This window comes from Papio anubis, chromosome 18 (assembly GCF_008728515.1).
Source record: "Papio anubis isolate 15944 chromosome 18, Panubis1.0, whole genome shotgun sequence".
NCBI lineage: Eukaryota > Metazoa > Chordata > Mammalia > Primates > Cercopithecidae > Papio > Papio anubis.
The window spans coordinates 63,777,679-63,988,456 of record NC_044993.1 but is presented as its reverse complement, the minus strand read 5'-3'; the positions used below and the strand labels follow the sequence as shown (position 1 = coordinate 63,988,456).

At 48.2% G+C, this 210,778-nt stretch overlaps 5 protein-coding genes and 1 non-coding gene across 17 annotated transcripts in view; 3 read left to right on the top strand and 3 right to left on the bottom strand.

Annotated features, from left to right (window-relative positions):
• Window positions 1–6,449: 6,449 nt before the first annotated feature.
• CARHSP1 (calcium regulated heat stable protein 1) lies at window positions 6,450–22,967 on the top strand. 3 transcript variants are annotated; one of them, XM_003916514.4, is made up of 4 exons: window positions 6,450–6,547; window positions 16,551–16,715; window positions 17,424–17,546; window positions 20,457–22,967. In XM_003916514.4, exons 2-4 carry the CDS (start codon window positions 16,558–16,560, stop codon window positions 20,617–20,619), a joined length of 444 nt encoding a protein of 147 aa, XP_003916563.1. In that variant the 5' UTR covers window positions 6,450–6,547; window positions 16,551–16,557; the 3' UTR covers window positions 20,620–22,967. The 3 variants fall into 3 exon arrangements, with proteins under 3 accessions (XP_003916563.1, XP_009194224.1, XP_009194225.1); XM_009195960.4 differs by lacking the exon at window positions 6,450–6,547 and adding an exon at window positions 7,107–7,469; XM_009195961.4 differs by lacking the exon at window positions 6,450–6,547 and adding an exon at window positions 12,437–13,910.
• Window positions 22,968–26,850: 3,883 nt separating this feature from the next.
• Window positions 26,851–62,156, bottom strand: PMM2 (phosphomannomutase 2). Of its 4 annotated transcripts, XM_009195958.3 has the most exons (9): window positions 62,002–62,156; window positions 57,800–57,911; window positions 54,892–54,968; window positions 53,315–53,406; window positions 48,318–48,417; window positions 47,783–47,858; window positions 46,400–46,515; window positions 28,242–28,358; window positions 26,851–28,130 (listed from the first exon to the last, which is right to left on the bottom strand). In XM_009195958.3, exons 1-8 carry the CDS (start codon window positions 62,065–62,067, stop codon window positions 28,257–28,259), a joined length of 741 nt encoding a protein of 246 aa, XP_009194222.1. In that variant the 5' UTR covers window positions 62,068–62,156; the 3' UTR covers window positions 26,851–28,130; window positions 28,242–28,256. The 4 variants fall into 4 exon arrangements, with proteins under 4 accessions (XP_009194222.1, XP_003916561.1, XP_017808659.1 ...); XM_003916512.4 differs by having other exon boundaries at window positions 26,851–28,358; XM_017953170.3 differs by lacking the exon at window positions 57,800–57,911 and adding an exon at window positions 60,623–60,737 and having other exon boundaries at window positions 26,851–28,358; window positions 62,002–62,128.
• A 97-nt stretch (window positions 62,157–62,253) lies between these two features.
• TMEM186 (transmembrane protein 186) lies at window positions 62,254–64,779 on the top strand. The gene is made up of 2 exons (XM_003916513.4): window positions 62,254–62,338; window positions 63,375–64,779. The coding sequence occupies exons 1-2, from the start codon at window positions 62,336–62,338 to the stop codon at window positions 64,011–64,013; spliced, it is 642 nt and encodes a 213-aa protein (XP_003916562.1). The 5' UTR covers window positions 62,254–62,335; the 3' UTR covers window positions 64,014–64,779.
• A 7,786-nt stretch (window positions 64,780–72,565) lies between these two features.
• Window positions 72,566–178,111, bottom strand: ABAT (4-aminobutyrate aminotransferase). 4 transcript variants are annotated; one of them, XM_003916509.4, is made up of 16 exons: window positions 177,967–178,111; window positions 121,210–121,320; window positions 109,832–109,929; window positions 107,955–107,984; window positions 105,566–105,683; window positions 99,158–99,207; window positions 92,864–92,944; window positions 92,185–92,277; window positions 91,127–91,189; window positions 87,007–87,070; window positions 86,250–86,398; window positions 84,071–84,208; window positions 81,921–82,088; window positions 80,200–80,346; window positions 77,521–77,632; window positions 72,566–75,823 (listed from the first exon to the last, which is right to left on the bottom strand). In XM_003916509.4, exons 2-16 carry the CDS (start codon window positions 121,277–121,279, stop codon window positions 75,702–75,704), a joined length of 1,503 nt encoding a protein of 500 aa, XP_003916558.1. In that variant the 5' UTR covers window positions 121,280–121,320; window positions 177,967–178,111; the 3' UTR covers window positions 72,566–75,701. The 4 variants fall into 4 exon arrangements, with proteins under 4 accessions (XP_003916558.1, XP_009194220.1, XP_009194221.1 ...); XM_009195956.4 differs by lacking the exon at window positions 177,967–178,111 and adding an exon at window positions 155,043–155,121; XM_009195957.4 differs by lacking the exon at window positions 177,967–178,111 and adding an exon at window positions 142,723–143,644.
• LOC116271349 lies at window positions 151,637–151,698 on the top strand. Its single transcript, XR_004179913.1, has one exon. It is a non-coding gene; the product is annotated as a U7 small nuclear RNA (small nuclear RNA).
• An 18,982-nt stretch (window positions 178,112–197,093) lies between the features above and the next one.
• METTL22 (methyltransferase like 22) overlaps window positions 197,094–210,778 on the bottom strand; it is a 24,389-nt gene continuing 10,704 nt past the window's right edge. For 2 of the 4 annotated variants that reach the window (XM_003916508.4, XM_017953168.3), the window contains exons 4-11: window positions 209,098–209,138; window positions 208,866–209,010; window positions 204,371–204,442; window positions 202,441–202,494; window positions 201,425–201,505; window positions 200,742–200,844; window positions 198,590–198,758; window positions 197,094–197,204 (exon numbers count right to left, since the gene is read on the bottom strand). In XM_003916508.4, coding sequence (XP_003916557.2) covers window positions 197,169–197,204; window positions 198,590–198,758; window positions 200,742–200,844; window positions 201,425–201,505; window positions 202,441–202,494; window positions 204,371–204,442; window positions 208,866–209,010; window positions 209,098–209,138 — 701 coding nt within the window. In that variant the 3' untranslated portion in view covers window positions 197,094–197,168. The other 2 variants (XM_009195954.3, XM_021931736.2) reach the window with 2 other exon arrangements.

The following is a 210,778-nucleotide window of genomic DNA, read 5'->3' as shown; positions in this document are numbered from 1 at the left end:
ATATTATTCAGCCATAGAAGAATGAGATCCTTGGCCGGGCCTGTAATTGGTGGCTTATGCCTGTAATCCCAGCACTTTGGGAGGCTGAGGCAGGCGGATCACCTGAGGTCAGGAGTTTGAGACCAGCCTGGCCAACATGGAGAAAGCCCGTCTCTACTAAAAATACAAAAAATCGTGGGAGAATCAATTGAACCAGGGAGGTAGAGGGTGCAGTGAGCCGAGATTGCGCCATTGCACTCCAGCCTGGGCGACAGAGTGAGACTCTGCCTCAAAAAAAAAAAAAAAAAAAAAAAAGGGATCAAAGAATAAGGAATAAGATAGAAACAGGAGGCTGAGCATGGTGGCTCCTGCCTGTAATTCTAGCACTTTGGGAAGCTGAGGCAGGAGGATTGCTTGAGCCCAGGGGTTCCAGACCAGCCTGGGCAACAATGTGAAACCCTGTTTCTACAAATAATAAAAATACAAATAATTAGCCAGGTGTGGTGGTGCGTGCCTGTGGTCCCAGCTACTTGGGAGGCTGAGCAGGAGGACTGCTTAATCCTGGAGGTAGAGGCTGCAGTGAGTGGTGATCACTCCACTGCACTCCAGCCTGGGCAATGGAGCAAGACCCTATCTCGAAAAAGAAAAGAGAGAGAGAGAGAGAGACAGAGAGAGAGAAAAACAGGAAACGCTGCAGAATATATGTCTGACCTTATCAGCAGGGTGAGGTGAAAACCCCAGAAGCCGCAAAGGGAAAGAGGGTCAGATTTCACCACATGGAAGCAGAGAGAGGCAGTGCCCCCCAGCCCCATCCCACCCATTGCCTATGCCTGCTCCCCACCTTCTGCAACAGGAAGAGCTCCAGCCGAGCCTGGGCCTCTCAGGTGTTTTCTGGTATAAACCCTGAGCTTTACGTCTCATCCTACCAGCCACCAGATCCCCATTCTCTAAGAAACATTTGCAGTGGGCCCTTTGTCATCCCGGGATGAAATCCATAGAAATACATGTTTCTTAACACACATGTTAAGACAAAGTTCAGGCTGGGCGCAGTGCCTCATGCCTGTAATCCCAGCACTTTGGGAGGCTGAGGCGGGCGGATCACTTGAGGTGAGGAGTTTGAGACCAGCCTGGTCAACATGGTGAAACCCCCTCTCTACTAAAAATATAAAAATTATCTGGGCGTGGTGGCATGTGCCTGTAATCCCAGCTACTCGGAAGGCTGAGGTGGGAGAATCACTTGAACCCGGGAGGTGAAGTTTGCAGTGAGCTGAGATCATGCCACTGCACTCCAGCTTGGGCAACAGAGTGAGACTTTGTCTCAAAAAAAAAAAAAAAAAAAAAGTCAAGGCCAGGCACAGTGGCTCACACCTGTAATCCCAGCACTTTGGGAGGAGGCTGGGGTGGGCAGATCACTTGAGCCCAAGAGTTCGAGACCAGCCTGGCCAACATGGTAAAACCCTCTTGTCTGTACTAAAAACACAAAAATTAGCTGGGTGTGGTGGCGGGCGCCTGTAATCCCAGCTACACGGGAGGCTGAGGCAGGAGAACCACTTGGACCCGGGAGGTGAAGGTTGCAGTGAGCCGAGATTGCACCACTGCACTCCAGCCTGGGCGACAAGAGCGAGAGACTCCATCTCTGGGGGGAAGAAAAAAGTTCAATGTAATGCCCCAATGGTAACATAAAAGAAAAATAAAAAAGCAATTTATAGTAAAATCTTTACACACCACACATGAATACATATTTCACAACTTCGTATGGATTCTACTGCCCCTAGCTGTCATAAATGCCACTCCAATCCTAACGTTGATCCAAGAGAATTGAAAACATGTCCCTACAAAGACTTGTACGTGAGGCTGGGCGCAGTGGCGCAGGCCTGTAATCCCAGCACTTTTGGGAGGCGGAGAGGCAGGTGGATTGCTTGAGCTCAGGAGTTCGAGACCAGCCTGGGCAACATAGAAAGACCCGTTTCTACTAAAAATAAATTTAAAAAATTAGCCAGGCTTGGTGTTGCGCACCTGTGGTCCCAGCTACTGGGAAGGCTGAGGTGGGAGGATGGCTTGAGCCTAGGAGGTGGAGGTTGCAGTGAGCCAAGGACATACTACTGTACTCCAACGTGGGTGACAGAGTGAGACTTTGTCTCAACAACAACAACAAAAGACCATACACTTTAAATGTGTGTATTTAATTGGATGTCAGTTATATCTCAATAAAGCAGTTGAAAAACAGGATTTTTCAGGGAGTGAAACTACTCTGCATGACACTGTAATGGAGATCCATGTCATTCTACATTTGTTCAAACTAACAGAACAGGAGTGACCCGCACCAGGGGTGACCCGCATTTAAACCATGGATTCTGGGCGATGACGTGTGAGTGTAGATTCACCCACTGTAACAAATGCACCACTCGGGCGTGTGATGTGGAGAGCCGGGGGGGCTGTGCATGTGTGCTGGTCAGGAGTGTCCGGAAAATCCCTGTATTTTGTGCTCAGCTTTTTTTTTTTTTGATGGAGTTTCGCTCTTATTGCCCAGGCTGGAGTACAATGGTGCGATCTCAGCTCATGGCAACCTCCGCCTCCCGGGTTCAAGGGATTCTCCTGCCTCAGCCTCCCGTGTAGCTGGGATTACAGGCACCTGCCAGCACGCCCAGCCAATTTTGTAGTTTTAGTAGAGATGGGGTTTCTCCATGTTGGTCAGGCTGGTCTCAAACTCCCGACCTCAGGTAATCCCCCCGCCACTGCGCCCCCAAAGGCTGGTGTTATTGTGGGGGGCCCCGGCCCCCGGCCCTTTTTTTTTTTTTTTTTTTTTTTTTGAGAGAGGATCTCGCTCTATTGCCAGACTGGAGTGCAGTGGTACAATCATGGCTCATTGCAGCCTCAACCTACTAAGCTCAATTTATTCTGCCTCAGCCTCCCAAGTAGTTGGGACCAGATGCATGTGCCACCACATCCAGCTAATTTTTTTTTTTTTAGATGGAGTCTCACTCTGGCACCCAGGCTGGAGTGCAGTGGCACGATCTCAGCTCACTGTAACCTCTGTCTCCCGGGTTCAAGCAATTCTCCAGCCTCAGCCTCCCGAGTAGCTGGGATTACAGGCGCCACCACCACGCCCAGCTAATTTTTGTATTTTTAGTAGATGGGGTTTCACCATGCTGGCCAGGGTAGTCTCAAACCCCTGACCTCAGGTGATCCTCCCAAAGTGCCGGGATTACAGGTTTGAGCCACTAGGCCCAGCCCTTTCTGCTCAATTTTGCTGTAAACCTAAACTGCCCTAAAAAGCAAAGTCCGTGTTTGTGTTTTTACAAACAGGGCCTCCCTCTGTTGCCCAGAAGTGCAGTGGCATGGTCATAGCTCACTGTAACCTCTGACACCTGTGCTCAAGTGATGTGCCTGCCTCAGACTCCCAAAGTGTTGGGATTATAGGCATGAACCACTATGCCTGGGCCTCTTTCTTTTCTTCTTTTATTTTTTCCGTCTGTCTGTCTGTCTTTCTTTTCTCTTTCTTTCTCTCTCTCTCTCTCTCTCTCCTCCCTCCCTTTCTTTTTTTTTTTTTTTAGAGATGGGATCTTGCTATGTTGCCCAGCCTTGTCTCGAACTCCAGGCTTCTAGTCATCCTCCTGTCTTGGGCTTCCAAGTAGCTGGGATTATGGGCGTGAGCCACAGCGCCTGGCTGTGGATGAATTTTCATAAAGTGAACCCACCCATGTACCCAGACTGAGGGACAGAAGTTTACCAGATCCTAGATTCCCACCTTGTGCCCCTCCTGGTCATGGCCTCCCCCTACCCCACCCCAAGGTCCCCACTTGTTTGACTATTTATTTATTGAGATGGAGTCTGGTTCTGTCTCCCGGGCTGGACTGCAGTGGCATAATCTCAGCTCACTGCAACCTCCACCTCTCAGATTCAAGCGATTTTCATGCTTCAGCCTCCAGAGTAGCTGGGATTACAGGCGTGTACCACCATGCCAGGATAAGTTTTGTATTTTTAGTAGAGACAGGGTTTCACCATGTTGGCCAGGCTGGTTGTGAACTCCTGAGCTCAAGTGATCCACCCGCCCCGGCCTCCCAAAGTGCTGGAGTTATAGGCATGAGCCACTGTGCCTGGCCTTGACTTTTTAATAAACAGTTTAACTGAGTCATAATTCATACACCATACAGTTCACCCATTGAAAGCACACAATGCAATGATTTTTAGTATATTCACAGACTTGTGCAACTATCGCCACCATCAATTTCAGTACATTTTCATCATCTCAAAAAGAAACCCTTGTACCTTTTAAGTGTCAACAGTCTAGCCCCCATCCCCACCGCCACCCCCAAGCAACCCCTAATCTACTTCCTGTCTCTAGAGATTTGCCCATTCAGAACATTTCATACAGCTGGAATCACACAACATGCGGCCTTTGTCTTGGCTTCTTTCTCTTAGCATGTTTTCTTTTTTTTTTTTTTTTTTGAGGCGGAGTCTCGCTCTGTCGCCCAGGCTGGAGTGCAGTGGCGCGATCTCCGCTCACTGCAAGCTCCGCCTCCCGGGTTCCCGCCATTCTCCTGCCTCAGCCTCCCGAGTAGCTGGGACTACAGGCGCCGCCACCACGCCCGGCTAGTTTTTTGTATTTTTAGTAGAGACGGGGTTTCACTGTGTTAGCCAGGATGGTCTCGATCTCCTGACCTCGTGATCCGCCCGTCTCGGCCTCCCAAAGTGCTGGGATTACAGGCTTGAGCCACCGCGCCCGGCTCTTAGCATGTTTTCAAGGTTCCTCTGTGTTGTAGCATGCATCAAGATTTAATTCCTGTTAATGAGTGAATAGTTGTCTACTGCATAGATACACAACATTTTGTTCATCCTTTCATCACTCGATGGACATCTGAGCTGTTTCTACCTTTTGGCTATTATGAGTAATACTGCTATAAACCTTACTCTGTCACCCAGGCTGGAGTGCAGCCGTGCAATCACCAATCACTGCAGTCTCGATCTCCTAGGTTCAAGGGATCCTCCCACCTCAGCCTCCCCAGTACCTGGGACTACAGGTGGGTGCTACTACTCCTGGCAGTTAAAATACTTTTTTTTTTTTTGTAGAGAAGGGCGCTTACTATGTTGTCCAGGCTGGTCTTGAACTCCTAGGCTTAAGAGATCCTCCTGTCTTGGTCTCCCAAAGTGCTGGCATTACAGCCATGAGCCACCTCGCCCAGACCAACAAGTAAAGTATTTATTTATTTATTTTTAACTTTTTTTTTTTTTTCTCCCGGAGACAGAGACTCGCTGTCGCCCAGGCTGGAGTGCAGTGGCATGAACCTGGCTCACTGCAACCTCCACCTCCCGGGTTCAAGTGATTCTCCTGCCTCAGACTCCCAAGTAACTGGGATTACAGGCACCCACCACCAAGCCCGCCTAATTTTTGTATTTTTCGTAGACATGGGGTTTCGCCATGTTGGCCAGGCTGGTCTCCAACTCCTGAGCTCAAGTGATCCGCCCGCCTCGGCCTCCCAAAAGAGCTGGGATTACAGGCGTGAGCCACCGCGCCCGGCCTCAAGTAAATTTTTTTATGGACAAACATTTTCATTTCTCTTGGGCGCGCAGACACCTAGGACTGGAGTTGCTGGGTCTTGTGGAGACTCCAGGGTTCGTGGTTTGAGGAACCGCCGGGCTCTTTCCACAGCAGCTGCGCGGTTGTTCCCACCAACGGTCTAGGACGGTTCCTTGCCTGGCATGGACCAGTTGGTTTCGCTGCTGGGCCTTTTCCGTAGTGGCCCCAGTAGGGGCTGCAGAGTGAGTCAGGCACAGTCCTCACCGCGCCCTCCGGGGGCACGGTGGTCCCAGGCGAGCTCCGGGGACCTCTCTCCGTCCCCGCGTCCCTCAAAACCTGGTCCTGGGGTTTGGGCTCGCTTTCAGGGGCTGCTCTCGACTGGTTGTGCCCATGGGCTGGTCGCCTCTCTGTGCCTCAGTTTCCTCTCCTGCAAAACAGAGGTAACATTTTTTACCTCCAAAAACAGGACTCAAGGAAGGCTGGAAATGAAACAAGAAAAGAGAACAAAACCAGAATCCCAAACGGGAAAATAAAACCCTGTTTTTCTGGTGTGTGTATGTGTGTATTTTTTCTTTCTCTTTTCGTCCTGTGTGGTTTTGCTTGTTTTCTTCTTTCTCTCTTTTCATTCCTTTATCTCTTTTCTGCAAAAAGTGACGCCCCCCGGGCTTATACGGATTTTGGAGCCAAAAGCAGATGGGAGCCGCACCTGGAGCGCGTGGTGAAGGGAAGGAACGGCAAAGGAGCAGAGACACAGTTCCCCCACTTTGCAGGGGCGTTTCTGCCGGTGGGTGCAGCCCAGCCCCGCCCTGGCCCCTACGCCCCGCGCTCTGCGCCCCACTCTCCCGCCAGTCCCAGGCGCGGACACAAAGGTCCTGTCCGGGCCACTCCTGCCCGCCCCACCCCTTCCGTCCTGGACTCCCTCCTGCAGCCCCATTGGTTGGGGCCTCCTGGGGGCGGGGCTCGGCGCCCCACCCCGCGGGCCACGCCCCCTCCCCAGCTCCGAGCTCCCAGTCCGAGCGCAGCGACTGGCGGAGCAGAACGGATCGCGAGGTAGGGAGCTCTTCTCGGGGACCCAAGGAGGGACAAGGTGGCCGCCCCTGGCCCGAGTCCCCGGGAGCGGCAGATGGGGCCTCGGCCTCCTCTGTCCCCATCGTCCCCCCTCCTACAGGGTCTTCTAGCTCTGCAGCGGAGGGCTCCCGGCTGGGTTTCTCCGGGCCTGTTTGGGGAACGCGGGTTGCTCCTCCCCGGGGCAAGGGGTGGGTGTGGCAACAGCGGCAGGGATTCTTGGCGGACGTCGGGTAGCACTTCCCGCCTGGCCACCTGTTCTCTGCTTGCAGGGGAAGATCTCCCCGCCCTCCCCACCGCTTTTGCCTTTGGGAGGGAGCCCTGGAGGGGGGACTCGCGGGGCGGTGGGGCGAGGCGCGGGGGGCGTCTCACGCGGGAAGCGGAGCCACCCCCCGCCGGGCCTGGCCGCGCCAGCTGTGGCTCGAGGTTGGGACGGCGGCCAGGCCCGGCGGGGGAGGTGGGGAGCCGTCCTGGCGCCGCGCGATTAGCCGCATCTGGGAGGAGGAGGAGCCGCCGGGCGCGCTCGCCCCGGGTGTTTGCGCCCGGATGGGGGTGGGGGGCCCTAGGCGCTGGAGAAAAACTTCATCCGCGCCCACAGGCCCCCTTTCCGCAGGCTGCGCTGGCGGCCCAGGTTTGCAGGCCGGAAGTGAAACGTTCTTTTTTGATTTTTAAAAAGGAAGCCTCCGGCCCTACGGTTTTCTGGGGTTGGGGTGGATGTGTGTGCGGGGGGAGGCGGAGACGTCCCGCTCCAGGCAGGGCCTCGGGTCTCATAGGTGGGGAAATCTCACTGCCAAACAGGAGGCCTTTCGGAGCCTCAGTGTCCCCATCTGCAGACTGGCCTCTGACTTCTGGCTTAAGAGGGTGTGTGAGAGTAAAAGGAGACGGCTAGCCCCGTGCCGGAAGACACGTAAGCTACTGTTTTTTAACTTGCTGTTTTGATATTTCTCAGTCTCTCTGTGCCCAGTCTTGCCCCTCTCATCTGCTCGCCACTCTGAAGCTAGAGGGAACTTGTAAAAACAATCAGCTCAGATCAACCCCCCGCTGAAAATCGTCCACCGAAGTCCCCTTGTCGTCTAAGTCCCCGACTTCTCAGCAGGCCTTCCTGTTATCTTCCGCCACTACCTTCTCCAGCCGCTCTCTGCCTCTGTTCTCCCTCCCTTCGGGCTTTTGGCTCTCCTCTGGGCTCGGGATCCTCCTTGGAGACCCCGCCGCCCTTTGCACTCCCTGGGTGGCCTCGGTGATGACCATGGGTTCTCGATGCTGGTCCCTTCAGGCCAAGAAAGAGTGGCAGAGCCCGGCTCGGAGTAGATGCTTTGAATAAGCTGCGCTAGGCCCAGCGTGGGGCCCTGGGGTGGGGTTGAGGGTGGCTGACGATGGGTACCCTAGGTAGGTGAACGGCCTTTGTTCCACGGAGTGGCAAAGCCAGTGCATTTGGTTTGTGTTCCAACAGCAGGGACAGGAATGGGAGGGAAGGTGATTTCAGATGGGCCCGTGCCTGACAGTTCCACCATCAGCCCCACAACTATTGTTGACTGAGCCCGCCGTGCGCTTGGCATCTTCGCGGCGGCGTCTGCACAGCGTCCGAGCCCTGCGACGCAGCACCGTTCCTGTCCCCTTTGACAGATGAGGAAACTCGGGTGGGGCGGTGAAGTCGCTTGGCAGGGGTCACTGAGGGAGTGGGGAGCAGGCAGGGCTGAATCTCAGGTCTGAGCCAAAGCCCCCCGAGAATGGAGGGAAGGATGGAAGAATTGAGTGGGGGAGGAGTGTAGAGTAGGGTTCTTGTTGAGGAGGGCTTAGGCTTCCCCCTGGAGGGGCAGTCCAGGTTGAGAGCTGGGGCGGGTGCAGGGTCCCAGGTGGGTGGTGGCGGTGGGGTGAACGTCTCCCTGATGGGAGACGGTCGAGGCCGTCCACGGGTGCTAATGGGGGCACAGGCAGCGGCAATGTTGGAGGCCCCCTTGGGTTCCCGGTACACTCCTCGGGTTTCCGGCCTCTTCCCAGCACTCAGGGGCTCCTGAGGGCGGAAGAGCTATTCCCAGCTTGGCTGGGCCTGGGAGGGGGCTCCGGGCGGACGTGTGCGCCGGGCTGCACCTTCCCCACCCGCCTGTTTGCACTTATCTGTGGCAGCTGGCTTCAGGTCCTTAGCCAGCGGAGGACTGGCTCCGGCCTGGCTGCCCCCTCCCCTTTGCCTCCCATCCCTCCCCCTGGACTCTCCAACCCCCATCCCTTCCTGTCCCTCCTCCCCTTCTCACTCTCCGCTCCTCCCTCGCCAGACCCTCGCTCTCCCCGGAACAATGGAGGGGAATGTGGCTAGGCCAGCCTGGCGCTGCTGCGTCAACCTCTGGCTCGTTCTCGGCCTCCGTGGCTTCCAGGGACCCTTCTACCTGGGCTCAGCTGACCCGCCCCGCCTCTCGGCCCACGTGCCGGCAGTTCTGCCAGGCTGGGGCTCAGCTGCGCTGGGGACTGGGATAGATCAGCTCAGTGTCTCTGTCTGTTTACAGAGAAGGAACCCAGGTGCACTGAGGTAACTTTACTATTCTTCTAGTCTCACCTCCATCCCTGCGCAATTTCCCTTCCACCTCTTGCACTGGTAAGCCTTGGGCTGTGAGATGGACCAGTGTAGCAGGACTACTGCGGTGTTCCCTGGGCCAGGGACAGCTGCCTCACTGGGAGCGCCTTAGAAATGCAGAGTCTTGGCCAGGAATCTCGAGCTTGTAATCCCAGCACTTTGGGAAGCCGAGGTGGGAGGATTGCTTGAGCATGAGAGGGCGAGACCCACCTGGACAACATAGTGAGAACTTGTCTCTACAAAAAATTAAAAAATTAGCTGCGTGTGGTGGCACACGCCTGTAGTCCCAGTTACATGGGAGGCTGAGGTGAGAGGATCCCTTGAGCCCAGGCTGTTGAGGCTGCAGTGAGCCATGAGTGCGCCACCAAACTCCAGCATGGGTGACAAAGCAAGACCCTGTCTCAAAAAAAAAAAATAATGAATCTCAGGCCCCACCCCACACCTGCTGAGTGGCAATCTGCATTTGAACAAGATCCCCAGAGATTCCTGACTGCACTAAAGTAGCAAGTAGAATCACTGGCTTAAACCTCTGTGCCTTAGTTTCCTCATCTGTAAAACAGGGGTGCTAAAAGTGCCTCCCCTGTTGGGTTGATGTTTAGATGCATGTATTTGATGTTTGTAAACCCCCAACAGGGCCTGACGTGGAAGTCTGCGGACAGTGGCTGTAGGGTGTATGAAAGCACTATAGCCTGCCCTGTCCCCATAGTGCAGGCCACTATCCACCCACTATACCTGTCAGCAGTGGGCTGTCCCCGGGCTGGAAGCTGTCCCAACACCATGCCCAACCCTGGCATTCCCCAGCCAGCAACGCTTGGAAGACTCAAGACACCCTCATTTTGCAGAGCAGGCTTGGAGAGGTTCTTGCTTTGCCAAGAATGAGGTGTCTGACTTGAACTGAACTTTTGTCCCCCTGCCCTCTATCATCCTGTCTTCAATAAAGGAAAAAAAAAAAAGAATGGAGTCTCTGGCCAGGCACGGTGGTTCAAGCCTGTAACCCCAGCACTTTGGGAGGCTGAAGCGGGTAAATCACCTGAGGTCAGGAGGCCGAGACCAGCTTGGCTAAAATGGTGAAACCCCATCTCTACTAAAAATACAAAAATCAGCTGGGTGAGGTGGTGCATGCCTGTAGTCCCAGCTACTCGGGAGGCTAAGGCAGGAGAACTGCTTGAACCTGGGGGACGGGGTTGCAGTGAGCTGAGATCGCGCCACTGCACTCCATCCTGGGCAACAGAGGGAGACTGTCTCACAAAAACAAAAATGAATGGAGTCTCCTTCAGTGCGCTCCCTCTCACTAGAGTGTAAATGGCTGATAGCGCTGCTAAAGCCCTCCTTGCACTAAGCACCTGGCTGCTTGGCTCCCGTTGATGTGGGTGGTGGGTTTTCAGGCCAGGAGGGCAGGAAGTTGGGGAGTAGGTTACAGGGATGCTGCATGATTGGGTCATAAGTCTCCAGACATGGGGGTAGGCTGAGCAGTGGCTGGGAAAGCCAGAGTCTTGGTACCCAGCTGAACTCTAGAACCTTCCAGGAGGAGCTGCAGAGCCTACGGAAAATTCCCAGGCTATTTTGGGCGGAGGCCCCCTTCTCCCTGATGACACACCCGTCCCTGGGGCAGTCAGGTTGGGCGTGGCTTCCTGCCCCCACCACCCTGGGCTCCCTCCCTTGGCCGGGCACTCATCAGAGCCTGGGGGCTGACTGGCGAAGGGGTTGCTTGGCCAGCTGGGTACCTCCTGGTGCAGCCTCTCCCCCTTACCCTGCTGGCTTTTTTTCCGAAGCATTTCCGCTGTCTGACCTACTCTGTATTTCACCAGGGTCTTTATTAGCCGGGCGACCCTGGGCAAGTTACTGGACTCTTTGTGTCTCGGTTCTCGCATTAGTGAAATGGGAATGGAATGAGCTGAGCTGTGTGAAGTGTTGTAAGTAGTAAGCAGTGTGGCCCCAGGACACTGCTGTGGTGGTGGCGGCAGTCATGGTCTGTTCCACTCCTTTATCTGTTGATTGAATAGGAAGTGGCAGCGTTCATCAAGGTCCCCTATGGCAGCACAGGTGCCCAGCGTGCTGTGAGGTGAGGCTCCCCTGGTCCATGTACGTGTGCATACAAACGGCAACAAGTTCGTGCATGCATACACGTGTGTGTGCGCTCAGATGCAGATCCAGCCATGTGTGGGTGCATATGTATGTGTACACGTGCCTACACACAACACACATACCCATATGCATACACCTACATGCGTGTGCACACAGAAGCACACATGTACACACAGCCCGGCAGTCATGACGTACCTTGGGTGTGACATTTTGTCTGAGTTTGTTGCAGGCCAGACGCTCATCCTCGGTCTGGCCCGAAGCTTCCAGCCAGCCTGAAGCCTCCAGCCAGCCTGAGCAGCGGGTCTGTTTGCAGCCTTCCTCCCTCCCCCAGCTGTGGGGAGCTGAAGGCTAGTCACAGAGGGCGGGCCCTGTCTTCTGCTGGGGACACTCCAAGGCCATGCCTGGTGTTGCTGGGAGAGCAGTGGCTGGCTGGAAGCTGGGACCGTGCTGGTGGGCGGGGCTGCTGTGTACCCATCCTTGTGTATGTGTGTATTGTAGAGGGGACACAGCAGTGGCCGGCCAGAGCCTCAGAGCTGGCTTCTGGGTGCCTGGCTACCCACCCCCAGCTGGTTTCTTTCCAGCTGGACTTTGCCCGGCCCTCCCCCTCACTGAGGTCATTCACTCTTCTCTACTGGGCCTACTGGGGAGTGGGTGGCCCTTGGCCAGGCCTCTTCTGGCCTCCCCAGCTGGACTCCAGCCCAGATGGGCCATAAGATGCTGGATAAAGCTCCTGGGACTCCCAGGTGGCACCGCCCCTACCGCTAGTCACGTCTGCTCCCTGTGCCTCAGTTTCTTCCACTATCAGGTGAGCAGGAATGTAACCACCTCCTGCTGGGCTGGGCACGGTGCTGAGCACACACACCAGTGCAGTGGCCGCCAGCTGGGGCTTTGGATCCTAATGCTGGCTAAGAATGAGCCTTGGAAGCCGGGTGCGGTGGCTCACACCTGGAATCCCAGCACTTTGGGAGGCCAAGGTGGGCCAATCGCTGAGCCCAGGAGTTCAAGACCAGCCTGGGCAACATATTGAAACCCTGTCTCTACAGAAAACACAAAAAATGAGCTGGGTGTGTGGCACGTGGCCGTAGTCCCACAGCCCAGGAGGCTGGGGTGGGCGAATCACCTGACCCCAGGAGGTTGAGAGGGTTCAGCGAACCATGATCATGCCACTGCATTCCAGCCTGGGTGACCAAGTGAGATCCTATCTGGGAAAAAAAAAAAAAAAAAGAGCCAGCCTTGGGGCCATTCCTGGACCGTCCGGAGACCCTGCTCTGTGCCAGCGCCTGTCCTGGGCCCTTGGGACATAGAGGGCCCTGTGCTGCCCTCAGACTCCTCACCGCTACAGGCCATGGGCTTCCCTTGGCATCTCCCAAGGATTGGGTGCACTTGGGGTGTTGAGGGGGCTAGGGTGGAGAAAGAAGGGGACCCCCCATTTTGGATTTGTGCCATTCACCCAGGGGAAGGTGGGCATAGTTAGGGGTGTGCAGACAGGCAAATGGGTGTGACAAATGGAAGATGCAAGGAGGATGACAATGGTGACAGTGATGATGATGACGCAGCATGGTTCCTGAGCGGGCCCTGCCCTTTCCACCGCCTCTCCTGCCTCCCGTTCCTAGTCCCCCACCTACCACATGGTGTCCCCACTGACCTCAGTCCCACCCAGGCCCTGCCAACACAGGGCCTTTGTACAGGCTGTTCCCCCACACCTGGAACAGCCTCCCTCTGTTTTTCAAATGGCTACCCCTTTCTTGCTGTGCAGGGTCCTGCAGGCACCTTGATTAGCGTGTGTACTCCCACCCTTCTGCCCCATCCCCTTCTGTTTCTTTACAGCCCTTTTGGGATCTGTAATGAGCTGGTTTATGTTTATTTAACTGTTTATTCCCTGCCTTCAGGTTCAGCCCTTTGTCTCTGTGGACTTGAACAGTGAACAGGGCTCAGTATTGGGCATGTATCTGTTGAGTGACTTTATGATGACAATTATAACAACAGTCATAGCTGACAATTATTGCTCACTGAACCTGAGTGGACAGTGTGCCTAGTGCTTAGTGTGTATTATTTTGTTTTCACTTCAGCCTGATGGTGTGAAGTCGGGACTATTATAATTCCCATTTTCTGGATGTGGAAACTGAGGCCCAGAGAGATTAAGTAACTTGTCCGAGACCACACAGCAGGCAAGGGGTAGGATTAGAAGTCAGCTGTGCTTCATTAGCTGAGCGTGGTGGCAGGCACCTGTAACTCCTGCTACTTGGGAAGCTGAGGCAGGAGAATCGCTTGAACCCGGAAGGCAGAGGATGCAGTGAGCTGAGATTGTGCCGTTGCACTCCAGCCTGGGCAACAGAGCTGGACTCCGTCTCAAATTAACAACAGAATAAAGGAAGTCAGCTATGCTTGACTCCAGGAGAGAGGAGGGAGGGAGCCTTTGGATAGAACAAGGCAGAGCAGTGCCTCTCACCGTGGAGTTGCCAGGCCACTGTTCCCATGTGCTCTCCTGGGAGGCCTGGACAGGGCCCTCCCCTCCCAGGGCCAGCCTCTTTCCTGGAACTCTGGGCATTGAACATTCTGGGACTCTATGACCTGTGCTGGTGGGTCATGCGGGGGTCCTGGCCCCTAGGCCAGCAGCTGGGGCTTTTTTTGAGGTGGGGGCTCCCTGGACTCAGGGTCCTCCCTGGCCGTGGCTGCAGCTGAGAGAAGGGACAGGAGGTAGGATGCCACCTCCTCCAGAAGGCCAGCCAGCTACCTCCTTCCCAGCCCACAGAGCTGAGGCCGGACAGGGGAGGGTGGAGCAATGTCGGGGAGGAGTTTTGACATCTCAGGGAGGGGGCAGCCCTTTTCCTCTGAGCAATCGGGCCTGGTTCTTGGATGGCTGTGGTTGAAGGCGGTTCGGGGGGTGTGGGGGGATTTCTGGGTGATGTAGGTCGAAGACTTCTATAAATGAGGGGACCGGGGTGGCAAACTGAGGTTGAGGGTTGTGAGAGCTTCAGTTCTTTTCCACGAGCAGCTGGAAACCTGGATTTTGAGGAAACCCCTTGGGATGTTGAAGATAGTTCAGGCCGGGCGTGGTGGCTCATGCCTATAATCCTAGCACTTTGGGAGGAAAAGGTGGGAGAATCCCTTGAGCCCAGGAGTTTGAGATCAGCATGGGCAACATAGCAATACACTGTCTCTATAAATTAAAAAAAAAAAAAAAAGAAAAATTAGGCATAGAGGTTGAGGCTAGAGCACACTGTGATTATGCCCCTACACTCCAGCCTGGGTGACAGTGAGACACTCTCTCTCAAAAAAAAAATTATTTATTTATTTATTTATTTTTTTTCTTTTTTTCTTTTTTTTTTTTTTTTTGAGACGGAGTCTGGCTCTGCCGCCCAGGCTGGAGTGCAGTGGCCGGATCTCAGCTCACTGCAAGCTCCGCCTCCCGGGTTCACGCCATTCTCCTGCCTCAGCCTCCCGAGTAGCTGGGACTACAGGCGCCCGCCACCTCGCCCGGCTAGTTTTTTGTATTTTTAGTCTCGATCTCCTGACCTCGTGATCCGCCCGTCTCGGCCTCCCAAAGTGCTGGGATTACAGGCTTGAGCCACCGCGCCCGGCCTTATTTATTGTTTTTGAGACAGAGTCTCACTCTGTCACCCTGGCTGGAGTGCTGTGGCATGATCTCGGCTCATTGCAACTCACACCTCCCTGGTTCATGCAATTCTCCAGCCTCAGCCTCCTGAGTAGCTGGGATTACAGGCACCCGCCACCACACCCAGCTAATTTTGTATTTTTAGTAGGGACGGGTTTTCTCCGTGTTGGCCAGGCTGGTCTCAAACCCCTGACCTCAGATGATCCACCTGCCTCGGCCTCCCAAACTGCTGGGATTACAGGCGTGAGCCACGGCGCCTGGCCCATTCTTCAAATGTAAATTTGAAAACCCCGTGGGACCTGAGTCAAACCTATTCAGGGCCGCTGCTGTCCGTCCTGGCTGTGTGGCGTTGAGTGGCTTCCTGAGTTAGGCTTCCACCTACTTCATCTCGTACCCCCATCACCAGCCCTGTGCGGGTGCCAAGTGATGCCCACCCAGCTGCCCAACTTTGCAGATTTGGAAACTGAGCCCAGAGAGGGGAAAGGACTTACCCAAGGGTGCCACTCTTCCCTCTGAACCTTGAGCTGAGGCCACGTTAGAGCCGACGCCTTTGCATTCAATATTCAGTGTTCACTGTGTACAGCGAGTGTCCTGCTCTTGACACATTGTCAAAAGCACAGCAGTAGTTAAGGAATTCCCTCCCTCTAGCCCTCCCGCCGGGTTTATGGGTGCATACTAGGGGTCACGGAAGGAATTTGATTTCATAACGGCAGCGGTGACTTGGGCTGCATGGAAATTCACTGGGCCTGATGGAGCTGGATGGAGATGGACGCAGCCTTGGAAATCTTCTCTTTCCCTTTGGGTCCTTTGGGCTCGCCCAGCAGGCCCCCCTGTCCTGGGTGCAGGCTTGTGACAGCTGCTCAGGGATGCAAACAGGGTGCCTGAGCTCCCTCTGCGATGTGTTCCGCAGTTTCCTGAAGGTGGACGCTGCGAGAGGGTCGTGTTTTTGCCTCTGCCTCCCTGTAGTGTCTGGCTCACAGCAGCGTCAGGGAGGGTCTGTGCAGTGGCTGAGTTTGGAAATAGGTGGTTGGCATTAAAATCTCCTTGGCTTTGGGTTTTCTTTTTTTTTTGAGACAGTCTTGCTCTGTCACCCAGGCTGCAGTGCAGTGGTGCAATCTCAGCTCACTGGAACCTCCGCCTCCCGGGTTCAAGCAATTCTCATGCTTCAGCCTCCAAGTAGATGGGATGACAGGTGCCTGCCACCACGCCCAGCTAATTTTTGTATTCGTATTAGAGACGGGGTTTTGCCACGTTGGCCAGGTTAGTGTCGAACTCCTGACCTCAAGTGATCTGCCTGCCTCAGCCTCCCAAAGTGATGGGATTGCAGGCGTGAACCACTGCGCCGGGCCCCTGGCTTTGGGTTTTCGGCTCACCTTCCTGACGTGCCTCCTTCCCTCCCACAAATATTCCCTGTGTGTCCCGAGTGTGCCGGGATCCTTGCCTTGTGCTGGGGACACGTTGGGGACTGATGCCATCCTGGTCATGGGGGAGGATGTGGCATTTTCATGAGGAACTATGATCGAGGGGGGGCCCACGACCGCTTCAGGAGCCCAGAGGAGGCACCTGACCCCGCCGGCAGGCTCCCAGGCAAGGTGGCAGCAGTGCTGAGGTGATGGAGAGGAATGAGCCTCAGATACTGGACTCTCAGACCTGGACATGGGGGTAAGCACTGGGCTCCTACCTCTAAAGGCATGAGCCCCGAGAGCCTCTTCTCCTTCCAGGTCAGCCATGTCATCTGAGCCTCCCCCACCACCACAGCCCCCCACCCATCAAGCTTCAGTCGGGCTGCTGGACACCCCTCGGACCCGCGAGCGCTCACCTTCCCCTCTGCGGGGCAACGTGGTCCCAAGCCCACTGCCCACTCGCCGGACGAGGACCTTCTCAGCGTGAGTCTGGAGTGGGCTGGGGACACTTTCTCAGATGGGTCTCTTGCTTGAGGCCAGAGATTCACCGTGTCTCTGGCCATTTTTGGGCGCCAGTGTTCCAGGCTGTCAAATAGGCAGACCTGGGGCTGGGCTGTGGGCTGATGGTGAGAAACTAGGAAGGCGCCTTCTAAATTCAGGGTACTGCCCAGCCCAGAAGAACCTGTTGGGAGTGGCAATGGGTGGGCAGTTGCTGGGGTCAGAATCACTGGGCTCTAACCACACATGAGAGTCTGTTTCCCTGTAAGACTGAAATCTGCAGCTGCAAAATGGGCGCAGTACCAGGGCTGCAAAGGACCCAACAATGTCTGGCAGATGCAGGTCTTAGGCCCTGTGAGTGGAGGATGCTCCTGTTATTAATAATTAATCATTAGTTTCTGGAGGGATGCTCAGTGATCTTTTAGTTCAACTCCCTCTTTCCAGGTGGGAAAACAGGCCCGAGAAAATTTGCCAGGGTCATCCAAAGAGTCATTTTCACCAGAGTCTATGTGAGCGGCTCCCAGAGTTGTGCAGTCCTCAACCTGTGTGACTGTAAATGGCGGTCCTGGCCAGGGCTTGATGGGGCACAGCTGTGGGCAGGGGCTGGAATGAGCTTCGTGTGCCCAGGAGAGCTGGTGGCTGTCCTGGAGCGCTGATAGGGCCCCTCACACTTCCCTTCCCTCTCTCTGTCAGGACGGTGCGGGCTTCACAGGGCCCCGTCTACAAAGGAGTCTGCAAATGCTTCTGCCGATCCAAGGGCCACGGCTTCATTACCCCAGCTGATGGTGGCCCCGACATCTTCCTGCACATCTCTGAGTGAGTGAGCGGCCGGTCTGGGCGGCCTGGCTGGGGCAGGCACTTCCTTGGCCCTGTGGAGGTGGGGATGGCGTGTGACTGTGATGGGCGCTGGGTGTGAGGACGAATGGCCGGGCCTGTGTGAGTCTGTCTTTGGCTGGTGCTCCAGTTGTGCTCCTGTGGTTGTGTTGGGTTGGGGTTGTGAGACTGTACAGAGCTGTGTCAGGGGATGTGAGGCTGCGGGCGACACGGTACCTGTGATTGTGCCTGGGTGTGTTTTTATGAATGGGTAAGGTTTTGTGTGTGCCGGGCGTGGTGGCTCACGCCTGTAATCCCCGCACTTTGGGATGCCAAGGTGGGCAGATCACCTGAGGTCAGGAGTTCAAGACCAGCCTGACGAACATGGTGAAATCCTGTCTCTACAAAAATACCAAAAAAAAAAAAAAAAAGTAGCTGGGCATGATGGCGGGTGCCTGTAATCCCAGCTACTTGGGATGCTAAGGCAGGAGAATTGCTTGAACCCGGGAGGCAGAGGCCGTGGTGAGCCGAGATCTCGCCATTGCACTCCAGCCTGGGCAACAAGATTGAAACTCCATCTCAAAAAAAAGAAAAAGAAAAAAATACAGAGAGATCTGCTCAAGATCACATAGCCAGAAAGTGATGGGAATGGGTTTGGGGGTGCCCGGCTATGCTTGTGGGAGACAGGGTGGTGGCAGCTGTGCATGGTGCACGTGTGTGCGTGTATGGTTTTTGTGTGTGTGTGTGTGCGCGCGCATGTGTGTGTGTGTGAGAGAGAGCAGCAAGGCCTGCTAGGGTGAGTCCGAGTGCCCATTGTATCTGGCCAATGGGGAAGGATACCCTGTGAGCCTGGGGAGCCCTGTTTAGCCTGGGGACCAGGCCGGCTTCCTGCCCTCCTTTGCGGGAGGTGGACTGGTGAGGCTGGGGGCTGTCCTGCTCCTTTGCTCCAGGAAGGAAGTTTGGGGCAGACCCCTTTGTCCTGCTGCATGCTCACTGACGTCCTTCCTTCCTGAGTGTCTTGAAGCCCTTGGGGAGCCTGGGGTGGGGCGCACACATCCTAGGGCTGGAATGGAAGGCACCCAGCCCCCCATGCTTCACCTCCGATCCTCTGGGCAGCCTTTAGACAGGCGAGGACCCTCGATCTGTACCCCCTTCCTACGTGCTTCTTTGGCCTAAGCACCCCCAAGTCTTTTACTTCAGGCAGTGGCAGACAGAGTCCTACTCCGCACAGCACACCCACAAACACAGAAACCACATTTCTGAAAAGAGGGGCCCGCTGCGATGGGGCCCACCCTCTGCCCCATGCTTACATATCAGATTGGCAGGCAGGAGAAAAAGGCCAAGGCGACGCATTTCACAGATGAACGCACGCATGGATATGTAAATGTATTTTCATACTGCCTCGTCCCAGAAAACGTTTTGAATCAGTAAGGAAAACATAGAGGTTGGGGCAAAGAAATACTTAGAAAGATGGAAAAAGGAAGATGGAAATACTGTGATGTCTAGTTCTGCTGCTAGAAGTGGGCTGCAGATTTATTTCTGAGCTCCCTGGTGACCAAACCAAAGAGGGAAACACTCTTCACCATACGATTCTCCAATCAAAACAAACCAGTTACTAGGGGAGCTGGCTGGCCCTGGCATTTAGCATATGATGGGGGTTTTCCTCTGGGGGTTTCTCATCAATGGGACATCAAGATGCCAGTCTTATGTGAGAGGGTGACTTGTGTCCCCTAGAAAGTAAGGGAACTGGGCTGGGTGCTGTGGCTCACACCTGTAATCCCAGCACTTTGGGAGGCCGAGGTGGGCGGATCACCTGAGGTCAGGTGTTGGAGACCAGCATGGCCAACATGGTGAAACCCCATCTCTACTAAAAATACAAAAATTAGCCGGGCGTGGTGATGTGTGCCTATAGTCCCAGCTACTCCGGAGGCTGAGGCAGGAGAATCGTTTGAACCTGGGAGGCGGAGGTTGCAGTGAGCCGAGATTGCGCCACTGCACTCCAGCCTGGGCGACAGAGCAAGACTCCATCTCAAAAAAAAAAGAAAGAAAAGGAAACTTCCTGGGAGTGGTCACAGGGAGAGGCCCCTCCAGGAACTAACTTCAAGCACCAAAGGGACCTTCTTGAAGGCTCACTGGAGGCCGGGCGTGGCAGCTCACGCTTGTGATCCCAGCACTTTGGGAGGCTGAGGCAGGTGGATCACTTAAGGTCAGGAGTTCGAGACCAGCCTGGCTAACATGGTGAAACCCCGACTTTACTAAAAATACAAAAATTAGTTGGGTGTGGTGGCACATGCCAATAGTCCCAAATACTTGGCTGAGGCAGGAGAATCACTTGAACTCGCGAGGTGGATGCAGTGAGCCGAAATCACACCACTGCATTCTAGCTTGGGTGACAGAACGAGACTGTCCCTCCCCAAATAAATAAATAAATAAATAAGGCTTGCTGGAAAACTGGGAAAATTGAGAACAAAGACACAATATGGTTTCTGAGACTCCTGGAACCAAGGGCTGCTATGCTGAGGACCTCAGAAAAGCCCTGCCCAGGCCACCCCTCAACTCCGATTCTTACTCCACGATGGCCTCGTTTCTCTCTGGCTTGGACTGGCCGTCTTTACTCTTCATCCGCAAGCCCAGTCTCTCTCCCACGTTTCATGTCACCATGTGAGCACCCACAGGTGGCTGAGCTCTTTCAGTTCCAACATCAAAAGTCCCAGGGACGGAGCTGATTGGGCCAGGGCCTCCTTGGCTAGGACAGAGGCAGTTCTCTGGAAAGAGGTTCCCGGTGGTTGGTCGGATGGTGCCCGCTTTGGTGGCCCTATGACCAGAAGGGTGCTGGTGTCTTGGGTGTGGCGTCTTGGGAAAGGGAGCCTTGTCCCGGTGTGAGCACTGACTGCTTTATTTGTGCCCCTGTAGTGTGGAAGGGGAGTATGTCCCAGTGGAAGGCGACGAGGTCACCTATAAGATGTGCTCCATCCCGCCCAAGAATGAGAAGCTGCAGGCTGTGGAGGTCGTTATCACCCACCTGGCACCAGGCACCAAGCATGAGACCTGGTCCGGACACGTCGTCAGCTCCTAGGAGAGGCTGGAAGCACCCCTTCTCCTGTGCTTGTGGGAGACTTTGCGGGGAGGCGGCGGCAGACACTGGAGATGACATTCTTCCATACGAGACGGGGCTTCGGCAGGGCATGGTCCCTTTCAAGTATCTCCTGGAGGAGGGGGTGTGGGGGGCAGGCGTGGGGTGTTCCGGCCACCAGCACAGCCTCTGACCATCACAACCACCTCTCACCATCTGAAGTGCATTAAAAGCATTTAAAAAGGAGAGGTGCCCACTGGTGGCTGAGTGGAGATTCCAACCGCAGCCCAGGGAGTGGATCAAGGGTGATATTTCTCCAGCTGCTCAGACACAGGGGCTCAACCCACAGACCCCCTTCCTCCTGGAGCTAGAGGCTCCAGATTCCCGGATCTGGCCCACTGGCAGCTGACGTGGACCTTGCGGGACTTCCCCAAGGCAAATTGCCACCTAAGTGCCCCTTGCACCTCTCCTTGGGCCTGGGCAAAGCAGTTTTCTAATTCTTGGCTTGGTTGGTTCCAGGGGAGCTGGCTTAAAGCCGGGGGGAAACGGGGGGGGCGGTCTTTGGATGGGACACGTTTTGCCTTTTGGTGCCTTTGCAGTGGGAGGCGGCATAGCTGCCTGTCTGGGGAAGACAGTTTATCCCAGCACTCCCACCCCTGGGCACAGCAGGCTGGTACTGGGAGGCTGAACCCCTCTTAGAGCCTGACCTTTTCATCTGCCTTCTGGTCGTGTGACCATCACTCAACAGCCATTTCACAGCCCCTGTCATTATGGCGGCAGGGTGGGGGTGGTGGGAAGGGCCTGTGGAGAGGGCAGGTCTTTGTTTAAAAACTTTGTCCCGATCCATCCAGAAAAGAGTGGGTAGCTTGCATCCTGACAGCCTGGCAAAGTCAAGAAAGTTGAAGGAGAAACATACCTTTGGAAAGAGGGTTTTCTTTGAAACTAGTGTTAAGAAATGCTTAGGGATTTTTTTTTATTTTTTTTATTTTTCGTAACTGAAGTTTTCACCCAGAGCCGGCTCTGTTTGCACCTTGCTGCCGACATTGCAAACTTTTTTTTTTTTTTTTTTGCGGGGTGGGAGACAGAGTCTTGCTCTGTTGCCCAGGCTGGAGTGAAGTGGCCCGATCTCGGCTCACTGCAACCTCTGCCTCCAGGGTTCCAGCAATTCTGCCTCAGCCTCCTGAGTAGCTGGGATTACAGGCGTGCACCACCACACCCGGTTAATTTTTGTATTTTTAGTAGAGACCGGGTTTCATCATGTTGGGCGGGATGGTCTCGAACCCCTGACCTCAGGTGATCTGCCCATCTCGGCCTCTCAAAATGCTGGGATTACAGGTGTGAGCCATCGCGCCCGGCCTGCAAACTTTTCTGTAGGTATTTTCGGTAAACAAATCCTTAGATTATCTTTGCTGTGGTTTTGGTTTGGCTTTAGTCATGATTTAAAAGTAGAAATAGCTGGGCATTATGTTTTGAAATTTATGGCCTATATGTAGTCAAGAATCCACTCGTAAACGCAGGGAAGCAAACTTTTGGAAATTGGCTTTTGGGCGGACAGTAAATGTCCAGAAAAGAGGTCGTTTGATGCTGGAAGCACAGATAGCTTCATCAGGTACTTCTCAACTCTCATGAGTTTGTCCTTTCAGCCTAAGAACTGCTGCCTTTGAAAGGGGATGGAAGGGAGTTGTTTTAAAATAGGCAAATACACGTGTTGATTGCGAGCGTGTGGAGAAAAAGGCAGTTCCCACCGCAGTTAGGTCCTGGCCATGTTTCCTCGCCTGCGATGCTCCTTGTCCTCACCCTCCTCTCCCGCCTCTGCCTTCTGCTGTGTCAAAGGTGGCCCTTTTCTCTCCAACCTTGAATTGTTCCCTGGTGGCTTCCCAAGGGGCCATCTGCTGGTACAGTCCACACTTCCAAAGCCAAAACCCGAGAGGGCTCCTTTGCTGCCCCAAGCCTCTCTCTCACTCTGTCCTCGCCTTGGCATGGGTGGCGTTGCTGTGACCCTGTGTGCTGGCGCTCTGGCAGGCTGTGGCTGGCAGTGAGGTGGGGGATTGCATTCTGCTATTCAGGGGTGACCTTTGGATTCTGTCTCGGCAGAATCCTTTGTCAACGGCTCTTGCTCTGTCCTTCCTGTTTGGCCACAGCTCTTTCAGTCAGTGGGTATTCTAGAACGGCAGGATGTCACAGCTGGAAGGATGCGATACCAGTTTATAGAAGGGGAAACTCCTGGAGGCTCTGGGAGGGACGGAGGTTGTTGCTGACCGAGGAATAGCTAGAACTGAGGATTCCTGAATCCAGATCTTGCCTCCCATCAGCCGTCTTTCTCCCAATAAAGTTTTGTTTTGTGTAAGGCAGTGCGTGTGTTTGTGTGGAGGCTGGCTCACCAGGTTTTTCCTTTTAAGTCGTCAGGTGAGGGTGTCTCCCCCGGGTGAGGCTGACACATTCCACTTGGCAGTGTGTTTTGTTAGGGAGTGATGAATAAGAAGATGGGATCATCTGTTTTTCTTTAGTCATCATTCTGTAGCATGAGAAAGCTTAGCAGGAAGGAGAATGCAGCTTCCTGGCAACAGAAAATGCCACTAACTTGGTCAGCAGCTGTCCAGTGCCCTGTTGAAGCTTTTAGGATGTTGTGAGAGTTACACCTTACTCCCATGATACACCTGTGGGAAGAGGGGACCGGCCTGGGGGTGCACTGTCCACAGTCCCTGGCTCATTCCTGCTGTAGAGGTGGTGTTTGTTTTTGAGACAAGGCTGCCCTGCAGCCTTAACCTCGTGGGCTCAAGCGATCCTCCTTCAGCCTCCTGAGTAGCTGGGACTACAGGCGTATGCCACCATGCCTGGCTAATTTTTAAATTTTTTTGTAGAGAGCATCTTGCTACATTGTCCAAGTTGGTCTCGAACTCCTGTACTCAGACCATCCTCCTGCCTCAGCCTCCCGCAGTGCTGGGACTACAGGTGTGAGCCACAGCGCCCGGCCACTGCTATAGACATTTGATGAATATTTGCTAGGCTGGGCACGGTGGCTCACACCTGTAATCGCAGCATTTTGAGAGGCCGAGGCAGGTGGATGGCTTGAGCTGAGTTTGAGACCAGCCTGGGCATCATGGTGAAACCTGGTCTTACCAAAAAAATATATATATACAATTAGCTGGGCATGGTGGTGTGAGCCTGTGGTCCCAGTTACTCTAGAGGCTGAGGTGGGAGGATTGCTGGAGTCCAGGAATTTGAGGCTGCAGTGAGCTGTGATTGTACCACTGCATTCCAGCCTGGGTGACAGTGACACCCAGTCTCAAAAAAAAAAAAAAAAAAAAAAAAAAAAACTTGCTGTTCTTCAGGCATGAAGTCAGGGGCTGGAAGCAGATGAGGCTTGAGGGCCCGGGGCTGGCATGAGAGTCCTAGGATGGATATAGCTTTTCAAGGTCCATAGCAGGGGAGGAAGGGTTTGTTTGCTGTTGGAGCAGTGGGAGTGAGGGCAGAAGGTGGGCAGGTGTGAGAACTCCTGTTCTTGGTTTCCAGGAGAGCAGTGACGGGCAGGGGCCACTCTGCGGGGTTGCTATGCTCTCCTGGGAATTTGCTCTGGCCGGTGTCTCCCAAGGGAAGGCAGTGATTTTGGGTGGTGCAGAGATGGGCATTTTTCTTGTCAATATTATACAATGATTTCCAAAGCATATTGGGGAAAAACCAGCCCATCAAACTTGTTTAGGGAGAGGCTAACGTAGGCACTTAGCTCAAAACAATGAGATTTGCTGACTTACTATACGGAGTACTACATGGGTGGCACAAGGGAAGGGTTCAGCAAAAGCTGAAGGTGGGGGCTTGGCACAGTGGCTCACGCCTGTAATCCCAGCACTTTGGGAGGCCGAGGTGGGCAGATCACTTGAGGTCAGGAGTTCGAGATCAGCCTGGCCAACATGGTGAAATGCTATCTCTACTAAAAATGCAAAAATTACAGCCGGGTGCAGTGGCTCACACCTGTAATCTCAGCACTTTGGGAGGCCAAGGTGAGCAGATAACTTGAGGTTCAGGAGTTCAAGACCAGCCTAGGCAACATAGTGAAACCCCATCTCTACTAAAAATACAAAGATTAGCTGGGTGTGGTGGCGCACACCTGTAATCCCTGCTACTTGGGAGGCTGAGGCAGGAGAATCGCTTGAACCTGGAGACAGAAGTTGCAGCAAGCTGAGATTCTGCCACTGTACTCCAGCCTGGATAACAGAGCGAGACTCCGTCTCAAAAAAAAAAAAAAGGCCGGGCGTGGTGGCTCATGCCTGTAATCCCAGCACTTTGAGAGGCCAAGGTAGGTGGATCACCTGAGGTCAGGAGTTTGAGACCAGCCTGACCAACATGGTGAAACCTGGTCTCTACTAAAAAGACAAAAATTAGCTGGGCGTGGTGGCGGGCGCCTGTAATCTCAGCTACTCAGGAAGCTGAGGCAGAATGGTTTGAAGTGGGGAGGCGGAGGTTGCAGTGAGCCAAGACCGCGCCATTGCATTCTAGCCTGGGCAACAACAGTGACTCCGTCTCAAAAACAATAGCAACAACAATGAAAACCAAAACTGAAGACGTTTGGGAAAGCAGCCTCCGGTGAGGGAGGTGGAATGAGTTCTAGGTCTTGACTTTGGGGTGCTGTGGCGGGCAGCGTGGAGTGGCAGGCAGTGTGCCGTGGCGGGCAGCGTGGAGCGGCGGGCAGTGTGCCGTGGCGGGCAGCGTGGAGTGGCTGGGAGCGTGGAGTGGCGGGCAGTGTGCCGCGGCGGGCAGTGTGGAGGTTACCTGTCGTTCGGGTTGGAGGAGCCTGCCTGGGCTGAGGTGGCCAGCTGGGGCCCACAGCCAGAACACTTGGGATGGGGGGGAGAGGAGGCAGCCCGTGGAGAGGAAGTGATTCAAAGCCACGTATGCCTGAATGTGTCCGGATTACAGCAACATCTGCCCAACTGCCCAACTGGTTCTTCTTCTGGCCCCTATGGGGCACTCCCCTTCCAGTAGCTGGAGGGCCCTTCCCAGACAGATCATGAACGGGCCCCACGCCCTTCCCTTGGGATCAGGTTCAAGCTCAACTTCCCAGCTAGCCTCTCTCCCTCCAGGGAGCCAGAGGCCTGCCCTGCACTCCCGGCCGCTCAGGTTCAACGCGGGCCTTTTCCCTGAGGCTTAAGCCCTGACCTTGAGTTCAGGGTCAGCTTCTGCAGTGCTGGGGATGGTGACTTTCAATAGTGCTAGGCTGGCCTAGGTGCAACCTCTGTGCTTTCCTCTGGCTTAAAACTTACCTACTGTGTTTAAATTTCTTGTGATGGTGTCTTTATCCTGCTAACCCCCTAAAGCAGAGAGAGGGGGCTGTCCCTGCTTTATAGGGTTCTGGGTTGCAGGGGGCGGGGGTATTATTTGAGTTAGTAATGGCTCACACTCACTGTTCAAAGTGCTTTAAATTCCATACACGGTAAGGACTATACCATTTGACACATGAACTAACTGAGGCGAAGATGAACTCACCGTAAGTCACGCAGCAGCTTGTACCAGCAGAACTAGGCTTGGAGCCTTGGCAGCCGTGCTCTTACCTGCCACGTGCAGAACCTGCTGCTCTGGGGACACGTGGAAGGCACCAGGACGCGCTGTGCATGCATCATTTAGTTGTTAACACTTTACATCCCACCACAGTGCCTGACAAGCGGACACCCTTGGAGTAACCCCAGGAAGCTGGCCTGGGCTGCAATGCGATGACAAGGTGGAAGGAAAGGGGAAGTTCCAAGTCCTTTTGAGTTTGGAGGGGAGTGTCAATTCTGACCGCAGAGGGAGGCAGCAGGCAGTGCAGGAGGGGGCTCCAGGGGCCTGGGGAGGGTCTGAAGCAGCCACTGTGGGAACTGGGGCAGGAACGGCCCAGGCCTCTGTGCATCAGGGCCCAGCTTGGCGGACTCAGGGTACCCACCTGAGGGCAGCCCTGTGTGTGGGGACACAGCAGCGACCCTCTATTTCCGGTTAAAACAAGTTTGAATAAGACTCAGTTGTCTCGCTTTGACGCACTATGTTAAGGAAACTTGTAAGGAATGGCAGGCTTGTAAGGAATACCCAGTGGGCAGAAAAGCAGCGGGGGAGGAGTCTGTGTGTCAGGAACAGGAACATGCATCTCCACAGAGGGAGGGGCCCCGACGGGACAGAAATCTGGAGCAATGAAAGAGTGGCTCTCAGACCTAGAAGGGCTGGGGTTCCCTTCCAGAATCTGCAAACAGGAGGAAAAAGGAATCAGAATGAGAAACAGGAAATAAAATCACTTTAATGTACTAACCGTTTTGGAAGGTCATTACCGTATCATTTGCAACATTCAACAAGGAAAGATGCCACTGGATGGCTGTGTCCTGCAAGTCACCGAGATGAGGAGCTGGCTGCTTTCACCCCACCTGATCCGGAGCTCAAGAGAGTTGCAAGCCCGAGTGGCTGGGAGGTTTGGAGGGAACCAGGTTGAGCTGTGATGAAAGCGCCTGGCTGTGGGCTGGGAGGCAGGAGTGCAGGGCAGTCTGGGCCCCCCGGCCCCAGATCCAGTGCCCAGTGAGGCCACACAGCCCCAGCACCAAGCAATGGAGGGTCTATGGGTCCCAGCGTTTCCACATCCTGAAAAGTGACACATGAACCGTTTTCCTAGGAAAGTTCTCTTCTACCGTGTTCTGGCTGAGGCCTGGGATCCTTCCCGTTTCACAAAGAAGGTGCAGAAGGTAGAAAGAGTGAGGGACGCGGACCTGGCTGCAGCTGCACTCGGCCCCCTCAGTTGTAAAGTCTGGGTGAGGGCCTGGGTGGGCGCAGATAGGAGAGCAGCTCCTCTTCCTGTTCCCTGGCCAGGCTCTTGCTTGATCCCTGAGAAACTAGAGGCGAACGCCTCTGGGAAGCCAGCCAGGGCCAACCAGAAGGTCGTTTTGATGAAGTCTGACATCCCACATTGGTTTCTCTGGACCCGGGTGACTGTTTTGCCAGCATCAACTCTCCGGCCCAGCTGAGGTGCAACCTCCCTAGGGTCTGCTCCCACTCGGCGAGCCATCTGTCCAGCAGGCCTCAGCCTCACACGGGAAAACGCAAGGTGCGTCTAGTCACTGGGCATAACACTGCCCTGCTCACAGTCCCCATCAAGGTGACATGCAGGTGGGAGCTTCGTTCCAGGTGTTTGTCAATTTCGTCCTGGGGTGGGTCACTGCAGATGGCCTGTCATTGTTTCTCATTACCAAACCCCCACTATTGGTGCTGATGCAGGGGTCCATTAAAAACCGCTTACAATTCCACAGACCCACCAAGAGGGAGGGCCCAGGCACATTTTTCCTTTCTGTATCATCCTAGAATTATGGGGAAATTTCCGCCAAAACCACATGATTGCACGTATCAGGGTATTAGATTAGGGGGCTGAGGGTGGGTGGGGAAGACCTTTTGTGGGAGGTATTCCTCTGAACCATTCTTGACAATAGTTTTCTCCTTCCTTCTGGAAGCTTCTGGTACTGGAGATGGAGGCAAGGCATGCCAGGGGTGGAGGTCCAGACTGCATGTGCCTGGCAAAGGATGCAGAGCCTGGTTGGGCTGCGGGTGGGTGAGCACGTGTGGGAGGACCCTCAGCTCTGGCCACCAAATGCCCCATGCTGGTTTCTCAGCCAGGACCCTACCCTCCTGCTCCCACGTTAGGAGAAGAGCTCTTCACAGATCCTGCGTGTGTCCTCAGGCGCTGTCACGGAGTAGCCCACGGTCCTGGGGTCTGTGAAGATCTCATGGTCATTGCCACCCTGGAAAGACACAAAATACAGATGAAGGCTCCCCTTCGTTTGTCCTGGGCCATTGCTGATGTGACCCTGGAACCCAAAAGTACCCGAAAAACAAGATTTAACTGGGCAGGGAGAATTTCTTCAGCTACCTTCCTCTTAGTTTCCAGGAGAGGAACATGAGTACAATTGTTATTGAGATTTATAACCTTCTCTTGAACTGCAATTTGGCTTGGAACACGTAATTATGCCTAGAAGTATCACGACGTTCTTGTGAAGATCTGTCTAAGGCTTATTTTTCTATACAGAAGGCATCAGCGAGTGACAGTATTCTCACAGGCATCAGTTTTTTGTTTTTTTTTTTTAGCTGTGCCCACACTTTTGTAACAAGTCACAAGGGAGCGTCAGGAGGGCACAGGGTGGGGAGCAGGGCTGCCAGGGATCTTCCTGTGATGAAGGACGTGGCGACATCAGTGGTGATGGCAGCCACTGGCCATGTGTCACTCTGCACACTTGAAACGTGGCCAATACAATGGAGGAACTCAGTTGATTTGATTTTAATTTAAACGGCCCCACGTGGGCCGGGTGTGGTGGCTCATACCTGTAATCCCAGCACTTGGGAGGCTGAGAGGGCTGGATCACCTGAGGTCAGGAGTTCGAGACCAGCCTGGCCAACATGGCAAAACTCCATTTCTACTTAAAATACAAAAATTAGCTGGGTGTGGTGGTGCACGTCTGTAATCCCAGCTGCTCGGGAGGCTGAGGCAGGAGAATTGCTTGAACTCAGGAGGTGGAGGTTGCAGTGAGCCGAGATCGAGCCACTGCACTCCGGGAGTGCTCTTAGATAGAGCCTGGCAGACTATCTTAAAAATAAATAAATGGCCCCACATGACTGGGGTCTGAGCTGCTGGCTAAGAGCAGGGCCTCTGGAAGCCCCAGGTGGCCTGGGTCAGATGCTGGTTCTACCACTGAGCAGCAGTGTGGCTGCGGCAACTCCCCGTCTCCAAAATGGGGTGATGGTGGAAGCCTGCCCAGAGCTCTGTGGCCAAAAGCTCAGGAGATGATGGTTGGGGTCACACCTTGCAAAGATGAGGAAACCGAGGCCTCAGAAAGTCTGCAAGGGCCCATGTCTAGGAGCACCTGGGCATGTTCTGCCGGGGTCCTGTGCCTGAGTCGAGTGCCCTAATCTGTGTCCCCATCACCCCCACCAATCCCGCTGGGCTCAGGTTAATGAATCAGGTTACCTGCTGCTCCCGCAACCCCGAGCCCTGCAGGAAATCCCCCATTTTTCTCATCGTGGAATTCCTTTATTTCCCTCATAAAATTGGATAAACACTCTAACTCAAAACCTTAAAATAATCTATGACTGGTTTACAATACAATGAACAGAACCGCAGAGAAAAGGGATTTTTCTCATAAAGCACCGAGCATGAAGCCAACATGGAAACCATGATTTTGTACCAAAAATCCGACATACTTCTAAAGAATTAATTGCCTCTGGAAATGAGTGTTTTCGTTTTTGCAAGAACCTATCCCCAGGCAGATGGCTTCCTGAGGTGGAGGTGAAGTTTCAGGCTTCAGGAAGGAATGTCGCTGGGCCCAGGGAGTGCTGGGTGGAGTCAGGAGGCCATGAACTTAGCATCTCTTCCAGTCCAGCCACTCGGGAGCCTGCCCGGGCCTTGTGCTGGCCTTACGCAGTTTTGTACCAGGCCTGGCGGCCTTCAGACAGACCTGAATTTCATGGCCACCATCTGCTACCTACACATGTGAAATCAGTTCTAATTCTGATTTTGCCTTTTTTTTCCTTTGGACACAGGGTCTTGCTATGTTGCCCAGGCTGGGCTCGAGTGAATCTCCAGCCTCAGCCTCTCAATTAGCTGAGACAAAGACTGCGCGCCACAGTGCCGAGCTAGTTCTAGTAATTCTTATAATTAAAAAAAAAGATTTCTTTCAGGAATGGCATGGTGGACAAAAGTCACAGAGAACCTAACAAAGGCACAATCTAGCTGGGCATGGTGGCGCACGCCTGTAATCCCAGCTACTTGGGAGGCTGAGGCAGGAGAATCACTTAAACATGGGAGGCGGAGGTTGCAGTGAGCCAAGAATGGACCACTATACTTCAGCCTGGGCAACAGAGCGAGACTCAAAAAACAAAAACCAACGGCACAACCAACTCTCACATGCCTCAGAAGAGCCAAACATCCTCCCCGCCTCAGTGACTGAGGAGGGGAAGTCAGTATTCACACATTAACACAATACACCTTTCTAGAATACCTACTACTTGCCAGGCATTGCTTTAGCAGCTAGGGATACGGCGCAAACCAAAACGACATCACAGCTGCCTTGGGAGCCTGTGGTCTAGTCGGGGAGACCAGCCATGAGCAGATAGCTCTTGGGCGCCTTGTTGAGCAAAGGGAGGTAAGGGCTGCCAGGACTGGAGGGTGAGGGAACCCTGGCATCTGAGGGAAGTGAGGGGACAGGCCATGTGGCCATCAGAGAAGCGACTGAAGAGGAAGGATGGGCAGGGGCCGGGCCAGGCCACAGAGCACACAGATTGTGGTAAGGACCTGGGATTTCACGGGAAGCCACCAGAAGGCTGCAAGCCCAGGCCATGATCTTTCTGGAGAATGGGTAGGGGGTGAGGACGCAACAGAGGGGAGCAGTTAGGAGGCTCCTGCAGCCGGCCAGGGTGCAAAGAGGACTGAGGCCATTACCTGGGAAGAGACCCCTGAAGCAAAAAGGGTTTATGCTAGTCCCCTGACAGTTGCTAGGAGTGCCCTTCCCTGCAGATGTCACACGCAGGGGACAGAGGCCTAACGGCATGAGTCTCCTCCCATGGTCCTGCTAGGGGCTGCTGGGGAAGTGTCTGTGGAATCTGAGTGATCTGTGTGCATGTAACTCGCTGGCACTTAATAAAGCTAGGTCTGGAGAACCAATACCCATCCAGGAAGGCGAAATCCTCCCGACCCTGGTTGCAGGAGCCTCGCTGGGTCGCTGGGTCGCTTCTCAGCTCCACCCCCTTTCAGAGAGCTGCACGGCTGGCAGGAGCATCTGCATCACAAACACAGCCCGCCTCAGGCCTTCCTTTCTCTCCTGCCAAGGGTCTGCTTCCTTCTTTATGACTCTCAGAGCATGGTGGGCTCCTTCCTGGGGCGCAGCCTTCTTGGGGCTGTGTCGAGCTTGCACACCAGAGTAGGTGCAAAGCAGGCGAAGCGGACCCCAAATGAAATGAAAGGAAAGCTGGCTGCCCTCTAGAATAATAAGGCTACAGAGAACCAGAAATTTCAAATGCTGGATTTGCATATGCACTAAAGGTTACTTGATTCTAGCTGGGGAACTCTGCCACCCCCCCAAGCTCCGAGAACAAAAACCCTGTTCCCTGGAGAGGGGAGGGAAGGGGGAAGGGATGAATGAACGATCTAATTTCTCGTTACAGTGTACCTGTCAGGCACCAAAGAAAGGCCAGGGCTCAGTGAAATCAGCACATTAATATTTAAATCCCTAATAGCTCCAAAGTCTGAGGATGAAACAGAAGGCATAGTGTGGGCCATGTTCAGATGCCAGGGACTGACGAGTCTCCCGCCTCAGCCCATTTCTGTACATGCTGTTGCTGACCTGTGCAGTATAGTAGTGAACCCCAATCATCCAAAGAGTGGAACAGTGTCATCTATCACAGCCTGCATGAACTGCTTAGCTGGTAGCAGTGGGTGTGTGCTGTGTGGATGCCTCCTATAGCACAGATGGACTCTTTGTAGCTCGCAGTCAGGACTCTTACTTATTTTTGAGACAGGGTCCCACTCTTGCCCAGGCTGGAGTGCAGTGGTGCAATCATGATTGCTTCAGCCTCTAACTCCTGGGCTCAAGCGATCCTCCCACCTCAGCTACTCCTGAGTAGCTGGGACTACAAGTGTGCACCACCATGCCTAATAGTCGATTCTTGCCGTGGACATTCATTTTGGCTGTTTAACAAGTATTTATCAAATTTCTAGGTATTATGGATACAAGGACTGAAGACACATTTGCAAAAATTATAACAGAAAATGGTGACAGTGAAAGAGATCTGGCCTGACTCCATGTTGCTTCTAACCTCCAAGCTGTCCTCGTTCATTCCTGGGCACAGGCTGAACTAACCTTGGGAGGAATTTAGTTTATAGTTCAACTTTGGTTTTTTTTTTTGTTTGTTTTTGGAGACGGAGTCTCACTCTGTCACCAAGGATGGAGTGCAGTAGTGCAATCTTGGCTCACTGGAATCTCTGCCTCCCAGGTTCAAGTGATTCTTCTGCCTCAGCCTCCCAAGTAGTTGGGATTACAGGTGTGTGCCACCACACCTGGCTAATTTTTGTATTTTTAGTAGAGACGGGGTTTCACCACATTGGCCAGGCTGGTCTCAAACTCCTGGCCTCAAGTGATCCGCCTGCCTCAGCTTCCCCAAGTGCTGAGATTACAGGTGTGAGCCACCATGCCTGGCCTATAGTTCAAGTTTGAAACAAAGATAACAGCTCTTTCCCTGAAATAAACCCCTTCTTGCCTGGGGACCAGTCTGCCTTTGTAGGACAAACAAATTAGCTACAAGACTGGAAATTATGGTTTAGGAGCCACGGAGCCTCTGGCTGCAAGAGTCTGAACCTCCCCACATTGCTCCTGGGAATAACATCACTTGTAAAATCTAAGATCACTGCCTGAGATATTTTGCAGACCCTGCCTTCCAAAATAGCAGTTGACCCACTCAGACAGGTAATCTGATTCAACCAGTTCTTTGATCCCACTCAGGGACAGAAGACAGCAAGAAAAACTCACTTCTACCTGCTATGATTTCGTCTCCATGCTGACCAATCAGCCATCCATACCTCCAGAGCCCCTGCCCACCAAGTTATCCTTAAAAACTCCAATCCCCAAATTCTTGGAGAGACTGATTTGACTAAATACAAAACTCTAGTCTCCTGCACAGCTGGCTCTGTGTGAATTACTCTTTCTCTACTGCAATTCTCCTGTCTGGATAAATTGGCTGTCTAGGCTGCAGGCAAGGAGAACCTGTTGGCGGGGGTTACAAATCTGGGGACTCATCTGTGATCTCTCTTGTGGCTATGTGCCAGCGATTCAGTAGCCTCCCCAACCCCCCTCACTGGTGATGGATCCAAAGGCCAGCCCAGGCGGCCACCTAGTTCTCTTGGACTGGGGGCTGACACTGGTGCCATCTCTACTGGTAGGGTGCTGCCAACCCATGGTGTATGGATTTAACTGCAATAGAGAAACAGTCCTGGGGAGACTTCCTGTAACTGTAGCCCCACAGTGGTGTGTCTGCCTATAGCCCCATTGTGGGGCATCTCTAGTTCTATTACATGGTATCTGTTTGTAGCCCCAGCATGGGGTATCTGCCCTAATTGTACAGATAATAGGGGACTTGTTTGGAGGAATACTCTTGGTTTGTGATTTGGTCTGGAATCTCTGGAAGGTGTTTTGCGTGTTTGTTTTTCTGTATGTGTTTGTATATGTGGAGGAGATGTCTAAAGGAATTGCTGAAGGAAGTCCATCAGGCTCTCCTAGTTTGTCTGGTTGGTCACATTCACTGAACCCTGAAGGACTTGTCAGCAGAAGCTTGGAAGTTAGACAGAGCTGCCTCAGGCTCTTCCATCCACTCTTCCATCTGGTTCAGAGATCATCCTTTGAATTACTTTAGTAGGGGACAGAGATATGTGAAAAAAGTTAGGGATATTAAGATGTATTTTTGGTAAGGATGATTATGAAAAAAGAAATTTATATGAGAAAGGAATTCTCATATAAAAGGAATTTATATGAGTTGTATGGTAAATTCTTGTCCTAAAATTGAATGACTGATTATTCAGGAAAGAGGGGCATATAGGACAAGCCAGAAAGTCCAAGCATGTAATAGATGGTCTCTGTGAGTTGTGACAAGATTTGTAAAATGGGGGGAAAATAACCCTAAAAAACCGGCAAATGAAAAATCTTAACAACTAATGCATCTTCTTCAGTCTGTATATTTATAATGTTGTGTGTGTGATGTTGAAGAGCTGTAATTAATTGGCTTAAAAAACAAGCACTTAAACATTTTGTCAAAGAAATAGCAACTCTAATGCATTTTAGTTCATGTGACGTTAGTAATCTTTGGTAAATAAAGATAGTTTTAAAGATTATTGATGAAATAAAATAAAATTGTCTTCAAAACTCAGACATTTGGTCTGAATTAGACAGACCAGATACGGTTTTTGCTGGATGCTTTAAGGTCATAAATAGCTTCTATGACTTTTGTAATTGTTCAATTTACCTACTTTAGAGCCATTAGATTCTAGATAAGGCCTGGGGACATACGGAATTAGCCATGACTCCTAGCTATGCCAGAAAGAGTCAGACTTTATCTGCAGTTCTGTCCTGTATTCTAGGCTCTGCTGCACCTGGTATGTAATTAAAATTGATTAAGGACATGGGAATATGGTTTTTTAAAAAAGAATCTTGTCTAATTTAGACAGTTTAAGGATTATTTTTGGTTGAAAGACAAAATAAAACTGAAAGTTTAAGCAAATTGTAGGTTTGTGAAAAATTAACTTTGTGAAGAACTGTGTGTGTGAACAAGCTGGCTAAAATTGAAAGGGTATTATTTAATTTTTCCATAAATTAAATATTAAAAGCATACTGATGCAGGGCCAGAATCTGGGACCATATATCAAAATAATAGGGTTTTATGCCGGGCGTGGTGGCTCATACCTGTAATCCTAGCACTTTGGGAGGCCGAGGCAGGCAGTTCATGAGGTCGGGAGTTCGAAACCAGCCTGGTCAATATGGTGAAATCCTGTCTCTACTAAAAATACAAGAATTAGCCAGACATGGTGGCACACGCTTGTAGTCCCAGCTACTCGGGAGGTTGAGGCAGAAGAATTGCTTGAACTTGGGAGGCAGAAGTTGCAGTGAGCTGAGAATGCGCCACTGTACTCTAGCCTGAGCAATGGAGCAAGACTCCCATCTCAAAAAAAAAATACATAAATAAAAATAGGGTTTTATTTTTGAACACTGATTTGTTCTTTTAACAAACAATTATAAACGGTTATATAAAAGGTTTATGAAAATGTTACCCTACAGTCAAACTAAAATTGAATAGATTTGTTTGTAAAATTTTATTAAAAACTAACTTCGGCTGGGAGTGGTGGCTCACACCTGTAATCCCAGCACTTTGGGAGGCTGAAGTGGGTGGATCATGTGGGGTGAGGAGTTCAAGACCAGCCTGGCCAACATGGTGAAACCCCATCCCTACTAAAAATACAAACATTAGCTGGGAATGGTGGTGGGTGCCTGTAATCTCAGCTACTTGGGAGGCAGGAGAATCGCTTGAACTTGGAAGGAGGAGGGTGCAGTGAAGCAAGATCATGCCACTGCACTCCAGCCTGGGTGACAAGAGTGAAACTCCATCTCAAAACAACAACAACAAAACTAGCTTTAGCATTAAAGATGCACTAATGCAAGATAAAATTTGGTTTTCTCTGTTAAGAATATTTTTATGTAATATTGAGAGAGAGACAGAGACAATGAAAGATTTTTGTTTGGCTTTGGAGTAAACTATTAAAAAAAAAGAGAGAGACAGATTCAGTTGGCCTCACGCTATCTTCATTGGGTTTTTGTTGTTTAGAAAGCTGCGTCTTCTCTCTATTAGAGTAAAAGTTTCTTCCTTTACAAAATGTTTGAGTTATCATTTCGGCTAAATGAATTACTTATGGTGACCTGGGATTCTACTTTGTGATATCTAGTGTTTTAAACCTTTGATATTTAACAAACTTTCCAAGATCAAATTCTAAGTTAAAAAACAAGTTCCCTAAAGTCCAAAAGAGACATATTTGGCTTATTTGGTATATTAAAATTATGTAGGAGAAGCACTGTCAAATATAAAAAAGTGTTTAACTTTCTTTGGGTTTATAGTCATATAAATAATGTTATTAGTATGTGTTACAAAATTGCGTAAGATTCCTATAATTCTGATATGTCTCAGTATATGTTATCAGTAATAATTATAATTGTTACGTTAAACTGTGTGTCACAGAGATGACCAGATTTCCTTGTTGACTGCATCTTTAACTATGGCTGTCCTGAGACTTTTGTTACCCACAGACAATTGTTGTCTTGGTTTTATCCTTTTCAAAAGGCAGTTTATAATCAATATAGTACTCTAATGGGTACTCTTGAATGCAGGTCTCTGATAACTTTAGAAATTGTGCCACTGGAATGGAGGAAAAAAAACTTCTAGGATCCTCATGGAGAGCGGATGTGTTAAACATTGTTAATCCTTTTGTTTTTCAGAGTCAAGAAAATGATTTTTCTTTTGAGCTGTTTACAACTTTTAGCAATGGAGTTAAAGTATACTTCTGTGAGCAAAATTTAGAGCGTATTGTTTTCTCTCTGATTTCTCCAGAATCTGGAAACTATTTGTATTATCAACTTATGGCAGTATAATTATTTGCACAAGGGCAGTAACAATTTGTTTTCTTTTGTAATAGGATACAATTAGAGATGCTGGTTACTTTACCAAGGCTTTAACTGGAATGACATATTTTCAAATATAAACAGACTGCTTTAAGGAACAAAGGTGACTAACAGAGCCAATAGAAGTCCCTTGGAAAAGCTGGCCTCATACCTTGGCTACAGAGTCCCTGTGCAGGGTTCCCGAACTGTGGTAAATAAAGAATGTCACTTTCTGACAGGCCCAGGAGCCCCAAATTATCTTAGGATCATGAGAGGAAAAAATTTCACCCAACTCACACTGGTTTATCTTTGCAGGTATAGTAGATAAATCCATGGCTGGGCTCAAGGCTTTAAAAAAGTCTAACCTGAGATTTTTTTTTTTTTTTTGAGACGGGGTCTCGCTCTGTCACCCAGGCTGGAGTGCAGTGGCCGGATCTCAGCTCACTGCAAGCTCCGCCTCCCGGGTTCACGCCATTCTCCTACCTCAGCCTCCCGAGTAGCTGGGACTACAGGCGCCCGCCACCTCGCCCGGCTAGTTTTTTGTATTTTTTAGTAGAGACGGGGTTTCACCGGGTTCGCCAGGATGGTCTCGATCTCCTGACCTCGTGATCTGCCCGTCTCGGCCTCCCAAAGTGCTGGGATTACAGGCTTGAGCCACCGCGCCCGGCCAGATTTCTTATAGAACAAAGTTTCAGCAAAGCCCATTTTAAAAACAGCCTATATGGCAAATAATTATTCTTGCTGTACTTTATACAAATAATCAGGCCAAGCATAATAAGACCATGAGTTATTTTGCAAGTAAACTTGTCCTACTATGACTTGTCTTTAATAAAAATAAGGATGGGAGAGAGAAAAAAGTGTTTCAAAAAACTATGGTACACCTACTGTTAGATTCTAGTCTTGTCCTTTGTTCTTGAGTTTTTATTATTTTCTGCAATTTGGACTAAATCCTGAATTCTTTTTTTTTTTTTTTTTTTTTTTTGAGACAGAGTCTCGCTTAGTCGCCCAGGCTGGAGTGCAGTGGCGCGATCTCGGCTCACTGCAAGCTCCGCCTCCCGGGTTCACGCCATTCTCCTGCCTCAGCCTCCCGAGTAGCTGGGACCACAGGCGCCCGCCGCCTCGCCCGGCTAATTTTTTGCATTTTTAGTAGAGACGGGGTTTCACCGTGTTAGCCAGGATGGTCTCGATCTCCTGACCTCGTGATCCGCCCGCCTCGGCCTCCCAAAGTGCTGGGATTACAGGCGTGAGCCACTGCGCCCGGCTATCCTGAATTCTTTGTGGGCTACAATTCCCAAACTAATGCTTTCAATTTTTTCTTCCACTTTTCTGACTTGGACTCAATTAAATTGTTACTACCTTTTTCCTGAGGCCCTCCCTGCAAGCTGAAGCTGATTCTTCGTAATACAGACGACAAAAACATGTCAAACTGCCACTGCCTTCCTCCTCTATAACTAAAGAAGCCTAGCCCATCTGCAATGCCATCTCTTGATACAGGAAACAGCTGTTTAACTGAACTGATATGGTCTTAGGACTAGAAAACTGACTAAAAAGATAAGGAAGAGTATATTTACATTTCCTCCTTTCTGTCTACCCCAATCTGTCTGTCTAACAACCTCTGACCCAAATCTCTCTCTGCTAATAACCCCATGTCTGATTGGTTCTTGGAGCTATTTACCTGAGTCCCTCAGAGCTTAGGGTCAATTCTACAAAAGCTTCTGAAGCCAGGACTTTCACTCTTTATCCTAGGACTCATTTGTTAAAACTATAGATGAGAATACTAATGGCTTTGTCATGCAGGCCTTCAAACCCCAACCAGAAACCTCTGAGTATAAGCAGACAGCTGCAAAGTGGTTTCACTCCTCTTATCTTTGGGTCAACACCTGCCCTGACTATGCTCCCTGTCAGCAGAAAGAAGCTAGAGCGGTTGTCACTCTTTTCCCATCTTCATGCCCCACACCTTAGGAATAAGGTATTATAAAACCCTACAGGAGGAACTGAAACTGTCTTTGCAAAAATTTTAGCTGAGAAAATTACGATGGTGACCTGAATGACTCCACCTTGCTTCTAACCTCCAAGCTGTCCTTGTTCATTCCTGGATGCAGACCGAACTAACCTTGGGAGTTCAGTTTATAGTTCAACTTTGAAACAAAGACGGTAACAGCCCTTTCTCTGAAATAAACCCCCTTCTTGCCTGGGGACCAGTCTGCCTTTGTAGAACAAACAAATTAGCTACAAGAGTCTGATCCTCCCCAAATTGCTCCCCACAAATAACATCACTGTCATAAAACCTAAGATTGTGCCTGAGATATTTTGCAGACCCTGTGTTCTGATGCAGGAGTTGACGCCACACTGACAGGTAATCTGGCTCAACCAGCTCTTTGATCCCATCAAGAACAGAAGATAGCAAGAAAAACTCACTTCCACCCCCTATGATTTCATCTCCAAGCCGACCAATCAGCAATCTCCACTTCCTGAGCCCCTACCCACCAAGTTATCCTTAAAAACTCTGATCCCCAAATTCTTGGAGACACTGATTTGAGGAATAATAAAACTCTGGGAGGCCAAGGTGGGTGGATCGCTTGAGGTCAGGAGTTCAAGACTAGCCTGGCCAACATGGTGAAACCCCGTCTCTACTAAAAATACAAAAATTAGCCAGGCATGGTGGTGGGTGCCTGTAATCCCAGCTACTCAGGAGGCTGAAGTGGGAGGATCACTTGAGCCCAGGAATTCAAGATTACGGCAAGCCAAGATTGCGCCACTGCACTATACTCCAGTCTCCAAAAAAAAAAAAAAAGAATTGTGTCCTCACCAGACTGACGAGGTCACTGTTACCATCCTCACTGTCACAAGGTCACTGGTGAATGGTGGGGTCAGATCTGGGTCTACTTGGTCCACACGGACACAAACCTCTTCTAAGCTAGTTTTGTTTTCATTTTTTTGAGACTGAATCTCACTCTGTTGCCCAGGCTGGAATACAGTGGCACAATCTCAGCTCACTGCAACCTCTGCCTCCTGGGTTCAAGCGATTCTCCTGCCTCAGCCTCCTCAGTAGCTGGAATCACAGGCGTGCGCCACCACGCCTAGCTAATTTTTTTATTTTTTTAAAGCTAATTTTAAAGGCAGATCTTCCTTATTAACATTTCTGGAGAAAAAAATGTTGCACAATTTAGTTAAAAGGACAGCAGGTAGCATTTTAGAAGGGATGTAGGAGAATGACAGAGGTGAGGCTTTCAGATCCCAGGCTTTCAGATCCCAGCTTAGTCTCTGACTAGCTGAGAGTCTGGACTTCCCATTGTGCCTCCTCTGTAAGAGGGAGGACGCTGCTATCTCACCCGGGAGCATGTACAACGTAAGTGTCCAGCTCAGGGTCTGACAGTGAGGAAGGGCTGGAAGATTTACATTTCCTCCCTTTTTTCAATTTTTAAAAATTTTTAATTTTTACTGGTTTTTTTTTAAAGAGACAAGGTCTTGCTCTGTCGCCTAGGCTGGAGTGCAGTGGCACAATCTTGGCTCACTGTAATCTTGAACTCCTGGGCGCAAGTATCCTCTCACTTCAGCCTCTCTAGTAGCCGGGATTACAAGGATTACCCAGCTCCTTTTCTCAACTTGATTGAAATATTTTATTTTTCAATATAGCACATTCATATAGTTCAAACATATTAAGAAAGAGTAAGAACTAGATGGCGATTCTTTCTCCCATCCGCATCCCCACCCCCATAGTAACCTCTGTAACTTTCATCCATTCAGACTCCTTTTATGCATTTATAAGCTAACATAAAGAGAAATTCCTTTCCCCTCTTTAGACAAAAATGTAGCTAGCACATTACTTATATTGTCCTGCACTTTGTGCACCTAACCCCTAGAGATGGGTCCACATGGACTGTTTTTACAGCTACATGGCATCCCAGTGCAGAGGCAGACTACTGTCATGTGGCCAGCCTCCTGAGGAGCGGCAGGGCTGTCCCCAACCCTGAACCCTCTGCGTGAGTCTTTCACACATGCTTGAGTGCACTGATAGCCACATTACCCCAAATGGAAGCATCAAGTCAAAAACCGAACCAGCTGCTAATGTTCATGAAGTGTAAGAAAGTTTTCATGTTGCAACCGCCTTACAGCCAAGATGACTTCTACAGAAAGCATGGGTAAGTAGAGGCTCTCTGGACTGCGGATTCAGAGTGGCGGAGGGTGATCCAGCCAGTGCGGTTCCTGGAAAGCCATGCAGAGCCATGCGCGGTGTGTGCTCTCTGCCCTTGCCATCTCTCTCTGCAGCAAACCAAGGTACGCCACGCCAGGCCCAGGGCCTCCATGTTGAACTCAGAGCCAGGTTTTAAGAAACGCTGCCTTTTGTGGCTGATGGGAAGAATGACAGGGTTTCTGAAGATGGCAAGTATTTTGAAAAGCAACGGCCAACGCCTCACTTCTTCACTCTGCTCTCAAGTTGCTCCAAGCAGAGGGCACCCTTTACATAACACCAGACCCTGCCTCCTGGAGGCTGTGTCGCCGGAAGAGGCTGCCAAGCCTCAGGGCCTGGCTGAGAAATGGCTTTTTTACTGACAGCTCTCAGCTCAAGATCACTTCCCTGGATGCCAGCGAAAACATTAAGCTTCATTAGGAAAGCAAAAAACCCTAAATGTCTATCACTGAAAATGCAAAGTGTAAGGCTAGTATTTGGATTGCTCTGTGCCTAAAGTTTCAAGAACTGATATGCTGTCTGAAGATTTAGTTGACTGGACTGCTAATTCCCATTTCTAGAAAACTGCTGATGAAAAGGATCAGAGATGGGGGCAAAGAATCGTGCCAGAATGTTCACCACAGCATCAGTTATAACGGCAAAAACGCTTAAGCCACCCAAGGTGCCTCTACGAGGGAAGTGGGCAAACGATGCCTAATGACAGAATGTTATACAGCCATTAAAAATCTTCTTTGCAAAGAATATTCACGAATATGAGAAAAGTAAAATACGTTAAGAGAAAGAAGACTAAAACTAAAACAACAGGGAAGGATCCCACTTTTGGGATCATATACATAGAAAGGCTGGGACGTCGCTGGATGATGACAGGTGACTTTCCTTTTCTTCTTCGTACTTTCTCTAATTTTCTATAATGAATGCACAGGTTCATTTACAATCGGGGGAAAGCTTCCATTAAATAATACTCATTTTTTAAAAACTAGGTAAGATTTTAAAAATAGAATCCAGGCATGGTAATGCAATGGTTAAACAGAATAGAAAACCCTCTAATTCCCAAATGAAGAATTCCCAAAGGAAGTCATTTTCTGATTATCTAAGAAATGCATTCCATTCTGCAAAGTCCCAACTGAGGCTTCTAGATGGCGATTTATGTGAAGCAAGAATGTCATCATTACAGAATAATCTGCTGTAGTGTGTCTTAATAGCGCTCCTCTCTGTCTGTAAGAAATGGCACCAAGCTAGAGGAGGACTGAGGAAGCTTCCAGGCATCTCTTAGATCCTGGGTGTCATTTCATTAGCTTAATTTTTTTAAAGACATGGAGTCAGACAGTGATCTTTTTCAAAGCCTGCACTGAAAGCATTTCTGCATCAAAAGCATTTCCACAAAAGGATGTGGTTATAAAACCATTTCTAACTGTCATTAAGAACAAACCTGAATGCTACACCTCCTTCAAAGTACCCATTTCATCTGGGATTTAGAACAAGATCTTTCTACGCCACTGAGAGAGCTTATTGTAGTGGTAAGCACACTCATTTAAACAGCAGGCATCACCAGTCGTGGTATGGCACACCTGTAATTCCAGCTACTTGGGAGGCTGAGGCGGGACGACTGCTTGAACTCAGGAGTTTGAGTACAGCCTGGGCAACACAGCAAGACCCTGTCTTTATTTTATATTATTTTCTTTTAAACAGCAGGTATGTCTTTGAGATCCTGATTTCAATTATTTTAGATATAGATCTGTAAGTGGGACTGCTGGATCATATGGCAGTTCTATTTTTAATTTGAGGAACCACTATATAGTTTTCCATCATAGCTATGCCATTTAACATTTCCCACAACGGTGTACAAGGGTTCTAATTTCTCCACACCCTTACCAACATTTATTTTATTTTATCTTTTGGAGACGGAGTTTCGCTCTTGTTGACCAGGATGGAGTACAATGGTACGATCTCAGCTCACTGCAACCTCCGACTCCCGGGTTCAAGAGCTTCCCCTGCCTCAGCCTCCCAAGTAGCTGGGATGACAGGTGCGTGCCACCATGCCTGGCTAATTTTGTATTTTTAGTAGAGATGGGGTTTCTCCATGTTGGTCAGGCTGGTCTCGAACTACTGACCTCAGGTGACCCACCCGCCTCAGCCTCCCAAAGTGCTGGGATTACAGGCGTGAGCCACTACACCAGGCCACCAACATTAAAAAAAAAAAAAAAAAAATTAGCCATCCTGGCCCAGTGTGGTGGCTCACGCCTATAATACTAGCACTTTGGGAGGTTGAGGTGGGTGGATCACTTGAGGTCATGAGTTCGAGACCAGGCTGGCCAACATGGTGAAACCCTGTCTCTACTAAAAATACAAAATTAGCCGGGCATGGTGGTGGGCGCCTGTCATCCCAGCTACTTGGGAGGCTGAGGTACGAGAATAGCTTGAACCCAGGAGGCAGAGGTTGCAGTGAGCCAAGATCGCATCACTGCACTCCAGCCTGGGTGACAGAGCAAAACTCCGTCTCAAAATAAAATAAAATAAAATAGCCATCCTGGCAGGTGTGAGGTTTACCTCATCGTGGTTTTGATTTGCATTTCCCTAAATGCTGATGTTGAGCCTTTTTTCATATACCCACTGGCCATCTGCATGTCTTCTTTGGAGAATTGTCTATTCAAGTCCTTTGTTCATTAAAAAAAATTTTTTTTTTTTTTTTTTGCCATTGAATTGTTGGAGTTTCTTATACATTTTGGATACTAGTCCTTTGATCAGATATATGGTTTGCAGATATTCTCTTCCCCTCTGTAGGTTGCTTTTTCATTCTGATTATTTCCCTTACTGTGCAGAAGCTTTTTAGTCTGATATTGTCCGACTGGTTTTGCCTTTGTTGCCTGTGCTTTTGGTGTCACATGCAAAAGATCATTGCTTTTTCCCTGTGTTTTTTTTCTAGGAGTTTTACAGTTTCAGGTCCTGTGTTTAAGTCTTTAATCCATGGTAGATGGCCAAAAGGACAAAGTCAGGATCCCAAAGAGATATCTGCACCCCCATGTTCACTGAAGCATTATTCATAATGGCCAAGATAGGGAAACAACTCGTGTGTCTACTGACAGAAGAATTGATCAAGAAAATGGAGTACATTCTGGCTGGGTGCAGTGGTTCACACCTGTAATCCCAGCAACTTAGGAGGCCAAGGCAGGTCCAGCCTGGCCAACATGGCAAAACCCTGTCTCTACTAAAAATACAAAAATTAGCCGCATGTGGTGGCAAGCGCCTGTAATCCCAGCTACTAATCAGGAGACTGAGGCACGAGAATCACTTGAACCAGGGAGGTGGAGGTTGCAGTGAGCCAAGATGGTGCCACTGCACTCCAGCCTGGGCGACAGAGCGAGACTCTGCCTCAAGAAAAAAAAAAGTGTAGTATATTCATATCACGAAACACTATTCCGCCTTAAAAAAGAAGGAAACTTGCCATTTGTGACAGCAGGAGTAAACTGAGAAGACATGCTGAGTGAAATAAGCCCCTTACAGAAGGATGAATACTGCATGATTCCGCTTGTATCAGGTATCTAAAGGTGCTAAAGTCATATAAGCAGAGAAAAGGACGGTGGTTGCCAGGGACGGGTTGGTGGAGGAGGGAGATGGAAAGTTGTTCGATGGGTATAAAGTTTCAGTTAGGTAAGATGTGTAAGTTCTACAGATCTGTTGGACAAACAGAAGTGCCTATAGGTAACAAGACTGTATTGTACACTTAGAAACTTGTTAAGAGGGAATATCTCATGAGAAGTGGTCTTATAACAATAACAACAAAAAATCCCAAACGGCCCCCAAAACCAAAGGGGCACAATGATTAAACTCATGAACCTGTGCGCGTTAAACATGTGCAGCTTTTGCTGATCAATGATACCTCAATAAAGCTATTTAAAACATACAAAGAAGAGGTAGATTTCTTCTGGTGCCACCAGCTCTGTCATTAGCTGTGTGACCTTGGGCAAGTCCCTTACCCTTTACGGGTTCCAGTTTTATCCTTCTGACAAGAAGAAACAAGCCTCTGCTATCCCCGAGTACCCCTCCTGCTGGAAGACTGTGGCGTGGGGGCCCTGCTGAAAAGCAAACCTTTCATGGGTAGATCTTAGCAATGCAGCAAGGATTTTGGAGTGGACCAGAGATCAGAGGGATGAGAAACTCTGAATATGCAGCAGTTATGATGCACCTGCTGGGTGCAGGATGGCGAGAAAGCCTGACAGGGGCCTGCTGATGGTAAGGTAACCAACACCCCCAAGCTGCATGTGGGAGGGAGGCAGAGGGGCCCAGAGGATGAGAGGAACTGAAAAGGTGATGGGGCCGGGCGCGGCCTGTCATCCCAGAACTGAGAGGTCGAGGTGGGTGGGTCGCTGAGGCAGGTGGATTCCTTGAGGCAAGGAGTCAAGACCAGCCTGGCCAACTTGATGAAACCCTGTCTCTACTAAAAATCACACCTGTCATCCCAGAACTTTGAGAGGCCGAGGTGGGTGGATCACTTGAGCCCAGAAGTTTGAGACCAGCCTGGCCAATGTGGTGAAACCCCATCTCTACTAAAAATAGAAAAATTAGCCGGGCATGGTGGCGCATGCCCATAATATCAGCTACTCAGGAGGCTGAGGCACAAGGATTGCTTGAACCTGGGAGGCAGAGGTTGCGGTGAGCCAAGATTGCACCACTGCACTCCAGGCTGGGCAACGGAGCGAGACTTGGTCTCAAAAAAATAAAAATAAAAATAAAGAGAAAGAAAAGGAGCTGGCCCAAAGCTGGGTGGAGGACGCCTGGGGACAATTCTTCTGTGTATTCCTCCTGCTGGCCCTGGCCTGTAACACGGGCTCTGCTCTCAGTTCTCAGTTTAGATTTGGTGGTCCTGGACTTGAGATTTCTGACATCCCTTCGGGGCAGCTCCAAGTACCCACCACGTGTGATGCCTGGGACTCACTTGGCCTCTTCACCGTCGCTGGTGCCCTTTCCTGAGTTTCAGGCTCATGAGATCATTCCCTGTCCTCCCATCAAACATGACCCCTCGTGTTCAACTTAGAATGAATGCCTCAGGGGGACAAATACAGTGGAAAGATAAGATTGAAACAGGCAGAGCTTTGAAACGCACAGGGCTTGACAGTGGCACTGGGGACTGGCGTTCTGGAAGGCACATGGGGTGGCCAACGTTTAATTCCAAAGCCAAACCAAAAAGGATCAACTAACACGCAGTGTGATCCTCGCCTCTACAGAGGTGTCGCGGGTCTGAGCTCAGAGGGGAAGGAGGCTCAATCACGCCCCTCTCCAGGACAGAAGCCACTGCTCAGTTTGAGCAGGGCCTGTGGGTAAAGTGTAGATACAGGAAAAACAGCCCCGTTGTCAATTTTCCCCCTCAAGCTCAAACGCAACAATGAAGCTGCACAAACACTTCTCTACTTACTGGCATGGTTTTGTCTCCAAAGAAATAAATGGTCTTATAACCGTCATTTTCCACATGTCGCAGGCAATACCTCTTGTCCCATCCGTCAGGAAAGACATCAAAGCTGATCTGGCCTCCTGCCGGGTGGGGATGGGGCACATACAAGCAAAAGGTGAAAAAGGGGCTAATGATATGTCACTGAAAAAAACCAATTTACTCTTTGTCAGTTAGTGGGGTGCCAAGGTTGATTTTCAGTACTCTAGTTTGCTACTTAGACTATTGCATGGATAGGTTCTAGAAATTAATTCTACATCATGTTTTCTGTTCCAGCATTATTTCACGTAGGTCTAAAACTGAGGCACAGAATGCCAACTCAGAGTGAGAAATGCATTTGCATTTAAGCGCCCTGTCAAGCATGTGGTTTAAAGGAAGCATGCTTATGAAAACTCATTCTGCTGTGCTCGTCTCGGGCTTTAACACACCCTCAGTGGGAAATGCCTGGAAGCAGGCTGCATCCAGCATATTTGCAGGAAAAATGAGAATCCTCACTGAAGGTGATTTACAGGCAGCGCTCGTGGGCAACAAGAAACCTTTCAAAGCTTTGTCAGAAAGATGTCCATCTCACAGTTCAGGAATACAAAAAACCCACCCACTCATCTGTTAAATATAATCCCTTTGCCATTCCAGTTTTCCTACAACCTCTACCTTTATGAAAGCTAGTACAATGAGGAGGCTTTGAGCAATGACTCATTAGCCCTGACAAGAGAAATCGGTGTGCAAAGCATTTGACAGGCATACTCTAACGAAAGACAAGCCTGAGACATCCATGCTGCAGGAAGAACTCTGCACTGGACGCCAGAAGCGTTCACACACTGGCTGTGTAAACAACAGCTTTGTGAACTCGGACAAGTCTCTTCTCCTTTTTGGGCCTCAGTTTCTTAATCTGTAAAAGCCACCCAATTGGCTCCTAAGGTTCCTGCTGTTGAAACACTGTATGATTCCAAGACGTCGGTCTCGTTTACCTAAGGGGTTCAATTCCATGTCTCCCTTACGGAGTTCACTATAGTGCTTCTCTTCCGCCCAAAGGTGTGAGAAGTTCCTACTCATTAGTAATCGAAGTGCTCGTCTTCTGACGAGAGAAGTGCAGGTAGGGAAGAATCCTGTTGGGTAAGAATTTAGAAGCAAGCCCAACAGTCTGGAAGCTGTTTCTTGACTAGGCAAGTCCTATTATGGCTAACTATGCAGAAAAGAGAGCGGCCGCTTTTTGTCTACAGACGGGACTGCTCATTTAATCTTCCTGCCCACCTAAAACTGCACATACTCCATTATCAGTAGCTCACTGGCCCACAACAAATTCCAGGAAATGGGGATCCAAGTTTGTAACACAAACAATATATACAATACCTATGGAAAACGTGAGGCCTTTTCCTGCAAACTCTTTCCGTAGATCTGCTACAAACTTTTGTCTTATATTTTCCTTCTGAGAAAAAAAAAAAAAAAGATGCCAATTGTCTCTTGTATTGCAGTTTAGAAAGCACACTTTTAACTACTAGCCACCAAGGTATGAATATCTTATTTATTTATCTGTTTAGTTTTTGAGATGGGGGTCTCACTCTGTTGCCCAGGCTGGAGTGCAGTGGCATGATCACAGCTCACAGCAGCTTCAACCTCCCAGGCTCGAGTGATCCTCTCACCTCAGCCAAACAAATAGCCGGGACCACAGGTGTGTGCCACCATGCCCGGCTAATTTTTTTTTTTATTATTTGTAGAGATGAGATCTCACTATGTTGCCCAGGCTGGTCTTGAACTCCTGGGCTCAAGTGATCCTCCTGCCTTGGCCTCCCAAAGTGTTAGGATTACAGGCATGAACCACCACATGGGGCCATATCTTATTTCCATAAACCCAGCTATTCACCAAAGATATTTCAGAAAGACTTACTTTATCGAGTTCATAGAACTCAATGCGTTCTTCTTGGCTGCAGCTTCTTCCAATTGGCGACACGTTTAACATCCCATTCCGGAATTCAATGAAAGTACCCCTGGGAATGAAAGAGTGACAGAGGTTCCCCAAAACACATTATTTATTTGGGAAACATCATAAACAGCCTAAAATCTTGGGAAATTCTAAAAAGCAGAGGCCAGTGTGGTCAATGTTTCTCAGCTCTGTGCTGTGTAATACGGTAGCCATGAACTACTGTGACTACTGAGACCTGAAATGTGGCTAATATGAATTGAGATTAGATTTGAAAGACTTAGTATGAAAAAGGAATGGAGTCACATCAGTCACGTTGTATACTGACTTTGTGTCAAAATGGTCGTATTTTGAGCCTGGATGACACGGCGAAACTCTGTCTCTATAAAAAATACAAAAATCAGCCAGGCATGGTGATGCGTGCCTATAATCCCGCTACTCAGGAGGCTGAGGCAGGAGGATTCCATGAGCCTGGGAGGTAGGGGTTGTAGTGAGCTGAGATCACGTCACTGCACTCCAGCCTGGGTGACAGAGTGAGACCCTGTCTCAAAAAAAAAAAAAAAAGGGTCATATTTTAGATATATCAGGCATCTCACCTTTTCCTTTACATTCTTTCAAAATGTGGCTACAGAAAATTTAAAATTATACATAGCTCACTTTCTGTTTCTGCTGCACAGTGCTGCTATAGGGCAGATAATTGTATGGTTAATACAGAGCTATGAAAATGATTTCCAGCACTGGCAACAGCAGTCGCTTCCCTGAGGAGTCTGAAAATACATGTACCAGACATCTATCTTGCTACTGAGCTTCTGAACAGACTGCTAGTACCAAGCAAAGCTACACAAAAAAAGGCTCTGAGAATTGTCCAACAAGCCTCAGTAATAACTGAGGAAATTCAATTTACCCATTAGCAGACAGCTCCTAAATGTTTGATTTGATCACATAAAATGAGAAACTAACATTAGTTTAGTCACTTCAAATGAAGATGTTTAACAATGTTCTTTTGGCTGGGTGCGGTAGCTCATGCCTATAACCCCAGTACTTTGGGAGGCCAAGGTGGGTGGATGGCTTGAGCTCAGGAGTTTCAGACCAGCCTGGGCAACATGGCGAAACTCCGTTTCTACAAAAAATACAAAAATTAGCTGGGCATGGTGGCGCACCCCTGTATTCCCAGCTACTTGAGAGACTGAGGTAGGAGGATTGCTTGAGCCTGGGCAGTGGAGGTTGCAGTGAGCCAAGATCGCACCATTGCGCTACAGCCTGGGCAACAGAGGGAGACCCCGTCTCAAAACACAAACACACACATACAAAATAAAAAACAAAAAACAAAAAGATGATTTTTTCCACTGTTTCCACTATGAGTCTGAAAACAGTTTCTTTGGCTCATGCCTGTAATCCTAGCACTTTGGGAGGCTGAGGTGCGTGGATTCCTTGAGGCCAGGAGTTCAAGACCAGCCTGGCCAACATGATGAAACCCTGTCTCCACTAAAAATACAAAAATTAGCTGGACCTGGTGGTGCATGCCTGTAGTCCCAGCTACTTGAGAGGCTGAGACAGGAGGATCACTTGAACCCGGGAGGTGGAGGCTGCAGTGAGCTGAAAGCGCACCACTGCACTCCAGCCTGGTGACAAAGACTCTGCCTCAAAAAAACAAAACAAACAAAAAAAAACCCCACAACCAAAAAAAGAAAACCACCCAGTTTCTTAAAAGTTCAGATAACTTGTAAACTAGACATCATTCTGACCAATGAAATTTAAGCATTCTCTGACAAACTACGCAGCAAAAAGTGTCTTCCAGTTCTAAACGCTGATGCCTGGGAATCCTACGAAATATTTTCCCTGATCTTTTTTTTACTATTTTAATCTCACAGATCTGTTCTCCAGGCACTGGCCATCGGAAATACCGAGAGGCCACATGCCACGTGCAGGGTTGACGACCTAATCCCATGTCAGTGTGGCTCTGGGCACCTCTCCAAGCCTCCTCTTACTCACCTACAGAAAGGCTAATAGCACGTGCTCTGGTCACCTCCAAAGGGCCTTGTTAAAATCAACGTGCCAGTTATGTAAAGGTACTCTGTAAACTGGGAAGCAATGAATACTTATCAAAGTAAAAACAGCAAAACCTCCATCAGCTGGATCCTCTCCCCTGTTGTGCTCAACTTTCAGAGAAACAGGCAAATTATGTAACAAAATATGCAAGCCTAAACATCTCTCTCAAAAATCCCATGTCCAGGCCGTCCCGGAGTTGGTGGAGGCCCAGCCTGTCCTCTACCACTTCTGTATGAGCACTGAGGCACTAGGGGACTGGTGACCATGCCCCGGGTGACCCTAGGGCTATGGGTCCTAATGATCAGAAAAACAGCTCCATTATTTCCCCCCTACTCAAGGACATACTCTTCTTCTCATTTTCAAGGCACAGAGAGAAGCTGATGCAGTTTAGAAAGCCTTCCCCAAAACAAGGATGAAGGTGGATTACCAAGCAATCAGTTCCTCCCTAAAGACCTGGGCTCTCTGAAGTCTCACTGCATCTGCCTGGCCATCGTGGGATATGTAGTTAGTGTTGTCAGGCAAATGTGGACAAATGTGGGTCAAGGTGGGTCTCAGCTCTGCCTCCTGGATTCACCAAATCTCTTCTACTATTCTGGAATTATGGCTCTCCACATGCCTCTCCCTTGCTAAATGATACACTCTTTGAGGACAGGATTATGCCTTTTTTTTATTTTAATCCTCCCTTAGCACTCGGTCCAGAGTAAAAACGGAACTGACCTGGGATATTTGTATATTTTATCTTTTTGCCAAGGAAAATTTCTAACACACACAAAACTAAACAGAATAGGACGAGTCCTCACATGCCCATTACCCAGCTGCAACAATAACAAAGTCCGGGTCCGGCCTGTCTCATGCAGGTCTCCTTGGGCTAAGGGACATTCCTGCACTCTGGAAGGAGGTGCTGAGCAGGAGGCGCTCAGGTTACGAATCCTAATAGTGTGAAGCAGCCTCTGAAGTACAGCCTGCACTGAAATCGAATTGCCACTTAAACCCTGTTTCGACCCTGATGATTAAGGTGTTACACAGTAAGTACTGAAAACTGGGAAGGCCGGGCACAGTGGCTCACGCCTGTAATCCCAGCACTTTGGGAGGCCGAGGTGGCTGGATCACCTGAGGTCAGGAGTTCAAGACCAACCTGACCAACATGGTGAAAACCTGTCTCTACTAAAAATATAAAAATTAGCCAGGCCTGGTGGTGGGCGCCTGTAATCCCAGCTACTCAGGAGGCTGAGACATGAGAATAGCTTGAACCCGGGAGGCGAAGGTTGTAGTGAGCCAAGATCGCGCCATTGCACCCCAGCCTGGGCAACAGAGCGAGAAAGAAAACTGGGGGTAAAAATGAGAAGGATTTCAAAGAAATCACCTGCAAACTCACCATCAAGAAATAGCCACGGTTAACATTTGGGTCTATTTCCTGCCAGTCTTTTCACTGTGGGCATTTATGTTCATCGTTATTAGTATTACTATTATTTTAAAAATGGAATTGAGATAACTGTACCCATGGCAGAAAGTAGGTCCCCAAACCAAACATTTATGAAAGCCAGGGGCGGTGGCTAACGCCTGTAATCCCAACATTTTGGGAGACTGAGGTGGAAGGATCGCCTGAGGCCAGGAGTTGCAGACCAGCCTGGACAATGTGGCAAGGCCCTGTCTCTACAGAAAATTAAAAAATTAGCCAGGCATGGTAGCATGTGCCTGTAGTCCCAGCTACTCAGGAGGCTGAGGTAGGAGGATCACTTGAGCCAAGGAGGTTGAGGCTGCAGTGAGCTATGATCATGCCACTGCACTCCAGCCTGGGCAACAGTGCGAGATGCTCTCTCTCAAAAACAAACAAACAAAAAACAAAAAGAAAGCCTATAGAGTCAGAAAATGAGAGAAGCAGTCTGTGAAAGACTGGAACAAAGGTCCGTGGGTCAGGTGGCAGCTGCTCAGGTGGCACCCGCCAGGGGGGAACTGGGAGCTGGAATAGCCAGGTCTCACATTTGCCAACAGAAGCCAGAAATCCAGATGTTTAAAACATAAAATTAGGCTGGGTGTGGTGGCTCACGCCTGTGATACCAGCAATTTGGGAGGCTGAGGCAGGTGGATCAGTTGAGGTCAGGAATTCAATACCAGCCTGGCCAACACAGTGAAACACCATCTCTACTAAAAATGCAAAAAAAGAAAAAAAAAAAATTAGCTGGGCATGGTGGTACATGCCCGTAATCCCAGCTACTCCAGAGGCTGAGGCAGAATTGCTTAAAGCTGGGAGGCGGAGGTTGCAGTGAGCCGAGATCCTATCACTGCACTCCAGCCTGGGCCACAGAGTGAGACTCCATCTCAAAAATAAAAACATAAATAAATTTTAAAAAGTAAAATCAGACTTTTACATGATGGTAATTAATCCAGATTTTCTTTAACACTGCAGGCCAACCAGATTTGGGTTTTACCCCGAAGGCTTCCTGTCTGAGACTTCCCAATCCAGGGCTTCTGTTGCTTTTTGTACACGCTGCTTCACTGCTGTTTCCTCTCACTGACAGCCTTTGAAAGCATATGGGCTTCAATGGCTGTATAAATTTCCATCATGTGGACAAGCCATCATTTACATAATCACTCTTGTACTGTTGGCTTTGTGGACTGTTTCCAATTATTCCTTACTAAGTGCTGGCATTCGGATTTAAATTCGCTGGCCCATGGTGGCTACTGAACCCTGCTGTGAACCAGCAACACCAGGGCAGTCAGAGAAAACGTGGATTTCCAAGCTCGACTCTCAGGCTTTCTGAATCACAACTGTCAAGGGGCAGGTTAAATATCAGACTTTGTTTTTACAACTCTTTAGGTGATTTTATAATCCTATTTGGAGAATGCCCACATTAACCCACCATATGACACTACGTTATGTTCCAGTGATGCCTCTTTGTTACTAGCAAACCCACCTCTTCTTCGGGAGTTTAATTTTCGCAATGTAGCTCAGACAGTAGTTGATTAAATCTTGGATTAGGGCCTCACCCAGATGACTTTGAATATTCTAGATGAAGAAAATACTTGAGTTATTTGATTCAGCAGGAGCATTTTCAAAACAGCTTTATAGCAAACCCAGGGTCGTCAGCCACTATTGTTGAAAATCAGTAGGCTGATACAGCAGTGATGGTGACATGCCTCACTGCCTCTTTAATTTCTTCTCTTATTTCTCTGGTCAAAAACATTAGGCAAGCCAGAAAGGCTTTAGTCAAAAGCGTTTGCTGCTTCATTACCCAAGATTTTTGTACTCATTATTGTTCAAATGCTTCCTGTAAGGCCCAAAGAGCTAACTGCTGCCACTTTTATTCAATTAAAATATCGCCAGATATTGACAGAAAATTTATTTGTTTCACTTCAGCATTCTCTTACGTCTGAACAGAATGATCTTACTACTACTAAGAGCCACATAGTACCTCTTAAAAATGCTTATAGTGGCCAGGTGTGGCAGCTCACACCTGTAATCCCAGCACGTTGGGAGGCTGACGCAGGTGGATCACTTTAAGTCATGAGCTTGAGACAAGCCTGGCAAACATGGTGAAACTCTGTCTCTACTAAAAATACAAAAATGAGCCAGCCATGCTGGTGGATGCCTGTAATCCCAGCTACTTGGGAAGCTGAGGCTGAAGAATCATTTGAACCCAAGAAGTTACAGGGAGCCAGGACTGAGTCACTGCACTCCAGCCTGGGCAACAGAGTGAGATTCTGTCACAAAAAAAGAAAAAAAAAAACAAAAACAAAAACCCAACGCTTATAATGAGGCAACCTGCTCTAGGTTTATCATCACAGAAATGTTATTAATAGATTTAAAGCCAGGCATGGTGGCATGTCCCTGTAGTTCCTGCTACTTGGGAGGCTAAGGCAGAGGATCACCTGTGCCCAGGAAGTTTAGGCTACTAGGATTGCACCACTGCACTCCAGCCTGGTTAACACAGCATGACCCCATCTTCTTAAAAAAAAAAAGAAAGAAAAGGTTGGGTGTGGTGGCTCATGCCTGTAATCCCAGCACTTTGGGAGGCTGACGTGGGAGGATCACTTGAGGTCAGGAGTTGGAGATCAGCCTGGTCAACATGGTGGAACCCTGTCTCTACTAAAAATATACAAATATTAGCTGGGTGTGGTGGCGTGTGCCTGTAATCCCAGCTACGGGGGAGGCTGAGGCATAAGAATTGCTTGAACCAGGGAGGCAGAGGTTGCAGTGAGCCGAGATCGTGCCACTGCATTCCAGCTCCAGTCTGGGTGACGAGCAAGACTCCGTCTCAAAAACAAACAAACAGAACAAAACAAGAAAAGAAATATTATATTTAAAAAGTATAAAAATTTAGTTATTTAGAATAGTAATAGTCACATGGTTCAAAATTCAAAACAAAAAGAATACAGAGTAAAGATTCATTTCTACCCCTGTTCCTCATCTTCCCAGAGGCATTCAATGTGAAATGCCCTTTTAGAAAACACTTTTAATAGTATATAGTAATTCGGATACTCAAGAACCTACCTGTTTACACAAGAGCTTCCCATCTTTGTATGCTACCAAGCCATTTTCTGGAAACACATAATCATATTTTTCAACCACTACAATCAAAACCAAAAAAACACTTAGAATGCAAAGAATCAAAACCCGTGTTTCTATTCCTTGATTAACAATGACCACTAATAAAACCGCTAAACTCCAGCAAGGACTGTGAGAGACCATCTCATCTTACAGACTAAGAGAAGAGTATGGAAAAACCTTCCTTATTGTTTTTTTTTTTAATGGCTCTTTTTGGTTACATATTTAAACGATGACTGGGCAGGAGATTAGAGACTTGGTGACAGGTTATCTTACGTCCCTGACTTCAGCCTGACTGTCTGTAAAGGAAGATGCTGGTCCACGATGCTGATGGTTTGCCAGCAGCAACCAGGGCAGTGAGTGAAAGTGCAGATTTCCAAGCTACGCTCTCCGGCTTCCTGAATCAGAATTGCTGAGGGACAGGCTAAATATATTTTTAAAAAGCTCTTTGGGCTGGGTGCCATGTGGCTCACGCCTGTAATCCCAGCACTTTGGGAGGCTGAAGCGGGTGGATCATGAGGTCAGGAGTTCCAGACCAGTCTGGCCAACATAGTGAAATCCCATCTCTACTAAAAATACAAAAAATTAGCCGGGCATGGTGCCAGGCGCCTGTAATTGCAGCTACTCGGGAGGCTGAGGTAGGAGAATTGCTTGACCCTGGGAAGCGGAGGTTGCAGTGAGCTGAGATCGCGCCACTAAACTCCAGCCTGGGCGACGGTGCAAGACTCCATCTAATGTCAAAAAAAAAAAAAAGAAAAAAAAAAAAAGCCCTAAAAGACCTCTGGTGGCCAGGCACAGTGATTCACGCCTGTAATCCCAGCACTTTGGGAGGCCGAGGTGGGCAGACCACCTGAGGTCGGGAGTTCAAGACCAGCCTGGCCAACAGGGTGAAACCCCATCTCTACTAAAAATTTAAAACTTAGCTGGGCGTGCTGGTGGGCGCCTGTAGTCCCAGCTACTTGGGAGGCTGAGGCTGAGGCACAAGAATCACTTGAACGCAGGAGGCAGAGGTTACAGTGATCCAAGATTGCACCACTGCACTCCAGCCTGGGCCGGAGAACAAGACTCTGACTCACAACAAAACAAAGCACTCTTTGGTGATTCTTATAATCAGTCTGGTTTGGAAACTATCCATGCTGTCAACCTTAATGGAGGGATTCTCAAACTTCAGGTACCTGTTAAAATGCAGATCCCCTATGTGTTGGGTGGGGCCCCCACACTCCTATTCTAATAAGCTTCCCAGGAGATTCTGATACAGGTGGGCCTTCACCTGTCTTTTAGCTGGTGAATGTTTTGATTCTATTGTTGCATGTCTCTGAAAGGTGCAGACACTACGCTACCCTACACAAAACTTCCCTGAGCAAGTGGTTAAATACACAACTAGACGCAGAAAGGGTGATCATGAGGAGGTAACAGGATTTTCAGGGCTTCATGATCCCCAGTATGTGGTTTATAGCATTTCTAAGTAGGAGACCAACCAGGAAAATGAAGTGGAAGTGCAAGAGTTTTTAAAGGCATTGTGGAGATTACTCTTCTAGTAATGGGGATCCAATAAATACAGGCTACACAGATTTGGACTGTAAGATATTACATCTCTGAGAACAGTAGTTCTCAAATGGAGGTGATTTTACACACAGGTCATTTGGCAATGTCTGGAGACACTTCCGGTTGTCAGAGCCGTATGTGTGCGTGTGTGTATGCCGTGGGCATCTAGTGGGTAGAGGCCTGGGATGTCGCTAAATACCCTACAATGCACAGGACGGCCTTCATAATGGAGAACTAACTGGTCCAAAATATCAATAGTGTGAAGGTTGAGAAATCTTGCTCTAGAGGAGCTGGTTTCAAGATGTGAGGACTCTGGGGACAATAGGGGTTAAAAGAACAATCAATTCATCCACCTCTCCACTTACATTTCTTTTTTTTTTTTTTTTTCCCAAGACGGAGTTTCGCTCTTATTGCCCAGGCTGGAGTGCAATGGTGCGATCTCGGCTCACTGCAACCTCTGCCTCCTGGGTTCAAGCAGTTCTCCTGCCTTGGCCTCCCGAGTAGCTAGGCACAGGCACCCACCACCACGCCCAGCTAATTTTTTGTATTTTTAGTAGAGATGGGGTTTGATCATGTTGGCCAGGCTGGTCTCAAACTCCTGACTTCAGGTGACCCACCCGCCTCAGCCTCCCCAAGTACTGGGATTACAGGCGTGAGCCACCACGCCTGGCATCCACTTACAATTTCTTACAGGCCAGGAGGCCCTGGGGCTATGCAGATGAATAACTCATACTCCTGCTCTTCAAAAACATATAATCGGATAGTTTACAATAATTACAGAATGCTACATTAGCAGGGTTGTACACTAGAATCTCTCGGAGGTACTTACTAAAATAGGATTCCCAGGCTCCACAGACCTATCAAGTCAGAATCTCCAGTGAAGGGGTCAAAAACCTCTCTGGTTTTTTGGGGTCCTGTGCTGGAGATTCTGTTCCAGTGATGGGGAGGTGAGGGGGGCTGTCAGAGGGACAATTTGAAGACCAGCCTGACTGGGGCTAGAAGGGCAGTGAACGGGTACAAGCAAGAAGTATTCCAGGCAGAGAGATTACTATGTGCAAAGACACAGCCACTGACCTTTCTAGGTGAATCTACTCACACATCTGAGTACCCAGTTCTCCATCAGTAACTCCAGAAATTTACTAGATTAAAAGCAGAGGAAAAATAAGGGCCAAGAAAATGTTTCCCAAACAAGGAAGCAGAAAGTCTGCCATATGGGGATAAGGTTTTAGGGCAGCCTATGATACTTGGCAACAATATCCTCATAAGAAGTTAATCTTTTACTAGATGTAATTAGCAACCTCTCATTTACCATCATTTCCCAGTTGCTCCTGCACTTTCTCAAAGTCCGAACCGCCTACCACTCCGATTTTGATCTTCTGCCTCAATTTTTGCAGGAAGTCATCCATTTCTTTGGTAATTTTCTAAATTTCAAGAAGGAAAATACAACACTCATAAGCCAAAAAATAATCAGGAGACTAAAACTCTAAGGGTAACACAAGTACACAAATCTTATTTTCTTATTTAAAAATTAAAGAAAAAAATTGTTTTTGACATAGGGTCTCACTTGTCACCCAAGCTGGAGTGCAGTGGCATGGTCATAGCTCACCGCAGCCTCGACCTCGACCAGGGCTCCGGTGATCCTCCTACCTCAGCCTCCTGAGTAGACGGAACCACAGTTATGCGCCAGCACACCTGGCTAATTTTTTTATATTCTGTAGAGACGAAGTTTTGAGGCCAGTCTGGAACTCCTGGGTTCAGGAGATCCACCAGCCTTGGTCTCCCAAAGTGCTGACATTACAGGCATAAGCCAGGCCTATAAGCCTTATTTTCATACATGCCAATTAAGTTACCAGCTCTCTACACAGTTCAAATATTTTAGTTGTAATTGGGAGGGAGGCATCTTTACCAGAATAAGCTTAAGTGTTATTTTTACCACATTTTAAACACAGGTAATATGTTAGTAGCTGTTGTGCACTGTGCTAGCTAATTTTTTACGCATTTATATGCCCATCTATGGGCACATATACAAATAGGTCTTATTTTTGAAACATAAATGGAATCATTCTATGTCCTTTGCAGCAACTTCGCTTTTTCAGCCTGATGTATTCCTTTTAAATGCTACACTATACTCCATCTATGGATTTAAGTTGTTGATTTTAAAACAAAATAACATAATGAAATTAAAGAGGAAGCTCAGGGCCAGGCATGGCGGCTCACGCCTATAATCCCATCACTTTGGGAGGCCGAGGCCGGTGGATCACCTGAGGTCAGAGTTCGAGACCAGCCTGGCCCACATGGCGAAACCCCATCTCTACCAAAAATACAAAAATTAGCCGGGTGTGGTGGCACCCGCCTGTAGTCCCAGGTACTCGGGAGGTTGATGCAGGAGAATCACTTGAACCTGGCAAGCAGAGGCTGCAGTGAGCCGAGATCGTGCCCCTGCACTCCAGCCTGGGTGATAGAGCGAGACTTCGTCTTGATAAATAAATAAATAAATAAATAGGAGAAGCTTAGAACTGATTTATTGCAATTACTCAAAACAAAAAAAAATGGAAAAGAGTAAGATGACTAGATTTTTTTAGTCTCTTCTAAAAGCAAAGCTCCTATCTAGAAAGAGTGGTCTTAGTGGTATGACTTTATGGTAAATTCCAAACTGTGTGATAATTTTTAAAAAGTTATAAACTAAGATGAAAAACAGCCCTACATTAAGACACATCACAATGTATTTTTACAAGTCTTATAACTCAGTACTTTGAGCAATCTTAGTTGAACATTTACACTGAATGTCTATTTTTTTTTTTTTTGACACGAAGTTGCACTCTGTCGCCCAGGCTGGAGTGCAGTGGTGTGGTCTTGGCTCACTGCAACCTCCATTTCCTGGGTTCAAGCGATTCTCCTGTCTCAGTCTCCCAGGTAGCCAGGACTACAGGTGCCCGCCATCACGCTCAGCTAATTTTTTGTATTTTTATTAGAGACAGGGTTTCACCATGTTGGCCAGGCTGGTCTCGAACTCCTGACCTCAAGTGATCCGCCCACCTCAGCCTCCCAAAGTGCTGGGATTATAGGCGTTAGCTACCGCGCCCGGCTGAATGTCTTTTTTTTGAGACAGAGACTCGCTGTGTCTCCCAGGCTGGAGTGCAGTGGCGCGATCTCCACTCACTGCAAGCTCCGCCCCCCGGGGTTCACGTCATTCTCCTGCCTCAGCATCCCGTGTAGCTGGGACTACAGGCTAATTTTTTGTATTTTTAGTAGAGACGGGGTTTCACAGCATGAGCCAGGATGGTCTCGATCTCCTGACCTCGTGATCCGCCTGCGGCCTTCCAAAGTGCTGGGATTACAGGCGTGAGCCACCGCGCCTGGCCCTGAATATCTTTTTTAAAAAGTTACTAGAAATTTAGAAAATACAAAAAACCATTTAATTCACCCTCAGTATATAAACACTTGGAGTTCAATGATTTTTCTTTAAAAAATTTTTTTAGAGTAACACATGAATCTGATTAAAATAAAACTGCATAGAAGGGCTTGTAATAGAGTGCAATCTTTTCTACTCTCACAGTGGAATTTGAACCTATTAGACAAAATCTAGAACTGCAGGAGTGGCCCTTAAGAGTCAGAACGCAGTGGCTCATGCCTGTAATCCCGGAACTTTGGGAGGCTGAGGCAGGTGGATCACAAAGGCCAGAGATGGAGACCATCCTGGCCAACATGGTGAAACCCTGTCTCTACCAAAAATACAAAAATTAGCCAGCCATGGTGGCGGGCACCTTAAGTCCCAGCTACTCAGGTGCCTGAGGCAGGAGAATCGCTTGAACCTGGGAGGCGGAGGTTGCAGTGAACTGAGATTGCACCACTACACTCCAGCCTGGCGACAGAGTGAGACTCTGTCTCAAAAAAAAAAAAAAAAAAAGAAGAGTCAGAACTGTGAAAATCAGATCAGAAGCACTTTCCTGAATGGCATACCCAGTAACTAGGACAGCTTCCACCTTAGCACAGATAGGAAATGGCAAACTTGCAGGAACCAATGTCCTGAGGCTCAGGGGCTTGTACCAGGTCGGCTGTGTGAAACTGAGGAGGTTAGTTCTTCACTGAGTGTGTTTCCTTATGTTTAAAAAGGTAATAACAACTATCCTACCTGGAAAGAAAGATGAAGGAAGGTTGAGAGGGTCCAGCGAAATCATGAAAAAGGGTTGGCAATGTAAACCCTAGACCGCTATGGCCCACAGACCACACTGGGCAGCTGTTTGTTTCTGTAACAAATAAATACAGTTTTACCGGTACACAGCCACTCTGTGTTTACATAGGGTTTATGGCTGGTTTTGTACTAAAGTTCAGTGGCTACTATAGACCATATGGTCTGTAAAGACAAAAGTATATGCTATATGGCCCTTTACAAAAAATGAATTGGGGACCGGAGTATTAGACCACTATGGGCTTTTAACAACCCCAAGTGTGTGATAGCTGAATTTCAGAATCAGAAAAAGCCTTTGAAGAACTTGGGAGTTGAGTGTCATCACTAGGTAGATCAAACCTGTGGCTGAGAAGGGCAAAATGATACGTCTAAGGTCACATGCATTTGACGTGGCTTTCTGGAGCACACCATTGTTACCACCAAGCAAAGACTACGAGGGGTGAGGATAGAAGTTGAGGATAGTGAGACCATTGGGGTCCAGTCTCAAGTTGAAATGGCCGGTTGTCAGTGGCCAATTTCTGAAAAGGGGACAGGAAAGCCTCATCTCAAGGCTGATAGTGACTGAAACTGATCTGTGCCTGTAGCAGCAAAATCTGGAAGTGGAAAGCAAGTTTCCAAAGGCCCAAAGAGGCTCTCAGCGGGCAGCCTGTAATAACCTAGGGCTCCTCCATCTTCCTAGTCCACTGCAGGGGCTGGGTGTGGTGGAGGTGGTTACTATTTACTGAGGCCTAGTGTGCTGTGTGCAACATACTTTCAAGAACTTACACAATCTCATTTGATCCTCACAAACACCATATGGAACAGGTGTTCCCATTTAAAGCTGTAGATACTGAGGCTCAGAAAGGTTAATGACTTGCTCAAAGTCACACAGCTGTGAAGAGGTGAAGATGCGACTCCACTAGGTCGATTTCACCTGGAAACCTGTTTTTAATATAATGACTCACGGCACAGCCCATTGGTTACAGGATTGAGGCCGGCAAACAGCTGATAAGGGGCATACAGCTGATGTCGGGTTCAAATCCTGATCCATCGGTCCCAAGGACTAGCGATGAGTCCAGATTGCATTTTCCAACCAAGCACAAGTTTCCTTCTCTTAAGAGTTCTTCAGCCCCGTCTCATCTTTCCAAGCATCAGAGCTCTTGAAGAGCTGGTTAGGGCCTCCCTCTCATCCCTCCAGGGCACCTAGAATAGGGTCCAGCCCCCGTGAGGACGTAGGCGGTCCTTAGCCAGCCCTTGGCGCCTACCCTGGGTAGTCGATAGCTCCAACTGGGAACAGCACGGACTCTGCGTCGGCTGCCACCAGCCCGCCGGGCGCCACTTACCTGCCGCGGGGCGGTGAGGGTCCCATCCACGTCGAAGAGGCAGAGCGCTGGGCCAGGCGCTGCCATGTCCCCAGCGTCTAACCGCACCCCGCAAGACTCGTTGGCATCAGGAACTCGGCCCGGAACTTCCGAGTTCGGCCCCCGAGCCGCAGGGCACGTCGGGAAGAGGAGGAGACTCCGTTCCCACAACGCCTGGGACTAGCGCCAGGCACGATTCCTGGACCGCAAATCCCAGGGTGCAACGCGGATCACGCCCGCCTTGTATATTCGAGCATGCGCTCTTAGAGGTTCCGGGGGCCGGTGGGATTTACTTCCGGCAGCAGGCTGTGGAGCCATGGTAAGGAGTCTGGTGGCTCTCCTTGAGGGGGTGATGCTCTTTGGGGGTCGGTCGGGGTCAGAGCTGGGGCAGGCAGGCACGACGCCTGAATTTCGGACCTGAAGAATCCGTGGGAGGAAGCTCTGGCGTGGGTTACCATTCGCCATTCCCGGGCTTTCTCTGCCCTCCTTGCGTCACGTGCGCACAGTAGTAATAGCTAAAACTCGCCGAGCTCTCACAGCGCATCAGGTACTAAGTTGAGGGCTTTGAAACCATCTTCTCCTTCACTGTGTTCTGAGTCCCCATTTTGAAAGCCGAAGAAACCGAAGCTCAGGGGTGTGGAGTGATTTGCTCAAGAATCCACAGGTAGTGACTGATGGAGCCAGAATTGGAACCAGAGCTTTTACTGCTTCACTACCCACCTAATAATATGTTTGTGCTACGTGTTGGGGCCTCCCTGCCTCGCTCCTCCTCCTCCTCCTCGTTGTTTCCCCTTCCCCTGACTAGGTTAAGGGAAAGCAGCAGTTCCCTCCAGCACCCAAAATAACGTATGAATCAAACAGAATTAGAAAGTTTGTTGGGATAACTATCTCACAGATTTGTTGCTTGAGTTCCCCACTAAGACATTGATTATTCAGTTTCCTGCTTGGGGAAATGTTCACACCCCCTTGTGGATCCATTGTCCAGCCCAGAGTTGGGACTACCTAGATATGTTTTGAATTATTGATGGCCGCACCTCCTTTCTTGTATTTATTTGGAATTGCCTGATGGAAGGAGGACTCTGCTGCACTCACTGACTGTGTGTTCTTTGGTAAATATCTTACCCTCTCTGGGCTTAGTTTCCCTAGTGGTAAAGTGGAAATAGTGATAACTATCTTAGATAGCTGTTGTGATGCCCACATGAGATAACATCTGGCTTTACCCTTCCCTCCTCTGGCAATAATGGTGACCTTGCAGGATTGGCAGAAGCCTTGGAGTATGGTGCTTTGCAGATGTTCACCGTGTGATTAATGTGGTTGAATTCCATGAGAGAAATCGTCTACTGTCTCCCTTTCAGGCTGCCCTTCTCCGAGTTGTGCCTAGATTTCGGGGAAAAGCTGCGTGGGAAAGGCCTCTCCATGGGCTGTGGTGCTGCAGTGGGCAGGAGGATCCTAAGAGGTGGGTGGGGAGCAGGTCACCCACCTCGAAGGAGAAACCACCAAACCAAGAGACTGAGAAATTCTGGATGTTTTACCGTTTTGATGCCATCGGAATCTTTGGGTTCCTGTCTCGACTGAAGTTGGCACAGACTGCCCTGACAGTGGTAGTTTTGCCACCAGCCTGTTACTGGTATTCCCAGGGCCTCCTGACTCTCAACACCGTGTGCCTGATGAGTGGGATATCGGGCTTTGCCCTGACCATGCTGTGCTGGATGAGCTATTTCTTTCGGAGACTGGTTGGTATTCTGTATCTGAATGAGTCTGGCACCATGCTGCGGGTGGCCCATCTGAGCTTCTGGGGCTGGCGGCAGGACACATACTGTCCCCTGGCAGATGTGATTCCCCTGACAGAAACCAAGGACCGGCCTCAGGAGATGTTCATGCGTATCCAGCGGTATAGTGGGAAACAGACCTTCTACGTCACCCTGCGCTATGGACACATCCTGGACAGAGAGCGTTTCACGCAGGTGTTTGGGAGACATCAGATGTTCAAGTAAACAACTGGGGCCTGGACCTCTGGGTAACCCTGGGTCACCTGGATTGACAGGAAGGCTGAGGGTGTGGGCACAGCTGAAGAAAGGGGATTGGGTACTTGGAGACTTTGCCTGGGCCCCTGGGAACATGTGTTTTGTGATGAAGAAATTCACAAGGCAGGAGCTGGTGTCCAGGTTTAGGAAAAAGGCTCTAAGCAAGTTCTTACAGCACTCGTTTGTGACATTCAGTCAGATAATGGCCAGAAGTTTTTGTGAAGAGCCAATTCTTACAAGAACCTATGCCAGGGTCACCCAGACAGTCCATTGGTGTGAAATTGAAAGGCAAAGAGGTGTGGTGGGGGAGCATAGGATTTGGAGTCAGAAGTCTCAGTTCTGTCACTTGTCCTGGGGTGGGTTATTGAGTCTCTTTGAACCTTGGTTTTCACATCTGTAAAATGGAAAGTCCTGCTTGTTTCGTGGGATGGATGTGGGAATAAATCTCAAACGTGTGGCAGACTCAGCAGCCTAGAGCAGATAGCATTAAGCATTTGGTCAGAGGTTTTGGCATGGAGAAAGGCTTTGAACAGTCAGCAGGGACTTCCAGAGCCCTGTGCTGTGCGCCTCACACATCCAGCAGCAGAAAGGTCTGCCAGGATGTTACTACACATCGATGAGCAGCGATGTCGTCCAAGTGAGCACGAAACCCCATTTGAGGTTTGTTCACCACCCTGAGGTCTAGAGGCTCTTGCTTTGGATGGCCCTGCAGTGTAATAAAGCCTAATGGACCGTATGCTGGTACGTTCTTTTATAAACTAAAGCCAGTTATATGCATTGCCCTGCATAATTAATAATACATGTTCATTATGCAATTTGTAACACAGTAAAGAGGAAGGAAGGCATGATCTTTATTATTTTGCCACTCGAAAGTCAATAAGAATGTTTTATTGCCGGGTGCAGTGGCTCACACCTGTAATCCCAGCACTTTGGGAGGCTGAGGCAGGTGGATCACAAGGTCAGGAGATTGAGACCATCCTGGCTAATGGTGAAACCCCGTCTCCACTAAAAAATACAAAAAAAATTAGCCGAGTGTAGTGGTAGGCACCTGTAGTCCCAGCTACTCGGGAGGCTGAGGCTGGAGAATGGCATGAACCTGGCAGGCGGAGCTTGCAATGAGCCGAGATCGCGCCACTGCACTCCATCCTGGGCGACAGAGCGAGACTCCCTCTCAAAACAAAACAAAACAAAAAATAATAATGTTTTATTGTGTAGCCTTCCATTTTTCTTAACCGTACCAAGATACACCTAACAAATTTATCCTTTTACTCATATTTAAGAGTGTAATTCAGGGACATTAAGTATATTAACAGTGTTGTACAGGCTGGGCGCAGTGCCTCACGCCTGTAATGCCATCACTTTGGGAGGCTGAGGCGTGTGGATCACTTGAAGTCAGGAGTTCAAGACCAGTCTGGCCAACATGGTGAAACCCTGTCTCTACTAAAAGTACAAAAATTACCTGGGCATGGTGGTGGGCACTTGTATTCCCAGCGACTAGAGAAGCTTGAACCCGGGAGGCAGAGGTTGCAGTGAGCTGAGATCACGCCACTGCATTCCAGCCTGGGCGACAGAGCAAGACTATCTCAAAAACAAACAGAACAGAACATGTTGTACAACCGTCACCACCATCCATTTCCAGAATGTTGTCATTATCCCAAATAGAACTAAGATACCTATTGAACAATAATTTCCTTCTTTTTCCAGCCCTTGGCCACCACTAATCTGCTTTCTGTCCCTCTGGATTCGCCTATTCTGGATATTTCATATAAATGGAATCATATAATATGTGACCCTTTGTATCTGGCCTTTTTTTTGAGATGGAATCTCCCTATGTTTCCCAGGCTCGAGAGCGGTGGCGCAGTCTCCGCTCACTGCAACCTCTGCCTCCCCGGTTCAAATGATTCTCCTGCCTCAGCCTCCCAAGTAGCTGGGATTATAAGTGCCTGACACCACGCCTGGCTAATTTTTGTATTTTTAGTAGAGATGGGGGTTTCACCATGTTGGCCAGGCTGGTCTCGAATTCCTGACCTCAAGTGATCCCACCCACCTTGGCCTCCCACAGTGCTGGGATTATAGGCGTGAGCCAGCACAGCTGGCCTGTATCTGGCTTCTTTGACTTGGTGTAGTGTTTTCAAGGTGCATCCATGTTGTAGCACGTGTCAGTGCTATTTCTTTTTTATGGTTAAATACATTTATGGGTGCAGTGTATATTGTCTGTATATACCACATTTTGTTTGTCCATTCATCTGTTGGACGTTTGAGTTGTCGTCACCTTTTGACTGTTAATGAATGAACATTTGGCTATTGCTATGAACACTGGTATACAAGTATCTGTTCGAGTCCCTGCTTTCAGTTGTTTTGGGTACGTACTGAGAAGTGGATTTACTGGATCCTGTGGTAATTCTGTTTATTTTTGAGGACCTGCCACTTTTCCACAGCGGCTGTACCATTTTATACGCTCACCAGCAATGGACAAGGGTTCCTGTTTCTCAACATTCTTGTCAACAGTGGTTATTTTTCCTTTTTTTTTTTTAATTTGAGATGGAGTCTCGCTCTGTCACCTAGGCTGGGTTGCAGTGGTGCGATCTTGGCTTACTGCAGACTCCGCCTCTCAGGTTCAAGCGATTCTCCTGCGTCAGCCTCCTGAGTAGCTGGGATTACAGACACCCACCACCATGCCCAGCTAATTTTTCTCTTTTTAGTAGAGACGTGGTTTTGCCATGTTGGCCAATCTGGTCCCGAACTCCTGAACTCAAGGGATCCACCTACCTCGGCCTCCTAAAGTGCTGGGATTACAGGTATGAGCCACTGTGCCTGGCCCTTCACTTCGATGCTTCTATCCTGTGCTTCCATCCTTGCTTTACTGGAGTCCATTTTCGCAGCTGTCAAAGTGATGCTTAAAAACAGAATCACATCACTCTGCTGTGAAGGCTGATGGCCTAATCCACCCTCCCCTTTCCTCCCTCATCCGCAACTCCGTGGAGATCATTCCCCCAGGTCACGATTGCCTTGCTCTTCTCCAGTCATCAAGAATATTCCAGCCTTAAGGCCTTTGCATTGACAGTTTCCTCTGCCTGGAAGGCTTTCTCCCTAGATACCTGCAAAGAGAACTAACCGCCTCCCCTTCAGTGTCCTCTCTGTATAACGGAGTTTCACTATTTATGCTCAAGAAGTGTAGTGAATATTCAATTATATAGAAGAGAAATGTGCATAGCAGTTACACGTGGCTATTCATTCCTTCTGTACCTTGCCTTCACCTGCCTATCAGTTCTTCAGTGACTGTGACTCCCTTCCCCATGAAGACATAAAGCCTGTGGCTAAAAAATGTCTTAAGAAGTCATAATGATTTGACCTTAACCTCATTAAAACCAAAAATTCTCTCTTTGTTGGGTTGTAAGTAATGACCTGAGTGAACTTCACCCCGGGATATTCTGATTATGTCTGGGGTGGGTCCCCAGGATCTGTCTTTTTGACCGGCTTGAAGCCAATTCTGAGATTCAGGCAGGCTGGGAATTTCTGAAATAGACTACTAGAACAGAAGACACCAGAGTGACACATGGTTCTGTGGACTTTGTGTTCCTGGGCCAATTTTCTGCCCAAAGAATAGGTTCTTAACACTGGCTTTATGTGTAGAATCTCCTGGAGAGTGTTTTTAAAACCCCATTGTCAAAGCCCATGACCAGGCATTTTTATTTTCACGGTTCCCTGGGTGATTCTAACGTGATTGACCATCGCTGCCCCTGAAGTATCACCACTCTGTTAAGTCTGCAAGGGGCTTGTCCTGGGAGGTGAGACCACAGATTCTCACCCATGCAGGCATTCAATGTGTGGTCTGCTCACGCAGTACCAGCAGAGGGCACACAGAGCAAATGCATTATTCTAACCCTTTATCCCTAAGCTGAAATCACAGATCTCCACCAGACAACAGGAAATGTGTTATGGCTTCTGTCATGCACCAGTAGGGTAGTACCTGAGAGCTGCCCGCAAAAAACCAAAGTCAACAACAAAAGCAATAAAAGGCCAGGCACAGTGGCTCACATCTGTAATCCCAACTCTTTGGGCGGCCAAGGCGGACAGATTGCTTGAAACCAGAAGTTCGAGACCAGGTTGGGCAACATGGTGAAACCCCATTTCTACTAAAAATGTGAAAAATTAGCTGGGTGTAGGCTACATGCCTGTAGTCCCAGCTACTGGGGAGGCTGAGGTGAGAGGATCACTTGAGCCCGAGGGGCAGAGGTTGCAGTGAGCTGAGACTGCGCCACTGCACTGCAGCCTGGGTGACAGAGCGGGATCCTGTCTCAAAAAACAAACAAAAAAAACCATTTAAGTGTGCCCAATGCTTGTTGAGTCTGGTACAACCTGGGCATCTGTTTGTTTATGCTTCCCAGGTTATTCCATGGTACCCAAGCTTCGAGAATCACCCATAGCCATGCAATAGAAGGCAAAGCAGCTTCTCAGAAAATGGGAGTTGTCTTTAGATTTGCATGGTGGATATATTGGCAGTTCCCCCCTTTAACAACAATTCTAAACATGATTGTCTTAGTTCACTTGGGCTGCTCTAACAAAAATACCATAGGCTGGATGGCTGAAGCAACATTTGTTTTTCACAGTTCTGGAGGCTGAAAATCCAAGATTAATGCGTCAGCGGGTTCACTGTCTAGGAGGACCTGTTTCCTGATTCATAGACAGGCTTGTTCTTGCTGTGGTCTCACATGGCAAAAGAGGTAAGGGAGCTCTCTGAAATTCTTTTATAGGGCACTAATCCCATTCGTGAAGGATCCACCCTCATGACCTAATCAGCTTCCAAAGTTCCCACCTCCAGATATCATCTGATTGGAAATTAGGTTTCAACATATGAATTTGGGGGTGACATAAACATTCAGAATATAGCAAAAATCTAACAGAAATACTGAAGTATACATATAAGGATGTTCACTGAAATATTTCCAACAGCAAAAATACTAGTCCGGGCGTGATGGCTCATGCCAGTAATCCCAGCACTTTGGGAAGTTGAAGTGGCAGGATTGCTTGAGGCCAGGAGTTCAAAACCAGCCTGGTCAACATCGTGAAATCCTGTCTCTACAAAAGAAAAATTAAAAAATTAACTGGATATGGTGGTGCATGCCCATAGTCCTAGCTACTTGGGAGGCTGAGGCAGGAGGATTGTTTGAGCCCAGAAGTTCAAGGCTGCAGTGAGCCGTGACTGTGCCACTGCACTCTAGCCTGGGTGACAGAGTGAGACCCTGTCTCAATAAATAAATAAATAAATAAGCAGAAAAGAAAAGTGGGAATAATCTAAGTTTCCATTAGTAGGCCACATGGTTAAGTAAATGTTGGTAGATTCGTATTGTAGTATACATGCAGCCTTTAAAAAGAATGAGATTGTGCTATATCTGTGGAAAAGACCATGAGGTAGGTAGGTAAAAAAATAAATAAATAAAAAGCAAGTCACAGAACAGTGTAGTTCCGTGTGATCTTATTTGTGTTTTTAAAAAGTACATGTTGGCTGGGCGCAATGGCTCAACGCCTGTAATCCCAGCACTTTGGGAGGCTGAGGCAGGCGGATCACTTGAGATCAGGAGTTTGAGACCAGCCTGGTCAATGTGGTGAAATCCCATGTCTACTCAAAATACAAAAATTAGCTGGGGGTGGTGGCAGATGCCTGTAATCTCAGCTACTCAGGAGGCTGAGGCAGGAGAACTGCTTGAACCCAGGAGACAGAGATTGCAGTGAGCACAGATTGCAACATTGCACTCCAACCTGGTGGGCTACAGTGCGAGACTCCATCTCAAATACATACATACATACATACATTGCAAATTGTGAAGAGTGGTTACCCCTGGGAGAGAATTGGCAGTCAGAGGGGCAGATGAGACAGTAAGTATTTCACTTTCAACATTAACCTTCTAGTAGTAAGTGTTTAAAAATTTTATAATGAGCATGCCATTCATCCTAACAAATGGAGAAAAATGCTATAATAAACAGTCTCTTCTTCCGTTCCCTCCTCCTCCCACCGGCTTTCTAGGCAAAGGAAAGTTTCTCAACCATGAATTCCAGTTCTGGACTCAAAAGCTGAGTAGATGGAAGGAAACATGCAGTCTTTGAAAACTCGGCTAAAGCATCTGTGATGTAACCATGTTTGTCCCTTGTCAAGTGGCTTTCCTTCCTGTCTGGATTTTGCCCCGTCTCCCTGCCATGCTGTGGCCATGTAAATAATTTAGATGCATAGGATTGTCTGTAGCATGCCAGTTTTACATTTTTTTGTTTTTCAAGATGGAGTCTCGCTCTGTCACCCAGGCTGGAGTGCAGAGGTGTGATCTTGGCTCACTGCAACCTCTGCCTCCTGGGCATCAAGCCATTTCCTGCCTCAGCCACTACCACGCCGGCTAATTTTTGTATTTTTAGTGGAGACGAGGTTTCACCATGTTGGCCAGGCTGGTCTTGGACTCCTGACCTCATGATCCACCTGCCTCAGCCTCCCAAAGTTCTGGGATTACAGGCCTGAGCCACTGGGCCTGGCCTGTTTGTTTTTTGGTTTTTTTTTTTTTTTAAGATGGAGCCTTGCTCTGTCACCCAGTCTGCAGTGCAGTGGTGCAATCTCGGCTCCCTGCAACCTCTGCCTCCTGGTTTCAAGTGATTCTCCTGCCTCAGCCTCCTGAGTAGCTGGGATTACAGACATGTGCCACCACACTCAGCTAATTTTTGTATTTTTAGGAGAGACAGGTTTCACCATGTTGGCCAGGATGGTTTCAAACTCCTGGCCTCAAGTGATCTGCCCACCTTGGCCTCCCAAAGGGTGGGGATTACAGGCATGAGCCACTGCGCCCGGCCACATGTCAGCTTTCATATGGCCACCATCCACACATGAAGTCTGCACCAACTGGGGACCTGGTGACGATGCTCCCAGTGTGCATGTGGGAAGCACAGCCCTTTGGTAGCTGTTGTCCTCCTTCCTATGGTGGTTACCAAAAATGAGACTTACGTTGTCATAGGGCCAGGTGTCTATGGCGTCCTCCACCCCATCATTCCACAGCCGTGTTTAATGCACTCCCCAATGCAGATCTGGTGGGCCAAGCAGCTTGCAGGGGGCAGCCTGGATGAATTGCCCGAAGAACTAGAGTTGGGGGCTTGCTTTATGTTGTTGCTTTATGACTGCAAGACTCGTGAGTTCCTAAATAGAAAGCAACAGGGTCCCTTTGAACTCCAGGAAGAGTCCAACTTTTAATGGCCTTGTTTTGATCCTGCGCCGTTCAACTGTAAAATCTTGCCTGATTAGAGTCCATCAGGCAAGGCCGATACCATCTGGCCATGTTTATACCAACTCTAAGGACAAAAACATTCATTTTACTGACGAACAGTTGAAATTCACTCTCAGATTCAGATGGGCTTGCACCTATGGTGTGAAGTAGTTTTAATAGTTATCAGTGGAAAGTTAACTCTGACAGAAATATAATATTGCCTTTTAGAACTATATGTGAGACACGCTCAGCTATTCGTGGAGAAGCAGCAGTAAAAGACACCAGCATGTATTAAACGCCTACTGTGTGCCAGGCAGTTATTATGTGATTTCATTGAATCTGCCAGCAACACTTTGAGTTAGAGAACCCCAGACAGGTCATAGAGTGTTCGGGGGAAGCATACGGCTTCTGAAGCAAAACTTCTTGCCTGCTTGGATTCCAGCCCTGCCAATTCCCAGCTGTGTAACCTCTTTCTCTGCCTCGGTTTCTTCCTCTGTGAAGTGAAGATAATAACACCACCTATCCAGGATTGCTGGGAAGATTAAATGACTTACTACATGAAAAGCACTTAAAATAGTGCTTAGTCCAGGCAAGCACTCAATAAACGTTAGCTGGCAATACTCTAATCATTCTTATTTTGCAGAATAAGGTTCAGAGAACTGAAATAACTTGCCCACGATCACCCGTGTAGAAAACAGTAGCGCTGGGTCGTTCCACTGCCTCAGGGGAAGGACGGAATATAGAAAACAGGCCCCCAGTGGTTCATGCCTGTAATCCCAGCACTTTGGGAGGCTGAGGCAGGTGGATCACCTGAGCTCAGGAGTTCGAGACCGGCCTGTCCAACATGGCGAAACCCCATCTCTACTAGAAATACAAAAATTAGCTGGGTGGGGGTGGTGCATGCCTGTAATCCCAGCCACTGGGGAGACTGAGGCAGGAAAATCACTTGAACCCGGGAGATGGAGGTTGCTGTGAGCCAAGATCATGCCACTGCACTCTAGCCTGGGTGAAAGAACTAGACTCTGTCTCAAAAAAAAAAAGAGAATGTGAGCTGCGAGTAGGGACCACATCTTGTCCATCCCTGTGTCCCTGTCACATAGCATGTCCTCGATTTACTTAATGAAATGCATGGCCTTACAGTGCTTCCCGATCCCAAGGCAGAATTATGCATGTAGAGTGTTTCCCAAGACATCCCTAAGAGGTATATAACAGGCATTTAATACGTACCGGCACCTAATTATTTAACAAAACCATTTCCACCAAAAAAGTCCACATTCACTCCTGTTTCAATTATAAATTTCTTTTATTTAAGAATACTGACTAACACAGGAAACAGATTTAATTCATGGAATTGTGCATATGGTCAACAGTTACATTGTGACATGTTAATTTTTTTTTATCATTTATTGGCACTGTCAACAGATTACCTGTAAACAAGATCACTTTGTATGCGTGAGTCTGCGATGCTACCTAGCTATGGTTTTCTACCATGAGCTCATATATAGATATAGATAGGTATATAGATACATTAATGCTATGCACAATTTTGCATGGTTACTGAGCGTCAGTAAAAATTATAAAAAAACACCCATTTATAATAAAAGTGAGGATGTACTAAGACTTGCTATTACTGGACCTTGTTTTCTGTAAAAGTGACACCACTTGCTGGACGGTTACTAAACTCAATGGCACTAATGTATGATGGATTCATTTCCAGACTGTCGGCCACGGAAGCCCTTCTTCATGGCCCCTGCCCTGGACAGCGGCCTGTCCTCCGGGCTCCGCATGTTTTTACCAGCTTCTGCTGAGTTTCTACAATCTTGAGCTGTGCTGAGAATTCTTTTCCTTGAAATTCTTCCAGCTAAACCCCCACCCCCCGACAGAGGATGTCTCAGGAACTCATTATGCCCTGAGTCAACAAGAACTTGTTGATAAATGGCTTAAAAGTTTTTACAAGAAGTAACTTCCCTTGGTAAGGGGTAAATAATAAATCTGGAATTTTCCAGATAAAACGATTTCATTTCTCTGTCAATGCCCCACGGGGAGAGAACGAAATATTGGAGCCCCTCTCCCTACCGGCGAGAGCCAATTTTCTGGTTGTGCCCTGGCTTAAAACCCTTTGGACTCTGAGAACCATACTGAATATTTGCACCCAGTGCTAAAGTTTTCAGGAGAAAGCATACTTAAGCCAATAAATAATGGTTTGGTTTGCATTTTGCTTGCTTGTTAAATAAGGCCTTATTGAACCTTGGGATACTGCCTGTGGAATCTGGCTCCCCAGTGAAAGATGTGAAGTCATGAACTGATATGCCTTTGCATATGCTGTTCCCTCTCTGCAACACCCTTCCTTGCCTTGTCTGCTTGGTAAACTCTGGCTCATTCTGCAAAACACTGCTCCAGTGACACCTTTTCCTTGAAACCTCCTCTGACCCTTGGATGAATGGTGGTGCTCCCTCCGACTTCCTCATGCTCTTCCTCGCACCTCTGTCATAGCCCTTGGTGCCTGCTTGAATTGTTAGTTTACGAGTCTGGTTGTTCCCAGTGGGATGTGAGCCCCCGGGAGCAGGGACAATGTTTTGTCTCATCTTTGTATTCCTGCTGCTCGGTACAGGGCCTGGGATGGTGCAAGTATTTCATGAAAGTTAGGTGAGTGAATAAATGGTGAATGAATGAATGATGCATAAATGAATATAAAAACGAGTAAAACCTTGCAGAGAGTGGGAGGCATACGTCACCACTTCGCTGGGAGTGCAGGTGACAGAACTGATTAAGAACGACAGATTAGCACTGACTGCAGGAATGCAAAATGAACAAGAACTCACAAATTTGTATATGTTAAACTTGTCATTGCCTTTCATTCCTCAACAAAAATAGGTCGATGACCAAGTATGCGGAAGACTGGAAGCTAAAAAAAAAAAAAGAAAAAAGAAAAAAAACCCTACTTTGAGATCTTTGGATGATTTGTTATTAAAAGAGCAAAGTGCTGAATCAGGAACCTTGATATGCCTATTTCCAAAATAGTCAACCAAGGCACCCGGAGATGAAGAGGCTTCCTTTCGGACAGATAATACAAGCCAGGCTTTCTCAGTCTCCCCACCAAGTAATACTTCATTGGTGTCAGGCTATCAAGTTCTCTTTTAGGAGCATTTGAGGTCAAATCAGTTCCCAGAGTGTCTCACCTCCAGCAGAGATACTAGAGGCTCAGCCACAGCCCCGTTAAGCATTTCGGTATCATCTGCCTGGTAATCTCCATACTCGGTCATCTCAGGAAAATCTCTGAGTTCAGGAGGATCAAGTACAAGGAAACCACGTTGAACCAACAGGCCACTTTTCCATTCATTGAGCTCTAGCGCCTGTAATTCATGGTGCTTCCCTCAAGCAGAAATCCAGTCCAGAAATGATTCCCTCTGGTGGGACAGCCAAGCTGTTCCTGGGGGTCTGCTCAGAAGCGGTGTGAAAGGGGATGAGCAAAAGACAGCAAGAGCCTCTCAGGCTGAGGGGGCCAAAAGTCAGACCCCAAGGTGCCCTAGGAAACATGATGCAATGGCTCTGCGGCCCCAGACCCTGGGGTGACGGGCCTGTGCTTCTAGCCCTGGGGCTCATGTGTGTCCTTGTGGACACTCAGGCTACAGTTTCCTCCCACCCAGGTCCAGGTCTAGGTTGACATTTAACAGGGAGGAGGGAGTTTGGGGAATGGTAGATGCCAAGTAAGAACCATGGATGATGCCACCTGGGGATCCTCCAAGGGCAAAGCCCTGTCCAGGGCAGAATTCACAGTTTAGGGGCTCCCCAGGTGCACCGAGAGGAGTGATTCTCATCTTCAGGGGGCCACAGGACCGCTTCCCTTACCCCTGAGCTGAATCCTCTTCTCCCCACTTTACGGTCTTCCTCAGATCTGTCCAGTCCCTCCCTGCACCGTGCTTGGGGTGTGCTCAGAGCTCCAGGGGCTGGGAGAGGAGGTGGGAACGTGTTTGCTTGCATAGGGTGAGGGGGAGCCAGCATCCGTGATCACAGAATATGGCACTTGAGATGGACTGGCACCCAGGAGGCCCAGCTGCCAGTCCCAGGAGCAAATGTAATGCCCTTGACTGGTTTTTGGAAAAATTGCTGGGGTTGGTCAAGGTTGGGCAGAACTCTAGCCTGGACCTCCCATGGCCCTTCCCAAGACGAGTCCAGGGCTCAAGCAGGATCTCTGGGCTTAAACCAATGTGCACCATTGGCTCTGCAGGGAGGAAAATCAACACCAGCCCTTCCCTCCCCCACCTCCCCCAAGACCACCAAAAACGTTCCCTCCCCACAAATCACCCTTCACTGTGCATTCACCTCTGATACTTTTAAGTGAAAACATGAATTAGGCAAAACTAATCAATTTGACAACTGTTGAGATCGGGGCTTTCTCACTGTAGTGGAAATGGCTTCTTTACTTGAAGTCTGCTAAGATGTCACTGAAAATATTGAGGAACAGGTGAGCATGGTGATCCCTGAAGACCAGCGTGGGACGGAAACGAATAGATTTGTCACCGCAGCCCCCCAACACCACACCTGAAAGAAGAGGCAGGAGGTAGGTGAGGAGCATGGTTTCTCAAAGTTGCGTGCTGGGACAGCTGGGAGGAAAGTGATGCCCGTTGGCGATGCTCATCCATCCATCCATCCATCATCCATCGTGGAAGCCCAGGCTTCCATTTGTCCTTCCTACCACCCACCCATCCAGCCTTCATTTCCTTTCTCTCTCCCTTCATTCATCTCATTCATCATTCTCTTCTTCCTTTCCTTCCCTCCACCCTCCCTCTCTCCTTTGAGTGCCTGCTTTGCTGCCCCTGGACTAGGTCTGGTGATAGAGAGATCCCAAGATAAAGTCCTTGCCTTCTAGAAAGTCATGGAGGGGTGGGGAAAGAAAATAAGTAAGCAGATAAGTTGCAAAAGCACAGACTGAGTCGGAAGCACGTGCGGGGTGCTGAGCTATCACGGAGGAGGAACAGGCTCTGCTTATTTTAAAGGGTGACTTCACCAGTTACAGCTGGTGTCCTTTCCTTGTCGAGGTTGTGTATGCTTTTTTTTTTTTTTTTTTTTTTTTAAGAGATGGAGTCTCGCTGTGTCACCCAGGTTGGGGTGCAGTGGCACGATCTCGCTCACTGCAACCTGCACCTCCCAGGTTCAAGCAATTCTCCTGCCTCAGTCTCCCAAGTAGCTGGGATTACAGGCGCCCACCACCATGGCCAACTAATTTTTGTATTTTTAGTAGAGATGAGGTTTTGCCGTGTTGGCCAGATTGGTCTCGAACTCCTGACTTCAGCTGATCTGCCTACCTTGGCCTTCCAAAGTGCTGGGATTACAGGCGTGAGCCACTGCACCCAGCCTGTTTATGCCTTTCAGACCACGTTTTCTCATTTTTAAAATGGAGGTTGATTATCCCTGCCCTTCCAAGGCTGCTGCAAGGATTCTATAAGATGGCACAAGAAGACGACCTGACAATGTGCCTGACATAGAGTACGTGTTCTGATCTCACCACAGCATCTGCCCTTACCCCTGCCACACTGTCCTCAGTGGCTTCCCATAGCTCCTAGGGTAAATCTCAAGTGCTAAGCCGGATCTGCAGGCCCATGTGACCCGGGCCTGGCCTCTCCTCCCCCAGCTTTGTCCCCTCCCATCCGTTCACCTTCATGCCCCCTTCTTTCCCTTTTACCACCTCTGTAAGCTCCATCCCACCTCGGGCCATGGCAAGCACCCTTCCCTCTGCCCAGAATGCTCTTCCTTACCTTCACCCGGCCAATCCCTGTTCATCAAGACTCAGGGTAAAATGCTACTTCCTCAAGGAAGCCTTCCCTGATTTCCTAGCCTCACCAACTGCTGCAGCTATTTGCTCTCTTAGCCGCGTTTTCCCCTTCCCAGGACTTAAAATTGCAATGGATTGTTTGTGAAATGCCATGTGTAAAGCCACGCCTTCCTGCTAGACTGCATGCTTCCTGAAGGGAGGGGCTCTGATGGTCTTCATCATCACTGTAACTGTCTCTAGTGTCCACTTACAACTCACCTTCTCAGCGAACACTTGTTGAGTAAATAAATGGATAAAGAAATCCCATTCGTAACGTTCTCTGGAGAAGCAGCATTCAGGCTATTTTCAGACCTGTGTACCACCTGCCCCCCACGCAAAATATTGCTGAGTACCTAGCAACATTTTGCAGCTACAGCAGGATATACTGGACGCTGATGAAACTCAGCAGCCACTCCTGGCCCCTTACCTTTGTTTCTGGCAATTAAAATGAGCTTATTCCGTACGGAATCATCGGGAGTATCGAAGGAGCAAAAGGTGCCTCGTCCTCTCACCCTGCTGATGAACTGGGGGTACCGGGCCTGCAGTAGGGGGAGACAAGGCCAGCGTCAAAGCCCATCACCCGTGTACCAGCTGGGCTTAATGGCTGTGCTTCGTCAAAGGCCTTCCATGGTCCAGCCTTGGCCTCTGCATGGACTGGCAGGACCTCTAGGGGGTTAAGAGCTCTGGTGACATTCAGGCCTGGGTTCAAAGCCCAGCTGTTCACATCTGTGTTGTGTCGAGGGAAAAAAAAAACACCACCACCAACACTAATGAAGCCCAGCGTTGTCTCTTTCTGACTGCATAACCTTGGGCGACTCAAGTACCTCTGTTTCCCCTGCTGTAAACTGAAGGATTTAAATGCTGTTGATCGTGCAGTGGCACAATCTAGGCTCACTGCAACCTCCACCTCCCGGGTCCAAAGATTCTTGTGCCTCAGCCTCCTGAGTAGCTGGGATTACAGGCACCCGCCACTACCTCTGGCTGATTTTTTTTTTTTTTTTTTTTTTTTTTTTTAGTAGAGACGGGGTTTCACAATGTTGGCCAGGCTGGTCTCGAACTCCTGATCTCAAGTGATCTACCTGCCTTGGCCTCCCAAAGTGCTGGGATTACAGGCATGAGCCACTGCGCCCAGCTCAATGACTGGTATCTTTATAAAAAGAAGACAATTTGGAGACAGACACAGGCACAGTGGGGAGAAAGCCAAGTGATCCCGGAAGCAGAGTGAAGCCTCCACAGGTCAAGGATCATGAAGGATTCCTGGCAGCCATGAGAAGGTGGAGAGGGGCATGGATCAGATTCTTCCCCAGAGCCTCCAGAAGGAGCCAACTCTGCTGAAACCTTGATTTCAGACCCTGCCCTCCAAACTGTGAGAGCATAAATTCTTGTTTTAACCCACGCAGTTTGTGGTGATTTCTTATAGCAGACAAGGAGGCAAATGCAGATGCCTAGTCTGGAGGACCTTGATTTCACCTTACTCTCCACTGTCCATGTGAAGGACAGCAAACAAGGGCTTGGAAAACCCCAAATAATTTCAGGGTACTGGGGGCTGAGTTGGGGGAGCAAGTCTTATTTCACAGCAGCTCCTTAGTAGAAACTGGAGACACGGTCCTGTTCTGGGGGTGACAGGGTCAGGCACTGTGTTAGACACATACACAATTTTTTTCTTTCTTTTTGTGGAGGACGGGGTCTCACTATGTTGCCCAGGCTGGTTTCGAACTCAGTTGGGCTGAAGGCAATCCTCCTGCTTTTGCCCCCCTAAGTGCTGGGGTTACAGGCATGAACCCCTGTGCCTGGTAGTGGGCACACCCTTGAATCCCCTGGCAGTGAAGAAGGGCCCACTTTGGTCTACACAGATGAGGAAACTGAGGCTCAGAAGTCCTTCCAGCACTTATTCTAGCATGTGCCCTGCACTTGTCGATTGCTGGGGAGCCGGCAGTTTGAACACACCCCTCCCTCTTCCACCACAGTATGGCCCTGGGGAGGTTCAGAATAATGTCTCTTCCATTTAGACACCCCTTCAGGCCTGTGTGCCACACTGACACACACACATTCACACACCTCCTTGCGGTTAGGAGTGACCACGTGACCAGCTCTTTGTCAAGTGTTGGAGGTGTTATGTGAGATTTCTGGGAAGGCTGCTAAAGACAAGAAGGGGGCCACTCTGTCCTTCCCTTCTTTTTCCTTCTTGTTGCCTGGAATTGAGATGTGATGGCTGGAGCTCCAGGAGCCATTCTGGCCCATGATGAAACCTTGAGGGTGGAGAGTAATCCAGTCCCAGCAGTGGATAGCAGTGCTGATGAGTGGTAAGTATGCAACAGGTTGCACAGAGGAGGGAATAATGAACACATCAGAGGGGGTGAGAGAAGGAGTGCTTGGGGGCTTCATAAAGGGGGGATGTCTGAATTTGGTGTCAAAAGATAACCAGGGCCGGGCGCAGTAGCCCATGCTTGTAATCTCAGCACTTTGGGAAGCTGAGGCGAGCGGATTACCTGAGGTCACGAGTTTGAGACCAGCCTGGCCAACATGGTGAAACCCCATCTCTACTCAAAATACAAAAAAATTAGTAGGGCATAATGGCACATGCCTGTAATCCCAGCTACTCAGGAGGCTGAGGCCAGAGAATCTCTTGAACCCAGGAGGCAGCGGTTGCAGTGAGCTGAGATTGCGCCACTGCACTCCAGCCTGGGTGACAGAACAAGACTTGGTCTTGAAAAATAAATTAAAAAACAAATAAATAAAATAAATAAAAAAGATAACCAGTGCCGGCAGGCGCTGCCCAGCACTTTGGGAGGCTGAGGTGGGAGGATTGCTTGAGGCCAGGAGTTCAAGGCCAGACTGGCTAACATAGCTAGACCATGTCTCATATTAAAAAAATCAACAAAACAAAACTAGGAGTTCAGGAACGGGTTGGAATGGGATGGAGGGATGGAGAGGCATTCCCTGCAGAGGACACAGCACGTGCAAAGCCCCGGAGGCTAGGAGCAGCACAGCCCATTGTGAATTGCTGGAACAGCAGGTGCAACGCCATGCTGAAGAGCTCCAGTGTTGCCCTGGAGGCTGCAGGGAGCCGTGGGTGGTGGGGGCTAGGCAGGGGAGGGGGTGGTACCTGGAGGTCCAGCAATCCCGTGAGCAGGACCTTCCCGGCATGGGCTGCGTTATTTAGCAGGTCCTCTCGCTTGATGATGTTGATGACCTCAGCCAGCAGTAGGTTCTTGGACGGGTCCCCCAGCCAGGTGTTGAAGATCCGGTAAGGCTGGAACGAGGAAGGGGTGTTGGAAGGGTTCATGCATATGCACACCCTGCAGGGGTCACTTCCCCCAGGCACCCCTCCTCCTCTCTCGAACAGGAGAGAAACTAACCTAGTGGGCGTCTGCCAGAGGCTAGCAGGAGAACACACCCAATCTCACGGAATTCTTCCAACAGCAGCCCTGCAGGTAGGAACTGCTAAGGGGAGATCAAATCGTCCCATGCCCTGGGAAATCCCTCAGTCCCAGGAAACCAAGACAGTTGGTTCCTTAACTCCTATAACCCTCATTTTATAGAGGAGGAAGCAGAGATTCTGGGAGGCTAAGTGATTTGTCCAAGGCAAATGTGACTTAGAGGTGGAGTTGGGACTGGATTGCCGGCAGTGACCCTCAAAGATCACCCACTTGGGCCCTCCATGAACGATTCAGGGTGGCCACGTAGCCAACTAAAACACCCTTCCCAGCGTCCCTTATGGCTAGAAGTGGCCACGTGACTGGGTTTTAGTCAAGTATTGGAAATAGACGTGTTATGTGAGATTTCTAGGAAGGCTGCTAAAGAAAGAAGGGGGCCACTTTGTCCTTCCCTTCCTTTACTTTCCTACTGTCTAGAATTGAGATGTGATGGCTGGAGCACCAGAAGCCATTTTGGACCATGAGGCAACCTTGAGGGTGGAAACTACATGTAGGAATGGTGAAAGGACATTGGCCCCTGATGGCTCTGTGTGTGTGTGTGTGTGTGTGTGTGTGTGTGTGTGTGTGTGTGACTCTGTATGCACACATGGCAGTACACAGTGTAGTGGGTAAGAGTATAGACTCTGGGTTGGAGTCCTGGCTTTGTCACTTAACAGGCTGTGTGACCTTTGACAAATGACTTAACCTCTCTGTGCCTAATTCATCATTAGTAAAATGAGGATAAAAATAACACCTACTTGGTTAGATTGTTCTCAGGATTAAAAGTGTATGAGAAATACTTAGAACTAGGCACACAGCAAATGCTCAGTCTGCTGCAGCAGCTGTCAATGATATTATTGTGTGTGCACACAGAGAGAAATCAGGAGAAGGCTGATGGTGGACTGTTCCAGAGTCAGCCTTACAGAGAGAGCTGGGAGGGCACACCACTGCTAATTGCATTGATAAGAACTGGGCCTGGCCGGGCGCGGTGGCTCAAGCCTGTAATCCCAGCACTTTGGGAGGCCGAGGCGAGTGGATCACAAGGTCAGGAGATCGAGACTATCCTGGCTAACATGGTGAAACCCCGTCTCTACTAAAAATACAAAAAAAAAACTAGCCGGGCACGGTAGCGGGCGCCTGTAGTCCCAGCTACTTGGGAGGCTGAGGCGGGAGAATGGCGTGAACCCGGGAGGCGGAGCTTGCAGTGAGCCGAGATCGCGCCACTGCACTCCAGCCTGGGAGACACAGCGAGACTCCGTCTCAAAAAAAAAAAAAAAAGAACTGGGCCTTAGAAAACCTGCGACCCAGTAGGTGCCCACCCAGCTCCTCGATGGTGAGAAAGGAACAGTTAGGAGAAGAGGATGCTCCCTTCTCTGCCCTTGATGTAGAGAGAAGGCTGGATCCAACTCACAGCATTGGGCCTGAACTCCTCCTTGTGGAAGAAGCCCCCAATCATCATCTTCTTGCTGAAGGTCATCACGTCTGCTGGGTCATCCAAGCCCCAGTGCTCATGGGCCCAGAACTTGCCTGTGCAGCCACCTCCGGTCTGGACCTCATCCACCAAGAAGGCGCAGCCATGCTGGCCGGAGAAGAGAGAGGGGGGAGAAAGAAACACCCGTGGGAGGCCAGAAACTCATGCCCTCTGTAGCCAACCACCTGCCAAACCCTGGGTCCACACACGTCGTGCTTGTTTTCTGAACAGCAAACCAGCCCCATGTTCTTGCGCTGTGCACAGAAAAACTAATCAAAACACTTAAGCTGAGCAGTTCCAACAAGAGCTGTATCTGAGTGTTTCCTAAAACTGCTAAGCTGGACCAAAAAAAAATCCAGAACATTAAATACTCCCTGCACCAACACAGAGCGGTATGCCATCTGGCTTTGGTCTCGGGTCTCAACCTCGTCAGAGGGAGCTGTGTCCAACAGGGAGGCCTCGACTGTGCTTCTCAGAATTCAGCTGCCGTGCTCTGCTTGTCACCAGGGCTATTTCTAACTCGGCGTCTGTGTTAAGTCAACTCATGTCTTATAACTTTTATCTGTGAACTTATCGGTTTGATTGCCAGTTATATATGCACAAGACATTAAAACAAACACAAAACGTAAAGAAAGGAAATCAGTGTATCAAAGAGATACCTGCATCCCCATGTTTACTGCAGCACTGTTCACAATAGCCAAGATACAGAATCAATCTGTCCATCAACAGAGGAATGGATAAAGTAAATATGGTACATATACACCATCGGCCAGGTGCAGTGGCTCACGCCTGTAATTCCAGCACTTTGGGAGGCTGAGGCAGGCAGATCACCTGAGGTCAGGAGTTTGAGACCAGCCTGGCCAACATGGCAAACCCCGTCTCTATTAAAAATACAAAAATTAGCCGGGCATAGTGGCGCACACCTGAAATCCCAGCTACTCATGAGGCTGAGGCAGAAGAATCACTTGGACCCAGGAGGCGGAGGTTACAGTGAGCCAAAATCGTGCCACTGCACTCCAGCCTGGGCAACAGAGTGAGACTGTCTCAAAAAAAAAAAAGAAAGAAAAAGAAAATAGGGTACATATACACAATGGAATACTATTCAGCCGTAAAAAGAATGAAATTATGTCATTAGCAATGACGTGGATGGAACTACAGGACATTATGTTAAGAGACATAAGCCAGACATTGGCAAATGTTGCAGGTTCTCACTTATGTGGGGACTAAAAACATTTCCCTTATGAAGAAAGAGAGTAGAATGATGGCTATCGGAGGCTGGCAAGGCTAATGGGGAGGTAGAGATAAATAGGGGTTGGTTAATGGATACAAAAGTACAGTTAGATAGAAGAATAAGATCTAGTGTCCAGTAGCACAATAGGGTGATTATAGTTAATAATTTATTGTATATTTCAAAATAACTAGGAGTGGATTTGGAATATTCCCAATACAAAGAGATGATAAATGTTTTAGGTGATGGAGATCCAATTACCCAGATTTGATCATTATGCATTGCAACTATTATGTATCCATAAAGATATTTTAAAAAGATTTTAAGACCAAGTGTGGTGGCTCAGGCCTATAATCCCAGCACTTTGGGAGGCCGAGGTGGGCAGATCACCTGAGGTCAGGAGTTCGAGACAAGCCTGGCCAATATGGTGAAACCTCATCTCTACTAGAAATACAAAAATTAGTTGGGTATGGTGGCGCGCACCTATAGTCCCGGCTACTTGGAAGGCTGAGGTGGGAGAATCGCTTGAACCTGGGAGGTGGAGGTTGCAGTGAGCTGAGATCGCACCACTGCACTCCAGCCTGGGTGACAGAGTAAGACTCTGTCTCAAAAAAAAAAAAAAAAAAAAAATTATATATATGTATGTGTGTGTGTGTGTGTATATGTGTGTGTGTGTAGTTTCAGGGAAGAATCCCCATTCTTCCGCCAACCCCAACTTCTCCACCCCTGATGCTGACAGACAGCCTCTGCAAGTCTGGAGGTTGACAGGAACTCCAAAGCAGAGGTGCTGCTAGCCCTTTAATCTGGGAACTCAACCCAGAAAGCCCTATGGCTCTATCCAACCTCAGCCCCGTCCACTGACCTTCCTGGCAATGTCTCTCAGCTTCCGAAAGAAGTCATCGGACGCGTGGTTGTCTCCACCCTCAGACTGGATGGGCTCCACGATGATCCCGGCCACCGTCTTCTTCTTTTTCCGATATTTCACAATCAGATCTTCCACCTGGATCCCAAAGGGGTAAGTCACCACCGCTGGCAGAGGCTTGTGACCAGTATCCGTGGGTGGGAATCTGGGGTCCGATGAGCCCCGTGCAGTTTTATTGGAAATGTGTGTGTGTGCATCTCCTAAGACCAGTGAAGCCTCTGTTAGAAGCTATGTGTGTGGATGGGAATGTATCCTCCTTGAGATTGGTGCTAGCACCTGGGTGGATACAAACTAATAACTTGGGGCAAGTAATTTAGCCTTCAGAAGCCTCACTTTCCTGATGTGTTGTATGGGCACACAGACAGAATCCACCTTCCAGGGTTGTGGAGAGGACTGAATGAGAAAATGTAGCACTATGAGTAGATTGCTGCGCTAGATGTTTTAGCTGTGGTTCTGCCTCTGTTTTTCATGGAACATGCACCTGTCACTTAACCTTATTATGTGGGAAATAGCTATATCACGGGTATATTGAGAGAAATAAAGGTGAGAGCACTCACACACAGACACAGAGAAAATACAGCACAGAGTCTGGCACACAAAAAGTGGTGGCCGCTACTATTACGATTAGCACGACTATATTATTATTGATTAATATTGTTCCTATTCTTATAGTATTATTGCTATTATTGGTGTGAGAATCCTTTTGGGGCAGAATCGGAAATGTATCCTTGGTTAAAAAACTGTTCTAAGGGCCAGGTGTGTTGGTTCACACCTGCAATCCCAGCACTCTCGGAGGCTGAGGCAGGAAGGATAGCTTGAGGCCAGGAGTTTGAGACCAGCCTGTGCAACATAGTGTGATTCATCTCTGCAGAACATTTAAAAATTAGCTAGGCATGGTGGCTGCGTGCCTGTAGTCTCAGCTATCTGAGAGGCTGAGGTGGGAGGACCCCTTGAACCAGGACTGTGAGATCACAGTGAGCTATGACCACATCACTGCATTCCAGCCTGTGCAACAGAGCAAGATCGTGTCTTCATTAAAAAGAAAGAGGCCGGGCACGGTGGCTCACACCTGTAATCCCAGCACTTTGAGAAGCTAAGGCGGGCAGATCTCTTGAGGTCAGGAGTTCCAGACCAGCCTGGCTACCATGAAACCTCATCTCTACTAAAAATACAAAGATTAGTTGGGCATGGTGGCGCATGCCTATAATCCCAGCTACTCCAGTGGCTGAGGCACGAGAATCACTTGAACCCAGGAGGCAGAGGTTGCAGTGAGCCGAGATATCGTGCCACTGCACTCCAGCCTGGGTGACAGAGTGAAACTCTGTCTCAAAAAAAAAAAAAAGAAAAGAAAAACCCCAAACCGTACACCTAGATAGACTAACAAGTGAAATCTTTCTTTGTTATGTACAGCTAAGGAAAAGCCTCTGTTTGGGTGATATGATTTTGACCTAGGTCTCCACCAGTCACCCCAAGGAAGCTCTGAGATACTTTTCTTTGTTTTCTTTTTCTTTCCTTTTTTTTTTTTTTTTTTAGATGGAGTTTCACTCTTGTTGCCCAGGCTGGAGTGCAATAGTGTGATCTCAGCTCACGGCAGCCATCACCTCCCGGGTTCAAGTGATTCTCCTGCTTTGGCCTCCGGAGTAGCTGGGATTACAGGCATGCACCACCATGCCCGGCTAATTTTGTATTTTTAGTAGAGATGTGGTTTCTCCATGTTAGCCAGGCTGTCTCGAACTCCCGACCTCAGGTGATCCGCCCATCTCAGCCTCCCAAAGTGCTGGGATTACAGGCAGAGCCACTGCGCCCGGCCCTCATATTCTTTCAACAGATCTATTTTCTCTTACTTTAGAGTCATTGATGCTTGTCTTCCAAGAAACTTAAGTGATACAGAAATTGGTATCAGAGTCGGGTGATGGATGCTGTGACAGAGTCTCATGAACTCTCCCAATATGGAATATTTGGGACGCAAGGCCTCTGTGTCCCTACTTCCCCCTGGGGGAGCTCTGCACAGGTCCCCAGATAAATGCTTCATCTGTTTCTCTTCTCCTGGGCCAAGTCTTGGGGCGGCAAGAGCAACGGGACTGGTGGTTAGGGAGGATCCGGAGGGTATGAGCATTACCTCTTCCAGACAGCGGGCCTCCTCCTGTTGGTTCTCTTTCACGAACTCTTCCAGAGGGTATTTCAGCCGTGGGAACGGCGCGATGGGCCAGTCAAAGGAAGGGATGTCAATCTTGTGAATGGCTTTGGAGTGCGTGGTAGCTAAGCAACCTGAGTTGAGCAAAACAGAAAAGCAAACACTTGGCTTGGGGAAGCAGGCAGTACTCTTTGCAAAGGAGATGATACGCATTTCAGCATGCGGCTGTCGATGAGCAGGGGGGCCTGTTGCCTGTGAAACCCCAGTTCTTTTTATCGTTTAAATTTTAGTTTTTCTGGGTGCATAGTAGGTACATGAGATGAGTACCTACTACTCAGTAGTACTCCCTACATAGTAGGGGAGTACATGAGATGTTTTGATACTGAACCCCAGTTCTCATCCGGAAGCTGAAGGGGGAACTCTTGAACCCTTAATTGGCATGCGTGAGTGGGTATGTGTTTGCACTGCGATTAATCACAGATGCAGCGCAGGCTTTGAAGACAGAGTCAATAGTTCAAATCCCGGATCTGTCACTGAATAGCCTTGGAAATCCTTCCTCTTCCCAAAGCCTGATTCCCACATCTGCAACGCAGGAATAATAATCTCCACTCTGCAGGGGACTGTGTGGAATCGGTGAGACAATATGTGTAAACTGCCAATGTCAGCTGCCGCGATTGGCGATTGTTGCTCTTATTATTATCATTCTGAACACCACCTTGGGAGCGTACTGGTCCCTCCTTACCCATGGTCCTCCCGTGGAACGCGCCCATGAAGGAGAGGATGCTGTAGTCGGGGCAGCCAGGGGCCTAAAACCAAGAAATATCAGTCATTAGTCGCAGTTGTAAGGTTGGGGGAACTGTATTGTTGCCTCTGCAAGTCCAGAGGGACACAGAAATCTATCAGAAGAACCAGGAATCCTTCTCAGGCAGAAGTTACACATGGGACCACTGGGGTCTATATCCAAGACACACGTTTTATTTTGCATACATACTTACATTTTTTTTTTTTTAAGTCACAAAATTTAGGCTGGGTGCAGTGGCTTGCGCCTACAATCCCAGCACTTTGGGAGGCTGAGGCAGGCGGATCATTGGAGGTCAGGAGTTTGGGATCAGCCTGGCCAACATGCTGAAACCCTGTCTCTATTAAAAATACAAAAATTAGCCAGGCATGATGGTGGGGGCCTGTAATCCCAGCTACTTGGGAGGCTGAGACAGGAGAATCGCTTGAACCCAGGAGGCAGAGGTTGCAGTGAGCCGAGTTCGCGCCACTGCACCCCAGCCTGGTCAACAAGAGCAAGACTCTGTCTCAAAAAAAAGTTGCAAAATTTAAAATCAAGAAATTTCACATAAAGACCTGAACTTCTGGCTTCTCACCAGTGCTACACCGTTTGGATCCATTTTCCTGCTGTGGTAACCGTAGGTGACCAAGCAGCACCCACTGCCCACCTTCCTCTGGCTGCCTGCTACTTAGGCCTCTGCAGGTGTCAGCGGGTCAGGGGCTGATGGGTGCACGCTTGCTTCCCAGGGTGACCTGAGGCAAGGGGCTGAGCCAGGCACCTTGCAGGAACCGCCCCCACCCCAGGCCTTTGGAAGGGGTCTGTGTGCTAGAAAGCGGTCGAGGGGAAGCCCCCACCGGGTGCTCTCCTATGGTAGCTGTGCCTTGGGTTCAGGAGGGGTGCATGGACACCCCATCCCTTCCCAGCCCCAAGTAAACGGCACAGCTGCCAGTCCTCGCATTGTTTTCTGACTCTCCACCCAGCAAGGAAATCCCAACATGTTTCCAGCTGACTCAGGCAGAACTGCTAGAGGTGCCTCAGAGGCAACTGTGGGGGCCCCCAAGTCTCTAGGAGGTTGGCATCATCTCAGGTTGGTTGAGCACCAATTCCCTGAGACCTCCGGAAAAAACCCTAAGACCTCCTCCTCCCACAATTTCCAGAAACCCTCTTGTGGTTTTTTTTGTTTGTTTGTTTTGTTTTTTTTAAGATGGAGTCTTACTCTGTCACCAGGCTGGAGTGCAGTGGTGTGATCTTGGCTCACTGCAACCACAGCTCCCCCTGGGTTCAAGTGATTCTGCTGCCTCAGCCTCCCAAGTAGCTGGGATTATAGGTACCCGCCACCACGTCCGGCTAATTTTTTATCTTTAGTAGAGACAGGGTTTCGCCATGTTGGCCGGGCTGGTCTGGAACTCCTGACCTCAGGTGATCCGCCCGCCTTGGCCTCCCAAAGTGCTGGGATTACAGGTGTAAGCCACCGTGCCTGGCCTCTTGTCATTTTTTTTGTTTGTCCTCTGATTGTACATGTAATTAATATATACACATCATTTTGCATATTTGGATTCAGCCATGAATGATGAGGAGTGAGATCCAAAAATGTCGATGGTCTAGGATGCCCATGGATATCGAGTGGGAAAAGCAGAGTTAGAGAAAGACGTAGGAGGCTGGGCACGGTGGCTCACACCTCTAATCTCAGCACTTTGGGAAGCCGAGGTGGGAGGATTACTTGAGCTCAGAAGTTCGAGACCAGCCTGGGCAACACAGTGAGACTCTGCCTCTATAAAAATTTTAAAACAATTAGCTGGGTATGGTGGCAGGTGCCTGTAGTCCCAGCTACTCAGGACACTGAGGCAGGAGGACTGCTTGAGCCTTGGAGGTCGAGGCTGCATTGAGCCGTGATCGCACCACGGCACTGCAGTCTGGGGACCAGAGAGACCCTGTCTCAGGAAAAAAAATAAATAAGAGAAAGAGAATGAGAGATAGGATAAGGTCCATTAAAAAAAAAAAAAAAAGGCCAGGAAAAAAAACAAGAAAAATTTTTAGTGTAAATTTATGTAAGTTTATTTGAATATGGAGAAAGGTGTAGATACATTTGCTAGCAAGAGGTGTGGTTAGGAAAAAATATATATTAAGAAAGCATTTATAAAAAAAAAAACCCTGTCTCACCACCCAGAGGCAAGCCATTGTAAATATGCCGGCAGGATTCCATCTAGTATTTTCCTGTATATTCATTTACATGTTTGAGAGCCCAGTGACCATATAATTTACATTCTACTGTTTTTACAAAATTATACCAAACACGTCCAGGCCAAAAGAAACCCTAAGTAACTATTTTTACTGCAGAATATTAGAATGTTAGCAGAGGGTAATTAAGTTCAGCGGCTCCTGTTTTTTTTTAATTTTTTATTTTTTGAGCCAAAGTCTCACTTTGTTGCCCAGGTTGGTCTCCAACTCCTGGGCTCAAGCAATCCTCCTGCCTTGGCCTTCCAAAGTGCTGGGACTAAAAAGTGCACGAGCCACTATGCCCAGCCTTATTTTGTTTTGTTTTTGTTTGTAGGTGATCATAACACAGTATTTTCTTTTTGTTTTTTTTCTAAAGCAGCAGACCCTTCGGTCTAAATCTTAATGGGACCTCATACACAGAACAGAGGAGGCTAGGCCTGTTCTGGGCAAAGCTGGGTGGGGAGCTTGGAATCTCACCCACCTGGTTTTCCCTGTGGCCCCTGGTCACCTCTGACCCCCAGCAGTGGTCTCCTTGGTTCCACTTCGAATCCCTACATTTAATTAGTCTTTCCCCAATATTGGTGGTTTCTAGTCTTTTCTGGCTATTATTACTGTAAACACCAAGGGGGTGAACACCCTTGCGTATACATTCCTGCTGACAATTTGGATTATTCTAGAAAATATGTTAATGGCCTTTGGAGACCTGTCAAATTCAGACAGTCGTCCTAAGAAACTGGTGAAGGTTGGTCAGGGAGATCTCCACTCAGCTTTTTTTTTTTTTGAGACGGGGTCTCATTCTGTCACTCAGGCTGGAAGTACAGTGGCTCAATCTCTGCTCAGTGCAACCTCCGCCTCCCAGGTTCAAGCGATTCTCCTGCCTCAGCCTCCCGAGTAGCTGGGACTAAAAGCCTGTGTCATCATGCTCGGCTAATTTTTGTATTTTCAGTAGCGACAGGGTTTTACCATGTTGGCCAGGTTGGTCTTGAACTCCTGACCTCAAGCGATCCACCTGCCTTGGACTCCCAAAGTGCTGGGATTACAGGTGTGAGCCACTGCGCCCAACCTCCACCCAGCCTTGATACCCAGGGAATGGACTTGAGACTGGGAACACCTTGGGGGCCCTTCCTTTGTTGTTGTTGTTGAGTTTTGTTTTGTTTTGTTTTGTTTTGAGATGGAGTCTTGCTCTGTCGCCCAGGCTGGAGTGCAGTGGTATGATCTGAGCTCACTACAAACTCTGCCTCCTGGGTTCAAGCAATTCTCCTGCCTCAGCCTCCTGAGTGGCTGGGATTACAAGCACCTGCCACCACACCTGGCTAATTTTTGTATTTTCAGTAGAGACAGGGTTTTGCCATGTTGGCCAGGCTGGTCTGGAACTCCTGACCTCAGGTGATCCTCCTACCTTCGCCTTCCAAAGTGCAGGGATTACAGGCATGAACCACAGCAGCCAGCCTTTTGTTTTCGCTTGTTTGGTTTTTTGTTTTGAGAGGAGTCTCATTCTGTCACCCAGGCTGGAGTGTAGTGGTGTGATCTCGGCTCACTGCAACATCCACCTCCCGGGTTCAAGTGATTCTCCTGCCTCAGCCTCCCAAGTAGCTGGGATTACATGCGTGCGCCACCACGCCCAGGTAATTTTTGTCTTTTTAGTAGAGACGGGGTTTCACCATGTTGGCCAGGCTGCTCTCGAACTCCTGACCTCAGGTGATCCACCTGCCTCGGCCTCCCAAAGTGCTGGGATTACAGGCATGAGCCACGGCGCCCAGCCTGGCCCTTCCTAATTGAGAAGGACAGTGCCAGCCAGCCAGCAACAGCCCGGGAGAGGCTGTGCAGCTTCCCCAGATGTATGTGGTACAAGCCCAGCTGCACTCACCTGGTTAATCATGCACGTCTCCAGCTCCTCCTGGGAGAAGCCCCTCTGCCCTCTTTCCTTGCTCTGAAACAATAGAACAGAACAAAATCTCAGAGATGCTCTGGGGTAGTCGGGGCTTCAACTTTCCAACCAAACCAATATCCAGTCCAGACAAGTAGAAAGTGCTTTCTCAGGAGTGGATCTCACATATTAATTGTTACAGGTCTGTACTGAAACATGAAGCTACCAGCTGTGCTTGCAACAGAAGGAACTAACACACATAATGCATTAAGCACCATCAGCAACGATTTAGATCTGTTGGATTAAGATCTGCTGAGAGCGTATATGTTTTGCCAGGAAGAATGGAGGCCAGGTGTGCGGGCTCAAATCTGTAATCCTAGTACTTTGGGTGGCTAAGACAGGAGGATTGCTTGAGGCCAAGAGTTTGAGACCAGGCTGGGCAAGAAAGTGGGGCTCTGTCTCTGCAATTTAGAATATTTAAACAAGATTAAATATAAATATTTAAATAATATAAAATAAAGTAGTCACACTGTATAGTTTGTTTGTTTGTTTCTTTGTTTTTTGAGACAGGGTCTCCCTCTGTCACCCGGGCTGAAATGCAGTGGCACAACCATGGCTCACTGCAGCCTTGACCTCCCAGGCTCAAGCAATCCTTCCACCTCAGCCTCCAGAATAGTTGAGACTACAGGCATGCACCACCATGCCTGGCCAATTTTTGAATTTTTTTTTTGGTAGAGATGGGGTTTCGTCCTGTTGCCCAGGCTGGTCTCAAGTTCCTGGACTCAAGTGATCCGCCCACCTGTGCCTCTCAGAGTGTTGGGATTACATGCATGAACCACTGGGCCCAGCCCACACTGCATAGTTTTGATGCCAAAGCCTCAGCCCTTTGCACCATACCCCACTGGGCTGTCTGGAAAGTGCCATCCAACAGTGGCCCTCCCTGTATTTTAACCCTGGTACTGACGTCTAATATTCCAGCCCATTGTAACGAACAGTCAGACAAGGAGTGAAGGTGTGGCGAGGTGCTGGGGAGCCTGTGTGTGTGCCCCAAACCTCACCCGGTACCACATGAAGATGGTCTTGAAGGCATTTTCATTGGAGCAGGAGCCGCAGGCCATGGTGATGAGCTGGGACATCCCTTTGGGAGCCACCTGTGGGGAGGGAAACAGCCGTAAACCCAGGCTCATCATGACTCCTGTACTCCGGCTTCCCCTGGCTGGAGCTGAATCTTCGCAGGGGCCATACCAGGGATAGACGGAACCAGGGCTGTCCTGGAAGGTGTCGGACTGGGAAGGTGGACTCAGGTTTTTCCAAAGGTGGCAGAGAAGCCTAGGGAGGCCCTGTGGCTGGCAGAGAGGAAAGAAGAGGGGGAAAGCTCTCTCCTGATGCACCTGCCATTGTCTAAGACACCTACACGTTCCAGGAGGGACATGGAGGTTCCCAAAGGCTTTAATTGTTTGTAGTAACTAAAACCAAGAAGTGAGGGCAGGATTGAATGACATATGCAAGGCTCCTATCATATATTCATATTCATTTCCCCAGCTCCTTTTGTCCTGCACACAAAGAATCCCTTCTGTCCTTTAAAAGAAAAATTTAAAATACTCTGCATGGAAGAATAAGCTCAGAGAGAAGGATTTCCGTAGCAACACCTTATTCTTCATTGCTGGCATCTCCACTTTTCCCTTCCCCTGCCAGTACCACGTCTGAAGACAGTGGGATTGCTTCTCTAGAACTGACCGAGAGCAAGGACTCCCGGAGCTTCTCCACAAAGTTCTCCGGAGGCAGGATTCCCAGGGCGGGTCTGTTGACGAACATGCTCTGCAAAAGGGCAAGAGACAAACGGTGACTTCTGGGGGCCTGACCCAGCTCCCTGCCTACAAACGGTGCTTTTCAGAGTCCCTGTGTTCAACAAGCCTCCGAATGGGGTTGCAGGATGATGACGTTCTGTCGGGGTGGAGCATGGCAGGTTTCCTCAAACTTTTAGAGAAATCCGCTAGGATTGCTGTGGATGTTTTAAAAAAGGGTCAGTGTCCTGGTTGCAATGTTGCATTGGCATTATCTAGGATGCTGCTGCCGCTGGGGAAAACTGAGGGAAGGGTACATGGGGCTCTTTGTACTGGTTTTTGCAACTTCCTGTAAGTCTCTTTCTTTATATATTTAACCATTAGAATGGCTAAAAAACAGGCAGGGTGCAATGCCTCACGCCTATAATCCCTGCATTTTGGGAGGCCGAGGTGGGTGGATTGCTTGAGGCCAGGAGTTCGAGACCAGCCTGGCCAACATGGTGAAACCTTTTCTCTACTAAAAATACAGAAAGGGACTTTTGGGGTAGAGAAAGAGTTTCTTGGGCAAAATCAGTGTAATGCACTCAGTGCAAATCCAAAAAGCAGCATCACTGTATAGGAGGAGACCCAAGGGCAGAGGGGTCCCCAGAGAGGATTCTCCCAGGGGCTTTAGGACTTGGCTTGTGCTGCTAGAAACTGGAAGATTCCTACCTCTTGCTTTTTCTGCTTTGTGATCACTCAGTTGGGTATAGGATAAGTAGTAAAGGAAGTTAACTGTCCTCATTGTAGAGTTGGGGAGACTGAGGACCAGAGAGGTCAAACAACTCGCCCCAAGTCACACAGCCAAGAAGGAGAAAAACCACAACTCGAATCTAGGTTTACTGACTTCAGATGCCACTGTCTGTCAGATACGCCAGGTAGCCTCCACCCGAAAATGCTCATGCTTGGCACAACCCAGAGGCCTTGGCTTGCCTGGAAGGGCTTTTTTTTTTTTTAAACAGGGTCTTGCTCTGTCTCTCAGGTTGGAGTGCAGTAGCATGATATCAGCTTACTGCAGCCTTGACCTCGCAGGCTCAAGTGATCCTCCCACCTCAGCCTTCCAAGTAGCTGGGACTACAGGCATGCGCCACCACGCCCAGCTAATTTTTTGTATTTTTTATAGAGATGGGGTTTCGCCATGTTGCCCAGGGTGGTCTTGAACTCTTGGACTCAAGCGACCTTCCTGCCTCAGCCTCCCAAAGTGCTGGGATTACAAGTGTGAGCCACTGTGCCCAACCTTGGAGGGGACTTTAAGGAGCATTTCCTTCTGGCTCTGACCTGTTAGCAGGGCTCCTAAGAAATCACATCATGAGAATAAGGTGGAAGCAAGCTGGCCCTCAGTGGCAGCAGGCAAGTGGCTCCCTGAAGGGGACAGCAGGGCTGGCTGGCAGCTTGACAGCCTATCTGGATCTAGGAATGATGTGGGGGTGATGTTCTTGCTCGAGAAAGCGTGACGTTAAGAACAGAAGATATCTGGGACATCGGGTATCAGGATCAAATGAGGATAGGTTTCTAAACCCTTGCAGTCAGCTCAGTAGGCATAGGGTGCAGCATGAAGAGAATTGGCTTTGGCTTAAGTGGCTGTGCAACCTTGGGCAACTCACTTAACCTCTCTGAGCTTTGGGTTTCTCATCTGCCAAACTGGAGACTCGTCACTAGGTGCTTGTAAGGAGCCAGTGAGATGATATGGCATACAGAGGATGCAGGAGTTCAGTCTCAAAGGAAGAGTGATGCAGAGGGAAAGACCCAGAGGTCACAGGATGGCAGGTGTCTTACTTGGTAAGGCCCGCTGTGCTATGTGCATTCATTGCAATGTGACTGTGTACATGCAATATCCATGATTATTGTATAACTTGTGAGCAATGTAATGAGATGGTCCTGGTGACATAAGAAATAGTAACTGGAGGTTGGGCACAGTGGCTCACGCCTACAATCTCAGTCACTTAGGAGGCTGAGGTGGGAGGATCTTTTGAGTCCAGGAGCTCGAGGCTGCAATAAAATATGACCAAGCCACTCCACTCTAGCCTGGGTGACAGAGAGAGAAAGAAGAAAGAAGAAAGGAGAAGATGAAGAAGGAGAAGGAAGAAGAAGAAAGAAGAAGAAAAAAGAAATCACAATTGGAATCCAGATATTAGATCTAAGGGACGCGGTTTCATTTTTAGGGAGTCACATGAAGGAATGATGCTGGAGTTTCAGGGTGGTTTGGTTTGGGTGCAAAAGGGTTGATAAACCCCTTCTCGGGACTTTGGTGACCTGGCAGGAACCTGCCCTGTACAAGTAGAATACCATCGCCACCACCTGAGTGCATCTCTAGCCCAAAATTTGGAAGACCCAAGATGTCAGCCAATGGTGGCCCAGCCTACTGCCCTGGGCGTGTCCTGCTGAAAACCTTTTAGCCCGTGGAGGTCAGCTGTCCCCTCTCTAAGACTGCGTCAGGGTGCTCTTTTCATCAAGCCCCAAACCCAGTTCCTCTGCAGAACAACTCAGCCCAGACTGGGATGGAGAATGTGGATTCACCATCAAATCCCAGCGCGGAAAACAGTGCTTGACACATTGGAAGCATTCAGTCAATAACCAATGAATGACCAAATGTCAAGCAATAAGGCTAAAGAAGAAAGTGGGAGGCAGCTCTCCAAGGGCTTGGCATTTGAGGTGGAGAAGACTGGGACACAGCCGGAAGGCAGTGAGTACCGGGGAAGGGTTCCACGTACGGTGCAGTTTGGAGGATGGTTTGGAGGAGGTGAGAAGGGAGGTGGGAGGGATCGATGGGGAGAGGTTGCTGGCAGAAAGCCAAGTGGGAGACTTGAGGGTTAGAACCAGTCCCCGACTAGGTGAGAGGGGAGAGAGAGGTGAAAGGTTAGCGCGGAATAGGGAAAGTTGGGGGAGCTCCCGGCAGGGAAAGGATAGTACTGTCTCCTGAAATCAGAATCCCTGGGCCTTTGTTTTTTGGGATATATTTTTGTTTTGTTTTGTTTTAGAGGCAAGGTCTCACTCTGTCACCCAGGCTGGAGTGCAGTGGTGAGATCACAACTCACTGCAATGACTTCCTGGGCTCAAGCAATCCTCCCACCTCAGCCTCCTGAGTAGCTGGAACTACACGTATGCACCACCACACCCGGCTAATTTTTTTAAAAACGGTTTTTGTAGAGACAGGCTCTCGATATGTTGCCCAGGCTGGTCTCCAACTCTTGGCCTCAGGGATTCTTCCGCCTCAGCCTCCCAGACTGCTGAGATTACAGGCATGAGCCACCACACCCAGCCGGAATCTCTGGGCCTTGACGTCATGTGTTGTTGAGGACGGTTCTGCCTCTGGAGGCGGTTGACACTGCAAATGTGTCTGACATGTTTGTTGACACATTTTTTTTCAGCACCAACTGCCAAGGCATCTGGGATTTGCACAACGTTTCAAAACAAAGCCAGGCATTGGATGTAAACACATTCGAGAGGCTCCGGCCGCGGTGGGCCTCATCAGACACCTTCAGGAGGACGCCAGTTCCCTCTACAGCAGCCCCTAAACCTGTCAACTAACTGGAGGCAAGAGTGTCCCCTGGCCCCTCCCAGGCAGGGCACACCCATTCAGAGGGAAGAAAATGTGGTTCTTGCCTATTAGCTCCCACTCTTTATTTAAAGGGAAGAACGTTTTAGGGCTAGGGATCCTGCTTCTGACCAGGATTGGGTCTTCGTTCCGTCTGCCTTTCTTAGATTTCTTTTTGGGATCAAGTTCCTTGTCGTGTGTGGATAAGTATGTTCCTCTCTGAGTCAAAGAAAAACCCTCCAGTGATACCCCGAGTTGGCGAGGATGTGGCGAGACTGGAACCCTCCCCCGGCTGTGAGAGGGAGTTGGTGCGATCAGTTTGGAGAACTGTCTGGCAGGATCTGCAGGAGCTGTACATGGCCAGCAGTTCCACTCCCAGCTTCGTATCTAACAGAAACACATAAATGTGTACAGCAAAAGACACACACGCGACCGTCCACAGCAGCGGTCTTCATAAGAGCCCTGAACTGGAGCTATGCAAATACCCATGGACAATAGGATTGCAGGGTATCTGCAGAGGGGAGCGCTCTAAAGCCGTGAGGATAGATGGTCTGCGATTACACACCAGGAGGAATCACCCAGACATAATTTTGAATGAAATAAGCCAGACAAGGTAAAGATACACACTGCAAAGCTCCCCTTACATGCAATAAAGAACTGGAGAAATACAACTGGGTGTGGTGGCTCACACCTATAATCCCAGGAATTTGGGAGACCGAGGCAGGAGGATCACTTGAGCCCAGGAGTTTGAGACCAGCCTGGGCAACATGGTAAAACCCCATCTCTACCAAAAAAAAAAAAAAAAACCCACAAAAACCAAAAATTAGCTGGGTGTGGCGGTGGGCACCTGTAGTCCCAGGAACTCAGGAGGCTGAGGTGGGAGGATCGCTTGGGCTCGGGGTGCAGTGAGCCATGATTGCACCACAGCACTCTAGCCTGGGCAGCAGAGCAAGACTCTGTCTCAAGAAAAAAACAAGCAAACAAAACTGGAGAAATGCAGCAATCTGTTAAAAGTAAGCGGAGTGGTCTACTTAATTTGTCTGGAAGGAATAATAACTAGGTGCGGGCATGTTCTGATTCCTCATTACAACTCATTCATTCTCAATGGGAGTTAAAAAAAAATAATCTTACTCTGTTCCATATAAAGCACAGACATAAATACAACACATAGATACACTCCATATATACTGTATTTTTGTATTACAATTTCATGATAGGGAACAACTAGGAAAATAATGTCTAAAAATGCTCCTTAATGGGATGTTCCAATAACAAAAAAAAATTGTGAAACACTGGTTACATGGGAAATTCATTGAGTTGTGCATTTAGGCTGTATGCATGCCTGCATGGGCGTTATACTTTTTATTATTATTATTATTATTATTATTATTTTTTTTTGGAGATAAAGTCTCCCTCTGTCGCCTAAGCTGGAGTGCAGTGGCACCATCTCAGCTCACTGCAACCTCCACCTCCTGGGTTCAAGCGATTCTCCTGCCTCAGCCTCCCAAGTAGCTGGGATTACAGGCTTGCACCACCACACCTGGCTAATTTTCATATTTTTAGTAGAGACGGGGTTTCACCATGCTGGTCAGGCTGGTCTCGAACTCCTGACCTCAAGTGCTCTGCCTGCCTCAGCCTCCCAAAGTGCTGGGATTACAGGTGTGAGCCACTGTGACCGGCCATATACTTTAGTATAAATGTGCAATGGCTTTCTACCTCTCTCAGGATAGAGATGAATGTCTTCTATTGCAGGGGTTCTCACGTGGGGTGACTGTATGCACCAGGGGACATCTGGCCATGTCTGCAGACATTTTTTGGGTGTCACAGCCTCAGGAGGGAGTTGCTACTGGCATTTAGTGGGTAGAGTCCAGGGATGCCGCTCAGTGTCTCAATGCACAGGACAGCCCCTCGCAACACAGAATTATCTGGCTACAGATGTCAACAGTGTGAGAGTTCAGAACCCCGGTCTAGGGGGCGTCTGAAAACCATGTGCCCTGCTGCTACTCTAGTCCTCCTTGGATCCCTCCCCACTCTCTCTGCTCCAGCCACGCCGCTGCCCTCTTCTCCCTGCTGGGGCCATTCCTCCGACTCCTGACCTGCCAGACCTTCCTTTCCTTCAGTTCTCAGCTGAAAAGTCTTTTCCCTGGGAAGCCTCCCTGACACCCACCCTCTCCATCCGCAAATAACTCAGCTCCTGTGGGTTTCTTCTCAGCGCCTCCACTAGCTGTGTGACCTTGGGCAAATACTTAACCACTCTGTGCCTCAGTTTCTGTATGTGTAAAATGGGGATAACAAGAGTACCTGCTTCACAGACTTGTCAATATTATAGCTAGAAAGCGCTGAACATAGCGTTGGGTGCAAATTATGCTCTCCATAAACATTAACTGTTAGCATCATTCTTTTATGCCCACGAAGCACTGCCTATCTTACTCTGTAGCACTTAATATGGTTGCAATTCTCTATTCATGTGTGTGGTTAATTGACTGCCTCCGTGGGAATGTGGGCACTGCGTTTTCGTTCATCAAGGCATTCCACATACCTGGCACATCGTACAGCCTCGATAAATATTTATGGAATGAATGAATGCAAGGACTATTGCCAAAGTCTGCCCAGTGATTCTGTGAATGGCCATGAACACATTTTGTCTTTATTCTGTGTAACCCCAAGACCTACCGCATTTTGAGGCTGTTGGATGAGTTTCAGCAGGGCGGGGTGGCTGTAACCTGAGGGCAGGAGAGTATTGTTAGAGATCTCATTGCATCCACGGGTTCTCCATGCCCCTCCCTCCTCTCCTTCCCTCTCCCTTCCTTTCCAACCCCGCAACTCTCTTTAAACACCAAAGGGTCTTTTATCCTTTGTTGACAAAAAGAGATTACTGGTGCCCCACCTAACACCCCTGACTCAGAATCTCTCAGGGGGCAGCCTAGAAATCCAACAAATTCTCTAGGAGATTTTGATGCTTGTTCAGGTTTGAGACCTACTGGACTACATAAACATAAGGCAAGATAAATGCACCGGGCATGGTGGCTCACCCCTGTCATCCCAGCCCTTCCGGAGGCTTAGGCAGGCGGATCACCTGAGGTCAGGAGTTCCAGAGCAGCCTGGCCAACATGGCGAAACCACATCTCTACTAAAAATACAAAAATTAGCCGGGCGTGGTGGCACGCGCCTGTAGTCCCAGCTACTCGGGAGGCTGAGGCAGGCAGATCATCTGAGGTCAGGAGTTCCAGACCAGCCTGGCCAACATAGTGAATCCCCGTCTCTACTAAACATACAAAAATTAGCTGGGTGTGATGCTGTGTTCCTGTAATCCCAGCTACTCGGGAGGCTGAGGCAGGAGAATCGCTTGAACCCGAGAGGTGGAGGTTGCAGTGAGTTGAGATTGTGCCACTGCACTCCAGCCTGGGTGACAGTGAGACTCCATTTCAAAATAGAATAGAATAGAATAGAATAAAATAAAATAAAATAAAATATAAAATGAAATAAAAAATAATATAAAATAAATAAAATAAAATAAAATAAAATATTAAAAGGGAGATAAATGTAAGAAAATTTCAAGCCTGGGGCTGACTGGGGAGTGTGGTTCAACAGTCCCGAGTGCCGAATTGCAGAGAAGATCCTCACCTTCCTTCCCAGCGCCCACTGGCTGAGTCAAATCTCGACGAATGTTTGCTCAGGGACTGAGTGAGTAGTGATGCCACCTGCAATCCGTGACCCGCAGGCCTCGTCCTGCCTTCACACATCTGCTTATTCCCAGAGTCCCACGGCATTTACCGTCCAGACTGGGCCTGACATTGCACGACAAGGCTTAGCACACTCGGATTCAGCAATTGCTCTTCTATGAATTTATCCTACAGTGTGTATAAAGATCTATGAGCATCAATCTTACAGTGACACTCATATCTCAAGACTTGAAAGCAACCTACCATCCATCAATAGTGGGTCAGGGAAATAAGCCTTCTAATGTAATGAATCAGCTGCAGAAAAGGGTGAGAGAGATTTATTTGTGCTGAGTTAGAATAATCTCTGAGATCTGCTAAGTGAAGAAGGAGAGACACAGGATATGTGGGTGCTTACACACTCACTGAATCTCTCTCTAGAAGAAGCTGATAATAATGGTTGCTTCTGGGAGAGGAACTGAGATGGGGCTCAGGCTTGGGAAAGACACGGGTCCCCACTCTATTAAAAATTAAAATAACGAGACAATAGGTGCAGCACACCACCACGGCACACGTATACCTATGTAACAAAACTGCAGGTTCTACACATGTATCCCATTTTTTAAAAAAGAAGAAATAAAAAAAGAAAAAAAATTAAAATTAAAATATTTGAAGTTAATTAATAAGGATTACTCTGTAGTTATGTTAGACTCAAGCGAGATTGTTGTAATCTTCCAGGGCTTTTTGAAAGACATCTTTTTTTTTTTTTTTTTTGAGACGGAGTCTCGCTCTGTCGCCCAGGCTGGAGGCTGTGGGCCGGGATCTCAGCTCACTGCAAGCCCGCCTCCCTGGCTCCCTGCCATTTCTCCTGCCTCAGCCTCCTGAGTAGCTGGGACTACAGGCACCCGCCACCGCCTCAAGGTTTTTTGTATTTTTAGTAGAGACGGGTTTCACCTCGGTTAGCCAGGATGGTCTCGGGACCTCTGACCTCGCGGATCCGCCTGGCCTCGGGCCTCCCAAAGTGCTGGGATTACAGGCTTGAGCCACCGCGCCCGGCCGAAAGACATTCTTAACCATTCTGTTGCATGTTAGCCTCCCCTAACAAGTTAAGCTCCCCTCCCTTCCCCACCCCCCTCTTCTTTTCAGCAGTCTTGCCTTGTTGCCCAGGCTGGAGTGCAGTGGCACAGTCTTGGCTCATTGTGACCTCTGCCTCCCAGGTTCAAGCGATTCTCGTGCCTCAGCCCCCGGTGTAGCTGGGTTTACAGGTGTGTGCCACCATGCCTGGCTAATTGTTTTGTATTTTTAGTAGATACGGGGTTTCACCATGTTGGCCAGGTTGATCTTGAACTCCTGTCCTCAAGTGATCCACCCACCTCGGCCTTCCAAAGTGCTAGGATTACAGGTGTGAGCCACCGCACCCGGCCTGAAGTCAAGCCACTTTCTATCTCCTGATAATTAATGCACCTGCCCTGCAGATCATCTCCCAGTCAGTCCTGGGAGACAATTACACATAAGGTTGGAGAACAAGAGGGCAGCAGTGTCTCTCTCTGCGAAAAGAACTCAGCAGCTGACCTCATGTGTTTGACTTGAGTTTCCAAAAATTACAGCTCTCGCCCTGATGAATGCATCCTCACTTTCATGTGTCTGGAAGCCATAGGGGGACCGAGATGGTCAACTGGAGTTTGTGCAAAACGAGCTTGCTGATGTCATGGCCTGAATTTCCACCCCAAGGTTCATACTAACTCCTGCTGAATTTGAACATCATCAGCTAATCTCAGAATTCACTCCTTGAAGCTTTTCTTTTTTTTATTGTTTTCTTTGTTTGTTTGTTTGTCTGAGACAGGGTCTCACTCTGTTGCCCAGGCTGGAGTGCAGTGGTGTAATCACAGCTCACTGCAGCCTCAACCTCCCCAGCTTAAGTAATCCTCCTACTTCAGCCTCCTGAATAGCTGGGATTACAGGTGTGCACCACCATGCCTGGCTACTTTTTGTTTTTTTTTGTTTTTTTTTGAGACGGAGTCTCACTCTGTTGCCCAGGCTGGAGTGCAGTGGCCGGATCTCAGCTCACTGCAAGCTCCGCCTCCTGGGTTCACGCCATTCTCCCGCCTCAGCCTCCCGAGTAGCTGGGACCACAGGCGCCCGCCACCTCGCCCGGCTAATTTTTTGTATTTTTTAGTAGAGACGGGGTTTCACCGTGTTAGCCAGGATGGTCTCGATCTCCTGACCTTGTGATGCGCCCATCTCGGCCTCCCAAAGTGCTGGGATTACAGGCTTGAGCCACCGCGCCCGGCCTACTTTTTGTTTTTTATTTTTATAGACAGGGTTTCACCATGCTGGCCAGGCTAGTCTCAAACTCCTGAGCTCAAGCTATCTTCCTGTCTTAGCCTCCCAAAATGTTGGGATTACAGGCATGAACCACGGTGCCCGGCCAAATACATTTACTTTGAAAGGAGACTTTATATCAATGTGGCCAGAGGTTGAATGCTGTGGGAACAATCTTTCTGTTGCCTGCCCAAGCCTCTGAGCCTGGGCCGCGCACTCCTCCACAGTAAGAGATCAGCCAGTGGAGATGGGTATTAAAGACCTGGCATCACCCAGGGCAGACTTTCTCCTAATAGAGTAGAAAAGTGAAAGTGATTTGAAATGCCCTGGGGTTCCACGCTGCCTGGTCGAGAAGATAGATGGGAGAGTCACGGAGGGAGACAAAGGTGGGGAGGACTATTAACATTCATTCCTGGCACTCCCCCATCCTACTCCAACACATGCTGGGCCCAAGACTGAAAAGTGCGCCTTACTCAAAAAAGGAACACTCTGGGTTTCTCCAACTGTTTCCAGGCCAAAGGTCTTTAAGCCCTGGCTCCTTATCAACACTGCCTGTGTGTTCATGACCTTTTTTTGCCTCTGGAGAGATAAGCCCCTTCCAGGTAAACCTAATTCAGCCTCAGATGCGGTGTGCCTTACTGGCTTCTGAAGAAGAGATGAGAGCAGAGCTGGTCCCTCTGATCAGGGAAATCCTGCCTTGGGCTTTTGATGCTGTGGGACCCCCACATTTTAGGGCAGGGCAGGGGCAGGTGTCTGCAAGGCAGCTACCATAGAAATACGCTTGGGAGGCAGAGAGTCATTTGTTCACACACTGGCTTAGCCTTGGATTCCCTGTGTATGCCGGGAAAACCCTGTAAGCTCCTGAAACTTGGGCCCATCAGTCAACTGGAGGTGATGTTAAAAGACCCTACTCTAAGGCAGTTGTAGCCATTTAATGAGATAACATATAAGGCACTTGGCAATATGCCAGATGCATAGTAAATTCTCTATAAATATCAACTTAAAAAAATCTTTTCGAAGACTACAGATATGGGAGGACAGGTGGCCAGAGAGAGAACTTTTAGAACTTCTAGAATGTTTCCGTTTTTGTTTTTTACTGAGACAGGGTCTTGCACTGTTGCCCAGGCTGAAGTGCAGTGGTGTGATCATAGCCCACTGCAGCCTCAAACTCCTGGGCTCCAGCGATCCTCTTGACTGAGCCTCCAGGATAGCTGGGACTACAGGCATGCACCCGTAGGCATGCCTAGCTAATTTTAAAAAATATTTTGTAGAGATTGGGGTTGGGTCTCACTATAATGCCCAGATTGGTCTTAAACTCCCGGCCTCAAGCAATCCTCTTTCCTTGGCCTCCCAAAGTGCTGGGATTACCAGCATGCACCACCGTGCCTGACCAAACTTCTAGTTTTTTTTAACGAACGTTGCTAATCTGATTCCCTGACCTTCATGCACACAGTGGCTAGCTGGGCATTCAGACTGAGGGACTCCTGGGGGGTGGGTCACAATCCCACAGCTAATATATAGTGGAGCTAGGATTTGAACCCAGGACAAGTCAAGAGCCCATCCCTTCCACTCCCACACAAAGGGGAGATGGGGTTTTGTAAATCTTTGTCTCCAAAATGCCTTCCATGGCTGAGGCATTCCTGAATGATGGACTTCCCCAAAAGAATGAGTCCACTTATTGTCTAATAGCATCTTAGTGGGAAATAAATAGGTGTGAGGAAACGAGCAGGGGAAGAAGAAGCGGTGTGGACAGCCAAGGCTGGGTCTCAAGGAAAGGCTCCAGGCTGCTGAGCAGAGTCCAGAGGGAATGCTGATTGGGGGCTGGGAGGTGACCCTGGGAGGCAGAGGCTGTGGGCGTCCCACCAAGGTCACTTTTACTGGGCAGGTCGCTGTTTCCCAGCTGCTCTGTGTGTTGGTTGATAATAACTCCAGCTGCCTCCTTGCCTGGAAAACGGCCCTTGGCAAATGGAAGCCGCTTTGCCGAGGAGATTATACAAGTTCTCCCCTCTGGCAGCTGATGGGTGATGACTGGCTGGTGAAGGGGCATAAAAAGCCAGACCCTTTCCTTCATTCTGAGACCAACTGTGGGGTGTGGTGCATGCTCCAGAGCCCCAAGTGGGGTCAGGCTGTGGATAGTTCCAGCTGAGACCTTCCTTCTTAGCTTCTTCCCCCTGCCCTAGGCTCTTTCCTTTCCTCCCCTTTCTCCTGAGAGCTCTCCCTCAATCAACAACCTGCCCAAGAATCCCTACCTCTGGCTGGTTTCAGTGGCTCACACCTGTAATCCTAGCACTTTGGGAGGCCGAGGCGGAAGAATCACTTGAGTCCAGGAGTTTGAGACCAGCCTGGACAGCATAGTGAGACCCTGTCTCTAAAAAAAAAAAAAAAATTAGGCTGGGCGTAGTGGCTCACACCTATAATCCCAGCACTGTGGGAGGCTGAGGCAGGCAGATCACTTGCACTCAGGAGTTCTAGACTATCCTGGCCAACGTGGTGAAAGTCCGTCTCTACTAAAAATACAAAAATTAGATAGGCATGGTGGCGCGAGCCTGTAATCCCAGCTACTTGGGAGGCTGAGGCACGAGAATCACTTGAACCCGGGAGGTAGAGGTTGCAGTTAACCAAGATTGTGCCACTTCACTTGAGCCTGGTTGACAGAGCAAGACTCCGTCTGAAAAAAAAAAAAAAAAAAAAAAAAGCAGGGGAAAAAGGAAATCCTCACCTCAGGCTCTTCTTCGAGGACCCTCAACCTAAGACACCTACCTAGGGGCCACTGTCGTCACACCAATGGGTTTGCGTTCTAGCTATGATTCCTATGCAAGGTACCAAACCTTTCTACGCTTTGTTTACCTGTCTGCAAAATGGGGATATTAATACATACTTACCTTGTAGAATTTGGGGAAGGAGTAGATGAGAGAGGACATATAATATGTCTAATAATATGCCCTTTACACATTACTTATTTTTTTCCTACCCCTGAGCAAAGTGTCAGGCAACACCCTGGGATGTGCCTGCTGGAAGCCACATCCTAATACCTGGATAGCCACAACTAGGAGAGACGGAAACAGAGGTTATCTCCAAGGAGTGATTTCCCAGCTCTTACCTATGGGGACAGAGGAGATCTGGCAATAAAGATCCAGCATTCGGTTGCCGTCCACATCAACCAGGTAATTGCCTCGGCTCTCTTCGTAATTGCAGAAAAAATGCACAGCCTCTGCATTCTTGGAGAAAAAAAGAGACTAACTCAGGCTCACCGCCACTCCCTAGATTCTTGGTCTTTCAGGATTAAGCTTGTGTCAGTGAAGTACACCATATCGTGACTATCTGTGGATACATAGGGGCATCTGTGGGTGCCGGCAATGTATTTCTTGCTTTGGCTAAGGGCATGGGTGGTTTGCTTTATAACAGTTCAGTAAGCTGTGATTTTATATTTCATGAATTTTTCTGTATGAGTTTTATACATCAGAACACAAAAAGACATACAAATCTGAAGTTGATTCTGTTAAGATATGTATGGTAAACCTCAGAGCAACCTCAAAGAAAACTAAAAATATATAGTAATCGTTAAATAAATAAAAATGTTACACTGGAAAGTACTCACTTAATGCAAAATAAAAAACATGACAAGAGAGCTGAGCGCAGTGGCTCATGCCTGTAATCCCAGCACTTTGGGAGGCCAAGGCAGGTGGATTATTTGAAGTCAGGAGTTCGAGACCAGCTTGGGCGACATGGTGAAACCCCATCTCTACTAAAAATACAAAAATTAGCCAGGTGTGGTAGCGGGCACCTATAATCCCAGCTACTTGGGAGACTGAGGCAGGAGAATTGCTTGAACCCAGGAGGTGGAAGTTGCAGTGAGCTGAGATTGTGCCACTGCACACCAGCCTGGGTGACAGAGTGCGACTTCATCTCAAAAAAAAAAAAAAAAGGGGTTGGATGGGGTGGCTCATGCCTGTAATCCCAGCGCTTTGGGAGGCTGAGGCAGGTGAATCACGAGGTCAGCAGTTCGAGACCAGCCTGACCAACGTGGTGAAACCCCGTCTCTACTAAAAATACAAAAAAATTAACTGGGCGTGGTAGCAGGCGCCTGTAGTCCCAGAGACTTGGGAGGCTGAGGCAGGAGAATCTCTTGAAACTGGAAGGCGGAGGTTGCAGTGAGCCGAGATTGCACCACTGCACTCTGGCCTGGGCAATAAGAGAAAAACTCCATTAAAATACAAAAAAAAGGCTGGGTGTGGTGGCTCACCCCTGTAATCTCAACACTTTGGGAGGCTGAGACGGGCGGATCACGAGGTCAGGAGATTGAGACCATCTTGGCTAACACAGTGAAACCCTGTCTCTACTAAAATACAAAAAAAAAAAAAAAAATAGCCGGGCGTGGTGGCGGGCGCCTGTAGTCCCAGCTACTGGGGAGGCTGAGGCAGGAGAATGGCGTGAACCCGGGAGGCAGAGCTTGCAGTGAGCCGAGATCGCACCACTGCACTCCAGCCTGGGTGACAGAGCGAGACTCCGTCTCAAAAAAAAAAAAGAGAGGAACAAAAGAACAAAAGACAGAAGACATATAGAGAACAACAATAAATGGCAGCTGTAAATACAACCATATGAATAATAACATTAACTGTGAATGGATTCAACAATCCAATCAAAAGGCAGAGACTGTCAGACTGGATAAAAAGAACCAACTCTATGCTGTTTACAGAAGACACTTTAGATTCAAGAACACAAACAGTTTGAAAGTAAAACGATGGAGAAAGGTATCTGATGCACACAGCAACCGTAAGAAAGCTAGAAGGGGTTGTACTCATATCAGAAAAAATAGGCTATAAAAATGTTACTAAAGAGAGAATATTATAATATTAATATTATAAAGGGTCAATCCACTAAGAAGATATGACAATTATAAACATATTTACACCTAACATCAGAGCCCTGAACACATAGAGCAAAAACAGAATCAAAGGGAAAAATAGTTTGATAATAATAGTTGAAGATGTCAACATCTGGCACTCCATAATGGATAGGACAACTAAGCAGAAGGTGAGCAAGGAAACAGAAGATTTGAACAATATTCTAAAAGCAACCGACCTAACAAACATCTATAGAACACTCTGCCCAACAACAGAGGAATACAGATTCTTCTCAAGTACAGAGGGAATATTCTCCAGGATAGACCATATGCTAGACCATAAAAAAAGGCTCAATAAATTTAACAGGATTGAAATCACACAAATGTGCTTTCCAACCATAATGGAATGAAACCAGAAATCAATAACAGAAAGAAATTTGGGAAATTTACCAAAGTGTGGAAATTAAACATCAGGTAAATAACCAATGGGTCAAAGAAGAAATCACAAAGGAAATGAGAAAAAATATTTAGAACAAAAGCCAACTACATTATTTTAAAACAAGAGCCAGAACAGATTAAGCATCTGTCTTTTAACTCAGTTGTGATAAAGAAGCAACACAAGGAACCTTACCTCATCCTCACTTACCTGAATTATATTCAGCTGTTTCATTAACGCCTGCAGGCAAGAAGAAAAAAAGCATTATAGCAAGTCCACACTCTTTTTTGCCAAAATAGCTTAAAGTCTTTCATGTTTTCCCAAGTCTTGACATTTTCTATAACTTAATATTTTATTAGTCAATAATATTACTTTAAAAATTACTTGATATAAATAGTTGACAGGAAACTATTCCATTACACACGTAAATTACTAGTACAATAGACAGGCTGAAATTCAGACACCTGAAAGATAAAATAAACTAAAATATTTAGCAAGAAAATCTCAAGCTGAAGGTGTTTATCTAGTGTCCATAAAAACACAGATTCTCTGTTATTTGGGGAAGGGTGTTAACACCTCATTAAGAATATAAATAACTGAAAATATTAACTTGCATATCAAAGAACCATTTATAATTATAATCCAAACACTCCATAAACCACTTGTACTTTATTCTATACAGAAACAGGGAATTAGAAACTAGCTGCTTTGATATTACAAAGATTTCAACTCCAAAAGTAATTCAACATAAAATAGATGTTACCAGTTAGTGTCATAAAATTATATATTTCCACATAAAAACACAGGATAATATTCATGAAAAAAACATGAAGAGGTATTCCAAAAATTTTACTACTACTAGATTAAAATCTGTCTCCCCAATAGAAATATGCATTTAAAATCTCTCCCATTTGTTAGCAAAACACTATCCAAAATAACTACAATCACTTATATTAGTACAAAGATTTCTGGATTTATAAAATAGTTGCAATGACAAAAGAAGTATGTTTTGACAGTAAAAAAAAAAAAAAAAAGACATTACGGATGAAATATGCAAAATATGCAAAGAAAAAAGAAATTTGTATTAGAAAGCTTTCAAGACCAAGTTCAAGGGCATTTGATCTCTGAGCCCTGTGCCATGTAACACTGCCATGTTCTTCCACTGTTGGTTGGATGTTGTACCCCAGCCCTTGACTCTGGACTTAAGGCAAGCTATGACTTGCTTTGGCCAGCAAAAGGAGGCAGCAGTGATGGCAGACCCATACAGCACCCAGGCCTCAGTAGAACTGTAGCATGTTCTCCTCTTGCTTTTGTACACCTTTGTCATTGCCATGAGGACAAGCCCTGTCTAGCCTTCTGGAACATGGCAGACACATGGAAGAGAACCAAATCACTGCAGTGATTCAAGCCATACCTAACCTAGATCAACCAACAGCCAGCCATCCCCCAGGCATACAGGTGAGCCCAACAGAGTTGCCTACCCAACTCTCAACGAACCTTAAGTGCATGAGCAATTGGCTTGCTGTATGCTAGTGGGATTTTTGTGGCTGTGTGTTATGAAGCATTACTGTGGTAACAGAAAACTGATACATCTCCTCTGTTATGCCTTTGTTGGCTTCTTTTTTTTTTTTTGAGATGGAGTCTTGCTCTGTCGCCCAGGTTGGAGTGCAGAGGCACCATCTCAGCTCACTGCAAACTCTGCCTCCCGGATTCAAGTGATTGCCTTGCCTCAGCCTCCCGAGTAGCTGGGATTATAGGCGTGCGCCACCACTCCTAGCCAATTTTTGTATTTTGAGTAGAGACAGGGTTTCACTATGTTGGCCAGGCTGGTCTTGAACTCCTGACCTCAAGTGATCCTCCCGCCTCGACCTCCCAAAGTGCTGGGATTACAGGCATGAGCCACCGCTCCCAGCCCTTCTTTGGTGTCTTATGGCAAAATGGCCTAATTGAATATCTCGGATCTCTGGTGATGAACTCTCTGAAAGCAGCTGACAATCAATACAGGTCCCTAAGCTTGGCTGTGCTCTTGCTTCTTAGGCCCCTTTCTCCCTTTTCCAAAATACCCCACTCAGGTGTGCTCAACTCACCCGAGATCTAGGCCCTGGGACTTCCGTCTTCATCAGAGGCCCATCATAATCAAATTCAACGTCGACTTTGGCTGCGGGTTGACTAATGTGTCTGGATCCTGCAGTAAACAAAGACAATGAGAAATCCCTGGTGACAGCTGAGATCATGAGAATTCTGCCCTGACTGATGCCCAATGTCCCTAACAGAGGTAGTGCCAGGACCTTAGCCCCATCCCAGCCAGACCACCCCGGAACGCTGTGTCTGGACAGACCAACTGGGGCACCATGAGGACACTGTAGATTTTAAACACGGGAAAACCCAGTGTCAGCAAAGTTGTAGGCAAGTAGGCATGATCCGGTTTTACTGGCATGAGCACAAGCTGGTGCCAGCTTTCTGTTTATTTATTTATTTGAGACAAGGTCTTGCTCTATTGCCCAGGCTGGAATGCATTGACCCCAACATGGCTCACTGCAGCCCTGACCTCCCAAGGCTCAGGTGATCCTTCTACCTCAGCCTCCTGAGTATCTGGGATTACAGGCATGCACCACCACGCCTGGCTAATTTTGGTATTTTTAGTAGAGATGGGGTTTCGCCATGTTGCCCGGGCTGGCCTCAAACTCCTGGGCTCAAGCAATGTACCTGCTTTGACCTCCCAAAGTGCTGGGATTATAGGTGTGAGCCACCATGCCTGATCTGATGCCAGCTTTCTATTGCTTTCAACTGAGCAATCTCATTTTTGATGATTCATCCTAAGAAAAGAATGGGACCAGTACACAAAGATGGAGGTAAACAATATTCATCATATATTGTCTATAAGAACAGCAAAGAGGGCCAGATGTGGTAGCTCATGCCAGTAATCCCAGCACTCTGGGGGTCCAAGGTGGGTGGATTCCTTGAGCTCACGACCAGCTTCAACATGGTGAAACTCCAACTCTACCAAAAAAACCCCAGAGAACAAAAATTAGCCAGGCATGGTGGTGAATGCCTTTAGTTCCAGCTACTTGGGAGGCTGAGTTGGGAGGATTGCTTTAGCCTGGGAGGTTGAGGCTGCCGTGATCCATGACTGCAGCACTTCAGCTTGGGCAACAGAGTGAGACGCTGTCTCAACAAATGAAAAAAAAACAAAGAGAAAACAACCTAAATGCCCAGCACCGGAAGTCAGCTAAGTAGAATGTGGCATAGCCAACCATTTCATGGAATATTATGTACCCATTGTTTTGAGGTTGACATTTGGAATATTCACGTACATGGAAAGATGCCCGTGGCATTAGCACCTGAAAGGTCAGATTCCAAAAAGTATCCAAAGTTTGTAAAAATGTAATCTACATCCAAATGTATATAGACCCAAGTTTCTCAACCTTGACAATATTAACATTTTGGGGTTGGGTAATCCTCTGTTGTGGGGGGCTGTCCTGTGTATTATAGAATGCTTTGCAGCATCCCTGGCTTCTACCCACCAGAAGCCAGGAGCACCCAAACCCAGTTGTGCCTATCAAAATTACCTAGGAAGCATTCATCCCATTTCTAAATTCAGATGGTCCCATTTAATAAATGGTTTCTGTTTTAAAAATCAAGCTTTGGGTCTGACATGGTTGGGATCTATGTCGCCGCCCACATCTCATGTTGAAATGTAACCCCTAATGCTGGAGGTGGGGTCTCGTGGGAGGTGATTGGATTATGGGGACAGTTTCTCATGGTGTAACACCATCCTGCTTTGTGCTGTCATGGAGAAAGTGAGTTCTCATGAGATCTGGTTGTTTATTTATTATTTATTTATTTATTTATTTATTTTTTGAGACAGAGTGTCACTCAGTTGCCCAGGCTGGAGTGCAGAGACACAATCTTGGCTCACTGCAACCTCTGCCTCCCAGGTTCAAGTGATTCTCCTGCCTCGGCCTCCCAAGTAGCTGAGATTACAGGTGTCCGCCACCACACCCGGCTAATTTGTGTATTTTTAGGCCGGTTGAGATCTGGTTGTTTAAAAGTGTGTGGCTGGTCGGACACACTGGCTCATGCCTGTAATCCCAGCACTTTGGGAGGTTGAGGCAGGTGGATCACCTCAAGTCAGGAGTTCAAGACCAGCCTGGCCAACATGGCGAAATCCCATCTCTACCAAAAATATAAAAACTAGCCGGGTGTGGTGGCAGGCACCTGTAATCCCAGCTATTAGGGAGGCTGAGGCATGAGAATTGCCTGAACCTGGGAGGCAGAGGCTTCAGTGAGCCAAGATCGTGCCACTGCACTTCAGATTGGGTGACAAAGTGAGACTCCCTCTCAAAAAAAAAAAAAAAAAAAAGTGTGGCTTCTCCCTGCTTGCTTTCTTGCTCCTATTCCTATCATGTGAGACACCTTGCTCCCCCTTTTCCTTCCACCATGATTGCAAGTTTCCTGAGGCGTCCCCAGAAGCTGAGCAGATGCCAGCATCATACTTCCTGTACAGCCTGCAGAACCATGAGCCAATTCAACCTCTTTTCTTTAAAAATTAGCCAATCCCAGGTATTTTTCTGTAGCATTGCGAGAACAGACTAATACATGGTCACGCATCATTTGTTTGAAACGCATTTCACATTTTCCACGTAACGTATAATGAATTTACAGAGGGTGTTTGATTTCCCGGGTTAATCCCACAACTCTTTTTAGCTCCGTATGTTGCTGAAACACAAAGGGTAGCTCAAGCCCAAGCCTTGCTGATCCCTGAGTGAAAGACAGGTGCAGTGAATCCAAGACAAGTGTGTGAGGGTTTACCGTCAGGAACCCCTAGAAATCCCTTTAGTGTTACTGTTGATCTTCACCCTTCCCATACTAGTCTTCGTTGGCTGGGAAATGTTAATTCCTCTTACTGCCGCTTACACTGTTCAAACTAGGGAATCAGTGGACACTTTATATAAATTACATAAATAATCAAATTTCGTCTTCATATATATAATAAATATACATATATTATATAACAAAAATATATTATATAACTAAAATATATATTATATAATATATTATTATAACAAAAATATAAATATACTATAACTAAAATATATATTATATAACAAAATATATACAATATACTATAACAAATATATATAATATTATAACAAAAATATGTATTGTATAATACATTATAACTAAAATATATATTATATAATATATTATAACTAAAATATATATAATACATTGTACCTAAAATATATATTATATAAGATAACTAAAAATATATATATTTTTTATATATATGTATATATATTTTTTGAGACGGAGTCTCGCTCTGTCACCCAGGCTGTAGTGCAGTGTCACGATCTCGGCTCACTTCAAGCTCCGCCTCCTAGGTTCACGCCATTCTCCTGCCTCAGCCTCCCCAGTAGCTGGGACTACAGGCGCCCGCCACCAAACCCGGCTAATTTTTTGTATTTTTAGTAGAGACGGGGTTTCACCAAGTTAGCCAGGATGGTCTCGATCTCCTGACCTTGTGATCCGCCCACCTCGGCCTCGCAAAGTGCTGGGATTACAGGCATGAGCCACTGCGCCCGGCTATATAATATATTATAAAAAATATACTATAAAACTGTTTCCATTACATAAGAGAGGACTCTAAAGCTCAGAGAAGTTAAGAAATGTGCCAAGATCTCCCGTGACACACACACACACACACACAGACACACTCAGCTTGTTGAACTATACAAAGCTATGAGATTTAGAAATATATTTAAATTCACTCTTAATTTTCCATAATTGCTTTGGTTATCAAAGGTTTCTGAATTAATTATGTAACATCATGCTGTCTTTTGAACAAAAAGCACAGTTAAAATACAGCAGTACACTTATATAAGGATGAAAAAAACCAGCTTTTATTTTCTTCTCTTTGATCTGAAAAAGGGAATTCCTAAAGAGTATTCCATTAGAAGAGACTTAAAGGCCCTAGAACGTATCGATGACTGTTTGTTTTTTTTTTTTTTAAAGAAATGAGGTCTCGCTATGTTGCCCAGCCTGGCTTTGAACTCCTGGGCTCAAGTGATCCTCCTGCCTCAGCCTCCCACGTAGCTAGGACTAGAGGCATACAACACTGTGCCTGGCTACTTTTTTTTTTTTTTTTGAGACAGGGTCTCATTCTGTCACCCAGGCTAGAATGCAGTGGTGCGATCTTGGCTCACTGCAACCTCTGCATCCCGGTTTCAAGCAATCCTCTCATCTTAGACCCCTGAGGAGCTGGGATCACAGGCATGCGCCACCATGCCTGGCTAATTTTTTGCATTTTTGGCAGAGAAGGGGTTTTGCCATGTTTCCCAGACTGGTCTCGAACTCCTGAGCTCAGGCGATCCACCTGCCTCGGCCCCGCAAAGTGCTGGGATTACAGGTGTGAGCCACCGTGCCCAGTCCTACTTTTTTACACTATTTATCTTTTCCTTGGCCAGAACTCAGGATTACAGGACAGCATTGATTCCAACTAGATCTTCAGGGATGCATATTTTGATAAAAATAGCTCTTCACCGGTGCAAATCTTGCTTTGTTTCCAGCAAAGGAGGAAAATGAAAAATTAGAAATTAGCAAGCTGTTCTTAAATGAGGACACACACATCCTCCTTTCTTTTCTCCAGAAAGTGTCTTGACATTGCATTGTAGCAATCAGATTTCTTGGGAACTGGAGTGTGGAAACACTGGAAATGGGAGCAGTTCACAGGGGGAACTGCGACTGAATGGATCCCGAGAGAAATGACTGGAGAGCGTGGGATCAAATGGAGCCGCAATAATGAGGATGTCAAGGCCATGGGGAAACAGGAGCTGGGAGAGGTGGTGAAGAAAGGGTGAGAAATGGCCAACTGGGAGCTATGGGGCACAAGCCAGGAATGCTGAGGACAGCTGCAAGGCAGATGGGTCTGTTCCAAGAACTGTATCAGTTCCTATCATGTTTTCCATAAGTTTGTTTGCAACTGTGCTATCAGAAAGTGGGGGAATGGGGAAATTAACACATATTCAGTCTTTACTAAAATGCTAGGCTGGCCCTATTTAGGCAAACTCCCATCTATTTTAAGTAATCCACAAGTAAATACAACAATATAGATGGGTATTGTTGTTCACAGTTTACAAATGAGGATCAGAGATGTTAAGTGACTTTCCTGATGTCACACAGCTAGTGAGTTGCAGAGTCAGTACTGGAACCCAGGTTCTTGCAATTCCAATACTTCTGCGTTTCCTTCTATATCTCAATGTTGGCATTTTTAAAAGAGGAAAACAACCAAATACTACTACATTGAATATTCTCTTAATGATGACATATAACACCAGACACCACAAAAGAACAGAACAAAAATTGAAGGGACAAGTAAATCTTTTCTTGGATCTCATCTATGAAGACACAAAAGCAGATTCAAGTGTGTATTGAGCACTTAGGGTGAACAAACCAGGAATCATCCGGAGCAATTTACATGGCTTATCTCATTTAATTATCACAAACTCCTATGAGGAGTTTGTGTTATTATTCTTACATTACAGAAGAAGACACTGAGGCTCAGAGAGGTTAATTAATTTGCCCAAGATCACACAGCTAGCAAGTGGTTAGCAGGAAATTTGCCCATCTGACCTCTTTCCTAGATGCTATGAATAGAACTGAGGCCATCTTTGATTTCATCTAGTGCTAGCCTCTGAATGAAACATTTACAGCAAAACAACACACTTCTCCCAAAGGCAAATTTTGATCATGATCACAAAGATGCAAAAAACCAGTTTGAATTAATACTGACTGATCAAGCATTTTCATTCATGAATAAAATAACATCCAGAAGGCAAGAGTATAACACACACGACTAGACACAGTGGGTTAACGGTCCATCCAGCCCGGCCCTCTGGGGCTCACAGCCCTCAGTGGCCATGCCAAGCCAGAGTCCATTTTTAGCTCCAAACTATAAAGCAGGTAGCAAACATTTCTAATGTTCTCTTGATCTTTAGACTGAGAGTGATAAACGAATGTCATGTTCCCAAACGGCCAAAGTTCTGTACGTGAGCCTGGCCAGAATGAAGGTCAAGCCCTACTGGAGTTATTTGCTCTGCTTTTCTGTTAAAAAAATTTTTATCTGCTCCTGCAACTATCCACCCGACTTATTTTGTGATAAAATGCTTATTGAGGAAGATACCAAGAAGCAACATGGAAAAAAGAAAACACATTTAATTTTCTACCCAGCGATAACAATTTTGATGTGGTCTCCCACTCTCTGTATCCTATTTACCAACATAAGATTATTAGTTTTGGCCGGGCGCGGTGGCTCACGCCTGTGATCCCAGCACTTTGGGAGGCCGAGACGGGCGGATCACGAGGTCAGGAGATCGAGACTATCCTGGCTAACACGGTGAAACCCCGTCTCTACTACAAAAATACAAAAAAACTAGCCGGGCGAGGTGGCGGGCGCCTGTAGTCCCAGCTACTCGGAGGCTGAGGCAGGAGAATGGCGTGAACCCAGGAGGCGGAGCTTGCAGTGAGCCGAGATGGTGCCACTGCACTCCAGCCTGGGCGACAAAGCGAGACTCAGTCTCAAAAAAAAAAAAAAAAAAGATTAGTTTTGAGGAGGCATAAAATGGTGCCATTGGGAACACCACCTCAGATTGTTAACTATCATCATGTTTAATGGCCTCACAGTGACCTGATGCGTGCAGATACCATGGAGAAGCAGGAAAACACTGTGGGTATGGTTGTAAGCTGAGGCTTCCATTTTTGGCACCCTCTCTTGCTTTGAGGGAGCAACTGCCACATTGTAAGCAGCTCTGTGAAGATGTCCACATATCAAGGAACTGAGAGAGTGGCTTCTGGCTGACAGCTTCCAAGGAACTGAATCCAGCCACAACCCCATAAGTGGGACTACCAGTGGATCCTCCAACCGCCACGTTGAACCATCAGATGAGACCACAGCCCCAGCTGACAGCTTCACTACACCCTCATCACAGACCTTGAGCCAGAGGATCTGGCTAAGTCACCCCTGGATTCCCAAACCACAGAAACTGTGAGATAATAAACATAGGATCCCAAACTGCTAAATTTGGGGGTATGTGTTATGTGGCAGCAGACAACTAATACAGTGGCTTGGGTCCTGGAGCCAACTGGGCTTAGCTCAAAAGCCTGGCTCAGCTGCTAATCAGCTCTGTGACTCTGGCAACTTAATTTCCCTGACTTGCAGTTTCTTCTACCTTAAGGAGTGGTGGTAAAGGCTAACTGGATTAAAAGTAAGCTGTAATTCCTATCATTTTTTAACCCTTCCCCTGGTTGCTACTTGCCTAATAGCAGTGTAGGAGAGTGCACATATTCCTGTATCTTTGCCAACACTGTGTTTCAGTATTCTTAAAAAGCCATATTCTGGCTTACTAGATATCCCAAATCAATAAGTCAAAAGAAAAGACAAAATCTCACCATATGGTTTTCTAAATCATAAATGTGCCAAAAAGGATTCAGCTCCAGCCAAGTAAATGCAGAAGAGGTAAAGGTAAGGAACTCTGTGATTTAGCCATTTCTTTTTTTATTTTTTATTTTTTGGCATTGTGCCTGTATTTCCATGCTTGTAAAATGGGAGTTAGGACACTTCCCACCTTACTGTAAATACAAATAAAGTGCTTTCACATGAACCATTTCTCTTTTTTTTGAGACGGAGTCTTGCTCTGTCACCCAAGCTGGAGTGCAGGGGTATAATCTTGGCTTACTGCAACCTTCGCCTCCTGGGTTCTAAGCGATTCTCCTGCCTCAGTCTCCCAAGTAGCTGGGATTGCAGGTGTGCACCACCATGCCCAGCTAATTTTTGTATTTTTAGTAGAGACGGGGTTTCATCATGTTGGCCAGGCTGGTCCTGACCTCCTGACCTCAGGTGATCCACCCGCCTCAGCCTCCCAAAGTGTTGGTATTATAGGCATGAGCCACTGTGCCTGGCTCATATGAACTATTTCTTCTAATGCAAGAAATTTGTGAAATAGGAAGGATACGATTATTAGACCCATTTTCCTGATGAGAAAACTGAGTCTTCGATAAGGTGTATCGGTTAGGCGCACTTGGTTAATGTGTGGTGAAGCCAGTAATCCAATCATATGAATCTTGATCTAGTACTTTTCCCATGGTGTCTCCTTAAGAAGGCTCAGATGTCCTTGAGAATGACCTTTAAAGATGGTGCCACATGTGCCACCAGGCTAGAGCTCCAAAGAGCCACATCTCTTTCTTCACTGCCACATCCTCAGTACCCAGGACAGCACTTGGCATGCAGTAGGTGCTCAACAGCCTTAGTTATGGAATGAATGGATCATCTGTGCCAGACTCTCTTTCTGACTTAGAGCCCTCCAAAACTACATCTTTCTGATTTATTTTACCATAATTATGGGTAAACATTAATATGCTTCTCTTATAAATAAATAAATCAATCAATAAATAAAGCAAAATGTCGGCTGGATGCAGTGGCTCATGCCTGTAATCCAAAGACTTTGGGAGGCCAAGATGGGCGGATCGCTTGAGGTCAGGAGTTGGAGACCAGCCTGGCCAACATGGTGAAACCTCATCTCTACAAAAAATATAAAAATTAGCTGGGAGTGGTGGCAGGTGCCTGTAATCCCGGTTACTTGGGAAGCTGAAGCAGGAGAATCACTTGAATCCGGGAGGTGGAGGTTGCAGTGAGTTGAGATTGCACCACGGCACCACTTCAGCCTGGGTGACAGAGCGAGACTCCATTTCAAAATCACACACACACACACACACACACACACACACAAACACAAGAAAAAAAAAGAAGAAAAGAAAAGGAAAAAGGAAAAGCAAAACTTCAAAAGCCATTGATAACTTCTCGAAACTATCAAGGTCAAGAAGAATAAGGAAAAGACTGAGAAACGGTCACAGACCAGAGGAGGCCATGGAAGATGAGACAAATCAATGCCATATGTGTACCTGGATTGGATCTTGGAGCAAAAAAAGACTTTAAAGGAAAAATGAGTGAAAGCCAAATAAGTCTGGAGTTTGGTTAATGGTAACATACCAAGGTCAGTTTCTTAGTGTCCTTAAAAATTTATTTATCTATTATTATTATTTGAAGACAAGGCCACCCAGGCTGGAGTGCTGTGGCATGATCATGGCCCACTGTAGCCTCAATCTCCCAGGTTCAAGCAATCCTCCCGCTTCAACCTCCCCAGTAGCTGAGACTACAGGCACATGTCACCATGTCCAACTAAGTTTTGTATTTTTCATAGAGACAGGGTCTCCCTATGTTTCCCAGGCTAGTCTTAAATCTCTGGGCTCAAGCGATCTTCCTGCCTTAGTCTCCCAAAGTGCTGGGGTTATAGGTGTGAGCCACTGTGCCCAGCTAGTCAGCTAGTTTCTTTCTTTCCCTCCCTTCCTCCCTTCCTCCCCTGCTACTCTCCTTCCCTCCTTATCTCTCTCTTTCTTTCTCTCTTTCTCTCTGTCTCTGTCTCTCTCTCTCTTTCTTTTCTTGCTCTGTCACCCAGGCTGAAGCACAGTGGCTCAATCTCAGCTTACTGCAACCTCTGCCTTCTGGGTTCAAGTGCTTCTTCTGCCTCAGCCTCCCAAGTAGCTGGGATTACAGGCACCCACCACCACACCCGGCTAATTTTTTTTTTGTATTTTTAGTAGAGACGAGGTTTCACCATGTTGGCCAGGCTGGTCTCGAACTCCTGACCTCAGGTGATCTGCCCACCTCACCTCCCAAAGTGCTGGGATTACAGTTGTGAGCCACTGTGCCCGGCCAAGATGTTTATTTTAAAATCAAGCCTGCTAATACTCCCTGGGGAGGGGCGAACACTCCTACTGTTTATCCCACCCAGGACATACATACCAGCATTCAACATGCAGACCAAGCACATGGCTAGCAGTTTGCCTTCAGAAGGCAGTAAGGCCTGACAACAAGGGACACTGTGATGAGAAGCACAGGGGCTCTGAGAGAGCTGGGGACAGACTGGAGATTCACTGGTCTTTCTGTTTTTTTTTTTTTTTTTGAGATGGAGTCTCGCTTTGTCGCCCAGGCTGGAGTGCAGTGGCACCATCTCAGCTCACTGCAAGCTCCGCCTCCTGGGTTCACGCCATTCTCCTGCCTCAGCCTCTGAGTAGCTGGGACTACAGGCACACACCACCACGCCCGGCTAATTTTTTGTATTTTTAGTAGAGACGGGGTTTCACCGTGTTAGCCAGGATGGTCTTGATCTCCTGACCTCGTGATCCGCCCGCCTCAGCCTCCCAAAGTGCTGGGATTACAGGCGTGAGCCACCGCACCCGGCTCACTGGTCTTTCTGAACCTATGTCATGGCCAGGCCCGGGCCAGGCAGTTTATATCTCTGCAGGAGAACAATCTCGGGGCATCCGAAGGGAGGCTCCTGCTGGCGGCTCTGTCTCCAGAGCCACACGGAGGCACCTGGAGGAGTACTTAGCATCGGAGCTGGACAGAATTGCATGCGAGTGGCTGTGTGACCTTGGGCAACTAGCTTTGCTTCTCTGAGCCTCAGTTCTCTTACCTATAAAATGGGATTCACTCGGGTCTGCCTCGTGGGACTACTGGGAGGGAGGTCTTGAAGAGGTCAAACAGAAGGAAGAAGGAGCCTGTGCAGGTGGCCATGGGTGTGGGGTGGAGTGGGGGTGACACATTCCTAAGATGATGCCTCCCGTCCAGTGATCCAGTGACTTTGAAACACAGTTGGCCTTTAGGTCAATTTCGGAGTTGTTTATGGCTTTCTTTGTTCCTTAGCAGCAACCCCAGATTCGTGATTTCCCCAGCGGTCCCTGCAGAGATGGCCTGGGACCGTCTGGCTGTGGAGGCCATCGCCTATCTGCAGGCAGAGTGGCTCCAGGGTGGATCCATTCCCGTCCCACTGAGGCACGTGTGACAGGATCATATGACAGAGATGGGAGAGGGAAAGGAGGTAGCAATGGTGATAGTTTTATGGATAGTGGGTGATATGGTTTGGCTGTGTCCTCATTCAAATCTCATCTTGAATTGTAGCTCCCATAATTCCCACGTGTTGTGGGAGGGACCCAGTGGGAGGTAACTGAATCATGGGATTGGGTCTTTCCCATGCTGTTCTCATGAGAGTTAATTGAGTAAGTCTCACACGATCTGATGGTTTTATAAAGGGCAGTTCCCCTGCACACGCTCTCTTGCCTATCTCCATGTAAGACGTGCCTTTATTCCTCCTTCACCTTCCGTCATGATTGTGAGGCCTCCCCAGCCATGTGAAACTGTGAGACCATTAAACCTCTTTTTCTTTATAAAATACCCGGTCTCGGGTATGTCTTTATTAGCAGCATGAGAACAGACTAATACAGTGGGACAGTCCCAGGAACACTCACTGGCTGGTCCCTTTATCCCCAAGGGCTCTTCCAGCCCAGGAATCCCTAGTCTGGATGGTGTCTTCCATTAGGACCAGTTCTTGTCAAGACCCCGGGGGCTTACCGGGCACCAGCAGGCGGTAGCTGTGCTGGAAGCTGCAGGCCAGGTGCCGGGCGAGCAACATGGAGGCCATGACCCCTTGAGGGACAGGGATGCTCTTTGCGTGCTGCCACCCTGAAAGAAACCAGAAATGCAGACTTAGTCCCACGAAGACCACTCCCCTCTCAGTCAAAGATCCCATTCTCACCACTTCCCACCTAGTGGAGAAGGTTCTTCTGACATTGTCAAATGCTTGGGTTTTATACTGAACATGCACTTTATATATTAGGCCAGGCACGGTGGCTCACACCTGTCATCTCAGCACATGGGGAGACCAAGGATTTCTTGAGTCCAGGAGTTCTAGACCAGTCTGGGCAGCATAGCAAGATCCCATCTTCACAAAAACTTTAAAAATTAGCTGGGTGTGGTGGTGCGTGCCTATAGTCCCAGCTACTCAGGAGGCTGAGGTGGGAGGATCGCCTAAGTCCAGGAATTTGAGGCTGCAGTGAGCCATAATCGTGCCACTGCTCTCCGGCCTGGGCGACAAAGTGAGACCCTGTTTCAAAAAAAACCCAAAACTATATGACACTGAATACATACTTTAATTCACTTTTTTTTTTTTTTTTTTTTGAGATGGAGTCTCATTCTATCGCCCATGCTGGAGTGCAGTGGCTCGATCTCGGTTCACCGCAACCTCAGCCTCCTGAGTAACTGGGATTACAGGAGCATGCCACCACGCCCAGGTTTTTTTTTTTTCAATAAAGACTGGGTTTCACTATGTTGGCTAGGTTGGTCTCGAACTTCTGACCTCAAGTAATCTGCCTGTCTCGGCCTCCCAAAGTGCTGGGATTACAGGTATGAACCACCGTGTCCAGCTCTGATTGCCATTCTTATTGGGAACCTGGAGCACCCCCTATCCCCTAGTTTGTTTCCTTTTATCATCTCTCCTTGCTCCCTGTTCCCTCTCTCCAGAACATCATTTAAATGTGTTTTCTGTGCATCCTTCTGTTTGTAGATCTTTCTGCTAAAAACCTGTTTTGTTAATTGGCATGTGTATTTTTTACATAAACGGTATTGAATCTCAGAACAAAACTTGTATCTCAGAACAGCGACAGCACCATTCATGTGTCATTCCTCTTCATGGACCCTGTTTCCCGAGTCCTTTCTGTGTGATGCATGCGGCACAAAACGCTTTATATACAGTATGATTGATATTTATTACTATTATTAACATGCACAACTATGCTCCATGGTCTTTTTACAGAGGAGGGAATTGAGGCACAGAGAGGTTAAGTGGTGGATCTGAAAGCAGAACTCAGTTGTGTGTGACCCCAGAGTCAGCAAACCTCACGGTTACGCAACACTTAGCCCAAACACTCCATCAAAATCCCTCTATTTATTTTGCAACAAGTACTCCACTGAGTGCTAACTTTGTAACAAGTACTGTTTCTCAGGCTGGACATACAGGGATGAATGAGGCAGGCCTGGAGCTTACATCCTCATAAGGAACAAAGAGAGTGAAATGAATCCTAACATTAAAAGGGCATCATTATGGTGGGGAGAAGCATCTTGAAGGAAAAGTGAAAGGTGCTAGGAGCATGATTTATCAGGCTTTCTTCGTGTGCCAGCAACAATGGGGCAGGCATGATTATCCCCATTTTACGGATGAGGAAACTGAGGCTCCAGAAGTGATGTATTTTAACCCATGTTCACTGTAGCATTATTCACAATAGCCAAGAGGTGGAAGCAACCTAGACGTCCATTGACAGATGAACGGGAAAAAATATGCCATATCCACACAGTGGAATATTATGCAGCCTTAAAAAAGGAGGAAATCCTGTCACATGCTGCAATATGGATGAGCCTGGAAGATACTATGCTAAGTGAAATAAGCCAGTTGCAAAAGATCAGATACTGCATGATTCCTCTCATGTGAAACATTTAAAGTAGTCAACCTCCTGGAAACAGAAGGGCGGCGATCACAGCGTCAGGGAGAGACATGCTGGTTAACATGGTGAAATTCCTCGCTCTCATTGTAAATACAAAATATCTGAGGAAGGCAGGGAAGGCAGTCCCAGCTTGGGGAGAGGTTGAGGCAGGAGAATAGCATGAACCTCGGAGGTAGTGAAAGCTCAGATTGCACCACTGCATTCAAAGTTTGAAGAGACGGTGACTCCATCTCAAAAAAAAAAAAAGAAAGTGCTTATATTACCGTACTGGATACTTAAAAATGGTGAAGATGGTAAATTTTATGTTATGTGTGTCATATTTACGGCTTATTTATTTATTTATTTGGATGGAGTCTCACTCCACGCCCAGGCTGCAGTTCAGTGGCGCCACCCCTGCCCACTGCAAGCTCTGCCTCCCGGTTCATGCCATTCACCTGCCTCAGCCTCCTCGGTAGCTGGGACTACAGGCACCGCCACCACGCTAATTTTTATATTTTTAGTAGAGACGCTGCTTCACTGTGTTAGCCAGGATGGTCTGATCTCCTGACTCATGATCCAATCTCGGCCCCCATAGTGCTGGGATTACAGGCGGAGTCGCTGGGCGCCAATGCGGGTGATTTTAAAACTACAGCGCGCGATCCAGGAAAGACATTGGTGTTGAGGTTGACATACCTATCAAGGACAACTACCTCGATTTCCAGTGCTTTGACAAAACTCAGGTGTGTGGCCTTCTGGCCCAGTATTTGCGATTTCACATTGTCGGAGCAGTCTATTGACTTATAGAGAGTCGGAGCGTTGCAGCTCTCTAAGTTTGCTGTGGCTGAACCAAGAAAGAAGGCATATGCAGAGGCGATGAGGACAACTGTTATTGTTCAGAGTGCAAAGTGATTTTGGAATATAAAGAATTTCTTTGGGTTGAATTACCTAGAAGTTTATCACTGACCTGTGTTCCTGAACTATGAAACATGAATATGTGGGCTAAGAAATAGCTTCTCTTTGGACCGGTAAGTGGTTCACTCCTGTAATCCCAGAATTTTGGGTGGCCAAGGCAGGTGGATCACTTGACGTCAGGAGTTCGAGATCAGCCTGGCCAACATGGTAAAACCCTGTCTTTACTAAAAATACAAAAATTAGGCACAAGAATCACTTGAACCTGGGAGGGAGAGATGGCAGTGAGCTGAGATCGCACCACTGCACTCCAGCCTGGGCGATAGAGTGAGACTCCATCTCACACACACACACAAATTACAAATAGTTTCTCTTGATAAATAAACAATTAATGAGTGCTTTGGACAGTAAACAAATTAAAATAATTTATTTTTTAAAAAGAAGCCATATGATTTACCCAGGACACAGCAAGTTGGTGGTGGAGTGAGCATTGGGATTGAGCGATATCTGGCTCAGGAATCCTGGCTTGTGCCTAATGCATGGATTTATAGCAAATTATGAGACCTGAAACTTACTCTGTGACAGACCCTGGGGACACAGCCCTCTCCTCATGCAGCCCTGCCTTGGGCTGCCCGACTCTACCCAGCCCCACAGTGGACAGAAATTCCACCCTGGACCCAGATGAAGATCAAGAGGCTTCTCCCACCCTTATGCTCCTGTGATGACAGCATACAGGAAGTGCCAACCAGAGGTGATAAATACAGACCTACAGAGATCCCACAGCTGGAGGGGAGGCCTGAATCCAAGGAGACAGAACAGGGCAAGGAGGAACGATAGGCTGGGTTCAGAGTAGAGGTGCAGGTGCTGGGAAACGCGTGGGCTGAGCAGCACAGGGCAGGAATAGTGTGGAGAATCAGGCACTGAGCCCAGGATGGCGAGTTGGCAGCACGCTCTGGCTGCCCACAGAGCTAATAGAATGTTGCCTGTATTATTAGAAGGAAAGAGTAAATGAAGGAGGGAGGTGATTACCATTGATGCATTTGTGTTACGAACATTCATGGTACACCTACCATGTGCCGAACCCTCCACTGGGTACAAGGGCACACAAAGATCAATTAGAGGCTACCCTTGCCCTCCAAGCATTATCAAGTACTGGGCACTTGCTACGTGCAGGCTCTCAGCTGGTGCTGTAGGACCATCTCATTTCATCCGCAGAGCCCTAGGAGGTAGCTCCCAGAAGACAGAGACAGGTCATTATCCTGTCTTCAGACAACTGAGGTACTATCACGGGTGGGGTGGGGTTGGTGCAGGAAGTATCTTCTGGGGTTTCTGCTCGGCACACCATTCTCCCCATTCTCAGACACTTCCCCGTTCCTCTACAGGGGTGTAGACCTGGCCCTACTGGCCGTGGTTGACTAGATGGGGCTGGGCCAGAGTCCTGACAACACCCTCTACCCACTGAGATGAGCCAGCATTCAAACAGGGTTTTTTTTGTTTTTGTTTTTTTTTTTTTTTTTTAAGACAAAAAAGGGCTAGACCAAAGAAAGACTAGAGTGCACTGGTGTGATCATGGCTCACTGCAGCCTTGAACTCCTGGGCTCGAGAGATCCTCCCACCTTAGCCCCCCAAAGTAGCTGGGACTACAGGCATGCACCACCATGCCCAGTTATTTTTTAAATATATTTTTTTAGAGATGGGGTCTTGCTATGTTGCCCAGGCTGGTCTCAAACTCCTCCTGGACTCAAGTGATCCTCCCACCTTGGCCTCCTCAAGTACTGGGGTTATAGGCATAAGCCACGGTACCCAGTCTGTGTGAGACATTCTGAAGGGTACATTACTCCCCTCACTTTGCTCAACCATCTATGGAAGTTGGGTATCTCCCTGTTCCGAGATGATAAAAGGGAGGCTCAGAGAGGTTATGACATGTGGCCTCAGTCATAGGCTTACCTGAGACTGTCTGACGCCAAAGCCCCTGCCTCCATGCATTGTAACATCAGTTAATCCAGATAATAAAAAAACACCTAGCTGTTTTTGTTCTTGTTTTTGAGACAGGGTCTGCCTCTGTCACCCAGGCTGGAGTGCTGTGGTATAATCTTGGCTCACTGCAACCTCTGCCTCTCCCAGGCTCAGGCCATCCTCCCACCTCCCAAGTACGTGGAACTACAGGCAAAAGCCACCACGCCCAGCTAGTTTTGGTATTTTCAGTAGGGCCAGGTTTTTGTCGCGTTGTGCAGGCTGGTCTCGAACTTCTGAGCTCAAGTGATCCGCCTGCCTTGGCCTCCCAAGATGCTGAGATTACAGGCATGAGCCACCGTGCCCGGCCCCTAGCTATTGTTGATATAAGGCTTCATGAATAAAAATGACCTAGTTCACAGAATAAATGTTATTGCTTTTCATCAGAGGAAACTCTTTGAGAAAGTATGGGCTTGGAAAGTGTGGTCATGAATTAACTGAGAAATCAAACTCTTTTTTTTTTGAGACGAAGTCTCACTCTGTTGCCAGGCTGGAGTGCAGTGGCATATCAGCTCACTGCAACCTCTGACTCCCTGGTTCAAGCAATTCTCCTGCCTCAGCCTCCCTAGTAGCTAGGATTACAGGCACGCGCCACCACACCCAGCTAATTTTTGTATTTTTAGTAGAAACGGGGTTTCACCATGTTGGCCAGGAGGTTCTCAGTCTCCTGACCTTGTGATCCACCCGCCTCGGCCTCCCAAAGTGCTGGAATTACAGGCGTGAGCCACTGCGCACGGCCCAAACTCTTTTCTTAATAACTCAATGGATTATTTTTTTTTTTCTATTCTAGGATATCTGACTCAATGCAAGCCTATTAATTTAGCAACACAGTAACTATGTAATTTTTTTTTTTATCCCAGCATATCCGACTCAATGTAAGCCTATTAATTTAGCAACACAGTAACTATGTAGAAAGTGCAGTTGATGTCTTTCCTTTAAAACCACTTGTCTCAAACAGGGAGCACAGAGGCGACACACAATTCAATTTCCATTAAACATGTTTTTGAAAATCCAAGTATCTCAGATAACTCAACATTTGAATATTCTGCAAAAGTGAGAGCCAAACCCACACGCTTTCAATCACAAAATGTCACATTGGAAAGTATACCGTGGTGACGTTTTGGTGGCCTGCCGTTGAAAAATTGACCTTATGGCCGGGCGCCGTGGCTCAAGCCTGTAATCCCAGCACTTTGGGAGGCCGAGACGGGCGGATCAATGAGGTCAGGAGATCGAGACCATCCTGGCTAACACGGTGAAACCCCAATTTTTACTAAAAAATACAAAATCCGCTGGGCGAGGTGGCATGGGCGCCAGTCCCAGCTACTCGGGAGGCTGGTGCAGGAGAATGGCATGTAAACCCGAGGCGGAGCTTGCAGGAGCTGAGATCCGCCACTGCACTCCAGCCTGGGCTACAGAGCAAAGACGCCGCCTCAAAAAGAAAACTGACCTTATAACAAAATCTGATCTGTTAGACATTAATTCTTAGCACAATATATTTCAAACAATTGGAAGAGTTAATGTCATTCATTCACTCCCTCCCGCCCACTAATTCAATCAGCAAAAGTTAATTAGGCACCTGTTATCAGCAAGGTACTGCATCGTTTAGATATCAACAATCTCTCTCTCTCTGTCTCAGACAGGGTCTCTCTCTGTCGCCCAGGCTGGAGTGCAGTGGGGTGATCAGGCTCACTGCAGCCTCTATCTCCTGGGCTCTAGCATTCTTCCCATCTCGGCCATCCAAGTAGCAGGAACTACAGGCATTTGCCATCATGCCTGGCTAATTTTTAAAATTTTTAGTAGAGATGAGGTCTTGCTATGTTGCCCAGGCTGGTCTCGAATTCCTGAGCTCAAGTGATCCTCCCATCTTGGACTCCCCCAATAGGTTGGGATGACAGGCATGAGCCACTGCTCCCGGGCAACGCATCACTTCTCTTAGGAGAAACTAAGATGGATAAATTGCTTTCTTTCTGAAGCTCATAATTTAGTGACAGAGAACTATGAGCGGAAAAAAAAGGAAGAATTTAATGTACTAGGCTGCTTTACCCATCATGTGAATAATTTCTTAAAATAACCCAGCATGATATGTACATAAAAATTTTCCAGTTCACTGTCAACAACAAATTCTGCGTAAGATAGAACAGAATCATGACTAGTTTGCTGGTGTGAGTGACGTGCTAAGGGAACATGGGGAGATTCATTCTGGCTGGGATGACAATGTCAGCGAGTTGTTGCCTGAGCTCACCTTCAAAAGTTAGGAGACTTCAGAAGGCAAAGAAGAAAACAGGGATAAAGCAAGTGCTCAGAGGTGTATGATGACATGGAGTAGCTAAGGATCCTGGTGCATAGCAAGGGTAGTTGTGGTATGAAATCATAGAGCGCTGGGAGGGAAGGTGAGGGTGCGGTCAGCTGGAGCCAACCGCAGGCAACAATTTCTAGGCTGATCTTGATTGATAGGACCCTCTGGAGACCTTCTCAAAGGGAGGAGGGAGCCCAGCTGCTCTAGCTGCATCCAGAAGGGTCTGTGCTCCAGCAAAGGATACAATCAACAAAGTGAAGAGGCAACCCATAGAACAAGAGAAAATTTTTACAAACTTCTCCCCTGACAAGGGACTAATAACCAGAATATATAAAGGAGCTCAAACAACTCTATAGAAAAAAAAAAACCTCATAATTCGATCAAAAAATGGACAAAAGATCTGAATAGACATTTCTCAAAAGAAGACATACAAACGGCAAACAAGCATATGAAAAGGTGCTTGACATCACGGATCATCAGAGAAGGCAAATCAAAACTACAAAGACCTATCATCTCACCCCAGTTAAAATGGCTTATATCCAAAAGACAGGCAATAACAAATGCTGGGGAGGATGTGGAGCAAAGGGCACCCTTGTACATTGTTAGTGGGAATGTAAACATAGTACCACCACTATGGAGAACAGTTGGAGGTTCCTCAAAAAACTAAAAATTGAGCTACCATATGATCCAGGAATCCCACTGCTGGGTAAATACACAAAAGAAAGGAACTCAGTATATCGAAGAGATATCTGCACTCCTATGTTTGTTGCAGCACTGCTTACAATAGCTAAGATTTAGAAGCAACTTGAATGTCCAATAACACATGAATGGATAAAGAAGATGTGGTTCATACACGCAATAGAGTACGATTCAGCCATAAAAAGAATAAGATCCAGGCCGGGCGTGGTGGCTCACGCCTGTAATCCCAGCACTTTGGGAGGTTGAGGCAGGTGGATCACCTGAGGCCAGGAGTTTGAGACCAGCCTGGCTAATAAGGTGAAACCCCATCTCTACAAAAAACAAAAATCAGCTGGGTGTGGTAGCCCATGCCTGTAGTCCCAGCTACTAGGGAGGCTGAGGCAGGAGAATTGCTTGAACCCGGGAGGCAGAGATTGCAGTGAGCAGAGATGGCGCCACTGCACTCCAGCCTGGGTGACAGATTGAGACTCCGTCTCAGGAAAAGAAAGAAAGAAAGAAAGAAAAGCAAAAGGAAAGAAAAGAAAAAAAAAAAGAAGAATGAGATCTAGTCATTTGCAACAACATGGATGGAACTGGAGATCATCATGTTAAAAAAAGCCGGGCACTCAAAGACAAGCAGCGCATATTCTCACTTATTTGTGGGATCTAAAAATCAAATCAATTGAATTCATGGGCATAAAGAGTAGAAGGATGGGTACCAGAGGCTGGGAAGGGTAGTCGGGGGTTGAATGGGAGATAGATAAAAGAAAATAGAAAGAATAAATAGAAGGGTCTGTGTTTAGGCAGGCTCCCAGGTAGATAAAAGAAAATAGAAAGAATACACAGAAGGGTCTGTGTTTAGGCAGGCTCCCAGGTAGATAAAAGAAAATAGAAAGAATACACAGAAAGGTCTGTGTTTAGGCAGGCTCCCAGGGAGGGGCAGGGAGCATGCACTCAGCATGTCAATGAGATGCTGGGGTCATTGAGCTGGGGAGGGGCTCTCGAGGCAGGTATGTTGGAGAGCACCTACTGGGTTGGGAGTTGATGAGAAGAAGGCAGGGATTAGCTCCTGAACCCTCAGTCCTAGAGTTGTCATGGCCTTTTAAGAATTACGAGTTCCTCAAAAAGTTAAGCATATAATTACTACTACATGACCCAGCAAATCCACCCCTAAGTATTAGGTTGGTGCAAAAGTAAACGACTTTGCATCAACCCAAAGAATTGAAAATAGAGACTCAAACAAATAGGCATAGCAGCACTATTCGCAATCACTGAACGGTGGAAAAAACCCAGATGTCCGTCAACGGATGAATGAACAAGCAAAACATGGTCTATCCTTACAATGGACTATTATTCAGTCATAAAAAGGAATGACGTTCTGACACATGCTACAACATGGATAAATCTCAAAATATTTTTTATGCTATATGAATGAATGCAGAGGTAAAAGGCCCTATAGTCTATGAATCCATTTATAGGAACCTTCAAGAGTAGGTAAATCCATAAAGACAGAAAATAAATTAGTGGTTGCCAGGGGCCTGGGAGGAATAAGAGGTGACTGCTTAATGGTTACCAGGGTCTCTGGGGTGATGAAAAAGATCTGGAGGCCAGAATAGTAGGTGGTGGCATTGGGATCACAAAAGGGTCAGAATTTTCACTTAAAAAGGTTAATATTATGTTTATCTTGATAAAAATGAAAAAGAGGCAGGTGCAGTGGCTCACACCTATAATCCTAGCACTTTGGGAGGCCGAGATGGGCAGATCATCTGAGGTTGGGAGTTTGAGACCAGCCTGACCAAAGTGGAGAAACCCCGTTTTTACTAAAAATACAAAATCAGCCGGGTGCAGTGGCAGGCGCCTGTAATCCAGATGCCAGGGCTGAGGCAGAATGCAGCGGACCTGGGAGGGAAGAGATTGCAGTGAGCGAGATCCACACCACTGCACTCCAGCCCTGGAGTGACAGAGTGAGACTCCATCTCAAAAAAAAAAGGAAGAGAAAAGAAAAGAAAAAAGAGGTGTGCATGGGTTAGAAACTCCTCTTACTATAGATGGGAAGAGAGAGGTGCAAAAAAGTGCACGTAGAGTAATGACACACTCCGATCACACGGACTTATTCTTGAATTTCCACCTGCTACAGGTTGTGGGACCCCAAGCTTGCAACCTTTTTTTTTTTTTTTTCCTGAGACAAGGTGTGGCTCTGTTGCCCAAGCTGGAGTGCAGTGGTGCCATCTCGGCAACCTCTGGCTCCCAGGCTCAAGTGATCCTCCCATTTCAGCCTACTGAGTAGCTGGGACTGTAGACACATGCACCACACCTGGCTAATTTTTGTATTTCTTTTTTGGAGAGATGGGGTTTCCCTATGTTGCCCAGGCTGATCTCAAACTCCTGGGCTCAAGCAATACCCCCACCTTGGCCTCCCAAAGTGCTGGGATGACAGGTGTGAACCACCATGCCTGGTCAAGAGAAGTTAATTTTCTGTGCAGTATTAAAATGGCAAACAAATGTTACAATACATGCCAGTGCTGGCCAATGAGTATTGCCTATTTGGAGCAGTCAACAAAAAGACTTTACAGCCTCTTTTAGGTTTACTTAATTTATTTTTTATTTTTCATTATTTTTTGACCTGTTAGCAGGAAGCACTCTTTCAGGTTTTTAGGGGTAAAAAATGTGATAGATTAGTGATGTCTGTTATGTGCACCATAAGAGATAATGAGGATATGTGGGTTGTGCATGGAGGTGGCATTTGAGCTTGGGTTTTAGAATATAAAGCTAGGGGCTGGGCATGGTGACTCACACCTGGATTCCCAGCACTTTGGGAGGCTGAGGCGGATGGATCACCTGAGGTCAGGGGTTCAAGACCAGCCTGGCCAAAATAGTGAAATCCTGCCTCTACTAAAAACACAAAAATTAGCCGGGCGTGGTGGCAGGTGCTTGTAATCCCAGCTACTGGGAGGCTGAGACAGGAGAATTGCTTGAACCCACCAGGTGGAGGTTGCAGTGAGCCGAGATTGTGCGATTGTACTCCAGCCTGGGTGACAGAGCAAGACTCTGTCTCAAAAAAATAAATAAATAAATAAATCAAATAAATAATAATAATAATATAAAGCTTGGGTCCAAACCACCGCCCTATCTTAGGTACTTGTATAACAGGGTAAAACTTACAAAAACGCTCTGAGCCTCAGTTTCCTGATTCGTAGATTGGAGACAGTGATGCCTCTCTCACTGCAGGGTTGTGCTGGCCATTAGGGATGATGGATGAACACATTCTGGACAATCATAGGCACACAAGTCATTTGCATTTACTCTGTCCCTGACTTGCTCCTGTCTTATACTTTCTGCTGAAGATGTAATCATTGATTCTAGAGCCCCATGGTCTGAGATTCCTGGAGATCTCTGGAGTTGCCAAGGAAAGAGGCCCCACAGATAGGCAGACTTTCCCTGCAGGCTTGCACTGCAAACCCCAGATGCAGGCTGCCACAAGGGAAGGCTCTCCTTCTCAGTATAGATGTCTGAAGCATCAATGATGATAGAAGGGCGCTGGGTGCCCAGGGTTCCAGTATATCCCTGCTTGTGGGCAAGTCTCCAACACACTCTTGCCATCATCCTTCTCCTGGATGAAGGCAATGATAGCCTAAATGGCCTCTTGGCTTCCTTTCTTGCTCTTATTTTATTTTTTTGAGAGACGGGGTCTTACTCTGCTGCCCAGGCTGGAGTGCAGTGGTGTGATCTTGGCTCACTCCAAGTTCTGCCTCCCTGGTTCAAGTGATTCTCCTGCCTCAGTTTCCTGAGTAGCTGGGATTACAGGTGCACACCACCACACCTGGCTAATTTTTGTATGTTTTGTAGAGACGGGGTTTCACCATGTTGGCTAGGCTGGTCTTGAACTCCTGACCCCAAGTGATCTGCTGGCTTTGGCCTCCCAGAGTGCTGGGATTACAGGCATGAGCCACCTTGCCTGGCTGGATCACATTGTTTCGAAGGCCCGTTCGGACTCTGAGAAACACCTGACAAGCGTGCTAAGAGTTCTACATTACTGAGAATTTGCCACAACATTTTCCCAAGCCTTGCTCCTACCTGGAAGTGGCATTAATATCTCCCTGTTTGATTCTACCAAGCCCTTTGCAATCCGCTGGACCCTGGATATGCACATCTGGGGAAACAAGCGGGCGAAGGAGTCTTGATTGAGAAGGGAGGTGCTTTCAGAGCACTGGCATGCCATGAAGTTGTAACCAAGGAGGTTGGAGAAAGCTGAAAATCTGAAGTGACAGCAGGTTGGCTGCTGGCCCTCCTGGTCTCTGAGACCCCCAATCTCCTCCGTGCATTTCCCAAACCATGCACTACCCTTCCTTTGAGCTCTTATTTCTCATATGACTTGTGTTTACTTAACATTTTTCTTGAAATCAACTTGCTTTTTCAATTTAGAAAAGTAATTTTCCTAGAATTCTTTCCAATTGCTACCTTCTGGCCAGGTGCGGTGGCTCATGCCTGTAATCCCAGAATTTTGGGAGGCTGAGGCAGGTGGATCAGCTGAGGCCAGGCGTTTGAGACTAGCCTGGCTAACATGGTGAAACTCCCATCTCTATGAAGAAAAATGTAACAGATTAAAAAAACCTAATTGCTACCTTCGCCCCTCAAATTTTATTTGCTACAAAGGCAACTGGGAAAAGAACATAATAAAATTAAAGCAAGTTATTCAATTAAAAGCCAGACAGAGTTGACTGCCCAAGGCTACAGCCCCAGGCCTGTCCCTCTCCTTTCTCTAGAGACTGGGAGAGAGCAGACAGGTGTTAAAGGCAGACTGGTATCGCATGGGGACCTTTTCCTTGACATGGTCAGAACTGAAAGAGAAATTTAAATCAATCAGTAAATCAAACAGAATAGGAATTGTCAGGGTACGCAGCAAACGCTGCTAATTTTTGTTTCAGCCGTGCAGTGGGCCTGAAGTAAGTTCTATTCTTTACTGTGTGTCTCAGTCAAAACAAGTCAAAACCCTGGTCTAGCCAGATAGTGAGCTCTTCAGTCCCACCCACTTCTCCTAGTCCCTTTTCTTTTGATTAAAATGCTAATTAGCTCTCTCTGCTTCCTTCATGTGTCTGGTGCATTGTGGGGAGGGGCTAAATGAGCTAAGAGGCCGAATTCAATGTTAAAATCAGTAAAGTGAAAGGAATTCAGGTGAAAGTGGAAACAAATTCTTGCAATTAGCTCTGGAGAAAGAATAATCATAGTAAAAGTACCAGCTCCTGTTTATTTACTTACTGTTCACCTACTACACGCAATAGACCTTCCATAGGTCCTTCGGGTGATCTGCAGGATTGGCCTTGTAAAACCGGTTCAGAAGCCTAAAAGGCTTGTTCAAGGTCTTAGAGCTCAAAAGCCAGAAATTTCTAGTCTTCACTGCGCCTGATGCTCGCTCACCAGAAGCTAAGCCTTGTGTCAAAGCTCCACCCAGACCAAGCAGGTCTGAGTCTCACAGGTGTGACCTGGGCATCGGGGGAGCTCTGGAGGCTCGGAGGCTGAGAACTACTGTTAATTACCTTAAAGGGTGGACGGTGGGCGTGATCCTCAAATCCCTGGAGTTGGAGGTCAAACATCCCAGGGATACAGGGAGAAAAAAGGCTGTAGTGGCCACTGGTGGAGGCGGAGTGCGAGGTGCTGGATATGAAACTGCTTCTGGCTGGGCGCGGTGGCTCAAGCCTGTAATCCCAGCACTTTGGGAGGCCGAGACGGGCGGATCACGAGGTCAGGAGCTCGAGACCATCCTGGCTAACATGGTGAAACCCCGTATCTACTAAAAAATACAAAAAAACTAGCCGGGCGAGGTGGCGGGCGCCTGTAGTCCCAGCTACTCGGGAGGCTGAGGCAGGAGAATGGCGTGAACCCGGGAGGCGGAGCTTGCAGTGAGCTGAGATCCGGCCACTGCACTCCAGCCTGGGCGACAGAGCGAGACTCCGTCTCAAAAAAAAAAAAAAAAAAAAGAAACTGCTTCTTCCCAGCGTCTCCCCAATCTTGCATCCTTCAAAATGATCTTACCCCCAGACTAGCCATCCCTGGCCTCTCACTGACCTGCCATATAACCTCAGGCACATTAACCTTTCTGTGCCTCAGTTTCCTGATCTGTAAAATGTAAGTAATACCAATTGGAACTATTTCGTGGGCTGGCAGAGGTCCTTGCTGTTTCCCCAGCCCCAGAGCAGTGCCTGGCTGCAAACAATCATTGAATAAACAGTAAATACTCAACAAGCAGCCTACGAAGATGGCGTCTGACTCACCTTTCTACTCCGCAGCTTCCCAGGTCCTGTGAACACAAACTCTTTGCATGCATCATTGGTTAGAAATGGACCCCCTAGATCTCTCTAGAAAAGACCCTGCCTCTCATTTTCCTATCAGCCGTTAGGACCAACACAAAAGTGCTGGCAGATGCTGGGGACATTCCTTTCCCATCTGCAGCCCCAGCTGCTGGCTTCTCTGCAGACTCAACCGGGACACAAAGACACACTCAGCCAAGTGCACTTCGGTTGTCAAGGCCAGGGGTCGCCATGGCAACCCATAAAGCCGGAGCCCTGGGCCTCAGCAGACGGGGCTAACAGGGCCCCATTCAGGGGCGGTGGCACAGGGACAGACGCTTTATCTCACATCCAGCTTTCTCCTCAGACTTCAGCTGCAACAGCCTCTTCTGACTTTCCCCTCGGCATGGGCCCCAGCCCTCTCTCCCTGCAGGCATGACTTCCTATCATCTGCCTCTTGGGCATCATAAAATCATCAGTGACTTGTATAGGGAGACAGGAATACTGCTCTTGGAAGCAGGCAACTGTCTATTCCTGAGAAAGACTGAGAATGATGTTGCGAAAGTAACATGAGCCAGAAATTGGGTCTAAAGTGTGGCTGGGCCGTATATATTATCTAGGCAAGTTGCTGAACTCATCAGGGCCTTAGTTTCTGCATCTGTAAAATGCGAAGAATGAAATCCATTTGTGAAGTCAGGAGGCACTTAACTGGCTTAAGGTCAATTGAAGAAAGTACATAGGATGTAGAAAAGATGCCTGTTGCAGGCCATTTTCTGTTTCCAAAGAGCTCTTTAAAATTGTGCATTTTGGCTGGGTGCGACGGCTCATGCCTATAATCCCAGCACTTTGGGAGGCCGAGGCAGGCGGATCACCTGAGGTCAAAAGTTCGAGACCAGCCTGGCCAATATGGTGAAATCCCAACTCTACTAAAAATACAGAAATCAGCTGAGCGTGGTGGCAGGTGCCTGTAGTCCCAGCTACTCGGCAGGCTGAGGCAGAAGAATTGCTTAAACCTGGGAAGCAAATGTTGCAGTGAGTCGAGATCATGCCACTGCACTCCCATCTGGCCACAAGAGTGAAACTCCATCTCAAAAATATGTAAATGAATAAACAAAAATTGTGAACAACTTCTCCTCCTCCTCCTCCTCCTCCTCCTCCCCCTCCTCCTTCTCCTCCTTCTCCTCCTCCTTCTTCTTCCTCTTCTTCTTCTTTTTAGACAGAGAGAGACAAGGTCTCACTATGTTTCCCAGGCTGGACTTGAAGTTAGTAAATGCACTTCTTCTAGAGCCTGATGAGCTGCTAAAGACTATTGGCACATTCGGTGGCCCTGCTACCAGCCTGAACATCCAGATTTCATAAGAAAGAAGCTGGTCTGCCTCAACCTCTTTCATCCTCTTGCCCTTGTCCTCTCTGCCCACCTCAATCAGGAATCCAGGGAGCATGAACACATCATTGCTAGCAGGCAGGTAGTTACCCAGCCTGTGACAAAATTGGAGAGAAAAACGAACAGACAGGGCTTCAAATCCAAGCCTCCGAATGTGAGACACAGAGAGCCTTTGTTCTGGATGTAGGAAATAATATGGAAAGAAATATCTGCAAAAGGATAAGCTAGTTTTGGATTTCTGATCCTACAAGGGAGAAGGAGTGAAAGAATGGAATTGGCTTAGAAAGGATGCTTGTACCCAGGCTGAAGTAGCTACCCGGGCCAACGCCGCAGAAGGTCCGGCTTATAAAATCTGTTTGTTCAGTTCAATAAATGCTTTCTGCACACCTGTGCTGATTCCCAGAGATTCCTCGGTAAACAAGGACACGTCTTGCTGTGTTCTGTGGGACCTTGTGTTCCCGTGGGGAGTCCAACAAGCAACAAACAAATCAGGTCGGCGTGATTGGAGGAAACGCACTTCCCGTTCAGAGAAAACAAACCACTTTCACGGACTCCAGAAACTGCTAAGTACGCAAAAATCACAGCATATAACAAGTGAAACATTTATATCTCCTTCAAGGACCACACAGTTCCAGACTTGGAAACACTTTGTTGGTGGCTGGAGTCACGCTGTGTGCCTGGCAGCATTCCTACATTCGCTTGCAAAGACCTTAACTTTTCTGTAATTCAAAGTACCTTTCATTTATGCCTGTGTGTGTGTGGGTATCTGCTCTGATTTTATGAATGAATGCCAACCATGTCAAGGTTTCACATACACCATCTTATCTACTCCTGAGACAGATACTTCTATTCCCATTGTTCAAGGTGGTATAAGGAGGCCTCTAAAACCCTGCCCCCCTGACTGAGGCTGCCATTTAGGGTCATCTTCCCAGAGGCAGGGGCTGGCTCAGGGGACCTCAGAGACCAGCTCTGGGAAGCATGTACCTGGAGGGTGCCCTCCGTTTCCAGGGTCCAGAATAGTGCCTGGCCACTGTAGGTGCTCAAAAATACTTGCTGAATTCAATCATGGAGTTTCAGCCCTATACTCCGACAACCGCAGGAACTGAACTGAAAAGCAACCTCTGAGGCCCATCCGTCAGATTAAGGCAATGTTTCTCAAACTTTTTTTCATTGTCATTCCCCTAAAGATTCTTTATTAGCTACATACCCCATGAAATTTTAATTCCACAGATAAATTGTACATCTGCTTATGTATTGTATTTTATACGTGTACTTTATTCATAAAGAGTAAGATTTATTTTCTTCCCCATAAATCAATGTTTACTCTCTTGGGAATACTGATCCCACTAAGAATGCAGGGATTAAGCGCACACCTGCCATGTGCCAGTTGCTGGGTTGGACATTTGTTCTGCTTCATCTTATTCCATTCTTGCAACCGTATTACACAGTATGCATCACCAACCCTGTAAGACTGAGGATGAGTCTGAGGTTCAGAGAGGGTTGTGGCTTATCCTGTGTCACACAGCTTGTCAATGGCAGAGCCAGTCTTCAAACTCGGGTCTGTGAGGCTTTAAAGCTAGTGCTGTTCTGTTTCCTTGCACAGAGAAATAACACGCCCAAGCTCACCTCGTGGAGAAGAGGTGATCCGGGACCAGACGTGTAATCCCAGCACGTTGGGAAGCCAAGGTGAGAGGATCGCTTGAGCCCAGGAGATTGAGATCAGCCTGGGTGACAGAGCGAGACCCCATCTCTAAAAGAAAAAAAAAAAAAAAAAAAAAGAGGTGATTTGGGATTTTAATTTATTTTTATTTTTTATTTTTTATTTTTTTTGAGACGGAGTCTCGCTCTGTCGCCCAGGCTGGAGTGCAGTGGCGCAATCTCGGCTCACTGCAAGCTCCGCCTCCCGGGTTCACGCCATTCTCCTGCCTCAGCCTCCCGAGCAGCTGGGACTACAGGCGCCCACAACCGCGCCCGGCTAACTTTTTTTGTATTTTTAGTAGAGACGGGGTTTCACCGTGGTCTCGATCTCCTGACCTTGTGATCCGCCCGCCTCGGCCTCCCAAAGTGCTGGGATTACAGGCGTGAGCCACCGCGCCCGGCCTTAATTTAATTCTTAAATTAGTTCTTCTGATTCCAACTTCAGTGTCTTTTTACCCAATACATTGCCTCAAAAATATCTTTAGGCTACTTGACAAACTCACTGGGTATAAAAATCAGTGTCTTGGACTATCCCAAGAGGGAAAGGAATAGAAAAGGGACAGAAAGAGGTGCCTGATGGATTGATTGGGAGACTTTGGTCTAAGCTAGAGCACCAGGGTCAGAGTGTAGTTAATGTAACGTAGAAATCAATTCACTGGGCTGTCACCTGCTGGTCTGGTTTGGTTTGGAGTCACAATGAAGGCACAGGTAGTTTGATCTAAGGCAGTACTGCCCAACAGAAATATAACACAAGCTTTCAATGCAAACCACATAGGTAATTTGACATTTTCTGGTAGCCATATGAAAAAAGCAAAAACAGCGGCAACCAATTTTATTCATGTATCTTATTTAACCCATTGTATCTAAAATGTAATAATTTTGATACATAATCAATATAGTTATTATTATTATTATTGAGATGGAGTTTTGCTGTTGTTGCCAAGCTGGAGTGCAGTGGCACGATCTCGACTCACTGCAACCTCCGCCTCCCAGGTTCAAGCGATTCTTCTGCCTCAGCCTCCCGAGTAGCTGGGATTACAAGTGTGTGCCATCACCCCTGGCTAATTTTTGTATTTTTAGTAGAGACAAAGTTTCACCATGTTGGTCAGGCTGGTCTCAAACTCCTGACCTCAAGTGATCCACCCGCCTCGGCCTCCCAAAAGTACTGGGTTTATAGACGTGAGCTACCATGCCCAGCTATCAATATAGTTATTAATAAGATATTGTGCATTTATTTTTCGTGTGTATGCTAAGTCTTCAAAATCTGGTGTGAATTTCACACTCACAGCACATCAGAGTTTAGAATAGCCACGTGTCAGATGTTCAATGACCAGATCTGATGAACGGCTACTGTACTGGCCTGTGTGGGCTGAGACATTGCATCAGGATTGGAGTGTGGTCACAGGAACATACAATCTGATCTGCTGAAATGCCACGGCCTGCCTGGGCCTGTCTGCTGCAATGACTCAGGAACAAGTAGTTTAGTCTAGGAGAGGCTCTCAATGGGATCCAATAAAAAGGGAGTGCAGACATGGCTGGCTACAAGACGTGTGGGACCCAGTGCATCAAATAAATATTCGAGGTCCCTTGTTAGAAAATGGTTACAAATTGCAAGCCAGTGACATGGGGGGATCTTCTGAACACAGGACCCTGTGTGACCACGTAGATCACAAACCCATGAAGCAGGCCTTAGGTACAGAAGGAAAAAAAAAACCCTCCAGGTTTACCCATCACTGACCAAGGCGAGGGTGCTGGGATTACATTTGCAGCAACAAATACAATTAACAGCAGCAACAGCAGACACTTACTTTAGGCCAAACCCTGTTCTAAGTTCTTTAGATATCATAATACCCATCAGAACAACTTTCTGATACTATAATTATCCACTCGTAGCAAAAAAAAAAAAAAGGAAACAGATCACAGAGAGGTTGAGTGATTTGCCCAACATCACACAGCCATGTAGTATCTTTAGTACTAAATTTCACAAAACAGGGCGTTGGGACATAATGTGGCCTGGACTTACATCTGGCTCTGCCTCTGTTTTCTCCACTGGAAAGTGGGTGTGATAGAGCTGTCTCATCCCCAAGCTGCCCTGAGGATGAAATGAGATAATCCACCCACAAAGCTAAGCGGAGTGTCCAGCCTGGGCACTGGAAAATCTTCAAACCCACATAAAAGTTATGAACGTAGTTCCACAACTGCCTGTAATCCTAGAAACTGTTAACATTTTGCCACACTTGTACCCACTCTATTATCTATCTTCTGAATTATTTGAGAGTTAGTTGTGGATATTGTGATATTTCATCCTTAAATCCTTCAGCCTGTACCTTCTAAGAACGAGAATATTCTCTTATATAACCTAGTACAAATGATCTGAGATACAAAGTCACTCTCATGAAGGTATCATTAATAAAATACTATTGTCTTTTATTTATTTATTATTGGCCTATTCACATGAAAATACTATTATCTAATATATAATCTATATTCAGATATTCCCACTTATCCCTAAAATGTCTTCAAATGATTTTTTGGTTTTTTTTGAGACAGGGTCTCGCTCTATCACCTAGGCTGGAGAGCAGTGGCATGATCATGGCTCATGGCTCACTGCAGCCTCGAACTCTTGGGCTCAGGTAATCCTCTTGCCTCAGCCTCCTGAGTAGCTGAGACCACAGGCACACACCACTATGTCCGGCTAGTTTATTTTTATATTTATTTTTTGTAGAGATGCGGTCTCACTATATTCCTGAGGCTAGTCTCTAACTCTTGACCTCAAGTGATCCTCCTTCCTCGGCCTCCCAAAGCACTGGGATTACAGGTATAAGCCACTGAGCCCAGCCCACAAATGTTTTCTGTTCCCCTGATCCAGGCTTCATCCTAGGATCAGACATTGCATTTGGGCTCATGGCTCTTTTATTTCTTTTAACCTGGAACCATTTCTCAGCCCTTTTGCCTTTTAAAAGACATTGGCATTTTAAGAATCCCAGTCAGTCATTTTGCATGTAGTTGCGTGCATAGTTTTCTTTATGTCCTTGCAAAATGAAGTGCAGCTCACGGGCAAATGTGGGGAAAGAGGTTGGTTGGACACGTGATGTCAGAGGCTCCAAGTGATTTCAGCAGGTAGAGGAGGGTGTATAGTGTTAGCTGTTCTTGGGTGGAAATTAAAGATTTCCGGGAAGCAGTGACAGGGGATGTTTAACGATGATTAGCACTTAGCAGGTAGACAGGGGCAGTCGTGGCAGACAGAGGCCAGGGCAGGGGAAGGGGGATGGCAGCCCGGAGGAAATGCAGGCAGCAGCAGTGTGTCTGAGTGTGAGAGTATCACGTGTGATCGGGTCTGTTCCTACTTGAACTGGAAACTTCCTGAGGCCAGTCCTTGTCTCCAGCTCTGTCCTCTCTGCCAGGGTGCCCAGGGCAGTGCCTACTCCAGAGTCAGGGTTCACTTAGAGCAACTGGCTGCCAAGTTTCCCAAATACCCAGGGACATGTAAAGCACAGAGGACCCCCTTCCTCCACCAGTGACCTGGCTACCAGCTTGCACACACCAACTGCAGGAGCTTCAGCGGCAACCTGTCAGGATTCCATATCTTGCCCTGCAAATGAAATTGCATTTTCTAAAATTGCTTTCTTCTGGTTGCCTCTTGGGGCATAGGCTGCTTCTGGGAAAAAAATTCAAAATGAACTTCTAATCAGCCACAAGATGTGAAGAGAGCAGCTGTCCAGAGCTTCCTGATATCTACTCTTGGCGTGAGCCGCCCAGGCTGTCAACTGAGATTCTCACTGCAAACTCTGTCTGAAATGCCCAGTGACAGCGCCCCCTGAGCCTTCCATTCCCCTGAGTTTCAAAGAGAAAGGGGTGTGTGTGTTTGTGCTGTTCTTGTCCTTAGAATGAAGGGAAAGGATTTGTTTTGGGGCTTGAACAAAAATGCCTTTTCAAGGTGACTCTCACTTCATTTCCTAAGACCAGATGCAGGAAGACTGTGGTGTTGCGAGCCTGCTGATGAGAGCAATTCCTTATCTCATCATTTCTATATCCATCTTTCATTATTTTTTCCCCACTTTAAAGGGTCTCCTCCTGCTGTGTTCACAAAGCGTCCTTGAAAAATCTGTGATGTACATTTGTGTGTCCACACAGAGAGCCAGGCACATGTGCACACAGGTACACAGGTGCACAAGGGTGTGTGCCCACACAGTTGCACACCCCAACACCACAGATAACAGGCACTGACAGACACTGGCACCACCTCCCCATGCCAGAAGATACATACACACGTAAGGATGCACACGTGCACACGCACACACACATGTGCACATGCACACACAGACACACATATATATTTGCACTCACGGTGCCTGGTAGTCGGAGTCCTGTGGCGAGCTCAGCTCGCCTGCTTAAAATGCCTTCTCTATGTCATTCTGCAGAGGCCAGGAATGCAGCTGGCTGGGTTCATCCTAAGAGGTGCTGTTGGGCACCAGCTCCCTCCTCAGGAGGGTGTCCTGGATTTCCAGGCAGTCCCAAAACATGGGCACAGGTAGAGGAGACAGAAAAGGGCCACTTGGAAGCAAAGCAGGTTTGGGAAAAGGATGCGCTCAGCTGGAACCCGGCAAATGCACAAGGGAGAGGAATGGAGGGAAGGTGAAGGAGGAGGGGAGAGACAGAACGTGAGAGACTGAAAGATGGATTCAGAAAGAGAAGGGTTTTCAGACAGAAACAGAAAAAATACAACACAGAAACAAAGATTAACAGAGGCAGCAAGAGAGAGATAAACAGAGAGAAAAAAATAGAATACAGATTTTTAAGAAGATGTTTTAAACCCAGCTAGGTTTAAGCCAGAAGGAAAAGCCACATCATTTCAGACCTTGTAAAATAGGCTATCTCCCTCCCCTTTTTCCTTCCAGGGGCCTCTTCCTAGGTTTTTTTTTTTTTTTTTTTTATCAGGCTCAGGAAGCCCTGAAGGGACAAAGCAGAAATCCAGGGCTTCAGATGCCTAAATGGTTTTCCCAGAAGTCTGCTGTTGCGGTGTTGCAGATGCAGCCACAGCCATGACGGGGCTCCGGTGGGGGGGCGTCAAGTCATCTCCAGGACACCCAAGGCAGAGGGGCTGCTCTGGCTCCCATGCTCCACCTGACCCCTTCTCGGGGGTTGGGGAGGAACCTAGGGGAGCAATTACCCAACTCCCCCATTGTAGCCCATGCTGGGTCAACGCGGGTCCACAGGGGGTCCAGAAGAGGAAACGAGGATGGTCACAAGATGGGGAGGGGGCATGAGGGGGGGCAGAGAGCCCTCGGTCACATGCTGCTCATCAGTTACCATGACGACGGCAAGGGGGTGGAGGCACCCAGAATGGAGGCTGCAGGAGAGACACACTGGTTCTAAATCACCGTGACAGCGCTTCGGTTGAGCTATTACGCCGTTGCCGAGGCAACCAATGGGATCAAATCGCAGAGGAAATCTATAATTATTACAAGCCAGATACCGGCATCCTCGGTGCAGTAATCAGCACGTTAGGGCAATTCAACCTGAGCTCTGAGAGGGAGAAACGTCAGCCCCCAGCCCCCAAATCGGGGCAGAACAAGGACCAGAGGGGACTCCACAGAGCAGATCTGTTGATGCTGCAGATTGGGAACCTGGAAGGATCTTTTTGGCCAAATAAAACATAAATTGAGGGGAACCACATGAAATTGACAATATTCACCAGTGAGCCACCGCGCCTGGCCCATTTCTCATGATTTTAAATGAAACTTTCCAATGCACAGCAAAGCCGAAAGAATTTTACAGTAAATCCCTATATACCCACCACTAGCCTCCACCATTCACATGATTACCACCTGTGCTTTATCACATCCTGTGTTTGATGCATTTCAAAGTAAACTGTAGACATCAGTATCCTTCCCCCCAAAATATTTCAACCTGTATAAAATTAAGCACTTGGTAATTTTTAAAACAAAAATAGTAATTTCTTTCTTTTTTTATGAGACGGAGCCTTGCTCTGTCATCCAGGCTGGGGTGCGGTGGCACCATCGTGGCTCACTGCAACCTCAGTCTCCCGGGTTCAAGTGATTCTCCTGCCTCAGCCTCCTGAGTAGCTGGGACTACAGGTACAAGCGACTACACCCAGCTAATTTTTGTATTTTCAGTAGAGACGGGGGTTTCACCATGTTGGCCAGGCTGGTCTCGAACTCCTGACCTCGAGTGATCCACCCTTCCCCGCCGGCCTCCCAAAGTGTTGGGATTACAGGCATGAGCCACTGCACCTAGCCAAAAATAGTAATTTCATATGGTTCAATCTAAAGACAATAAAGTCTAGGTTTCTGTTTTTTTGTCTGTCTAATCTTTCATCCATCTAGCCTTCTCTCCCTCCATCTCTCCAACCATCTTCTCTTCCTACCCATCCATTTTTCCATCCATCCATCCATCCATCCATCCATCCATCCATCCATCCATCCATCTTCCCATCCATCCATCCATCCATCCATCCATCCATCCATCCATCCATCTATCTACCCACCCACCCATCGCTGGGAGAACTCATGCACACTCATGGTTCCCACAAATGATTCACTATCCCCAAATCCTCTCCCTGGTTCAGTAGGATGTCCTTCATATCAAGTGCAATATGTTCTCACAGTTATCATCATCTTCTCCTCACTACACCTATTTCCTTTCCTATGTTGAGCATCTCCATTAACAGACCCACTGCCTACTCATTTGTTTAAACCAGAAACTCAAGAAATCTGATTCCCCCTTCCTGTTATCTTCCTTCACCACCACACCACAGACTTTGACTTCCGCAGTTGCTCTGGGCCCCACCCTTTCCCTCTTTCCTTTGTCCTTGTTCGGGTACCCATTGTTTCCTACCTGGACAGCTGCCCCCACCTCCTGACGGCCCCCCAGCTGCCATCTCACCTTTCCTCTGCTTTCTCCACACTGACTTTTTATCATGAAATATTTGGCCATATTCATGATGCAGGAGAACTGGCACTTCATTCATTGCTGGCAGGAGAGGAAATTCATACAAATGGCTTGGAGAGCAATTTGTCAAAATCTGTAAGATTGTAAGCGCACAGACCATTTATCCCTAGCATAATTGTACTTGAAGGAATTTGCCTCATTTATATAAACTGAAAATCACCTAATTGTCCATCAGTGGGAACTGGTTAAAATAAACTGGGGTACATCCATCACGCAGAATAACCTGTATTCGACAAAAAGAATGCGATGGCGCTTTCCGTACTGATGTGGGAAAGTGATTAATGTTGGTTGCTGGTTGTAATAAATGTTGGTCTTCTCTCTTGTTCTAAAGACTCCTGTAGAAACCACCTAACCAGAGAGTGAGGTAAACACAGAAACACACTTTGGAGGCTTGGAAAGTTGAGAGAATCCAGAAGGTTGGTACAAGAAGGCCTAGTTCTAGTTCCTGCTCAGATGCGAAGGTGCTTGCTCCTGAGCCTACTTCCTCTCTCTCTCTCTCTCTCTCTCTCTCTCTCCCCCCTACCCCCTCTCTCTCTGAGCAGCCTTCTCTCTCTCTCTCTCTCTCTCTCTCTCAGCAGCCTCAACCTCCTGGGCTCAAGCAATCTTTCCATCTCAGCCTCCTGAGTAGCTTGGAGACTACAGGCATGCACTACCACCCCTGAGTAATGTTTTTATTTTTTATTTTTTTGTAGAGACGGGGTCTCGCTATGTTGCCTAGGTTGGTTATGAACTCCTGGGCTCAAGCAATCCTCCCACCTCGCCTCCCAAAGTGCTGGGATTAAAGGTGTGAGCCACTGTGCCCAGCCTCTCATCTCCCTAAGGGGCTGACCATACCTCCCACAGTCATTCTGAAGATCAAATGTCGACATGGAGGTAAAAATGGCATGCGAAAGTATATCTTGCTAAACAAATGAGAGTTACTGTTATTCATTTGTCTTCAGAGTTTACTTAGCCCCCTTCTGAATACTAAACATCCCTAACACATGTAACAAAAGCTGTAACCTTTATTTGTGTTTGAGCACCTATTTTGTGCCTAGGAGTGAGCTAAGTACTTTCTATATATTATCTCATTGACTGAAAGAGTGCTTTTGTGCTAGGGATTTTTGCTTCCATTTCACAGATATTAGTGGAGGCACACAGAGGTTAACTGGCTGGGCTTGGTGGTTCACCCCTGTAATCCCAGCACTTCGGGAGGCCAAAGTGGGCGGATTCCTTGAGCTCAGGAATTCAAGACCAGCCTGGGCAATATAGTGAAAGCAGGTCTCTACCAAAAAAATACAAACATACAAAAATCAGCTAAGAGTGGTGGCACACGTCTGTAGTCCCAGCTACTCAGGTGGTGGAGAGAGGATGGCTTGAGCTTAGGAGGCAGAGGTTGCAGTGAACTGAGATTGTGCCACTGCGCTCCAGCCTGGGTGACAAAGTGAGACCCTGTCTCAAAAAAAAGGTTAACTGACTGTTCTAATAGCATACAGGGAGTACTGCTACCCCGATAAGCCCCTACATCTTTCTGATTGCCACGTCCACGCTTTTCTCATTCCTTAACCATTGCTACTTTCTATATCATGTCTTTAGACCTGTACTATTGAAAATAAATATAGGCCTGGCGTGGTGGCTCACGCCTGTAATCCCAGCGCTTTGGGAGGCCAAGGCAGGCGGATCATTTGAGGCCAGGGGTTCGAGACCAGCTTGGCTAACATGGTGAAACCCCGTCTCTACTAAAAACACAAAAATTAGCTGGGTGCGGTGGCAGGCACCTGTAATCCTTGCTACTCTGGAGGCTGAAGCAGGAGAATCGCTTGAACCCAGGAGGCGGAGGTTGCAGTGAGCTGAGATTATGCCACTGCACTCCAGCCTGGGCGACAGAGTGAGACTCCATCTCAAAAAAAAAAAAAAAAAAAAAGAAAAGAAATATAAATGTGAGTCACGTGTGTCAATTAAAATTTTCTAGTGGTCACATCAAAAAAGAAAAGAAACAGATGAAATTCATTTTTTAGAACACATGGAAAAAGGCAAAAATCGAAAAAAGATAAATAATACATTAAAAAATAAATCACTAAAAATAAAGAAATTAATATGAATTCTATTTAACCTGATGTGTCCTCAAAATCTCATCATTTCACCATGTCATAAATTAGCATAAAACTAATTACTATGAAAACGAATTAGTGAAATGTTAATATTTTGATATCCTTTTTGGCATACCAAGTCTTCAGAATTAGATGTGTGTTTTACGCTTACAGCACGTCCCCGTTCAGACGAACCCCATTTCAGGCACTTGGTAGCCAGGTGTGACTCACTGGAAAATGTAGCTAAGGTGGGACTGACATACACCTAAAGTGAGACTAAACCTTAAATAACAATACTGGCCACCGTTTATTGAGCACCTCTGTTTATTCTCATGAGTCTGTGGAGTAGGTGCTCTTACAAGCTACAGAGGGAGAAAATAAAGCGCAGGTAGTTTAGAACATGCCCCAGATCTCGGAGCTATTTACCTGGGGAACTGCAGTTTGAACCAAAGCCCAAAGCTCATCCAGCAACCTGGCTTCTTCTGTTCTTGCCAATGAATGCCGAATATTTATTACATGTCAGTCATGTGTCTGTAAAATTTAAATCCCTAAGAAAAGAATTTAATCTGTGGCAGTTAATTTTAAAGAATTTGATTGGCCAGGTGCACTGGCTCACACTTGTAATTTCAGCACCTTGGGAGGCCGAGGCCGGGAGATTGCTTGAGCCCAGGAGTTCAAGACCAGTCTGGGCAACAAAGTGAGACACAGCCCTGTCCCTGAGTTCCCCCCGCCTCCACCACCCCACCACCACCATCCCTGTCTCTACAGAAAATAAAAAACCATTAGCTAGGTGTGGTGGTGTGCACCTGTGGTCCCAGTTACATGGGAGGCTGAGGCAGGAAGATCCTTTGAGCCCGGGAGTTTGAGGCTGCAGTGAGCTACGATCATACCACTGCACTCCAGCCTGGGCAACATGGCAAGACCCTGTCTCTTGAGTTAAAAAGTATGCAACTAATTCTGAACTTCTGACCAGCGTGAGACCTTAAGAACTGATAATAAACCAAACAATTAATTTCTCTCTCCCAGCAAGTCTCCTTTTGTCTAGATGGGATGAGAATTACAGGGAATGATCAAGTTCAGGCTTCCACCCTCCAGAGCAGCTACCCGTAGGAACACAAGGCAGACTTCATTATTTCATGGGATCACATCATAGGAAGTCCACTGGTTCCAGCTTTCTCCTCCTACTCAGGCCAAGTCTGACCACTGATTTTAATTATGACATGCAAGTACTGGCAAGATTCTCTTGGAGATGAGGATGCCGGTGATGATTTCGTGAGTTTCATGACTGGTTCTGGGATGATAACCTGGGGTTGCCAATATCCCTAACTCCTGGCCAGGCGCAGTAGCTCACTCCTATAATCTCGGCACTTTGGGAGGCCAAGGCTGGAGATTTGCTTGAGCTGAGGAGTTCAAGACCAGCCTGGGCAACACAGTGAAGCCCCTGTCTCTACAAAATAAATAAGTAAAGTTTAAAAAAAGTTCCCTAATTCCTGGCTAGGATGCACTGGAGTTCAGTCCAGCTAGCTTTTAGGTTCCACAGTGTGGCTGCTGTTTTAGAAATGTAAGCTTCTCTCTTGCCGCTTGCAAACTGAGATAAAGGTAAATCACATTTTAGCTCTCACTTCTTGAACATAACCACAATTACATGGTCATCAGCTTGAGGGTGAAATTAGGGAAGGGAGGAAGAAAAGGGACTCTCATTTGCCTCTAAAATGTCTCTAAATCTGGGCTGGGCACATTGGCTCACGCCTGTGATCCCAGCACTTTGGGAGGCTGAGATGGGAGGATTGCTGGGTCCAGGAGCTGGAGACCCGGGCAACATAGTGAAACCCCGTCTCCACTAAAAATAAAAATAAAAAAAATAGTCTGGCATGGTAGTGTGTGCCTGTAGTCCCAGCTACTAGGGAGGCTGAGGTGGGAGGATGGCTTGAGTCTGGGAGGTCGAGGCTGCAGCGAGCCGTGATTGCACCACTGTACTCCAGCCTGGGTGACAGAGGGAGACCTAGTCTCAAAAAAAACAACAAAAAAAGTGATTATTCTGCTAGACCACCATGGGCATTGCTCACTAGCATGGGGAGAGAGTCATCTTCCAGCCTCCACTGCCCTAGCCTGTCACTTCTCAGCTCAGCGGTGGCTCCCAGCCTTTCATGAAGCATCTGGGACCTTGCCTAACCCACTTCTGCCAGCCTCTCTTTCCTGAGTCCTGACATGCCACCCCACCCATTCCACCCTCTGATTCCTGGAGGGCACAGAGCTCTGCAGCCTCAGGGCCTTTGCACCTGCCATTCTCGCAGCCAAGTCTGCTTCCCTCACTCCTCCCTAGCCAAAACCTAGGAATCACTGAGGTCTCAAACACTCCATGTTATCTCTTCGGAGAAGCATTTATAAACCTTCTTGTGGAAATACAATTGTCTTGCTGTAATTTCTTAGAGCTCCTTGTGTAATTCTTTCCATTCATCACAGTTCGTACTTATATATTTATTTGCATGAGTATCTTTGTTTTTTGAGACAGGGTCTTGCTCTGTCTCCCAGGCTGGAGTGCAGTGGCACGATCTCGACTCACTGCAGCCTCCACCTCCCAGGTTCAAGTGATTCTTGTGCCTCAGCCTCCCGAGTAGCTGGAATACAGGAGCATGCCACCATGCCCAGCTAATTTTTGTATTTTTGGTAGAGACGAGGTTTCACCATGTTGGCCAGGCTAGTTCATGGCCTCAAGTGATCCACCCACCTCGGCCTCCCAAAGTGCTGGGATTACAGGCGTGAGCCACCCTGCCTGGCCTCTTTTTTTTTGAAACAGGGTCTCACTCTGTTGCCCAGGCTGGAGTGCAGTGGTGCAATCACAGCTCACTGCAGCTTTTCCTTCAGGGTTCAAGTGATCCTTCCACCTCAGCCTCTTGGCTAGGATGACTGGTGTGTGCCACCATGCCTGGCTAATTTTTTGTGTATTTTTTTTTTGAGCTGATATTTTTTTTTAAGAACTGATAATAAACCGAACAATTAATTTCTCTCTCCCAGCAAGTCTCCTTTTGCCTAGATGGGATGAGAATTAGAGGGAATGATCAAGTTCAGGCTTCCACCCTCCAGAGCAGCTACCCGTAGGCGGACTTCATTCTTTCATGAGATCACATCTGAGGAAGGCCACTGGTTCCAGCTTTCTCCTCCTACTCAGGCTAAGTCTGATCACTGATTGACAGGGTTGACAGAGCCATGTTGCCCAGACTGTTCTCAAGTGATCCACCTGCCTCAGCCTTTCAGGGTGTTGGCATTACAGGCGTGAGCCACTGCAGCCAGCATGAGTATCTTTTCTTTCTTTCTTTTTTTTTTTTTTGAGACAGAGTCTCGCTCTGTCGTGTAGGCTGGAGTGCAGTGGCTGGATCTCAGCTCACTGCAAGCTCCGCCTCCCGGGTTTACGCCATTCTCCTGCCTCAGCCTCCCTAGCAGCTGAGACTACAGGTGCCCGCCACCTCGCCCGGCTAGTTTTTTTGTATTTTTTAGTAGAGACGGGGTTTCACTGTGTTCGCCAGGATGGTCTCGATCTCCTGACCTCGTGATCCGCCCGTCTCAGCCTCCCAAAGTGCTGGGATTACAGGCTTGAGCCACCGCGCCCGGCCAGAGTATCTTTTCAATGTGTGCCTTCCAGGCTAGCCCCGGAGATGGACTGCACAGTGCCCAACACACCCAACAGGCACACTGAATATTTGTCCAGTGAATTCCTATTATTCCCGTTTTACAGATTAAGGGAGCTGAGGCCTTGGAAGAAACGTCATTCCCCCAAAGGACAGAACTATAAAACAAATTATTGCGACTCCACTGTGTGCAAATTCGTAATCCAAGCGCACCGAGGTTCTACCAAGAAACGTGGGCTAATGGCTGGTGCACAATTATACTCAAGCAATAGCATCATTTGGGCTATGAAACCTGACTTCCCTCTTAGCTGCTTTGTCAAACTGAGGAGGTGCGTCAGGTGTGGAGTCAAATCTGTTCTCTTTGAAATGAGATCCAGAACAAAAAAACAACCAACCAATCAACAAACCAACCACCAACCAACCCACCGCCTGGGAGTTCAGCTATCCTTCTGTCTGATCTCAGGTCTGAAAGCCAGACCATCACCCCTGGCTCGCTCTCTCTCAACAGACACTGCTGGAGAGTATCTGAATCCAGCCCTTTTGGAAAACAACATAAAGAGATATTAAATATTTTGACCTCAAGAAGTCTCAACTCAGTGTTACAGCTCTTTTAGAATTTGTCTAGCAGGCTTTCCAGTAAAGACTGGAAAGCCCTGATATGGTTTGGCTCTGTGTCCCCACCCAAATCTCATCTTGAATTATAATCCCCATGTGTTGAGGGAGGGATCTGGTGGGAGGTGACTGGATCATGGGGGCAGTTTCCCCCATGCTGTTCTCGTGCTAGTGAGTTCTCACGAGATCTGATGCTTTTAAAGTGGCAGTTTTCCCTGCGTGCTCTCTCTCTCTCCTGCCACCTTGTGAAGAAGGTGCCTGCTTCCCCTTCACTTTCTGCCATGATTGTAAATTTCCTGAGGCCTCCCCAGGCATGTGGAACTGTGAGTCAGTTAAGCCTCTTTTGTTTATAAATTACCCAGTCTCAGGTAGTATCTTTATAGTAGAGTGAAAACTGACTAATACAGCACCCTATCAAAAAAAAAAAATTCCAACTCTAGAAATTTAGCTAATGCAAGCAATACTACATGAAGGAATAGTTCTATGCTCAGAGATGTTCAGAGCAGTGTAATTTAAAGAGCCAGGCACAGTGTCTTATGCTTATAATCCCAGCACTTTGGGAGGCTGAGGTGGGAGGATTGCTTGAGGCCAAGAGTTCGAGACCAGCCTGGGCAACATAGTGAGACCCCGTTTATACAAAAATTTAAAAAGTTAAAAAAAAAAAAAAAAGAAGCATGCTCAGTTGAAAACAATGTAAATGACCAATGGTAGAGGATCGCTCAAATAAGTTGTGGTAGAACAACTTGATTATATGACATTTACTGAAAACTGTATAAAAAGACAGGGAAGTGATTTTTGAAGCCATGTAATGAGAGAAAAAAAGAACATAAAATTTTATATGCAGTTTGGCTATAATTTTTTACAGGCACAAAAAAAAATCAGAAACTGCTACACAATAAAGGAAGACTGGAAAGAAATGTGGTTTCTGTTTAACACCACTGCATTTTGGATATGAGGCTATGGCGTGGCCATCTACTTGTTTCCACCTTTTTGTAATTTCTGAGTCTTCATTAACAACCTGTATTATTCATTTTATCAAATGTTTGGAGAAAAGAAGCCTCTCTAGCATTTTCAAATAATATGCACAGAGATACTTCACCAGGGCATGAGAGTAACTTCAGTGGATGGCAGTTCAATGTGTCCAGATATTTAATTACAGGAAAACAACTATTGAGTAACTCGACATGGCATTAACAGACAGCCCCAGAGGCACTTGGAAATTGATCTGTGTTCGGTTTGGTTTCTGAATGTGTGGAAAGAGGAGATGAGCTTCCAAACAGACTATAAAAAGGACATTAGCTTTCTGGCATTGCATCTGCCAAATTGGATTTTAGTTCCCAGGTGGAAATACTTAAAGTTGAAAGTAGGTCAACCCATTCAGGGCGTTTAGCGCACTTGCAGTTGACACAAAGGGAAACTTCTCGACTCATCCCAAGATAGTGGAAGAAAGGAAAGCTTGGAGTTAAGAAGTCTCGGCCGGGCGCGGTGGCTCAAGCCTGTAATCCCAGCACTTTGGGAGGCCGAGAAGGGCGGATCACGAGGTCAGGAGATCGAGACCATCCTGGCTAACACGGTGAAACCCCGTCTCTACTAAGAAATACAAAAAATAGCCGGGCGAGGTGGCAGCGCCTGTAGTCCCAGCTACTCGGGAGGCTGAGGCCGGAGAATGGCGTGAACCCGGGAGGCGGAGCTTGCAGTGAGCTGAGGTCCGGCCACTGCACTCCAGCCTGGGCGACAGCGCGAGACTCCGTCTCAAAAAAAAAAAAGAAGTCTCAAATTTCTGGAAGGCCAGGAAAGAGGATGTTCTTGAGGCTCTGTGCTCTGGGATGCAGACTGTAGCCTAAGGATCCACAACTATGGCCACTGGCCTGCTTTTTTAAATAAAGCTTTATTGAAACACAGCTACACCCATTCATTCATGGCTGCTTTGGGCTACAATGGCAGAGTTGAATAGTGGCAAGAGAAACCACAAGGCCCACATGCCAAAAATATTTACTGTCTGGCTCTTCACAGGAACAGTTTGCTAACCCCTCATGTAGGCATTCCGAGCCTTCAAACTATAGGTCTTTCCTATCTTCCTAATATCAAACTGGTGATCCATTTCACTCAATTTCAAGCAGAGTTCAGATTTTAGAGAATGGACACAGACCCAAGCCACTTTTGCCCTCAGACACTGTCTCCTTTTTCTGCTAACATACCAGCAACACAAAAAGTGCATGCTTTTCCTAAGTCACCATTTGCCGTCCACCTAAATGTTCTATTATTTATCAACCTTCCAATGGCCCCCTGATATGGTTTGGATCTGTGTCCCCACCCAAATCTCACATTGAAATGTAATCCCCAATGTTGGAGGACGGGCCTGGTGGGAGGGGACTGGATCATGGGGGTGGGCTTCCCATGCTTCTCATGAATAGTTTAGCACCATCCCTTTGGTGCTGTTCTTGTGATAGAGTTCTCATGAGATCTGGTTGTTTACAAGAGTGTAGCCAGGTGTGGTGACTCCCGCCTGCAATCCCAGCACTTTCGGAGGCCAAGGTGGGAGGATCACCTAAGGTCGGGAGTTCGAGACCAGCTTGGTCAACAGGGTGAAACCCCGTCTCTACGAAACATATAAAAATTAGCTGGGCATGGTGGTGCACGCCTGTAATCCCAGCTGTAGTCCTAGCTACTTGGGAGGCTGAGGCAGGATGACTGCTTGAGCCAGGGAGTTCAAGACCAGCCTGAGCAATACAGTAGACCCCATTTCTAAAAAAAAAAAAAAAAAAAAAGTTTTTAAATTAGCCAGGTGTAGTGGTGCACACCTGTAGTTCCAGTTACTTGGGAAACTGAGGTGGGAAGACTGCTTGATCCCAGGAGTTCAAGGCTGCAGGGGAGCTATGATCAAGCCACTGCACTCCAGCCTGGGTGACAGCAAGTCAACGTCTCTTTAAAAAATGAATTGTGGGATTTCACAAACAGTGTAGAGGGAGACGCCTGACACCAGGGAGTATCTACTGTATGATTCCATTTATAAAGTTCTAAAATAGGCACAGCTAATCTATGGTGAACATGTTAAATAGCAGTTACCCACTGGGGCATGAGGGAACTTTCCTGGGGGCTGGGGATGGTCTAGATCTTTATCTAGGTGCTTGTTACATGGTTGTAGTCACAGGTGAAAATTCATGGAGGTGTGTATATAAGTTCAGTGCAGTTTGCTGTGTTAAGTTATTCATCAACTTAAAGATAAAAGGAGGAAGAGAATATCAGGAAAGTCCAGCCCCCTTGCCCCAAAATTAATTTTGCAATTTTAGTTAATGGTTCTCGTCCAAGTAATTGCAAGCTGTGAGAGGGCAAAAACCACACGTGCAATACTCATGTCAGTATCCTACACCCAGCACAGTGTACATACAGGGCAAACATGGAGAAGTATTCACTGCAGGCTGGGCGCGGAGGTTCATGCCTGTAATCCCAGCACTTTGGGAGGCAGAGGTGGGTGGATCACTTGAGTCCAGGAGACCAGCCTGGGCAACATGGTGTAACTCAGTCTCTAGAAAAATTACAAAAAAATACTAAAATTAGCCAGGTGGCACACACCTATAGTCCCAGCTACTTGGAAGGCTGAGGTGGGAGGATCACTTGGGCCCAGAAGGTCAAGGTTGCAGTGAGCCAGATCATGCCACTGCACTCCAGCCTGGGTGACAGAGTGAGGCTCTGTCTTGACAGAAAGAAAGAGAGAGAGAGAAGAAGAAGAGCCAGAAGAAGAAGAAGGAGGAGAAGGAGAAGAGAAGAGAAGAGAAGAGGAAATATTCACTGCACCAGCCTGGGCAACATGGCAAAACCCTGTCTCTATAAAAAATATTAGCCAGGTGTGTTGGTGCACACCTGTAGTCCCAGCTACTCAGGAGGATGGGGTGGGAGGATCGTTTAAGCCCAGGAGACCAAAGTTGCAGTGAGCCGAGATCACACCACTGCACTCCAGCCTGGGTGACAGAGTGAGGTCCTGTTTTATTTTATTTTATTATTATTATTTTTGAGACGGAGTCTCACTTAGTTGCCCAGGCTGGAGTGCAGTGGCATGATCTCAGCTCACTGCAACCTCCAGTTCCCGGGTTCAAGTGATTCTCCTACTTCAGCCTAAGTAGCTGGGATTACGGGCACCTGCTATCATGCCTGGCCAATTTTTGTATTTTTGTAGAGATAGGGTTTCACCATGTTGGCCAGGCTGGTCTTGAACTCCGACCTTAAGTGATCCAAGGCCGTTTAAAAAAAGTTCACTGGAAAAATAAATAAATGAAGTAATCACTACTTAAGGGGCCGTTTGCACATTCCAAAGATGGCCGCAACAGCACCTCCCCTCCCCAGTCTCTTCCCTCTGTGACCTAGTCACCCCTCACTGGGAGGTGGCATCTATCTCTCCCCACATTGGATCTGGGGCAGTTCTGTAACTACCTCAACCAAAACTATATGGCACACAGTGGAAAACAGGCAGTTCATCAAAAAGTTACATAGAGAATCACCATATGACCCAGGAATTCCACTGCTAGGTACATACCCCAAAGACTGAGAGCAAGGACTCGAACAGATCCTTATCTGCTGTTGTTCATTGCAGCACTACTTGTTCTTTGTTTGTTTTTTCTTTTTGAGACAGAGTTTCCCTCTGTTGCCTAGGCTGAAGTGCAGTGGTGTAATCTTGGCTCACTGCAACCTCCACCTCCTTGGTTCAAGTGATTCATGTGCGTCAGCCTCCCCAGTAGCTGGGATTACAGGTGTGTGCCACCACGCCTGGTTAATTTTCAGATTTTTTTTAGTAGAGATGGTGTTTCGCCATGTTGGCCAGGTTGGTCTTGAACTCCTGACCTAGGGTGATCTGCCCACCTCAGCCTCCCAAAGTGCTGGGATTACAGGCACGAGCCACTGCGCCCTGCCAATTGTGGCACTATTCATAAGAGCCAGAAGGCCGGGCGCAGGGGCTCACACCTGTAATCCCAATACTTTGGGAGGCCGAGGCGGGCGGATCACTTGAGGTCAGGAGTTTGAGACCAGCCTGGACAACATGGTGAAACCTCATCTCTACTAAAAATACAAAAATTAGCCAGGCATGGTGGCAGGTGCCTGTAATCCCAGCTACTCGGGAGGCTGAAGCAGGAGAATCACTTGAACCCGGGAGTTGGAGGTTGCGGTGAGCTGAGATCGCACCATTCCTCTCCAGCCTGGGGGACAAGAGTGAAACTCCATCTCAAAAAAAAAAAAAAAAAGGGCTAGACGGTGGAAACTAACCCAAGGGTCCATGAGCAGATGAGGAGATAAACAAAATGTGATTTCTCCACACAACAGAACAGAGCAATTGCTGAAGGAGGGCCATGCGCTCAGCTACTCTCAACCACTCCTCTGGCAGCAGAGCAGGTTGGAACCCTAGGGTCATCAGAGAGAGTACAGTCCTACTGATCTCTGGATGTTGGACTTCTGGCCTCTAGAACTGTAAGAGAATAAATTTTCATTGTTTTGAGTCACTCAGTTTGTGGCAATTTTTTTGCAGCAGCTCCAGGAAGTGAATGTATGGTCTCAATGAATATTTTTACCAATCACGTCAGTTATTACTATTACCACCTCCAATTTACACAGGATCACCTCCTGTGATTTAAAACTTGCACAGGGCCAGGTGCGGCGGCTCACGCCTGTAATCCCAGCACTTTGGGAGGCCGAGGCAGGTGGATCACCTGAGGTCAGGAGTTTGAGACCAGCCTGGCCAACACAGTGAAACCCCATCTCAACTAAAACTACAAAAACTTAGCCAGGCGTGGTCACTCGTACCTGTAATCCCAGCTACTCGGGAGGCTGAGGCAGGAGAATCGCTTGAACCTGGGAGGCGGAGGTTGCAGTGAGCTGCAATCACACCACTGTACTCCAACCTGGGTGACAGAGCAAGATCCTGACTTAAAAAAACAAAAAACAACAACAAAAGAAACTTGCACAGGAGGAAAGGGAGGTTCAAATTCATACATTATTACAAGGGCTCGGATCTGAACCCAGGCACTGACTGCAATTGCTTGTGTCTGGACTGTTCCAGGCATTTCCAAGTCATCCTCTCTTCCTGTCTCCACCTGAATCCAAGCCACTTCCACTTGTAATTGGCTGTGGCAGCCGCCTAAGTGGTCGCTCTGATCCCATCGAGGTCTTGTTCAATCCACTTTGCACGGAGCAGCCAGAGGGATTATTTTAAAGTGAAACACATCGTGTCACTCCCTAGTTAATAACCTACCAAAGATCTCTAATTGCAGAGATAATAAAACCCAACCTTCTAATGATGACCTCAGTCCTCCCAACGTGGGACCTGCCATGCATCTGCTGTGTCCCTGCCTGGAATGAGCTTCCCCCAGGCCCGAAACGGCTATCTCATTCTTCAGCCCAAATACCACCTGCTCAGAACAGCCTTCCCTGACCCAAACTTAAAGTAGCCCCACTGCTTTCAGATCAACACATTTTATTTTTGTCACCCTTATCTGTCTCTTTCTCATTCGTTCATGATTCATCGGTCTCTCTCTGCCAGCACGCAAGCTCCTCATCTCTTGTTTTCCTTGATTTCACAGTCAATGCGCAATATAAGTTACATGTTGAGTGTTGGTAATTCTCTGGGACACGGACGCCTCTGGGGATGGGAACAGCAGGCCAGTTTTCCAGGAGGAAAAATTAAAATCAACGAATGATGGCTCAACCTGAGGAACTTCCTCCACAGGGGAAGTGGACACCCTGGGGTCAGCTTGAAGAGGCCTGTCTAAGACCAGGCTTGTCTGATCTGCCCCCAGGGCACCTGGCTGTTTGGAATACTTCCTATTCACTCCGGTGATGGTCCCATGGGTCCATCAGCATCTATAGGCCAGAAGAAGGGCTGGCCAGAGCTCAGGGACCACAGTCAGGTTGCCGATACCAAACTTCTCTCTTTATTTATTTTTTTGAGACAGTCTTGCTGTGTCACCCAGGCTGGAGTACAGTGGCACGGTCTCGGCTCACAGCAACCTCTGCCTCCTTTCAAGTGATTCTCCTACCTCTGCCCCCTGAGTAGCTGGGATTACAGGCGTGCACCACACACGGCTAATTTTTGTATTTTTAGTACAGACGGGGTTTCACCATGTTGGCCATGCTGGTCTTGAACTCCTGACCTTAAGTGATCTGTCCGCCTCAGCCTCCCAAAGCGTTGGGATTAGAGGAGTGAGCCGCCATACCTGGCCTGATCCCAAACTTTTTGAGAGCTCCCAAGCAGAGGGCAGCCTTCTTCCCCAAGGTCCCCCTGCACGGTCACCCTGGCCCTTCTTTAATCCTGCTGGGTTCCCAGTGCTGTGCTGAGTCCTGGACAGAATGGAGTGCAACCGTAGGAACCTTGGAGTACAGAGGCAATGAGGCCCAGGTGTTAGGGTCATGGACTATGCACTCAGACCTCAGTTTGAGTCCCAGCTCTGTCCTGTACTATGGTTGCAATCTTCAATAAGTTACAAAATGGAAGGTGGATTTTGGCTCAGTAACTAGGAAAGCTCCTTGCCTTGGAGTGGGATCCACTCTGGAGGCTGGACGCCTTCTTCTCTAAGATGCAGGAGACAGGCTTTAAGCATCCAGCAAAGGGACTTGGTTTGGACCCGATCTGCTCAGAGATCCCTCATGGTCCCAGGTTCTAAGGTTCTGTGCATTGTTTAATTGTCCACTCCCTCGGGTCAACTGCTGAACCCCAAGAACTGGCATTGAGCTGGTGTACTGGAGTCAAACCACTCTGTTCAGTTACCACTGAAAACTGCTCTGTATCTCTACTGACTTCGAGTGCTATGCATTTTGAGACTTAACATCACTCCAATGCAAGGAAAATTTCTTTCCACTTAGCAGATGAGAAAACGGAGGCAAAGAAAGCCAACAGGCCCTTTGGTGGATCAGGCTTTATCTATACTCACGCCATGCTAACTGATTTCCAGACATCGCTGATGCTCTTAAACATCTTGTGATGCAGTGGAGTAGTGCCAGTTTGCAGACTGAGAAGCTGAGGCTGAGATAAGGTTCAGCAAAACTCATTCTATTCTTGCCACAAGTAAGTGGCAGTTGGGATTTGAACCAGGTCTGTCTGGCTGCCTCGTTTTTCTGCAGAATCATGAATGCAGTGCTTAGGGGTGATTCTGCAGAGGTGGAGAAACACAATCTTTACAATTATTTGGCTCCTGCGGAAAATTAAAACTACAGCAAGGCGCTGGCCTCTTATCTCAAGCAGTATGAACCATCTGCTTCTCATTCCAGTCTTTTAACAGAAATCTCCGAAGAGTTCACCTCTCTCTCCCACAATGCCAACTCCAGTGGGGAGATGTCTTGTAGACTCAGCACTTTATTCCCAAACTGTGTAGTTTTCACATGCTGCTCTTACTTCCAAAGGACGTCCCCAAGCAAAGCTGGGGTTCTCCAGACTCGAGACCCAGAACAAAGAACTGAGCTCATGGGGACGCAGTCACTGGTCAGATAAGGACGAACACCCTTGTCCCCAGTTACTAATGGGTCATCACCTCTCAGGCTTGCTGGCCCAGTGGCTCCAGCTGAATGCTGCCAGCTGGGCCTGACAATCAAGTGAAATGCTGGGAATGGGGAGGAAGTTGGGGAAGGCAGAGTGTAGGCGGGAGCACAGAGCTCTCTGTATGTCCCAAACCGGAACTCAGGTGTTAGGATGTGGCGGCCTGCCTTCCTTCTCCTGTGCTTCCTTCTCCACCAGGACGCGGCCCAGGACAGACGCCTAAAGTTACTCCATGGATGTCTCAGCCTTGGGAATGCACCCATCACGACCAACTCCACATTCCACTGGAACTTGAGCCCTTTTTCAGAAAAGTGGCAATGGCAACTGCGAACCTCAAATTAAAATCTTTCTAAGCTGACCCCAGGCGCGGTGGCTCATGCCTGTAATCCCGGCACTTTGGGAGGTTGAGGTGGGAGGATGGCTTAAGCCCAGGAGTTCCAGACCAGCTTGGGCAATATAGTGAGACCCCAGGGCTACAAAAAATAAAAAAGGTAGCCAGGCATGGTGGCAGGTGCCTGTGGTCCCAGCTGCTCAGGAGGATTGCTTAAGCCCAGGAGCTCAAGGCCATTGTGAGCTGTTGATTGCACCACTGCACTCCAGTCTGGGTGACAGAGCAAGATCAGGAGTTCGAGACCCGCCTGGCTAACATGGTGAAACCCCATCTCTATCAAGAATACAAAAATTAGCCAAATGTGGTGGTGCACGCCTGTAATTCTAGCTACTCTGGAGGCTGAGGCAGGAGAATCGCCTGAACCCAGGAGGCAGGGATTGCAGTGAGCCGAGATTGCGCCACTGCCCTCCAGCCTAGGCGACAGAGCGAGAGACTGTCTTGGAAAAAAAAAATTCCCTGGGGAGCACAGTTGCAGCAGTTGAGAATCCTGCTCTCCAGGAAATGTGGCAGGTTATCTGCTCCAAGGCGATGTATTAACCACAGGCAGGTGCAAGCCTTCAGGTGAAGGGGTTCAAATCCCAACTCCCTCATTTGGTTTCTGAGGACCTGGTGCAAGCTATGTAATAGCCCCTCGTCTGTAAAATGGGTTTGAAATCACATCAAAGGGTTATTGTGGGGTTCCCAGGGAGGGTACTCACAGTACACAGTATATTACCAAGCACTAAGTAGATACTCAATAAACAGAGGAGGTGTGGCTGTAGCAGCAAGCTGTGTGCCAATATGGGCAAGTGTGGTTTGACAAAGGGAGTGCTTACCTGAAATCTGTATTCTATTTTTCAGGGTTTGTTTTTTTTTTCCCTAACACACTGCCAATACTTATTCTAAAACTACATTATTTCCCCCAGGCTCTAAAACCTTCCTGAAGCAGCGTTACTCCCAGCTTCTTCATTCGTTCCTTTGCCAACAAATTCCCACCTTGAAAACCCACAAAGAACACAGTGGCCACCTACATTCATGAAAACAACATCAATCCTGTCTGCTATGTTTGGCTCTCCTGTCCTGGAACAAGGGGCAGACCCATTTAATGAGATTCTGAGTGCTGGTGTATATTCAACTCCCTCCCCACAATTCTATAGAAACCCAGCAGATGTTTACCTTGATGAAAACCTTCTTAATTACTCCACTTGGTGCAGAAAGAACCAAAACCCCATGTTGGCTGCCAAATTTAAAAGGCACTGCCAAGAATGAGATGAGGGTCTTAGGTCTGGATAAGTCATCGGATTGGCTCGAGGCACAGATTGGAAACATCTCAGAATCCTGTCCTACTCCCCAGAAACGTTGTCATTCTGTAGGTAAAATTCCTGATGAGTATGACTCACTCTATATTTTGGAAAGGAAAGAAGTACCACAAAAAATGTAGGAAATTATAGAGTTGGAGAATTTTATATTTGTCCTTTGGAAGCTGTGTGGTCTTAGGCAAGTGACTTAAGCTCTCTAAGCTTCTGTGTTCTTATCCACAGAGTGAGAATCATGCCTCCACGGGTGAGGAGTAGAGATGACGGTGAATGAGGAGAAACGGTTCAAGTTCACGGCACTGTGGTCCACCTTAAGGGACACTCCGGCAGGCAAGACCCTCACCAGGCTGGGGAGAAAAGAGTTCCAGACCTGAGAGGGTGCCAGGCAGATGCTGCTGCTGGCAGAACTCGGGCTGACTGCACAGTAAAACTGATGCTTCCACTGCTAGCAAAAATGAAATATTCAGTGCCAGGAACTGGGGGATGAAGCTAAATAAAACTGATGCATCACTCCAGGGGTTGCCATACACATTCTTCTCCTGCCAAGAAGCAATCCTAGTTGTGCTGAAAAGGCTCTTGGAACTACCCTAAATCTGGAATATTCAAGGTGACTTTTGTTATTGTTCTTAGGATAGTTGTTCTAGGTATAAAAACCAGCCCTTGAATGTAATTTAAAGGCCTTGAGGTCTGGTCCCTATCACTGTTCCAATTTCTGTGCACACCACCTTCCTGACTCTGGGTTTTACCACGAGGATCTAGTGTTTGTCCTGGGAAGGCTTCTCCTCAGTCTTTGCAGAGGCTGTTCCCACCGCCCAAGATGCTTTTCCCTTGCTTCTGATTCCTTCATTTCTACTCACACTTTTGATATCAGTTCATGACTCACTTTCTCAGAGAAGATTTCCCTGAACCTCTCCCACCGATCACATCTTTCTCTTAGCACCGAATCCTACATGGCTCCCCTTTGTGGCCCCATCACATTCACATGTTACCTCTATTTGTGTAATTATTTGGTTCATGTCTCGTCACTTACAAGACTGTAAACTTCAAGGTGGGAGCTATGTATATGATTAAACTTGAATTCCCATCATGATACCATCTGGCACTGTGGAAGCCCAGTACATTTTTGTCAAATTGTTAGTAAGTCTTGATTGGTGCAGTCTCTTTAGAGGGCAATGAGGCAATGCCTATCATATTCTAAAGCTACAGCAGTCAAGAGGCAGTATGGGGGCAAAGATTAAACACACTGATTAACAGAACTGAACAGAGAATAGAAACACATACATGCATATATGGACACTTGATTTTTGACAATGGAGGCAGTGATACTGGGCCAAATGAACTACCTATATGTGAAAAAATTAATCATGATTCTACCTAATACAATATATAAAAATCAACCCCAGGTGGATGCTAGAGATAAATATGAAAGGCAAGACATGAAAGCTTCCAGAAGATAATAGAAGAAACAATACAACTGACCTTGGACTTTTTTCTTTTTTTGTTTTGAGACGGAGTCTCACTCTGTCACTCAGGTTGGAGTGCAGTGGTGCAATCTCCGCTCACTGCAACCTCCGCCTCTCGGGTTCAAGTGATTCTCCTCCTTCAGCCTCCCAAGTAGCTGGGACTACAGGTGCCTGCCACACCCGGGTGATTTTTTTTGTGTTTTTAGTAGAGACGAAGTTTCACTATGTTGGCCAGGTTGGTTTCGGACTCCTGACCTTGTGATCTACCTGCCTTGGCCTCCCAAAGTGCTGGGATTACAGGCGTGAGCCACCACACCCAGCCGGACTTCTTAAATAGGATACAAAAAGCATTAACCATAAAAGACCAGGTTGGTGGCTCATGCCTGTAATCCTAGCACTTCAGGAGGCTGAGGCAGGAGGATTGCTTGAGGCCAAGACTTTGAGACCAGCCTGGGCAACATAGTAAGACCCTGGCCTTGGTGACTATTTGCCTCTCATGAGGCAAAGGGGTCCACAGGATGGGGATGAGGGAGAAAATTTTATTTTTTTCTGTAGATTGAGTTGCCCTGTTTGAATGTTTTATCATGTGCCATGATTGCCTATTCAAAAAACAAAGTCTATATAGACTTGAAGAATAAAGGCACAGGAAGGGAAGTAGGCGGGCTTCTAAGTCCCTGGCTCTTGGAGGTCCTCCAATAATCCCATGTTTGAAGACTTAGGTTTTGGAGCCAGGTAGATCCTAGTTCAAGTCCTGTTTCAAGTTCTTGCTACCTCTGTGACCTTGGTGAAGAAGCTTAAAGGAAGAGGACCTTTCCCACCTTATTGAGAGGTTAAAAATGAGATAGTCCAAGTAGTACTCAGTGTCTTGTAGGTAGGAAGCATTTAACTTGGGGCCGGGTGCGGTGGCTCATGCCTCTTATCCCAGCACTTTGGGAGCCCAAGGTGGGAGGATTGCTTGAGGCCAGGAGTTTGAGACCAGCCTTGGCAACATTGCAAGACCTCGCCTCTGCAAGAAAATAAAAAATAAGTAAAATACTGGGGCGGGGAATGTGCCTATAGTTCCAGCTACTGAGGAGGCTGAGGCAGGAGGAACCCTTGAGCCCAGAGGTCGAGGCTGCAGTAAGCCACGATGGTGCCAGTGCACTCCAGCTTGGGCAACAGAGTGAGACCCCTGTCTCCTAAAAAAAAAAAAAAAGCATTCAAATCTTATCATTCAGTTTCCCAATTTAACAACCATTCATATAATGTTTCAAAAGGTAGTTTTGTTGTTGCCATTTTACAGATGAGGAAACTGAGGTCTGGACAGAAGTCACTGGCTCCCAGGCACTCAGGGAGCCAGCAGCACAGCTGCTTTCCAGACGCAGGACTTTTCCTGATCTTACAGGTCTAAGACACAGGCCTCACCCCAAGCCCCACCGCAGGCCTTTCAGGGGATGTACCGCGTGGGTCCTGACGGATGACCTGCAAATGATCCGAGTTGTTGGCAGGTGGCTGCTGCTGGAAGGAGTGCTCAGTCCAAACAAACAGCAAGCTGCTCAGCTTCTTTTTTTGTTTTGTTTTTGTTTTTTGAAACAGAGTCTAGCTCTGTCACCAGGCTGGAGTATGGTGGCGCGATCTCAGCTCACTGCAACCTCCAACTCCCTGGTTCAAGCTATTCTCCTGCCTCAGCCTCCCCAGTAGCTGGGACTACAGGCACGTGCCACAACACCCAGCTATTTTTTTTTTTTTTTTTTGTATTTTTAGTAGAGATGGGGTTTCACCATGTTAACCAGGATGGTCTCGATCTCCTGACCTCATGATCCACCCGCCTCAGCCTCCCAAAGTGCTGGGATTACAGACCAGAGCTCAGCTTCTGAAGAACCCGGAAGAACAGGACTGAAGACTAGCACCTGCTCCGTGGGAGGGCAGGTGACCAAGTGCTCTCAGCAAACACTTTGCATCCAGAGGTGCATCCCCACCTCAGAGTCACTGTTTCCCACTCTTTCCCCAGTGCACCCACCATCTCTTCCTTCTCCAGGGAAAAAAACAGACTAGACCCAACCTGGCTCACCCGTGATCTGGGAGTGGTTCAGCAAGCTGCAGCATGCCTTCACCTCCACCCATCCAAGGCCACTCTGCACTTCCAAAGCCCCTGAGTACAAACAAGGTTGGTCTTGCACTCCATACCCTGTCTCTGGGGGCTAAGGAAAGCACTTTCAGACTTTCTCCATATACCACCAGTTCATATTGAGCATTTGTGACTTTTCAAGCCTTTCTCATCTGCAGTGGTAGTTGGTCTTCCCGAACTCTGCTGTGATCATTAGGTGAAAAGACATTATTGTACCCATTGATGGATGAGTAAACTGAGGCCAGAGAGAGCAGTGGGCATATGCAGAAGTGTCCCTGTGGGTCAGTCCTAGACACCAGGGCTCCACAGTCTTCAAGCCTCAGTTTCTCACTAGAAATGCTGCTTTTAGTAGGAGACCCTGGGCCAGTCAGTCATCCTTTTTGAGCTTCCATTTCCTGTCTCTGAAATCTGATCAGCCTTTCCTCATAGGGCTGTTGTGAGCGACAAGGTGAGCAAGTACACACAAACACAGCCAATGTGAGTGGCCACTACTCATGGCTCATTGTCATTATCACGGGTAAAGCTGGAGCCAAAACTCTGTCCAGGGTCCTCTGCATGTTTTCTCCCGTTCACCCTGCCAGTCTGCCTCTGAATCCCTCCTGGAACCTGTCCCTAGATCAGAATGTCCACACTCTTCTGTGTGTGGCTCTTCTTTGAGCCCTGCTTCCAGCCCCTTGCAGGACTGGACACTTAGGGCTGGGGCAGGACGCCAGGCATGCAAATCTGCATGCAGGCATTCATTTGCACAAATGCTCCTTGGTGTGCGCATTTCCAGGCTGTCCCCAGACCTGCGCTCAGCCTGCGAAGCCAGTAGAGTGCTATTTACAGCTCTGGGCAGAGAGAGGAGGCAGGCTTTGTTCCCATGCACAAAACAGCCCTGTCCTGCTTGGGTGGTGCCTTGCTCTTTTGGCTGGTGTTCGGCCAACCTTGCCCTGAAGGAGCTTCCAGGTTCTAAAACGTTTTGCAGGAAGGCCAGTAATCTGCCCCTGGGATTGGCTGTTTCCCTAATGAAACCTGAGCTCAAAGGCTAGTGGGAGAAGATGTCTGTCTACTCTCCATTCAGCTTCCAGGAAGATCTTTCTCAAGTGCTAATAACAATCACATCACTGCCTTGCTTAACTCTCTTCCATGGTTCCCTATGAGTCTCTGAGTCAAGTCCAAATTCATGACCACGGGTCACCTGGCGGGACATGATCTACTCTTCCTACGACCTTCACTTGCCACTCCTCATCCACTCATGCCTCTCCATCATTTGAACACTGTTTTATTGTTGTTGTTTGTTTGCTTTGTTGTTGTTGTTGTTTTGAAACAGAGTTTCGCTCTGTTGCTCAGGCTGGAGTGCAGTGGTGCAATCTTGGTTCACTGCAATCTCCGCCTCCTGGGTTCAAGCGATTCTCTTGCCTCAGCCTCCCAAGTAGCTGGGACTACAGGTGCACACTGCCAGGCCCGGCTAATATTTTTTGTACTTTTAGTAGAGACAGGGTTTCACTGTGTTGCCCAGGCTGGTCACGAACTCCTGAGCTCAGGCAATCCACCTGCCTCAGTCTCCCAAAGTGCTGGATTACAGGCGTGAGCCACCGCACCCGGCCGAACATTGGTTTTATAGAAAAAAGAGTTATGCGCTGCCTGCTTACAACACAAATTTTTGGATTATCTGATTCTAGCCTTGTTCATTATTATTATTATTTATTATTATTATTATTTTGAGACAGGGTCTCCATTGCCCAAGCTGGAGTGCAGGGGCGCAATCTTGGCTCACTGCAAACTACACCTCCTAGGCTCAAGCAATTCTTGTGCCTCAGCCTCCTGAGTAGTTGGGACTATAGGCACGCTTGACTAATTTTTTGTATTTTTGGTAGAGACAGGGTTTTACCATGTTGCCTAAGGTGGTCTTGAACTCCTGAGCTCAAACAATCTGTCCACCTCAGCCTCCCAAAGTGCTAGGATTGCAGGCATGAGCTGACGTGCCTGGCCTTGTTCATTATTTTCAAACTATTTCGTTGACTCCTTTGTAAGTTGTAGAAAACTGGTAGACAAGCAAATTCTGCCTTGTCCAACCATGTTTGCCTCTGTTGGGAATCTATTTAGACGTCACTTTACTCTTCACATATTTGTACTTTATTTGGCTGCTCCTTTGAACTGGTTCTAATGTCTGCCTGGTTCCCTCATCGAATGAGCCTAATAAAATCGTTGAGTGTTTTTGTATCTGTATGAGATTCATGATTTTACCCCCGACTTTTTTTTTTTTTTTTTTGAGACAGGATCTGGCTCTGCTGCCCAGGCTGGAATGCAGTGGCATGATTATGGCTCAATGCAGCCTCGGCCTCCTTGACTCAAGTGACCCTCCTGCCTCAGCCTCCTGAGTAGCTGGGACTACAGGTGCACGTCACCACACCTGGCTAATTTTTAAAAGTTTTTGTAGAGAAGGGGTCTTGAGGGGTCTTGCTGTGTTGCCCAGGCTGGTCTCAAACTCCTGGGCTCAAGTAATCCTCCTGCCTCAGCTTCCTGAGTAGCTGGGACTACAAGCATGCATCACCACACCTAGCTAATTTTAGTATTTTTTGTAGAGGCGGGGTTTGGCCATGTTGGCCAGGCTGGTCTTGAACTCCTGAGTTCAAGTGATCCGCCTGCCTCAGCCTCCCAAAGCACTGGGATTGCAGGTGTGAGCCACCATGCCCGGCCTATTCTTTTTTTCCCTGCGATTTTCTTGGAACGGCTTCCTATGAACTCTCTGGGCCTGTTCATGATGCTCTCCCTGACCAGAGTCTCTTTTTCTTCTTCTCTGCCTTTTCCTCCTGAAATTTCTTCCCCAGAATCCCCAGGAACGGGGAGTGGTAACCTCTTTCTGCTTCGAGCTTGAACCTGTATTGACTCCCACACACCTTTGGCACTCTCCTCACTGTGCGTTCCTTGTTTTGGGGCCTGTTTCCGCATGGCTAGTCTAGAAGAGACGCTGGTGTGGTAGCTGAGTCTTTGTCTCTCCCTCCGTCTCTCTCTGTCTCTCTCACGCACACAGACACATAGACACACACACACACCCCTACTACTGTACTGCACATGGAAATCATACAATAAATGAACACACTCATTGACAAATGAATGAATGCCAGATGGCTACATCTCTCCACTCCAGATAAGCCACCAAAAGGGAGGCCTGGCTTTCCTTGTTCAATACTATAGATACCAGACAACCATGCCTGGAGTCTAGTAAGTACCCAATAAACACTGGTTGAATGAACCAAAAAATACAACTTAAGTTCTTGTTCTTGCATCACTTTTAAGTCATCTCTCCTTTCTCCACTTTCAGAGGACAGACCTAAGTAGCTCCAGAATGCTCCCCCTCCACCCCATATTTTCATTATCATTGCAGCATTTCAGTTCTTTTTTTCTTTCTCTCTCTTTCTTTAGAAACAGGGTTAGTTATAATATGTTAGGGCTGGAGTGTGCCGTAGCTATTTACAGGCATAATTCCACTACCGATCAGCACAGGAGTTTTCACCCGCTCTGTTTCTGACCTGGGCTGGTTCACCCCTTCTTAGGCAACCTGGTGGTCCTCCACTCCCAGGAGGTCACCATATTGATGCTGAACTAGTGCAGACCCCTGATTAGCATAGTACACTATGGCCCAGAATTCCTGGGCTCAAGCAATCCTCCTGCCTCAGCCTCCCGAGTAGCTGGGACTACAGGCATGTGCCACCCTGCTCAGTGGATACAACATTTCAATGCTCTTGATCCCATTCCCTTTAAGGAGTGGAGGGTGATCTCCACTCTGCTTCATGGCCATCGTGTGACCTTGGGCAAGGCACTGCTCCTCTGGGCTTCTGTTTTCCCACGGATAAAGCGAGGCCAGTGTAGACATTTCAACAGATAACATAAGGCAAAGATACAAACGGCCAGTAATGCCTGAAAGATGCTTCAGCTCAGGCACCACTTACATCGTAACAGATGCTGTCAATGTAACTTATCAGCAAAGTTATCCCTAGCTTAGCTCTGAGTGTGGGGGTTACAGATCTGTCTAAAATAGCTTCTCAAACTTAAAAGTGCACACAAACCACCCCAGGGGATATTGTTAAAATGCAGATTCACATTCTGTAGTTTTGGGTGGGGCCCAAGATTCTGCATTTCTAGCTAGCTCCTAAATGATGCAATGCTGCCGGCTGCCGGACCACACTTTTAGTAGTAAGGTACTAGAACACGGTGGTTCCCACCTTTGAAGGAATTCTCAGTGCAGCCCAGGGACAGAGTGCCGGCAAGTTGCCGATGTCCAAGGTAATAGATGTTAGCACCTAAATGGGAGATGCTGGCAGTGAAGGTTACGGGACCTCTGAGAATGGACAAGGTTGGCAGGGGTCGGGGGCTGGTCCAGGATTCCTAGAGAACATGGAAATAGAGTTGGGAGCATTCTTCCCGCCAGTGATTCTACTAAATCATAATTCTGGTGGGCAGGGGCATCAATCTGTGTTTTAACAAGCTCTTGAGGGGATTCTGATGCTGACGTTTGAAAAACACCGTGCTAGACAGAGATAAAGGGGTAGGCTACTCTGGTTGAAGAACAGCATTCTGTTTTCCCACGGTAGGGTTTGTAAATTGGGTTCATTTATTCATCCATTCATTCACACATGCATCCATCAATCTAGCCAACCAACAAAGGGGTTGTGTCTGTCCATCCAGGCATCCATCCACACCCCCAGCCATCCAACATCCAACACATACATGCTGAATGCCTCGTGTGTGTGTGTGTGTGTGTGTCTGTGTGTATCCTGTTAGGCACAAGCAATCTGATTGAAATTGTAGATATACACGCCTGTCTTAGCCTCTAACCAGTGATTCTCAACCAGGGGCAATCTGGTTCCCCAGGGGACACTTCACAATGCCTGGAGACATTTCCAGCTGTCACAACATGGAGGAAAGTATGTTGCCAGCATCTCGTGGGTGGAGGCCAAGAATGCTGCTAAACATCCGGCACAGGACGGCCTTGCTTCCACGTCAGTAGTATAGAGGTGGACCAGGAGCAGTGGCTCACGCCTGTAATCCCAGCACTTTGGAAGGCCGTGGCGGGCGGATCACCCGAGGTCACAAGTTCAAGACCAGCCTGGCCAACATGGTGAAACCCCATCTCTCCTAAAAATACAAAATTTAGCCAGGCGTGGTAGCGGGCGCCTGTAATCCTAGCTACTCGGGAGGCTGAGGCAGGAGAATCGCTTGAACCTGGGAGACAGAGGTTGCAGTGAGCTGAGATTGTGCCACTGCACTCCAGCCTGGGCAACAGAGCGAGACTCCATCTCAAAAAAAAAAAAAAAAAAAAAAAGAGAGAGAGAGAGATACCAGTCATTGGATTAGGGGCCACTCTCATGCAGGAAGACCTCATTTTAACCTAATTAATTATTTCTGCAAAGGCTCTATTTCCAAACTAGGTCCTATTTATAGGTCCGGGTAAACAGGATCATACTACTGCACTCCAGCCTGGGCAACAAGACTCCCTCTCAAAAAAAAAAAATGAGTTGAGGCTGAGAAACTTTGCAGTAGACTGTGAGTTCCTGATGGGCAGGAACTGGTGGTATTCCCAGGATCACAAGACAGTGTGTGACCTACAGGAGCTGAGCAAATATTTAAGTGGATGAAGAAATAGTGACACAAACAAACATTCATTTATATAAAGAACTCTGGGCCAGGCGAGGCGGTTCACACTTGTAATCCCAGCACTTTGGGAGGCCGAGATGGGAGAATCACTTGATCCTAGGAGTTCAAAACCAGCCTGGGCTACATAGGGAGACTCCATCTCAACAAAAAAATGCTTTTTAAAAAATTAGCCAGGTGTGGTGGCACCTGTTGTTCCAGCTGCTTGGAAGACTGAGGCAGAAGGATCGTTTGAACTTGGGAAGTCAAGGCTGCAGTAAGCTATGATCATGCCACTGCACTCCAGCTTGGGTGACAGGGTGAGACTCTGTCTCAAAAAAAAAAAAAGAAAGAAAGAAAAAGAAAAAGAAAAAAGAACTCTTACAGCTCAAGAACAAAAAGACAACTGAATTCAAAAATGGGCAAAGAACTTGAGTAGACATTTCCCCAAAGATAACATAAAAATAACCAGCAAACACATAAGATGCTCAATGCCATCAGTCATAGGGGAAATGCAAAACAAAACCACAATGTGGTACTGCTTCACACTCGCCACAATGACCCCAATAATAATAATCAAAAAGTGGAGGTCGGGCGCAGTGGCTCATGCCTGTCATGCCAGCACTTTGGGAAGCCGAGGCGGGCGGATCACTTGAGGTCAGTAGTTCAAGACCAGCCTGGCCAACAAGCTGAAACCCCGTCTCTACTAAAAATACAAAAAAAGTAGCCAGGCGTGGTGGTGGCCCATGCGTGTAATCCCAGTTACTTGGGGGGCTGAGTCAGAATTGCCTGAACCCAGGAGGTGGAGGTTGCAGTGAACCGAGATCACACCACTGCACTCCAGCCTGGGTGACAGAGCAAGACTCCCCCGGGCCCCCCAAAAGTAAATAAAAATAAAATGGTGAAAATGGTCAATTTCATGTTATGTGTATTTTACCCCAATTTAAAAAATACATTTCTGCATTCAATCAATGCTCCTTGAGTATCTACTGTGTGTATAGGGAAGTGTGCTATGCATTTGAGACACAAGAATAAATGTGATGGATATGATGGATGTGATGGCTGCTTCCAGGCAATTACAGATTGGGAGGAAATCCAGCAAACAGTGATGGACCCAAGAAATCTAGGGTGTGATGGACCCAGGAAGTCTAGGATGTAGATGACAGGAGTTGGGAGGAGGAGAAATGGTTTTCCCTGGCTGGAGGTGGGGGGAGGGTCGGGGGAGTCTACCTATAAAAGCAATGTGAGATAGCTTTTGAAGGAGGAGGAAAACTTGCCCTTGGAGAGTTAATCTTATTATTGAAGGGATGTGTAATTAGAGGTCACATGATGGCATCCCATCCCTGCAACGGGTAAGACAGTTTAATGTGTGGAGTGTCTAGAGAAAGTAAGGATGGTTAGACCCCAGGAAGGAGGAGCTAGAACACAGACCCCCTCAGAGAGCTCCCTCAGGCTTTCTGTGAAAAGCTCCTGCAGCGCAGTGGTCATGGTGGATCCGAGGGCAGAGTGAAGAAGTGAGGACAACTGATTTAGCCTGCTAAGCATTCTTGGGGCCTCAGGAGCCCCCACCGTCCTTTCTGAGGCTTTTGTCTTCTGCCTCCTGGTAAGGAGCAGGCAAGCAGACAAAAAGGTGCGAGAGGCCGGGCGCGGTGGCTCAAGCCTGTAATCCCAGCACTCTGGGAGGCCGAGACGGCGGATCGCGAGGTCAGGAGATCAAGACCATCCTGGCTAATACGGTGAAACCCCGTCTCTACTAAAAAAATACAAAACACTAGCCGGGCGAGGTGGCGGGCGCCTGTAGTCCCAGCTACTCGGGAGGCTGAGGCAGGAGAATGGCGTGGACCCGGGAGGCGGAGCTTGCAGTGAGCTGAGATCCGGCCACTGCACTCCAACCCGGGGGCGACAGAGCGAGACTCCGTCTCAAACAAAAACAAAAACAAAAACAAAACCAAAACCAAAACCAAAAAAAAAGGTGCGAGAGACCAGGGCTTGTATTAATTAAGCACCTACTAAGTACCAGGGGTTGGAGCACATGGTTTTATGTAATCCTCACAGCAGCCCAATAAGGGAGGTTCTACTATTGCCTCCTCCTTCTACCATTTTTTTTTTTTTTTTGGCTTTCATGTTTTTTCCTTTGTCTTTTAGCTATTTTGAAGATAGAGAAATGAGGCACTGAGAGTTAAAGTGGCTGGCCTGAGGTCATCACGTGGGTGAAAGCTGGATTCAGGTGAAGTCAGTCTGATACCAGGATCCCTCTAGGTGCTCAGAAAAGGAATTCTCCCATGGTAAGGAAGGAGGCCTGGCCTGCTGAGATGAGCCTCAGATTCCTGTCTCTTGGCCCCAAAAACTATTGGCAAACTCAAAGCTGAATTTCGCCACGGGCAACTTCTGGTGTGACCAAGTCTCTCAACTTCTGTGGGTTGTGCTCTACTCATTTTAATTTTTATTTTGTGATTAATTATTTAGAGTCTCCCTTTGTTGCCCAGGCTGGAGTGCAGTGGCTCGTTCACAACTCACTGCAGCCTCAAACTCCTGGGCTCAAGTGATTCTCCTGCCTCAGCCTCCCAAAGTGCTGGTATCAGAAATGTGAGCCAAGGTGGCCAGCTCACTTTGCTCATTTTTAATGCATGGGAAGCGGGTGGAGATTTATTTTCTTCTTCTTCCCCCATGAATATGTTCTCATACATATATACTATCTAGGTCCCTTTAATTCTCCACTTCCCTAACTATCTATGTTCATGCATATTTACTTTAAAAAAAAAAATAGGATCATACTGGCTATATTGATTCTGTGACTTTATCTTTTTCATTAAATCATATGCCTCAGGAACCTTTCCAGGTCAGGAATGTGGATCCACGTCATTCTTCTAAAGACTGCTCATTCTCCCACATGAATACATATACTGTAACCCATTCCTATACTGGTGTTGCAGGCTCTGCCATAGACATTTTTATGTTATGTCAGTGCAAGTGTGAGCATTTCTATGCGAGATTTTTCAAAGTGGGATTGCTGGACCGAAGGGCATGCCATTGAAGTTTCGAAAGACCCTGATAACTAATCTGAACAGGGCCCAGAACTCAGTTGTTTCTCAAACAATTTCTGGCATGGATGTTTCTTTGATCCTTGGTGGAGAAGCGGGTGACGGTCTTAGGCAAGTCTTTTAACCTCTGGGAGCCTTAGTTTGCTTATCTGTAGAGTGAGAAACAGTGTCATAGACACAAGAGTGCTTTGGAGATGATAAGGTCCTATGTAGGCTGGACGCTGTGGCTTATTCCTATAACTCACACCTGTAACCCCAGCGCTTTGGGAAGCCAAGGTGGGAGGATCACTTAAGCCTAGGAGTTCGAGACCACCCGACTCTGTCTCTACTGAAAAGAAAGACAAAAACCAAACAAGGAAATCCTGTGTAAATGTGAGAAATTAAAAACTGTTATTAACATTGGAAGGCTCCGCAGCTAGACACATCTCCTTCTCCTCATTACATGGAAACCAAAACAAGGAGTTTGTGCAAGAAAGAAGCTGTTTTTGGTTTTATTTTGTTTTTTATTTTTTTGGAGACAGGGTCTCACTCTGTCACCCAGGCTGGAGTGCAGTGGTGTGATCACGGCTCACTGCAGCTTCGACCTCCCCGGGCTCACGCAATTCCCCCACCTCAGCCTCCCAGGTTGCTAGGACTACAGGGGCATGTCACCTTGCCCAGCTAATTTTTTTTAGAGATGGGGTTTTGCCATGTTGCCCACGCTGGTCTCAAACTCCTGGGCTCAAGCCTACCACCCGCCTCAGCTAGGAAGCTGTTTTATATTAAGTATTAACTATGTTTAAGGCCATGTATTAGACCAGCAGTTTTCAATAAGGAAGGAAAAGGATGATTCTGCTCCCCAGGGCACATCTGGCAATGTCTACAGACATTTCTGATGGACATGACTCATGGGGTGGGGAGTGTCACTGGCATCTAGTGGGTACGGACCAGAGGTGCTGCTGAATATCCTACAATACACAGGGGGGTCCCACAACAAAGAATCCTCCGACCCAAATGTCAACAGTGCCCAAGATGAGAACCTCTCATCTAGACCTGTCTCTTTTCTGATGTCCAGCTCCAACACACCTCATTCAAAGATGAGGAACTGAGGCTCACAGACATGAATGACTTGCCTAAGGTTCCACAGACAGACACTACCAGTGACCAACTCTCTGCTCCACCTGGCTTCAGGGTCTGTGGTCCATTCCATGTACTACACTGTCACTCTGGGAAGGCATCGCCTAGTCCCCAGGCGCCTTAGCCCTGGCAGATTATCTACAGCAAGGGTTACAAGTTTTGCCTTAAGGCAAAAGCACCTCCCCACTTCATGATTAGAGGTTTTATGACTTTGCACGTGTAATCATTGTTTCTGCTCATTTGCTGTGTGCTAAACATTTTATGAGAATTAACTCATTTTACCCCAAGGATATGTCACAGAGAGGTTAAGATCAGACACTAAGTGGCAGATTTGTGCTCCAGTCCCAGATAAAAGGTCTCCAGGGACCAACCTCTCCGCCTCTCTACCGTGGTTCCCCTCATGCTTTGAACTTCGCCTTGGCAAAGCTGGGGTACAACAACCAATCCTTTAGCTGGGAACTGGGTGGGGGCAGAAACAGAGAGAGCCCCTACTTCAGACTCTCTCATTTGTAGGGACCCAGTCCCTGCTGCCTAGGGGGATGGTCCTACAGAATCTGCCAGAATTTCAGCTCTTTTCCCATGCAATGTCCCAGGAGAAAAGACACAGGGCTCTGAATAGAGATGAGACAATGTGCAGGGAACTCAAAGCCAGAGGGCATGGGCAGGGGCTAAGAGGGAGGGGACCTTGGAGGGAAGGGAAGTGACATCCTTAGGTCCTGTCCAAAGTTCTTGTAGCAAAGCCAGCTAGGCAACTGAGGTTCCTGCAGTAGCCTCCACTCCAGTATCTGATTCTCATTAGCTGCAACTGATCTTATTAGCTCTCCTGGGTCAATTTGGATTTTGGCAAGCCTAGATTTGGCAATGGCCTCAATACAAAGATCACACGGGGAAGCAGGGATGCACCGACACCCAGGAATGCTTTCCCCGAGGCAACCTGCTGGGGAACGGACGTTGAGTTCCAGCTCTGCCCCTTCCTGGCTTCATGACCTTCGCAGAGCCTTGGCGCTTCCTCTGACAAGTGGGGACTTGGGACCCAGCAGTCCCCAAGTCCCCATTGTAAATGTGAGGACTGGGGCTTGTGTCAGGGATCCTAGCACCCTAAGGGTCCTGGAGGGGTTGGGGCCAGTTGTCACCCACAGGCTGGGTGACCTTGAGCAAGTCTCTTCCCCTTTTGTGCCTCTGTGTGTTTAACTGTCAAAGGAAGGGGCCACGTCTTCAATGTAGAAGCCCTTTTAGGTCTTAGGACTCCAGACTGGACCATTTACCTCTCCCTGGGGCTGATCTCTTTGGGCCTCGAGGAAACACATTTCTCTATGACTCCACGCCGCAGCACAGGCTCCAAAGAGCAAGACACAACTCACTGCCTCCCTCTCTTCTACCCCTCAACCTGACCCACCAGAGAAGAGCTCTTCCCACCCCCTCCCCACCCCCAGGTCACCAACATCCTGTCCCTTAGTCTAGCTTCATCAAAGCAGCAAAGCCAACACTGTCTCCTCCCCATTGGATTGGCCCAGTAGCACCCATCTCTCTTGGCTGAATGCCCAGGGAATTCCACCAGGCAATGCCCACAGGAGCTTGAGGAGATGCACAGGAGTTTAGGGGGAAAATGGGGGTCCTCTTGGAAGAGGGCCAGTAGTCCTCTCAGACTGTAAGAGAGGATGCACTGAACACAGCCCTTTGTGTGTGTGTTGGGGTGGGGGGCGGGGGAGAGGTGTCGGGTGGTCTCTGCTGGTCCTACTGCCTCAGAGGCCATCTCTGCTGTCAGAGTTTGAAGACTCCTGGAAGGGCCTCTAGGCCCCGGATCCCAGTTTCAAGAGCTCCAGTCTCACTAAATCTCACTGAATCCCCCCCTGGTCTTACCTTGGCCAGGGTGGGTGAGGAAAGGTGAGAGGATGTGAAATAGGTGGGGCAGCCAGGTGTGGGAGTGGAGCTGGGGTGAGGTAGACAAGGATGGGATTGGGAGCAGTGGGAAGATGGCGCAGGGCGTTACTAGGTTGGGGTTTGTGTGAAAGGGCTTGGGAGGAGTGGAGGGAGGTGGATGACTTGGAGGGGTGGCCAGACCTTTGCCCTGCTCCTGAGTATGAAGATCCCTCATTTTACATCTTTACTGGGGAGGACAGGGGAAATCCCCAAAAGCCTTTAATGTGGTGGTATCAGAGGCCACCCTGCCTCTCTGATGGGTAGGGAGGGGTCTCCGGCAGGGCTAAGGGTGAATCATCTCTCTCTCCAGAGCTCAGTATCTGGGGTGGGAGGGTGACTTGCAGGTCTCTGCTCCGGGATTTCCTTGTCTTATGATGGGGGGAGAGCTTCCATTTTTCATGGAGGGGGAGGTCACTGTCATTTATGAGCTGAGAAGACTCCCATTATTCCGAAAGAGAGGGGAGAAGCAAGACACCCAAACTTAGTTTTTTAAGGATGGGGAAGGGGAAGGGGCATCAGTCTCCCAAGAGGTGAGGGGGCTCTAGAGACCTGGCGACCACTTTTAGGGGCCACATTCTATTTCAAGGGGTAAGAGGGAGAGGACTTCTGTCTAGAGCTGGAGCCAGGAGGAAGGGCCCATTTCTGAAGGAGAAAGGAAGGTATTTTGCTCTCTAGGGGGTAGGAGCTCCTGTCTTTTTGGGGGAGGGGCCTCGCGCCTTGGGAAGATGCGGGCTCCGTTTCTTAGGAGAAGATGCCCAGGTTTTGCTCCCTGGGGGCAGGGCAGAAGGACCTCCTCTCGGCTCTCCTCGGAAGGGCCCATCCCAAGCCACCCGGCGCCTCGCGCTCACCTCCAGGCCCCGGCTCCGTTCCCCGGGATCCGAACCGCCGGGTTCCGACTTGCGGGATGCGCGCCCCGAGTTCCGGCCGCGCTGGGTGTCTGCTCGGCTTCCCCCAGCGACTCGCTGGACTCCCTGGCTCCGCCGAGCGTCCTGGCCAATCAGCGCCGCCAGCCCCGGCCCTCGCTCTCGCCGCAGCCAATGGTTGCGCCCGCCACGGGCCACCGCCCCCGGGAGGGAGGGGGCAGGCGGGGCGGGGGCAGAGTCCAGCCTCCGGGGGCGGGGGAGACGAGGGCTGGGGCGGGACCGACCCGGGGGCTGGGAAGAGGGACCGCGAGGGCTGGGAGGAAGTGCTGGAGCTGGGGAGGAGACGGCTGAGTATCCCCGTCAAGTTGTGGGGACACTGGACCCTCTGGGGGGCAACTCCATAGGTTGATTTGACCTGGATCTTAATGGGCCTTTTACACCCTCAGGGCTGCAGGCTAGTGTAGCTCCACCTCCACTCGCGTCTCGGATCCGGTCTCTGGAGCTCTAGAGTCAGAATCAGAAGGTTTCCCTTTGCGGAGGAGGGAAGGAGTATCCCGCCCTCCCCACCTCAACCCCCATCTCGGCCCTCAGGGCCCTGCCAGCCCTTCTTGCTCCCAGCGACTTTCCTCCTCCGGGCCCCAGCGCTCCGGAAGACAAACAGGGCACTGGGAGTCAGAGGGGGTTCCTTCTGCATGACCTGGAGCCGGTCACTGCGCCTCCTGATCCTCAATTTCCTGAAATTGAGACAACAGAGATTGTACCTCCTTCGTGGGTATAAACGAGACCCTAGATGTGATGAAGGTCCCTTTCTACCATTGTATAAAATGCTGTGTGGAAGCTAGGTAATACTCAGCTGTGACGGATGGATAGCCCCCATAGCTTTCTAGAGGTATTTGGAAAGAGGATGCAATCTTTCAGTGACAAAATCAAAGGCACAAAGAACTGCTCATCAAGACCACAGGCGATGACCAAGTGCTCATAATGAATGAATGGATGGATGGAGATTACAGACCTTAAAAGGCAGAGAAAGAGTTCAGCTTGGTTCTCTCCACTCAGCCTGATCATCTTGGTATCCAAGATATTACAAAAAAAAAAAAAAAAGGAAAAAATAAGTAAAAAAAGGAAAAGAGAAAAATAAATTTCAATTTTTTAAAAAAGCAATGACTAGTCAACCGAATAACTGTATTTTAACTGTATCCATTTATTTATTTTTTTAGAGACGGAGTCTTGCTCTGTCACCCGGGCTGGAGTACAGTGGCGCGATCTCAGCTCGCTGCAACCTCCGCCTCCCAGGTTCAAGTGATTCTCCTGCCTAAGCCTCCTGAATAGTTGGGATTACAAGCGTGCGCCACTACACCTGGCTAATTGTTTAATTTTTTAATTTTTAGTAGAGACAGGGTTTTGTCATGTTGGCCAGGCTGGTCTCAAACTCCTGGCCTCCAGTGATCTGCCTGCCTCGGCCTCCCGAAGTGCTGGGATTACAGGCTAATCGTTTAATTTTTTAATTTTTAGTAGAGACAGGGTTTTATCATGTTGGCCAGGCTGGTCTCAAACTTCTGGCCTCCAGTGATCTGCCTGCGTCGGCCTCCCAAAGTGCCGGGATTACAGGTGTGAACCACCACACCCAGCCTGTATCTGATTTTAATTTAGGGTGTAATAGTAACAGGAAGCTAGTGGCTCTCATATTAAAAGCACTGATATAGCCAGCTAGTAATGCTGAGTGAAAAACTACATGTTCAGTAGGAGAAATGGTTATTTTTGTGTATTGAAATTATGGATTATTCTAATATTACTTTATTTGCATGTCCATGTCAGTAATTTTTTTATCCCCTTTGGTTTATTTTTAATAGAGGATAAACTCTACAATGTCACTAATTTCTAATTATTCTATAATGAATATATATTACTCTGGTAATAAGAAGAAAATATTTAAAATGAAAAACAGAAAGGAATATTCTAAACCAAAGGGCCTGGAGCCAGTACTCTGGGAGGATGAGGCAGGCGGATCACTTGAGGCCAGGAGTTCGAGACCAGTCTGGCCAACATGGTGAAACCCCATTTCTATTTATAAATATATATTTTTAAAGAGTCTAAGCCAAAGGTTGACAAACTATAGCCCATAGACCAAATTTAGTTCATCATCTGTTTTCCTATGACCATGAGCTAAGAATTGGTTTTACATATTAGATGGTTAAAAAAAAATCAAAAGAATAATAATGTTATGTGACACATAGAAACTATATAAAATTCAAATTTTACTGTGCATAAATAAAATTTTATGGGAACACAGCCAGGCCCATTTATTTATTCATTGTCTGTGAGCTACAACAGCAGAGCTGAGTAGTTGTGACAGAGACTGTGTGGCCTGAAAAGCCAACAATATTTACCTTCTGGCCCTTTGCAGAAAAATCTGCCGTGTCCTAGTCTAAGGCAATCAAGGGAAATAAGAGGTGTGTGCAGCCATCTTCATTCATCTGTTCATTCATTCAACTAGGTATTGAGCACCCATTTGTAGGTCAGGCCCTGGGAAAGGACACTTCTAGGGGATGAAAGGAGCTGCTTTGTCTCTTCTTTTTTTTTTTGAGACGGGGTCTCGCTCTGTCGCCCAGGCTGGAGTGCAGTGGCTGGATCTCAGCTCACTGCAAGCTCCGCCTCCCGGGTTTACGCCATTCTCCTGCCTCAGCCTCCCGAGTAGCTGGGACTACAGGCGCCCGCCACTGCGCCCGGCTAGTTTTTTGTATTTTTTAGTAGAGACGGGGTTTCACCGCGTTAGCCAGGATGGTCTCGATCTCCTGACCTCGTGATCCACCCGTCTTGGCCTCCCAAAGTGCTGGGATTACAGGCTTGAGCCACCGCGCCCCGCCGCTTTGTCTCTTCTTAAGGACCGGGGAGAGAAGGCTATTTAGAGCCAGGTGCTTCGCAAGCTGATTCTCAAATAGCTTCATTGTGATACTTGTGAAGAAAACTGTCAGCATGTGGAAAAAGCCCTTTCCACACTGGCTTCCCTTGCATTTTCTGCCGTTCTGCAGTTTTCCTATGGAGCTGCTTGGGGTTGCAGGTGTCTGCTGGGGAATGCAGAATGTTTCCCAGAGTTTGGCTGAGGCCTGGGATGAATACTCACCCATGCTCTGTGCCTATCAATAAGCTCCTTCCAGAAGAGCAGCTCTAGCTGGGAGGGCCCCCACTGCACTCTGGAGAGGAGAAATGAAAACGAAGGCAGTGGTGAATGAGGCTCCAAGGGTACCAGTGGTCTGCACAGGAAACTCTTAGAGATCAGCAGCCCATTGTACAGAATAGGAGACTGAGGCCCAGAGAGGAGGAAGAACTTGTCCAGAGCCAGATTAAAGCACATATTTTATTGGCTAGGCCTGTGATTTCCACATCCCTGGTCACAAAATAATAAAGAGATATCATCTATCCAAAACTATAAAGGGCATTTTGATGTGGTGGAAAGGGGATCAACTTGGGAGTCAGACCTAATATTGAATTCTAGTTCCAACTCCCAATGGCTATGTTACTCTGGACATGTCATTTACTTCCTCTCAGTCTCTATGCTCTTATCTGTAAATTGAATAAAGTATCTACGACATTTTCACATGTAAAAGAATGAAGATAGACCCTTACCTTACACCATATAAAAAACTAACTCAACAATGGATCAAAGACCTAAATAAATATAAGACCTAACACTATAAAATTCTTAGAAGAAAATATGGGAGGGGGGAGAGATGCAATGGCTCACACCTGTATTCCTAGCACTTTGGGAGGCCAAGGCTGCCAGATCACTTGAGCCCAGGAATTTGAGATAAGTCTGGGAAACCTGGCAAAACCCCACTGTTACAAAAAATACAAAAATTAACCAGGTGTGGTGGTGTGTGACTGTGGTCTCAGTTACTTAAGACGCAGAGGTGGGAGGATTGCCTGAGCCTGGGAGGCAGAGGTTGCAGTGAGCCAAGATTGTGCCATTGCACTTCATCTAGCCTGGGTGACAGAGCAAGACCCCATCTTAAAAACAACAGCAACAAAAAAGCATTGTGATTATACTTAATGCCATTGAATTTTACACTCTAAAATGGTAAAAAACTGGCTAATTCTGTGCAATGTGTATTTTACCATAATAAGGAAAAAAGTATGTACCATAGTAGGTCATTGGGTGGGGTAAGTAAGGGAAGTTTTCTCCTGGTCCCTGGTGGGCAGTGTCCATTGGCACTGTACGTAGCTGTACTGGTTTTACCAAACTATCTGCTTGATTGTGAGAGGTGGGCCAGAGCTCATTCATTCATTTAGTAATTTTTCCATCAATTTGTTCAGTCATCAAATACACACTTAGCACCTACTGTGTGCTAGGTGCTACTGTTGTCCGTTCTCGAGTTTCTCGATTCGGCGAGAATTGACCTGAGTGCCGCCGCCAAAAAGCAAAGCGTTTGATTGAATTATTGTCATATCTGACGACTCTCCGACGATGGCGATTCTTCCCATTTATTCTCCGGAGTAGCTGGGACTACAGGCGCCTCCGGGCCACCACGCCCCTCCGGCTAGTTTTTATTTTTAGTAGAGACGGGTTTCACCATGTTAGCCAGGATGGTCTCATCTCCTGACCTCGTGGATCCACCGCCTCCCAGTGCTGGGATTACAGGCTTGAGCCACCACCTCGGGCCTTTTCTTTTTATTTTTGAGACAGAGTCTCGCTCTGTCACCCAGGCTGGAGTGCAGTGGTACTATCTCGGCTCACTGCAACCTCTGCCTCCCCAGTTCAAGCGATTCTTGTGCCTCAGCCTCCCAAGAAGGTGGGATTACAGACGTGTGCCACCATGCCCAGCTAGTTTTTGTATTTTAAGTAAAAATGGGATTTTGCCATGTTGGCTAGGCTGGTCTCGAACTCCTGGTCTTAAGTGATCTTCCCACCTTGGCCTCCCAAAGTGCTGGCATTAGCCACTGCATGAGCCACTGTGCCCAGCCTAGGAAGCTAATTTCTGGTAACAAGTGCTCTAAGGAAATGCAAAATAAGGTGATGTTCCTGGGATCAGTGTGGGTACACCAGCCATGAAGGTCAGGGAGTTGTCCGCAAGGCTGTGACATTTAATCTGAGGCCTGAATGCTAAGAGGAAGGCTTCTATGGGATTATCTTGTGCTCGTTCTCATGCATTTTGACCCTTGTGCTAGGCTCCTAGAAGACCCAAGGGCTGCCTCCAGCTTTCCTCCTCTGAACATCTCAGGTAATATGAGGAAAGCATGAGAAAGTGAACCAGGCCCAACAGGCAGCTGCTGCATCTGACATGTAACACACATGTCAGGGCTTTGTTCTACTGTCATTGTGATGACTGGGACCATCAGCACTGCCAGCCGAAAGGACGCATGGCAGTGCAGTCCCCCTTCTGGCTCAAGACATAGTGAAATGACAGAGGAGCTGAGACATACTGCCACCCCCATGCTCTGCAGGACTTCCTAAAGGCAGAAAGTGAACAACAGACAATTCTCATGCTCAAGATGTCAGTGGTGCCAAGCTTGAGAAACCCTGCCTGAGTTAATGTGTATGTAGTTCCAAGAATACAGAAGGAGCTTAGTACATCCTGGGTCCCTTCCTCCTGTGGCTAGAGATGCCCTGCCTATTCACCCCAATTCTTCTTGACAATACGTGGCTGTGGCATCTCCAGGGGTCAGCTGGAGTGTAGCTCCCTCATCGAGACTGATGGAGAAAATAGCTAAACATGTACGTCTTTTCTGAGATCTTTGATGACTTGACTTCTGACAGTGCTTGGCATGCAGTAGGTGTTCCGGGAACACATATCAATTTCTTTTTTCTTTTTGAGATGGAGTCTCGCTCTGTCGCCCAGGCTGGAGTGCAGTGGCCGGATCTCAGCTCACTGCAAGCTCTGCCTCCTGGGTTTACGCCATTCTCCTGCCTCAGCCTCCCGAGTAGCTGGGACTACAGGTGCCCGCCACCACGCCCAGCTAGTTTTTTGTATTTTTTTAGTAGAGACGGGGTTTCACCGTGTTAGCCAAGATGGTCTCGATCTCCTGACCTTGTGATCCGTCTGTCTTGGCCTCCCAAAGTGCTGGGATTACATACATATCAATTTTACTGCATGAAAAGAACAGCAGGATGCTGAGTGAGGACATCTCGGCGCTCTCTTGGGGAGCTCTTGGCCCTGAGGCGCTGTCCAGGAACTCTCTGCTGAAACTTCACAGAGGAGGAGAAAACCCAAAAAATGTGGCACATATACACCACGGAATACTATGCAGCCATAAAAAAGAATGAGATCATGTCCTTTTCAGGGACATGGATGAAACTGGAAGCCATCATTCTCAGCAAACTAACACAGGAAGAGAAAGTCAAACACCATGTGTTCTCACTCATAAGTGGGAGTTGAACAGTGAGAACACACGGACACAGGGAGGGGAACATCACACACCAGGGCCTGTCGGGGGGTGGGGGGCAAGGGGAGGGAGAGCATTAGGACAAATACCTAATGCATGTGGGGCTTAAGACTTAGATGACGGGTTGATAGGTGCAGCAAACCACTATGGCACCTGTGTACCTAAGTAACAAGCCTGCACGTTCTGCATATGTATCCCAGAACTTAAAATAAAATAATAAAATAATAAAGAAAATAAAAATTTAAAATAAATAAAACAACTTTATTAATTTTATTAACATGAAAACAAACAAAAAAGAAAACCCGAACTAAGATTGAACTCTTCCCCACTGAGAAAGCAAGCCCAGGCATCCTTTCTCCCTCTCATCCTCATCTTTCCTCCCTACAGACAATAAAAGATGAAAATCAGGAGACAGACTTGGGCGCAGTGGCTCACACCTGTAATACCAGCACTTTGGGAGGCTGAGGTGGGTGGATCAACTGAGGTTAGGAGTTTGAGACCAGCCTGGCCAACATAGTGAAACCCTGTCTCTACTAAAACTAAAAAAAAAAAAAATTGCTGGGCATGGTAGCAGGTGCCTGTAATCCCAGTTACTAGGGAGGCTGAGGCAGGAGAGTTGCTTGAATCTGGGAGGCAGAGGTGGCAGTGAGCTGAGATTGTGCCATTGTATTACAGCCTGGGCAACAAGAGCAAAACTCCATCTCAAAAAAAAAAAAAAAAAAAAGAAAGAAAGAAAGAAAAGAAAATCAGGAGAAAAGCATGGCAGAATGGTTATATCCTTAAACTCTGGAGTTAAAGAGAGTTGGGCTCATATTCTGACTGTGACAATGAAGAATTATGTGACTTTACATAGATGACTTCAGTTCTGAGCCTCAGTCCCATCTGTAAAATGGGGATGATGATCACAATGCCTGCGTCTCAGCGATTTCATGAGTGTTAAGTGGGAGAAGTGCCTTAGAGCACATAGCAGGCAGTGGAGTGGTTGGCATGTAGTAAGCACTCAACAAATATTAGCTATGACCATACACGTTTTCATAATCATCACTCTTGTAGTTTAGGTTCTCCTAGAAATAGACTCAGAGACAAATATTTGAGTGCTTTATTTGGGAGGTGATCTCAGGATGATTCCAAGAGACATTGGTGGGTCGATAATAAAGGGTGGGTTTTCTAGCAAATAATCACTGTGGGTGACTGGAGCTCCATTCCATTGGGGAACACTGGGAGCTGGCACAGAACAGTCACTTTAGGACTATCCCACCATGGAACAAGGGAGCTGGGATATTTATACACCAACTACTCCCTGACATTGGCCAAGAACTGCTTGCTCAGGATGTCAACTCCCCAGCACTTCTGGCCACCTGTCCCTTTCAGGTTGAGCAGACTCAGGCGACCAAGGAACACCCTCAGGGTAAGTCTCAGATGACGACAGAGACAGGTGAACTTGCAAAGAAATAGAAAATGCTGCACAGATATTGGCTTCTCCTCCAGCACCATCACCTGTGGCCACAGCTAACGTTCTAAATGCCTCTGCTGGGCTATCATAGTGAAGGGGTGACCTGCCCCTCCACACTTGTGGGCGTTTCTTGTTAGGTGGAACGACAGACTTGAGAAAAGAAATGAGACACAGAGACAAAGTATAGAGAAAGAAAAAGTGGGTCCAGTGACCAGCGCTCAGCATACAGAGGACCCACTCCGCACCCGTCTCTGAGTTCCCTCAGTATTTATTGATCATTATCTTTACCATCTTGGAGAAGGGGAAGTGGCAGGATAATAGGATCATCGTAGGGAGAAGGTCAGCAGTAAGACATATGAATAAAGATCTCTGTGACATGAATAAGTTTAAGGAAAAGTGCTGTGCCTTGATATGCATATGCAAACATCTCCATAAACCTTTTTAGTGCATAAAGAGCAGCATAGCACATCCCACCTTCAGCCCTAAGGCGGTTTTCTCCCATCTCAGTAAATAGAACATACAATCAGGTTTTACACTGAGACGTTCCATTGCCCAGGGATGGGCAGGAGACAGATGCTTTTCTCTATCTCAACTGCCAAGAGGCCTTCTTTCCTCTTATGCTAGTCCTCCTCAGCACAGATCCTTCACGGGTGTCAGGCTGGGGGATGAATAGGTCTTTCCCTTCCCACGAGGCCATCACCTTGGACAATACCTAGCTTTCCTAGGCAGAGGTCCCTGCGACCTTCGGCAGTGTATGTGTCCCTGGTTACTTGAGATTAAGAGAATGGTGATGGCCGGATCTCAGCTCACTGCAAGCTCCGCCTCCCGGGTTCACTCCATTCTCCTGCCTCAGCCTCCCGAGTAGCTGGGACTACAGGCGCCCGCCACTTCGCCCAGCTAGTTTTTTGTATTTTTTAGTAGAGACGGGGTTTCACCGGGTTAGCCAGGATGGTCTCGATCTCCTGACCTCGTGATCCGCCCATCTCGGCCTCCCAAAGTGCTGGGATTACAGGCTTGAGCCACCGCGCCCAGCCGGTGATGACTTTTAACCAGCAAGCTGCCTTCAGGCACTTGTTTAACAAAGCACACCCTTCATAGTCTCCAATCCGTTAAACTTTGAGTCACCACAGCACATGTCTCCTGCAAGGACAGGGTTGGGGGTAGGGTCACAGGTTAATAGCATCTCAAATACAGAACAAAATGGAGTCTCTTATGTCTACTTCTTTCTATATAGACACAGTAACAGTCTGATCTCTCTTTCTTTTCCCCACACCATAGTCTGTGCTCACTTCTATAATAGCACCTGTCAACTTCATTAATTCATTCAGTCATTAATTCACTAGCTGACTCACACCTTCATGTATTCATCCATTTCCTCACTCACTTATACTTCTACACTTAACTGCTCACTAAATGCTACATGCAGGCCTCAGGCTCTTAAATGGTCTATTCTAGGGGTGTCTCCTCCTGGCCAGGAAGCTCCTTGGGAAGAAGTCCTGGGCCCGATTGGTCTTTTGGTGCCAGGTATTCAGCACAGCATCTGGCACACAGCAGGGCTCAGGATGTGTTTAATGGAGCTGAAGTAAATGAGAGCCCAGGGTGGGGTTTTCCTCTTTTACAAACTGAGCATGCTATGAAGATCCAGGCTTTGTCCAAGCTGGGTACTTGTTAACCTGATGTTTCAAATACTTGTCCTATGGGAAAAGTCTTTGTGAAATGAATCTTGGGAGTCCTGGAAGTTTTCAAACCTTAAGTATATGCAAACGCTCACTCTCCTGCTGAATTCGGAGGCAGCAGAGGGAGGGGCTTTGCCTGGAAGATGCCAGGCTGTATGCTGGGTCCTGGAGGCAGCTCCTGACTTGGAGTCACCAAGGTTCAAGATCAGGCCCACTGTTCCTTCTCAGGCATTTGCCTCTGAGCCTCAGCTATTTTTGTTTTGTTTTGTTGTTTTGAGAGAGGGTCTCAGTCTCATCACCCAGGATGGAGTTCGGTCTTGGCTCACTGCAGCCTCGATCTCCTTGACTCAGGTGATTCTCCCACTTCAGTCTCTTGAGCAGCTGGGTCTATAGATGTGCACCACTATGCCTGGTGAATTTTTTTTTTTTTTTCTTTTTGGTATTTTTAGTAGATACGGAGTTTCACCATGTTGCCCATGCTGGTCTTACACTCCTTAGAGGCTACCGTGGAAACTCCTGCCCTAGAGTCAGGCCCATCAGGGCTCCCACCCAGCTGTCTCACTCACAGGCTGTGGGACACCTCAGTTTCTGTGCCTTTAAAACAGGGTGACACAGTGAGAGGTGCCGGACAACCAAGCAGGTGAGATGATTTTCATTCTGATTTCCTGAGCACCTGGCTCAGGTACTGGGCTACTCTAGGGCCCTGGATAAGGATTTTTGCAAGAAAGACCTCAGTGTCACATGACCACACATGGATCACGTGAGATGGGTCCTGGGAAAAAGCTTTAGAGTGGACCACACGTGGTGGCTCACGCCTGTCATCCCAGCACTTTGGAAGGCTGAGATGGGAAGAAGATCACTTGAGCCCAGGAGTTCGATACCAGCCCAGGCAACATAAGGGACCCCATCTTCACAAAAAAACAAAAAATGAATAAATTAGCCTGCTGAGGTGGTGTGTGCCTACGTCCTAGCTACTTTGGAGGCCAAGGCGGGAGCATTGCTTGAGTCTGAGAGGCTGAGGCTGCAGTGAGCCGTGATAGCATCACTGTACTCCAGGCTGGGTGGCAGAGCAAGACCCCATCTCAAAAAAATAAATACATAAATAAAATTTAGTCCAGGTGTGGTGGTTCACACCTGTAATCCCAACACTTTGGGAGGCTGAGACGGGTGGATCACCTGAGGTCGAGTTCGAGACCAGCCTGGCCAACATGGTGAAACCCTGTCTCTACTAAAAATACAAAAATTATCTGGGCATGGTGGCACAGGTGAACAGACAGGTGAACTTGCAAAGAAATAGAAAATGCCTGTGGTCCCAGATACTTGGGAGGCTGAGGCAGGAGAATCGCTTGAGTCCAGGAACCAGAGGATGCAGTGGGCCGAGATCACGCCACTGCACTTCAGCCTGGGAAACAGAGCAAGACTCCATCTTAAAAAAAAAAAAAAAAAAAAATTAAAAAACTTAGAATGCACAAGTATAAGGAAGGAGAGGAAAGATTATTGCCTAGCCCAGTGCTTATTAACTGGGGCCATCTGGCCACATCTGAGACAGTTTTGGTTGTCATGACTGTGGTGGGGGATGGGGGATGAGAAGGTGCTCCTGGCATCTGGTGGGTGGAGGCCGAGGTGGCTGCTGAATGCTCTAAAATGCACAGGACAGTCTCCTATGACATGGGATTACTGAGCCCAACACGTTGGCAGTGATGAGGTTGAGAAACCTCACTCTAGTATAACTCCTCTAATCTGACAAATGAAACCCAGAAAGGTCTAAGATGATCCAAGGTGTGATTAGCAGACTGACTTTGGGCAAGCTTTAATTTCTCCTAGACTCAGTTGCTTCATCTGTAAAATGGATGTAAGAATAATAGTACTTACCCCACAGGGCTGTGAGGAGGTTTAAAAGGGATACAGAGTCAAAGCTGGGAAAATGCACGCAGAAAAATAGGAGGAGCGGGAGGACCTCCCCCAGCCCCCTGGTGGGGCCGCCTCTTGATTTTAGCTCTGAGCTCTTCCCCAGGTGACCCTCCCCCTGGAACATCCAGGTATGTGTTGTCATAGAAACCTTTCAGGGACGGTGCACTCGAGAGCTTGACTGATTTTTTTTCTCCCTAAAATAACCCACCCTGTCAGTCAAGTAACACTTAGGCGAAGTGGTAAGGCAAGTGAGACTGTTTTACCATCATTAACTGTTGAGCAGGCCGCCTACTTGGGGAGTTTCCATTCTCCTGAGACAGACAGTTAATAGAAATGCAACAGAGATTAATAATAATAGGGAGATGATGATGATGATGTTTGTTTTGTTTTGTTTTGTTTTTTGAGACAGAGTTTTGCTCTTGTCGCCCAGGCTGGAGTGCAGTGGTACGATCTTGGCTCACTGTAACCTCTGCCTCCCGGGTTCAAGTGCTTCTCCTGCCTCAGCCTCCCAAGTAGCAGGTTATAGGCGCCCGTCACCACGCTCTGCTAAATTTTGTATTTTTAGTAGAGACAGGGTTTCACCATGTGAGCCAGGCTGGTCTCGAGCTCCTGACCTCGGGTGATCCGCCTGCCTCAGCTTCCCAAAGTGCTGGGGTTATAGGCTTGAGCCACTGCGCCTGGCAATGGCTACCATTTTTTGAACTTTTCTCCCTTGCCTGGTTATATGCTAGGTGCTTGATAGACGTTACCAAGTCCAACTTTGAGAAGTAAGTACTAGTAGTGTGTGCATTTTACAGACCAGGATTCTGAGGCTCAGAGAGGTGAGTGTTGGGGCTGGTTTTAGTTCAGATGCCAGGCGCCATGTTCTAACCATCAAGCTTTATTGCCTCTGAGGAAACTCCAGTGGAAAGAGGTGCCGGAGGAAGGCTCGGTTCCTTTTGTCCCTGTCTCCAGCACCCAAACCATCAGCTTCTCGCTGTTTCTTGGTGAGCTCTGAAGCTGGAAACTCCACCACCAGTCCATGCATCCCAATGTGAAGTTGTCACCTTCCTGGTCTAGAAGAAACGCTCCACAGAAACACCCCCAAGGAATGCTCCCACATGGCTCTATTAGCAGTTGGTTCCTGAAGCCTGAGGCAGGCAGAATAAGACTGTGATCGTGTCCCAGCCCTGGCACGTCAAACCCTTCGATCCATCCCAAGACAATGGTACAGCATAAGCTCCAATCCACAGGGCTCCTGGATTCCTTCAGAAAAACAATATTCACCCTGGGCAGGGGGTCATGGAAAGAGCACTGGGTTTCCAATGGAAAGACAGAATTGGTGTTAGATCCCACTCTTGTTACTTCTTTGCTATTTTTATCTTTAGAGAGTCTCGCTCTAGCCGGGCGCGGTGGCTCACGCCTGTAATCCCAGCACTTTGGGAGGCCGAGGCGGGCGGATCACGAGGTCAGGAGATCGAGACCATCCTGGCTAACACGGTGAAACCCCGTCTCTACTAAAAATGCAAAAAATTAGCCGGGCGAGGCGGCAGGCGCCTGTAGTCCCAGCTACTCGGGAGGCTGAGGCAGGAGAATGGCGTGAACCCGGGAGGCGGAGCTTGCAGTGAGCCGAGATCGCGCCACTGCACTCCAGCCTGGGCGACTAAGCGAGACTCTGCCTCAAAAAAAAAAAAAAAAAAAAAGAGAGAGTCTCGCTCTATTGCCCAGGCTGGAGTGTAGTGGTGCGGTTATAGTTCACTGTAACCTCAAACTCTTGGGTTCAAACGATTCTCTTGCCTTGGCCTCCTGAGTAGCTGGGACTATAGGAACTTGCCACCACGCCCAGCTGATTGTTTTTCTTTTGGTAGAGACAGTCTTGGTATGTTGTCCATGTTGGTGTTGAACTCCTGGATTCAAGTGATCTTCCCACCTCTGTCTCTCAAATGGTTGGGATTACAGACGTGAGCCAACATGCCCAGCCCATTCTTGCTGCTTATGAGTCCTGTGACCTTGGACAGCCTCTATAAAGATTCGAGCCTTAGCTTATCTGTCTCTAAAATGGGTACAGGAGGCTGGGTACAGTGACTCATGCCTGTAAATGCAGCATTTTTAGAGGCCGAAGTGGAAGGATTGCTTGAGGCCAGGAGTTCAAAATCATCCTGGTCAATATAGTGAGACCCTGTCTCTACAAAAATATAATAATAATAATGATAAAATAAAGTAGAATAAAATAATATGAGTACAAAGTTGTTGGGCAGATAAATGAGATCAATGGTAAGGGCTTAATAAAGGTGGATTTTATCTGAATTCGGGTTTGGGGCTAGGTGGGTACTGGCGGCTGTCAGAACTCATGTGCTGCTGTATAATGTACAGCAGGTTAATTAGGGTCCCCTGAAAGTCATCGGAGACCCACACTTAGGCATGGCTGCCAGGACTGATGGTTACCTTAGATTCCTTTCTGGCACATCTGGCCCTGGATTCATGAGGCTGGGGCACCATCTTGTGGTGAGAATCCTGGAATCTGGGTGAGGAGAACATGACCTCCAGACTCTTTGGGAGACTTGAAGCCAAGACCAAACTCTGCACCTGTCTTCCCCACTGGTTGGGCCAGAGTCCAGAGCCCTGGTAGCTCTGGGTTTCCATTCACTCATCTGCTCACCCACTCGGCACAGCTGTGCTTCCTCCTCCTCCTCCACGACTCACCCACTTGCTGGCCCAGTCGCCCTACCTGAAGTAGCTACCGCCCTCATTCATGCTCTTCCAGCCCCTGATGGCTCTATTGTTCTTTCTAGTACTTACCAACACTGCCAAGGCTATAATTTTCAAACCATTAAAACATAATTACCTTAAAGTCAATAGTGACTATGTATTAAAATTCATATTTACTTTACTAATGAGGGCCTAGGCAGAATGACAAAGCTGGCTCCAACGAGAATTCGAAAAACTGGGATTCTTCTAGGAAGTAGGAAAAATGAGGAGATAAAATTGCCATATTATGCTGGGTGCGGTGGGTCACACCTGTAATCCAAGCACTTTGGGAGGCTGAGGCAGGCAGATCACTTGAGGTCTGGAGTTTGAGACCAGCCTGGCCAACATGGTGAAACCCCATCTCTACTAAAAAAACACAAAAATTAGCCAGGTGTGGTGGTGTGTGCTTGTAGTCCCAGCTCGGGAGGCTGAGGCATGAGAATCCAGATGGCAGAGGTTGCAGTGAGCCAAGATCGTGCCACTACACTCCAGCCTGGGCAACAGAGCGAGACTCCATCTCAAAACAAACAAACAAACAGGCCATGTTACATGTAAAGTCGGTTAATGCGCTACAGGGCAAAATCACCGTACCCCTTGGGGTGATCTTCCTACTGGACAGAAAAGAATAGCATCACATGGTTTCAGTTCGATAGAAATGAAAAATGTGGCCAGCTGCGGTGGCTCACACTTATAGTCCTAGCACTTTGGGAGGCTGAGGTGGGAGAATGGCTTGTGCTCAGGAGTTTGAGACCAGCCTGGGCAACATAGTGAGACCCTGTCTCTACAAAAAAAATACCAAAAAGTTGGCTGGGTATGGTGTCATGTGCCTGTAACCCCAGCTACCTGGAGGGCTGAGGTGGGAGGATCGCTTGAGCCCAGGAGGTCAAGGCTGCAGTGAGCCAAGATTGCGCCACTGCACTCCACAGCCTGGGTAACAAGACGCTGTCTAAAAAAAAAAAAAAAAAACTAAAAAAAAAAAAAATCCTTGCACCCTAATCAACTGTGTACACAAGTGCTACACTGTCCTAAGGGCTCTAGCACAGTCACCTTTTTGCCTCACTTCTAGCTTTTGGACTGTGGTTCTTTACACTACCTGACATTATATTTTGCGTTTATTTGTTTATTGCAGGTTGCCTCCTCTAGAATGTAGGCTCTTTGAGGGCAGACAGGTGGAATGCCTGGCTCCCTGCTGCCTCCCCAACACCTCATAAATATCTAGCATATGGAAAGTGCTTGGTAGTTATTTGCAGAATGGCTGAGAGGCATGAATATGATGCCAGCCCTGTCATCCCGGAACTCATGATCTGGTGAAGGATGGATTATCGTAACAAGTTTTTTTTTTTTTTTTTCCTCAGTCTGTTGCCCAGGCTGGAGTGCAGTGGTGCGATCTTGGCTCACTGCAACCTCCGCCTCCCAGGTTCAAGCGATTCTCCTGTCTCAGCCTCCCAAGTAGCTGGGACTACAGGGGCACACCACTGTGCCCAGCTAATTGTTGCATTTTTAGTAGAGACAGGGTTTCACCATGTTGGCCAGGCTGGTCTCGAACTCCTGACCTCAAGTGATTGGCCCACCTCGGCCTCCCAAAGGCTGGGATTACAGGTGTGAGCCACCGTGCTGGCCTTGTTGGTTTTAACAGTTCTTTCCCAAGCAGGCTGCAGCTGAACAGCCAAGTCCCCTCCTCGCGCCATATATTTTTCTGAAAATGTTAGAATGTGTCAAAAAAAAAAAAAAAAAAAAAAAAAAATTGAGTCCACTGGCTTGGGCTAATTACCTAGCAGAACATCCCCATGGTTTGGTGATTCTGAAATATCGATGCCAAACAAACACTTGTAGAGGTGCAAACAAGGCCATAAAACATGGCAATGCGGGCGCGCTTGCACTCTGGGAAATGAAAATCTGATGATACTCTGAATTACAGTGGATCAAGATTAATTCCAGGCTCTACTTAGAGGAAGCTTTCAGGCCGAGTGGTTTAGACATAAAAGCAGTTTGCCCTAATGCGGCAGGTGAAAGCCGTGACAACTCTATTGCTTGGTGCCAATTACATTTATGGGCTTGTCCCCAGGAGTGCTAGGAAATTGTCACCGTTAGTGCTGATGTATTGCCAGCTGGTGGCTCCGTCTAGTGGGGTTCTGATTTGAAGACTCATTATTAATATTCCCCGTCGTGATCTGCAACTCTGCTCCATTATGGCAAGCCTGTCAGGAAAGGAGTTTGTGCAGGCATTTTAGAAAACAGCAATAGGTTGAGGGCTATGCGGTAGGCCCCAGAGCTTCAACTACTGTGCACACAAATCACCTGGTGTCTTGTCGAGATGCAGATTCAGAATCAGGTCCTGAGCTGAGGCCTGATACTTTTTTTCTTTTTTGGGGATAGGATCTCTCTCTGTTGCCCAGGCCAGAGTGCAACGGTGCAGTCATGGCTCACTGCAGCCTGAAGTTCTTAGGCTCAAGCAATCCTTTCCCCTTGCCTCCCAAGCAGCTGGGACTACAGGTGTGAGCCACTACGCCCGGCTTTTTTTTTTTTTTTTGAGACAGAGTTTTGCTCTTGTTGCCCAGGCTGGAGTGCAATGGTGTGATCTCGGCTCCTGCAACCTATGCCTCCCGGGTTCAAGTGATTCTCCTGCCTTAGCCTCCCAAGTAGCTGGGATTACAGGCATGAGTTGCCACACCCGGCTAATTTTGTATTTTTAGTAGAGGCAGGGTTTCACCATGTTGGCCAGGCTGGTCTCGAACTCCTGACTTCAGGTGATCCACCTGCCTTGGCCTCCCAAAGTGCTGGGATGACAGGTGTGAGCCACCACGCCTGGTCTCTTGCCTGATTAATTTTTTTTTTTTTTTTTTTTTGAGACAGAGGCTCGCTCTGTTTTCCAGGCTGGAGGGCAGTGGCATGATCTTGGCTCACTGCAATCTTCGCCTCCTGGGTTCAAATGATTCTCCCGCCTTGGCCTCCCAAGTAGCTGAAATCGCAGGTACATACCACCACGCCAGGCTAACTGGCTGTTTAATATTTAGTAGAGATGGGGTCTTGCTGTGTTATCCAGTCTGGTCGAACTCCTGGCCTCAACTGATCCTCTTGGCTTGGCCTCCCAAATTACTGGGATTGCAGGAGCGAGCCAATACGCTCAGCCTGATGTTGCATTTCTAACCAGCATCCAGGTGATGCCATAGATGCTGCTACTGGTCTAGGGACTACACAGTGGGAACATGGGAAAGGCAAAGGCTCGGGAGTCAGATGGACATGGGTGGACATGAGCTCTAAACTTGACTCTGCCCTTGGTGGCTGTGTGATGTTGGGCAAGTTGCTTAACCTCTCTGAATTTTGGATTTCTCATATGTAAAATAGGGATCACTTCTGCCTTTTAGGTTCTTTGAAGATGTGTAATAACATACATGCGTAGGTCTTCTTCTTGCTCCCAGAGGGGCAGGGCGAGGTCACTCTCCTGTATGCTCTGCACTACAGGTTCAGCCGAGACCCATGTGTTCTTCCCTAAAGTACTCGGCTTTCTTCTTCCAAGTCAGGATTTCTCTGCCTCGCTGCTACTCACATTTTGGGCTGATCCTTTTGTGTCATGGGGGCTGACCGTGCATTAGCACATTATAGGATGTTCAGCAGCATCCCTGGCCTCACCCACTGGATACTGGTGGCACGTCTCCTCTACCTGTGACCACCAAAAATGTCTCCCCACACTGCCAAATGTTCCTGGAGGAAAAATCACTCATAAATAAGAAACAATGCCCTAATTAGTAACTTATATTAGCAAATCATTCAACAATACATGTTGAGCATCTGTTTGCCAGACCATACACCAGGGATGTAGTGATATTTAAGACAAACAAGGTCCCTGACCTCATGGAGACTTTTTCCTTTTTGGACCTCAATCTTCTCCGCTGTAATGTGGGTATCACAAGGCTGTGGACCTCCTAAATTTGTTGGGAAGATGAAATGAAGTTAGACTTGCAAGTGCCTGGCCCCTGGCATCAGGGATTAGCCAGTGCCAGGGGTATGATGGGCCTGGGGATGGAATCTGGGTGCTTGGGGAGAAGCGAGTGTGGGCAGGGACAGTGTATGGAGAAGCCAGCAAACCTGAGCTGCGAGGGAGGCAGAAAGGGCCATGCCAGGCCCTGGTGCAAAGTGTGCAGCAGTAGCAAGACAGGAGAAGGGGCTGCAGGGAGGACCACGGGTAGCAGGAAGATGGGACTGAAACTGGAGAGAAGGAGAGACAGTAGTACATAGAGAATGACAGGAAAGGGTGGTAGAGATGGGAGGAGAGAGGCACAGATGGAGAAGATAAAAAAAACCAGACAGACAGACACGAGCACACGTGATAAGATGGAGAGAACGAGGGGCGGAGGGAAAATGAGCCCAGGCTGAAGGCAACACCTCCGAGGAAGATCACTGCACAAACCCCGGTCGGCTGCATGTGACCCCAAAGAGTGGCTCTTAGGTTTATTCCAAATGTACCTGATTGGGGTGAGAAAGAGTTAAAATTAACTACAAAGGCCGCTGCCAGGCCATTCCTGGCGCCAGCTCCTGCCCCTTCCTTCTCAGGGGGCCCTCGCCAGAGGGACGGGGTGGAGCATACCCAACCCTGCGAGGAAATGAGGCTTTTGTGCCGAGCGGAGATACGATGGCAATAGTGGCAATGGTAGTCAACCCATCCGTGAACAGCTGACACAGGGCAGTACAAGAATCCACCTCACAGCCAGGGCTGCAACCCCAAGTGAAGCGCACAGCTGAAATGACTGACCTGGGTGGAACTGAGCTGAGAAGGAACGTGACTTGCCTTGACCCTGGAGCACGTATCACAACCATGAGAAACAGGTCACTAAAGTGGCCCCCAGCCCACACCAACAACCTTCTCTGGCTGCAACTGGGCGGCAGGGACAGACCCCAGAAAACCATCTTGGGTCGTCTAAGGTACATGCAACCATACTTTTAAAATGACAAAATCTCGAGTACGTTGCTTTGGTGAGCTTCTGATTTTATTAGAAATATACTCTAAGAACAGTCGAGACGCCGCGCCTTGTGGAGGCGATGGGTCATGTTACTGGTTCTGCGATGATCTTCCAGAGCTCCTGCAGCAAACAGAGAAAAAGTTTCTGAAGTGCACATACAAGAGCATCACAATTTCATGAAGGAAAGTGATTCGCCAAGGAGAGCAGTTAAACAACACGCTAGCCATGGAGCAGGCGAGCTGGGGCAGGAGCGGGCGGGCGGCTTCCTCCTTTCTTTGTTGCTCTGGCTTGTTCTGTTTACTGTGGCAGAGGCTGGATGGATGAAGTCCCAGCATTAACGGAAGGGGCATCAGAGGATGTCACACAATCAGAAGAGACCAGAATAGCAGTGAGTCGCCACAATCTCTCCATTTTTGGGAAGAGCTTTATATACAGTTTTATTTTAGAGACAGGATCTCACGCTGTTGCCCAGGCTGGAGTGCAGTGGCACCAGCACAGCTCGCTGCAGCCTTGAACTTCTGGGCTCAAGCAATCCTCCCACCTCAGCCTCCAGAGTAGCTGGGACCACAGGTGTGCACCACCATGTGTGGCTAATTTTTTTTTTTTTAATTTTTGTAGAGATCGGGTCTATGTTGCTCAGGCTGGTCTCGAACTCCTAGCCTCAAGCAACCCTCCGACCTTGGCCTCTCAGAGTGCTGGAATTACAGGTGGGAGCCACCACACTTGGCCTTTTTAGGACATCTTAGGCATCATGTACTGGGTCTACTGATTTGTAAGAAGTGTGTGTTCTTGGTCACGTGACACTACTCTTAATGTTGCCCAGAAGTGGCAGAGCAATAAATACAAGATCCTCCTCGCACACAAAACCACACGAATTCCATGCTGCCCTTGCTGAGGACACGAGAGAAAGTGCGAGGACGGCAGCTCCTCATGACTCCCTCTTCCTCCCTTATTCCTTAGAACTAGGCCCGGGTCTCCGAAAACACAGAGAAAGGGAGGCCACAGCCAAAAGGCAAACAGAACAAAAGAAGTTAATTCTCAATCTTTGGACTCCAGTTCACAGAAAAGCCTGTTCAGTCCGAGAAGCCGGTGCACTTCCACAGTGAAGACGTGACCAGCGGCCACCATAGCGGGGCCCCTGCACCAAGGTCTGCTACCCACAAACTTCCCTCCACTGACTTCCTGTTCCCCAAACAACGTCTGCCTCAGTCTCGCCTCCTCTGGAGTCTGAACTGGCCACGGGGGAAAAACGTGCTCTAAAGTAAAAGATAAGGTTCACCCGAAGGTCCCTCTCCAGACATGGTGGCCGCTCCCCTAACAGGTTCCCCCATGATGTAGCTCCCCCAACAGGTTCCACTACAGATGGTGCCCGGCACGCAGGCTTCACCCCCTGCAGGACCTAGGGTGGAGCCTATGCCTGGAGGGCTTGCTTCATCACTTCTTTGCCCCGGAGTCACCCACTTCACAATAAAGCAACTAACGCCCGCTTCGGGGCCTGGACCTACCAGCTGCTGGATGCGCTCGTAAACCAGGAGCTGCGGGAAGGAGGCCTCCACGGGCTCCACCACGAAGCGCAGCTTGCCATCTGCGAGCTGCTCCAGCGCACGCAGGCAGGAGCGGAAGTGATCGTAGGCTTCACATGTGACGTCCAAGTGTCTCAGTGTGAAGTTGAGCCTGCAAACCAGCCAGCCGACACACACACGGCCATCACCACTGGGAAGGGTTTTGCTGTTTCCGCCCATCTTGCTTTCCTGCCCCTCACTGATCTCATATCCCCTGGATGGGCTTTTACGGAGCACCTGTCTCATGCTGAGTGTCTGAGCGCAATTCCTTCCTACATCTGCACAATAGCCTGGGGGGTGGAAACAGCTAGCACTTTACAGATGTGGAAACTGAGGCTCAGAAAGCTGAAGTCACGTGCCCACAATAACACGGCTGGAAAGATCAAGAGAGTCCTTGCCTCTGAGAAGTTAGAGCTGGTATAAGAGGCAGATGCAGATCAACACTTGAGGATGGCCCTGCAGGTCCTGCCTGCACCCAGCACAGACTGTGGTGGCTGGAGCTGCGCGTAACTATCTGTGAAATGAATGAACAAGAGGCAGTGGCAGGGGGCGGTGCAGAGGACTCTGAGAGCGCAGAGGACAGAGAGAAAACTGCTGGGAAGCGGGGGTCTGAGAGATTTCAGAGAGTGAGCGCCTTCAGAAACAGGTCTCCCAGCCCTGCCACTTGCCTTTCAAAAACTCAGTCTACAAGATGGTTTCACCTGAAATTCAAGCTCTTTGCCCTTTTCCCTTTTCTTTCCAATTTTTTTTTATTAAGAAAAATTCCAGACACACAAAAGGAGTAAGAACAGTCTATGCTGGGCATGGTGGCTCCTGCCTGTAATCCCAGCACTTTGGGAGGCCGAGGTGGGCAGATCACGAGGTCAGGGGTTTGAGACCAGCCTGGCCAACATGGTGAAACCCTGTTTCTACTAAAAATACAAAAATTAGCCAGGCGTGGTGGTGGGCACCTGTAATCCCAGCTACCTGGGAGGCTGAGACAGGAGAATTGCTTGAACCTGGGAGGCGGAGCTTGTGCTGAGCCGAGATTGCACCACCGCACTCCAGCCTGGGCGACAGGGTGAGACTCCGCCTCAAAAAACAAAACAAAACAGTCTAATGAACCCATTACCAGCTTCAGCCACTGTCCACTTTCAGCCACTCTACCACCTTGGCTCTTCCTGGGGCCCCCAACCTCCTCTGTGAAGCTGAAAATGTCAGTGTGTGTCTCAAAAAGATGGAGACCTTTTCAACTAAAGTTTAACAATCACCCTTTAACGTCAAATATTCAGTATTCAACTTTTCTCAACTGTCCTGATGTTTTTCCTTTACAGTTGATGAAATCAGGATCCAAATGAGGTCTGTACACTGCTATTGCTCAGTGTGTGCCTCAAAGCAAGCCTCAGGATTACTGGTATCAGTAACGCTGCAGTCAATTCGCAGACACATAGAGCTTTGTACACAACCATGAGCGTGAATTTCCAGATGCTGAACTGCGGGGTGAGGAAGTCTGTTCAGTTTTATAGCTTTTGCTGTGGATTCCAAACGATCTTCAGAAAACTGTGGCATATTGTTAAGTATTGCAGGAGAATGTGTGTAGCTATCACAAGGTGGGCACTCAATACGTGGAACCTAACATTTTAGGATATTCAAGTGGAAATGTCTGGGAGAGGCTGTTGGGTGAGGAGCTGTCCGATTCAGCAAGAGAAAGAGACCTGGGGGAACTGAAGAGACAGACCAGACCGCACCACAGAGAGAACATTCAGGAAGAGAAGCTCTCGACAGTGTGTGCTGGACAAGCGTTGAGGCTCCAGTACAGCGGACATTCAAGTCCTTGTCTATCACTAGCTAGCTGTGCCCTGGGCAAGGCCCCTGGTGTTTCCCAGCCTTCCCCTCTTCATCGGTAAGATGGGACAGCAGTGCCTGCACATGGAGCTCGCATGCGGACTCAGTGTAGTAACGTACACAACGGATGAGCACACGCCTGGCACACAGCAGGTGCTCAATAAGTGGCGCTGAGTAACAGTCATGATGACACTGACAAGGAAACAATTAGGAGGTGAGATTTCTGTCCACACTCGGGAGGCCAGCATGGTCCCCGTGGTGCAAAGCTCACCTCTTCTCCACTGACAGAATGGCCGTGCAGGCATTTTTCAATCTGTGGGCGAGTCGGGAGAGGGTTTTAAATACAGCATCCGTCAAGTCGTCGTCGTAAAACACTGTGGGAAGCAAAAAGGCTGGCATTAGGGGAAAACACGCAAATATTAGAGAAATCGACTTTTCAGAGCGATCCGCACAGAGAGAATGCTTATCACCACGGAAAAGCAGCAGCTCCCAGAATGAAAGCTGCAGACGCGGCCGGGCGCGGTGGCTCAGGCCTGTAATCCCAGCACTTTGGGAGGCCGAGACGGGCGGATCATGAGGTCAGGAGTTCGAGACTATCCTGGCTAACACGGTGAAACCCTGTCTCTACTAAAAAATACAAAAAACTAGCCGGGCGAGGTGGCGGGCGCCTGTAGTCCCAGCTACTCGGGAGGCTGAGGCAGGAGAATGGCGTAAACCCGGGAGGCGGAGCTTGCAGTGAACTGAGATCCGGCCACTGCACTGCAGCCTGGGCGACAGAGCGAGACTCCGTCTCAAAAAAACAAAAAAAAAACAAAAAAAAAGAAAACTGCAGACGTGGTGGCACATCCCAGAAAGTCACCTCTAAAACTGAACTCCGGCGGGAGGTGAGGTGAGACTGCACTTGACTTCATGCTGCGACAAAGGACGTGTACGGTGAAGGAGAAATTTTCTTACCTTCGGCTGCAAACAGGATGGTGGTGTGATCGTACAAGTCAGAAATTTCCTCTTGTGACCAACTGAAGGGGACCTCGGGATCTAAGAAAGAACAAAAGCATGCTTTGTGCCCATTGCCTTCTCTCCTGGCCACCAACTCTCACTAGGACTGACTGAAAGGCACTTCAGGAAAAGAAACAGGGCTGGGGGTAGCTGGGTGCAGTGGGCACCGCCAGGCAGACCAGACTCCCTGCTTCAGGCCCACTGCTGCCCACGTGCAGAGTCACAGTGGAAGAGGTGCCTTTTCTGCTGAGTGTCTGCTCTAGCCAGCAAGTAGCAGGCGGATTTCAGCCTCACCCGCCACCTTCGCCTGTGGCCCAATACAGGACGTGATCTGCCCCATCTGCCTGCTGGGTGGCCCAGGAAAACGGCTTCAGTTTCGCACTCACAGAAAGGGTACAGTACTACTTCCTCACAGGACTACGGGGAGGGTCGAAAGGCCTACAGTGCGCAAAGTGCTAGGCAGGTGACCGGTACTCAAGGAGTGACTTTCCCCATCTGCCATCTGACGGGAAAAAAAAGACATCTTTATACAAAGAAGGAGCAAGCACCCGGGTCTGAAGTAGTCTGTGTAAGAAATACGGGAAACTGTCCTACCCGGGGGGCTTCCGGGCACCACTGTCTGTTGGGAAATGGTTTGTGCCCAAGAGTCTGGCAGACTTGGGTCCATGCCCCTACCCTGCTGTGTACCAGCTGTGCCCGCAGGCAGTCTGCACTCACAATTCAGGGATTCTCATGCTACCACACAGGGAAACCACAACACCTGAAGAACAAAATGAACATGTGCCCAGCAGGCAGCAGGCGCTTGGAGAATGACCGCTGATGCTCATCGGCCAATGCAGAGAACCTGCCATGCGTGGGTGGGACAGCAGCAGCAGCTGGGGCTACAGCTCCATCAAGGCTACTGTACCCTGGCACTGAGGTACTACAAAGAAATCACTGAATCATTCTGGGGGACGTCCGAGAGAAACACACACCTGTGCAGAGGTCGTCCTTCAGCCAGTCCAGTTCTTTGACCTTAACTACACCACCTGTAAAAACAAACAAAAAGAGAACCTTCCAAACTCTAATCAGGAAAAAAAGATAAACTTTTACACTATATACCAAGATCCATCTATCCACCCACCCACCCTTCCTCTCACCCATCCATCTTTACAGCCCTTCCATCTTTACAGCCATCCATCCATCCATCCCTCCCCCCCCCCCCCCCCCCATCTTCCTTCCCTCCCTCTCCCATCCATCTTCTCATCCTTCCTTCTATCCATCCATCCATACATGCATCCGCCCACCCATCTTCTTGCCCTTCCTTCTACCCATCCATCCCTCCATCCACCCACCCACCCACCTGCCCATCTTCCAGCCCTTCCATCTATCCTTCCATCCATCCACCCACCCATTTTCCTTCCCTCCCTCCCTCTCTCCCATCCATCCATCCTCTCATCTGCCCATCTATCCATTCTTCTACCCTCCCACCCATCCACCCACCCATCCTTGTTATCCTCCTTCCCTCCTTCTCATATCCATCATCCACCCTCTGTCCCTTCCCTCCATTCATCCGTCCATTCTTCCAGCATTTTTTGAGTGCTACGTGTCAGGGACTGTGCCAGACATAGGGAAAATAAAGATTTAAGAGTCATCTCCCCATCCTTGCAGACCAGCCCCCCAGAGGAGACTGGCAGGTTAACCGACAACGGCAAGACTGTGGCTGAGTGGTGTCAGAAGGATGAGGCAAATGCACAGGAGGAGAGAGAGGAACTCATGTCAGATGGCGGTTATCTGGCAAGGGCTTCCACCAGCGAGCTCCCTCCTTCCTCCCAGCTCTGCTGACTGCCTACTGTACCCTGAGCACTCAACAAATATTGTGACAGTGGAGAGCAAATGCAGACAGGGTACCTGCACCCACAGAGCTTGTAGTCCAGGGGGGAATGGAAAACACCAATAACTAGTCACACCAGCAGATGGTAAAATGCAATCGTATAACGTGTTCCTGGAGTCTGTTGGGGGCTCTGGCCTCAAATCTGGAGGTCTGGAGCCCTGAGCGTGATGAGGACTTGCCGGGAGGAGGGAGGGCAGAGTACTCAGGCGGAGGGAAGAGCAAGGGCAAAGGACTCGAGGAAAAGTGATTTGAAAATGAGGACGGCTGGGCTGGCGGGGTGGGGGCTGCAGACAGGCAGGGGCCAGATCCCCCAGAAGATGAGACAAGCAACAGGAAACCACTGAAGGGCCTGAAGCCTGGGGGGGCTGCACCGGAGGAGGAAAGGCTGCACCGACAGACAGCCCCGTTAGGACATAATTGTGTCACCCATCACACACACTCATCCCTGCAGGCTGTGCAGGGAGCAGACGACCAGGCAGATGGGGGTGGGGCCCATCCGGGCAGAGGGACTGGCCTGTGAGTGAATGAGTCCTGGCGTGCTGGATGCAGAGCTGGAAAGGAGACTGTCAGGAGGAGGTAGGGAGAGCAGGCCGGGGCTGGGCCAGGGAGGCCTGGCCATTCAAGGAGCTGAGACTTCACCCCTCAGGTGATGATGCTCCTGGAAGGTTTTCAGCAGCAGGTGAAGGGGACAGGCCTGCATCTGAGAAAGGGCACTCTGGATGTTTCATGAGGACAGCCTGGACTGGTCAACTAAGGAGCTGGGGAGACCAGCTCGGGGGCTGCTGCCAGTGTCCGGGAGAGAAAGAGCTGGAGTAGGATGAGGCGGTGGATCTGGGAATGAGGAGGTGACCCAAGGAGCGTCCTCAATGCTCTGAAGCTCTGTGATGCCCATAAGATGCCTGCTCCCTTTACTCACCTGTTGCAAGGGACACAGGCGGAGCCCTGCCTCCCGATGTCATGGTCTTGGGTGTCTGTCCTACCTGCTAAACAGAGAAACCTCCCTCCCTGGCAGAAGACCCTCTGGGCCTCACCTCCAGCGGCAGCCAGGTGGCTGTTGAGGGCAATGTTTCGCTGGCACATGGCCAAGAGATCTGCACCGACATCTGGAATGACAGAGGGCAAGCCATAAAGCGCCGGCCGTTACGACGCTTTTATCTCCACGTTTTTGCCTAGAGAGAGCCGCTTGTTATCAGCAGCACAACTGCAGAAATTAGAGAAACGTTTCTCCTGTGTGTCTTACTGCCAAAATTAAATACGCTCACCTTAAGGCTCTTTTCATTGTCTTGTTCCCTAAATAAGAGATTCTCATCCTGATGGGGAGAGACAGTGTGCATTCCAGAGGCAAGGAGTATGAGCTCCCAACATCATCTGAGCATATGGACCACGCACGCACTTCCTTAGATCATCCTTTTCATGTTTATAACCATCCAGGAGACGGGATCATGAATCCCATTGCACGGATTAAGTGACTTGAGCAACGTCACGTAGCTAGTGAGAGCAAGAGTTGGGATTTGAATCCAGATTTTTCTTTTTCTATTTTTAATTTTTAATTTTTATTTTTGAGGTGGAGTCTTGCTCTGTCGCCCAGGCTGGAGTGCAGTGGCCCGATCTCAGCTCACTGCAAGCTCCGCCTCCCGAGTTCAGGCCATTCTCCTGCCTCAGCCTCCCAAGTAGCTGGGACTACAGGCGCCCGCCACCTTGCCCGGCTAGTTTTTTTGTATTTTTTAGTAGATACGGGGTTTCACCTTGTTAGCCAGGATGGTCTCGATCTCCTGACCTCGTAATCCGCCCGTCTCGGCCTCCCAAAGTGCTGGGACTACAGGCTTGAGCCACCACGCCCGGCCTGAATCCAGATTTTTCTAACTCCAAATTTAGGCTTGTTCTTTGACACCCTAGGAAAACCGACTGGACCAGTTTTCCGGTCAGAAAGGTTTTCTTACGATTCGTCAGAACACAGAACAGATTCAAACAGGCTGAGCCCACTCTCTCAGGCGCGATTCACTTTGCTCCCACCCAGATCTCCCTCCCAGACTCCTGCCACTCTGACAAGTGGGATTTCTCATCATTTCAAGAACTGACTTGTGGTACAGTGAATCCTCACTGGGGGAAGTAGTGCTTTACCAAAAATAAATTTCTGATTAGAAGAAAGTGCGTGTAGAAAGTACAGGATGTCTTGTTAATCACATTTGCTTGGTCCCCTGTGGGCGTGGACTCCCCCATCAACTGCAAACTCGCCGGGACTGGCGTCTGCACCCCAGGGGTCACACAGAGCCACGTAGGGGAGGAGCTCCCTGCTCGCAGAAGGGAGGGATCTGCCCTGTCTCCTGGGCCAAGAGAATACTGACACGTGCCTGACAGCACATGATGGGCTTAGCCTTTTTTGTGTGTGTGTGTGTTTTTTTTTTTTAAACAGAGTTTCGCACTTGTTGCCCAAGCTGAAGTACTGTGGTGCAACCTTGGCTCACTGCAACCTCCACCTCCTGGGTTTAAGCAATTCTCCTGCCTCAGCCTCCCAAGTAGCTGGGATTATAGGCTCATGCCACCACGCCTGGCTAATTTTTTTTTTTTTTGGTATTTTTAGTACAGACGGGGGTTTCACCATGTTGGCCAAGCTGGTCTCAAACTCCTGACTTCAGTGATCCACCTGCCTCGGCCTCTCAAAGTGCTGGGATTACACGCATTAGCTACCACGCCTGGCCAGGCTCAGCAGTTTTTAAACTTTTATGATAGTTTCTGTCAAAAACTTTTAACCCATAAAACAGGTAACAGAGAAGCAGCTCTGTGTGAGTCGGGAAGGAGCCCTGGTGCCCTGAGTGCGTTCTCCCCAGCATCCCTCGGCCAGCTCCTGGGAGCTCTGCTCCATGCAACACAATCTGAAACCCCACCATGTGACAAGGGCATTGCCCTGTGAGCCAGCAGGTCCACGGGCCTCGGGTCTCGTCAGCAGCTCTGGGTGACCTTGGGCCAGCCTCAATCTGCCCATTTGGACAACAAAGATAGGAACCCTGGGCTCTGCCCAGCATCACTGTGAAGTTACAGCCAGGCACTGATGCATCTGAAAGGACTTTTCCAACTGGAACGTGGCATCTAAATGCAAGCTTTCTTCCCCATGCTGGTAAATCTCTCTCGGGGATAAGACTTCTTTATATCCTGCTATTAGGCACCAGGCACAAAGCAAAGCTCTTGGACGCCTTGACTCTGAGAAGCGCTCACTGATAATTTACATGACATTGTCAAGAAGCAGCCAATAGCGTGGCTGCACTGTGGACTCCTGACCAGTGGTTAACTCAGCATATTTGAAAACTGTGCCTCAGGGACTGGTGATCTCTAGCTTCTTCCTTCCTATCTCAGAAACAACAGCGTGTGCCAGGAAACGTTCACTAGGAAGCAATGAGGTGTAAACCACATCAGCGGATACCTCTTTCTGTCCAGCAGATATTAAAGATTTAAAATATAACAAAAATGCTCACTTGATAAAATCACTACTCTCTTGTAAACCGGTATATTAGCTCTAAAGAAAGCACTCTGGCACGTCAGGAGTTTGGTTAACTTCACTGGCCGGTTTTGATCACTGTACTATGGTTGTGTGTGACATCACCATTGGGGAGCTGGAGGAAGGGCACATGGCACTTGCTGGATTATTATTATTATTATTATTTTTTGAGACGGAGTCTTGCTCTGTCACCCAGGCTGGAGTGCAGTGGCCGGATCTCAGCTCACTGCAAGCTCCGCCTCCCGGGTTCACGCCATTCTCCTGCCTCAGCCTCCCGAGTAGCTGGGACTACAGGCGCCCGCCACCACGCCCGGCTGGTTTTTTTGTATTTTTTAGTAGAGACGGGGTTTCACCGTGTTAGCCAGGATGGTCTCGATCTCCTGACGTCGTAATCCGGCCGTCTCGGCCTCCCAAAGTGCTGGGATTACAGGCTTGAGCCACCGCACCCGGCCCTGCTGGATTATTTTAACAACTCCTTTATGAATCTGAAATTATTTCAAAATTAAATACTAAAAAAGAAATTAGTTGGCAACGTTCATCAAAAGTTTAAGAATAGTCTCACCCACTTCTAGGAACCCAGTGACAGGTTATTAGACAACGATACACAAAGATGTTCACTGCAATGTAACTAACACCGCCCACTCCTAGGAACCTAGGTGACAGATCATTAGACAATATACAAAGATGTTCATCACATCTTTGACAAATACAAAAAAACAAAACAAAAATCCCCATAGGAATGGCCAAAATGCTCGGCGGCAGGGGAAGGGTTATAAAAAAGATGAGACATTACCTGGTCATGACAAGTCATATACAATTGTTTTTGTTTGTTTTTGAGATGGAGTCTCACTCTGTTGCCCAGGCTAGAGTGCAGTGGCGCAATCTCAGCTCATTGCAACCTCTGCCTCCCAGGTTCAAGCCTCCCGAGTATCTGGGATTACAGGCACCCGCCACCACCACGCCTGGTTGATTTTTGTATTTTCAGTGCAGACAGGGTTTCACCATGTTGGCCTGGCTGTTCTCAAACTCCTGACCGCAGGTGACCTGCCTGCCTCAGTCTCCCAAAGTGCTGGGATTACAGACGTGAGTCACCATACCTGGCCTATATAATCATTTTTTAATGGCATGAGAAAATGCTCTTAAAATGTTCTCACTTATGAGTGGGAGCTAAACCATGGGTAAACATGGACATACTGAGTGGAATCACAGACACTGGGGACTCCAGAAGGTGACAGGGTGGGAGGGGTTGGGGATTAAAACTTCCCTATTGGGTACAATGTTCGCTATTTGAGTGGTGGGTCCACTAAAAGCCCAGACGTTATTGCTGTGTAATACAGAAATTTGCATTTGTACCCCCTAAATATATACAAATTTAAAAAAGAAAATGCTCTTAAAAAATGTTTTTCAACATTTTCAGCAGAATACAGTGCTGCTGCAGCTTGATTTCAGCTATCATTTGGAGGAGATTCTTACAATGTAAGCTCCCTGTGGGCAGTGCCTAGTCAGTTCCACTCACTGCAGGGCCTCCTGCATCTAGAAATGAGTGGCACATGGCAGGTGCCCCATAAGTTGCATATTGTTGATTCAATCTAGGGATTGTAAAATGATGAGTAATTTTTATTTGCTGTTTTAAAAATCTCCTACAAAGAATGGGCAAGGCTTCTATAACCAGGAACAAAATAATAAACTTGTTTTCAAAGCCTTCTAACAGGGTATATTCCTCCTGTTTTTGGAGATATTTGCTCTTTCTCAGGGGTGGGGAGAGAGGTACTAGCAGAGGCACTAGGCACCTCCTGAAGGTGCCATTAGCCTGAGAGCCATCGGGTGATGCTGCTGCCACAGAGTCGGTATTGCTGGGTCATTCTGATGTCACTGAGAAAAAACAGAGAGTGGAGAGGGCCAGGGGACCAGAATGGCAAAATCAACAGCAGCTAACATCCAATTTCCAGTGCCTCTGCCTCTTTTTCTATACACTCAGTGCATGCTTTGTGAAGGTGACTACTTCCCTGTAGCCTGAGATGTCACCTCATTACCTGTACAATAAACGGTCCGTGCCACAGTGGCTGCGATGATGCTAGCAAGCCCCGTGCCGGCCCCGAGCTCCAGCGCCGTGCATCCTCGGAAGAGGTCCTGTCGGAACAGGATGTAGTCCGCCAGGAGCAGGGCGCCCCGCCATACCTGGAGGGAAGAGGACCAAGAGCAACAGACAGCGTGAGGCTCTGTAGAGACCGTCAGGATTACGGGAAGCGGACAGGACCTACCCACCTGCTTGCCAACATCCTCCAGGGGCGTGGCCATGGTGTGCTCTGGATGGGACAGAAACCAAGAGAAATGCCCACTGTGAAATGGGGATGGACAGAAAACCACAAGACAGGACTGCGCGGCAACCACCAACATGGTCAGATGTGCGCCAGAGGTTAGAATCAGGGGTTCTAGAGAGCAGCAGAAACACAGGCTGTGCTACTGGTTGAGAGGCGACTTTTGAGCACCACTCAGAGGCCAGGAGCTTTTTGGAATGGGGCTCACACTCTTTCATGTAACTGGGTATCTCTGCCCTACAGCCCAAGGCTAGGGAGGGTCACAATTAGGTTTTCACCCAATTTAATCACACACACATGCAGTACACTATTTTAATGACCAATAATTGCAAATTTACACTCATAATATATTTATTTATATGCTACTAATAATCACAACTCATTCAAAAGTATTTTCTTATACTGAGAAACATACTTCATTTTTTTCTTATACTTAGAAATATACTTCTACATTAAAAGTTAACAAAATAAGTTTAAATTTACATCCTTTTTATTTTTTTATTTTTTATTTTTATTTTTTTTGAGACGGAGTCTTGCTCTGCCGCCCAGGCTGGAGTACAGTGGCCGGATCTCAGCTCACTGCAAGCTCCGCCTCCCGGGTTCACGCCATTCTCCTGCCTCAGCCTCCCGAGTAGCTGGGACTACAGGCGCCTGCCACCTCGCCCGGCTAGTTTTTTGTATTTTTAGTAGAGACGGGGTTTCACCGTGTTAGCCAGGATGGTCTCGATCTCCTGACCTTGTGATCCGCCCATCTCGGCCTCCCAAAGTGCTGGGATTACAGGCTTGAGCCACCGCGCCCGGCCAATTTACATCCTTTTTAAAAAAGTTGAAAAGAAGTATAAGTTAGTATTATTCTCAAGTGCAAAATACAATATATTTTGTATTTATAATACATCCTAATAGGATCAAATTCTGGTGGATGGGTGAAGAGAATGGAAATATAAGATCAAGAAGAAAAGGAATGAAGCAAAACATTTTTTGTTGTTAAATAAGAACTTGCTTCAAGTATTTTTAAGTAAGATGGTAATGGCTATCGCCAATTGCTCTGTCTGTCCCCAAACCAGCAGAGAAACCTACTGTGTAGGGTCCTCTTGGGCACCTGGACCACTGTTCTCCTAGGCTTCCTCCTGGGAAAATCTGGCCAAAGATTTCCGTCCTATGTACAGTTAGAATCTCATCTCTGAATAAAGTGACTAATGGATCGTCCACCAGCATCTTGGCTAGATTTGACATGGTGGCTTATAAGGCACTTTTAATAAAACATGTTCCTTTCAGAAGGGCTTCAGATTGCTATGGCCTAACATGGAGTCCCCTGGTTTGAAACTGGAACAGAAATATACCTGCCGAGCCACCTGATGCCAAGTTCCTTCACTGAACCAACGTTCATTAGACAGACACATTCTGTGAGCCAGCCCTGGGGCCATCGAGATTCTACTTGATTGGCTCACACGTATTTTACAGAGAAAGACACCGACTGAGGCTCAGCATTACTGTTTGTAAAGTTCATAGAAAAAAAAAAGCACCTTCTCTGCATGAGGCACTGGGCTAAATGCTTTCTCAATTAATCCTCAAAATCGCCCAATGACAGCTTTGAGTGTTATCTTAAAGATGAAGAAAAGGCGGCTGGA

Coding starts and splice junctions, on each gene's coding strand:
- CARHSP1 (XM_003916514.4), top strand. CDS start 16,558: ATGTCATCTGAGCCTCCCCCACCACCACAGCCCCCCACCCATCAAGCT. Junction 16,716..17,423: donor CGGACGAGGACCTTCTCAGC/GTGAGTCTGGAG, acceptor TCTCTCTGTCAG/GACGGTGCGGGCTTCACAGG. Junction 17,547..20,456: donor ATCTTCCTGCACATCTCTGA/GTGAGTGAGCGG, acceptor GTGCCCCTGTAG/TGTGGAAGGGGAGTATGTCC.
- PMM2 (XM_003916512.4), bottom strand. CDS start 62,067: ATGGCAGCGCCTGGCCCAGCGCTCTGCCTCTTCGACGTGGATGGGACC. Junction 54,969..57,799: donor GGAGCAACTGGGAAATGATG/GTAAATGAGAGG, acceptor TTTTGATTGTAG/TGGTTGAAAAATATGATTAT. Junction 28,359..46,399: donor TTGGAGACAAAACCATGCCA/GTAAGTAGAGAA, acceptor GTGTCTTTCCAG/GGTGGCAATGACCATGAGAT.
- ABAT (XM_009195956.4), bottom strand. CDS start 155,091: ATGAACCTCCGCGCCCAGCCTGCAGTGAATACTTCTCCATGTTTGCCC. Junction 121,321..155,042: donor TACTTCTCCATGTTTGCCCT/GTATGTACACTG, acceptor GGTTTCTTTCAG/GGTGGCAGCACGCAAAGAGC. Junction 80,347..81,920: donor AGGAGTTCAGGCCCAATGCT/GTGAGTTGGATC, acceptor TCCTCGTTCCAG/CCTTACCGGATCTTCAACAC.